This window comes from Euwallacea fornicatus, chromosome 25 (genome assembly GCF_040115645.1).
Source record: "Euwallacea fornicatus isolate EFF26 chromosome 25, ASM4011564v1, whole genome shotgun sequence".
NCBI classification, from domain to species: Eukaryota; Metazoa; Arthropoda; class Insecta; order Coleoptera; family Curculionidae; genus Euwallacea; species Euwallacea fornicatus.
In genome coordinates, this window is record NC_089565.1 from 2,678,151 (window position 1) to 2,939,084 (window position 260,934).

Below are 260,934 nucleotides of genomic sequence, written 5' to 3' on the forward strand. Positions count from 1 at the left end.
TGTAGGGTGATATTAAAAGTCATCTCGAGTAGGACAAAGAGCAGTCGCCCCCTCTTAGACCCTGAAGTTGGCTTCCCCAACAGCATATTAAACTGTTTGAACATTTATTAGTTGGGGTGACCACTTGCCCATGATTAAAACCCTGCAAGGGTGGCGCGGAATTTTAATATATGTCAGCCGGAATTAATGTCTTTCGGCGCACTATGTATTATTTTACTTTCGTAGGTGTAATGAAGTTATTTTGAATCAAATAAAAAAAAAAAAACAATGTAAAATTTGGAAAAAAATAGAAAAAGCAAAGAAAGAGAAATTTATAAAAGTTGAACCTTCTGCTGACTTCGTTGATGCCTCCAAATGTGAATTTATTTGCTTCAGAAAAATCGAAAGCAAAATTACACATTTTTCAACTCATAAAAAAATTTGACGTAAATTTTGCAAAAAATCAAATGAATAATGCGTCAGACAGTCCCTCTGCTTTTTCAGATTGCAAGGAGTGTCTCCCTTGCCATATGCATAGGGGTCACTTGTTAATCTCGTTTTATTAATCCTCTTTTATGCTGGGTCGTTTTCCACACATAATTAAATATCAAATAAAGCAGGTGTCTGCAAATACACGAGCTGGGGAGCCCTGATCTATTTCTATGCCTGCAATGCAAAGAAAACGCTCCAAATGCGATTCGATATGCGAATTACGCATAGTGCGTTTGATTGTAACTGGGGGAGGTTTCGGGTTGAAATAGCTGAGGTAATCTTTTACAACATTACAAAAGACATTCCGACTTAACCCTTGTTCAAACGGCAAAAACTTCTATTGAAATATCAGGAAAACGCGAGATTATTAGCTTCTTAACGATATGGGTTCTTGGTGCCAATGGTGCTTGGTTTAATATTCGGATTCCGGTTGTAGGAAAAATCTCGTTGTCGACGCGTAAAAGGTACAAAAACCCGACGTGTCCAAGAAATATCGTCATTTACCGAAAGCTCCGACGGAGATTCCGCAAAATAAACCATGGGCTGAACGGCCCTTACAGGACAACTTGGACGAGCGACTAAGTCGCTGTAAAGCTCCTCTCGACAGTGAATTTTAACTGAGTCATCCTGTCTAGCCACTCCCGCGAACTTCACTAGGAACCCCTGCTCATTCACAAAAGCGATTCTAGTGACATCGGCGTAACAAGTGGTGCGAACGAATAGAATTATTAATGTATAGAATTGGCCTGCTGAATCCCCAGTGTTCCACGGTTCCGCGGGTTCTCCACGACTTCCATGGAACGCGACAGATCCTTAAGCATTTTCATTTCATGAACTTCTCCTAGGTTCTCGGGCGTGATTCAGATCGAAAAAGATTCGAAAACGGAAATCGAGTTCGAACATACTCGAAAGCATATTAGTGAAAGTGTGCCAGAGATATTACGAAGTTTTAATAAAATACAAAAATCAGAAGAACAGAAAAGCAAGGTTTTCTTAAACGCGAGATGTGTGAACGTACAGTGTGTCGATTGTCCGGAGTGGTAGGCCAAAATCATCAAACGCCTGACGAGAGAACTGAGTAGGGGAATGCAGAGCAAAATTTTCAACTACTTGAATATTGTGCTCTACATACCGTTCGCAGAAAATTGAGCGCGAGGAGCGTTCAATTTTCTGTCAGCAACACGTGCCAAGGTTCTATGAGGTTCGTGGAGGTCATCCATGGTTCGAGGAGATCCCCCCGATTTCGGTGGAAATTGACAAGACTCTCTTCAGCATTTTCACTTTGCAAATTTGTCCTTATTAATCGAACGCGATTCAAATTGAAAAAAGAACTATCATACGGTGGGCCTACGGAAGTAAGTTAGTAAGTAGCTAGACGCCATATTTGCCACTGGGTTTTACTAAAATTCTAATTAAAAAAAAAAAAAACTGAAAAGCGAGATTTTCCTAAACGCAATATGTCTTTTTTGGTGATTTGTCACCAAATGCTTCATAGGGGACTAGGGAACTGTATTGCGCAACTACTACTGCCATTTTCAGAAGTTAAAACTACGGGCACGTGGAACGTTATCCGCAGGCAAATGACACCGAAGATGGAATAAACAGAAAGAAGTTTCTTTTCATAGAAGACTGCGAGTTTGGAAAAATAGGACCTGAAAGATGCCCTTATAGGAGTATTTTCAAAACCCAATGGAGCCGGAGTTTTAAATCAGAAGCCTTCTACAACTGGTTACAAAAGTGTACTGAGTTTAACTCAAAGGGATTCAGGCCGAGTTGTAGCATCATGGGCTACGCCTGGTCGCCCTAAAGTCTCGTAAATTTTGACGGCCATTACAAATGCATTGCTGTCACAATGACAGCGATCTCACATAAACAAGTTCGTTAAGTGTTTATGTAATATAGGAGGGTATAGCAAAACGTAACTTAAGTCATAACTCATGCTCAGTGTGAGCACGTGGATGGACCACTCAGACGAGTAGCATCACTGTTAGGATTAAGGACCCTTTATTCCTTCCTACGAGAATTGGTCGATAAAGAAATAATAATGGACATGGAGAGAATACCCGCAACCGTCCGATTTCGAGGAGGTATGCAATTCGAATGAGCATTAGGAAATAATTGAGATACACTAATGTTTGGATTAACGAAAGTCTTCGCATATTTAGTTGTGCTAGCCGATGGTCAGATTCAAAATTCCGAAACTGTCCTTCTCCAATATGGTCACTACATTATAGATTATAGAGCCACATAATTGCCATCGATGTGGGAACGAAACCATCATTCGTTTAAATTGATATCGTTAAAAAGGGACCAAAAAAGGGTTGTAACCATAAAACTCACCTGCCCATTAACAATTCCAGTCCAGCTCCCGGAATGCTAGACGCATGTGTAAAGACGACTAGTGTCAGGTATTTTAGGAATTGTTTTAACAAGGCCACCCAGCGAGCGGTTTTGCTTTCTATCATCGGTCCCTTATCTTTATTGCTGGTACCGAAGCTCCTAAAACCGATAAATTTAATATAGTGGATACTCTTTTAGGTTTAATTTGGTACCGTTCAGGATGCCGGCTTTTATGGGACACGGATCGACATGATTTTTAAATCAGCGGTCCCATGGGTTAGGCTTCTTGCTGACTCCGCTTTGGGCCACACGAATTCGGGCTGCAGCGTAGGATTCGCTCGAGATTTTGTACCAATTTTTCCAAAGTTATGTTTCTTTTGAGGAAAAAGAAACAAATTATTAAGCTCTAAAGTGCACAATAACTCCAATGCAAAGTTGTTAATGTCAGTCTATCAGGACCCGATCACCATCGCTTTATATCAAAGGAGTCGGGTCCTTTACGTAATGGGTAATTAAGAGGAGAGGTTTACTGCTCGGACCGGCGATTTTAAGCGATGGTCATAGTTGTGTGGGAACCAGGGTCGTACCAAACATTTTATGCGTTATTTTAGATAATTTATGGCGTAATAAATGTCCAAGTACGCGCCTAGAATTAGACGTCCTGGATGGCTCTAGAGCCCGGAGGCAACTGGTGCCACTTAGTTACTCATTTTTTAACACTGTTTTGCGTATGCAGTGACTGACAGAGAGTGCGTGTGGAATTTAAATTTATCAGAAAATTTCGTTCTCGGTAAAACTTGCACGCATTATCGCAAACTCAGTGCGTAAAATCCATTTCGATAATTTTCGATTCTCTCCCCCGTGCGAAATGAGATGTACAAATTTTAAGTGCGTTTTGAGTTTGCAGGAATCGCCCAAATTTTACCACACACAAGATTTTCCGATGAATTCAAATTCAAAACGCCCAGTAAGGTGTCTACTTCCCGCCGGTCACTGCTCATGTGCAGTATTGAAAAAAATGCAAAAATTGACATGGGCCATCATGACCATCAATGAAGTCAATGGCAATATCCACTTCAAACATGCCATAGCTTTGGATTGCTAGGATTCGTCTCAGATTATCCAGCATAGTCTACGACTATATGGGATTGTATTGATGATTGGATCAGAATAGGGCAAGGTGTTTCGGACTATAAGAGCGCCTTATGCTCCGTATCTTACGCGTATGCGCAAAGGTCGCATGCTGTGTCGGATGACGTTTTCACTAACTTAACATAAGTAATGACGAAGAGCGAAATTTTCTATTACAAAAAAATATAGAATTTTTTATGAAAGGCTTCGGGACTCGGGATTTCGAGTAAATTCTTCGATATTGATGTAGACAATTCGTCCTTATTTGTTATAAACCTGATACGTGCGACAGATATTGATTTTACGAGGGACTGAACTGTGCTGAAACCAAAAAGACAAGTTAAAGTTTTACTACGGTTTTCAATAGTGTCGATTCCGGCATTTTACTGGGATTTCATCACCAATAAATAATTCTTTGTCACTATTGATGGGATTCTTTACCAGCGATTTTATTTTGGATGTGATATCGTGAATCAAAGAATATATTTTATTTTCACGTTTTCAGCCTGCCTGCCGCCATTCCACAGCTTCGATTTTGGATGATTGACTTGGCAGGTACGAATTTCCATCTTGTTTAAGAGTGTTGTACAGGGTGGCTATAAAATTGGTACGATGAATTTACGGAGACGTTTTCCTTGCAACGAATTTTGGCCTTGCATGTCTTGAAACAGTACAGCGAGCTTAATGTTCAGGTAGTTTAAATTTAGCATAATTATCTTAATTATGGATATAACGGGTGATCATTAAAAACGAAACTCACAGCAAGCGGTGAACCGTAAACGTAGAACGTTGGTTAAGCCATTTGCTATTCACCATTAAATGTTTGAGTAGAGAACGAATTGATCCCAGATACTCGTACAATTTCGAACCCCCACCCAAGGTTTCTTTAAACCATCGTCCTTTACTTAGATACCATAGACAAAAAATTACCCCCGTTTTGTCACAATTGTCTTCATACAGCTCACCCCTCACTCTGAACCTATTCCACACCTGTTTCTCTGGTTTTTTTATTATTCAGATCAGAATGTATTCAGATCGATGGATTGAACGTGGCGATCCAGTGAAGTGGCCTCCTAGGTCGCCCGATCTGACCTCACCAGCTTTTTCCTCTGAATTTTTTTAAAGGACAAAGTTTATGCAGGAGTATCAACAACTGCAGACAACATGGAAAGGAGAATTGAAAATGCGTGTCAATTGATAAACGGGGAAATGTTGCGCATAGCAAACAATCCTTTTCAAGCGAAAGTTGAGAAATGTTTGCTTCTCTAAATTTCTTAAATTAGTATTTTAAATTATTTCGGGAAACTTAAGAAAATAATTTTTTTTTAATTAAATAGACGAATTGTTATGAGTTTTTTGAACAGAATGTGCACTGAAAACTCCTCTAGAAAAAAGTTGCAGTAATTTCGACTAACTCAAAAATTGGACAAAAATCTAGGGTAACTCTGCAGCAGAACGTCTAATTAACAAAATGGGCCAAATAAAAGACATTCAGTTTTTTGAAGATCTACAAGGACCTGAAAAAAATACGGGGTTGCAATTTGAAAAAAAAAGTTGGCCTTAAATTGACCCTAAAATGACGATTTGGCTAGAAGTCGCTATCTTCACGACATGTCCCCTTCTTTACTGGACAACTTCTATTCGAAATTCTTGTTCATACAACTTACCGTTTTTCAGTAATATTCAATCACAGCTTTAGATGGGATACCCTGTATATGTATATAGTTAATAACTAAGAAATAACTGCCAAGTACAACTGTAAGATGATCTTACATTTTGGATTGATTCTCGAATCGTATTTTTTCTTATTTAATGGTTTTAAATGCCTAAAATCGTTGTCAAAGAAAAATAATTAAAAATAAATTCAGTCGAATTTTTTTGTAATTTTTACGCCCTAGAGCGAAAAGCACTAAACCGCCCTAGCTATCCTCAATCACCTCCAGAATGATTTTTTCTTCAAACAAATTTTGCTGAATGTCTTTCGTAGTTCGAGGAATTTTTTTAATGAGACATGTCTTCGTGAACGTCGAAATAAAGCATCGAGTATTTAGTGAGTTGGCACTGTTCCACTAGGGAATTGACACGTGTACTCTTTTCACCCAGACCGAGAATTTTCATCATGGAAGACTCAAAAATCTAAACTGTGACGTCATATTCTTCATCTAACCACTATTCACGCAAATCTAAATTAAATTGAAAATAATAATAAAAGGGTAACTAACGTTTAATGGTTATTTATACAACAAGTGAATTTAACTGTTGGCTCTGAACGGATAATACTTTACTATACACCAAGGCTGCGAAGTACATTGTTATGATCCGAACGTGTAGTTTGAGAACTAAAAACATGAGAGTCATATACGTGAGAGCCATAAGTATTTCGTTACCGCGGTGTATACACATTTTTTTCCACTGCTGTATGTATGTAATTAGATTTAAAAAAATTGCATTTAAGTTTCTTAAATTAAGCATAAATTAAATTCGAAACACAACCAGACAACACGTTTTGAATCAAAATCTCACGATGACGTTTCATTTGACTTTAACTTACATTTCAGGCATAAATAAAGCGACAATGGGGACGATGACGACATGGTGACAATGAGCTTATTAGGTAAATAATGAGACATATACGTGTTGTTATTAACTTGTCATTAAAGTGTTATAGAAAAAACGCGAGAAAACGCACTTCACAGTCGTCGAATACACTTAATAATGGTGGCTATTACAGTAATTTTTTTTACTGAACATTAACCCGTTACATAAACATATAAAAACCATGCATTAAACTATTAAGTGATGATAGTAGGATGCGTTTGATTTTCGTGACGAAACGCAGCGCCCTCATCACGCCAATGGCATCTGTCAATTGTCTGACACTTTTGACATTAGGCGTCAATCATCATCGATATTGGACAGAAGAGCAGATGCACTCGTCAGGAAAGTTTGCTATTGACATGTACATACATACATCAACAAGCGATTAATAATCTCGTCTCCTATTAAAGCATTTCCTTTACGCTCACGCTGTAAAGAGCATCAATTACCAATAGCTTTCTTTAATTGCCTTCTAATACCTATAAACTCCGCTTTTAATGTTACTTTTAACGTATACATAATGGCCCTCATTAACATATGATTTCTCGTTGATTTGCGCGGATTGTCACTGGTCTACGGTCATTATCCCTTGCATCTAACGATTTGCAACGCCCAAGCTTGACAGGTGATCGGTATCTGTCACTTATGAAGGTTTAAATTTTTGACAGAGACAAATAGATTTTCAGTCTCGGACTGAAGCGTAAATCTTTTTACGGTAAGTAGAATAAATTTTAAATTAAAAGTGGAAATATCACATTATTTGATATTTCACGATGCACTCGACGGAAAAAAATGTTGTAACAACTAACACGTAGGTATATTAACGAGCGGTTCGTACACGTATTAATTCAACAACGATCTGTAATTTAAACCATTCGTTAAATTAACACTTTAAATCGTTAAAAGCACAATAATACGACGAAACGTCTGCACGAGGCATGTGAAAGCACGGCTCAGTGCTTAAATCTGGACATATCGATGGGAGACAAGGAGCAGGTTGATTTGGGATTCGCGCTCAACAAGTTGGATTATGAGGACCATATGGCCCAGCAATGTATGGGAATTCGACACGATTGTACCAACGGTGACAATTTCTTTTTTTACACGTTCGTGGCAAACTTCCCATGTCGGGTAAAGGGTAAGATGCGGCCATGGCCCCGATTTAGACGTTCTAAAGGGATGATAATTCCACCATATAAAGACTACCTTATTCCCGTTATCATATTTTATTATTAATCGCGCGTATGTTGGTATGTGTAGGTGTCCTCAGTGCAGTTTTCCTTGCGCTCTGGGCGAAAGATTTCCCTATAGGCCAGCCTACGTTTTTTCGACACCCGGAGAGTAATTTTCCGCATGTTTCCCTGGTGTTTGGCACTTACTGCTCCGCAACAGTTAGGCCACAATAACGCACTTATTAACAGGAAACCATCGCAACGGCATTGCTATTCAAATCATATATGGCTTCCTGGGACGTTATTAAAGCGAAATATATTAAAGTCAAGGAACATTCAACTGTTACGTTTAAAACTAAGTCAGTAAACATGAAAACTGCGTACTTGTCACCACATGCCACATTCTCTAATGCAATTCTTATCGCATTGCAATCTGTAATCTAACTTAATTGCATTAGTAATAATTATTATTATTATTATGGAACGAGAACCATAAATTCACGAGAGGCCGTAACATTCGAAAAATGCGAAGTCACATGGTCTAACATCAGTCAATATACCGGGCGTACAGTCGACGAAGGCATTATACCAATAAAACCGCACTCCCTTGCACAATGGTACAATGAAATCGTGACCCGGACTGTACCTCGACAACACCATGGGTCGGTATATAATGCCGGAGGAATAAAGGGGCGTTACCATGGTAACTGGATTCCACCAATCAGCGGTTTCATTATTCGTGCACACCACGATGCCCGGAATGAAAATGTGAGCTGCAATTCGGGGTGTATTATTCCGGGGAAACAAATGAAGCTCCGCTTTTTGTGTTGATTCAGGTTAGAGAGGCTTTTGCTTCAGCGGGAATCAAAAAACATTCCAATGTTCATCATATTCAAATATTACTGCATTTTGAATGTGCAAACATGTGTAATTTCATGAATCTCTCGTCTCGCAAACAAAGCTACAGGGCGATGTTGCAACAATTAAAAATGCTATTATTATCGCAACGCATTTATTGTTTCCGAGTTTACCTTCACGAGGTATTGTCTCACGAGTGCGATAATGGTTGGCAAGTGGGAGATCTGCTCTGTAAATCGCTTCGCGATCTAAAAACTTTTTAACTTGATAAAATCGCACAATTATTAAATAATAAGCATAAACGTATCATAACTTATACTTAACATCCGTTTTCTTTGCCGTCTTCGTTTGGCGCATATTCCGAGATCAAATGAGTATTACTCGAATTTCTTCTACGAGCGATTCACTAAGGTTCTGACGTATGAAACATGTGCGTACATCTGATATACGTCATTTTCGCGAATCGCGTTCGCATATTTTTCCGGGGGAAATTCTCATCTAAAAGCAAATGAAGAGATATAGAAATGATTACTGCGTTCTCTGTTATTAAATAAAGCTGAATGGAGAAATGTAAGTCGAACTACATTCCTCCCGTGCATAATATATGTATAAGCAAAACGATCCTGAAGTGAATATTTTAGAATTTCCCCGGAGACCTAAAATTCTCGAAAATTTTCCCTGCAAACGTGCATAATACGTTCAGACCTCATTTAGTTCTACGGAGGCGTTTAAATTCTAATAATTATTCTAATATGTTGCCCCGTATAAATTGTTGATAATCGTATCTTTTGAGGTTAAACAGATTGTTTGTTAAACCCGATTTAAGAGGTCACAGCAAAATTTGCCACATTTGGAAAACTCGAAAGTGTATTTGCACTACATCAATTTTTGCCTGATTACCTCCATGGCACCCACCTACCTTTGATCCGACCTTCCAGCAATATCAGCAACCGCAGAAGCAAAATATTCAGAAATTCAGAATATTTGACATTAGACGTTATCGGACGTTTCGTGTCGTAAAAACTCAAGTGGAAATTAGACCCAAATGATCTATGTTTTGAGGACTGCTGTATTTCGCTTAACTCGCTCGTTCTTTGAGATCTCACACAAGCTTCATACGTATTAATTATCAATGCAACAGTTGATGGCATAACAAGCAGTAAGACGCAAAAGGAAATTGTAATGAGTTTGAATGCAAAGAATGAGTTGAAATCAAGTTATAATAAACGACACGATTAATAACATTTCTTATTACTCAAAAGACATTTACATTTACAACAAAATTTTTAATATATTTTTTTTTATCTATAACCGTAATCAATTGCGCTCAATGAAATAACCGCGATGGAATAACTGTAAGATTTACCTATAAATGTCCATTTTGAAATTTTATTACATACTTCATGATCATTGTACGTATTTGTGCATAAACGCTAGAAATTCCAAGCTGAAACTATTTAATTTCATACCCAATTCTCAAATTCCTTATGAGCAACTTATTCGAATGGACATTTCAAAACACACGATATGTGATCGCGTGAATTTGCAACCTCGAAGTAAAACCGCAAAAGTTGACTCTGTAGATACGCAAGACCTATTCAACTTTGGATATTTCCAAAACTGTGAAGTGCTCACACCTGCTCAAATAGAGAATTTGGGTACCTGGGAAACCGCAAATATGTTGGGAAATAGGAACATTTTCGGAAAATGCAGAGAAAAATAAAATTTATATATACGAGATGTCCCATGTTTTAAGGTTACTACATAGTGTACTCCATTTTTTGAGCAGAACAAAAATGTTTAAGAAAATTTTGTGTAAAAGTAAGCCATTTTCATAATGCGAAGGGTTGCATTAAGCTAATTAAACATTAACAGTAACTGATTAAATTATATAATTACAATCAGTGCAACCGGAGATATCAATTTTGATTTACTGTTTAAGACCTAAACGAAGATATCGTCGTGTTGCATGATCTTTTGAAAGTTTAATTATTTGAATCATAATAATTACATCTGTTTTGCAAAGGAAAAAAATAACTTTGAGGTGACACTGTACAAAGGGTTTTTAATGGATTTTTTTCTAAACGTTACGTGGCCCCAGTAGTGATCTTACGTCATGGGATGCCCTATGTATTTTATCCGAGATAAGGATAAACAGCATAGGGTCCTGGGAAAAGGTGACGTGATAGATTCAAAATTGCTTAAATTAGAAAAAAATTGCTCAATTTAAAAGAAATTAATAATCTATTTTTATATCGACTAAATTCCGAATGATCACGACAATGTTCCGGAAAAAAACGAATTTGGCCGTTTTCACTTTTTACAAAGGGCTTTTGTACGGTTATAGTCAGAGGAATGAAAATTTCACATTATTAAGACACTTGTTTGAGAACTTCTTAGCAGTGTTGCCAGCTTTAATATCAAGTCGTTACTTTTGGCGATACTTTTTGAATTTTTTCATGGTCGCATAAGTGCAATATCGAACGTTTACATTTTTTAAATCGTCACGAAATCCCCTTTTCAGCCATGAATTACATTTGGTATTTTTCCAGGAACTTTATGAGTCGTAGCCGTTAAAACATTGTGTAATACGCTACGGAAACGTCAAAAATATTTGAATGTATCGTAGAAGAAACTTAAATTTGAGTAAAACTGTGCATAATCATGGCTCAAAATTGCTTTCTCAGTGAAGCGAAATCTGATATAGTGTTATGCTACATATTACAGAAATTGTGTAGATGCTGAACGTACGTACGTGTTTAAATAGGTTCACAGACAGAAAGCAACCCGGAAAATCCATATTTAGAAGACCGGTGTCTAATTTAACGGAATGTAGTTCGTTTAAGCATTTATTTATTTGTTATGCACCATTGAATAATGAACAAAAAATCTTTTAATGGCTACAACCCATAGTTTCGGAGCAAATGTAACACATGGCCGAGAAGGGGACTTTGAAAAATGTAAATAAATATTCAATCATGAATCATGAATATCAAAAGCTTAACGATGTATCCCCAAAAGTGAGGATTTAACCAGAAAAGTGACAACACTACTAAGAAATTTTCAAAAAAGTGCAACAGTGCAAAACTTTCATTCTCTTAAGTGCAACCGCACCGGAGTTATTTGTAAAAAGGGAAAGCTGCTAAGTTCGTTTTTTCCGGATTTTCGCAACCATTCGGAAGTTAGCCGGTATAAACGCACATTGTCAAATCGCTTTTCAAATTTAAGCAATATCGCATCTCCCACCGTTTTCAAGATCCCCAGGCTGCTCATCCCTATCCGGAACAGATTGTATATTGGATTTGTACGCTCATTGTTTGGCAAGCCCGCGTGAACTGTAAAAACTTCTTGACACACTTAAGCACACTTTTTACGAACTTCTTGGTACTTCCCGTAAATCTCTGGAGGGTGCAATCCGCCAGGAACTAGACACGAAGGATCTGTCCGAGGAGGGAGTTTTGGCGCTTCGAATGTCATGGCAAATTCACCATCTCGCCTTTCGAATCCGAGTCGAATTAACAGGCAAACACGCTGTAGATACCTCCGACTCTTCCCAACGCATATTCTAGATCAACCACTAAAATTAAAGAGAAATCACGAAGCCCTGATGGTTTTGATCGGCATTCGATGTGGAGGCACACAGAACTATTTTGCAATTCATGCAATGTCGTACCAAACATGGCGCAACATCTTTATGGTCTTTATTAAAAATCTTGTCAGCTCTCCGACACTCACTTGACTAAAATGAATTCAAAATGGCGTCTAATGGCGTTCAAAAGAGATCTTTGCTTCGCCCGACTCGGTGTAATTACACGAATGGTTTGAGTTCTTGTGTTCCTTGTACAACTTAAAAGACATTTTCATGTAAAAATAATGAGTTTTGGTTGATAGTCTGTTAGTTCATTAATTTAAGAATACGGCAGCTTAGATATGTTAAAATTGCCGAGCAGGTTGTGCTGTATCAGTCTATCTGGAGATTTCAGGAATGCCGTGGACTGTTAACTGTTACTTTCGATTGCAAATTTAAATTGCCTGAGCACAGACGAAACGCGATATTAATTTCGTCTAATTTAAATTCGACTTGGTTCAAATGAACATATCACCAACACTTCAGGCAAAAGCTGTGCTAAAGCCAAAATGCTGAAGTAAGGGGAATTTCGCCAACAATTTAGTGAGATGTTCCAACTTAGTTAATATGCAGAAGACCAACCTTCGTTTAAAATTGTTTCAAGCCAAACAAACAAATTTAATTCCGCTTTAAGGAAATCTTACAAATGTGCTCCATTCCGGTAACGAGAATATATTTAAATTGATTCGAATGCCTTGTTTCAAAGATAAAATCAGGTAAGTTTTAAACGAAGGAATTTTGGAATTATCCTTAACGTTTTGACTTATCTTCAAAGCAATTTGAGTGGAAAGCTCGATTAAGGTTATCCAATTTCTTGGTGCACAAAGCGCTGAAAAATTGTTCAAATATTTACTTCAAATTTCCTGTATTATCTACACTGAAAATTGTGCGAACAACAATTATTAACGTCCATGGCATTACTGTTTTTGTTTTTGTTAAATTTTCATTTTTTTTAAGTACTAAGGCGGAAAAAAATGGGGAGGGGGAGGTTGTCCAGTTACTCCGCTCAGTTTCGCTCTAACAATAATTGGGCACTTTCTTCGCTTATAGAGCAGAGTGTCTCTCCAGGTCTTATTCAACGGTCAATAAATTCTTCCGCAGAAAAAATGCGGGTGTGAAAACCGCGTGCCTCAAAGGTATTCACCTCGTACCACTCCTATATCCCACCGACTGCATCTATTGTACTTCGTCTTTGTACTCGTCCAAGACTATATGTCCAGCACGTGAAAGGCGCCCCGAGTTTGGGACGTGATTCAGGTCGGTTGCAACGTGACTGTGAACCTCACCGGCACTTGCCACCCCTGTGATTCGATACACAACCTCAAGTGAATCTCGTTGTGGCTGCGATTTCCTGAAGGTCATCTCTTCTAAGAACAGATCAAAATCTCTAACTCCATGTCTTGTCTGAGCGAAGAAGTTGCATCGCCAGTTCCTCCCTCTTTGGAATGTTCACTCCAAACGACTGCTTCGACCTTAGTAGGTCGTCCCGACCATCCTCTTTCCACAGTACGGTCCAAATGTCCTGAATCGTTCCAATAGAATTTCAGGAAGGTTTCGCCTAGTATTTGCTTCCCTGGTAGCAGGCCTCAACGCTTCTATGGGGCGCCATATTCTCCCTCTTCGTCCATATGAGAAGATCCAGGAACTTCTGCAAGACATTGAGTGCCTCTCTCCACGCTGGTTCTGAATGCACCAGTAAGGGCCAGGTAGATCACTTTTTGGTATTTTGCTAATTTTGCCAGAAAGTAACTTTTTCATCGTTAGCTAGCAAACCGCGGGTGCGTAAAAGACCTTCGGTCTGCTTGTCATAGTGGTCAGCTGCTGTAGAACGTAGAATTTTAACTTTAATTCCTTTCCTATTGGCCTGCGCAATTGTCGTGGCAGTTCTAGTGCCCTTTTTCACCCACAGATTCAGTTTTGCTAGTAACTGTGTATTGACGCGGTTAAGAAGTTGCTGGTAACATTCGCGTCCGCATACGGGCACTGAATAGTCCGACATACCGAATAGTACATCGGGCAGTTCGCCATTTTGTCGAGATGGGATACGTTTGTGCCTTTATTTTACAAAGAAAAAACGAAAACGAAAGCGGTTTTGGGTTCATCTGATTGTAAGCCGACCACTTTTCAATTCACAAACAATTTCATCAAGTTTTTGGGGGATTAGAGGAGTACCCGATAAAATTCTTCAGTTATTTCCGAATCAACATTGGGAGTGTTGGCGGTTTGTTAAATGTGCTGGCACGTTGAGTGCCATACCAAAATATCAACGCGCGTCTGGCTGAGTAACCACAGGAAATATTCAAAAATCGATGACGTATAGGATGTCCAAATAAGGGAGGACCTCGGCTATATCTGGAACACTACTTATTGTGGAATCTTGAGCAATATTACGACTAAAGCGGCATTGCGAAATCGCTGGAAAATATTTTGAAGCTCGTAACTATACCCCTAAGGGGCGTTTTCTACGTGACTAATCAATAAAATGTAATTTACCTGGAAAACGTACATTTTCAATATAAAATATCACTTTTTGGGACAATTTGTCAAAAATTTGGTGAGAACAGACTTTTTTATTTTCAGACCTAAAGGGTGGGGGAAGGGTTTAATGTAAATTCCTCTCGGGAAGTTCAACACATAGTCGATATCTTTTTTTAAAATTTTGTAGGCATTTTGTTATCAACACACTTCGATTGATGTGACTTATTGTATTTATCTCGTTTTTTAGATATTCCCATAAGAAGGTGTCCAAAGGGGAGAGGTCGGGACCATTTGGTTGCCACGAAACTGTCCTGTTTCCTCCCATCCATTCTCGATATTCCCGATTTAGGAAACCGCGCACGAGAGATACGCTACGTAGTGGCGCGCCATCTTGTTTCCAAATAATTTCATGACGCCCATTACGGGGGTCAGTTTTCGATTAAATTTTAAAAAATGCAATATTGGGTTGGCCCACACTCATCGAACTCCTTATATCAAGCTGTTGATCATCTTGAAAAGTTACGCGGACTTTCGAGCGCTTTTTGTGATTTTTTTTCCATTTTAGAACTATAGCAAGTTAAGCGGTTGGGGGGGAGAGGTGGAACTTTTTGCGTGGGCACCCTGTACATATTTACGCGCAGGCGAAATGAAACATGATTCGATTCTTTAGTTGAGCCAATTAAATAGTCACCCGTGTGCAGGATTCTATTTATACCATATAGCACGTTCCACATCGGCAACAAAAGAGTTGCCAGCGAAAAGCGGCTCGTGTGCGGCGACCCTTAGACAGCAATACTGATATTTTCGAGAAAAAACGGAACGGCAAAATTTCGTGTACTGATGCTGAGAGCCGCACACCAAAACACCACTACGTCGTGGTATTCGTAATTGACTCCATGGTAAAACGACGAGGTGGCGATTCTCTTCTTAAGAGGTCCCTTGCTCTGCCTCTCGTTTCAGTGAATTCCCCAATTCCTCACCCGCGCAAGCTGCCTCACATGACGAAAACTCGAATTAACGTACGTCTATAACTGCCCCTCTCTGTGTTGCCATTTGGTTCCAAAGTAGCAAAATCTGACAAATTATCCGAAAACCCAGAGGCTTCCAGTCTTGCGCCCGTAAAATATTTGGACAAGAGGATTTACAATCGTCGTAAAATCAACACTTGAGGTTTTATATTAAATTTTTGAATAGGCAGACCCATAAAAGTGTCTCATAAAAGCAAACTAATAGGCATTTGGGCGGGACGGACCACGTTTGAAAGGGAGGCGCAAGATATATGGGTCTGGCGAAAAAAATCTTCTGCGGAGGGTGATTTTTTCTTTACCTGAAGAGCCAATAACCTGTAGTTATTTACAGAACGTTTTGTTTCAAAAATAAACATTAAGCCTCTACAAAAGCAAATATCTTGTAAGGTGTTTAAATTGCCGCTCATTAGCCATCAACCGAAATTGGGCACTTTACCAAACATATAGGCACCATTTACTTGCCTTGAAAGAGGCCGACGAGGCTTATTAAAAATAATACACACATTCTTAACATGCATACCAGGAAGATTTTTATCTCTTATGACAATAATATTTCACGTTTGAAGAATGGCACCCCATAATTACGTCGACAAAGGCGTATAAATCTTGTGTTCAATCAGTTTGTTTGAACCATACATGATAGGATGTTCGGGGGCACATGCAAAGAAGACATAATTGGCAGCTGTACTCTCTTTGTTGGCTTTGTAAGCTATAAATCTCAATCCATCCCTAATTTCCCGTGTTCGTCGTGAAAAATCTTCCTTTCCTTATCGAAGAGTAAACACAAGAAGAGGAGCACGCCCCCTAATTGGAAGTTATGACGATGTTTAGTCAACTTCGACTAATTTTATCACATATTTGGAAGTCGTTCTCCTAATGCTCGGTACTCTCCATCAGCAAAACAACACGTTAGGCAAGAGGGGAAGAAACATCAACAGAATATCATATAAATTAGTTTTGCTGGGCGTGTAGCGGTAACAGTTGTGTTATTCCTAGATCCACTAGACGACACAATGACTATTAACGACTTAAGGGTACGACTTCACTTTTAAAGTTTCGATTATATTTTTAGACTCACAATAGGATTTGTTTCGGATAGAGATCGCCTCAGAGCATTAGGTGCGTTATGAGCGTTCCGATATGGATCGAGCTCAGTTTTGACACTGCACACAGGCTCCGCCGCTCTGTACAGTTGATGATCAGTCAACAGGTAAACTATTCGAACTCTTTCAGACGCGAACTCACACGTAGCACAATGCGAAAGTTATTTATGTTATTCCAGGAAAAAAATCTGGCGCTATTATCTCGTTTACACCTCTCAACGACACGATCATCATCGAAAATGCACAAGCTCGCTTGAAGAATCGGATACCTCACCAAATGATCACGAACAAACCCGTTTCAAGAATGGACCGGTAAGAAACCAGACTTACAGCATATGCTCAAGTGAATCAGTAGCGGTAGTACGTCACAATTCTCAGATACCCGACACACGCTCCGACATGTTGGGACAAAACAGCAAATGGTGTGTCGGTAATTATAATCATTTCTCGACACGTGATTTATAATGAAGACTGCGAAGTCGAAGTGCCAAAATCAAGTTGCGTTTCAATGAACGTTGGTGACCAAGAAGATGAAATCGTTGAAGACACAGCAAGTAGTAGCAGGACACAGAGGCCAATCAGGGTCAAATAACTTCTGATACTGAAGCAGAAGTCTGCCCCTATTATATCGTTTATAATGAATATACGGGCTGTTTCAAGTTCGATCGTCGCCATTAGGTTCTCAGTAAGCAGAGGAGGTAGGAAGAGGTTTAAATGAGGACAAAATTGCGTAATTTAGCGCTTGACCAAAGGCCGCTTTGCAACATTTGAATTTCTCGAGCACTTCCGAAGTTGCCCGAAAAAAACCAAAAATCGGAAATTTCGTTTCTATATTTTTAAGTATTATTTTTCTGTCAAAAAATACAATGTCGCGCCCGTAAGAAAAAATAAAATTGATGATGATAGCTGTGAAGCGAAACGTTGGATGGCAGATCTGAAAGCTTCGTCGTGTGGTTCAGAAACAGTGGCAATCAAAATGTGGCGGTGATTTCGGGCGTCATTGTCAAACAACACTAAAGAAATAAAATCAAAATACTCGATATTTTAGTTTTTCTCGGACATTTTCGGAAATTCCGGTAAAATCAAAATTATAAAAACGGCATTTGGTGAACTATTAAATTATACAATTTTGCCTCTAATTAAACTTTTTTGTATCTCATCTAGTTTCCGAGATCTCGATGGTGAGGGTCGAATTTGAAATACCTTGTATAACATTTTTCTTGTCTCGTTTTTTTACAAACTATTCGCATTGACTCACATCGCTTAAACTACCCTGTATGCCTGCTCTTCACCCCTTAACTCTACAAGGGGAACAATGCTGTCTTATTTTCAGGTTCCGGCACTTTCATTTTGGCTGCTGAAGTTCTTAAAGAAGTTCTGAACGACAAGGAAATTATCAAGCTTCTTTCCGGCTGCCTGTCAATTTAACTTTATTCAACATATACATGTATGTTAACGATGAATAATATTATAATGAATAATGAATAATATTATTCACTCGCCATTAAAAAATGGTGCATCTTTCGTGTCGGTATTTCGTTACTAAAGCCTTCAGATTTTACCACATCAAATAAATTCTCCCGGAGTCCTAAATTATTTTGAATGTCAAAATATCTTCCACACCATGGGGATAACGTTGCTACCTCTTTGCCAGTTTAAGGGAGGGAGTCAATGCCAACCGCAAAGGAAGTTCCTCCCAGAGTATCCGAAGAATGTAGAAGTTGCAGATTTCCTGTATAATAATCTCAGATTTTCTGCATTACGTGTACCTCATGTAACATAAATGTTCTTCTCATGAAGTCGTCAATTAGGACAGGCAACTATGCAAAAGTATTGTGCAGGTACAAAAATCCACAGTTTCTGGATCTATCAATTAAGGCTTTAAGTAGGGATCGAATAAGGATTTCCTTTACTTCTTCTGAACCCATAATTGTTATTTTGCATTTAATTTTTATTTTTTGTTGTTTTAGACAAGCAATGTTAAAGATAACGTAAAAGTTAGGCACGTGGTTGTTATCTAGTAACTAAGACAGATGATCCGGCTTCGTGAAAATTCACATTCACAAATGGACGAAACGAATCGATACGTTCAAGTTGCCATTTTTTAAGTTCCCTGCAAAATCCACCGAAATATAAGACATGTGACTCGTTAAAAATAATAACTTTGTATGAAAGCAATTCGCGTTGGGATTTCAAAATTGTCGGTCGGATGCTACGTGGAAACATTGCGTGTCCTTGGAACCGACAGGACTGTGATACTCGTGGCGTTCTCAGTAGAAGCCTAAGTTCGTCTACATAAGCGCAATTTCCTTTTTTTCTTTAGTTCTACAATAGCTGCCGAACCGCTAAAGTTACTTGTGAATGAAATGTGTTCAGAACACGAGGATGAATTCGAAAATACCATAGAAAGTTTGCCATTCCATAAAAAAAAAACATAACTTCAAATCCCAGCTACTTTGCGACCCACCTTGTAAATTTCTGAATACCGTGGATTAGTTGAATTATTAAATAATTAATAAATTAAAAATAAATTAAATTTTTAATCATTTAATTTACATTACAGTTTAAGGGCGAGAGAATTTTTGAATGAAAATTTTCGACCCACGTTTATATGAGGTTCTCTGCCTATTTTTTGCCATACAGTCACCCCCTGAAATATTTACCTCGAATTTCCGGACACCCTGTATATATAACGGCATCGTTTTCTAGACACCATATTCTATTTTCCCTACGAAGAGATTTCACTGAGTTACTCTCTCATCTGAGACAACGTGCATAGCCAAGAATGCGTAGAATAATATGGTAAGTTTCCGATTTTCTGCGGCTTGGTACGAGACTTTTCTCGCTAGATTTTCAAGATTGGAAATCCAACATTTTTCATTGCACGTCCCTCCTACAATGCCAATATTAGTTTATAGGGCAACTCTACATACCTTCTAAGCAGCTATATCCCGAAATAACATGTTTGCTAAATACATTCCTGTGTCTATAAATTTAAATAAGATTTATTGAATGTACCTATTTCTGCTGACGGAATAGGAGTCATCCAATAGTTTATTATAGATCGGGACTTGGCAAAGATGTTTTAGTGGAGAATGTCAACGAAAATGTCAAGCCCTCAAGTAGGTGGCAAACAATGAGTTGCATTTACAACCGCTAAAATTACTTATATGAATGCCAATATCGTCAGCTGTGCCAATTGTCCGACTACGATATAGAATTCTGATGATGGTGACGATTGACGAGACCGTGAATTTTCCGCCATTTTTAGACCCACATTCCTGTTAGTAGTCGGAAATTCCACATTAGTATTCCATCTTTAAGTGGTCATACAGGATGTAAGATATGATCATGGAGACATTTCAGGGGCCGAAAGTACTTTGCAAAATAATTTTAAAAAAATGCTAATAGACCCATGGTCAAGAACGCACCGTCGTCGATATGCGGAGCGGCAAAATTCGAGACTTTTCTGATGTTTTGCGGTTTTCTCACGCATGCTCCGAGATGAATTTTTGAAAATGAGAAACGTCAAAAATCAAAAGAAAATGAGCGAAATGACCGAGGCCGGAATATGTAAACTGGATTTTCTCAATTCACAGAGATAAATGCGTTTTCAAATTTTAGGAAAACGGTAATAGATTACTGTGAGAGACTACAACATGAAAGAATTGAGGAAGGAATTTCAATTCGGTGTTAGGACATTACGAGGTTTTCCAAAGAAAGATGCAAAACGTAAAATATACTGGCGAGCATAAAATTCGGGTCACTTTAGTATTTTCGAAATTTTTGCCTTCCTAACTTCCAAAAAAATAAAAAAAGATAGCCTTTATCGATTCTGAGGTTCTTTAACCTTGTTAAGGGTAAATGGTAAAAAAAAACACGATCCTGTACCCAAATAACCGATGTATTGTACAGGGTGTCCATTACCCAAGCACTGTAACATTTTTGAACACAATTTTGTGCTACCGAAAAAAAACTCATAATGACATTAATATCGCGTATTTCCCCCTCTAGCGTTTATGACAGCCTGCAAGCGTCGGGGCATGCTTTCAATGAGGTTGCGAATAACATCCTGGGGTAGGTTTTCCCATATTTCCTGAAGAAATTCTCGCAATTCCCTAGCCGTTCTTGGAGCGGGTACACGACTGCGAAGACGTCTTCCCACCTCGTCCCAAACATATTCTATGGGATTTAGGTCGGGACTTCGCGCAGGCCAGTCAAATCTCCGTATTTGAACCTCATCCATGTAAGCGGTCACGATTCTTGCAACGTGAGGCCTAGCAATGTCTTGCATAAAAATCGAGTTATCCCCCAGAAACCCCATGAACGGCATGACATGATCCTGCACGACCCCCAGCAAGTACCTGTGCGCAGTTAGGGATCCATTTTGAATGAAAACTAACTCCGTACGGGCATTAGAAGAGATTCCTCCCCAGACCATAACTGATCCTCCACCAAATGGAAGACTTATTGAAGGTATTTTATCAATCTTTTTTTTTTCATGGTAGAACCATGCAGAACCGTAAACATTTTCCCAATGATCCGAAATTTCATGAAGCAATGTCGGTATGCGAGCGAAAAATATCACTTCTCTTTCAATACATTTATATTTGAAAATTTCGAAGCGGCCCGAATTTTATGCTCGCCAGTGTAGTACCAAGAACCCTGGTTAAAAGGTAAACAGCTATGAACGATTTTGGCATTTTATTGTAGAGGTTAAGAAGAAAATAGGCCTACGAAATTTCCCAAAGTCTACTCAAGGCACGCGTGAGAAAACGCAAAACAGAAGGAAAAATGTGAAACTTGGCTACCCTGCACATCGAAAGTGGTGCGCGTTTGACCATGGCACTTTTCGTTATTTCGCAGGGCACTACCGCCCTCTGAACCATCTCCACGACGACATGTCACCACACCCTGTGCAAGTGCAACAGCGGGGAATCTCCGTTTTCCTACAGACGGGGAAATCCTTTTGTGTTAATTAACATTTTCTCAGATAAAAAATACAGTTTGGTGTTGGGAAAACTGAATGCTAAAATACCAGAAATTGTAAGTTTAGCGGGTTGGTTTTCGAGTACTGGTCGCTCATAACGGAAAGGCAGCAGAAAAGATGGCCAAGTTGGTACATCTGCCTTAGCTACTGAGAAAAAGCAGAACGGCAGTTGGACTGCTTCGGTAAGAGCATCTGTCTTACTTAATAACGATGACCATCGCAAGAATGTTTATAGAAATTCCTGGCATTAAACTAACGAAACGGTAGGTTAGCCCAAAACTTCAAAAAATGTGATCTAGCCCCCCTAAAATGCAAATGAGGATGATACGGGAGTGAGGCTTAATGCCTCATCGGCGGGGAGTTTTGGGACAGTTCGGTCGAATATCATTGTCAGTAATTCGATGCTTTATTTGCCCGAACGTTCTTTCAACTTTTGGAGGCTTCATGCGACGTCCTTTTTAGTAAATTCCCCATAAATATCCCATAAAAGTTTATTAATTACCTCCGAACCGAGCTGGATGTTTACAAGACAAAACCGTTGAAAAGTAAATCGATATTCTTTTTGTCTGTGTCTCGAATGTCTGAAAGCAGTTTAAAAATAGCTAAACAAAACGCTTTAAACTTCCCCAAAGAACTAACGTCTTACCGAACTAAAAATATCCCCACAAAAGCGTGTAAAAAGTAAATCGGTGGCAATACCATCATCAATTAGAGTGATTTAACACCTTGAATGATATTCTTTTGCCTGTCGGTAATTTATTACTCGAGAAAATATAAATGTGCCTCAAAGTACCCGAGGAAAACATTGTGCCAGAATACAAAGCACTTTGAAGCATTTTAAGTAGACAGATAATAGTGTGACTTTTTATCGAAAAAACCCATATATAGACGAGCTACCTTGAAAAGTACCTTGCAGAGTCGTTTAGAAAATTCCTGAGATTGTTGACTACCTTTCGGAATTTCTAATTTTGCATAGATAAGATAGTGGGCTTAATTGTGGCATTTTGCATATGTTCTTGAATATCCTAGGGTTTTACATTGATTTCTTTTTTCGCGAAATTAGCGCAATTAGCCTAATTGCCGCGTGGAACATTGCGACTGTTTCGCCTCGGGATCACAGGATTTCCCCCAGAGATAGTCGACAATTTCGAATATGATACATCGGCCCGTACATTTCCATTTTCCATAACTCCGAAATTGACATTTGAGACTCCCTTCGGCCTGAACTTCATCACTTCGAATTGACTCCTTCATTTTCCCACTCTTTTTAGGGCGAACTTTATTAATATTCAAAATTTTAATATATAGGCACTCGTGTGTATTTGAAGCGAAGCGCTCATTAAAAGTTTCATAATAACCCTGAAGAGATATTAATCTTTTGCGTTGCTTCGACCTGGGGCAGGTTAAAACTCTCAAATGGAGAGGAAACGCCGGGGACTTATTTTGCGAGCCAAAAACCCGTAAAAGCTGAATAAAGCTTTGTGGATACTCATTAAAGCTCAGTTTCATATTATATCGATCATAGCGAATTTCGAAAACACATTTCATTTGGTCGCAGGAATTTGCTCAATTAGTGACGACACTACGTCATTAGTGGTGGATGTCATGACGAATCCGTAACCTCTTTTTCCATTCGTCCTTCCGAAGTGCAATTCACAAATCCAGCTTCAGCCTCATAATTATCGATATTTGTGCTAAATCGGGATTTTTGGATTTTGGGACAAAAAAAATCGAAATTTTTGCATTTCCAGGGTGTTTCCCGGCATTTGCAGTTTGGCTTCAGCCTGGATCCTTCGCGCCTAAGAACGCTCATGATGTCCCTCCAACGGGAATTCGACATTAAAAAATGACCATCGTTCCCTCGATCTGTTTGATTAAAGAGTTGCTTCACGAAAGCTCGAAAACGTTCGTGTTAAACTCACAAACAGCAAGTTACCTAATTAAATCAAATCCTTATCTATGTTTGCACAAAGCAGCCCTGCGAATATATGGATATTCACACGAATGCGTTGTATACAGTCCTAGGACAGATCGCAGCTGCTGTGTGTAGAATTTCAACAGGCCATTCGAGCTACTCTCAAGGGGTTCCAACTGCGGTTCTGAGTGGGTCAGACCAAAATCCAGCCCAGCCCTTGATCGTCTCATCGAACGCTTCGAAACCTGTCTTTGGCTTACTGAAGGAGATACCCCTCGTCTCTCTTGCCGGGAAATGAGCGGCTTCGTTGCCTTCTACACCTCTGAGGCTGGAAATCTATATCAGAACTGTATGTTGTTTACCCCAATATGATTCCATGAGTTTTGAGTTGTCCGCGTTAATCGCCGCAAGAATCTGAATGTTTCGTTCGGGTTAGCACCACCAAGGGCAGTTTGCATGCTATTAGGTGGTTCTGTTCACCTCGACGCTTTTCCTCCCAGGTCAGGAAGACAAGTCCGATTACAAGTCGTTGCTGGGTATACAAGGTGTTGTGTGTGCCACTTCACCACTACACAAGTGGCCAAACTTCAATGGGTGACTCTCGAGTTATTTCAAGACGAAGAGTTTGTACAGCGAGGACGCGTGGGTTGGAACGAATTCATTTAAAATGCAGAGATTCGTTCTTTCGAATACTGCTCGGACACGTCGATTTTTATTTTTGACTACGTTTTTTTTTGTCGTAAAACAATGTATACAGGGTGGCCAAAAAGTAAGTTATCACAATCAACTTAATTTTTTCGAACGGAACCACCTATTTTTTATTTAATTTTTGAATTCTGCGTCGAACTCGTTCCAGCTCGCGAGTCCTCACTGCGTATCCGGTAATGGTTCGTTTTCACCATACAGGCTGTCAAACTTTTTAAAGAGAAAATCGTTTCTTTGTAAAAATCTTAATAATCCTTTAGCTGATTTAGTTGAAATTTTGAATTTACCTCGTGTTAAATTTTTTTTTTTTTGCTAAAAAATATTGTGCACCATTTGCCTGAGCGTCGTTTTAACAAAGCGCTTTTCTTCGTTGTTATTTCTTAAATTTCAGGCGCTACTCCTGTGCATGCCACTACCAAAAAAAGACAATCAATCTCCAGCTTAAGATGCCTGCGGCCTACATTGAAAATTGTGGCCGAATTTCAACATCACATTAGTTTGCATCTTCTTGCCACTTAAAAGTGTTTGTTTAAAATATTTAACAATAAAAAAACACTTTGACACGCTGCACCTCGAAACCGAAGTATTGCCGGACCCGTTCATGATTTAAACTTTTCGTCTTGGACTCGCCCACAAAATCGCCCCTTAAAGTTTGGAAACATAATTAAATAACACCCTATATAATGCTCGAAGGCATTCCCAGCGGCTCAAACCAATCGAGTTCGCCCTGCGGTACACGGGTTTATCTCCATCACAGCCGTCCTTTGACTTGCGTTATGGACCCTATAAGCAGCCTAATTGGCCTCTACCTTCAGTAATACTATAAAGAGGAATCGGGCCAAGAAGGCCACTTCATAACCATTAGAGGTGTGGTACCGACTTTACACGTTGTTTAATTTTATCCTTCGCATGCTTTATTGCCTTTTTGCGTACCACCTTATGCACGACATGGTCACGAGAACGATCTTGAGATATAAGTTTGGTTTGATTGCCTCAGTTTTTACCTGAGTAGTCCATCAATCTGGCAAATGCCATCTTCGTCCAAACAAGGAATAAATAGTGCTCTTTGGCTCATGTCCTTTTTTCGCTAATAGTTCGTCATAAATGTCCCTTCGGTATCCACTTTAGATTTTCCTGAGTAACTCACTATCTCATCAACATCTCGACAGGTTTGCCCTTCTCTGGCACGGTAAATGCCATGTTAAAGAATTAACTCATCATTATCTTTGTACCGGCTTTATTGCATCTTTAAATAGCTTATCGAACTTTGCATAGACCGACTCGAGTGCTTCATATCGACAGGTGAAAATCATTCCTTTGCAGCGGTAATTTTCGCACGGTCGATATCGATAGGTTTTTCTCACTTGTGGCGTAACGTGGTTCTCGTGTCGTAACTCTCAAAATAAATGTTTCGTAAACCGTCGCTTGCCGCGAACACTTCGAATGGTCAACAGCGGTGTGTTAAAGAATCGACAACTCCCCCGCTTCCTCTGACATAGGGCGGAAATCAGAGAAAAATCCCTATTTACGTGGCCATCACGCCGTTACTACTGTGAATGACAATTTATATATACGAATTATATATATATATATATATATATATAATACAAATTCAAGTCATTACTCTTTTCCTGCGCACACCAACGTTGTATGAGCCGAACTGGCGCACCAAGACTCATTGAGGACACGAAAATTTGACGTTGCTCGGCTTATGAGTAAATTTCCCAGTCTAATGCATGCAAATGTATCCCCTTGTGAAAGGATAGGAAAAGGGATGCAAAATTGTTGTCCAGAAGGGCCACATGTGCTGCTACCACTAAATCATCGAAACGGAAGCAGCCCGCCCGTCTGATCGCCCAGCTGCCTCAATATTTCTAGACGTCTTCCGAAATGTGCATTTGCACACGATCCTGTTCACACGTATTTGTTTTTCTTGTTCCTTTGACATGACACCTAAAAATGCTAAAGCAGCTTGCAGAAATTCATTCATATCTCTTTTTTTACTCAAGCCTCTGCTAGGTCGAACATAAAAAAAAACAACAAACAAATGTAGCGAGAGCATTGTTGAGGCCGCGGTATACAGGGCGTTGTTAAAGGACGCGACTAAACTTCAAGGGACGGTTCTTCGGGCGATTCTACGACGAAAAGTTCACACGTATAAAGGCGGCAACGCCGCGTTTTCGAGGTACCGGGTGTCGCGCTTTTATTATATTTTAATTTCGCGAAAATAATTAATAATAAAAAAAAATTTGACGCCATCTGCCGAGTTTTGCCGAACTTACGTTGATATAAACTTTTCCCCTTGGGACCACTCAAAGAACCAGCAAGAGGTGTACGCGGCCGTACTTCTCTCGAAGTACGGCCGCGTACTTGAACGACACCTCGCACTTCGAAAACGGCTCATATCGAGTCGCATAATCATTTATGAACTACCTACGACACCCGTCATAATAGTATTAAACCCATGATTATCATCTGTATGCAAACATAATTAAAATTAAGCTGGCTTCGAGGATTGCAATTCGATATAAATTCCTCAAAGACGTAGAATTCCATAAGAATTTCACATATTTGTCAGTGACAATCCGGAATTTATTTAAATATGAAGAGAAGGTGTTGTGTTAGTCAGCTACCTTAATGTTGGTAGTTGTTAAAAGAAATGCCGAAAATAGTTGAAATTATAGGCATACGATGTACACATTTAATTATGTTTGTCTGAATTCATTTTGAGGTAACGAACACGCTTAAAAGCATCGCTGAATTTTCACAAAGGGGTGAGTTTGGTATATTGCAAAATTCGAGAAGTCAAACTAGCAATTATGGGTTGTTATTGTTTATTGACTGGCTTTGTCGAATTCCGAAATAGGCCAACTGGAAGTGATGCGGAGCTGGAGCATATTCATCAGGAAAATGAGTTCCTGATCTCTCTCCGTGATACGAAATCTGAAGACTTCATGGCTTTCGCCATCACTGCCGGCTGGGCGGTACGAGACCCGATACAAATCCAATACGACCCAGCTATTTCCGCACGGGACAAATTTTTCCATGCTATAATATTTGTATTTCCATTCCGTAGTAATTCTTATACACCTTCTTACCCTTAAACCAAGCACCCTATGTCACGCCTATGGATCTATTCCCCCCTTACATTGTTCCCATTTGATGTCTCATGAAAACCTAATGGTGATGTTACAGCGCAATTAGAGCACTGGGTCGCTTAAGAAACGTCATCCCTTTGTCTGATACGACGAAATCATCGAAATATAGTTAACTTAGGCCGAAGCTCTAAGATCCGTTTAAACTACTAACTACCCTTGACGATGTGTCCTAGATAAATTCACGTTATCAGATGTACGCTCACGGTTTCACTGTAGTATAAGTAGTCAAGACCCTTTCATTCAAAGAGACATTAAAAGACACGCTCAAAGACATGCAAAGACATTCAAAGACATCCAAAGACATTCATATTCCAGATTCATAGAGATTCCATTATTCTAGATTCACTCAAATTATTACTAAATCATCAAACATTGTTGCTGAATCTCTTGTGGTCTAAATACTCGTACCATCTTTCCCCATTGGAACCACTAGTGAAGCAAAAAGTTCTTGGTGAGTTAGTGAGTTGTCTCAATCCTGGCGAATCTACATCGTGGAGTCGACCACGTATAAAATACCAACTGATGTCGCAACACAATAACTCGTTGGTCGAAACTGTGTTACTACGAAAGAGTTTACTGTTTCTGAAAAAGAAAATGGCGGGTTGCAGCTCTGGTTTACTTCACCCGATGAAAAGTGAAGAATCTTCAACTGATGACCAGAATTTCGCAACCCTAAACGTGAAATTGTGGCTAGGGCGCATGCACTTGACTTTCTCAAGCACGCAGAGGCTCTAGGGTAGAGTTCCACGCTTCTATAGATTTGGAAACGATAAGCTTTGTTGTTAATCTCTAGATTAGCGAGTTGATTCCGTAGAAAGGCCAATATCACATAAGCGAAACTGGGGATGCCCATATTCACAACGTTTGTGAAGTCGAGCTGCAGTAATTACTTTCTAATTATGGTAGGATCTATTGACCAAGGCGAATACTCCGAAAATTTTTCTTGTGCATAAGAGAGCCAAGAAGTCGAAAATTAGGTTTAAGGAAAAGAAAGGGCACACTCGAACTTTAAAGTCCGCAAAGGGCCTTCGAAAGTATGAAAACAAAACGTGTCTCCGAATTATCAGAAATTTGGTCTTGATTTATAACCGGGAGTTTCGTTAAAAAACCATCTATACGCCCTAAGTGGGTCTCAGTCCAGAAAATCGAAAACTATGGTAAATTTTTCAAAAACTGTAATTTCCCACAACAGGAAAAAGAGAATCTTTAAACCAACTTTGAATACTAACGAAGCAGTGTTGGGTTGTGATGAGGGTGTACGCGGAAATCGAATCAATTCATTCAAAGATAGACGCAAATGAGGAATTATCCAATTAATGCATTTATTCTAAAGAAATGCTACAAACGACCTCTGACCTCGTGACAACGGAAGACTCTTTGTCAAACAACATACCGCACACAAGTCCATTTCTTTACAGGCAAAAACGAAGGTTGCGGAATTTAGAACCGTAATGAACAGACAATACGTGGTACAAGGATGGCTCTATAATTGTTAATAGTGCATGATCAGAAATTACGAGCGGGTGTCAGATCTATCATATGAAGAGGGCGGCGAAACAGCTCAATTAAAACTACTAGCTAGAGAGCCAACCATTGATTAACGCCCTTAAATTTCCCCGTTTATCAATTGGCACGAATTTTCAATTTTCTTTTTCACTTCGTCTGCAGTTGTTGATGCTTCTGCCTAAACTTTGTCCTTTAAAAAATTCAGAGGAAAAAATCTGGTGAGGTCATATCAGGCGACTCGGGAGGCTAGTTCACTGGATCGCCCTATCTAATCCATCGATCTGGATATATTTCATTCAGAACCTCACGACACATTCTAAAAAATTGATTGGACAGCAGTCAAGCTGATACATCACCCGTCTCATTACAGGTGGAACATTTTCTAACAATTCCGGAAGATTATTCTTCATTCAAGTCTCCTTCGATGAAGAAACGTCCAATTAAGTATTCCCCAATAATACCGCACCTTACATTCACCGATCATGGTCTTCGACGTTCAACTTCTCTAATTCACTGTGGATTCACAGCACTACAAAAATGCTGAATATGGCGATTCACTGCATCACAATTTGTGAATGTAGTTTTGTCCGGAATCACAGCGTTGGAAAAGAAATTTGCACTTTGATTTAATTACTGCTGTGTCCAATTACAAAACTTGACGTCGGTTTTCAAAACCAGTTCCGTGAAGTTCGTGACGTAAAGAAATGTGGTGAGGATGGCATTTATTCACCTTCAAAATTCTTTGGACACTTGTGTTTGATATTCCTGAGTCAGCAGCAATTTGACCACAACTTATATGGGGATCGAAGCAACAGCTGCAAGATCTGCTATTTGATTGGCTTCGTGCGACGCACTTCGAGAGCGATAGCGTTTTTTTGTTTTTTTGAAATGTTTAACAATAATTTTAACAATCTCAAAAATTGGAGAAAATTCAACTCTGTAGCAAAACGCTTAATAAAAAAAAATTTAAATAAACGATAATCATTTTTTGATGGTCTACGAGGATCTGCAGAAAAATATGGGGTCGTCATTTGAAAAAAAGTAGCCCTTGAAATTACCTTAAAAAAGCCGTTTTGGCTGAAAGTGACCATCTTCGTGACGTGTCCCCATCTTTACCGGACAACTTTTATTTGAAACTTCGTTTCATGCAACATACCATGTTTGAGTAATTTTTAGCCGCAGCTTAATATAATAATGGGACACCCTGTAGAATGAAATTACGTAACATTTTAATACGGCGGTCAACCCTGCTATTTATTGCACAGGCCTACAGGTACGAGGTTCTCATCAATAGGGGAATCCCAAGAAGGCCTCAACATGAGGTGCCTTTAATTGTAACACCTGACACAGTATCGTGAGGAGGCCTGACATCTATGAGTCCCAAAAGGCATTACATACGTACATATGTACCTAAGTTAATGATCGACCCTCTGCAAGAGTGCTCTTAGTGCTGCTATAGTTTTATGAGCGCTGTACACGGGATATAGCCGCAGCCCATCAGTTTTAAGAAGTCCCGTGAATTAGTGTCGTTCAGATACCATGGACCAGGACATACATTTTCGATGATGGTACTCTGCTCAAAATGCATTTGTAAAAAATCCCCGGCACGAGAATAGGTCACATACAGTACAGCAAAACAGCATTAGCGTTCACGTGGGTGGGGATTTTCTTCTCATTGCCGCGGTTTTCAGATCATGCCAATTTGACCATGGAAAAGCCATCAGGCACCTACGGCTGAAGAGAACCATAACAACTGATGGGAATGATATTTTGGGCGAAAGCCATATGTTATCCTTATCGTCATGTGCTTACTCCTTTGACAAACAGTTTTAACGGTTTGCCTATTCTATGCAAATTTACAAATTATACGGGTGCTCTCTGATATGTGGATGAACCCAATCGTTTCCGTAAAATTTTGCATTTCCCATTGCAGTATGCAAATACTATGCAAACTACCGCTTTTTTTCTGAATATTAGTATTTTTCAATGTTATGTTTATCAGCATTAGCTGACAGGGAGAAGTGGATGTGACAGCTGTACTAGAAACCTACTTAAAACCTTTTTGCATTGTGTTTGTACCGCAAATCGGTTAACATGGGTAACGTTAAAACCCTATTGATTAACATCAGGGTTTGAAGTAATACTTTGATGGTAACTCGAACTGCAACGATCACGGCAATAGATCACTCTGTAAATCGGCGCTAGGGAGTTCGCGACGGAATATTCATTCCCCGAACAAGTCTCCTTCAAATGTGCCATGGCCCTACACTTAAAAATTTACTACTTACGATAGAAATGGCGATGCCGAGAGTTAATACGTCAACTTCAACCAAAATTGGTATACATGTCTAGTTGTAGCAGCAGCAGAAGACCCGCCATACCGCACGTTCGACGTGTTGGGATCGTGCCTTTCCAGCAGGCACAACGCACGGCCACATATCGCTCGCACATCTACGGGTCGTCTGCGATACCGCAATGGTGATGTGCTTCCGCGGCCTCCACATTCTCCTGATCTCTCCCCCATGGAACACGTAAGAGACGCGGCAGGAAGAAGGGTTGCGAGGACGTACTTTAGCAATTCACTTCGCCTGGGACGCACCACCTCAATAGGACATTTGCTTAGTGGCGTTTCCAGACGAGTTTCTGAGGAGGCAAATTCGCAGTCGCGCATTACTCAAATAAAACCTTCTGGACTAGATTCACCAGGAAGTTACGCCATTCATTTTGCATAGTGTTATCACTATATTTGCGAAGTTTCATTGAAACACGCGCATCGTTTCCAGGTGGGGCCATTTTCGCGATAAGTAGCGTATCTCTCATTAGATCGCCATTTTTAGCATTTTAAGGAGACCCGATATCACGTGAAAGTTTCTGGTAATCGATACGGTATGCACGGTTGAGACGGCGTGAAATAGGCTCTCAGAAACGAATTATCTGGTACAGAGACTTTGAAATAGAGCTGTTTATTAACTTTTACCCTCTATTTGGAAAGTTCAACCCTTTAATTATGCGTCGCAAAATTTATAAACCGAAGCACTGGAGCCGAACACAATTTTAAGTTGCCTGACAGGGAACTAAGATTTACTGCTCACAATATTAAGCTGTTTTTAACTTGTTAATGAAAGCGTGCATGTGCGGCGTGAGAAGAGTTAAGAAGACGTATCATTGTCCCCTGTTTGATATCAAACGCAGCTAATCTGCATAAACTTCATTTTTATGAGAGAACTTCAGGTCGGAATTTACTGGTAGGAGATTTAGAATAACGAGTGCTTAAAACCGCGATTTTATTATTCAATAAAAATGTCACCACTTTACACCGGCGCACATTATAAACTTGTTCGGAACCGCTCTTTTCCCAAGGACACTAGATCAGATCCCGTGTAAAAGGGTTCGGAGATGGTCCGAAGATAAGCCGGAACCCAAAGACAATACCGAAACCCGAGAGATCTTTAGCTCCTTCTTCAGATAATTTATTTTGTGTCAGGCCAGCGGTATCGAGGTAAACGTATCTTTTATCGCTATTTATTATTCCGATTTTCAGATTATTGTGTTCTCGGAGGTCTTTTTTTGGTGTAAATGCTTTGAATCGCAAAATTTTATACTCTAAGAGCGAGAAATCTTAATTGCCAATTGCTTTTCTATGATTGCGGCTACTTTGCCACATCCATTCTGCCGCACGATGACGGCGTGTGTGCTCCGGGGTCGTCGAAGTGTCCGGTAGCAATATTTACGTTTTATCGAGGACGCATCTACTCGATCTGGACAAAGCAAACAGTTGTGGAAATTGAAGACTATGGACACACGCACGTCTTAACGCCGGGAGACCAACCCTCTGATTTTATACGGGACTGGACCGGACACTTACTCGTCAACCCCTTGTCTGACGAACGTCGAAGTACCGGTCGGCGCCCTAAACTTACTTTGCGAATGGCGCAAACTGGAAAATCGCCATGAAAATGATGCAGCCGTGGCTCTGGTCGAAACCAAATGACCAGTGTGTATGGCAGATCGCCGCATCAGCTTTAATTCTGCATCTGTATTTCAGTCGCTGCCCTTAGCTTCAACAATAACATTCCCGATATAGTTTTTGACGTTAAACCGTATTTGCCCCTTTACTGCTTCGGTCCCCTTGAAGCGGATCGGTCATGCTCCCACTTACTCCTGAACATAACGCGAGACCACATTTCCGTCTGTCGAAGGCGATTTCCAGCAGGTTCTTGCCAATTGTCGTTTTTTACGTGCAAAAAGTTTCGTTGGAATTAGCATAAAGATAGGAAAAAGTTCGTGGCACATACGCGGAATAAATTGCTTTGTTAAAGTGGAAACGGGAATGGAATGTTGGGTAACTCGGTGACATGTTTCTACTTATTGACGTCATAAGGCACGTATATTCAATACGGGGACAGACACATCACATGCGCATGCTCACACATGGACATGCGCGGCGCGAAGTGGGTGTACACAGTTTGCACACGTGCCGCCACATTGCCCAACACAGATACTATTTCTTTCGCATTTCTACTTGAACCTTGTTCCTGGTGCGGACATGCCACGAATTTTTCTTAACGTTTTTTCGAGATGCGTTTGGAAACTCCCGTTAAACGAAATGCGATTTCCAAGCAGATTCGTCTCGGTAGTTCGTTGCAAGAAAATCCCTGAGAAATTTGGCCGTTTTGACCTAATGATGATTTGCTGAGTGACAACCTGCTTCAAAAAATATTTTTGAGTCTGGAACGCAGTGCTTTCCACCAGCGATCAGAGGTTATTTTATACATTGAATCGATTATAGAAAAAAAATTGCCGGCGATGTTATCTCCGAGGGGTCATTTGTGGACAGGGATCTTGAAGTTTCAGGGTGGAAGTTTTGGAGACAGTCCTGGAGGATTGTTCACACTAATGAATTTACTTCCAGACAAAATACATAAGCAACCCGGGGCATTAACAACTCCGAAATTCTCGACTTCGTCAGAAAGCATGTCAAAGTTGGTCTTGACAATGGCGCTAACATTCCACCCGCCGGACGGTTATTCCCTGCTCCAAACGTCTTATTCGAACCAAAAAGATGACAGAAAATCAGATCGGTTCCGTCGCCGTGGGAACCACGGTGATTTTTTATGCACAAGATTTACAGCCCGACGATCGGCCTAATCAATAACAATAATTTTGTGGCCGGTAGTGCACGACGGGGGGCGCACCCTCGTTATGCATTCTTGACAGGACGACCGTCCTGTCCAATTTGGCCCTAGAAGAACTGATCTCTATGACCGATACGACGATGTGTCTTTTGTGAAGTTGTCAGCGAATGTCTTAGTCATGAGTTATTATTGATTATTATATGCGAAATGTGGGTATTTTGCATATCATTAACGTTGAAACGTATGGGCTTACGCAACAATTTTGGGTTTCATACGAAACTCAGAGCAGGCAGTTTTCGTTCATTCCAGCAAGACCTAGGGGGGCATTTTTCAACTACACGATTTCCTTGCTTTTAATGATGGTGCCAAGGATCTTTCCAATAGACCCAATTTAGTCAACTTGCTCTTTGCTTTGCGAATGCTTTTCTAGATGAGGAACGTGTGTGTTAAAAAATTCTTGGTCAAATGTGCTTTGAAAGGAACTTAGTTCACAACATGCATATTGCAGTTAAGTTTGGCCTTAAATTCGACTTTCGCTTTTCATATATCTCTTGTGAATGATGGCCGAGCTCACCAGAGTCAACAATGTTTATGTAAAAATTCTTTATAATTGAACTATAATAGAGCACCAATGCGAGCTCAAGACTGTCCCTATTTTGTTGTGAAGACGTGTTCTTCATCCTATCGGGTAGTTGCTGTTCCAGTCCTGGTTTTGCCCCTACTCGAAGACTCCCTGAATTTCTCAAATTCCTAAGATTAATTACGAGAAATATTAATGGGCATCCCTGTACAAATGCAATGAAAGTATGTTAAATCTTTAAGGATCTAGGATTCCTTCGTGTCTTTAACGTCCGTCGCAGGTATACCTCAGAGCAATATAAAATAAGTAACATCTCACCACCTAAATATGAAGACAGAAGGGTAAAAGAGATGATGGGAGCCTGAAATTCTAAATAAAACAGCAAAATATAAATATTCTACTAAATAAACGGAAATTCTTGACTTTCGATAGAGATATTATTGATCTTATGAATTCTAAACATGGCCTGTCGTGAATAGTTTGAAGTGCAAGTTACTATTTTTTTAATACATTTAACCTTATTCCTAAGGTTTGCATTGTATCCATATATGGTGTTCATATAACCATATATATTAAAAGGTATGTAAGTGTACGGGAATTCATATTAAAAACATAAAGATTCCTTATCTTATGTTATTTATTTATGCATTACAAGAAGAGCGGTTATAGGGCGGCGCACTGTTGCCTCTCTGCTTCATAGCTTTCAAAATTGTATTTTTATTGCAGAAAGGAGCTTTGAAGATGCAAATTGCGCGTTCTTCATACAGAAAAATTAGATTTCCTTCACAAACTACACGTTTCGATACACAGTCAAGCTGCCACGTGATATACCGAGTGGAATTGAAGGTAACAAGTGAAATTAAATAAGCAGTTGGCATAGGCAATCCTGGGCCAAATGACCGTATCGTCACGTAAATTTGTATTGTTTTTCTACTCATGTGCGATAAAGTGAACTTTGCTACACTGGTTTGAATGCGAAAAGTGGTATTTTCCAGCATTCGTGATGCCATTAACATTCCATTAAACATACGACGAAAATTCGGTGGGCTATTCCCCTGGACTAATCAAAGAATATTTTGTCTCTTTCTGATTTTTGTAAAGTCTCTTCGTTTCGAAGGTACAGGGCGAGAAACATTTTTGACAATAGCAACATTATATTAAAATTCATATGAGCTTTTCAAAATCTTGTCCGAGTACTTCAACACGCAACGCATGCGCATCAAAACATTTTACAGGTACTCCTGTAATTATTGTTTAATTGTAAAAATATGTTGCACTTTCAGACCGCCTATGCCGAAAAATGTATTACAAATCCGAAAGTTGAAGCTTATATGGAAGATGTCCAGTTGCTTCCAGTTCCTCATATTCAGAAGTCCGGAGTGTCGCATTGTAACGATTAATATTAAAACGAAAATTAAGAGAATAAAGAAGTTAACTCTTCACTTTAACACCTTAACGACCCCGTCAATTCGTCAAACAGAATTTTTCTGTTATTTTTTTTTTATTTGCCGAGGGGCGTCCTGCATCGTGCTGCAGGGCTGATCCGCCGTTTGAGACTCGCCCTATGTGCCGGAAAGGGGGCAACAAATCACTAACGGATTAAAAGAGACTTCAATCTCGAGGTATATACGCAATTTTTGCACTTCGACATGTAGATATTCTCATTAGTTTCATATCAAATAATGTTGTGTGCTAAGTGCTACCCTGTACATCTGATATTCCGAGATTGCCTACGAGGTTTATGGTAGACTGCTATGAAACCACAGGTAGTGTCGGTTGTCAAGAAGTACCACTGATAAATAGAGGATAAGTACCATTAAATCTATTAGATAAGTACTGAATTCAGCCTAATGTCATGATATTCACTGTTGAAAATTAAGGAAACGATAAAAATTGTGGGAAGAGAAGGAACTTGATGAAAATTATATGGAGCGTAGACATCCATTTTCGTGAAGACTCGTAGTAACTGCAGGGATCATCTGTTGGTCCCAAGTACTCCAATGTGAGGGCGTCCCTCATCACTAGGACAATTTTGATACTTTCGAAACTTACGGAAATATGGGTTACAAACCCAAAAACTCTAAAATGCAGATAAAATAGCCGAATTTCTACTGGACACTTCTGACGATTGCTATCTAACGGATAAAAATATCTTTGATGGTAATGTTTTAATCCTGGAATCTCGACATATTTCCAGAGACCTCGATAATTTGCGATTTTTGAAGGTGTTTGCAGCTTTCTAAATTTTCGTATTTTCTGAGAAGGCTTTATGATATTTTAAGAATCTAAGAATTACATCACCTATTTCCAAAAGGTTCAAGTAGTTTTATTTCTTGGTACCTACCTGTTTCTAGGCGATTTTCAATTCTGGAAGTCAACGGGAAATTTCTGATGTTATTCCGAATCTCCTGAGGACTTCCTTTCATGGCCGGGCGAGAGCCTCGGCACCACATGATTCTTATTTTATTTTGGGTAGTTCTATGCAACTTCTTTGTCGTGAAAGGTTTCCCTAACTTGCTTCATTTGATATGAAGCTGCAGAGGAGTTTTGCTCGAGTTTGGAAAGAAGGTTTCTTATAAGGAACCTTTGGCCTTATCAAAACTGTCAATGTTTCCATCGGTCTTTTGCATCTTCTCCGATTGACCACTGGTGCGCCGGGAGCGGACTCAACTCCAAGACAGGGGTGTTTCCCGGTCAAACTAAGAGAGGTCAGTTCGGAGAATTCCGGGCGTGTAATCCAGACTGTGTCGGCCATGTTCAAAATTCCGGGGAAAAATTATGAATTCCGGCCAGGTAATAACCGAGTCAAAATCTTTTTCGGCGGTGCAAATTACGGCAAATTAATTAGGAATTCGGGTGACAAAAAGTGGGCCGATGTCGCTACGGGATCGCGACTTCAAGAGACCACAGGTATAAAGAATACAAGGACACATTCCTATTAGGAACAAGAAAGGGATGCCCGATCGTCAGTGGTTATTAATCAACCAGAATCTTTACACCATTCATTTCGCCGCTGCAATTCTTTAATACTGGAATTTCCAATATAAAATTGAAAAATGCCCATATGCTCCTTGAAAAAATATGGATTTTGTAACGAAGTGATCGGTACGGCAATATGGCGTCTACATACGTACAGGGCCATTCCCCATATTTTTCCCCGACCCTAAAATTTTTATTTGTGAAAATGGAAAAAAGTAGTTGAAGACGAATGTTTTAGTTCTCGTTGCGAATTAGCAGAATCCGCCATCGGACGTGACGAACGGGCATCGCAAAGCTGTCAAAAAATGGCAAGTTGTGTTTTTTTGACAGCTTTGCGATGCCCGTTCGTCACGTCCGATGGCGGATTCTGCTAATTCGCAACGAGAACTAAAACATTTGTCTTCAACTACTTTTTTCCATTTTCACAAATAAAAATTTTAGGGTCGGGGAAAAATATGAGGAGTGACCCTGTACATACGCGTAATGGCTGAATCTTCACCTTAGATATACACACAGGAATTTTAAAAGGGGCAACTGCCATAACTTTTTTTCGGGGGATGTCAATGGAGGTACCATTGGACACATTTTAAACTGTCGTCCTTTGAAATGTGGTTTGGAGCGATAAAGCGTTTGGATACAAGGAAGTAGGCCCTATCAGAATCATCGGCTGGACAGAATCAGTATTGTCCCACGAAAGGATAAGAGACAAATTCCGTGTATGGGATCTACGTAAAAGTGTATCAATAACTTCATGCCCCCTTTTAAAACGCAGTACATGTGTCTAATACCTCACTAGTTGATAACATAACATGGAGCGATCTACGACGATCTTATTGAAATCGTCTTCTATTGGCAGATCATCCACTTTGCACAGGTCGCGGTCTCACTGGTGTTCGAGTTAAAGTGGACACACTAGAGCTCCCTGTATATAGCTTACCCTGAACAGCTCTAGAATCAGTAGATCGTCGATTATCTGTGTCCATCGCCATTTCTCCTGCAAATTCAATCGTGTATTGGGCGGCTGTTGGTTCTGGTAGTTCGGGTTAATCGGGAACTGGGACGAACTCGTGGTACTTGGATGTCACGTCGCCATCGGAGGAAATAAGCATAAGAGTATTTTAACTGGTTGCTGTTGTTGGGAGTTGGGCCCAGTTCCGACGACGATCTCGTAATTCAGCCGATGCTTAGAGGATGCACGCATACAGGGTGATTCAAAACTGAAGACGGAAAATTAAGGAACGTGCACAGTTTGATATCCTGGTTAAAAAATGTAAAATAATATTTTTGCCAGCAGGCTTGCTTCCGAATTTTTACACCTCATAGTTCCTGCACGTTATCATTTTTCATCATTAATAATAATTACTCATAAACAATAATTATTATTATTATTTATAATAATTACACAGCAAAAATAACAAAATAATTATAACAAGTGTTAAAAAATATCACAATTAGCGCGAACACAAGCTTGGCAGCACGAAATTAGCGAGTCGTATGCTGATTGTGTGTTTTGTCTGTGTTGAATGTGTTCCAATGCATTCATTATTCTTCGGAGTCATTGCTCATGGCGATCTATTTCTCTTGCATAAACCAATTATTTTAAATACCCTCATACAAAATAATACAAAGGATTTAAGTCAGGCGATCTCGCAGGCCGTAGCACTTGGCCACGCCCACAAGTCCATCTCCCATTAAAAGTTTCGTGTAGCCAAGTCGCAACAAGCTGCATATTTAAGGAAACAAACATTAAAAAAACTTTAAAAAGCTAGAAATAATTTCCTTTGTCGCTTATGACATTCGCAGAGCTTCCTACTATTTATAAAAATCATAAAAGCAATGAAGGCAGAAACTTTGAAGTGTAAGCCCTATAAAGAAACAGATTTTACACCTTTTTGCCGGAATATCAAACTTTAAACGTTCTTTAATTTTTCACATCGGGATTCGAATCGCCCTGTGTGTATGCAGGGCATTTTAAAGTTCGAACCTCGTCTTTGGGGCCTCAGAAGCTGGAGACGACACGAAGAAGTTTCAACGGGGGCAAATTGCGTAATTTAGCTCTCGACCGAATGCCGTTTTTAAATTTTCAAATTTCTGACCGCCTCCGAAAGTATCTGAAAAAAACTAAAAATTGGGAATTTCGTTTTTTTACTTCTTTAACGTTATTTGACAAGCAAGGACGAAACCACGAGCACCTTTTCATTCTCGCTTTTCCTCGGCTACACGATGACGTTTTCAGATTTGCCGCCTGACCGTTTCCCCATGGAAAGATCCCGAAGAAAAACTGACATTGATGTTGGTAGGTGAGAGACGAAACGTCGAATGACGCACCTGAGAACGTCAGCGTGCAGCTGAGAAAAGGCGGCAACGAGCATGTACTTGTGGCTTTACGTTTAACGTTAACTGACGTCACAGAGACAAAAACGAAATCTTCATTTATTAACTTTTTTTTGTATATTTTCGGAAGTGTACGAGTCCGGAAAGTACAAGTTTTGAATTTACGCAATTTTGGCCCCATTTAAACGTTTTCGTATCTCCTCCGGTTTCTGAGATCCCAATGGGGACGGTTGAATTTTAAATGTCCCGTGTCTATTCTGAGTGTTCAATCTAAGCTGTGTACATACCTTACGTTAAATACTTGATGAGGTAACCCGTCATTCTTCTTCGAGGTCGAGAAATTAGGTTCCAGCAGGGTGACCCTGTCGACGGGACAATTGTCCCTTCAGCAAAAGCTCACCGGTCCATTATTGCCACCAGTGTCGCTACTGAACGATACATTTGCCGATTTGCACTATGAAAATAGTTAAAAAGTTTAGTCGATAACGTAGAATAAAACGTCCTCTGGCAGTTCACTGAACTCTTCTCAAATTGCCTTATCACCTACAGATTTGCTACTGTAAAGAATTACATTTCTGACCTGTCACGTAAGCTACTTTTTCTCCACTTGTTAACCGCAGTATTAATATTCAATCTCCCAACCCAATCTTGGTACCACTAGATAAACAATTATAATCTAAACAATCAATACCCGTATCTCTAACCACTCTGTTGACCGACAGATGCGAACGTCAAGCCGGCTCGTCGAACAAATACGAAAGGAATGATTACCAGAAATAATAAATGATGATTAAACTTTGGAAGATAAGAACCGCCGTCTGGTACCATCAACAGCGGCCGGGTCGGTACCTTTAGAACCAGAAGAATTCTTGTCTCACGCTACTTCGCACGTTGACGGAAGAGGTACTGTCCTGTCCTTCAACTATCGCCACTGATGAGAAATACAAATCACCGCGTCATGACGATTCAATTAGGGAGTATGTATTTCGTTCCCAGGATTGTTCCATCAGGTTGATGATGGCTCGAAGACGTTTCGTAATCAGCAATTCGACCATGAGAATTTATTGAAATGATTCGCGAATCGGATTGAAAATCATTGCCGTTACTATAAGTATAAGTATCTGCTGGAATCTCTTGGAAGACTGAAAGTGTTCAGAAAAGAAGGATAAACAAACTGTACATACACATATTGAAGCAGTTATTTAGTGTGAAGTGGACGAGCTGACTTCTCAAAAATGTTAAGTGTTCAGCGCTAAATGTTAAGTATTGTTTGTTTGTCCTCACAGTGCCCGATGTATGAGGTCGGCTCTTTATTTGTGACAGATTTATATCAAGTTAATTTTAGGATTACGATGAGAGTCCTTGATGGGTTTCTTTTAATTGCTGTTCCCGATCTGATCAAGCCTTAAATTTAACAGACCAACGGAGTAATTAATGGACCATTAAAAGGTAAACTGATTTATCTAATGTCCTCAACTTTTCGTTTTCCGTTTTAATGTCTGCCTGAAGTTGATGGGCACGGAGAGGCACAAAGCCCTAGTAATGATTTTTTTTTTAACACCGAACGTGGATCTTCTTCGTGCAGGACCATCGTGAATGCACCATCGAATCGTTCATTCCTTCCGCCCATCTCGCCTGGTAATAATTTAATAATCACACAATTTTCTATCACCTGGGCGTGAGTAAACTACTGGAATCTCTACGACGCGACGTGTGGAGTGTAGAATAGATTTAATTCGTCTAATTATTATTAATTAAGTGGAATAATTTTAACTATTGGCGAAGGTCCTTAAATGGCGAAGGTGTAAAAACCGTAATAAGTTTAATTGCTGATGAACAAGTGTTTGTAAGCGGTCGTGTCGGTTACGGGAAATCCTGTAGAATTTTACGGTGTACAAGTCGGCGAATGGCAAAAGACCGGCTCCTTCAGTGGCGTAACGGAGGAGAAACGCGCTCAGGTTCCGAGAAGGGAAAACGAAAAAATCTTGCGCACGAAGGATGAGCGGGAAGTTTTGACAGCTGTAGGGGGCCACAAAAATATGAAACAACGTTCGTAGAAACGAGCTCTACTTGGATTGAAAAGAATTGCAACTTCCAGAACAGTTCGCCTACCCTGCACCATTACATGTCATCTTCCGTGTTAGTATCTTACTTACACCCAGGTAGGGAGTGAGTACTTTTGTCGTTTTTCCCTTGGACTCGGTTTTTAAAAAATCCCTCAAAGGTGCTATAATTTTTTGATGAGCGCGTGGTATCCCCTTACGCACGCTACGCGGACCGCAACAAGATGCTTGTAATGAAGAGGTTCCGTGTCAAACACAGATCTCACACGGTAGTGGTGGTTCCAACAGGTTCCGTGCAACATTCACTTCCAATTCAAGTACGACTTTTCTAGGCGTAAAACTGAAATATCAAGCCTATTGGCCAACGAAATGCGGGAAGTCCTACGTTACCGTACGATCATTGTGCCTGTCTAACTTTCACCTCCCAAAAGCCTCTTGGAGTGATTTACGGTACGTATTACGAAATTTGTTAATCGTAACAGAATTTTCAGTCTTTTCCGTCCATTTCTGAATAGGTGAAAATCTATTTTACGCATGTGGCACGCACTTGTGGACTGTTAAAAGGCGTTCGTTCTGTAAGTATATTAATCAAGCTCGGGTAGTTTGAAGTTGTCTTCTCGTAGCGCGGTGGTTGGACGTGGGGATGATAAATGACCTTCTCGATTAAGCTCTGTGTCCCATTTCGGCATTAATAAGATCCTTATGTGACCCAATAATTCTCGCTAGATCACAATTAGAACGTGTGGGAAATGGAAGGATCCAAAAGAACTATTGAAAACAAATGTAGTCTTAGGCCCCAATGTATCCAATGTCCAAAAAATACTGGGCGGCTTTTTAGCTTACCAACAAAGTGAGGCAGCAGAAAGCTGAGGTAATTTCAACAAAAAAAACCTTCGTGTAGGCATATATCCGATTTCAATTATTTAAAAATCTAGAGGAACTCCAAGTTGTCTTTTGCTAGTCTTGCACGTATTCGATGAACGCTCAAACGCAGATTCGCACCGAATTTTCTTTGGACGATACGCTGTGATTTACTTGACGAGGATACGCCTCTCAATGCAATTCAAATTTTCTGGTACCAGCATGATGGTGCACCACATCATCGGGGTGCGGCGGTCGTCGGTTGGTCAAACGAACATTTTGGAAATAATCGGGTCGGCAATGCTGGCGCGATTTCATGGCCACCGCGAACTCCCGACTTAAATCCTTCGGATTTCCATTTGCGAGATCATGCGCACCAACAAAAAGACATTTGACACGGGACAGCAGTTGTTAGACAGAATGCAGATGGCTGGTGCCGACACAAGAAATTGTCCAAATATGTTGATTCGGGCGTGAAATTCGTTGCTTCATCATGGCGAAGGGTGAATTCCGGCAGAAAAAGGACGTTTTGAGCAATTGCTATTGTCACTCTTAACTGTCCCGTTGGTGTGATTTTCAGTAATAAATATGAAATACGGTAATATGAGAAAAACCTTCAAGTCCTCTAAACCCTCAAATAATTGTGTATGAAGGTTTTTTCTTAAAACGACTTCACCTTTCGCCTGCTTCGCTTCGTCGGTGACCCAAAAAATCGCCTTCTGCTAAAAAGCCCCTGATACGTCTGTGAGCTTCCAAATCGTGTTTTAAATCAACTTAGATTTGCGTGAGCCCATTGAGTAGCGAATTGACTTAAACCGACAAATATCCCTTATTCTCGAAAGTCATTCCTGTGCCTATCCATGGATGCACCTTACAAGACGCCTAACCACCACAATACCGGAAAGTCGTATCGCTAATTAACACATGACACCATCTGGAGGGTCATCAAACGATGGCGTAAGAGGCAATATATTAGATCGATTTGTCAGAAACACCCACATGCTACTTATAGGCTTTAAGGACATCATTAAGGACCCAACATAAAAGTTATGGCTTTGAGGAAACCGGTGATTTTATGTCTTAAAGACTCTGCATTCACTCGATGTGTGTGCATTAATTGGTGGATAAATCTCGCTAAATTACTTCCAACAAATGCACTCCTGAGTAAATTTAAATTCGAGAGTTCGATTGTGAAGTAACTATAACTCGAACTCCTTAAGTCCGCGTTAAGATGTCGGCTTCATCAAAGGGTGGCCGATTAATTAAATTAACTAAGTGTTTCCAAGACAGTGGTGCAGGGAGTGATAATAATCAATACTTACCGCGACTCTCCCTCATTCCGGCCGCTCTGTTTCTGCATTGTTACTCCAATAGGGGGAAAATGGTTGCTTTGTCAAACAGAGGCGGAGGTTTTAAAACGAAAAACGTTGCCATTCGAGTTTCCACATTTCCAAATGGTTGTTACAGCAATAAGCGAACATTGAAGTTGATCATGAACAATTAAATCCAATCGTCAATAATGTTTCGTCAATTAATGTGGTGTCAACCTGAGGGTCAGTATACCAAAGCACTGGGTGAGTTTACCAACGAGATACTTGCTATCAAAACCGCGAAGTCGAAGCATGATACGTCCAGGGAGAGATGGACCAATGGGTCCATCTCTCCCTGGACGTGCTACTGTGACAGAGAAACAAAGTGATTTTTTCATTTAAGCCTCACGGGTACTGTAGCGTCACCAAACTATTTTTTTTTTACAGGATGGTAGCACTGTTTGTAGCATCTATACAAAGTTTCGCGTATTCAATTAATGCAGAGCTGCGCTGGTTTTGCAAACCTTGAAAACTAAATTTTTGGATTTTTGCTGTGCCTGATTTTGTTGAGCAAAGCATTTGCACCACGTTCGGTCTGCGAAATGAACATTCGGTGGCGGAAACTGTGGGGATGTTTAAGGGGGCCTTTTTATGTCGCAAAAAATGTTCAAGCAGACTTTTAACAAGGCCGAAAGGACTTCCAATAGCGCCCCGGACGGCCGTCAACGGCTGCCAATGAAGGTCGGGCCAAAGAAGTCAAAAATTTGGCACTCCAAAATCGTCGATTGACAATTAGAGCCCTTACGGACACTTCATCTGAATCATCCCTGACCATTTTAAAACACACGCAGAAACGCTCAGTTTTTTGGCAAAAAAGCGCCGCGTTGGAATCTGTCAAACAACGATTTCTGACTTCTGGGACGTCGTCAAACGCGCATTTAGGGAGATGAAATTTGGGCCTAGGCATGGGACCCGGAAACGACCGACCAATGGAGCGAATATCGCTCAAACGGTGGACCAAAACCGGAAAAACCGCGCCAAAGTCGCTCAAAAATTCAGGTCGCACTGACAGTTTTTTTCGATGTTGCGGGTTATGATTTTTTTCCGCCAGGCCAAACTGTTAACGAAAAATGCTATTTGGGCGTTATCCGTCGTTTGCGTGAAGCTGTTCGACTCGAAAGGCCAGAACCGTGGGCAGACAATTCATGCTTTTAACACCACGATAATACATCGTCCTGCATTGTATCGGTTCTTCGAGAACATTTTGACAGCACATCGTTCCCCAGCCACCGCACTCGCCTGATTTAGCACCGTTGGACTTTTGGCTGTCCAACAAGGAGGTTCGAGTTCAAGAGGCCGCTTTGAGGATATCGGCTCGATTGAGGGGATAAATCGAAGAAGGTATTAATGGCCATCCCGGAAAAAGACTTTTCGCCCTGTTTCGAGGATTCGAAAAAACGATGTAATCGGTGCATTGTGTCGGACGGAGAGTACTTCAAAGGCGAGGAAATTTATTTGAAAATATAAAGATTTTTCATTTTATAAATAAGTTCACTTTATATTTTGACCGCGGCAGTACTGTGGTACTCACTTGCAGGAGGCAGCCATGAAATAATACGAAGTTTAAGTTAAACATAAAATAATTTATTTATACATTAATAAGTATCTCCCAGTAAATTATGGTCTATTGTTTAGGTATTTCATGAGAGAATAGTGTACATTTCCTACTTAAATTTGTTCCACTCTGACCTTAAAGGCATTAACATTTAATACCTTGATCTTTTTTGGCCGACAATTAAGTAACACCTTTTCAGCATAATCTGAAGACATCTCACGCTCGGATCAGTTGTGTTTGATTGCAGAAGGGGCATTAACGCTTCTCATTACGCACGCATATCAATGCGAATATAGAGGATCTTTATGCGCAATCTGCCAGCCGTGAATTCGCAATTTGCAAACGTCTAGCAATGTTAAAGCAATAATAAACATTCAAAGATTGTGCGACTTATTTGTCGAATTTACGTTAAATATTAACGTTTCGATTCGTTTCTGTGGTACGAATGCCCTTTGCACATCAGCAGAAGCTCCCCCAAAGTCTATCTTAAAGTTTAAGTGGCGATATGCCAGCGAGCAATAAATATCTCGGTAATGGCAACTTTTTTCAATGGCAAAAGCTTATAACAAGTTCCTGAAGCTTTATTGCAAATATGGCCAAAAATTGCCCACCCCAAGATCCAGAAAGAGTAGGCTATTTCTTGCAAGTTGAGCGTTAAATTGTTGCAGTTGCACTACTCTTGTGAAAATTGTCGATAGTGATTTCAATAGATTCAGGGAGCTTCGCTCTCCCGAAATCCCCACCGATGCGTCATCATCCTAAACTAGCTTAAATTATGTCTCATCGGTGATAGCAGAACGTCAAAAGAGGATTTCTGAATTCACTATACAATTCTAGCGTCCACTCGTCAAAGGGTTTTCTAACTGCAATCCATCCACTGAAAAATTTATCTAACTCGAGAATACAAAGGAATCTCTAAAATGCCTCTACGAACTCTAAATATCTAGAGTTCTACTTAATGTTTAACTGTTGAATATTTTCGCACTCACTTCGCTCCTTCGTCATATTCTCAAAGTTAGTTAAAAAAAGTAATCAGATTCTCTAAACCAGGGATGTGCCTGAACCGCTATTCTGATATTACTTGAATCACTTTTGGCATATAATGACCTTACCGGTGACCATACATCAGATGTGGTCTAAAAACGAACCATTTAAAACCTCCATACTATTTATGGAATGCAACCAAACCACTTGTCATGCTTGAGTTTCTTTGGTTCTTATTTGGAGAATTTGGAATATTTTACAAACCCTGCTTAATTGACCCTAATTTGCCTGAGGATCGTGAATTACCCACCTTAATTTGGTTGTTGATCCTTCTTTGAGATCGAATTGCAATTAATGCCTCAGAATCAAACTGAACGACATCAAATTTTGATGATCTAACGCCAAACCCTATCAACAAAATTTATAAAATAATTTTAATGTTAAATATCTTCCGTAAAACATCTAGATACTGCAATCAAAGATTTTCCCTAATTTTGGGCTAGAACGATTACATATCACCTAAAATAGTGATAATGTGAAATCAAAAAATACGTAAATTTCTGCTCATAGTTGGAAATCCAGTAGCGCACCTAACTAGCTGTGATGACCTTCCAAGGGGTAATATAGCTTAGGGCTCCTGCTGAATTACATGTACATGTACATGTGAACTAAATTACAGTCAAATGTAACCATCAACTGCAGTGTCTTCAGGAGATGGTTCATACAGCGATCCCTACTTCAAGTGGTTTAGGTAAGCTTTGACTTGAGTGTGAAAAACACTTGACTTGCCAGTTAAATGTTAACTGGTGTCAGTCACGCCAAAGCTGGATAGTGAAAAACCATTCTTAAGCCGGACATCATCAGACATACAACCTTATACGCAAGCATACTAGTATTATGACAAATTCAAATTTTCTCTGTTTAGTACGAGGATAGTCCCGGAAGTACTCGACTTGACATGCGCATAGATGACCATTTTATTGTTAAAAATTACAAAAACTTGACCTTAAAACGCTTATATTTAAAGTTTGAGGGAGCTACGTTGGTTCGTGTGTCTTTTAGACCCGTTTTTAGAGATCTGCGAACGTGGCAAACATTGGTCATCGATGCGATTCAATACTTCCATTTGAAACGTCTTGGGCTATCCACCATTGAAGCAGAATTAGACTCTCTTCTAGGGGCATTTGGTCCTTCGTTACCGGCCGTGATATATTCGGGACAGAGTTTAAACGCGATCGCAGGAGCTTCCGCGACCAACACTTCGCAGTGGTCGACCCGATGACATTCCGGATCTGACCACTCCAAGGGTTCTAGTGAAAATCCACGAAACTGAACTGGAAAATACATGGGTCCACCATTTCACGCGAGAAACGTTCCATGTGCAGGAAAGGTGATGGCGTCAGTTTTTTGGAATGAACGTGGGATAATTTTCATTGACTTTCTCCCTAAAGGAAAAACAATAAACGGAGAATGTTATGCACATTTATTGCAGCCTTTGAGAGAAGAAATCAGGAAAAAGCGACCGTATTCATCGAAAAGTCTCGCTTCATCAAAACAACGCACCAATCCGCACTCTCGAAGTCGCGATGACCAAAATCGACCAACTTGGTTCCTTGGCCACCCTATTCGCCAGATTTAGCCCCCTTGGATTGTCATCTTTTTGCCAACTTGAAAAACTTGCTCGGTAGAAAGAAATTTGCCAACAACCAAGAGGTGGAGTCGAAGGTTGATGTCTGCTTTGAGACATTCAGATCTTACCATGAACGCGGCATCGAAGCCGTAGAATATGGATGGTAAAAGAGCGTTAATTTTAATGGAGACTATCTCGAGCAATGATGTAATATTTTCAATTTTTTTTTCATTAGTCCTGGGACTACTTTAGCATTTCCCTGGGTCCGAAAGCGCGTTTCTCTATAAATCCACGAAAGCAAAAACCTCAAAACGGGGTCGTTTATTGATTTAGAGTAAAAACCTGGCAGGAAGCGTAACATACTTATGACCTTAAACAAGGGTTATTTATGTTAACTAACTCGATTCTACCTAACAGTCTTGACTATATGGAAAGGAGTTATTTCGCTTAAATTATTACAACTTATCTTGCGGTTCTCTCATTAACCATCTGCACCAGGAGCTACCCCATTACTTAACGAAGTCTCATTTCCTCAGTTATTAACATTGGCAAAGAAGGGCCCTGTTGAAAGTCAGCACTATAAGTTCCGCATACGGATCTGAACCAACTCGTGTAGTTAGGCATGACAATTCTTTGGTTTAACCGAGAAAGACACTCCACCTCGATTTACACCTCACCCATAAAACTGACCATAATGGAACACTTTTGAGTCCCATCGTGTGCATTTCCTTTTATAGTTAATCACAGCAAACTTGTAGCACGCCACATTATTATAATGTAATATTTGGTATGTAAATGGGCTGTTATACATAAAGTACGTGTTGTAAGGCACAAGTTTGGTATCGAACACCTTTGTGTGAAAGATTGCTTTGCACTAAATGCGAACGTGGTACTACGCCGCTGAAGAAAGGCATCAGGTTTCGTCGACGGTTTCCTCAATCCTCCGATTTGCATTAATTAGCAGACGCAGAAATTCTTCCTTCACTCCTCACTCGACTTCTTCAAACTTTTCTCCCGAACATGGTAGATAGTACTCACTTTTGGCAGTACTCCATATCCGTACTACGTTCCGTCACGGCCCCTTTTGTGCACCTGTACGCCCAATAACGAGTCAACACATCGATTTGTAGGAATTTTTCGATAAAGCCTCGTTCACAATGCACATTAGGTCTGAATAATTGACGGGACATTAAACAAGGCGGCAATTCGAGCGGCCTAATAAAGATAAAACAAACCCGGGCACCTGCTGAATTTTAATAGTCTTATTAAACGGCTACTTTTTCCACTCCGATAATGTCCGTTTCCCTGATACATTTACTAATTGTTACTGATTTGGACTACGAACGACTGTCATGTGGAGAAATGGAATCCATTAGGGATTGGGCGTGGAAAAATTTAATGCCATTAATGGTGCATTCACGGTACTTAAAGGATCTTCTGGTGACAATGTTGACTTTATTAAGAATACACCTACTTTATGGGCAATCAGCCTGCAGAGGCCTTTACAGATTTTTGAAATTATTTCAGAACTTTCATTAGTTATTGGAAGTTGAACGCTGAACTAAATATTGGACTTTCATGTACCAAAAAACTGGTTCGCCGCAGAACTAGAAGTAGAAAAGGACGACCGACGACCTCTTCGTGCACATGTCCTGAGGTGGTGGAGGGAAAACTGAAATATGTTGGACGGAGGAAATCGACCAATATCGGAACAAAAAAGCAATGAAGGAAATTGGGCAAACAGTGTTGGAGGAAAAGTTTGTAAATGTGACTCCAGGGCAGCAATTCCCTCAAACAATCTTAAATACTACCGAAGGGACAAGAAAGGTCATCTAACAATTATTCTAAGAAAAGGTGGAGTATCCCGGCTATACACGTTCTTAAGTGCGGTAAAGAATGCTCAAAGAGCTCAAAGCAGGGAAGAATTGAGCGGTTATTATTGGACTATCTGACGATTTCTTGAAATAGATTCCCCAGGAACGTTTCCGAGAGATTTTTGACCGCTTCTGTTAAAATTTCTATCAAGCTAATGTAACGAGATAAAAGAACATTGTTTGGATCATATCATCACAAGGGATCAAAACACGGAACGTTCCATGTGGCAACATTTGCAAAACCGGCACTAGGATGAAAAAGGAACATTTTTGACTCGGTTCGAGTAAGACATTAGTCGTCATTTAGTCCCAGAAAGTCAGGTGTGCCAACTCCATGCTAAGCAAATGAATATTACTGGGTTAGGCGCCCTTGAAAAGTTAGTTGGAAGAATCAATTAGGGCCAAATCGGGAAATAACAATTCAGCGTGAATATAATATAATATCATTTCTCAGACCTCAATTCCATTTTTTTGTTGAAAACATCAATAGTCAAAAGCTCACAGCTCACTCAAGTGCCTATCGGCAAGTTTTCAAGCTTTTAATACTTCTAAGTATACTCACCAATACCGATTGCTCCACAAACGTGCGTTTTATCAGTGATCTCAGTCGTACTTCTTCAGGCTAATAGCCCACCTTAAGGGTTCGATTACGAAAGTGGTGTCAATTGTAATTGTTGAAATGAACCTTAGTTACTGTACAGTGCATTTCCAATTCGATCCTCACCATTGGGATCTCGGAAACTGGAGGAAGAAATCTAAAAAGGAGCAAATTTGCGCACTTCTGCGTCTGACCAAACGACGTTTGCAAAATGGGAATTTTTCGAGTGGTTCCGAGGTTATCCGAAAAGAACCAAAAACTGGAAATTTCGTTATGGTTTTTTCCACGGTATTTGACAAGAATCCTCGAAAGCGCGGGGGTTTTTCGTTGCCAGTTTTTCTGAGCCGCACGATGACGCGACAATTTTCCCGTGGAAAAATTTAGTTCGGCGCCCATGGGGAAAAATAAAGCCGATGATGGTAGCCGAAAGACGAAACGTGGCAAATCTGAAAACGTCGTCGTGCAGCTGACAAAAAGGGCAATGAAAATGGGCTTGCGGCTTTAAGCGTTCTTGTGGAATAACGGTAAAAAGGTAAAAAAATTAAATATCGAATTTTTGGTTGTTTCGGCTACCTTCGGAGGTACTCGTGAAATTAAAATGTTTAAAATAGTCTTTTGGTCGAGCGCTAATTTGCGCAATTAAAATTTCTTCGTGTCTCCTCTAGTTCCCGAGATTCCGTTGGTGTGGGTTGGATCGGAAACGCCCTTTTTGCTTCCTCTGAAAACTATCTTAATGCACAATTTAGGTTAAAAATAAAAGACTTAAGTAATAAGTAATTTATAACTTTAATACTTACAATCAGACTTCGTATGGTTCGTACAACGACCATAAATCTGACAAAAATAAGGAACATTTATTCAAAATAAACGTTTGCGTTTAGTTCATTCGATGAGACTTTTGCCATAAATTAAGTAAAAGTTTGTACTTTTTTATATTACACTTAGAATCACTTGTTGCACTTAAAATTAACTATACACAGATCGCGTGCTGCGCCTTTCGCCTCGGTTCAGAACCAGTACAGATCTTTAGAAGAGTCTTGAACTTGAGCTTCTAAACCTGAAACAATAGGAAAAATCTGTTAAATGATTTCATTAAGGTCCGACAAGCTGTGAAAAACGACGGTTTGGCTATTCCTCTTGTGACACCGAATGCAGAAAACATCCCAAAACGGGTTTTTCCCGGGCTTTCTCTACACATAACGTCCGCGAATTCCGCGCAGACACTTCCTAGATTCCCATACACGACTCATACCATCATCATTTGATGGTTTAAGCCGTGACTTTTCCCCTTCAGAATTGGATAAAAGTTTGTTCCATCGGGGCCGATATTTGGAAATACATGCGAAGCCCACAGAGGGGGCAATTAACAAATGTTTTGCGTAATTCCCACGATATCGAAACCAATTCTCATTCATGTCGCCGGCCACTAACCTGAACTAACCTGTTCAGGGAGTAATTAAAATAAGTTAGGGTTATTAACGGGCGTACGCGGGTCGTTTTTATGACTTGATAAGTAGTCACGCCATCGTTGCCAACGAGTAATTACAGCCCTTTGCGATTTGTTTATCGGTCTACTAGATCGGGGCACGTGACTATAAAAAGCCCTCCATGTTGAAAAGGGGGTGTCAAAGGAATTCCTTTCCCTTATTTTCGGGTTACGTCGATAATGGCTGAACGGGAGGGAGATAAGTCGGTGTGGAAGTGCGATAAGGAAAGTGGATTGTTGTTTATTTTGAATAGTTACTTCCTTTTTAGAGAGCCATTTCAGTGCCCTATGTGCTATATAAAGATGCAAGAATTGGAAAAGTCCAAGAAGACTTCTACGAATAGATTGAAGTTCTTCTGAGATTGATCAGAAGACCAAGTTATGCATTGCGGCGGTTTACAGATTTTGTGACATGTTACACAACGAAGCTAAGCTTTTGTTGATAGATTTCTCAATTATATCGACTTAGTGATAAGTCGTAAACGTAATTGAAAATGCCCCTCTTTTAACCTAACAAAACGTTCTCAGCAACTAAAAAAGACGATGATGCAGTATATGGCATCCATAGTTAGCAGTCCATACTCAAAATAATATTGTTGGTTTCCACTTGTGACATCTCTCCCCGTTCTTCTGACAATAAATAGCTCCCAGAAGCGGAAGGCACCGTTAGTGTTGGCCATACGTGGCGGCACTCTTCTATAAAACATGTCCCAGATGTGCTCAATTGGGTTCAGTTCTGGCGATTTTGGTGGCCATGGCGATGCGACAATTCCTTCCAGAGCCGACCAGACTGTCACAGTACCGGCGACATGTGGACGAGCATTATCATGCATGAGGCGAAAGTTTTGACCGAAAGCGTCAACAAATGGTCAATCTGTGGGGTCAGGACTGGTATCGATATAGCGTCGAGCTGTTGGATATCGATTTGGAAAAACGAGGTCAGTTCTGCTATCAATCATTATTTCGCTCCTTACCATTATTATATCACCTCTACATGAACAGACTTCCTGGACTTGTCATAAACGTTCAACATTTCCAGATCGCCTTCAAACACTTATTCGATGAGAATCTGGGAGAAATCCAAATCTGATTTCGAGAATGAATAAAATTGCAGCTGAATCAATTCAATTTCGATTTCGACATTCTTGACACCACTCTAATCCTGCAGCGCGATTGCGTCTGAAGAGAGCTGGACACCTCAGTGGTCTTCGGTTATGAAGAATATCTTCATACAGACGATTTCTAACGACGTTTCGGCCTATAGTCACACAGTGTGCCCATATGTGACCAATTCAGATGCCGTAATTGTAAGTTGCCTTCTGGCTATTAAAGCTAAAAATCGATCTTGGTCTGCAGCTGTAATGCGTCCACGTCCTGGTTGTTGTTCGGTCGGAGTTCCAGTCTCTCTAAAGCGCATCTATGACCGACTGCTAACACTTTTCACGGCTACTTCGATTCGTCTCAAACCAGCTTGTAGAAGGCCTAGGGCTCGATTCATCTCGTTTCGAGTTACATCCTGTCGTTCCATGGTAAAACACAGTACTTTCAAAGCACCTGCTAAACACCAAGTAATATCGAGGGAGGGAAATTGAATCAAATTGATAATTTAGCAGACATGATAGGTATTTCAAAAAGTACTGGATGTTGTATTTTGTCCGAACAATTGTAGATAAGAAAACTGTGCGCAAGATGAACAAAACCAGCGCCCGAATATGTTTCCAAGGAGTATTTGGCAACGTTTCGCAGCAATGAAACCGAATTTTTGCGTCGATTCATAACCGTGGATGAAACATGGACTCATCATTTCCTATCTGACACGAAAAGGCAATCGAAACCGTGAACTTAAAGAGGAGAAGTCACTCCAAAGAAGGAGAAAATTGCTCCATCTTCAGAGAAAGTGATGGCGTCCGCTCTTTGGGACGCACGTGAGATAATTTTTATTGACTAAAGAAAAACATTAAACGGAGAATATTTTAATATTCAAATTTATTACAGCGTTTGAGCGAAGAAGTTAGGAAAAAGCGACTAAATTTGACGAAAAAGAAAGTGTCCTTTCGTCAAGACAACACTCCAGTACACAATTTTTTAATGCTTGGGCCTATGAAGAATGGTACATGGTTCATAAAGAAAGGTTCGCATCTTTGTTACCTGTCACACTAATCTGGCATTCAGCGTCTTACCCCAACACAAAGGGCTTTGCTGGTTCCTATCCACGGGGCGTGTAGTTGACAGGACCCAGATTCGGCTCGAAGGACTAATACGTCAGAGTTATCTGGAACTCGGCGTCTTACCCCAACACAAAGGGAAGAACTTGCTATTTACAGTGCCCAAAGTTGAGTCATCGAAGGACCACAGCTTTTGGCACTAGAAGTAATAAGTTCTTCCCTTTGTGTTGGGGTAAGACGCCGAGTTCCAGATTACTCCGATAGTTACCCTCTGGACGAATGAGTTTGATTGTCTCCCTACCGTTAACTGACTTTATTTTTGTATTTTTGTTTTGTATTTTATGTCTCTTGTAAAATTTTCACTGGACATACAATTTCTCTAGAAAAAAATTGTCTACGACACCTTGCAGTTCGTTATTGTTGTTTAGTCGGTAGGAAAACATGAAGTCTAAACAATTCCCAACTTAGTCTGATTCTTCTAACGAATGGTCAAACTGTTGACCGTTTTCCTGAATACGTAACTAGAGGGGCTTGGAAAATCAATCCGTACTTTGGGCATTATGTCCGTTTTTTTTACATTGTTTTCACAACAATGATCAATTACAAGATACCCTAAATCATTTTTTTGCAGGGAAACTAGATATCTAGCAAAAAATTTACGAGAGGCAAAAAAGCTTCAAAATGAAGTCAGTTAATGGCACTGAAGAGAATTTAAGCCATTCGTGCAACGTTACCAAAAATAAGAACTTTCATTTGTGAAAAACGCGTTATTTTCAACATTTCCACGTGTAAAAAGATCCCGCTTACGTCTCAGACACGGCGCTGACGTAATGACTCTTAGTTCCAAAATTAGCGAAAATCCACAAAAATTCTTAGCAATTATTTTGAAAAAACGGTATTCACTTGTGAACTATGGCGCCCTGTAGCGGCAAAGTGAAGCAACATTAGATATAAGTAAATCTGCATGGAACTCCTCACTTTCGCCTTACTCCTGCAATCACGCCAGGGGCACCCTGTATATTCGCTTTAATATCGTGCATTTACCGCATGATCGGTGTCCAGAGTAAGGGTGTTCTTACGTTGTGAGGTATTTTAGTGCGCCTAGATTGACGAGAGACGTGATGCCCTGGAGTGGTCGGCAAGATTGCCAGTCTTGAACACCTCGGATTTTCCGTTTTGAGTTATGTGGAGTTGACCGTTTCTGTTGAGGTGAACTCCAGTAGCAACGATTGTCGCCTTCAGGCCTGCAGTGTTGAAAACGGTCAAAAACATAAATTCATTTTTTTTGCAAACTGGCACTAGAGAATTGAATATTTTTGCCCATTTACGACTCAATGACAATTTTACAAAAATTATTTTTGATTTTCTACAATAAACTTCCTCTTCCTGGTCGCAGCCGTAATAATAGAATGCGAGACACCAAATTTTCTCGTAAATCGGGGACGTGGTTTATTAAATTCTATTCCGTGCATGCAGGCATTAGCACTAAGTGGCTACTTTAAATTCTACAATTAGAAAAAATCAAAATCATACAGTTCAGAGACGAAATCGTTCTCAGGGCAGACATGCAGTCCTATTAGTATTCGGCTTTCATTTTCACTGAAGCTTTTCTCGGAATCGTATTTCCTGCTGCCACGAACAGTGCTGCCATGTTCATTTAGTGGCGTTGCGGAGAATGGCAATTAGAGAAGTCCGAGGACCGAAAGGGGCTTCCCCCCAAAAGTGAGGGGGGTCTCGGTGGGCAGGAGCACCCTCGCCATTGGCCGGCCGTGGTCAAACGAGTTATTGATCTCCTGATACTCGCTCGGCCTGCACGGATTTCATCTCTTTCTTTCTCCTGCGGGGATGCTGCTTCTGTTTGTGGCGGCAGCGTCAATCTTCAGCATACATTAGCAGTAATGCATTTTACGCGAGGGATAATGGCATGGTTATGTTGCGTAGTTTATCATAACGATTATGATCTCTCGCGGCTTGCTAGTGCAGGAATCTTTGATCATCATTCAGGTCGATTAGTTTTACTGACTTCATCCGTGGGTTGTTTATTATTTGTTTTGGCTTCGGCTCAGGAAATTGACTGAGCTTACGCCATAATTGCATTCATTCACTTTTATCTCACAACAATAACTCACCTGACATCGTAGGATACGACGTATAAGGAGATTCGATAGAAGGATGTTGCCAGTCCATGGCTTTGCAAGGAGCGTGCGAACTCATGTGCAGCCGCGACCCTGGAAGCAACAACCCGCCGTATTGGGCCGCCATGTTGTGATGGTGATAGTCGTGCACAGCCCGATGATGCTGGCTGTACTGGTACCAGGCATCACCCGGGTGATAGTGGTCTGAATAGAGATCAGCAGCGGACGTGCCATGGTGCCCTCCTCCTGCTCCGCTGTAGTGCTGACTGTTCCAGAAGGAGGGAGGGAAGTTCCGTGCGGACATGGGAGAACTCTCTGGAAAGAAATACGCGTGACTAAACAAAAATTCCTACGATGATTTTCCAAGTATTCGTCGTTACTTAAGGATGTGAAAGCGCCGATCAATAACAATTGTTGTGGTTCTTTGAAGGCATCGTAATCGTTAATGGTGTTGTAACAATTGAAACAGTGCTATGGCGAATGTTTTGATAATTAGGCTTTCCGGGAATTTGATTGCACCGTCCATAAGGTTTGATAAGGCGCGATCTGTACACAATGCCTGAGGTCTTTGGTATTGCTCAGATCGAAGTCAAAAATGCGATATTTATCAATATGAGCTTAACGATGCCGGGAGAACTTCGAACCGAAAAACTCCATTCGAAAAACCCTTATATAAAAAAAATGTAAAAAACCCCTTATGGAAAAAGTGAAGGAGTTTGAAAATTCTATATTTTTCTGCGATATTCAAATACACACGTACGAGTAGCAGTGAACAAAATAAAAAAGAAAATTGTTTTTATGCGAATGAGCTTATTCGTGTTGAAGGAAGCGCTCGAGCTGCGGTCCCTGAACTACTTCACAATAAGGCAAATTGTAATAAAATTTCTAAATAACATGTTTCAGCGTTTCAACAGCAATGAGACGGCATTCGTCAGTAATTCTTCTTAACTCATTTAAATCCTCCGGTTCGCGGCGTACACCTTACTTTTTAAATTGCTCCCTAGAAAATAGTCAACGGGTATCGAGTCTGGTGATCTAGGGGATCATTCAATTTCACTTCCACGTCCTATTCAAATCGCGAAACAAGCAAGCTGATTGCTAGGCAGGTAGGGCGGAAAGAGGAAAAGCCACTATCGCCCTAATCGATGACGTATAGAGTGACCTTTTGGATCATCGGATTTCTGGTATCTGCACATTTTGAGCAGTTAATCCAATAATAACGATAATAAGTTGGTTTGTTTTTGTTCTTCGCAGCATTCCCTGCCGGACTGCTAGAATTAGCCGTGGGGCATTTCACGGGAAACGCGTTGAGGGTGCGAGAGAATCGGAAAATGTCAAGAGTTTGCCATTTTGTGAGGAAAAACATGAGCTCGATTCGCTGCCACTTTGTGAGGCACCTTGTGCGGTTCCGAACACCGCATAGTGGCGGAATTTTACACTCCCTCAATTTTTGTATAAGATATTTTTCCATAAATTTTGTATTCTTCGAGATATTGCAGGGTTGCCGGACTTCTCGGGCCCAGTGTATAAGGAATTATAATTGAAGAAATTCTGGTTTGTCGCTTCAAACGGATCGGTCGAAATGCAATAATTATGAATTGAGTAAAAGTGTGTAACAAAGAAGTGCTTCGCGGGGTTCTCACTTTATCGCACATTCCAAATTTACACGTGCGCACGTGCAAATAAGCGAAACAGCCACTTTCAGACTCCTTAAGACGTTGAAAAAACAGTCCCGATTTTGATCAATCAAGCCATACGCACAACTTAAAGACATCATTATTTTGTATAATGGCAATGTTGTAAACACGTACCCAATAAAACATTCCATAACCCACATCAGATAACCGTCATAACATATAGGCAGCCATCTATTATGAAAACCATTTACGGTGCGTATAGAAATCTTAATGCATAGATACCAAATAGAGAACTTACGACACATTTTACGCCGAATTAATAAAAAGATTCCATATGGTATGACAACCATTTACATAAAAAGAAAATTGCTCGCAATTAGCTGAAGTCGTAATTAGGTTTAGCATTTTAAGACTTCGAGGCTTGCAAAATCTCTGTGATGGCAAGTCTTCGAGAATTATCACGTTTCGTATGTAATAGTTGGAATTTCAGAGATGTGGGAAAATGTATGATAAAATAAGACATAGAATCGAATGCGCACGCGTCACCTTTCGTATCGATAAGGGATGCGAAAACCAAAAAAATAAATAAATAAATAAAAATGACTCCATCAAGAATACACGTAGTATAGAATAGACTTCATCTGTATTATATCAGAAATGGAACGCAGAAGATTCTACACCTGCACCTATGCCTGTAGGTGTGGTAATATCCTGTAGCTCTCTCGGTGCCGTATAAAAGCATATCGACTTATCGCACGGTCGGTGTGAACTCGCACACGTCCAACGGGGGTATATTGCAGCATAAACTCGGGGGACGGCAGTAAAAAAGCAATAAATGCGGGGAGGAAACGGGGAATTAAACAGAGAACTTCGAAGTTTTGGGAAGAAGTAGTCAGTGGCGCGACAGAGAAGTTGTGTAGCGTCAAACTTTAAACCCGTGGAAAATATAATCTTCTAGTTCATAACTACCACCCAGTCCATTTAGTGCGGCGAGCACAAATGGACTGAGTGGAAATTTGAGGACTACAAAATTTTCCGGAGCTGCAGCCAGATTTTGGAAATGTAATAGAACCTGCGACCCCCTGTATAATAAACAAAAACTATCCGCTTTTTTTTTCGCTATTTTTTAGAATTTCCTCGTGAGGTCATTTCATGAATTGATTCGCGCACGTGAGGCCCCTTTTACCGTGACAATTTGACGGTGAATAAGGGCGTGTTCTAATTTTGGCAATTTTTCCTCGAATTCGGGGCTGCCCGCACATAAGAAAATCTAATTAAAACACGACGGAAGGCCCGAAAGCGATCGAAATAGAAGAAATCGACAGACTTCTTGAATAAAATCACGAACTAATCAGAAGATGAATTCGCGAACGAATCGTCAGAGCTTAAAACAAACGTAGCGAAGTGGTAATTTTTCTACAGAAAAAACACGTGGGTCAAGCTTGAACCGTTAGGGGGCTCCCTTGAATAAACGCAGGCTGTTTTTGAATAGCAGAGCTTAGATAGCTGTGAAATTAAGTAAAAACTACATCATTTGCACAGGAAACCAAACATCCCGTATAAATTCATTAAAAATTGAAGGAAATGCTTTTCATGAAAAGGCTGCATCAATGCTAAATATTGTTTTATGAGTTGTGGATTTTTTGACGCAACGAACGTGTATACGGGGTCACACATATGGCAGGTAAATGTACTTTTCAATATTTCTCTTATGGAACTCCATGTATATTCTTACGTTTTGAACAAATTCTGACCATATTTCATGTAGCAGACCCATATAATAATAATAATAATTCAATTGATTGATCGGGTGAAAGGGGCAACTATACAGGGTCGATCACCCAACCCGTTCATTAAAGGTTTAATAGGATCTAAGAGTGCTGCGAGTTTCAAAATTTGAAATTATTGAACTTCGACGTGTACAATTTTTGTTTTTAATATTTTTAACTTCCTGTCGCTTCCGGTTTAACCGGAAATAGCTTCCAACTTGCTTATTTCAAATGGGACCTCTAGTACATAATTTTATTTTTAGATTCTACGTAATATTTCAGACACCTTTTCCGTATAATATGCTATATTTAGCCCTTATCGTTTTTGAGATATTTAACCTTGAATTAAATACATGTCGCCGTAATGATCAATTTTAAAATTACATATCTACATAGTTAATGACGACACAATCTTCATGTTTTGTAGAACGTCAATACACAGTCTTAAGTTGATGACTTCGCTATTTATATGTCTTAGTATTATACAGAGTGTCCAAAATCTTAACATTCACATTTTTGAAGTGGCAATTTTTTTTTTTTTTTTTAAAGAAGCACTCCATAACTTCAAGCAATACCAATTAGAGAACGTGATTCTCTATCAAACTGTATCAGGGTTATCCATACCTATTCTAAACCATTTTCGAATTAATTTTATTTAATTATGTCGAACTCGTCGCAGTGCAGTAGTACATGTTCATTCTGGCAACTTTTTACATAACATTTTCATATTTTGAATAACTGCCATCTATGACGGGAAAACGCATTATTTGTTTTTCCATGATCAACTACGTGAAGAGAAAAAACTTGCCCGAATGGACATGTACTAGTCCCACATAAAGCTTAATTATCTCGAAAATGGTTTGAACTAAGTGTAGGCGACCCTGACTCAATTCGATAGAGAATTACGTTCTCTATTTAACGCTGCTCAAAGTTATGGGGTGTCCCGTTTGAAGAAATTGACTTCGACGATTTCAAAAATGTGAATGTTGGGAGCTAATTTTTGGACACCCTGTGCAACACTGAGCCATGTAATTAGCCAAAGTGTAAACTTACCACTCGGTATTGACATTCTACAATTACATTACGTCCCTAATAGCTGCGGAGATACGTAATTTTAAAATTGGTCTTTACGGGGACACGTTTTTAATTCAAATTAAATATAACATATAATAGACAATTGTAGCTATGAACAAACGTTATTTATTGCAAAATGTGCTGGTGTGCAATGCATCTTAACAATACAAGAGCAGCAGGAAACATATTGAAAGTGAAACTGAGACACCCATATTGCAAAATACGCGTACCCAGACTGATGCAGTTCCAGTATTATATTATCGTTCCAGAATAGAATGTGTTTCCAAAGCCTGGATCGGGGTCGTTTCACTTTGACACACTCTGTATGCCACGACTTTGGGCTAATCTTTAAATTATTGCAAGATATCACTCGAGCTTGTATTTCGAGTGAAGATATGAATAAATGGAAGCAAGTAATGGATGCTGTACGGCAGTGCCTTTGCTACTCATAGACCAATTTTGGGAATCGTCTCCTTCCGCCTAGGTGGGGTTATAGCAGCCGCATTAACTTGATCAAGCAAACCCTTGAGGTGTAACTCTTTAACCTCGCTGGATAACCGGATTGGCTGTCCCAGGGTGGAAAAAGTGCCAATTAGACCAAGGAGTGTCACCTAGTTGGTATTTTTCCGGGGTTTGTTCTCTAACCTGCAGCATTTCGTGGGCAATTGTTTTGCGGGGCCGGAATATTTGCTCGATCATAGACTATAGTGACAGAAATGCCACGGTAGTGAAGATCTGCTCAGGGCGCTAGGGCATTACTCTAGAACCCAGCTTATCTACTAAGTTGTCTACGTCTTCATTGACCGGAATCTCCTCGTTTCGCAGAACTCCAAGGAAACAAATTTCGTTGTTTCCCTTCAGAAACTTTTTAGGACGTTTTGACACTTTAGGGCCCATTTGAAGTGTACCACTTCAGGCCAAGAGTTGATACAACAATTTTACTGTCGAAACTTTCTGATGTCACTCTTTGTTTTGCCCGTTCGTAAGACTGCGGTACGACCTCCTAGAGCAGCCTATCTTCGTTTCGCCAAAGCCTCCATAGACTCCCTCGCCGGCCAGCTAGTACAGATCTAGTACCATCTGACTGGGCGCCATCGGTGTAACAGCGGGTTTTGGGTTGGGGACTGAAGGGTGCTAGGCGCACGGTCCATCACAGAAACTGGACATGATCGAGTGGACCAGTTCCATAGGCGAGAGTGACCATATGTATACACCTGTTAGTGGCCGAGAGTGCGCACTTCATGTGTCGCGCGTAAATCTGATCACCAGATTCAGTGAGGAGAAACTGAGCAGCGTTTTGGGAGAATTCTCATGGCTCCGATTAGTCGAAGGCATACGTACTTCTGAATTTATTTGTACGCGTATGTTGACTTTTTCCACACGGAACTCTCACGCAACGGCCCTGTATAATCTTACCTCATTACTGCAGAAAAAGCTCACTAATTAAAAAAAAGTAATAATAATGATTTTTTTAAAGTCTTCGACGTCCTGTATTTCAGAAACGATTCCAGACATACGTGTCTAGGATTTTTTTTTACTATTTCCACCTAAGGAATAAAGTTGTTTAAGAAATACCCTGTATACAAAAAATCGTAACCCACATAATTATGATAGGTAATGCCGTTCAAGACTGAGCCATAAGAACGTCGGATTAATTTATATTTATAGAGAAATTAACATTTAAACTATTCTAGGTATTTTCTATTAACTATTATGAATCGGCAAACTATCTGCAATTATTTCTGATAAATTAGCGATATGACCGTATAAATGGTTTCAAATACCAACTTCCCGCGAATAACATGCGTGCAATATCATCAAGTTTCCGTATTGATATGAATATTGATTTAATTTATTACTTCCTGCTACATCATTGATTTGTTCGTGCGTGGTGTAGCCCGTATACAGGGTTACCGGTAATTCAGCGTATCTCCTTTGGAGACGCGACAGGTCTTGAGGTAAGGAGTAAATCGAACCAATACACGCGTATGCCGGAATTCACTAGATTTTGAGTTATTTTCATTTTTTTATTCGGGTTTTTTATGATTTCCTAGTGATTTTTCATCTTTTTTCGAACTTTCGCTAGCTGATGACTCGCCTAACGTTGCGATCTTCCGTGGGGAGTGGAATGTGCCCGGAAACGTACGCACCATGTGAACAGTTTGAGCAAAAACGCCCATAAAATAATTTTTCGGAGATCGCGTCCCCAACTTCTTGCGAGCAGCGCTCGGAAAACGTTCAAGACTGCATGCGTACAAATCGCTCTAAAACGTTCCTCATCTCAACGTCCGTCCAATGACGTGTCACGCGTTCAACAGGTCATTTGCGGTCCCAAAAAAATCATCGAAATGCCTTAGACGAGCAATTTCACTTAAATTTAAGCAATAACTGAGTATTCACTCAATGGGAACGTGTCCGGACACATTTCACTCCATACGGGAGACCACGACGTCAGACATGGGACGGGGCGAAAGTAAGAAAGTTCAAAAGGGATTTCTGGAAAAGCCAGTCCAAAATCGTTAAGATGGAGAATGAAAACAACGAAACGACTCAAAATCTGGCGAATTTTGGAATTACGCTCATACGGGCCAATTTGCTCCTTACCTCATGCTCTGCCGCCTTCTCAAAGGAGCACGTCGAATTAACCGTAACCCTGTATGCGCAGGAATGCGTTAGTAGTGCATTGTACAGTTTGAAAGCGAATATGAATCATATTCGCTTCATTAGAGTCAATATTTTTTCCGTTAAAGTAAAAGTTACGTAAAAAGGCGAGAAAATCGTTCAGGATTGTTGACCCCCAAAGGAGTGTTATTATCGTCGATTTATAGTAATGTCGCATATAAATTGAGTCATCGCATATTTTCCATTTTATATGTGCATTTCTAAAGAAGTATTGGCATGGAGGCTGTAAATAAGACCATAACGGCGATAAATTGGCTTAAGCCGCACTTAGCGATGATAAATGTGCCAAGGCATTGATTGTGCCTCAAGGATAGTGCAACACAATGGAGGCAAGTATATACGCATATTTACTAGTTCATTTATTTAAATAAGTACCCTTTCCTGCTAACAAGGAGCCATTCGTCAAGGGCAGCGGGTATTTATCACCAGAACTGGGCAGCGCTGTGGGAATCAGCAGCCTCAGCGGCAACCTCAAAGGATAATCGACAATATAAAAGTGAAGTTAACATTCAGAAATAAAAAATAACCAGATAACGTTTTATATAAATCACGAGTCGAGGCTACATTCTGAGCCGCTTCGTGCCTCTCTGTTCCTCCCAGAGGAGCGGCCAGTTCGTCTTCTTCGTTTTCGTCTGGCCTAAACTGGTTTCTGTCGTTTGGTCACCTTTGGCTCGATCGAGGAATAATGTTAAGACGATAAGATTCCTTTTATCGATGCCTTACCGCTTCGCAGGAATTTGCGCATCAACCACGTCATTGGTCGTTGCCTGCCTTAATTGGACCAAATTTGTTGCGTTTTCGGTCTTTTTTTGTGTCGCTCTTCCACTGCCGATTCATCAACTGAAAGGACAACTCGAATGTGCCCGAACTGGAATGTTTTAACTTTGCGACCTGTTTATTTCACGTGGTTACTACGAATCGCATAAAGCAGCTCGTAGCGAGTTTTCAAACTCCTCCCTATGGAAGTTTACCAGGTCTTCCTGGTCGTGTCAAAACCGTCCTAGTTTGAAGAATAACTGGCTCGCATTCCAACTACATTTCTGCAGGTCGTGTAGCAGGGCCGCAGAACTCAATTCGGGGGCACTACAGTGACGATCAGCAAAGTCGAGCGGTGCAGAACACCTATGTCAGCAGTAATTTAGTAAGCAGCAAACTCAAGCGAAGCCCGAACGCGGGAACGTCCAGGTGATGGTCAGCAACGACCCGTGTGTCACCATAGTAACATCAATTCAATTATTATTTCGCATTAAAATTGAGCGAATTGTTGAACGTAGGGACCACCGTACCCAATGGCTTAACCGAATAAACAAACGAAGACCAAGAGGATTCCAGTCTTGGTTTTGGTCTTATGGATCGATGGATCGAAGGAGCATTCGACAAGGCAAAGATCAACGATATTGGCAATGCCAAGTGCCCTTATGGCCCACCCTACCTGGCTGGAAATCAAATCGGCATTTCGGGATCGCAAAGTCGTGGCACCTCGGAGAGGTCGCCAGACCGAAATCGGGGCCAACGGTGGCTGTCCACGGGACAACTGCCGGGTCTGCGCTTATAAACGATTTTCCCAAAGGAAATCGTCGACAAAGCAACCATGAAAAACCCACGGGAAACAATGCGCAATCAGACAACAGCACCGACATGGTAACCCCGCAAGACAATGACGGAGAAATGGGGCCGGAAACTCCCCTTCTAGAGATCCGTGGTTTGGTGCTGGCACCGAATAAGATCTATTATGTGGTGAAGTTGGCCAGACTGTAGGTTTTTGGTCTACCTGGTCATCATCAGATATTTAGGACTATACCAGGAGTAGCGCTCAAATCTTTGCCGGCCTGCCGGAGCTTCCAATCTGGATCAAGAGGGAGGATTTGGCATCCCATACGACGATCGAGACCCGAATAGAGTGGACGCAAACACCAGATGAAATTGATCTCTAGAGGATGGCTAGAGTCGTTCGATGGGACACTTTAATCATATTGTCAGAGGAGGAGGTGGGGCCGAATGGTCGAATAAGGCAGAAATAGCCGTTTAGGGGGAACATTCCAAAGAGAGAGGAATTTACAATGGAACTTCTTCAGTCACCATCGGACAATCAGGTTTGGTATACTGACAAATCGCGAATGACTCATACACAATCATCGAGAGCCGGTATATACAGGATTTGTTATGTAACTTTTTAGTTACCATAAAATGGTATTGGTACTATAGCCGATATTGAGACAAAATTATCGAACATTTGATCTAGATATGCGCTGGTATGCTACCCCAAAGCCAAAGAGTGGCTGTGCGGGTGCTTCGACAACGTGAATAATATAAACATTACTCACTTTGAAAGTCTACTGAAAAGTTCTGTAAGTCCACAATGTGCTTCTTTAGATGGAAAACCGGGAAACTGTCATAAAATATACACGAATTAGGCAATTCAAGCGAGTCTGAGCTCACCTCACTCTACGGACATTTATTCCATTATAAGTTATTAAAATTATATGTTGTTGAATTAAATAAATAATTACTGCCGTCATCGGCAGTGAGCATTAGAGATTAATTAATCAGTATTCCTAGTAGAAATCATTGATTCAGGCAGGTACGATAGCATCTTTCTATTTATTCCTCCAGTTTTGATGTAAAAGCCGTCCCAAATGAACGGTTGAGTTAAAATACATGTGTAAGTTAATGTACAGGGTGTGCAAATTTCGATGACTATATGGGAAATCTGGGTAATTATAGAAAATAGAAAAACGAATCTCTCCATGTTTTTTTTTGTGACGAGAAGTCTAATGGAGTTATTAAGAATGTTCCCTGACCTTCCGCTTTGGAACTATGAGCAAAAGTTCCATGTTGGCCATTTTCGACAGGTCCTTGTTATTTACATAACATAGCAGTTACATAAATGTAATTGCTACATTATCAGGACATTTTTCTACGAGCTACGGGATGCTCGTAACTCCTTCGCTTTCTATTTGACAAATTTCTAAAAACTGTTTTACATTCACATGTGATAACAGTATCTAATAACACATGTGTAAAGAATAATTTGAGATATTAACATAGTAAATATTCTCCATAGGTGGAAAATATATGACGTTTTGATAAGCCAGAAGACATGATTAATAGCTGGTGGGTCGCATAGAGAGATAAGTAAATACAAGATAATTACTAGTCACTCGTGTTAAAGTTTACGTGGTGTTGTGTTAAAACTTCCATTTTACAGTTTATCTGAAAACTTGACCCAATAAAGCTTTCAGACAATCTTGGCATTCAAATGATAAGAAAAACTTATGTGGAACTCCACGGGGGATTTCCAGAATTTCTGACTCTCCCAATGTACTTTCCTCAAAGTCTTATTTGAAAATGCAAGAGAAAAGGACGTACCGTACATGGCTAATTACAATACTTATTATAGACGTATTGTAATAGAGTGCAGTACCACCATAGAAAGAGGAAATTCCAAGAGATATCTAGCCGATATCCAGGAGATTACAAGGGAATTTCAGGAAAACCATCCCGTCCAAAGCTTGCGAGCAGATGGATATTGGAAAACCACAGGAACGAATTTGCGAATGTATGCAGCACTGCAAAAAGCGTTCATGACGGTTGCAGCGAGGGCCCCAAAAACAAAGACCGCAACGGCCGTTCAGGAACCTCCAAAAATCAAAAGTAAAAGAAAAAATATTTTTATTCAAAAATATTGAACACCAAAACCGTGTCCCGAGACAAAATCAAGCTTTTTCTGTAATTTTGGAAAAACACGTTATTTCTAAATTTCATAAAGAAGGCCAACGAGGCTTGTAGCAATAAAACATTTTTAATATTATATTTTTATTGGAAACCTGCAGAAAATCTATTTGAAACCAAACAATCGATTAGGAATCGCTCGTCCAGACGTCCCATTTTAATTAATTAATAAGGGCGGAAAACGACATTACCTCCCGTCGATCGCAGTTTACGCGACGACGCGAAGCGAACTTCGGGCAGAAATCGAGTGCGGTTAAGACGCTTTTGTGCGCGTTTAGTACGATATTTTTTACAGGTGCGTGTGCGTTAACTTTACTATCTTTGACATGTTCGACTGAATAGTGACGTGCGGTAAAGTCTCCAGACGCACACCCACGGTAAAAGGTTCTACCGCGCGCACATCAATATCAATCACCCGGTAAAAAAAAAAAAATTATAGCGACACATGTAGATTTGCGCACGGTGATACTTTTTGCCGCACGGGCACGGGAATAATGCTTTGAAATAAAAACCTTTTCCGATTCCGCCACATTTTTTTCGCACACCTCGCTCTCTAAGGGCAGGCCCAAAAAAAAAATGATCTAAACCGCAGAAGAACCACTCAGCGAACGACCTCGGTCCCACAAAGTTGTGTGATGGTACCCGATAGACATCTTCGTCTCCGTAGAGCAACCGCATGTATTATATTTTTTAAATCTGATATATTTATGTGGGTAATTAGTGGTCGTGAACTGACATAAATAAGTGGTGATTTATTTGGGATAACGTTGTAATACGTCCCCATGACTGTGTTTTCGTTTAAAGCTGGACTTGACTAATGGCCGATCGTATATCAGAGTGTTTGTGCATGCAAAATTTTTGGCGCCATATAGAGCTCATTTGTATTGTGTCTTTTATGAATATAAGACGCCTCTCAAAGATCGGTCTCATTATTTATAGTTTGGTACAGAATTTGCTGCTGAATCGGGGGTGCGCGCGCTCACCTTTCGTATGACTGGATGTTTTATCTAAGGCTCTATTGAAGTGTTCATCAACGACAGATGCCGCGTCTCCTTGATAGTGCGTGAAAACCACGCAATTAGCTGAGACGTACTGCGCCCTCGAACTTCCAGCGTCCTGAGAATCGTCGTCTTCTTCGACGCCAGGTTGTCGATCTGAAAAAGAAAAGACCACATAATAAATTTAATACTTCTCAAAAAACAAGAAAGAATACTTATTCCAGCGATAAATGAATACTACGAAATCCTGAAAGTCGGCGATAATAGTTCAGACCTCACCATAAGCAGAAATTCGATTTTCTTATATTTGATTTCAAGAAGTGCAACATATTTTTCATTATTAATTGTAAGTGGCAAACCTGCTCTTTAATGGAAGAAAGGCTAGAAGCCCTGATAAATCTTCGTCAAAGATATCTCCGGCAACGCCGAATCTGGTCTTAAGCCTTCCTTGAAGAATGTCGAACGTTTTTACGAAAAGTCCAAACAAAATACACCTAAGAGGAAACATCATTGTCTATTTCAGGCCATTGAAACGGCCTAAACGGAAACTTTAGAGTACAGGAAAACTTGCCTGCCGTTTGGACCGCAATTCCAGAACGTTATATACTTTCGGCGATTTTAAAAATTTCCTACCTTCAAACTACCCATGAGAAGATCATCGGGTTGCAACCACACATACCAGACCACACCCTTTGAAACGAGCGAGAAAATGGATTGTGGAATCTTCGTACGTATTTGCATACCATATGTCGAAAGTGATCGGATTTGAAGCAAAGTCAATTGTTAAACGTTGAGGGTGAAACTGAGGGGGGAGGTGGGGCGCATTTCAAAACTCATTGACTGAGAAAGGTTGAAACAGAGGACACACATGAGAAAGCATTATGGTTTCAAATATTTTCCTGTTTAAATAATGATAGCTAGTGGGAATCAGTAAGGGGTAACTGTGTAAGAGGGGTGAGTGCGTTGCCACGTTCCCTCTCTTCTAATAAAACTAAAAATGTATTAGTTAATAATTAAAAATCGTCTTAATAGTAACTTTTTAACGCAGCAACGTGGGCGCATTGTTTGTAGGTTTTCCTTAAGTAAATAAATTGATTAGGTTGCGCTTCAACAAACGTTTGTGCGCAAGCGCGAAGCCCCACTTGAAGCGTCCGGTCTTTTGGTGAAATAATCAGTTCCGAATCGTAATTTTCGGTAGGTATAAAGATTTTTTATTAAATTTTACTCCAAAAAAGAATCGTAGATAGTTTTCTAATGTTTTTTTTTTTAAAGCACTGTCTGCTCGCGCCTCGGAATCACTTATACACGGGCCAAGTGCAGACTAGTCGCTGAGGCAAGTGCGCATTAGACCGCAGTCGCGTTAAATATTTGGTCAAAGGCAGGAAAGAAAAAGAAAAAGGGAGCGACGGAAGTGGAAGTAACGACTATCGAAAAGAGTAAAGAAGGGTTAACTAGAGACAACGAGCCAAAGCAGGAAGAAGGGAAAAAAAGCATAATTCTGGAAATGATGATAACGACAATTGCTCATGCATCAACTGCAAATGCGGCTTATTTTATATGGACCATCGACAATGGATTCCAATGCATTAGTAATATTCAGTGAGTGTGCGGCATTTGTAACAGAAGTTCGAAAAAGAAACAATATGAATGTGAGAAATGTGCTGACAAAGATTGATAATGTTTATGCAAAACTAAAATTAGCAATTTATTTTTTTACACTTAGCTTCTTACGTAATAAAATTGTTAAGTATTTATTACACGTTTTTTAGGTTAATTGTCGAATTTAACAATTAATTATCTTTTAATTAAGAGAAAAAAAAATCCTGTTTTATTCAAAAGTGTCTAACTTGTAAAGTAGACCAGATTTTTTTTTAATGCGGGAAACAGCTATTTGTAGCTGAGTTATTACTAATTCTGCTCTTGTTCCATGATTTTTGATACACGGCGTCAAAGCAGTTTAAACGTGCGTGTGCACACTCGAACCGTTTTCGGAGCAACTGCAGAGCAGTTGACTTTTTCAGTTTCCTATAATATTGAATTTTATGATGAAAATTTGACGTTTTCTCTTTTTTTAATTAAACAGCAATAACCCAGAATCCCTTTGATGCAAAAAACAACCAGATACTTATACAGTGAGGACGCGTGGGTTGGAACAGATTCATAAAAATATAGAGATTCGTTTTTGTCGAATAACGCTCGGACACGTCGATTTTTATTTTCGACTGCGGTTTTTCTGATCGTAAAATCATGTATACAAGGCAGCCCAAAAATGAGTCATCTTTTACTTAATTGAACCTGAACTTAAGCCCAACAACTGCTGACATTTACTCATTTCAAATAAAATTCTCACACCGTTCCCATGTGACTGAACGGGACAAGTCAACACTCATAAATTCAATAAATAAACAATTAAATGTTTTGCTCGATTCAGGAAAAAAATCCTCAGAAATCGAGTTGATAATAGTTAATGGCCGACAGTTGGAACGTTTAATTTAATTTGTTATTCCAGTTTTTTAATAAGTTTCGTTGTAGCTGTACACCTGATACGATCTAGTCATTGATACGTACAATCGTAAATTTCTCTTGATTTCAAGAATAGGATATATTACATCCACCGTGCTTAGAATTCGATACAAAATTCAAAACCGAAATAAAAAAATTGGTGGTTTCATTTGATAAAATTACGTTTATGGGGATAACTTATTTTTGGGCCACCCTGTGTGTGTAGATGATTTGAAAAACTGCAGTCAAAAATGAAAATCGACGTGCCTGAGCGTTAATCGAAAAAACAAATTTATGAATTTTAAATGAATGTGTTCCAAGTCACGCATCCTCACTGTATAAATAACAAAATTCAAAAATCAGTTTAAATGGGAATTTAAGAAAAATCGGCCCGTACTTGCCCACTGCGTCGTAATTAAAAAGGAAATTCTGAAAATTGAAATTTTTGAAAAACTCATTGAATTTTTCAATCTGTTTCCATATTCCAGGCTCAGATGTAAAAATAACTTTTTGTGCACTTCCTATAGCCAAACGATTCTGGAGGTATCAAAATCGTTTAAGTTAGAACGCAGTAGCTGTCACATTTCTACCTTAGCCTTTCCAGGATTAAATATATAGTTTTTGAGAGGTGTTAACAGTGCCACAATATTCCAAGATACAGCCGGCCATCTTTTTTAGTTGGTCACCCTATGCAGGGCATTTCAAATTCGACCCTCACCACTACGATCTCGGACACTAGAGAAGAGGCAAAGAGGTTTAAAATAAGGCAAAATTACGTCACTTAGCGCTCGACCAAATGCCGTTTGCAAAATTTGGATTTCCCAACAGCTTCCGAAAATACGCGAAAAAACTGAAAATTGGAGATTTCGTTTTTATTTTTTTAAGCATTGTTTCCCAAAAAAAGGACCGAAACCACAAGCACATTTTCATTGCCATTTTCTCTCAGCTACACGACGACACCTCCAGATATTCCATCCGACTATTTTCCGTCGAAAAATGCAATGTCGCGTCCATAAGCAAAATGAAGTTGATGATGGTAGCCGAAAAGGGAAACGTCGGGTGGCAAATCCGAAAGCGTCGTCGTGCCGCCGAGAAAAAGTGGCAATGAAAATGTGCTTGCGGTGCTTTTGGGCTTTCTTGCTGACTAAAGCTAAAGAAATAAAAGCAAAATTTCCGATTTGTAGGTCTTTGTTATATCTTCGGAAACGCTCGGAAATTAAAATTTCTAAAACGGCACTTTGTTAAACGCCAAATTACGCAAATTTGTCCCCGTTTCAAAATGTTTGTATCTCCTCTAGTTTCCGAGATATCAATGGTGAGGGTCAATTTGAAATGCCCTGTACGTGAAACTTAATTACCCATTAGAATAACGCAAGGCACAAGAAGTAGTCCCCGATGGGATGCAACGTTGGCCCAAAAAGAGTGAGGTCCGCCATTTTCCAACGGAAAAAATTAACGGAACTAAAGCGGCAAAAAAACAAAATGGAATCAGGTAACGATTCTCTTTCAAGTAATTCTCATATTCTCTCATTAAAACCAGACAAGTGTGGAGAGTTATGGAATGCGCAGGAACACAAACGTATTAATTAACTGTCGTGTAATACAACTATACTATGTATGAGAACCCAATAAAAAATTGATTACTGGTTACGGCGGAGCCTAATTTAACCACCATCGAGGATTCACAAAATAGCGCCCCAGATGAGATATGCGTTAATTAGTTCAAACGAAGTGCAAAAAGTTATGTGAAAAAATATGCAGTAAAATTTATTACCGAAAGAAACAGAATTAATACAATTTTAAACGTGTGAATCGTTCATCTAGAAGAAAAGCGATTTTCGATTTTAATGAAAATTTTAAAGTCTTATGGTATGGATCCGATGAACTACAAAAACTCAGAATTAGGCAATTTTAAATTAATATTAACCGCACGTTAAAAATATCACATCGCGAGGAAATCTTGAAGTTAAAAAATAATTCTTAAGCCTTCTCCATTGTAAAAATCTACACAGGGTGGCCCGTTTCAAATAGACCACCTGAAATGTCTTGAAAGAGTTTTTTTTTTTTTTTTTGGAAAACACTGAGACACGTCAGTTTCACTTTTAAGGGGGGCATTTTTGGATTACGAATCCGTAGGTCTATCCCCTAAATTTGGTGAGAATCCCTTCAAGAATCTTAAATGGCAAGAGGGGGCAGGCGGCACACAAAATCGAAGGTAATTCAATTATCTTTACAAGTACGCCGTAATTTGTTTGCTCCGCCTTTAAATATGGACAAAAGAAAAAAACGTTTTACAACATCGATCAAATATCACGAAAAAAATAAATTTTTAAATAACGCTTTGTTAAATTAACCGTTCAAATTGCGACCCATACACACTCCCATGCAATAATAAAGTATTTGTTCAAAGTCTTCTCGAACGTTTTACAGTATTTCGGACGTTGTTTCACCACATGCTATCACTATTCGGTGGCGAATATCTTCTAAACAGTTAATTCCATAAACAACAGCTCTTAAATGATCCCATAAAAAAAGTCCAATGGTGCTAAATCAGGATATCTTGGGGGCCATTCGATGTCTTTTTTCTACCAGATAACCTGAGGGGTGAATCTCACCTCAATGTGCTTCAAGACTTCATCTACCCTCACTCTGTGGATACCCTTGAAAACGACGATCAGATCCCAGTGAATGATATATTTTTCCAACCGTATGGCGCTCCGCCGCACCATGCGGTTCCTCCACGCAACTTTTGGATCAACATTTTTCCCGAACACTGAATCGGTAGAAGAGGTTCCATTGGAAGGCCCCCAAGATTGATTTAAACGGGCCACCCTGCATGATGTATTTGGTGGACTTTTCTACTTTTTGATTTAGACCATGAGCACATTTGTCCGTCAACTCTGACTTACCGTCGGTGCTGCTCCTCCCGTGCAAGCTGCACTCCTCTTCTTTTCCGGGCCTGAGCGGACTCGTCGGGGAGCCCCCTCCAGTGGAACTGACTGACCCGCCACTGGAATGAGCGGACCCCTGCAGGTAAAGGGGATGGTGGTGGGCGGCGAGAGGGTGCGCGTCCCCCAGGACGCTCCCGGCGCCAACGGACGCCGCCGTCGCGGCGCTTGACGCTGCGCTGCTTGCCGCCGCCTGTGACGACAGGGTGTGTGCATCCTGCAGTCGTTGCACATTGAACTGAAACAAAATGGGGGAAAAGTTGAATCTCTTTTCTTCGATAGGTGAAATTCTAAAGTGTGTTTGGAAAAATTAACGAAAAATGGATTCCTCCAGTTCTGTACACCTTAGCTGGAGTACGTTGGGTTATTGCAAATACAGCAATTAATAGTAGATGATTAACGCCTAAGTTATTTTTATCATTACATATTTCTCGTTATATATCTATTAGAACACCTGCTATGTCAACCGACAACACATGATTGGATGGAGTGGATTTGTTCACTTCGATAATTCCGTTTTTAAGTCAACTCTTTTATAAACAATGCTGATATTGTTTTATCACTTCCGATGACAATTAGTTAAATTGGTTCACGTGACCTTTGAGGCTCGGAAAGTCCTCACAAGTTCGTCAAATATTTTTTGTTTTTTTCCTCGATTTATCAGTGGCTCGAAAAACATCGTTTGAGTCCTAAATTCCATCTGACGATGCAAACGAAAATTTTCCGGAGAAGCTAATGCCTATGAAACGGTTGAAATCGGCGCTCAACTCCCAGGGGAGTTTTCGAAGAAGTACCACTGATTGTGGCCTAAAAATGAACAGAGTTCGACATCAGCAATTATAAAATGAGCTTCCCTTAAAGGGAGTCTGTGAGACTTCTTTTCGATATGAGTATCGAATTTCATATTTCAAATCACCAAGGTAACTAGTGAGACACAGTACAGGAATTCTGGTGAAGATGCTTTCATATTTTCAAGGAATCAATCGGAATGTGGCATAAACGTTCCTAATAAGTTTAGAGCGTTTTATCGCATGTCCTACTCCAGATAATTTAAAAATTTGAAAACGATCAGACTGTTGTACTTACGCACCATCGAGATTTTTAGTTCGAATCCATAGTAGTCATCCAAATTCCTTTCTCTATCACTTGAATTGATAATGTTCAATTTATTAGACCAACTTTCCTTTCGTAAAAATCAATAGCAACTTTTCTTGAATTTTAACAATCATCGAATTGAATTTACGACGAAAAACGAGCACCACTGAGAACTGGGAAGCTTTGAGGAATACAAGAAATTTGAGGGAGATTATGCGAGAAATGCCGGAAGAGTGCTCGTCGTCCTAAAGGAACTCTAATGGGCTTAGACACATGGAGACATCTCTGGAAATAGGAAGTACTGCTCAGTTGTTTGTAGCACGCCAATGAATTTCCTGCATAGAATTAGCGAACACCTTAATTCGATCTACAGAATGGATAATTCGAGCTATATCGCATATATCATTCTTGATAATTGGAAGAAGGATCACAGAAATATTTTCTATCTTTCTTGAGACGTAAGAAGAAGAGGAAATCGGTATTGACCTAGATATTTGTGTACCCAGTATCAAGATAACACACAGGCAAATTCCTTGGCATTATTAGCATATTTGCGACCATTAAAAGATAGATAAAGCCTCAGGTAAAACTATACTGTGCGGATATTTTGGAGAGATTGTTTAGCATTGTATACTTTTCTCGTGACTAACACAAGAATTGTCTTTGGATTTTAGCAATACTCGGTGGAAAATTAAAGTTCCATTGATCGTTTATTACGTCACTGTATTATTACGCGTCAAATTTTGCTTTAGGTTAATTCAGGTTACTACGCGTTTTCGATCAAAAAATGCCTTTCCTTGGGCACTTCTTGCTTAATGTTCTCTTCACAGGAAAAACACATCAGCCCAACTACCATCTCAAAGTTTTTGAAACGCATTAAACTTTATTTAAACTCAATTACAACAATAGCACTTCGTGCGGCGTTGCCGAGTTAAACGATTTTTCCCTAAATATGGTTTTTCTCTAGGTTCAGGGAAATCTGCAATTGACAATCTAATCTTCCTAACGATATTAAAAGTAGCATTATTGGTCTTGATTTAAATGCATTTACCTTATGCCAACTGAGGAAAATGCTTGTAGACTTAGATAATCGGAACAAATATCCAGTTTTCCTGTGATGGCAACAATGTTGTGTCGCGGAATGTTTGGACTTCAACATTTAGTTAGCACTCTTCACCATTCGCATTTTTTTGACATTTTCGTTCTGCCTTTTAACCGAAAAAAAAAACGGTTCTTAAAAATTCAAAATGGCGTATCATTCAAAACTATGAATAATCCAAAATTTCACTACAAGATTTTAATGCTTGCACTGTTGGTTGCTGTGTTTTCGCAACAGTTAACGGAATTCTAAAGATTCCGTTTTCCTTTCATATTTCATAAAAAAAATAGTCGGTAAAATGGCGTAAAAATCACAAATAAATATAAATAAAACTAATTTCTCACCTTCAACAATTGGCGGAATTTTACTCAACCTGAGGCAATTTTTAAGCTCAACGGCCGCGATGCTCAAGTGTGCCCATAACATACAACGTCATTTAGTCGTCAGAGATGACGTCAAAATGATGTTGTGATGTATGACGGAAGAATGTTCAGTTTCTTCGAAATTATTACTCGGAGTTAGTTTTTTTGGATGAAAGCAAAAGTTACTTTTAGCGTTTTAAAATTGTTTCTAAGGTGCAAAAAGGTAAAATATGTTATTTTTATGACACAACTCAATTATTTTTTACTAAATACTGCAATGTCCGCAATATACTAATGTATTTATGCTCGAAATTAGTAATTAAATATCTACGAAACAGAAAAAAATTATGTAATTCGGACGCTGCCGACTGAGAATTCTAGAGCAGATTCTACATCTAAATTTAGAAAATGAAATCCAATAGATACGGTCCGCCATCTGAAATACAGAGTGTTAAACTTTGAAAATTCTTCTGTAAAAAAAATTGACGTCCTTAACTCTTAAGTTCAAATTTTTGGCAAATATTTTTCCTATGAATCTGCTCTAGATCGTTATGAACAACATTTTTCAGCTATTTCTATGAGCAGAAGCCCTGTTCATGTATCCTTCTACAACATGTTCTAGGAAGGAATTCTACGATCTAACAGGGAAAAGAGAAAAAATGATTGTGGTCCCAGCGCACCGATAACTCCTCAAATCGAGCAAGGGGCGACCAATAAAGGACGCCTTAAGGGGGCTTTGAAGTACCAGAGGCAAATCTTGGATGATTTTAAATTGTTTCGAATTGCCAGCCAGATGGTTGATGGTAAATAGCAAATGACTTAATCAATGCCCTATGTTACGATTCACAACCTGCTGTCCAGTAGCATTTCCTAATCAGTTTAAGTTTAAGTAAGTCCTGTTCTGTGTGCGTGTGTGTATTAACTAAGTGGCGAGGAGAAGCCACCTGCTTTCATTATGCAACTAGTTGCGAAATGAAACTCGTTTACTCATCATAGTTATGGTAGATTATGAAAGCTATCACTTTATTTGGCAAAAACGCTTTTTCGATTACAAACGATCTCGGTTAATCGACAATTGATCGAATAATTATTAGAATTATTTTCTGCGAGAAGTAACTTAAGGTTGGAGGACTCTTGGCGCGTACACAGGAGTAGATGAAATAAATTTCAAATATCTAATAACAGATGGGGCAAAATTACAAACTTAAGTAATTTCCTTATTACTAAATCAATTTTTTTTGTTAAAAAACTTCATTTGTGACATTTTTATTTTAAATCGAATGCAGGTGGTTCCGATTCTGATCCAAATTAGTTATGATTCGTCCTGGTCCTAAATCAATTGAAACCGCTCTACTACACGATTTTTCCCAGTCGTTTTACTTTCCCGCACTAGTGCAAAAAGGGGGATCGCGGGCAAGTTTCTAGTCAAAATGGCAACTGCCTTAATTTCTTTAACTTCTCGATTAATTTTAATCGTATCATGTCCATTATTTTTCACGCTAATTAAAGATTCTATTTGTCAATATGGCATTGGAAAATTTGGCTACTGATGAGAGCCCTGCGAAATGCACACAAAGCGACAAAGTTTATGTCACAATTTTTGATTTTTGACCACCGGTCATTGCATAGATTTTTGGGGTTCGCCACTCCATTAGGTTCAATGGTATTGTGCGCCCAGCGCACTCCTCCCATGGACAAGAACCTCGTCGTTGGTGTAAAAAACTATTAGAGATAACATCTGTTCAACGGATAATATACAGAGTGTATGAAGTGGAAAAAGTGCCGTTTGTGTCATATGTCAAAAGACGCTGCTGAATTGTTTTTCTGATAGAATCGTGTGCACAGATAAAGTATCGAAAGTATGCTTGTAGGAAGGAAATTGTCTCCAACTCTCAAGGAGTGCGTCTTTCCCGCACTTGGTGGGAAATAGCAATTGCGGCAATCGTTTCCGTTGTTTCCGCATAAACATCCGCGTTCGCTCGTACCTTAACCAATGGGTGCTATTCTTGGCGATAATCTTTCAAGTGCTCCTTAATTTCTGACAATTTGATTCGTCCAGAACTTTCTTCGAATTGGGGTACGAATAATAATCCTACGAAGCTTATGTACCCCTAAAAGGGTTTGTAACTATTTAGACCGGTGCACATTCCTTGTACAAAAGCGCCTTGTTAACATGTTAACAACTCTTCTGTGCCGTGTGCCGCCATCAGCTTCGTGGTATGACTTGCTGACCGAGGCGAACGACTACAATTCATCAAAATTGTTGACGTCTTAATAGGTACTATTTGACATTATATCTTGGCTTATTTTTTCAGCTGAATAGCCCGAACCTTTTAAACGAATTAAACGGGTATTACATGACCAAATGCAGTGTCAAGATAAAATAAATTAATATTAATCTTGGCTCGTTTCGTCTTTTATCATATGGCTTTCCGACAAAGCACCATATTTATGTGCACTCGAGGAACCGACAGCCAAGGCTTCTTTTTAATTTGTTAAAATACCTGTTGCACTTGCACTGCAGAAGATTATTTATGCCGTTGTAAACCTTTTGATAACTCCTGCTAAATGGGTTCTGTTAGGGTAGGGTACCCGATTCTTCCCGGATGAAATATCGCACGATAAATCCACCGACAGGTGAATAATGGCCGCATTTTTTGCTACAGTTTCACGGCTACTTGTTCGGCATATTTCTCCCGTATTCACTGGATTCATAACCCCGATGCTCACCTGCCTCCTATAAATCGTGGACTCCAACAACTCCAAAGTAATGTCACTTTCACTCATGTTTGGATAGTTATAGTCACCAGAAGATGCATGTTTGGACATTTTTACCAAGAAGATCGGGTTCATGTAGCACATGCATCAGACACTTTCAAACGACTTGTAAACCGATAAACATCCTCATAACCCGATACAGTTCTTTACCTACCTCAAAGTAGGTAGTAGGTACTGAGCATTCAAAAACCGAGTTTTTCTAGATAAGATTGATACATCTAGTTAAAAAAATTGTTTTTATACTTATTCTGATCAGTATTCGTATAGTTCCTAAATAAATATAAACTTGGAAATTTGAAATTAGAAATGATTGGAATGTGAAGTGGGCACTTGAGACGTTATTATTCGCTGTAATTCTTTCGGCTTGTGTTGTTCGCACAACTCGATGGAATGGATAATAACTTGGTTTTCGGTTATTATCCCATACAGGGCGTTCCACATGCGTGGGATCAGAGTGACGTAAAATCGTGTATAAAATGGTGCATAGTATAATCTTAAATCGCAGCAAAAACGTGCAAGGTAGCCCGAGGCGTTTAGATAGATGGACGCGTTGCAAAGCTTGATGATATAATAGTTTGTAGAGTGCAGAGAGATGGAAATATCGCGAGTACTTAAGTGAGACATCCTGTTCCACTTAAGCGTTTTGTGATAATATGTAGCTAAGTAACTTCGGTTTATCAGATGGAAATTTAGAGAGAAAGGAAGGTCATCACTGTAGCAAGCACGTTACGAAAACTTTCGTATTTGTAAACTTTTTCCACGCCGGACCTTCGCTCCTTACGATCCAACGGAATCGGAGTCGTTAAATGGGTAAAGTGGGTGATTACAGGACGCGAAGAACGGCCCCTTATTTCGTTAGGAATTAGCACCAAAGCAACATTTTCCAAAATAGGATATTAGATCGGCGTTCGATGGCGTTCGCTTCCATTCGCAGCCGCGTCCCGAAATGTTCTCGAATTTCACCCTCGTTCCAGACTTCCGGTTAAATCCGATCAAAGAGGTTCTGTCTCTAGCCGCCATCTCAGGAAATGATTTTTTTTTTAACTCATAATTGCTATTACAAGACTTTCAACTCGTGAAAATCATGCCTTGTATTTCTTACCATGGAGCACAGCGTGTCTTACTATTAATTAAACACTCATTAAGTATAGGTACCTATGGAAATTAATATGGGTTGTGCCAGTACATGATTTCCATTTATGAAGTTTAACCTGTGCCCAAGGGAGTGTTGAAATAATTGTGAAAATAATGCGCATTTCTTGTGCTCAGTTTTCACCCTCTGCATCCGGAACTTACTTTTTTATGTGAGGGAGACATACTTATTAGATTGGCACAACATGTAATTAAAATGTGATATTTTTCACCGATTTAAAAAAGCGACCTTTCAACGATCTAAGTCAGGCTGTAAGGCGTCACTTTTAATGAAAGACTGTAAAAAAAAACTTTTACTGCCTAGACATTGAAAGGGACGTTTGGCAGCCTGCACTGCATCATTAGTCATAAGTTCACTTCAAGGTTTTCTTACTTTTTTCGCTAATCGCAGAAAGGTGGACCGATCAGCACTCAACAGAGGAAATGTACATTTTACTGGGCAAAAACGCGACTTTTCTGCCGAGGCGATGTTGATGAGTGCCGTAAGAAATGGTTGATTTTTCATCTTGTGAAACAAGTGCACATGGTCCCATCATAAATCACGACGTTTCGAGTGAATGAAATGAAGGATGTTTTCGCCGAGCAATCATCGTCCTCAACGAGGCTACGAAATAAAAGCTCAAGCAGCGAATTTGCTCGTAGATCATCACGACTAAGACTCATAATTTTTTTCTGATATTTATCATCTAGTGTACGCAGATCAAGATCAATTTTCGTCGGATTTGCACATTTTTCTGCTAAACTATTGTAATTTTTTTTACTTTTTCTACCGCTCATCTGTTAAATTTGCAACGATTTTATTGAGAGATAAAACGACATATGCAATCTTCAACTATAAAAGAGACATTTGACTGCAACGAGTGTCCGTCAAAGCTCTCTCAACTCTACGGAGAGTTAAACCTGACATTGAGCTATCCGTATAGATATAGAGGTTCGCACAGAAGACATCTAAAAATTGACTTGACGAATAAGCTGATCTAATTGTTTCTGAGTTTAAACCAACGCGTTAAATGGCTGACATACAAAATTTACCATAAGTGAATATGGACTGATTTAACTCGTAGTTAAAGGTGTTTAGCAGAATCTTACGTATCAGCCCTCAGACTGCCGATTTAAAGCGTTCCGCACTAAAACTTCGGAATTGGCGGTAGCTAAAGTGATTAAAGCTGCCTTCATATTTGAACAACTCATGCGCATACACGCAACTTCGGATTACATTGTCACGGAGTCCTCTTTGATGATTTTCATTAGTTTTTCGCCTGCTCTCTTTTCGTCTCAGCAGGGAGTCACGTTTAGACAATCGTCCAGACTTGCCTAAATTAATAGCTCCGGAAATGGAGGTCATTACATAGGACAGAACGAGGCTAAAGCTAAATCTAAGGTGCTGGAACCTTGATAATGCCTGTACAAGTTTCTTAATGCGTTCCGAGAGAGAAGAAAGGAATTCTTCGAAATTCCGCATATTTTTAAAAATTGTCGAAATTGCAAATGGATCGAAATTAATTCCTGCCTTTTCTGGAAATATTTTAGTTCCACGTGCAATATGGTAGAATCTATTATAGATGACCCACATTATCGCATTTCGATCGGCGGTGTTGTCGGAAAGGGGCGGTGTTGTCAAAGCATTCCACGGCGCCGGAGCCTGTCCGCTTCCCGGACTTCTAATTTCGACAACTGCCTCGTTTTTGTTCCCAGTCTATTCATCAAGACACAGATGGCCCGGTCGAATGTTGAAAAACAATCGATTGTCCGGCATAAACCATTATTTGCTGCCGGACGGTCATCGCAGGAATTTTTGACCGCGTCGGTCTTGCTTTCCCACATTTGTTCGCAACAGGTAAGTCCCCAGGAAACCGTCTCAATCCCCGTGGGAAACGGTCTTTGGGTAGGATTGTCCCCAACTGAAGCTGATCTAGAATTGTTTTTATTTATACGTTAAATTCTCCCATTGATTTATTGTTATTTTATCTCGACTCGCTCCGAGTTTTTGCGCAAACATTTTTTCCATGTGGATTTTTTACTCCGCCCGTCCCTCCACATTGACAAGTATTGCAGCTTCTCATACGCTTCGATTTTGGAAATATGTAAATTCAAACGATAAATTCCCATATAGACCACAAGAATGCTATTGAGATTGGCATTCTTGATGTTCACATTAAAGAACGATTGTCCAATCTAAACTCGTTCCTTCGGAACCGAAGGGGTCTGCATCAACCGTTTCGCAGCTACCAATGGCCGCAACTGCAATGCTGTTACACCTGCTTAATTTATTTAATACTTAATATTGAATACAGCACACATACTTCTTTCGAACATGGCTTCGAGGAACTGTATCAACCGCGACAGAACTACACAACGAATGGTCGCTTTTCCTGGTAAGGCTTCTTTTGTCTCTGTTACGATATTTGCTTTTTCTCTTGAGGACGATAATGATTGGTTTTATAACGTAAAATATGTGGATTTAAACAATAAGGGAGTAAATTGACGCTTTTACTCTGGGCGACACGAGATAGTGACTTCGGTGCCAGGATATTGTTGAGTGCCCATTAGTACGTTAATAACCATTAACGTGCGCGTTTATAAATAGCTCATTTTCCAGTTTCAATTTGATTCACATCGGTTCCAAGTCAGACTAGACGTGACACTGGCAGGGTCATCACGAAACGACATCAGTAAGGCGGAAAAAACCCGTTGGAGCAACAGGAGATAAATCGAAATATATAACGTTGAAACGAGAGAACAAAGAGAAAAATGAAGACGCAGATAACAGAAAATAAAAGAACAAGTCGATAGGATTAAAAGAAGTCGAAGAGTTAAATTGACAAAAACAAGAGGCAAAAATGGGCGAAGCCTTGTCGTGAGCTGAAGGATGCCCTCGAAGGGGTCAAGACATATAAAAAATCGGATAGATAAGAAAAATATATATACCTATTATGTACTGATTAGAGTGTCCCGTGAACAAATAAACAAAATTTTTCCAAAACGAGTCTAAAATCAGATGAATGAAACGATCTGGAGAATAAAGACGCACCCTGAACAATCGCATGGATAATCGCTAGAGAAACTTCTCAGTGGTATCTGTTATAACGAAATTTCATGATAAGTTGGAACTGGGTATGGGATGTGCCATCAACTTAACAATGAAAAGTAAGAATAAGGAGAAAAAATCATAACGAATCGATTCAAGAAATTAATCTGTCAAATGACGGTAAAGTTGTGACGAAATGTCTGGCATAAATATATATAATATAATATAATATAATATAATATATTACAATATATATAATATAATTTAATATAATATAATATAATAATATAATAAAAATATCTTGAAAAAGTACAGACCCCTTTCAGACAAAACATATGCAGACATACAGAAGTCCTACGTTAGCGACAAGACACAGGACGAAGTCTGTACAGGTAAAAATATATTTGGCATTGTCATGTTGTACAGATGACAATATCAAAGCGAGATAAGACTGAAAAATGTGGTATAAAACCTAAAAAATGTCCTGACAGGGTATACAATCGTGGCAAACGTGTGAATACGCTCCAACAAGGAGTTCATGGCCATTGACTTTGTTGTTAATTATATGAATTTTACCAAATAAATAGGCGCTCTATTTAACGGTATGAAAAATGGATTAAACTGGCAAAGATTCACATTGTTTCTCGGCATAACATTGAAATATGCTGAGAAATCGACTTAATGACCATCGCAAATCTGACTTAATAGCATCTGTTCTGGCTCTGGTTGCATTTGAACCGCTTTCATATCGTTCGGTGTTGCTAATTATTTTCAATTAAATGTGGTAGAATAATTCCAATTAACCCTGTAGAATACAATGAGCGTCCATTTAGCTTCCTTTGCAGGAATTTATCAAAAACTTATGTATTTGGTGTAATACAATCGATGTTTCGGCAGATGTCTAGTACGTCTCCGGCTTCAATTTCCTATTCAGCAACAAGGGACCCTTAGCGATTTCACGCTGTAGAAAACCAGGCCCATTCCCTTCAGTTTTTAGTTTCCAGGAAAGACAAGATATTTCTGTAATATCCAGTACAGCTCTCCGAATTTTCTAATGGTGTTTTTTTCTTTAGTTAAAGTTGACAGAGGGACAAGCACCCCCCCCCCCCCCTTCACCCCGGAGAAGATCACGAACCTCTTCAATTTTTTAATACCTCCATTAATTTTTTTTTTGAGACGGGTAATTTCGATTATAAAATACTCTTCAAGCTCCTATTTAAAAATATAACTTAGGAATGACACGCATTTGTGGAGGGACCCTGCTTACTTAAAAAGATTTTCAAGAAATTCACTTGAAATAATCTATTACTAACCGTTTTCACCAAACAGACTATTTCATACTAATGAGACACCAAGTGGATTCCTGGAACGCCCTAGTGTGGACTTTTAGGCCATTTGTCGTCATATTTCACACTTCACCCTCTCCCGCACAACCAGTTCTCGACTTTTCCTTCTAATGATTGATCAAACGATCAAATGCCTCGATGAGTTCCGCATTGTTCAAAATCGAATACGCAGATCGAAAAAGTCTAAGAAAATTAAAAAATAAATTTAAATTCTTCTGAAATTAATTGAAACTCAAAGTTATGCAGAAAGCGTTCAATATACAACCAAACTAAGTTTTTCTTGAGAGATTCCTAAATTATACTGACTTCTTCACAAGCTGTAAATATAACTGAAAACGCCCTTCTTTTAACTTAAAATATTCTCAACAACAAAAAAATACAGAGTCTAGCACAAAACATGACATCCACGGTTAGTAGCATCCCTCATTCTGTGGCCCATAGTCCAAATGGTATTGTTGACTTCCGTATGTGGTATCTTTCCCCATTCTACTAACAGTAGCTCCCGGACTAGAAAGGCACCGGGACTGTTGTCCATACGTGGCGAAACTCTTCTTTGAAACGTGTCCCAGAGATACTCAATTGAATTCTAATCTGGCGATTGCGCTGGCCATGGCAATGCGATGATTCCTTCGTTGATCGACCAATCTCTCACAATACCGGTGATATGTGGACAAGCATTATCATGCATGAGGCGAAAGTTTTGACCGAAAGCGTCAACAAATGGTCAATCTGTGGGGTCAGGAATGGTATCGATATAGCGTCGAGCTGTTGGGTATCGATTTGGAAAAACGAGGTCGGTTCTGCTATCAATCATTATTTCGCTCCATGCCGTTATTAAATCACCGCTAGATGAACAGACTTCCTGGACGAGTCATAAACGTTCAACATTTCCAGATCGCCTCCACACTCTTATTCGATGAGAATCTGGGAGAAACCCAAATCTGATTTCGAGAATGAATAAAATTGCAGCCGAATCAATTCAATTTCGATTTCGACATTCTTGACACCACTCTAATCCTGCAGCGCGATTGCGTCTGAAGAGAGCTGGACACCTCAGTGGTCTTCGATTATGAAGAATATCTTCATACAGACGATTTCTAACGACGTTTCGGCCTATAGTCACACAGTGTGCCCATATGTGACCAATTCAGATGCCGTAATTGTAAGTTGCCTTCTGGCTATTAAAGCTAAAAATCGATCTTGGACTGCAGCTGTAATGCGTCCACGTCCTGGTTGTTGTTCGGCCGGAGTTCCAGTTTCCCTAAAGCGCCGCTATAACCGACTGATAACACTTTTCATGGTTACTTCAATTCGTGTCGAACCAGCTTGAAGAAGGCCTAGGGCTCGATTCATTTCATCCAGAGCTACATATTGTCGTTCCATGGTAAAACACGGTACTTTCAAAGCACCTGCTAAACGCCAGGTAGTATCGAGGGAACGAAATTGAATCTACCTGATAACTTGGCAAAGGACAAAATTCCACCTTTTTCATATTCGCAAAAAAATTGTTTATTTACTTTCAGATTTTTTCAATCAATTGAAATATGTATACAGAGTGAGGACTTGCACTAATATAGTACAGTATAAGTTACAATTGAAACTGCCTGTTTTTGGTGGTTTTATGATTTTTAAAACACATCTTTAGACTTTTCCCATGCGTGTACAGGGTGGCCACAGGAAAAATACCACCTTTCCTCTAACTCGTCGATATTTTGAACTAGAATTTATTTAACAAAAAGCGCCTGAAAGTTCATGCAGTTTTCCAATATTGTTGCCAGTTTTATACAGGGCGTTTAATAAATGTGTGCCATCTTAATATCGGATTTTTTGAGTAATTGTGCATTACTTTTTTTACATGTTTAAATTTTTCGTTTTAATGCGAATTCAACGATATGTATATAGGTCATACCTCAAACCTTATAATAATTATTATAACGATTATATCAAAAAGAAGAGAGTCAAATATGGTAACTGATATCAATCGGAGTGATATGGCAGCAAAATGGCCACAAAATTTAGAAACAAAAATTGATCACGTGTTGAACATGATGAATGGAACTTTGAACAATACTTGTAAAATAACAACAACGACAAAGGAATCAGTTTATTCAGCCTTATTTTCATTGTATTCAATTTTCATTTAACTTTAATTTTAATTATTAATATTAATTATACTTCTACCGGGCTGAAAGGAAAATATTAGGTTTAGAAAATGAGAAAAACCGAATATACCTATTGAAGCGTTTTACTCATATTTTAAATAAAATGACAAAATTTGGCACTTTTCTTTTTCAGTACTACATATATTATTTTTCGTAGAAAATATTGATTATAAAGGCAATAAACTATTGAATTTAATTTTGAAACAATCAGTAAAAATGTCGTTTAATTCGTGAAAAAATGCAGAATTTAAATATGTTGAAAAGCAATGCTTAATTGTTCAAAAAACGCAATGTTGGGCTGGCACACCTTTATTAAACGTCCTGTATAAAATTGCTGACTGTCTTGAAAAACTACATGTACTTTCCGGAACTTCTATCAGAAACTTTTTCCTATTTCAAAGTGTTGAAAATTCAGAGGGGTGGGGGTGGGACTTTTCGCGTGGACGCCTTGCACCTTAGACTCCAGCAGCGACAGAAGGATTCGCCATTTGACTTGAAATGGAATGCTATCCTTAAATACAGAAGGATTTCCCCAACCTCGAAATCGCCCTGTGTATAAGCCAGTACTAACGTGGCGTGGAACTGTGAAGACACTGCAAGAACGATTCCGAATCCAAAAAATCAAAACATTCCGATTGTCAAGGGTGTCGGCCAATACATAGAGCGTTCACGGCAACGACACGTTTAAGCCAGTTAGAATTTTCCGCGATCGAAAAAGCGGCACGTTAAAAATTGATTGATTTTTCAACTTCTTCAAACCATTTGAGCCATCCGAACCAACGTAGCAGATCATTAATTAAAAAATAAAAACTTTTGTAAATTTTAAATTCGGATCGATGCAAAAAATCAATTTATATCAACGATAACAAGGTAGTGAATCGTGTGTTTATTTAGTCGAGAAGTTCTAAAAAATTCCTATATAGGATGCCAAGCCCTCCTTCGAATTCACCACTTCTTCGTTGGGAAAACATTCGGGAAATCTGAAGGCTGCATATGTTCCTCCGATGCAAGCAACACCAGCAGTAAAACAGAACACGTTCTTCAATCGGGCAGACCCAAGAGTGTTATTTTCTAGACTAGTTTATTACGATAATCATCTAGTTGCGCTCCTCTTTCTTACTTCTTCAGGTACCCTCCGTTGTCTACTTAGTTCTGAAAACTGCTATAAAACACTGCTCTCGGTCTAGGTAATTGAGATTGATCGAAAAGCGCGTTGAATTCAGCACAGTGTCTCAGTAGTTAAGTAGAAAGTTCCTTTTTGTTGCTTTGGCTTGAAAAATATCTATTTTTATAAGTCCAACTTCCAAGAAACCGACATAAATTATACCCGAAAGCTCTGGGTTTTCTAGAGTTTCAAAAACCATAACCGTGCATCTTCAATCCGAAGCCGGAGCCATTTAGAAGAAAAAAACACGTGTCACAACATTGTTTTTGGTACAATAATTTAAGCAGATAAAATCGGAACTCTTCTGATGATTTTTTCTCACGTTAGATGTTTCGGGAGAACAGATTTAATTAGATAGAGAACAGAAAGGGGCCGCACGATCAGGTATTTGTTTATAGGATTTGATAAATCAGTGGCGTAGGGTAATTGAAATGCGGTAGAAACGATCCGTAGATAAGCCTATTGAAAACATGCTAAGAAGGCATTCCGTAGAATGCCCAGTGGGTATATGATTTGATCTGATGCAAAACAAGGATTAGTAAATCAAAAGGCCAAGCCATTATCGCGATAATTACGGCAAAGACATGACGTGATAATTGGCTCGGCAAGGTTTCGCCATCATTGGAGAGGCTTGTTGTCGATCAGGAAATACGAGTAAAGGTGAATTCCGTTATTGATCTCATGTTGCGTTTTATCTTTGGTGTGTACCACTATTTAACGTACACATTCTTCACGTGATAAAATATGGCAGCAGCTCGAAAACAGGTTGAAAAGAGAGCACAATTAACTATTTTCAGGAAATTCTTCAAAGTTAAGAGACTGCTGACCAAACGAAATATCACGAGTGAATGTGCCTATCGAATTTTAAACAGCAACTGTTCGGGTTAATTCGGGCTGGGGCCGCCCCTGTGTCCTTTCGAAGTTATCCAAAATGCAAAATTCACCACTTCAGCCCTAATTCGTTCGTGGTTCTTACGTAATACATGCGACTTCCGCTTTGGCGGGAAGTGACGTCAATTTTGCCGTTTTAAAATTGAGGTTCAACATATTTCTACATTCGAAGAAAGGGCAATTTCCATCGGAAAAAAGGCATGAATCGCAAGTCGACATTTCGATGAAAAACGTGACAAAAACTTGTATTTTTAATTTTTATTAGTTTGCAACAACGACGGATTCAAAAATGCCGTTCCCTCCTTCTTTAACAGAAAATGAATAACTCTATAAATGTAAAATAAAGCACCATGAGGAGAAATTAGTTTAAAAATGAAGGAATCAAAAACCAGTTTCGAAACCACTGTGGCAGTAGTCGCTCAAGACCAGCAATGCGCTTTCTATTCCAATGGGTATTCTAAACTGACACATATAGAAGTTGTGACGCACCTCGCCGAGGGCTCACCATCGGTTGAAGGTTGACGTGAGCGTTTGGTTGAATTTGGATTTTTGGAAAAACGAATTTCTGCCAATTAAAAAACGCTCCGGGCACTTTTCAAAAGCCAAAACGTTGCTGGTGAAATATAAAAAAAGTTAGGTCCGAATCCGCTTTACTCCATATTGCTTTGAGCACATTTCACACGAAAAATTCTTCAATTGTTCCTATATAAATGTGAAAGAATCCATGCATTCGCCAAGAATGAGAGAGACCTCTATAGTTAAGTAATAAAAAATTCAAATTTTCATTTTAACAGCATGCAAAAATCGGAAGACACCACCTGTTAGTAACAGCTGTTTTTTTTGTTGGTAAGTCTAGTGTAGCAAGTCAAGGAGTAGTGAGGTAACGGATATTTTCATTATTAGACGGAGTGCGCCAACACGAGACGGCAAAATCTACGAATTGGTACTGATAGGTTTCTCATTTTGAGACTTTTGTGATATTCTCATGGTTTGGCACAGGTTTCTTAATTGCCATAGGAAGTTTCACTAGATTCCTCGGGATTATGGCGTTTGCTCGATGTCTCTTAGAATGTTTCCCACCCTCCTTCTTCTCTATAATTTCCGAACGGGCTGAAACATTCCAACTATTTTTACATCCACAAATGGAGGATGATATTTGTTGTTCACAATCAAACTTCCGACGATTAAGTAACTGCTAATGAATTTATCTGAGACTTACGTCGGATATTTTAACGCCTACTTGAGAATTTTTTTATGATTACCTTCTACAAAGAATTCTCGTATTTAATTTCGGAAAAAATTTAAAGGGCCCAAGGTCCGACTTCGTCATGATTTTTTAGTTTTACGACCTATTATCGAAATTCCCTAGACGGTTCCATTTGTTGGAGTATCAAAAAATTATCATCAATTTTCACCCTTTGAGAGGGAGGTTTCTGCAGATTCGGTTTGCTGCGATCCCCGTGGAAACGACAGTATTTTGGTGCGTTTTGACGGCCCTAAGGGCACCGTCTCAGGCAGGGCCAAATTCGATAATCCACGTGTGGCACTTGCTCTGGATCGTCGGCCAAGAATCGACTAATTTCCCTGTCGGGTACTATTAGATTTATGTATCTCGCCAGTTCATATCGAAAAGCGAATAAATAATAATAATAATAATAATAATAATAATAATAATAATAATAATAAAATAATAATAATAATAATAATAATAATTTTAAGTTTATGAACGTCTGGACTCATTGCGAAAGTACATGACTTGATAAAATAAAGAAAAAAAGGGGAAATGGGGAAATGGGGGATACGGAGCACATAGGGAAGGGGTCATTAGTGAGTCTTCGCACGGATCTTGCCCGAGCAATGCAAAACTAAAATGGTGCTCCGATTAACAACTAGAGCTGCGCTTTATTGACTGCTCATTTTCCTTCCTTATCCAAGAGGTACGTTATTTCGGTCTGTGAGGGAGTTCTTATCGATTTTTTAAAGCTTTTTTGAAGACCTTTCAAACCTCCGAAAGTCCAACGCACTAGACAAGAAAATTTTCCATTTCCGGAAACCGCCAATGAACATGAGCAAACGCGTTCGGCGCTATCATTTCAGTCCCGAAATCATAAGTCAACCACCGGCTCACAATTCCATCTGCTCCTCATTAGCCCTCACAACCGGCCTTGAGTAGTGGGTACCCGGCCAATAAAATTATTTGAATGGCAAAATTTTAGGCAAAAACGAAAGCGAAGATTGAAAATGCTCAAAGGCGAACCTGAATGCATTAGCGCCCAGTAACACAAAGGAGCGGTCTTCTCTGTGTATCTCGGTAAAAAATTACCGGTCGATTAAAAATATTTCCTATAGCCGATCCACGGTTTAGAGATCTTGTCAAACACACTTCGGCTTTTAACTCTCCATTGTGGCCTTACAAAGTGAAACACCAACAGATTTAAAATAATAAGGACCGAACACTGCAGGCGAATACGACCGTGAGGGTGACCATTATGGATTATCGCACAATTTGTTGCATATTCATTACCGCACGGCGTTCATTTTGTCATGTACCGTTCTTTATGGATCATTCTTGGTCGTTCGGCAAAAGCGGAATGGTTCGTTTTCGTTACTTCGGACGTTGAGTCCTCGGCATCATTACCTGCTTAATTGAGCTTAATTACATAAATTACAAAAATCAATGCGTTCACTTAAAGGAGATCTTTTACCGGAGAGATCAACATAATGTCACGCGATCTGGAAACCGATTTCTTTGTTTCACCTGGTTCTTTTTTTGCCATTGTTGACCTTCCTCCGGCTAGGATCTTCTAATTCTCACTACAAGTAAGGAATCTTGAAAATCTGTTAGAACCGTCACGTCTTTTTAGGTTTTTCCTTCGGTGCCATATGGTCGCCAATTTTTTCCATTACCCGATCAATTAAGGCAGATCAGCGCCTGTTTAGGCGATCTAGTGTGATTTTGCATAAAAACTTTGTCGTACAAGATCGTTGGAGCGCAATGAACTTTTGAACGGAGGTTCTTGTTTCAAAGTTTTAAGTTCATGTGGTCGTCGCGTGGCATTGGATGAGGTTCTCGGGCGTTTCAGCGTCAAGATACTCGAAAATTTGACAACTTGACTAAAATTATGTTGCTCTTTAACCTGGCCAGTGACGATGACGGGGACTTGATAACGAACCAATCGACAAACATATTTTTAAGTTTGAATGCTTAATTTCATATTTTCGCTTAACTTACGAGCCCTTTTGACCACAATGCAGGCTAGTTCAGATTTCATTTCATCGTAAGCTCTTCCAAACAGAATGGTATTACACCGGAGGGTGTCTATCGAAGGTATAATGCCCGGGGGATAGCTGAATCGAGACTTCCCAATGCACATCATGATTTTTGACGTTCTTATCGGGATCAGATTACGATCAATATTCTGGATACGCGTAGAGCGTAATCTTCGGGTTAGTTCGGGCTGCCGCGTGAAGCTATGGACATCATAGTGGAGGTTATGGCGAACTACTAAATTTCCACCGAATTACTGTATAGAACAGTTTTAATCAAAAATTTATTGACGTTGCGTATGTCCAGAAAAAATGATCGTACATTTTTGGCTATTTTCGTGATTGATTTGTCACCAATTTACAAAATTAGGTATTCTCCAACTGGCTCTGTAAATTCCTAATTTCCCCATACGGGATTCCCCGAAACCACCTCGTGCAACGGACGACGATGTCTGTTCTCGTTTTTCTATTCCAGGAAGGAGCATTTTAAATTTTATTTATAAAAAATTATAACAACATTTTTATTGATTTATAGGAAAAAAGGCCTGATGTTAGAAGAGCTGCGATATGGCGATTTTCATTATAATAGTAATTGGAATCCGAATGCAAGAGCTACGAGAACAGTTTTCCAGCGGGCTATTGCGCTATTCCCGTGGAAAATACGTTCCTACACTGAAGTTCGGTCTTTGGTTCAATCATTTCATCATGCGTTAACGATACGTGTTAAATGATCCCATAAAAATTTTTACCGTGTTTCGCATGTAAAAATTCAAAATGTTGAACCGTGCCACCAATTGAATATTTAATACCTGCTCCAGGCAATAACTTGAGATTTCGGATTTTTAAAGCGCCTTTTACATAGAATTTTATCTTCTATATATGCTTTTTCATTCTATTAAATTAAAAAAAAAATAAAACGAAGAATCCTACCGATACTAAAGCTTGTCGCATTTTTATGGAAATTTTACTTGAAGATAAAGTTTATAGCACATAAATGATTTTGCTGTAAATTTGCCAAAGAAATATGTCACGTATTATTTATTTTTTGAATTTCACTTAAATTTGATTGATTTTGACTGTATTACATTGATTTGGATTGCAGTGCCGGAGGGCAAGAAGTCTCTGACCGGTCAATTACAAATCAGCAATGCTCTATGCCCGGCTGCACCTATCTACTGATCAAATATAATTAAATAGATAAAATGTTACTTGCTCAATGGAAAAAAGAAAAGGAGATGCATTTGTCATTGTTGCCATGGCAGATTTGGTGTACATTTGTGACCTGTAATGATGATTCTTCAGCATATACAGGTTCTATCATAACCACACCTACGAACTTTTAGGAGATGTAGAGCTAAAAAAAAATTTTTTTGATCGAATTTAAGTTAGATTCGAAATCGTCTCGTTTCCGCGATACAGAGTGTACAAATTTATTTTACAAATATTTCGCAAACGGCGTGGAATAAGGACATGAAATGACGGACAAGCTGTGGCGGCACAAATGTGTATGTTCTGGACTAGACAGCAAATACCAATAGTGTCCGTGCGGCCATCCAATCTTTCTACAAGTGTAAATGACTCAGAATTTAACAGAACAATACGTTGGAATATGAGTATTATTGTACGACGAGTTATGTTTCACACATGTTTGCCTTCATGTCCCGTAACTCCATTAAAATAAAATAAAATTCTCCTAAAAAAAAATTTTTTTATTGTACTTGGAAAACTATTCCCGTTTTTTGGTAGGCACACGAATGAGATATAATTTTTATCTTAAAAATGGGTAATCGAGTAACAAAACCTGAGCCCTATGCATTAAGGATTGATGGAATATTAAAAAAATATATTCCTATTGAAGAAAGTCAATGGCGTGCCATTTTTTCCATTAAATACACCTCATGAAATGACTGTACGGACGCCATTGGTGCAGTTGGAGATATTCTGCCTACTTCAGTGCATGCACATTTATCTCGCTACACGGTGCCCCTAATTCCACGTCCTTATACCAAACCATTTTGAAACTGTAAAAAAAATAAAGAAATTGAACACTCCGTATCTCGGAAACGAAGCGGTTTCGGACGTAACTTTGTTCGATCTAAATATTTGTTTTCCTGAGCTCTACATCCACTGAAAGTTTGTCGGTATATTTCTGGAACATCCTCTATGTACGTAGAGACACGGAAAATTCATTCAATCGTTCAATTTTGATCTGATCAGATCAAAGTAACGTGGATGGAACGAGAAGAGGCACGATCCGTCGCATACTTGGCTCGCTCTTATACAATAATGCGCTGCTAGAGTCAAAAAATGACGATATTGATGAGACTGCTGGTTCCTGGTTTTGCCTGTTCCAGGGGAGAAATAGGAGCAATTAAGTGATTTCAGACGTATGTTGGCCTTTACCCAACTGAACTCTTTATGTTTATGTGGACATATGGAATAATGGGATCATTACAACGATGAGAACAAAATGCCGACGGGAAAGATTAATGCATCTGCGAAGCATCCAACAGAAAATGTCTGGAAGAAATTACTCCGGCTAGTAAAGTCGGAACCTTCTCTTCAGGAAATTCCCTTGTAGCAGGTATTTAATGAAAACAAGAACTATGTTGCACATACATGTACAGCTACATACGTAGAACTTATATACATATATGTAGTATAGGTATATAGGTGCTTAGACACGGAAAATGACTCTAAAAACCAGCCCTACCATACTTCTCAATAACTAGCCGAGCAACTAATTTGAGGACTAAAAATCCCAGAACTGGAATACCTCATTCATATTCGATTCAGCTCGATGTCCAAGCGTATCTCAATATTGATGAGTTCTGCAGTTGTATGAAGTGTGATCGCTTTGTTCTAAAAGGAGCATGGTGAACACAGAAGCAAGAGGATATCTGCTATTTTATCAAAAAGATGTATGAACTGCAGATGCCCTAAAAATCGAGTAAGAAGTGAATTTCAAAGTGTCCTGAATACTAATTTTTTACAGGCAAGTTCCAGATGATTCTATAACCGCTTGGTAGCCAACACCATTTATAAACCAATCAACAATCAAGTCCACGGTATGGACTTATTAACCAAATTTGACACCGGTTGGGTTTTGAAAACCAGTAAAAACCTTATTCAGATTAAATTAATAAGACTTCGCTGAATTCCAATAGATCGTTTAGCAAACATCCTGAACTAATGTGAATACCTACGATTAATCACTGCCATCATTAATTTCTTCATTGTGGGTAATTTATACTGTTTTATTAAAAATTAAGTGAGTGGGAGAGAAGCACTAGATATTGTGATACAATTTCTGTAAGCCCGTAAGAAAAGTTTTACTTGGAGAAAATGTCTCTTCACCGAAGACCACGACATGCATAAAGTATATCTTGCGCCGGTTTTCGTGAATAATCCGTAAATTGGATGACTTTGGCTTATGAAAGACCAAGGCCTACCATCAGGTAATGAAACTTTACCGACGAAGGTAAAGATGGTTTTTATCTACACTAGAGTTAAATATGTAGACAAACTTGCTTTCGCATCATTTTCACCGATAAAAGGTACTTTCTGCATCTTTCGATGGAAAAGACTGAAAAAAGCCTGTTCGACGCAAAAAAATGATTATCGAAACATTAAATATGGAACAATAACTAAAATAAACTAAAAAAATTTGCAATATATTGATTGGCGAACTGTCGAATGTGCACAGTTTATGTTTAATTATAGCACAAAATTCAAATACCCTGTTTTTCGGATCTCCTTCAGTTTGAACTGAAAGGCCACGCAAGAGCTCCTGCTCTTTCTATCCACCGGTTAAGGTTGTTGTCAAGAAACTCAGCAGCAGCTGAACTAGAATGTGCCGGGACGTTAACGTGCACGAACTAAATCCTTTTTCCGGTCTTCAAATCAACTTCAACTTCTAAATAGTGAGGAAAATCGGACTCCAAAAACCTTCGAGACTGTTCGCCATTAAGTCTTTTTGCAGGAATGCAAACTCCAATAAGATAAACACCGATAATACCAATTTAAATGTCGAAAGAAAATTGTGCCTGATTACTATGAGAGCATGCAGATTCCCTGAAGCCAAATATGGTCATTCTAAAAATGAGTGATGGCGGTACAAGAAAAGGAAGCCTCATCTGCGAATAACGCATTACTTAGAATGTCTGAGTTCTTGCTAATTAAGTACATAACCCAATGGAAGAATCTACTCTAAAAGGACAATTCCTAGGCAACGGAGCTTGCACTCTTTGCTGATGATAACTGATAAAGTTTTTAAAGTTGTCCACGCTGTTCATTCAGTTCATTCGTTCACTAATTTGGGAGTATTTTTCCACCTTATTTGGGATAGATTTTTTATATCTCAACCGTTCAGTTTCAGGCCTCCTTATGATGCGTATTGTCCCTTTAAGGCTGCAAATTTCATGAAATCTTGCGTGAACATTAACGAAAATTTCCAGAGAAATACTCGGTGGGGAAGCCGCACTCGATGCGTTCGTCTTGCAGCTCAAGCATTACCGTGAATCGCCTCGCAGCAAAACGCTTGTCTGCCACTCCCGCATTGGTAAATTGAACATTTTTCAACACATCTCATGATCACTCATAAACTCACATTAAAAACATTTTCAAAATGCACATCAAATTCAGTTTTTGACAACCTGGCTTGCATTGCATGCGTTATTGTCCCGTGTATCGCTGCTTTGGAGATAAACTTTATTTCAAAAAGGCCGCTTCTCGCGAGAACTGTGAAGAGTGCCTTTTGTCGGTAATAGTGAATGAAACGTACATATTTAATCTAAAAATAGTATACAGTAAGCTTTAAAAGTAACATAGTACGCGACGTCCCTCTCTGGAAGCAAAAAAAAAATGGAAATTCCTTTCCCGGAAACGCAAAATTTCGTCAGAACACCGCTCTATAGTCAAAAAAATATATTAGAAAACGAAATTAAAATTAAAATTTGAACGCTCTGTATCTCGGGAACTTAGCCGTTGCGGCCCGTGTTAATCTGTCCTTTTTATCTCGAAATTCTTGAAAGCTTCATCCCCTAAAGTTTGTCTGCATGCTTAATTAATACCCCGTATGAACGAGTTATTCATTGTCCTCAACATTTCTCCTTCTAAGGAAGCACAATAATAATGGTCCGAAGATTTGGGTAGGCACTAATATACCGATGTCTCAAATTAAGAGAAGATGTCCACTGTTAAACTCTTAACAGCCCTGGGCACCCTTTATGATAGAAGCCACTTTTGCAAGAATCGAACAATTTCCATAACGCTTGTTTCACGCCTTGAAGGTATTCACAGTGGGTATCATGGTAAGACGTTAAAAGTATAATGTAAAATTGCCGTATAAGCACAGAAGCCATAAATTATTGGCTTGTTAGGACATGCTTATTGGAATTTAATAACCATGGAATTCAAGAAACTAAATCAATATTATTACTAGAATTTTAAGGTGACTTCAAGTAAATCCTGTACCAAAATTAGATACGTTACGGGGCTGATAATACGCCCTTTACCAGAACCTTCACACTTTTCATTTTACTTCCCTGCAAATATTATTGAATACATTATAATGAACATTTCAGTTTATAATATTGTATGTATCACACTCTATTCATGTTGACCTATTTCTTGCCACGACACTGTGAATGTAAGTAGTAAAATATCGCCTTTTGCGCAGTTCGGGGCACACAGCAACAATTTTTTCAGCACAAGAAATCGGATCTAAATTAGGCAAAACCCCATATACGTGGACTCACCCTATCATATTGATGAGCTGCCCCAAAAGGTGAACTAAACGGCCCCGTTCTAGGCACCGGATGGGCAGAGACGGGGGGCGCCGCCCCCGCCCTTTGATATAAGTACGGATAATATGCCTGGTACATAACTTCAGAACAACTCATTATATACATATACACATGTCAAACGATCCTCTGAGGGCACAAATCACACAATAATATATTGAGGACTATTTGAAATCCTAAGTCACTGAGTTTTCCGTCGCATCGCGTCTTTTTGTAGTGTTTAGAGCCGCATCTCTATTACAGCAAACTTGACTAGATAAGTAACTGGCCTCTTCAAGGCATGTCAAAAAGGAAATAACATCGTAAAATCCACCGGAATGTTTGACAGTTATTTTGCAAATTTGCGAAGCTCAAACGCACCGATATAATACTATCGCAATACACTTCGAAAGCTAGCCGGTATTGGACTAACTGCTGCCAAAGGACAAAAATTCTTTACCCCTGATTTTCTCCAAACTCCGCCCAGGTATTCCCCTCTAAACTCCACGCGAAGTGCCGCCTCTGCCATGTAACGATTATGAAATTCTCCCGTGGCCATAGACCAATGGGGAGCTGGTTGAATTCTCGTCAACCAATCAGTCTGCGGGGTTAGTCGAGGTATGTTTACCGCCTAGCATAGGTTTTATATCAAAAATAAATTGTTAGAAAAGGGGTTATGGAGCCTGTAGGGTCTTCATTAATCCATTGGGGCTTAATTTCGTTATTTTGCTCTTTTTCTGCTTTATTTATGTTTCCATTTTTCGAAACTACGTTTTCATTATGCGTCACGGTTTTAATGCAATTATACCTTTGTCTATTGACTGATTTCTATTTTAAGTCTTTTGTTCATACAAACGCAAAAAGGTATGGCCGCGATGTACCGATTTGGAAAATAGCCACGAAATAGAGAGAAGGCAGAGTTCCAAACGTACCACACGGAAGGCGTTGCATATACAGGGCTGTAGCAAAGTGACAAAGGAATTTTATACGCTCAATTTTTACGTCTATAACAAATGTTAAAACGCGTAAAAAAGTCTAATTCAATCAAAATTATAATGACTATACTAAGTTTTTTTTACGTTCAAGTAAAATGACTTAAGTTAATGTTGAGGCAAAAAATTGTTGTAATTTTACATCCTTATTGTCGCTAATATTTGACTAGTTTTTTAACATGTCACTTTTAGGCCCCCTTTACTTGGTAGAAACTTAAAATAGCAGTTTTAAGGCACAGAAAAATCGGCGAAGACTTACTCTTCTTTCAAACAATAAAAAAAAAAATTGTATATGAAAAAATGGTAAATTATTCATAACATAAGGGCCTCAAGAGGAAGCAAATAACGCCCCCTATATGGCCCATGACCTCATTAGTTTCGGCTTCAGCTAACAATGAGCGTCTACGTGAGGTGATTTGTTGTGTAGATAACATTTTACTACAATATCTGACTTATTAGATATTTTTGTCATTGTTTTTTGTGTAAGAGATGTAGGCTGTAATAGCCATGAAGTCGTAATGGAAACTTAAGTTCAACCCCACAAATCATCACTGAATCAGTGGGGGTGATTTGCAAATCTTGAAATAAAATACTTGCCCACCTGTCCATTTTATGCGTACGTTACTTTTGAACGGCCCTGTATTATACGCCGTTACTGCGTTATTTCAAAATAAAAATGAGCGTATTTTCGTATTGACCGCACGACTTGAGCTCTATATGACGTAATTACTTAATCAATTTTATTATCTGTGATGTACAATATGTTTATGCAGTAAATTTCGAAATAAAACCGGCACTTATATGCACTTAGATGGGATCAATAAGTGTACCGAAATACATATATACATGGCGAGTCATAATTTTAGGTTCTAACTTTTTAAGGGTTCAACCCTCGACTCTAACAACCCCGATTCGAATTTCTACCGTCCATCATGATCAAATAATAGCTCATGCTGACAATACGAAATGTTTCTGTACTTATGATTTTTCTTAGAACGGAAAGAGGCACTAAAAAACGATGTTCTTTAACTACCCCAGTCATGATCCTGAGTAGTAATTATTATCACTTGAAACTAAAGTATATATATGGTTTTTTCACTTCTCTCTTATGTATAAATATTGCAAGATTGTCTTTCAGCTACAGCCCAGAGGGACACCATCTTAGCTATCCAGAATCATGGACATGATTTTACTTCAGCAGAGCCCTGGCTTTTTATATAACATCAGAATTGCCATCTATTTTTGCAATAATGGACAAAAAAGCCAAATCCAGTAAATTGCACTGAGATACATGCATACTTAGAGGATCAAACGTCCCCCATGGATTCGTTCAAAATTCAAGGAAACATCTTTGATCAAAATACTAGAACATGTCAAACGTTTTTTTCAGTTGTGCATTTTTTGACGTAATGGAATGATGGATTATCCATGTAGTGGACAAATACACTTTTTCATTTTCGTCTTGCGGAACGCCATGTATATCATGACGTTTTTGAATTTTTTGAAAAATTCTGAACACATTTCATGTAACATAACTATGTCTAAATTCAACAATTATTGAAACATTTGGGCAACATGGTAATTAGGGTGACCTGCTAGATCGCCTGATCTCAACCTTATAGATTTTTTTTTTAATGGGGTTGTCCGAAATATTGAGTATACTTGAATAAATAATACCAAGAATCTAGAAGATTTAAAAAATGAAATTACTCAAGAAACTCAACGAATACCTCCTCAAATGCTACGAAGCGTTCTAGAGAAATTTAACTTGCGCATTGCTTACTGTCTCAAAGTCAACGGGCCACAGTTCGAATATGTAAAAAGTACTTATCTACTGCATGGTTAAACCTGTTTACACGTGGGTTATCTAAATAAATGCACAAATAAAAACAACATTTGCCGCGTTCCAGCATTTTCATGGAAAATATTTTCCTCAATTTTTAACGAATTTATACGGGACTTTTGGGCCTCAATATATGTTGATAAAGTATATCGAACAATAGAGATGGGCGGTTAATATGAAATTAATTTAACAAGAATAATTCTCGAGAAAAACAAATCTCAACCATATACAGTACGTAGCAGAATGGAAACTTATATTCCTGACGTTCTATTGCCTCAAAAATCATATTTCTAGTAAGATCGTACGATCTGCGACCAACACATGTTATTCGGTAGTGTTCTATTTCGTACACATTTTACAAGTAACAGATCGATAATTATTACCTGAAATTACCAGCTAATAGTTAGGGCAACTCTAAAGTAATTATTAAGTCCAAACTGTAACAAACATAATTTGTGGTTGGTAGATTCCAAATGGTCAATAATACAGAAAGTGTTGCCTTTATAGTTCTGCATCCCTTAGGATCTCCACAATAACGGAGCTCTTGAGATATCAAGTGAATTTACAAAGGTGCATAATTAACCCGGTCATCCTTCCAATAGACGTATATACTCTATAAGTACTTATTGCTACAATTCGGTCAGTTACGCGTCGCGAGGCCTTAATAAATTTCTTTCTAGTCAACTTCCTAGTGTTTATTCTATCACATGATAATTGTTAGTAAATATATAATTTTTCGTTACACCACACTAAAATTTACGTTTAACGTTTCGCAAAATAAGCATAATAAACGAAGAATTATTAACGAACGGCAGCTTGAAAGCACGCCGGCCGGTAAGGCCATTAAGGTTGTGAACACCGTCACAAATATGCATGTTTATCAGATGATTTATTGTTCTAAACTATGTTGACTAAATTATATTATTTATTTATTATAGCAGACATATGTAGAATTTGATTCCACCATGCCTCTTATAGTCTTTCGCCTGGAATTTTCAAATTTTATTTGACGAACTTTACTGACGTACTTGAGTACCAACTTCAATGCTGCACGTTAGTTATGCATTATAAGTTTTGCAATTTTAACAACTATAACCTCCCCTCTAGAGAACATTCTAAGTGGCTATCCTTTTCTCAAAAACATCTAAAATGTATCGATAACGTAGGTATAGAGCAATAATAGGCTGGTTATCCAGCTTTCAAAATCACATATAGGAGGTTAAAGTCTTCAGAGTCGGATCTGTCTCACACCCTCATGTGAGCATCATTCTCTTGTAATAACTTGGTTTACTCGATTTTAAGACGATTTCTGCATTGCCATTTTAAAATTGGTTAACATCGTCGCTGATAGGTCTGAGACCTTCGCAGAGAGGGTTATTTAGAAGCGCCGTCCTCCCTTCTTCGTCTTGAGGTAACGCTTCGTTGACTAGCGACTAGTTCTAACCGAGAAACGTGTACCTACTAGCCACATAATCTTTATTTTGCCCCCTTGTCCCAAGAAATTTTCTGTTACTGATTTGTAAATCACCGGTACCCTTTAACTAACCCAGTAGTAATCAGGATTTTCGGTCGTTGATTCGAAGAACCACTACTTATTTTCACAGAAGAGGGAGAAAGCCAAACAAGGAATAGTTAAGGGACAAATTTAATAAAACAACTATACAGGGTGGTCCCACGAAAAATGTACACTTCGATTTTCAGTATTTAAAATGACAATGTGTAACAAAGCTCAGACCTATCGATTTTTAATTCGAAAGGCATAATTTATTATTGTCATTTCAGTCCTTCAACTTGAACCCCTGAATAAGGGCGACAGTCATCCCCAAAGTTTTTAATGGAAAACAGTATTGAATGGTATCCCATTTTAAATTTTAAATTACATCACTCAGCCATGTTTCCAATTATTTATGAATATAATTTATGTATATATCAATATATAAAAATATACAAATATACAGGACGTTTTCAAAAATGTGGAAAATATCCCGGAAGTGGAAATCTTTGTCAAAAAATTGTTCATAGACTTATCAATTGTTGTTCAACAACTTACCCTCACGAAAATAGAACTCTTCAAAATTTGATCGGAAAAATGTTGTTTTCTAATTCACTTTTTTTCTATTTGGCAAAATTTAATGAATTTATTTCAAAAGAACAAATTCATTTTCGACAATTTTAACACAAAAACGTCGTTTAATTTGGTATTTAGGTGATAGAGTTTAAAATACAACCAAAATTGCATTACTTTTGTAAAATACGCCCTTTGACGATGTGGTATTTTTCTGGAAAACAGCTCAGATTGCATACATTAACCAAGAGTGCCTTTATATTTTCTTAGGTACGCCACAAATCTAATAAACCAGGTAATAATTTAAAAAAACTAAAAACCGTAAAATTTAGTGGATAAAAACGTTGAGAGGAGCCTCCACTCCTCCTCGCTAAAGATGTAAAAAAGATGTGTTAGGTCTTATACTATTAACCTTGATGTGATACACGAGAGACCCAAAATTAATTAATTTCATCAACCGAAAAAAAAGTTATTTAGGTCAAATACTATTTTCGTTATCAAACATTGAAAAGCCCCGTAAGGGTAAATTTTTATAAACCAATTTATAAGCAGAAGTCTGATCTTTTGACAAAAGAATTTTTCATTTCCGCAATATTGCCCCCATTTTTGGACACACTCGTGTAAAAGATGTAAAAACTTACATCTTATCAGTAAATTTTTTTGCTTTTTGTTGGGTTTGTTAAGGTTAACAACCGGTTGTGGGTAGACACCCCACAACAAATTGTTTGAATCAGATTGATATATAATAAATTCAAATTGTTGCAAGAGGCGCAAAGATGGAGGAAGAGGAGTAAAGGACTCTTCGTGTCTTTTTAGAGACAAATTTAGCGAGGTGATAAAAAATTTTCTATCGTCTCTTTGACCGATTTTCAGAACCCCTTGTTATTTAGTAATTAAGTTAATCACACAAATACAGTGTTGCTCTAATTTTTATTGTTTACGTACTATTTAACTGAATTCGTATTGCATTTTTTACAAAATTTATACCCATTTTTCTGAAAAAGTAATTGATAGATTTTGAATCGCCACACACTGTTATAAGTAGTTTTGAAAGATTTTTGATTTGAAGTGTCACTTATGTTTCAATTTTGAAAAATCGGCCATTTTGCGCTACAGGTGACAAAAGTCACATTTAAAAAATAAACAAACGTCAAAAGATAGTTTTTTTTTTCCTATTTAATGCTACTTTTGAATTTTTTAAAAACAATGGTTTACAACTTAAAGCCGCGTTGTATAGTTGTATAATTGATGCATCATTTGTAGGAATACTATTTCGAGCAGATTACCATTCTTTAAAGTAATATATAATATTTTTTGTTATAAGAGAAAGTTGTATTTTTTTAAACATAAATCAAAGTTGATGTTGATATCATTAGTAGGAGGATACTTTTTGTTCAAAACAAACTATGGCACATTACACTAGTATGGACCAAATCTACTTTTTTTACAAAAACAACTTTTAACGATAACAATAGCGGTTTACGTATTTATATCGCGCTTCAAAGGCTGTTTTTTTAATCAACAAATTGGCTAAAATTGCATGTTGAGTATTGGGCGTCATGTGCCGTTAAAATATATTACTAAAACTAAGAAAAACGTGATACTTTAACGTGTATTTAAAGTAATAGTAACTCCGAGATAGCGAGCGAAACATATTTCAATCGGTATCTTGGAAGACGACAATCTGCATTTAAAATAAGCCAAGACTGAAACTTGGAATATTGAAGATCATTGATGTGAACGAACTCACGATGAGGGTTAGGTTTAGGTCAGCCAAGCTTAAGCCGTATTTCAAGAACTCGGTATCAGTGGAGCTCAATGAAGCGGGTCAGGTCACAATTATTCCCATAAAAGCATGTTACGGCAAAATGTAAAAGCCATTTTCCCATAACTCAAGCCGTTTAAGGGTATGCTACATGGAATGTTAAAATTTATAGACAAATTAAAAAATTGTGTCTAGCTTATGCCTCTGCTTATATTGTACGATTTTTGTATTTAAGTTGCTGTTCTACCTCTACAAGATTTTGAGATAATTTCTGTCGCCTAGCTACCCAGTGTGTTATACTAGGCTACACGCACTATACGTATACTAGGCATCGATATATTTTCCTTATGCACTCTTTGCAGTTTTTTGAGTCATCTTTTTAAATTTAAAGAGCCCAGTCACGCTAGTCACATTCTCATTCGAATCTCTTGACCAGATCCTCCGTCATCGTAAACTGTTCCTTCACCATAACGTCAAGAACTTTTCCAAATTTAAGTTTATTAATAAAACAATTCTCACGTAAGACATAAAGACCTAAATAATCCCTACTTCCAATATTAGGTGAGAGTTCCGATACCGGGAGGGATGCCCCATAGTTTGCGAATACTGCAAGTGATGACGTTACGATGATTGTGTGTGTATAACATATCATTAGTTTATATCGATGTTGCACATCCCTATTAATTTCTTGGCCACAATCTGCATTGACGTACTTCAACAGTCAACTGTTCTGTTCAAAATTTTAATGACATAAATGAAACTAGACATTGACGGTCCTTTCGAAACGACTCTTTACGGGTTTCGGTAATTCCTCTTCAACACCTAGACAAAAATCCAAGTCATCTTCCAAAATGAGGATCTATAAAGACAAACTCACCGGTAAGATACATTCCTTACACCCAAGTCTATGTTCTTTGCAAAGTATTTTCATCCGAATCCAAATTTTTCACCCCCAAAACTTACTTTTCCCAAAGTCCAACTTTGACATATTTACCTTTTATCCAGAAATAGCCCGATAATAAATATATTTTATTTTTAGATTATTACTGAATATGCATGTTAAAATTTATATCTTATTACAGGAGACGAGATGTTCTCAGATACATACAAAATTAAGCTTCTCAATGAAGTTATCTATGAAGTTTACGGTAAACACGTAACCAGAAAGAACGGAGACATCCAGCTGGATGGAGCCAATCCCTCTGCTGAAGAGGCCGATGAAGGTACTGAGGACAGTGGTGAGAGTGGTGTTGATATTGTGTTGAACCACAGACTGCAGGAATCTTTTGCCTTCCCTGACAAAAAGTCATACACTCTATACTTGAAGGACTATATGAAAAAGTAGGTAAAACTATATTTTAACATTTTGAGATAAATAAATTTATATGTACTAACGCAGAAAGTTAAAAAAGTGTTGTTGAATGTAATAGTAAGTATATTGATGCAAAATCCTCAAAATCTGTGATAAAAATGTTAGATAACTGGTGACTACTGACTAATGACATGCTTACTGACCCAATCTTAAAACCTTGAAACTATATCAATTATTCTTAAAGCTTTATCAAAACCATGTTTAGGTCAATCAATGTTTGAAGATTTGTTTATTTTCATTCATGCAGTTTCTTTACAAAATCTTAAAAGTATCATTTTTACTATGTCTTTAGTAAAAAGAATAAGACAGTATTTTGTGGTACCTATGTTGTAATAAATAATGCTCTGCAATGGCAAATACTTAAGCTTCCTGTGATTGAAAAATTATTTTCAATTATACTTGTTGCAATAAATACCACAATAAAATATTAGCTAGAAGCAACTTTAGAAGTGACAGCAAAACGAAAAACACCATGTGGCACATGTTGGGCATTGACTAAGCCATTTCTCATTTACCATCAAACATGTGATTAATAGATTAATATATCCCAGATATAGCTTTGATATTTCAATGCTTTTTAATCGTTACCCATTATTTCTGAATCTATTTGTTGTAAAGGAAATCTCATGCTTGCATGAACTAATACTGTGTAGTGTAATTTAATGCACTACTCAGAGCAAAAACATGCTATAGAATTCCTAAGTTGTTATTAATTTGTTATATAATGATGTATGACAAATCGAGAAAGATTTAGGACAGTTTTTGAAGAAATAATATAAATAAATTTTAGTGTTTACAGAGGGGAAAAGGTCATTTTATTTTAATTTTGCGTTTTAATAATTTTGAAGTTATGAAGTGGTGTCATTCTTTAATAAATTGATAATATATTAAATAATTATTAATTGATAAGTGTGAATTTACCATTGTCCAGTAAAATTATTATTTTTTGTCACATACTAATTTTTTTTTGCAGATTGATCCCTAAATTGGAAAAAGACGAAGTGGACGTCTTTAAAAATAATGTAAACGTAGTAATGAAAGACATTCTCAGTAGGTTTAAAGATCTCCAATTCTTTACCGGAGAATCCATGGAAATTGAGGGTCTTGTAGGTTTGATGGAATACCGTGAAATCGACGGAGCGTCTGTTCCTGTAATGATGTTCTTCAAGCATGGTCTGGATGAAGAGAAATTTTAGTAAATTTTTTTGTCAATACTAATTTATACAGGGTGTCCCAGATTTTGTGACAGCAAATATCTAAAAATTGCATTACTGTGCATAAAATTTGGAACAACTAGTGTATCAAAGGTTTACAATATTTTTTATTCTTATTTGAGATTTTTCCATTGTCATTTAAGTTATATTACTTTTTTATGTTCTGATATTGAAAAAACATATATTAGGTACTACTTTTTGGAAGATATAAACAAAAGTTTCCTACCAGCAACAAATTTCACTGTGTATTATTTACCCCAATTTTCAAGAATGTTTTGAAGAAAGTGTTGTTAAAAACGAAAATATGTGTCATCTTCAAAAAGTATCGAAATTTTAAAATTAAATTTATGACTTATCGTTTAACAGTTAACGTTTAAGTAGATTGTGGTAATTATACCTAATTAGCATTAAACATCAGCTATGTAGTTAAACTACATTCAGACTCAATAATCCGCTTGAAATTGAAATAAAAACACAGAATTTCAACACCGTAATATTCTTTATTTCATATTTACGTTAACATTACAATTTATGGAGGTCCAAGGGCTAAAGTATCTACTTAAAATAACAATTTATTGTGGATAATTAAAATTAAATATTGAGTCTGTAAAGTCGAATCTGAACAATAACTGAGTCCTGTTTGGTTGTACAAATGTAAATAAGTTTGTAATAAATTTACAAATTTATTTCCATTGCACGAATTGTATTTAAAGAGAAAACTTTATGGTTCAGATTTTTTGTTAATCTAAAATATTTCAATTTGTTTCTACGTAGGAATCCAACGCTGGCCATAAATGTTAATACTGGAATCACACGAAAATGTGGGGAATTGGAAGGCATTTACTTCAGCAGACTTTAGCACTGACAATTCATTCGCAGGTACGTGAAAGACTTTGCCTACGTTAGTGCTAGTGTTATCAAAAAGATTTTTGCATGAAAAAGGAATTTTGAAAGAAAATTTAAAAGTTGCTATGTTTAATGTGCTGAAGTGGTGTATCATAATACGACAGAATATTACTAACGTGCCTTTCAAGATATATTAATACATTTAACTTTAATTCCCCTATTAAACATTTTGGTTTCGAAATAGAATGTCGGTCTGGAAAATTGGATTCCCCATCACTGCGTTACTAAAATCTAGATTATTGACCCAGATGTCGTTTCCCGACAAAACATGCATTTACTAGATCAATTGTTTTGAGTCTTTTTTTAATTAATATAGGTATTTGCTGGTATCAATTAATATTTCGGAATATGTTCATATAATATTCATTGCGTGCGTTCGGTTATTCTAAATATGATGTATTAAAAAATTGGCTAAGTCTAGTCGTCCACACAAACCGTCTTAATCATACATTTTAATTAAAACCTAAAGGAGATTATAACAAAAAATAAATGAATTTTGATATTTTTTGTATAATTTGAAAATAAATAATTCAACGTACTGCTTTTCTTCATTATAAACCATTTATTAAATTGCGTGCACAAGTTCAGTTTGTAACTCAAGTAGTTGATGATAAACCAAGGGGGTTGGAAGAAGAGGAGTTAAAACTTAAGAGAGAAGTTAGGCAAATGCCTAATTTTTCTGTTAAGCATTTACTCTATTTTGTTAAACAATTTTCATTAAAAAAGTTTTCCTACTGGCGAAAATATTTTACTAATTAAAATATCAACTGTGACGCATTTATTTATACTACATAGCCTGTTACAGGCGAAAAAGTTTAAAATAAAGTACATTTAAAAAAATACATATGAATTCTTTTTCAACTGCAATTGTTTGCTTGCTTGGTCAATCCACCCTTTGTGGGTTTCGAAATGGCGATTTAAACCTATGTATTATAGTAATTTAATATTCATTACCGAACAACCTTGCAATGAATATATAGGGCATATTTGATTCAACAACAAACCATAGTTTCTACTGCCGTTAAATCGCTTCATGCCTGTTGTGAAGAATGAAGAATTTTCTACTCCGAAGCAACACTTCATTGTAACTACTGAAGTAGACATATATATTTATATTTATATCAAATAAATTACATCTTGAATACATTACTTAGTAACGCTTTCAATCTTTTTTTTTTGGTTCAGAAAAAATATGTGCTAATAGTAACTCATAAAACGGTTTCAATGATTTTAGCTGATTTAGGGAATTCTCAGTAATCTTGAGGTTAAATAATCCTATACATTTCTGTCACTGATTAGCACAAGTCATTTAGCATAAATTTAATTCTTCAACACTGAGCTAAACAACGATCTTGAACCTATTCCTCCTATTGAATATACGTGTATTGCCCTTTTCAAGATATGTAATTCATAGCCTGTTTTGCATGATGTCAAAATCATTTTAGTTTGATTATAAATCGTAAAAAAACATGCTAAAATTTTCAAAATGTCCTGGCTAAGTAGACAACGCAGTATTTGGAGGCTTTAAATACAAAACCTAATATTGATGTGTTATCGGTTCGAAACGCTATACGACGGCATAAAACCGAGTTGGACATGGCCCTATTGGAAATTAAGTTTACTTTCCAGGTATAGATTTTTAAGAATGCGACTTAGCAATGATATCTTGAAGAATGTTAGCCTGGAAAAAAGATCATTTTCATTGTTGCCCAGAAGACAAAAACCGAACTTGCCTCCCGATTAATCTTTTTTCACGTATGGCAATAATAGTTCTTAACTTACCGAGCAATTTCACTTGAAAGGTTTTTTAAAAGTTCACTACTAATTCAGATACTAAAGGGGCACAGATTAAAATTTGGTAACGCAGAATTATCTATAAAAAAAATTGAACTTTTTCTACTTTAACTGACATGATATAGCTTTAAGGAACCTTTCGAAGATAGCAATAGAGATATCAGTTAAAACAGATACCCTGTATATGCGCAACATTATCATAAGTTCTGATGTCAATATATCTTCAAATAGTTAATAAAAATATGAGTGCATGAGGCCCGTTTCCAATAAAATAAAGCGCATCTACACACTACAGCTGAAATATTGGACTTTATTTGCATACTAGTTGTAGTGATGGTTGAATAAAATGGCAAAATCCTATGACGAAATGGTCCGTAAAATAGTCGGATGTCACACCGATTACTGTTTTTGAGACGACGCATGCAAGAATGCAGTGGTTTGGTTTCTATTGAAGCGTGTCAAATTTAAGGAAAACAGTTTATTGACGTTCAAATATTCTTTTTCATTATTTAGCTAACTTTTATTAACAGCACTGTAACTGAGCTGAAACTATATATGTTTAGTGCCTCGATGTTTGAGTCTGAATAGAATATAATATTAAAAATATTTGATATTTAACTACATTTAATTGATTTAATTGCGAGAACGAAAGGAATTCTATTCATTTGCTTCAGGAATTAATAGTACATTTAACTTTACTTAAACTATCCATATATATCTTTGGAACACACTACATAATATAGTCTCTTTAGGGTTACAGCAGATCACATACGAGAATATTTTTATCACTAGCTTAGCTTATCACACAGATACACAAATGACTTTGAAGGGTTTGCACATTTAAATTTGATAATGGTAAGGTGCTATTTTTATATCGTGTCCCTACAATTATTAAAATATTTTTGCCACTATTAGTTTTAAAAGACACCATAATTGAATGTGTTGAATAACTGTGAAGTAGATTTTCTCCCCTTTATTCTAAAACAGTTGAATAATAGATTAATAATAACACATATATGGGTCATCATTGTAACTAGTGAGCTAATCAGCCACAATGTCATTATCATCCTATTGTTGATTTATAATTAATATCAAATGAAACTTCAATGTTCACGTGTTGCGTTTTTTTTAATTTCGTTAGTCTAGTTTCATCTGCATTAATCTGTTAAATCTAGTAGTGGTAAAAATCGTGTATATACCGCGATTGTGAAATACTTATATTATGACCCTCACGTCTTAAATTTCTCAACACTGGGAGCTTTTAGAGTTAAACATAACGCTTGAGTTATAATGATGTACGACACAACGTTGGTTTATAATACATTGTTATAGCAAGTGATTTGCGATTGCAGGATATAAGGCAGAAGATATAATTTTAAACAAAAAGGTTCTAAATATTTTAGTTGCTGATATAGTTATATTCGAAGTAAACAAATTCTTTCCGAGAAAATTAAATTATATGGGAAAGCTGATACACATAAAGGGTGTACTAACGAGAATTTAAACTTAGGTTTTTTTAATTTAAAATATAGAACTACAGCAAATCCTCGAAATCGCTGCTCTTGTGAAAATATGAAAAAATTTAGCTTGAAACGAGTACTTTGGGTCTCATTTCTAAATTAATAATGATCTCGTTTCATCAAGTGTAAATTTGATTACAACCGTTTCTATTTACTTCTTTCATTTCTTGCGTTATTAATTTTAAAGTGATAAGTCCCTATTTTACACATATTTTACTGCTTTAGTGTCTTCGAAGCACAAACCTATAAAAATCAACCAAATTTATTTATGTTTTATGAACTGCATAATAAAATAATAATCCACAAAAATAAAAACAACATAATGTCTAAAATTCATTTCAAGTACCCTAAATGTAGCATATACTTAACTTAATACGAAATAAAAAATCACAATAACTTTAGGAAATTAACATATTTGTATGAGGTACTCAAATCTATACTTGTTTCTGTTCTTTGGTACTTATCTTAATGTACCATTGATCATAATGTAGCTAAATCTATAAATGTAAGTCTCTAAGTCCATGAAGTACGCACTCACCAGAGTCAGTAGCTACTGCAGGCCTATTTGCTTTAGTTTTTAGGAATTTGCATTAATGTACGAAACTTTTAAACTTTAACGAATATCAAAGATGGAGATTCGGCGTCCTCTAACGCGGATTTAAATACATCTTTGGTTTCGAATGACTGGATATCTTTACTTTAATCCCTGAACTAAAATTAACTTAAACTTTGCAGGATCTAAAAATAATAGTATATATGTATATATATAATACTTTCAAAGTAAGTTTGTACCTATTTCTGGAAGTTTGCACGAAATCGGGCATATCACAAAATCATTATTTATCTTAAACCTTAAAGGTCCTTACCCAAGATGCCCGCTTCGCTCGTTTCTTTGATTTTTTGAATGCAAAAATCAAAAGATTTTAATGAGAGGGTGCTTGAAGTGGTCCAAGTAAGCGGGCTTTAAGCAAAACAACGACCTAAAACCTTAAATTATAATAAATATTTTAACCTAACCCTGACTCTAGTGGATGATTTCTAAAACTAATAAAAAAAAGTAATATCACATTTATTAAAATACGGGAGACAGGTTAAGGGTTAAACTTTGTAACGCTTTACTACGGATGGCCGAGCGATTGGCTTGAGCCGACTTGATGATCTGCAATACCATTAATTTACAGTCGTGACAGACAACCATTTGGGAACCCTGGAAAAATGTCATAAAGAACTCTCTTTAGAAAAAAAAATTATGAAAAAGGTCTTATTATTAAGTTTCATACTTATTTTTTAATGCGTTGAAAATACCGGATGCTTCACATTCAGGGTGGCCACGAAACGGAATTGCTCAATTCTAGTTCCCCGTTTTTGATTAAGACTCGGTTCCATATTAAGACTATTGGTGAGGCCAATACATGAAGGGGCATTTTCACATGCGGACATGGCATTAAAATAATAACGAACAAGTGTATTACACAGGAAAATTGAACAAACGTAAAACTTTGGACTTTGCCTGTACCAACTAAAGTGTATATTCCGAGTTCTTCTTAAAGACAATTGAATTTCGGGAGTTCGGAACGGTCACCGGATGCATCAATTAATGAAGAAATTTGCTCACTAAAATTATTCACGGGTTAAGACGTATTCTAATTTCCGTCAATATTGCCATAATTTTGAGCTGCTAATTTCTTTGATATGATGCAGTCTTTATACCCTTCACTCATTATTTGTATATAAACATTTCTGCCAAATAAAATAAATTACTTATAAGTATAATACCGGCTTAAAATCACAGTACGAACCTTCAATCTGTCAACAGCTCTGGATGTCCGGATGACGTTAGCGGCGCTTGTGCGGAATTTGGAACGAGGTGAAGTCGCCTGAGCAAATCCTGGATCACTGATAGTGCTCGCTTCCATTAGACCAGTCGGAGATTTGCTCACGTCTGGGCTACTTTCTTTGGAAGCCACTCCTGGAGATGTGCTGCTCGGATTCATTCTGTTTAGGAACGTCCGTGTAAGAGAGTCCCTAAAAGCAATAAAATAAAATCGTACAGGTTAGTTCAGGTTAACTACTATTGGCACTTTCACAATGTATCAGCCCAGCTTTAATTTTCCAGGCACACTATATGTTTGCTTAGAAAAACAACATACATTTAAAAAGTAAAATCTATGAATAATAGATGGGTCGCTTTTCATCTGCAATTTTTCGCGGATATTATTAATAAATGTGTACTGTTAATGAGCCTTAGAATAAATGGGCGTGCAATTTTTAAAATAACTGGACAACAGTTATAAATCTTGACCAAAATGTTTCAAATTACATCAAGTTTGCTCAAAATGTGATAATTTTTTACCCTACTAGAATTTTAGCATGAAAAATCGCCCTGTACAAAGATTGTTTCCTATTATACTCTATATAACATGAAATAATATTCCTATAAGCAATTGCAACTTACCGTGGTTCTTCATCCGGAGTGTACATTATACTCGGGCTTAGTAGAACAACCGGAACACTACTAAAATGATCCATAGGAATATTCATTTTGGAACAGCACTTAGTGCATACCGTGCGCTTGCAAAGAGTGCAACGTTGACCCCAAGGTCCAAATATTCCAAATCTAATAGAACGTGTCACAATATTCAACAATTTCAACATTTAAACAAAACTGCTTTATTTAAAGCAATGTAGATCTACCTTGTCTTTAGACACAAGAAACAAACTTTGCGACTCTCCACGTCATGCCGAACTCTGCCTTCTGTAGGCAGGGCTTCCACTTCGGCCTTTGTAAGTACTGTTCGGATATGTACAATTTCAGACAAAGTCAATGAGAGTCTGAAAAACATTATCCAGGATTGGAAAAAAATGTTTTTTTAAAAGCAAACCATTTGTTTTTAACTGGTTAAAATTGTCTATTTTCTTTTCAACGTGTTTAAAACATGTTTTAATACTTGGTTTTAAAAATTATAGACAATTTTAAACATACACGTACATTACTCATTATTGCAGATAGATAGAGAATGAACTTGGATATAAATAGTCACAAAATAATGCAGATAATTAACGAAATAAAACAAAGAGTCTAATTTTGTTTTGATATGTGAGTCACAATAACCAAATATCATATTCTGCTTAATTTATTCAATTTTCTGTTTATATAAGTTGATTTTGTTATCAGGCTGTTTAAGGAAGGACTTTCATAGCCTAAAAATATTTGGCAACCCCTTCACTTACTCATATTGCCAGGTTTTATTGAAAGAAGGAATTCTTAGCATCAAATTTTCCTTTTTTTAAGCAGTTAATGGGACAGATTAGACCGTCGCCTTTACTATGTTTTTATCAATCTTATTCACTACATTTAAACTATTATTGCAACAAAAAACACAAGTTATAAGTAAAGATTTGTCGAGGAAAATTCACATAACGCAATATTTATTCCATATATTATCATACCGATCGTCGAGTGAGATCGAATCCTGCCATCCTTGTGGGTTGGTAAGTTCATTCTGCAGCGCTTTTGCCACTTCCGTTTCCATTGGTACTGATTCAGATTCCGTACTGTTGCAAGACTGTCTTGAACCTGGCCTTGACTGAGGTACAGAATAGCAACCAGCGGGAATTTCAGTAACTCCTAAGTGGGAAATATGGAAGTTGAAATGTAACGGACCTTTCACAAAAATTCAAAATATAAATATTAATATGTATGTGGGGCGATTATTATGTCATAGGAGCGAATTAATCTAAATGCGTAAGATGAATTTAAATAGGGGCATTCACACATGAAACAAATCATAATGGTGTTATTCCTTACCCAGAGTATTTCTCCTCATAGTTAAAGGAGTATCTTGAGTTGCTAAGTCATAGGCATCCAATGTACCGTCACACATATTTTGATATTCTGAAGACCACAGCCCTGAAGAATTAACACTATTATGAATTTTATTACTAAAAATTCAAAAACATGCAATATTAGAATTCTGCAGTAATTCTATATATAATATGACATTAATGATTTTTTTCACATAAAATATACCAAATGCGGATAAAGATGTTTTTTATTTTTGATGGAACCTATATGCATGCATGTTTTTGTATCTTTAATTTGTCTCGAAACTCTAAGAATATATTGAGTAGATATCAACATACAGGGTGTAATCTGTTATCATGAAGATATTTTATGGGGCCATAATACTCTGCAAATTAATTAAAAAAAGTGTTAATAGAACTATGGTAAAAACACACCATTTCTGATATGCAAGGGTGGCAAAGTTTCACATTTTTTTTTCATATTTTGTGTGTTTCTCACGTAAGCCTTTAGTTATGTGCTCTATGCCTATGAATTACTAAATTAAGATACCAAAGTACTTGGAAAAAATTGAACCCATAAGATTGATGTCAAGAACCATGTTTCTTATCCTTGAGAGAATTCTTCGTTCCAACGTTTAGGAAATTTTACATTAGTATGTAATATAAAAGCTTTAATAAATTATTATCCTCAAAAGAAACGTAGTTTTAACGTGTATAATCTTGCCTGGTTCGCTAGAATCTGGAGTCTCGGCCATCGACGGCTCATCATCGTCTTCGTCATCAAATTGGGAAAAATCTACCTTGATTAAACGACGGACTGCTGGCTTCGGAATGTCTTTGTCGACACTGTATCGGTACGAAGCCCTAAAACAGTGAAATTGATCTGTAGGTATTTGATGGTAGTAAACATCTACCAGGTTACTTTAACGAACGTACATAGGAAGGACCAAAACTCATGCATATATTGGTTAAAATAGCAAGGACTTTTGTATGAAAATGCACGAACATGTAAAATGTTATTTTTAGTGACGAATTTTTTTATGTTTGAGACATACATGGCAATATACAGGGGTAGTAGACAAATTTAATTTATGCAGAGTGTCCCTGAAATGACTGTACAACGCTTAGAGCATCTTATTTATGATCAAACTTTGTAGTCATTTCAAAGACACCCTGTATATATTTCTTATCAAACCACCTATATATGTATATCTATTTAATGATATTTTTTAATCCCTTGAGAGATTCATATAAATAAGTAAAACACAATGTTGTCAGATTGTCCCAACCCCCTTAACAAATAATATTACAACAGTTCAAGAATCCTTCATGGCAACCCACATTGTAGCTTTGAATTCTAATTGAGCAATGCGCTTGAATAAACAAAATGATTCTTGAACCATTCTTAGAGAATTTCCTAGTAGGTTGGAACAAATCTATTTTGTGTTTAACTTTCTCTAATCTGTGTCTTTAAAGGAAGATGCAGCTACCGAATCATTGGGACTGACAAACGAACAGGGCCGGCGTTACCTAGTTTTAATTTCTTGCTATGATTGCATAGGTTTTGTTTACTGCTCATGTCCACAATGTGCTACGGTTTTAGTTTTGTATGAACCATATTTCATATGGCATGCACTATTCCTATAATATTGTATAATATGTATACGCAATACGTTCAAGTACCATAGATTTAAACAAGACTAATTTGAATATAAAAATCTTCTCACCTAGGAAGAGGAACGGGCTTCAGTTTTCTTCCCTTTTTAATAGACATCAAGAGTTGTTCTCTTGGGGTAAGAGTCCTTGGTTGCGGTGGAAGCTTCCGATCCGAAACTTTTCGTAATGGTGGTCTTGACCTAAAAAGAATTGTTATTATGTATTACTACAATCACGTTATAAGTATAAGAAATATAAAAATTATAAATAACGAAAAGGAACACGCTCTTCTAATTATTTAAATACCTTATAAAGTCTAGAATAATGGCATGTGCGTCCTTGGAAACTCTTCTCGGTATGTCTCCATCCACCATAATTTTCCGCAAATTGTATTTGCCATTTCTTATATCTTTCATCAATACTTCGTAAGGCGTCAGCTCATACTCAATGGGAGCTTTGCTGTAGTTGACTTTCTTCAGCTTGACCCCTATAGCAAGTGCTTAAATGTTTTGGGAATTAGAAGAAGCACTACTCAAGCATTAAATATAAACGCGTCAACTTGGGGTTGATTGAGGAGAGGAATGGTTACAGTGCTAGTTAGCAAATGCTGTCAACACCTCGTGCATACAATAGCGAGTAGTTACCTGTGCGTAATTCGCTCATAACTTGCACCCAAAACTTAGCCCAATCGGTGAATTTTAAGTCTAAAGTGTCGCTAGCTGAACTGGATGGCAAACAAATTGTGCCCTGCGCCACTTTCTCCAGAAACGTCGAAAGTTCGATGGCTTCGGCTACTAGTGCTCTGACAACTGCTTTGTAGTGAGCTTCGACCTGGGCTTTTGTTAGCGTTCCTTTATTCAATATAATTTAAAATATTAGCTATCCGACATACTTTGGAATAATTGTATTTAAAAATAAAGAGAACTGTAAATAAAGAACACAAACAAGAGGAACAAGGTGTTCCAAAATGATAAACCAAAAACTGATAAAATTGAAATCTCTTTTACCCTATAAAGATGTTTATTAGAGACATAAACGCCGTAGCCGTTACGTTTCTATCAGGTTATTATACTAATACCTTAAATAAATATTATCAATACCTCACCTAAATGAGATTCACATCTCCTTATAACCTCTTCCAAATTCAGTCCATCAGATTCAGTACTACACTTTGAAGGGCCAGCTTCAAATTGTTCTTCCGAATCTCTTTCAATACCTAGTAAACATGGTATGTTCTAACAACAATATTTTTCAATACAATTTAATAAATTAAGACACAACTTTCATAAACCAGTTCATTATAGCACAATATGCAACAAATGATCTTATGAATTGTCTATTTTATATTATTTTCTTACTAAGTTATAAATTTATATTGCTATCAATAAAATTGATAATTAGAATATTGAATTATATATCAACTATATTGTAAACAAAACTAATCACATGTAAGTCATTAGAATTAGATAATATTTAACTATTATTTTAATGACAATTAATACTTCAATATAGTCTTTGCTGAGGAAAGGCTATACCATTTCAGTTTTGTTGAGTACATTCTACTACCTACCTTCATCATCTGTCTCATGGTGAGTTTGCAGACTGCCATTCAAATCATCAAACATATCAGTGACTAATTGTTCCAATTCATTACTGATAACCATCTCTTCACCCTCATTAAATTCAGTGTCAATGGTGGCATAAATAACCAGGCCAATGCCAGCCACAATATCTTTTTCAGAGCTAAAACTAAACTTTCAATAGTTTCATTGTGGTGTAATCATTTCACTTGAATAAAAGTTTTGACATGCCCATTTATCTATTTGTATTCTATTGACAGAGACAGTAGATATATAGAGACAAAATTTTGTTAGTAAGTCATAAATTGTGGCCAGAAAATTCCACATCCACTCAGTGTACTGAGAATCAGACTAGATTGAAAAATGTTGAATAAACAAATTGTAAGCTAGCTAAACCAACTTTTATACTGGACAACTTCTATATGATATACATGAGGGTCATTTTTAGCTGTACCAATTGAAACAAAAACCGCGCTGCTTAATTCAACAAATCCAAGTACCCCCTTTCATAACTTTAACATGATAAATGAGTGATAGTTGGTGTTAAAGGGAAATCATTTGTGACAAGCAACTATCTGGCCTCATTTTTCCACTACATTTGCAATTATCAAATATGTTGATTCACCCAGTATTGGGAATCAAAATTGATCTTATCAGTAAGGGCCCCTTTGAAGGAACTTATTATGCTTTAGTCATGTTTGGATATATCAATAATGCAAAAATGTCTTACCGAACTATATTTTCTGGCTTATTCCTTGCCAAACTAGTGTTTTCGTGTATAGATCCATCTGTTTTCAGGAAAACGTCGTTAACTTTGCGGATATTATGAAGTACTTGGTTCCTGCTAGAAAGACATTCAAAGAAATATTTGGAAAGTTGATAGCACAGCGCCCACGCATGTTCTTCGTTAATGCAAGAATTGAAGGAACTTAAAATATCACTCAAACACACGCTACCATCTGAATTAAGGTTACATTTTCCTTTTTGGGACATTGTTTGACTATACCCTAATTTACACAGACTTTTGATTATTTTTTTTCGTGTCCCTTTGACATTTTAATCATTTTTAACCTCAAATCGATATTGGGGTCGGAGAAATGACAGAATTATTTGTCAATACTATGAAATATGATAATGAGATCAGCGACGTAACAGACATTTGTAGGCCAAAAAATTGGATGACGTAAGCGTGTATGCGCATTTGCAACCCTTAATCAAAAGCTTGCCGCACAAAAACTATTAACTGATTATCCTGTATTGTCGCAACTATTCAAAACAGGTAGCCAAATAACAAATTCTCAATTATTCTTAAAACTGCTGTGTAATTAAACTTCAACTAATATTTATAAAAAGAAACTTAAAAACTAAATATTGTATTCTGTACTTTGTGGCGACCGAGAATAATCCTCCACAGGTAAATGCAGAGTTAAATTAAATTAGGCCGCAAACGCTCCCGAAGTAAAACTTACATAAAATACAGTAACTCGAAAAGTGTAAACAACGCTATGGCCACTTTGATCTGTGAAGGTTTTCTGTTGGGGTTTACTAAAGGAGGAACCACTCAATTATGGGGAAAACTCGACCTGGAAAAGACTGATATGAAGCTTCAGAAATGAGCAAGCGAACCGTGAAAATTCACTAAGAGATCTCGAAAACGAATTTGTCGGGCACATAACAAATTAATTAACGTTTCAAAATTTGAAATATAAGGCATACAATCTCTGAAGAAAGCGGTATGTAAAAATGAAGTGGGATTCGAGACTGGTTTTCACCAAACCAATCCAAACAAATTCATTAAATTAAAGTTTTATTACCCCTAGGTCGCATTTCCAAAAGAGAATAAGGAATTGATGCATCGTATGTTCAATACATTACAGTAACGTCATTAATAATTTTAAAATTAACAACGTTTTACATATGTTTGTTTTTTTTGTAATTAAAAACATCATCAGTATAATTATATCCTTATTGAGGCTGTACCAATTTCCAATATCATTATTAATGCCGACTGGTGGAAAATCGAATTTTGAGAAGTTCACATGTACAAACATATATGTAGCTTTACCTTCAATTTTATTTACGATACTATATTCAAGACTGAGACATCACCTATAGAATGCATGTCAATGTATTTGCGTTTATTTTGTACATGTATATTAACTTTTGCCACTCTTCCATTAATTTTTCGTTCTTTTCTGCTCTAAAAGGCTTTATTTGGAGTGCGGTGATTACAACGTACGTTTTCCGCATTTGTTATCTAAAAACGGTTGAATAACACGTTAATAATGAGTAATGACGTGCATATAGCTCATTATTCACCTAACAATCTAATCAGCTTATTCATATTTTATTAAATTTAGAGTTTTCATGGAAACGAAAGTTAAATGAAACGTCACTATTGGAGTTCTGATTCAAGACGCGTTATCTTTTTGTCATATAGCAAGTTAACTTTGCGAGAAAAATAATTTTCCATAAAATCCCACTCGTTACATATAGAAAAATAAGAAAGACAAGTAGAAAAGGAGATGCAGAGAAGGTAGTTTTTTCTTATTTTGTCATATAAAGGGACGAGTTTCTTTCTTTCTCAATTTGCTTGAGATTTTGAGATCGAATAGTAAAACAAGAAAAATTACGTATGAAACTGATTGTGAAATGCTGTTGTGTGTTTCACTGGCGTCATTTTTCACGTGGAACTAGTGGGTCTAAAGCGGGACGTCTTTTCGATAGTTTCGTAGAAATCTAGTCGTTAAGCAAAATAAAGCACTTCCTACTCAGCTACGTAAATAATAGTTCTACAGATGCAGTGCGCTTCTTGAATATGTTTAAATATTTGTACATAAATATTGTCGCACATCAAAATTAGAAAAATTAGTTTATTTTTCCTATGGCATGTGTCTCTTCATTTCTTCGTTCAATGATCGTAACGCATATAGAGACGTTACCAGTTCAAGTCAAAACATAGGAGTTGCGGTAAAGGGGCCGCATAAGGTTTGATGTGCATATGACGAAGACCAACGTAGTGAGTTGCGAGGCTAGTGGCTTACATGGATGCGTTACCGGATCTCTCACCGTTTCAGAATTTTTACTAATCATAAGTCCTAGCGATTAACCGTTTTTTCCCTTCATTTATTTACATTGTGTACAGATATTTATCAAAGTTTCCATCGCCACGAAGACAGCGAAATCGATGATAATCTAAACATCAAAACGAAGACTTTGGCCGGTCTGACTCCGCCCCCTTCAGTCACTAGTCTCTCAACGTACTTCATCGGTCTTTGTCAGAGGCATATAAAATCTTATGCGGTCCTTCTCCCACTTGCGCAACTCTTATGTTGCGGCTAGGTACTAAAAGAACGACTTGATTGTCTTAAAAACTGCAAAACTCCTGTTCCAGTCATTTTAAATTTTATATTGTGCATGTTATATCTGTATTATAATCTGGAATTAATATATTATTATTACTTTCAGTTATTTTAGTCATAACTAGGTCCCTGCGCTCATATGTTAATTCCAGTTAGTTCACACGAATCTAGGTATATAGGTGCCGAAGACCCGATTCCTTTTTTAAAATGAAGTTTGGGGAACTATTTTCTTTCCTCATCTATTAAAATTAAACCCCACAGGCAGAGAGAGTAGAAAATTCGTTGTTCGCATTTCCACACAGCTGAAACAAGCCCAATAGCCTCGATCGCGCATGGCTCGTAGGAAACTTCATGACCCTACCTCAACTCTAGATGTGTTTGTATTTTTATTAGTCAATAAAGTCGGTTTTATTGTGCCTTGTTCAGGTTTTTATAAGCTGTCCATTTATGAATGGGGACCAATATGACTATTTTCCTTTTATACCGTTCGCGAATGAAGTAACTTCGTATCGACGTTCTTGCTATTCCTGTATCTAGAATGATGACCTACAGTGTCAAGGTAAGTTGAGATTTTGCCGTATATATTTTAATATTGTTTGTATTTCACTGCAAACGAAAATAAATGTGTATCATACATTGATATATTATGAGCCGAAGTGACTCTTTGTATGATTTATATTTTATTTCGATAAAGGAATATTTATTTTTTATTTGTTTGTATGTATACCTCATGTTTTTGCGAGAACGTTATTGAACAACGAGGCTACTTATTTATTGTATTATATCCAGAAATTGCTATATGCTAAAGCAATAACTTTTGTGTGCATAATAAAAGAAACCCCCCGAGACGTGGTACATAATTAAATTTCTGTCATTTTAAATTATTATTTCCTCAACTTTTACCCTAGAGCCCTTTCTCAGGTATTTCTAGATATATCGACAAGCTTTAAATTAGATATTTGCCATGTCTCTCTTCGTAGCTCACGGGGAAACGAGGGGAAAAGTTGAATCGTAGACTGATGCCATATGACCCCTTTTAATAAACCATAGTTACAAGCCGCAGCTCCCCTCTGTTGTCATAGCATAATGGTGGCCATCCTGAGGGTTCTAATGCATTGCGTGTACTGCTTCTCCCCTTTCTCAACAGAAAACACGGATAATTGACTCATACTTACATGGATCGAGATATAGTGACCGATCAATTCGAACCGAAATATAACGTAAGTGTGAAGTCTTTCGAAGCACACAACCACAAGTTCTTCACATCTATTAATTGGATATTTGGGACGTTTTTAAATTAAAAAAAAAAGTTATAATATGTAATAAATTAAGAGTTCTTTCACGATACTAGAAAATTATACGGCATGATAGAAAACGATCTAACAGTAAGGCATTATGCAGGGGGTCCCTACAATTTGTAATCGGTGTAAACAAGAAATAAAATTATTATCAACAGTTTAAAATGTCGACGGCTTACACGGTTAACCTGCTAAGTCCATTTCCGTAAATTACGTTTTAGGTATCTTTATTAAAAATTTACATCCATTAAAATGGACACATTCAATTTCAACTATTAAAATATTTTCCTGAAATATCTGACTATTAGAAAATATATATTTTTATCACATTTATTAGTCAAGCATTTTCAAAAGATCTTTGTTACATCTCCTTCAAGAAGCCCTCAGAGTTAACAGATTAACGCTTTGGGTCAACGATCGTTTCTTGCGTTTTAAATTTGTCACAAAATTATGTCATTTAATAGATTTTGTAAAACTAAGATACAAAAGCGCAAACCGTTATTCTCTATTTCGAATATTTGCAAATTATTTAGTCTACAACGTGACATACGGGACACTTTACGAATACTTGGACAGTCCATTATTAAAAAAAATCTCGAACGTTGATATATGTAGATCGCCCACGAAGCAAGAGTAGATATTGATAGTAAGGGAATGCCATTATATGCCGTACATATACGGGGTGTTTCATGAACATACAAACTTTCAGGGAATGTATAGATCGTAAAATCGAATATTTAGAACGAATAAAGGTAGGTCGGAAATCGCTTCGTTTTCAAGATCCAGAGTATTTAACTTTTTTTTTAATATATTTTAAAAACAATTTGAAACAGATGGGAAATTAAGGACACTCTGTGACTGGATAAATGTGCATGTTCGGGAATAAGGAGAATGTTCCACCTACACCAGTGGCGCCCGTGCGGCTCACATACAGGGCGTCTGCGTTATATGTGTGTATGTATCTATATATATATACCCACACGTATATAGCATTAAACTTTTTGCTTCGGCTTATGCTAAAACAAATGTCAACTGTCTATTTTACACGGTTGGCTCTCTACGTATTTTCATCTTTAAAATAATTCCATCTTCATTCTGTTTCGGAAATAGACCAAACTGAAACTTTCATGAAATTTCACATTTCTTCAAAATATTATAAATATTATAAAATAAACGCTCCATAGACCTTTTATAGTAGGGCAACTTAATAGGGATGTGCTGAACATCCTCCACGAAAAAGACATTTCCTAGTCCAACCAGTACTCTGTATATGGATTAAAATTCATTTACTACCATGCAGATAGACATAAGTTAGCTGTTTTTTCCCGGACCAATTCCTGAATGATAATCAAAAGTTCCACATTGATAAGGTAAATAACTATGAAGGGGCGAACACAAAAGACAACCGAAGGAAACATAATCAATATATGTAGTATCAGATATTTGCCGAAATAAATTCCTTTCAGATATTCCAGACGTTTCATTAATATCTCCCTTTTGTGCCCTTATGACTTGGTATTAATTTATTAAACATGATTTACAGGGTGTTGCAAATTACTAGTCCAATTCGCTAACCACAGATTCCTTGAACGAAAATAGGCATACTTTCTTTATACGACTTTTTTCTTTGGCGTTTTATACTCAATATACAGAGTGTTAAAGTTGTTAAAAAAAAATGGTTAATAACCCCAGTGTTTATTGACACATTTTAATGAAATTTTTCAGCGAGGCACACTTGGGGGGGGGAGACACTTTTCCTATAATTTGAATAAAAAGCAGTAGGAAGCAAAATGGGGAAAATGTAGGGTCATAGGCACGTTCTTTCCCTTCACCATTTTTTGCTCACGCCAATGGCGAACGTGTGTAATTTTATAAACTAAATGTTCCTTTACATCAATTTCATTATTCTTGTAAAATTTAATGTACAATTAACGAAGAAGAAAGACAATATTAGATGGTGTTCAAATTTACCTGGGTTTTTCTATGGTCGATCCGTCAATGCAACACCCTGTACGTGTTACATTTCCGAGGTGTGTAAGAGCACAAAGTGCTACCACTTTACAATAATGCAACACTTAATGCCCTTAAACAGACATAGCTATTTCTAAACAATTTTGTATTGGTCACGTAAAGGGTCTCTAAACATTTGAAAAAAAATCTGAGAATTTTTGAATTTAAATTGAAATTATGGTGGAATTTAATCTTTGCCGTGTAAGTGTAAATCCCAAAAAAACGAAATTTTAAATCGATAATTTTTTTAGCTCACACAAGACACATGTCACCTATCCGGGGATTCACTATACACGGTGTTTCTTACTGGATGGCAACAATTGAAATCGGTGAATCATGAGCTCATTTCTAGATACAAACTTCACGTAAAGGCATGTCCTGAGTTGCTTCCATTTTGATTTACGGGCTGTAGAACTTTGATTTTTTTTTAATTTTCATTAATTTCTCTATTATTGCAAAAACAATTAACTTAAAATTGGTAATAACAATTATTTTCGCTTTTCGAATAAGCAATTTTCAGTTTCGGATCCTCTACACGGCGTTACTGCTTTCGCGGTCAGAAAAACTTCTTCTATATCTAGATATATTCAGGTATATCCATATCTATCTCTATTTTCTACTAACTAAACCGTATTATTATTACGAACTCAACTGAACTGACCTAAACATAGCTTCTGTTTTGCGAGTTTTATTCTGGGAATAATTTAGATTGAAGTTGTTATTTTTAACTATGGCTTAGTCGAGCGTTCACCCTTACAAAATTGCTACTCTCTTTCTGGAAATAAACTGAATAAAACAAACTTTGTGTGTATTTATGTATGATTAGTGATATGTATATGCATGTGTAAATGTATAAATGTCCGCGTGTCAAATAAGTTTTATGAGTACGATGATTACACACCTCATCCTCACACTTCGTTCTTATAATCGTTGAGAGGGTTATTTGCAAAAATTGAGAACAAAATTTTATCCGAGTTAATTGCAATAAGAATTTTATTTAAAAGATTCCAAACATTTTTCTTTATATAAAAAAAAATGTTATATCAATATCTTTCACCTCATCTCAAAAGTTCTAAGGCCTCTGCCATAGCATTGCTTTTAGAATTAAGTTTCGTCTCGGTGTATACAGGGTGAGTCGGGAGGATCGTGCCAAACTTCCGGAGCGTGTTGTACATGAAAAATAAATGTAAAAAAACTCAAATGTTGTTATCCGATTTTCGTTTGTTTCCAAGTTATAGCGTAAATAAAATTAAAACATAAAATTTAAAAAAATTATAAATTTCATAAGAAATTGTGGTCGTGGTGGCCCTATTAGTTGGCCTCCGAAATCTCCAGACCTCACACCACTAGACTATGGTTTGTGGGGTTGGTTTAAAACTGAAGTGTACAGAGTAAAAGTGGACACTCAAGATGCACCAATTCGACGCATTAGAAATGCTGCAGCTGCCATTAAAGAAAGACATGAAACAATCAGGGGCGCAACGAATGCTCTTCATAGACGAAGCCGAAAATGTTTAGAAGTTAATGGCGATATTTTTGAACATTTACTATGATATCCAAACGTTAATTTATGGAATTTCTCATGAAATTTATAAATTTTTTTAATTTTATGTTTTAATTTTATTTACGCTATAACTTGTAAACAAACGAAAATCGGATAACAACATTTGAGTTTTTTTACATTTATTTTTCATGTACAACACGCTCCTGAAGTTCGGCACGATCCTCCCGACTCACCCTGTATAAACCTTTCTCCATTTATATCTCTAATGTTTACCAGCTTTATGTATTTTATTTTAATTCTGTGTCGTTATAAATGCTGAATTTTTGAGAAATTATCTTACTTCCGCTCTATTCGTAGGGTTTTTACATTCGAGGGCCTTCGGTCGCTTTTCTTTATAGTACTGAAGAACTTTCCGCCGTTGCGTCTATCTCGTCTGCATTTAAACTTGCATTTGGCCTCCATCGGAGTCAGTCTTATTGTTTCCTTTGGTTAAATTGTGTTTTCTTCTTGTGGAGCAAATGTTTTGTATAACGTTTTTGTATTTCTAAGAGAACTCGTATTTAATTAATAAACTTAAATAAAAACTGGTTCCTTTTCTTCGCAATACTCTTCGTCTGTTTCGTGTTTATGTTTTCTTAACTAAAAGCTTTTCTTCGATTGTGTTTTATTTATGTTTGCTGTAGATTCAAAATTCTAACCAGTTTTTAGGTTCTTATAGTTTTCGTACCGAAATGTAAATTATTATTTTTGTTCTTTTCAATCTTAGTTTTTATTCCTTCTTGCCTTTATCAAAGAATGTTTTATCCAAGCATTGTCTCAACATCTCTTTCTTCTCGGAGTTTTGGATTCACAACGGCTTTCCAGTCATTTTTTATTTTTGGTATATTTTCTAATATTATACCTCAATAATCGGTATCATTTTCCTTGTTTATGTTCTTTTTTCTTATGCAGAAAGTTTCTTTTTTTTTAATATATTTACTTCAATTTACTTGATTTCTGTACGTACTAAAGCAGATACAATTTTCTCTCGACTTTTCTTTCTTTTGAGTGCGAGTCTATCTAGTGAATCTCCCTTATTCTCGAAGTAACAACTTTTTCTTACTATAAGAATCCTCATGTTTCGCTTTTCACTTTTCTTTTTCGTTGTCCTAGATTTTTTAATTTCGAGTGCTTTTTTGAGCTTTTGGTGAAAAAACATATTAGAGGGGACTTTTGCCAAAAGTACTACACTTCATGTGTCTCTTTTAACATGTTTTATTTCTATTCATTTCGGTTTTCTTTCCATATTCGCATCCAGCACTTTCTGCAGCTTTATTACATTACATTCCTTCTCCTCTCTTCTCTGAATCTCTCTTTGGCCCTTTCTCCCAAACTGTTCGGTTACGATACTTTTTTGCGCGTTTTGCGTGCGATAGTCATTGGTCGACTGTATTTTCTAACAATCAGAAAATTTGCGATATTTCTACCTCTTTGTAAAGCTCCTGCCAGAATTTATTTAATATCGCAAACCAGACAAAAATAGCTCAAAGGTCAGTCCAAAGGAAGGCCTTTAACTATCCATGAATGAATTTACGACACGGCCTTAGCGCCTCGGCGCTGCCTCGCCCACGCAGACAAAATCGGCGTCGCACGTGAACAAACGCCGGTACAGTCACTTGTTCGTCGTGGTCGTGTTCACTTGTTTTCAAGACTTGCGCCTCGAAAAAAATGCGGTCAAGTTGAAGTGAATTTCCATGTCGACTTTAATGAAGCAAAACAATTAAAAAAATGCATTAATTGCTGTAATATTCGTTCATTGTGCACATAAGGTAGAGTCGGTTCGAGTTTTTAGTCACTTGTTAAGTTTTGCTGAAACAATTAACTTGATAACTAATTAGTAAGATAATTCGATAATATTAAGTCGAGTTAATCTGGTTTTCAGATAAGTCACTTGCGGGCACATGTGTCATGCGCATAAAAAGCAACAATGCTTGCATATTATTATTTAAATTAATGACCTTTGCTATTGTTTATTTTTAAGTTCATCCTTACGTCGGCAGTTAATATGTATTGGAAATCTGTTACGCTTAGTTCACACTTCACACTTTTCATTAATTTTTTTGCTACGACTAAGAAAATAGTAAATACCGATTTAGAGCTTGATTGATTTTAAATTTGAAATATCGATTTTTGTTTTTAATATTGAAATTGGCTTCACCCCGCGACGTCTTAATTACCAAAAATATCCTACCAAACGCCCAAATTAATAAGTTTTAATTTAAATTTAGAAGTTCCACATTTTAATTTGAAAATCGATTTGACCCTATGATTTGGCTGTTTGACAGCGCTGACTGCATCGACTAAGAAGAGATTTAGGTCAATGTCTAATTCATATTGACTCCATAAGGTTCAGATTGATTCTTTATCCGACGCGAAGATATTCATCGAATTCTCTGAGACAAAAGTTGCCTAAAATAAGTGCTTTTTTTTAAATCCTATTTGGAAATCGTCGGTGTAGGGATGGATAAATCCAAGATGAGGGGTACTTAACGCCCCTATTTTCCATTTAAATGACAATGCTGAAAGTTTTTTTTGCAATATGTTTCCCTAAAAGTGAAAAGCGCCTCCACCAGACGTGGATTACTTCCTGCTTCACTTATTATTTTTTTTAAACTTACAATTTTGACTCTCGGTATATCGAACTTGGGGCTCCAAAGTGATTGGCACCTATGACGTATATAATTTGTATTATTTTTTTTAGGAAATCTATGGTCAACGCAAAGCTCTGCTTTTTGCATGTATCAGATATTTTTATCATTGTTAAAGCACCACATACCCCGTTGCAGTTGAATACGGTTCTTAACTACCCGGCAAAACTTAACCAGTTATTGAAAAATCGGTCCTTACGAACAATTTAATCGGTTTTCCTGGTGGAAAATTTCACGAAACTTCCGTTTCTATAGTTAGAAATGAAGACTTATTTACGCATCTATCCTCAACAAACCATTTAGGAAGACAAACTGACCTATAAGGAATAGTGACAAACCTATAAGGAAGAGTGACATCAGAACTGAGAATGTAGTTGCATTAAATAATAGTGGTGTCTGTCTGTCTAACTTGAAAACTGTTCTGTAGAAGATGCAGGCTAAAGTGAACCCTTTGCCAGACCCGTATTCTGACTACAACAACAAAAACAGCATCAGTAACAACTACAACGAGATTCAAGGTGAGTTGTGGATCACCGAATCGTTTTGTGATCGACAAATCTGCATCATCCTCCTTAAGGTTTAACCCGCAAAGTCACTGTTTCGGCTATTCCAAACTTTCAGCTTTAATAATTGACTTCAGATGAAAAGCTTGCATCTGCTCTTCAGGGAGTTTATTAAAAATGCAGATATGAAAGAGAATCCTTTACTTTCGCATAATACCCAATATAAGCCCGATAATAAACTCCGGTGGTTTATAAGCTCGGCTTAAAATGTTATGTTAGTGCGGTATGATTATAACCTCCGGGGAAGTTTATGTTTGTAAACCTACTATGCACTGTCATATGAAGTTTTAATACAATTTTATAATGTTCCATAAAACCCTTTTTTTTATAAAACCTTTTCGTCGTTTATTATTATTATTTTTTTTCGTAGGATTCTGCGTCTGATTGAATTCATTGTAAAAATCCAAGGTTGGGCAATGAGCAATTCTGTTAAGTAACATTTTCTGTGTGTATAATCGAGGATGAACTTATCGACGTTTGCTTTGTACGGAACTGTAGGTGTAATTGCTCGTATAAGGAAGCGATAATATTCAGTGTTCAATGCTGGCTATTATACCAGAATAGAGTTCTAATATCATTATTAGATTGTCTTAGCCGTTACTCCGCTAGTCCGATTAACACGTCCGAGATTCATCACAGTGTGATAATGCACAGCGGCATGTTTACTTACATGCGAATGTATCTCCGCAGCGGTTAAAGTTTTTGGCTGCAGAGAGTTGAAAAAGAGACCTTTAGATATTAATATCTACGTATGCGTTAATAGGGTATAAATCCATATATTTTAATTAAAAAAGTTATTATATCTCTCCACCAGTAGCGTTTCTGTATACATATCTTCCGATTTAAATAGATTCGAGAAAATACCACTGGAGCTTCGCTCTCGTGGTATTTTTAAAGGGTTTTTGGCTCGTAAATTTTCGTAACGACTTTGCACAAAAATACTTATCGTATATAAAAAATTGTAATCACCACTAGCGGTCTAATTGCCGAAAATACTGCCCGTCGTGGTATGGTCACGATAATGCGGACTTTATCGGCCAGAAGTATGCCTTGAATCCTATTGGCTGTTAACTGATTGAATCATATGAGCGCTTGCTGACGAAGTAAGCTGGCGGTGTTTAAGCCTTCGGGAGATAAAAAAAAATCGGTTTAAAGAGGTAAAATACGACATCCTGTAGAAAAGAAATTGAGACGTCTCCGGCGTACGTTCATATGATGTTTTCGTCATAAAAAATACTGGGAAGTCATGCCCTGATGTGTTGGCAGGACACCAAGGAGCAGACGGCGTACACGACTATCAGGATTTCGTCAAAATATGGACAAAAACAATGCCCATTTTTCCACGCCATTGTTCTCTTTGTAACTCTGCAGTTTCCGACAAACTTTGTACCACTGTAATTTGGTAGAAACGAAACATAATTTCTCTTTTATTTTCATAAAAATGTGGTTGTAAATGAAGTAGAATGCACAACTCACGTGACTGTGGAAACAATTCTTTAGCTGTTTCGAGTAATCATTAGGTCCAGAACCACGCACCGCGATTAGCTATCAGCATCCAGGTGGAAAGCATTTACATGCTTTCGAAGCGCTCGCCATCTGGATGTACAAAGCAAATCTGCTGTTTTTCCATGAACTTGTTGAGAATAAACAAAAACGCAGTAATAACGTAACGTTGGAGTAAAATTAAATAGAATTAAAACGGAATTAATCTTTCGTAGTTTCCGCATTCAAGTCGTCCGCTTATCAACGAGTGATAATATTGCTGCTTTCCATATCAAAACATCCAGATAAAGTTACAACATTTTTACAGTTTTCCTTGAGATGTTTAAGCCTCTCTTTATCTTACACCGCTTTGATAAAAAAAATATTGTGAATTTATTTATAAAATGAAAAAGCTCAATTCTTTCAAATTTCATTGTCGTCGAAGCACTTTCCGTCCGACACAATGCGTTTACGCCATCGTTTTTTCCAATCCTCGAAAAAATCGGAAAAGTCTTTTTCCCGGATGGCCTTCAATGGTTTCTTCGATTCTCCGTTTATCTCCTCAACCGAGTCGAAAGATCGAGATAAGTCCGCCTCCGGAGCGGTCTTCTGACGGTGTCGAAGAGCCAGAAGTCGAACGGTGCTGAATCAGGCGAATGCGGTGGTTGCGAAGCGATACGGGTCGAGTTTTTGGTAAAATTTTCTCAAAAAGAAACCAACGCTAAGTGGGACGGTGCGTTATCGTGGGGTAAAAACCAAAAATCGTCTGCCCATGATTCTGGTCTCTTGAGGCGAATAGCTTCATATGAAAGGCGCATAACGCTCATAGAATACTCCTTGTTTGGCTTGACGGAAAACATTAATAATACACGCCACGGTAATTGAAGGAAACCGTCAACACGACCTTGATTTCCGAGCGACTATGGCTCGGTTTTTCCGGTCTTGGTTGGTTTTTCCGGGTCCTATGCGTAGTTGCAAGTCTCGCCTCCCGTAATGAGGCGTTTTATGACATCTTAGTAGTCAGAAATAATTGTTTGACAGATTTCAGCGCGATGCTCTTATTCGAAAAAATTATCGTTTTTGGAACTGATCGAAATTTGAAACGTTTAAGGCACGAAATGTTTTTTTTAATGGTTAAGGTTGGTTCAAACGAAATGCCGGAGGCAGCAGCAAGGCCTCTAGTTGTCAATCGACGGTTTTGGAGCATCAAATCAATGATTTTCTTGGCGTGACTTTCATCGGCAGATGTCGATGGTCGTCCGGGGTGCTGTCCGTCTTCAACTCCTTGTCGGCCTTCTTTGAAGCCTTTCCACCACTTGTAAACATTTTTTTGCCCCATCACTGAAGACCTTCATGACATCCACACGGTTTCCGTGGCAGAATATTCGTTGGGCAAACAAAATATTGTGCAATTTATTTACTCAACAAAATCAGGCATAGTAAAAACTAAAAATTCATTGTCGCATGTTTACAAAAACATTTAGCTCTGCAGCAATTTCATATATTGACATGAAACTTTGCATAGATATCACGGACAGTGCTGCAAACCAGCAAAAAAAAATATTTTATGGTTTTATAGTGCCTGCGTTATAGATAAACGAAAATTTTTCCTTATTTTTTGATCACAGAAATACATAAATAAACGTAATACATGACTGGATTGCCGAAAGCTCATTCGCTGTTTTTTTTTTAATCAAAACAGGTAATTTCTAAACGGATTTTATTGCGAAATTGGGAGAGTTGGAAAGTCAGCAAGTTAGAACAGACATTTATAGGGACATTTCTTCAAAAAATATTGAGAAATAAATTCCTGATATCATAGTCGCCATTTACACAACACTCTGCATATATGTACACTGTAAATGCGAGGGATTATATTATATAAAACACTTTTTAACTTATTTAAACAATCTCCAGGAATTGTACGCTAGTTCTCCGGTTCGGTGCACCAAAAACGACCCTTTTAACAAAATGAGGGGGGTTTCCACTAAACGCCTCGTTAACCACAAAGTTTCTTCTCAGAGGCAACAGTGCGATGTTGTAGCAACTTCGAAAAACTCTCTCTACGTGTTAATACATACGAAGGCCATATCGGAGTTTTCTCCAAAATAGTTTCCCCCCCACTTCAAGCAAACGTGTATGGAAAAAACTGGAAAAAAGTTTCAAAACTTTCTATCTTGTTTTGAAAGAATTAAAGCAACTACTAAGTTTTCAGTAACGTTAGTTAAAACGTTATTGAAACCGATTTAGAAGGTTGAAGTTTATCTATGACCCTGTTTGTATTTAGTGCGATTGTCGTAGCTAAAATAACTGAAATATTGTTATCGAGAACGATTTTTAGTTTAAAGACAGTTATTAGCTGAAATTCGACACTAAAATTTCTTATTTACCGTGCGTGCTCAGTTCTTTCTACGTAGACGCTTAATGTAAATAGTAAACAACGTATCAGGAATGTAAAGATGGAAATCAGACATGAGAAATACACTCAATCAAACTTATACAGAATCGTCCGGTATTTTGCAAAGAAATGATTTTTTGTGGAAATTATGTGCTAAAAACTTGAAGATGAGGATGGAAAAATATTTATATTGCAAGAATTCAAAGAAAAAAAAAACAATTCTGTACGTAATAACGAAAATGAACTAAAGGGCTCTCACTTTGTAAAAACAAGGTTTATAAGAAATTCAAATAATAAATGAAATTATAGACTTCGCGGGTGCTTTAGTAATCTGTATTTCCACCCCCAACTTCAACGCGAGAACGAATGCGACGGGGTGTGCATCTTAAAAAGTTGTCAATTTTTGCTTGAGGAAGATTTCTCCATTCTTCAAGAACTACTTGTATCAGTTGTTCAGTATTTCCCAAATTGCGTTGACCTAACCTTTCTTCTAATCATGTACCATAAACGTTCTACGGGATTCAGGTCTGGAGAATAAGCAGGCCATGTGAAAACTCTGAAGCCCTCCGTTTCCAAGGAATGTTTCGCGACTCTACTGGTACGAGGTGGGGCACTATCGTGCACAAATAAAAAATTCTCTCCAAGTTGTTATTATTGGTTGGAGCACCAAATCTGCGTACCTCTGTCCAGTTAAGGTGGGCCGAACGGGAATTAAGGGAGTTTTTTCTCCTATCGTAATGCCGCCCCGAAGCATTACTGTCCCCCTTTATATTTCGGGACAGATCGGGCAGTTTGAAGTCCGGCTTGCCTCCCACGGCCTCTTAAAACATGGAATCGCCGATCATCAGATCTACGACCGATCCTGGTTCCGTCCGAAAGCAGGACGTTTTGCCATCCGTCCATTTGGTGCTGCAATCACCAATTTAATCTATCGCGTTTATGTTGTCTGGTCAATTCGGGGACCTTTAGTGGCCTTCGACTAAATAATTTTCTAGCTCGAAGTCGTTTTCTAATTGTTTCCACGGATACGCGCATCTCTGTCGCTTGTGGGAACTGCCTTTGAAGCTCTGGAATTGCTGCCGTTGGATTTCTTCCAGCAATTTGCACTGAAAATCGGTCTTGTCGATCTGTAGTGACGTTTTGGCGACTTCTTCTTGGCCTGTTTTGCAAGGTTCTAAATTCTAAGTACCTCGAATAAGTTTTTGAAAGCACCCTTTGCGACAGCTTTTTGGGGCGTACCCACCTCCACCAAGGCAGTTACTCTTCCTCTCTGTACGTCATATAATCCCACAAAAGGCATTTTAAGGCAAAAAATTCAAGTGAGGAAACCTGAGACGTGACTTCTAAATTGGTAAAGTCTATACTGCCGATGTACCAACATTAATATGTTATTGAACTGAACGTTGTTTATCAATAAATACGACATTTTTTATCTGAATGCAAAAACAAATCAGTAAAAACACCTTTCAGTAAAATACTGGGTGATTCCATATAAGTTTGATTGAGCGTAAGTGACTCACTGTCATGTACAGGTAGCTTCAAGAAGAGAGACGAACTTTGATGAGGAATCAGTAAAGGAGGCATTTCAACAGACGAAAAGGTGACGTTGGACACTGAATATTTAAATATTGCAGTCATTGTTTATAAATTTGTGGCCGTGTGTTACAGGGTATGTCGTTTCTCGTTTATTAAAAATGAGGGCTGGAACGACTTAAGTCGCCAATTGCATTTTGTCGCAAATTGCGCTCTCCAATATCCAGAGAATTATTCGTAAATTTGCAAATATTGAAATAGACTTGAATTAAACACGCATATTCGCACTAATTTAACTGGATCCTAAACCCATACCATCTCCAAGTTCCCCATGTCCAAACCCAAATTTGTAGCAACACCCTTTGTTTTGCTGACATGCGTATTTCTTCCAACGAAGCATCTCTCAGTTAAATTTAATATTTCCAAATTTGCGGGTTCGGCTTCTGGAACTTTATATTAAACATAACTGATATAAGGAAAAATCTGTGCCTACATATTAAGCAAATTTTACAAATTTCCGTCTCATATTTGCCCAGAAGGTATATTAGACAGACCCCGAAAAGGGCACACAATCTCATATTTCACCCTGCGTATATCTGGAGATTTAACGCGTTAATAAACTGGAATAAAAACGGTGCCAGCATCCAGACCGTATTGCCAACAAAGGAGTAATTTATCAAAATAGGAAAACTCGGTTGGAACATAACACCTGTTTTTTGTACGAAACTGGATATATGGGCGCAGTTGTCGATAAATGGTAGATTATTTAAAGCTGGAAAATCGTCGAAATCCCCAGTAGGAATGAAAATTTAGAATTTTGGAATTTAAGCTACCGGCATATGTATATTAGGAGGAATATTTCCTTCTTTAAAAAAAAATATATAAAAAAAAAACACAAATTTAAGCCAGACTTCTTTATTCAACCACGATTGGAAATAGAATGCCTCTTGCGAGGAATCAGAGTCATTTTCCTGTCTCGGTTTTTCTTCAAAAAAACCCACTATACCATCCACATTCTTCCCACGCTTACATCCATTAGTCATTCCTTTTCACACCCCATATAATGAAACAGACCCTCTTTATCTTTTAAGGCAACGATCTACTTTAACTAGTACAAGTTTAGTCCATCTCCAAGGGGACACTCGTAGGTGTCCGTGACATACCACATGTGCCCAAGGATGAGACGTAACACCACCCTTGTAAGATAGCAGATTTATTGCTCTTGCCTTAAATGAATTAATAACCAACCCCGTATCACTTTCTTTATGAAAGCTCACATGTGTATAGGTAAGCTGAGGATCCTTAAGGTCTATGCAACGAAAAAATTGATAACAGTAGTGAGCTAATGGAATTATTGAATAAACCACGAAGCATCAGAGGTCAATGGATTTCACATGTATTACCTCCCAGCAATAACATTTTGCAATTACGAGTTTTACTCTATTGCCGCATCGGTTAATAAGTTTGTTTCCTTAACAGCTATTTGTATGTCGAGTTATCAAAAGTGTCCCGCAAAATCCGACGTCATTCCGAGTGGAAAAATAGAAAAGCGACATGGAAAATTGTCCTTTTTTTTTTAAATAATTTTGGCAAATAGAGCGACAGTTGTCTGAATTAAAACCGATAACTAAATAAGTTTCGTTTCATAACCGATCACATGGTGAAAGATGGTACCTCCATTTCACAATTCAGTTAACGAATTTGTTACAGCCATTGGTTGGAACAGTAAAACGAGAGAGAGTCACGTATGAAACACGTGAGGAAATCGTATTTTCCGTAACTCGTGTCGTACGTATGTACGTTTCTAAATGGAACTGGGGTGTCTGGAGCGGAATCTCCCTTCGCTCTTACCGTAGACATCCGCTCTTTAAACAAAACTCAGCACTTCCTGCCTAAGTAGCTCATAACATGTTCGTAAAGTGGGGCTTTTTCAATTTCAAAACCAACTTCTAGCCAAACATACACTCGACCCTCTACATGATATGCAGGGTGAGAAAAAAACACCGAAAATTAATATTTTTTAGCAAAATTTTCCGCAAACATTTATAGTACTCAGAATAATAATTGATCACATTTTCACTGGAAAAATCGTATCCTGTACAATCTAAATTCAATCTGACCTCAGTAATGGGTTGCTCCTCCATTTAACCTTCTGCGGTCTAGGCGTGCTTCTGATGAATTGAAGTGTGGTATATCATCCCAAGCAACTTACAGCCCATCACACAGCTGTTCTAAGTTCATTGGAAAGCATTCCCCCACCATTCTTCACCCTTCGTATCCTGGGACATATCTGGATATGTTCTAAGGACAAAAGGTCTGGCGAACGTGAGGGCTATGCGTGAACATTGATGTGGACCTCTTGCAGGAACCGTAATGTTGCCCCAGTAACATGAGAACGGGTGTTTTGTTGTTGAAATATGATATTCTTTAACCTTCGAACGTACGGTATAGCGAACTGATCCAAAACTTCATGGACGTACCTGTGAGGATGCAACTTGGAGAAATGCTAGAGGAGTTCCATCACCTAAGCTGATTTCAATCCAAACCGTTAATCCTCTGGTAGGGGCTGTTTCGCATTTCATGGCTAAGTCCAAAAGCCGCCTACCCCCTCTTCGACGCATGACACTTCTACCACCATCATGGGGCCACGGGCAAAATCTGGACTCGTCAGAATACAAGATAATATACGATTCTCTGTTCCAATTCGCCCGTGCATGACACCGTTCCAATCTAAGGGTACGATGACGGTTGGTTAGAGGGAGTATTAATCTCGGGCGATATGAAATTAGCCCTTAGGGAGGAATACGGGGGGATATACGAAATGCATTGTGACTCTATGACCCATCTCTATTCAAAAAAAATCCCATCCGAATGTACTATTTTCATCCTTAAGGACGAGGAGTCTCAATCTCCTTTCTCCTCGCTCTGTCGTCTTTGTAGGTAGCGCAGAGCCCTTTCTACGATATTGTTTACCTTTTTTTGGGCCAGTTTCTCTAGCGGAGAATTATTGTTGCAACAATTTCTTTGCATTCGTCCACCGATTTTGCGAAAACCAATTCCGGCTTCATGCAGCCCTATTACGCGGCCCCTTTCAAGACCACTCGGTCGGTGATAATTCGGCCGTCTTCGAACTCTGAGCATTTTAGCGCCTTAGCTTACAACTGTTTATGTTTTAATAACAAATCGACTGCAACAATCGAGAATAAAGTTAAACCATGTTTTAAAAGAGAATTACAAAACGACCGTTGGAGAAATTCCAACATAAAGGTCGCTCTCGCGCAGTGCCCTAACATCTGGGCAATAGAAATCAGAGCCCAAACCTCGTCATACCGTTAGGTGCCAAACCATGGGTACCGCGCCAAGTGCCATTCATCTGGTTTACTTCTCTCCTGATTCACGAAGTGCAAATCATAAGATAAAGGGCCTCACCAAATCAGGATGGAATGTCTCGTATCGACCAAGAGCGCAAGTGGTCCAAGAACCAAAGGGTGTTGGCGATGGGGCAACGGCGTGAAAGCATCAGGGTGGTGGCTTTCCCACGAGATCGTGGGGAAAAACCAGACTGCATTTTTCGGGAAAGCGCACCGCCCCTCTTGGAGCAGAACCGGAACCGTTTCTCATCTCGTCGCGTTAACAGCAACTCCTCAGCTCTGCCGACTTCACAGTTAGAATAATCAACTTTACTAACTCCTAACGCGTCTCGTCGCAATGGAAATCTGTACAAGGGCATTACAGTTGATAGTTCAATCGCCAATCGGACCCTGTATTTCAACTAGTCTGCGAGTAAATTCAGTGCAATTCGCGTAACGGAGTTTCTGTACCCTCTCGAACCTTTGGACCCCCATTTTCTCGTGGTGGTAGCCCCTCTGGTCCTTCGACTCAAGCGACAAACCCCGCCGGCGTATTCGGATTTCCCTGCGAGTGCCTAGCGAGGCAGTCACTGCTGTTAGGCAGGAACTGAGCAAGCTCCCGGCCTAAACAACGATACATCTACATATTTATGTTTTTGTGGTGTTCTCCTTTTGTCGTAGCTAATTTGCTTAAACAATTCATACTTTAGTAGGTTATGCGTTGTTCTTTTGTCACATAGCATATGTTTAGAATTTTAAACCGTTCCCTTTTTGAAATCCCATTTTCCAAGTTTCCAACCCTGGATTTATGAAAGGATAACACGCTTTGTTATTAATTCGAATGACCAAGGATCGTGTGGGGGACTAGTCCCTGGACAATGCATAATGCCGTACTTCTATGTTGAAAGTACTAATTAGGTTTATTCGGGCCAGCAAATGGGGCTGATTTATTGTCCAGTCTTCAGATTTCCTGTTGAATAAATTGTCATCCCGCATGCAGAGTGCAGAGTTTATGTGCTGCTTTAGTTATATGGTTCCCCTGCCAATTTGTATCGGACTGTGATATTTATTATTTTATTTAAATAAGTTTAGGTTTTTCTACGCTTCATCCGTCATGAATCATGTCGGACCATTGGCAGTTTCGCCCTTAAACTCTTTTGAAAAAGTACATAATGCAAGTGCATTCTGCAAACTTCAATGAGTTCGCCTCCCATTGTCGCAAATACCTTTAATCGCTGTATCTGATTACGATCAATTTAGTACACTAAAGTAAGTTGACTCCATGTTGAATCTGATTCTTTTCAGTCACGTTCACGCAGCTGAAACACACTCCAGCTTGATAGCGACATTCAAATGTACGAGGCTCATCGATAACTACTTATTGAACATCTGTAATTAATCTAATGTTACTGCATTTGCGTTTTCGATAGTTAATAAAAACGAGGAAAAACAATCGATTTTGTTCATGAAACGGCGAGAGACGGAAGACTTTTTAATAATGTTAAGTGTTATCCAGGTCATAAAGGAAGTTTTACTATTGGAGTATTCCTTCAACCCCATTCGAAGAATAGCCTGCTAGTGATATTCGCTTAGTTAAAATGCACTTCATGCAGTTGCGAGCTACAGCAACTGTCCAGTCATCCGCATACATGGCATGTTCCATTCGACTGTTATTGGGTGGCAAGGGCTTTAATATATGTGGCCAGAGCTGGTTCAAGCCAAGATTAAATAATAAAGGAGTAAAGGAGATAGATAGCGCACTACTCCAGAGAGCGCCATAAGTAGACTGTTTAATGTATGATCGAACTTCACCAAACTTAACTTTGACTCATCTGCTATCGTCACAGGAACGTGGCAAATACTCACAGAGCTCCTCAAGTCGAGTGCCTCCAACTTCTCTTGCAGAAAAAAAGACACTTACGGGCTCTGGTGTCATAACGAAAACACACGTGAGTAAAACTGAATGAATGAATAAATCGGTGTCCTGGTAGTGGAGGAGTTGAATCTAAAACTACGTTATCCTGGGCTAATCGTCAGGTTAAACTTTTTGAGGGACCTCGTTCCTTCTCCTGTAGCTGATGAGTTTTTCCAAACGGTTTCAAAATCGCGAACACACCCGTAATGCCGATACGTCCTTCATTGCTAGCACAACGTCCGTCTTGGATATCGCTATGATTGCTCTTAATTTTACAATACTTCTTACGACAAAACACCTTTCTTCCTTTCGGTACTGTAGAGTTGGGAGGGCCCCAGTGGTGTACTTATGAGTTGGAGCCTCACGGGATTAAGTTATTCTCAGCTTAAATTGAGTAATCGACGCAGTTTTTGCCCTATTCCGGAGCGGCCGGAGAGCTTTCTAGGTCGGAGAGTTTCCCAGAGAGCTTTCCTATCTAGACGACAAAAATGAATTTTCTTATTTTATATTCTATAGAGTGCTTGTAAAAAGTAGTGCAACACGTTTGTAACTTTCATAAACCCGAAGTTTTGGGAAAACGCTAAAACCCGTATGATTTTATTTAAAAAGGGCATTTGATGCATTATTTTCTATGTTTGAATTTCTCCTCCCTATGCAGCTGCCACTACTAATTTTTTATTTTCAAACGAGAGGGTACCCATTGTGGTGTCTCCAATGAAAGGTAATTGAATAGGGGATACAACGATATACTCAAACCTCACATTGAATCTGTAATTTCCTTAAAAATGAGACTATTAGATACATAACAAAATAATTCACTGTTACATCTACACTATTAAAAAATTGAAATGCCCACAATAAATGCTCAAATTAGGCTCCAGTAACTATTTGGGAATGACTCAGTCGTTCCTCGAACTCTTTTATGCAACCATTCACTGTTCTGTTATTAATTATAATTCTGTTATTAATTATAATTCTGTTTGAGTTGCAAGACGTAAATCATCTAAATTTTTTAGTCCATTTTTGTATGCGGAACCTTTCAACTGACCCCACGAAAAAAATCACGGAGGGCAAGATATGGAGATCGTGACGGCCATTCTACCGCGCTTCTTGTACCGATCTGTTTTTTAAGGATTATCTAAATGCTCTCTCACAGCCATAGTACGTTGTGGAGGTGCACCATTGTGCTGGAACCAAATATGATTAGCTACTAGTTAGCCATTTCCTCCAGGAATATCTGCAGCGATTTTACAGGTCTTACGCTCCTCGATTTTGGGGGGAGAGGGAGGTCACTTAAAAGGTTCCGTCATTGAAAATAGACCTCAAAATTTAGATGATTTGCGTCTCGCAACTCAAATAGAATTAGAATTGATGACCGAAGCACCACTGGATAATTGCATGAGCGAGTTCGAGGAACGACTGAATCGTCGTCAAATTGGTTCTGGGGCCCAGTTTGAGCGTTTATTGTAAGAATTTCATTTTTTTTTTTAATGCAATAATATGGTACCTTACTTTATTTTGTATCGAATAATTTCATTTTTAAACGAAACTGTGGATCCAATTGCAGTCCTGAGCATACCGTCGTGTTCCCTATTGAATTACCCTTCATTCCATGTACCACAACGAATGCCTTTCCAATTGAGAATGAAAAGCTGCAAGAGGTAGTTAGGCAGGGGCGAAAAATTTGGAAACGAAAATAACGCATTACGTGCCTTCTTCGAAATAAAATTATGAACATTTTGCAACACTTTTGGCGAACGCTGTATATGGACATAATCATTGCACCTTCCTATGCAGTTCTAATGGCAAATAATAAAAAGGAAACAAAGCGCTTAAATATTCAATTCGCCCCCATATTCCCGATTGTACCACCTGGAAGAATAAAGTCCCAGTTTACTCAATATTCCAATTTTCGACAAGGCAAATGCGCCTTTCTATGTATCCAAGGAATTTATGATAAAACGTGACCCTCTACTATTTCTCATTGAATTTTGATACATTGAATTCGCAGAAAGGCATAACTGGAGAATATCTCCATGACACGTTCCAGGTTTTAAAATTTTTAAAATAAGCGTGTTCGAGGATAAAATCCCCCCAGAAATAATATAAACCTGTACAGGAAGACGCCGCGGAGGAATTGAAATTGGGTCTAAGATTTTTGCCATACTCGGTCACAAATGTGAATTTTTGAAACTTTGTTCATTGCAATGTGCAACTTAAGGTCGTAACCCAGTTCTTGAAGCCTTTAGTTTGTGCAATTTAATTAAAACTTTTTGCTGCATAAAGGACAGTTAGATTTCCATGTAAGACGTTAGGAATGCTAAATTCCGGTCGGAATTAGTATTGACATGCCAAAGAAATTGTTTTCACCCAAAAATGTCCCTTTCAAACCGGAAAACGTCGCAAATTTTCTTTTGTTGAGAAGTAATCTCGCAATATTCCCAAAATAAACCTGATGCGAAGTGAGTTCCATAATGACTTTCTAGACGCTATAACGGATAGAGTGATTACTATATTACTGGAAAATGTAGCTGTGTCTGGCCAGTTGAAAAATTGCAATGCCTTTTTCCGGAGAAACGAAAAACGACTATTTTCGCTCACAATGCCTACTCATCAACATGAGAAATGGCTCCTGGACACGCTATAAAAATAATTTGCTGCGTTCCTTTAGATGTACGTAAAAGCAGTATTTTTATGTATGTATAGGCCCAAATTAAAAAGGGGCGGACTTCAAAGGAAGGAATTAAAAAATTAACACTTTAATCCGCCGTTGATTTTATCCCGAACTCTTCAGGCAGGTAACGTATATCAGGCCTACCGGAGAGTTCTGGCCGTTTGCGAAGAAGAAGGAAATTACGCAGTTTTTGATCCGCCTAACACCACTTCCTGTACGATATAACTTCCATTATTCTTACTTATATTACTGCTTGCCAGCGCGATGGCAATTTGTAAATCACATTTTCGCAGAACGCCCTGTCTTCGGAGACGCAAAAAACCCAATAAGTGCTGTTTTGACATCATCTTCACTTTTGAACTTTTTCCCGCCAAAAAATTTCGCAAAGAGAGGAACAAGCGAAAATCAGATGGTACAAGGTCTGGGGAGTGCGGTGGATGCGAGCGAATTTCCCAGCCTGGCTCTGCGACTTTCTGGCGAGCCGCCAAAGCTGCATGTGCACTGGCGGTGCAGTATGATTTGCTTCCTGTTGAACATCTCCATCGTCCATCTTTTCCCGCAGTGCTTTCTTTAACTCGTCCGTTTGCCGACGGTATTTCTCCGAATCGAGCTTTTCGTCGGGATTCGAAAGCCCGCTTGGATGTCCCACCAAACACACAGCATTCTCTTTTCAAGGCTCAATCCAGGTTTAGGAGTGGAGGGACTAAGTTGTCCGGGATTACGGTGGGTTCTTTTCCTTGCGATGTTTTCACACGTGATCCGCTTTCCATCACCAGTTATCACACGGTCCAAGAAAGGTTCACTTTTGTTCCGAGCAAGCAGAGATGTGCGTACGACGTCATGCAATCTTTTTCACTTAACTCATGAGGCACCCATCTGGAACATTAATAGGCCAATCCCAGCCTGCGAATATGGTCCGAAATGGTTCGTTGAGCTCCTCCGCGATCTCCGAGGTTGTCAGAAAAGGATCTTGGCGCGTCGTGGTCTTTGCGATCAGTCAGAGATGGCCGCCCAGAGCGTGCCTAATCACTGAGATCGAAATCACGAATCTTTCCAGCCATCTCCAACGCGTTCCATCTGAAGCAGCATCTCCTCCAAAAACTTTCGCTAAATTTCGACGTGCTGCGGTAGCCTACGGCCGTCAGCTAACCTGAACTAACCTGAACTCTATTAGTGCCCACGTTTTCACGATCGCGTCTAGCTCAATGACGACATGAGATGTCTCTACTGTAGTTAATTTCGAAGGAAGCACGCGTGCGCGTGCAGTCATAAAGAAACACGGCCATGTATGGCTCGAAGGAGTATGCGCACACGTGTTTAAACTTGAAACGAAATTGGCGGACGGAACTTTCCGGGGGACCTAATATTTCTACGATACAGTCGAAGGGCCCAGCGTTCAAAATATTATTTGGAATGAGATAAGGGCCGTTTATCGAATTTGGATATTTCCAAAATCGGACAGTTATCGATGAAAAGTCGTCCACACACTGTGAAATTTGACCCCGCTTTCGGAACTATCCAGTTTGTAATTAATTTTCCAGGTGGCAAAATGCCGGCTTTGGCACGGGATAAATTAAACATTCAAGTGGGCAATGAGGCAGCTCTGCTCCACACCCTTTCGTGATATTCCTCTGACAAGGATTCGAAAATTCAAATAGCCCAAAACGTCGCAAAATAATATTAAAGCACATCTACATTTATAGCTTGAAATTTAGAGTTTTAGCGATTTTGCTGGGCTAAAAGAGGCCTGGAGAAATTGAGAGGCTGAATATCTTTCTAGGTTAATTCGTATCGTTTGATTTATTCGTCCAGACGACGTAAACAAGAGAAAGGAATTAAAAACATAATCGGACGTGACTAGCACTTTCATTCCTTAGATTAAAAATAACGGTCGTGAGGGTCTGAATGCTAAAGAACGAGGACTATGTCATTGTGAGTGAGGTCTTAGTTTCCTAGCTTCTCTTGATACGAGGCGGCAGTTTGCTCGCTGGAGGCATTCATTTTCTATATTACTCTATTACACATATTCTACATTAAATTCAGCAGACGCAAATAGTTGGGCTGCTAAATATATTCTTCTTTTCCTTAAATAAAGTTTTATTCCTGAATTAAACGAGACAGGCCTGTAGAGCTAGTTCCGTTGGCGCCGACCTCGAACATTTCCCTCCTAAATTGAATCTAGTTATTATATCCATAAAGTTCTATTTCACTTGAGGTCGACTAAGCTTCTGTTCCTTCCCTCCCTCGGCAGGTAATATTCGTAATGTAGATTTAATTGTTGTACAGGGTGTTAATTAAGTGTATGTACTTATGGCGGGGGACGAATTTTCAACTGGTTTTATAGCGAAAAGCTTCCGCGAATGCAGGCCCGCAATGTTTTCGTTTAAGGACTAGAGGGGGTGGAAATTTCATTTTTAATTCGGTTTTCGAAATTGATTTAATAACAATTATCAAAATTAATTTAACGTTGCAGTAGTTGCTGAGAACGGCCACCTCCAAGTTCTGTTATTCTCACTCAACACTGATAGGTGAACTCTCCCGAACACACCCGGTATATTTTTAATTTCCGCACGAAAGTGGATTGTTCTACTTGTCGGGTCTTCTTCATGTTCCACCGGAGTTTTGCGCAAGAAGTCGGAGGTATAATCTTAAATTAATTTTGATAATTTCAATAATTGTTATCAACCCAATTTTACCCGAGTCGTGTTAGTGGCAAACCCGTTTATCTCCAAAACGGTTACTGATACGAACACTTTCCAATAGTACCTTTTTCCAATAGGAGTAAATGCACAATAAGCTTGTTAATGCGAGAGCGGCATACAGTGTAGCGCAAAAAAGTTAGGGACAATTAAAATATCATGGAACCCTGTACATGATGCCCTCTATCAGCGATCAAAAAATTAAGGGAATATTTGGATTTTGGGTCCTAAAAAAACCCTTTCAAAAAAATGTCAGCATCTTCCAGTTCTTAAAGAAAGACGTTGCGAACATTCACAGGAACCTTTTGTGATGAAATCAGTTAAAGATTCGTGCCTTGAAATACGTACGTGCACTTAATTAACATCCTGTATGAATAGTTTCCATTACTGATATCATTTCCTTTTATTATCTTTTTCCATAGACAGATGACCTGATGAGATGATAGTATGACTCTGGGAGAATCCCTAATTGATGTTCTTCAAATTTGAGCATCTTCTTTGCGCACAGACAATTTTGCCTTTAATTCTTACTTTAAAGCATCATGAGCTTATTCACCTACATGTGTCATTTATACGACATTAAAAATTCCTCTTTATGTACCTACTTAATCTTTAGAACTCCCTGAACGATGCCTTTTCAAGTTTTTGTAGCAAATTTCTTGTTGTGGATAAAATTGTTTGACTTAATGGTCTTTTTAAGCGTGGAAAGTTTGTTTCATTTGGATTTGTTCAGCTTATCCATTTTGATTAGTCATTGGATTTATCGCTGTGTCTATTACGTCCCACGCTATTTAATGCGGGCTCTCGGGCAAAATGTTACCAACGTTCTGTCCATTCTTGTAGACACCCCAGCTTGAATAAATCTCTATTTCGGACTAATTATAAACTATGATTCGTTATCTAGTGTCTTTTTAGACACACAAATTGTTACTCCTTTTGTCGCACTCTCATATCAAGACCTAGGTGAAGCTAGGACACCAACTTCGGCGTGGTCCTTTGGCCTAACAAGGGAACCATCTTCTTCGGTAATTTACTTCAACGTTACCTTTTGAATCTGCTTCCTGCGTTTCCAAAAAAGTGATGATTGAAATGATTCCTTATATACATATAATACATGTATGTAAATATATATAACTCATTTTTATTCCCAAAGGCACGATGGACCATTTGGTCTTTCCACCCCTGTTTTACAATTATTCTATTTTGCCAACATATTTCACTAAAACGAGAAAAATTATCGATAACACAGCAATACAAAGATCAAAAGGAAGATTCAAAAATACAAAGAAGAGCTCTGCTGCCAATAGCATTTTAGAAAGGGTTTGGACGGAAGACGGAATTTTGCTTGTTTGAACTGTCCTTCCAGTCAAAGCGGGTTCACTATCGTCCATTTGTGAGAGTTGTCTTTCCATTAGGCCTGCAGCTGTAGTGGTCTTTCAGTTATCCTTGTCATGTGCTTGCGTTCATACAGTAGTTGGTTCGATGGGTTGTGTAGTGGGTTTCCAGGATGTCTGATCTTGGTGATCAGTCTAAGTGCAATCCGTTCTGTTGTCTGTGCGCATCGTTTGGTTTTATCTGTTGCATGGGCTCTCAACTCGTGACCGTAATCCAGCAATGGTCTGCATGTGGCTTTGTACATTTTGGTGGCATTCCCTGTACCGATTCCCTTGTCTTTGCAGTATATGTAACTGTTAAAAGCAAAAAAACTAGAACATAAAAGGAACCAGCAGTGGCTTAGCTTTTGGCCTCTATGGCAGTGGTCGAAATTCGAGGATCACTGTTGGGACCTCGGAGACCATTCAAGGCATAATTTCCGTTAAATTGTGGGAGATTTGCGCAATTTGTTTTTTAATCGCTAAAATACTGCTTTAAGATTAAATAATCCATAATTATCCTGTAATGGTATTTTCAATTGCACCGTACGTACACCGTTATTTTCACTCAATGTCACATATACTGTACGTCTCTGGATTTTATTGAATCAATTAACAAATGATATCTGCATAAAGAAGAAATTTTAAGGCTTAAAAATCCTCTCACTTTAACTAACATTTTAACTTGCACGACGGCTCCATACGATGTTGTTACAGCTAATTTTAAAATGCTTTGTCAAGACTATTTTATTTTAATAACATCGTTAAAACTTCGATCAACCTCCGTTATGACCTAAAGAGCCCACACTTATCCTTGGTTTAAAGTCTATCACAAAACCTCACATAGGAAGTGGCAATCTGGACAAAAGCTAAAGGTCAATCATCTTAAAACCAAATATAGGCTTTAAGGGCACGTACTTGGGATTGTCATAAAACATTGTAGATTGTCCCACAATATTAGTTAAACGTGAAAAAATGCCTTTTTAGACTAATTTATTGCTTTTTTTTAACATGGCTTCATCGTTCACTTGTTCTCACCTTTCATTGAGAGATTTGCAAAAAAACTATTCTCATATTTGAGTACCAGACTAGGTATGAACAATGAGTTCTCGTACGTTTCTAGGAACAAATCATAACAACCCGCAGTTTTTTAGATATACAGGGTGTTTCCTAACTGCGTGTAAAAAATTTAAAGGCGTAATCCTCGACTGATTTTGAGTCAAAAATGTCTGATAAACATATGTCCGCAAATGCCTTGTTTCCAAGATACAGGGTGTTGACTGAAAGATGCAATAAAGTTGCATCAAATGCAACTTTTCCAAATAAATGGATAGGCAGAGGTGTCCCAGAGCCTAATCAGTCGTGGCCAGCAAGGTCCCCGGATTGCAATCCTCTGGATTTCTACTTTTGGGGTGATCTGCAGAGACTTGTCTATGCTGTCCCAATAAACACTCTAGATCATCTTCAGGAACGTACAATTACCGGATGTGAAACGATACGCAACACACCAGGAGTTTTCGAGAGAGTGAGACAATCGTTAACAAGAAGGATGGAAGCGTGCGTTATGAGTAATGGTGGTCATTTTCAGCAATTCTTATGATTAATCATCATCAAAACATTCCCCCAAAAAATTGTCTTTTCTAAAATTCAAACACCCAAATTGAGTCATTTTGGAAATAAAATCTCTTTTTCTTGTCACATTTCAACACCCTGTATCTTGGAAACAAGGCATTTGCGGACATATGTTTATTAGACATTTTTGACTCAAAATCAGTTGAGGATTAAATTTTTTACACGTGGTTAGGAAACACCCTGTATATTATAAATAAAGTCTAAAGAACCGACGTGCACTACATATTATCTGTTACAATACATTAAATGAGAACTAATTCATTGATCAATTATTGTTGTAAAAACTCTAAAAAATACTTCTTTAAATGGATAGCTGTTAACGATATCTGGAAGGAAGGTAAAAAAGTCCAGTTACAGTGGATTGGCGGTGAGGACATTTTGATGTTTTTAAGAATGAAAAAAAAAATTTTAAACATACAAATTTCAAAAATGAAAAATAAATATGGCGCGAGTTGCATGATTTTATCGCAGGCCGTTAACAGCTTACAACTCATCAAAATTATAAACGTGTAAAATGTCGGGCACTATTCAAAAACCCTTGGGGACAGGTTGTGGAATATTCTACATAGAAGCTTCTACTGTACAAATAATGTATGCAAGTTCAGTAATTTTAGCGGTAGAATCCAAGACAAAAAACTGGTTAGTTCAGGTTAGGACAATTTCTAGGAGTTTCCGAGGTAAACCCGGTGGCAACTAGGGAAATTTGAAAAAAAGGATGATCATTATAGAAAACCTGAAACACGCTGAAATGTCAGACCCACGAAATATCTGCTTGGACTTAGGTCGTTTATGGTAAACAGCAAATGATTTGATCAATGCCCTACGTTTAGTTTAAACGTAGGGCGTTGATCAGATCATTTGCTCTCGACGTACTGGCGAGGCTTTTTAGTGAACACTCTTTATCTCCGAATGTGTTTGCCTCGCATGATGGATATTTTCCATTATTTCTTGATGCCTATAAAAAATTCCTTTCTTTCACTTGTGCGGGCCATAGTTTTTTAATCAATATTATAACTAGGATTCACATTATTGGCGAAGGTTAAAAAGTGATTAAAATCCCCTCTTTAAAGCACGAGAGCGGGTACCTTAAAATAGATAAAAGATTTTTGTCTTTGCTGAAACATCGGAGCAAAGCCTGGGCAAACAGGGGTGTAAAACCCCGTAATTTGTCTCAGAAAGGAAGTCTATTATTTATAAGCTACCCCCTTTTTATTCCCTGTTCCTATTTCGTTTTAAAGTAGAGCCTGTGGTTTAATATAAATTGGAAATGACGTACTCTTTCGGTATTTTTAACCATAAAAGGTTAAAGTGGAGTCAAGGATTAAGGGAGTCTTTCACATTAAAGGTACGTGTCTACCAGCATTTTTCTTTATCTTAAGTGTTTATTAGGACAAAATACAGGGTGCTTCAGAACCTTGTGCGTTCTATAGGGTGTCCTATTTTGGACGTAATCGGGGGTTCTCGATATTTCCCGAATAGATGGAGAAAAACCGCGGGCAGAAAACAGGGATAATTTCTTTATTGCGGACACGAAACTCGGGAGGCAAATATGAAAAATTTTCCACTTTTTGCTCACTCTCTTCTTGAAAATTTCAAAAAAACAAGTCACAGCACAACGATCCTTCGGCTATTGAAAGCGGCATGAAATTTTCTATTAAATGAAACCCACATGAAAAAATTTGTTCAAAGGGAAAATGGGTTTGTTTCGTGTAGGAATTGGGTAGTTGTAACGAAACGGACTCGTAAAAGGCAAATTCTGTATTATGAAAGTTTCATATAAATGGAAAGTCAAACAAAAGAATCGTTTATCCATCAAAATAAGCATAGAAGCTGCTATCAAACGAGATTCCGAGCAGTTGGATCTATCAGCAGCAACGCAATTTGCAATACTGCAGGTGAAAGGTTAAGTTTTCCATTATACAATATGTCTCGTGTTAGCAGGCCAATCCGCTAACCGGAAATTCCTCATGCGGAAATACTTAGACTTTCCTTGTGACTCTTTACACATTACACAGGGTGTTGAAGTCAGTAAAATAATACTCTTATTAATAATTTGGGTGTTTCTTAATAAGTTTTAATAAAATTTTGCAGTGGTCTACAGTTTGACCAGACGCACATTGCCTGTGAGTTGGGTAAAAAAATTTGGAGAAGGGATGTGGAAAATGGGGGGTGGTGCACATGATTTCCCCCAACTTTTTTTACGCACGTCAATACCGCGTTTGTTTAGTTATTCAAATTAGTTGTTTTTTTTTATTTGGATTTCTTCATTCTTGTAAACATTTTGATTTACAGCTTGCTTTAAAATGCATTTCGGCTTGTTACCCCCGTTACCACGTGGCTTCCATTTTTTCATTTAATAAACCACACCAGGGAAACGGAATTTTCCCTATTGTTCATAACAATTCGGGTATTAGCACGAGAGCGATGGCTTTCCAAATGGAAAATCAAGGCGTTGATAAGTGAAATGGATGTTTTAGAAATACATTCTTGATATAAATTTTTAAAAATGGAAGTCACGTATTGGATCGCAATAACCTTAAATATCTTCTAAAGTAAGCTGTAACTCAAAATTTTACAGGAACGAAGAACTCCGGATATAGAAACAATTAATTAGAATAACTAGACAAGTGCACCATTGGTGTGGGCAAAAACAATTGAGGGAAAAACGTGTACGCGACGCCCCTTTTTTCTCCATTGGTTTTCCAAATTTTTTTACCTAAATCACAGGAAACATGCTCCTAATCGAACTATAAATCACTGCAAAATGTCATTGAAATATGTTACGAAACGTCCAAGTTATTAACAAAAGTATTTTTTTACTAACTTTGACTCCCTATGTAATGAGTATAAACCGCTAAAGAAAAAAGTATAAATAAGGAACGTCTAATTATTTTCGTATAAAGAATCTCCATTTGGTGGAATGACATTGGCATGACCAAATCCTCATTCAACAAAAGCTTGTCTCATACAGCACATTCCACAATGAATAAAACAAAATAAACTACAGATTAATTTTAAACAACCATTAAGATTGAATCTTCTTTAGCTCTCTCCAAATGTTCATGACCACGCAACATTTTATCCGAAATACTCTCCATTTTTCCATTAAAAAAACAAAAACAATTTCAGGCTGTTTTCTAAATCTAAGGCTTAGTGCCTTATTTATTCATAACCCACTTTTCCATTATTATTGCAATCTCTGTTGATGTCTGTCTCCTTTTCAGGTGATTCCGGCACTCTCACCGTCTTCTCCGGGGGTACCGCCTCTCCAGGAGGGCGAGTACTCCAACGTCAATGGGTCACGTTAACGGCCGGAATGTGGCCTCCTTCAGAAGCCAGCTCCACTCAGCCCTTGGCGCCCCCCTCTGGCCGATTACCTGTTTTAGCTGCCGTATTCTGTGGGGCCGCCTTGGTGGTCGCCCTCTTGGGGGCCTGCCTGCTCTATTGGTGCTGTGTAATGCCTCGCAAGGATAACAAACATTATTGTAAGTACCTCGATAGAACGCACCGCCATTAGTATAAAAGACATCAACGTGCTAATTCGTAAGTTAAGAAGTGCATAGTTCGCCTTTTGTACTTAGGTATCATTGCGTAGACCAAACCACATTGATCTTTGTTATACTTAGTAGGTTAATGAGACAACATTAATGTTTTAACCTATGATAAAATTAACAATTAAATTAACAAAAAAACAGTCCAGGCTGGTCCTGTCCTAGATTACGATAGGGCAGATAGAATTTTTATACTTCACATCCGCCCGCAAAACAATCAACAGACCCTGAATTTTCTCTCCCGCTTGTACTTTTATTTTTCCAGTCGGTAAAAGTTTATTAAAGTTTCCGAAGTTTCACTTTGCCACGTCACGAGAGCAATAGCAGCAACTGTAAATTCACTTTACATTCAAATTGTTAAGAAATTTAAATTTGTAATTAACGAAGCAAACAGAAACATCACCATTGGCTGCTTAATAAGTAGTTATAAGAAAAGGAAGTAGAAACCGGAAATTCAATATTGTTGTGTCGAGAGCAAAATTGATACTTCTCTTGCAAGATCATGCACGGTCATGAGGGTCTCCATGGAATGGCGACCAGATGGTTTTATAAACACTATACCCATTTGCAACATGCATAGTGACAGGTCAATTTGACCTAGTTCGCCGGGAATGTTCTATTCCACTCAATCAATAATCTGGTCCGGATTTGATGGAGTTGACCGTTTAAGTAAAAAAAAAATTCAACTTCAAGTTTGCCCATCCACATAGTTCCATGTGTCACAAATATATCTCTGAATCGAACAGCAAAAAAGTCGCAACTGCATTAAATAGAAGAGACGCGGATCCAAAGCTATACCTTATAGATGATTCTATTACACGTGACGGTTAGATATTGTGAGTCGGAGCCATCTCTATGCCATCAGTGGTATTACATACTTCAACAGTGCACTGCGGGCGGTCGATATAACTGCATTTAGTATAATTTTAGTGCCCGTATTTATAAACTGCCCTGTAAGCTATGGCGTTTTTGCGATATATTAGTATGGACGAAATGCGACTTGATTGTGAATTACTTCGAAATATTCAATTATGCATTTGCACATATCACAATATTGGACATTTGTTAAGCGTGGGGTCGTTTAAATGAAATTTGTCTGTAATTTGTTCAATTAAAAAAATACCTATTTATAATCTCTTTAAGTTGCCAATCTTGTGCCATCAGATCAACAGTTCGACAAAACTCGCCCAGAATCGAAAACGAAATTGAACTTTCAGCTCATTTAATACTCATAACTCAAACTAAGCAAGACCGTTAGTACATACCAATATGTCCATATTATTTTAGGAAAATGATAAATGTTTCCCGTGCCTCTAGTTTCATAACAAGTACCCGAGTCACCTGTTCTTTGCCAGTTTGCAAAATTTCTAAAATCCATATTCCTTCGTAATTTTTTTAATATTGAAATACGAGAGCTAACTTTAGTGAGTTTAAGTAAATGGAAATTGTGTCCCCAAAGAGCAAATATTGACCTAAAGCGATATAATTCGGTGAATTAGAGAATTAATTGAGTTTCAACTTTACGTGGGTGGTGCATGAAGTCGGCATTCAAGTAGAGGAAATGCGCGAATTTCCTCTAGCTGAGAGGGCTCTACTTATTAGAGCCTGTTGAGAGCGATTGCCAATTTATAGGTGAATTTTAAGCTATATAAATTCCGACGAGTCGTTAAGGTGTGGGCGATGTTACTGTACATTCTTCTATGCAGGGTGTTGCAATTCCATGGGGCAGACATTAAGTCGAAAATCTCTTTTACATATATATTAAAGAGTTGCGTATCACGGACCCGTCGAACTTTGGAAATCGTTCTTAAATCGTTCATATTTACACTGCTTATTCAACAAAACAGCATTTACAGGTTTAAGGAAAGTCGATCCCAACATGTCCAACTCTTCGACTCAAGTCCCCGGACATCAACAACCTGCGTATCCGATCAGCCAAGCAGCGGTATTTGCCGAACAAAAAAGGTAACTGAATTCACAAATTCGAAATTAACTGGTCATCGTAGATTCTTAAATCTTTTAAGGTGTGGTTGGGGATATAGCAATCGAGTCATAGCCGGAGGTGGGCCACTTCAGCCCAATCCTTGGTATACCGGGAGAGTGATCGGCGGTCCGCAATGCACGCAATGTCCAGGGGTGTGTCCGGTGCCCAGGAGCAGCAGCAGCCCCGGATCACATGTATATTTTCCTCTTACTCGAATATCCGAAATATTCATTAGATTTATATTTAAAGACGCATCATCATGGAAGCACAACTACTTCTTCAATACGAAGACAACGACCCGTTAGTCAACCGATTCCTTCTAGTGTTCACATAAACGGGGACATAGTCCCCAATGAGCCTCTGCCAGAGATATCCGAATTCAGTCCCAACAGCCCTCAGTACGCGTCTAGCAGCAGTATGTAGCCGGAGTAAGTTTACATTGTAAGTTTACATTATATTTTAGTTCTAGATGAGGTTTGCGGCAAAGATGAGGGGAGTCAAACATCTGATGAACCCGCTCTGAAGACGCGCAGCTTACCAGCATGGGTGAGGTCGAAACCTCGGCCTTTATCTACTGAAGATGATCTGAATGACCTTTACGCCAAGGTCAGTTTAACATCGTTATTACAGTCATATGTTCCAGATAACTTGGTTTTTCCTCCCAGGTTAATTTCAGTAAGAAACGAAAAAATCGAATGCGAAACGACGAGGCAGCTATAATAGCTTTGAGTAAGTCGAGAAGCCAGTTCTTGCATAAAGATACTGACTCGTTGGTTGACAACGAGGCCGTCATTGTTTATGATGAACGAACCGCTTTATAGGATAATTCCTAAGTTTTTTATATGTTAGTGTCGTTGATAAAAACCCCTAAGTGATATCTTCGAATAAATAATAATCATTAACGCAATAAGAAAACTTCTTACGTTTTAAAAAATCCCTTTGTAACTGATGATGAGTATTTATTTTCTTGATACTTATTGTTGAGAAATCTTCAAATTTTAATGGTAATTAAGGTAATAACGATAATATCAGAAATACTTGACTAATGGCTTACCTTAATATCTGATTATAGCCGTTACTGAGTCAACTAATACTTCCATATCAACATTTACTTATCGATTCTAACTGTATATAAAATTTTTAAGACTAAAGAAAATCAGACAAATAATGCGGAATTTAATTACATCTATTTTTCTGTGATAAAATTACTTAAGTAGGTATAGGTTTTAGAAATTGTGTATTAAACTGTCATTTATGCAGGGGATTCAGAAATGAGTGAGAAACTATTAGAATTCGATAAATAAAATTCAAATAGCTTCTGGTCATGCAAACAACATGCAACTAGAAATTATTTCTAAAGACCTCTGTAAACCTCTTATTAACTTTATACAGTTCTATTTATAAAGGAATCATTATTCTTAAGTGTAAACATGAAAATATGCTGGTATAGGTGCAATATTTAATATTTATTTCTGTTCCGACGTATGCCGGTACCGTACAACTACATAGTGTACTGCATATAGAGGGTGATCCAACGAAATAGTGGTTCGGTTTTAGATTTAAAAAATTATTCTCGAACTCGATAATTTTATATTTCTATGCAGGTGTCTCTCATTCTCTTTACAATCTCTACCTGCAGGAAGATAGAACGGGTCCCAGCGCGGTTCCAGTTGAAAGGGGTTACGAAAATTGAAAGTATACATACACAGTGGTTAATTCCAATTTAGCCGAGTAGAAATTGGATCCTGACTAGAAAGTTTTTCACTTTGTCCTAATAACAATAATAATGATAATAATTCTGTTCATTAGCAGCACTCAATACAACCGGCGCCACTTAATGGCACGTGTGGATGGACAAGTGTTTTAGTGGACGCCACTTGTGTGTGTTCGTTGCGCACGACAGTGGTTCGAAATAGCTCGTCTAGACACATTAGTTCGAAATCAATGGATTTAAATGAGAAATGTTTCGGGACCCGCTGTAAAAAGTCTCTAACTGAAATCCATTAAGTGTGAACTGATTTGTCCAGAATTGCCAATGCAGTCCTAACGAGTAACTAGTCCCAGCTTCAAGACGTGTCAGCCCATTCAAGCCCTTTTTAGTCCAATGCAGGAACACACGCGAATCGCACTAAAGCCCCCTAAAGTCCCACGCCCACGGAAAATTTCTTTCTTCGACCTCAACTCTCAAATTTGCGTATTTTTTTCATGAAAGTACGGTCACAAATATACATTTGGATTTTCATTCATTAAATCTTCATTAATTAATGAGGATGTCCTCAAATTTAAGGATAGATTCGGGAAATAAAAACGTTAATATTATATTATCACATTTTTTCAAGCAACAGATGCCCATACTAACGCATTAAGGCGAATGTAACGCTTTACATCAGTCGCTCAAGCATCCATGCCAAGAGTCTTTTAGCGAGCATGTTTCTACAAATGACTTTAATGTTTGAGATGAAGCCCTGATTCATAAGCTGCAAATAAGATTTCATCTTTATTTAGAGAAATTTAGAGGTATTTGGAGGAAGAAAAATTACTTTCACCCTTTTGAAAAACATTTCAAGGGATGAAATAACATAATCTAGAAATAAAAGTGCATATCTAGTTTCTTGTCTCGCTTTGATGTCCAAGTAAAGCAACAAAAAAATAACGGCAAGCTAAAATCAAGTTGTTAGAATATCCAAAGTCATTCAAGCCTTTTTATGGGACACCCAAAATATGAATAATTTTTCAACAATATACAGATATAATCAGAACGTGATTCAGTTACATACCTGGAAATCTCTAACAGTGCTAGTTATGTCAAAAAATATTCTTTTTGAATTGGCAAAATAATGGTTATCAAAAGAATCACTTCTATACCTATGGAGTGAAAAATTTGGTGTCAAAGTACCGAATAAGACTCAGCAATAGTGCTGGAAACTGATAGCACTAATAAAGTCTAAAATCGCCCGAAGGGTTCCCTAAAACCAGAGTGCGAAATAAATTCTACTGCTAAAACGTAATTATTTTTTCATTTTGAGAAATAAAATAGTAGTATCAGTTTTCGTAATCGAATTTGGTGATAAGGCTAATTTGTTCCGTTATACATTAAGTTCGCCCCTTTTTAAAATAATTAATTGCATAATTAAGCCCGACCCTCGTATACTTCGACAGCCATAAGAAATACAATCCTGTCGTTATATCAACGAGTTTTTTATGTGTAAACAGGGCTGTAGGAGGGTTTGGCTTAAAGGGTCGATTTTTCAACCCCTTGGTACCTTTCCCAGCAAGATAATTTTCATAGAACAAACTAGAGTTGAATGCTCGAAACGAGTTTAATTTCGGAGCTGTACAATCTGCTTTGAGCAGTAAAAACAATTGTTACTGTAGTTCGACCATACACGGGGCGCATATTGAAGAAATTCAAATATTTTTTCTCTAATTTCTCATTCTTAGCACATAATTACTAATAATTATATACTAAGTTCATTTAGAAATGTTATTTTGTGTAAGTCGTGTCACTGTGAGATATCCCTTCGCTTGCCCGGCAGAACTTACATTCAGACTTACCTTCAAATTGTTTTACGGCGGGTCAGATTAATAATAACAAAAAGAATTATTGTGAAAATTATAATAATTTTAGTTGATTATACGGTGTTGCGTTAATGATAAATGGGCTGTATACATACAGCGTAGTAGTTTAGTTCACCCTACGATTGGAATAATTCGAGAGAAAATGAATCTATCTTCTCAGTAGGAAATATTCTGATAGAATATAAAGGCATACTAGGAAACTATACATCGTCAAATTCATGCTATATTATTACATTTCTTGTGTTGCCAAGTAAGGCTGCTTGATCTCCTATCAAAGTTATTTTAGATATGAAACTCATATAAAATACCCAAAATTTCCTCATGTATATTTTATGGCCCTTCTTGTATCGCATTTCAAATATTTATTAACATAAAAAAGAAATTGTTCCTATATAGATTTTGAGAGACTTCATTGGATAGTCACGATATTTCTTACACGTTTTCCCAGTTCAATATGAAAATTCAAGTTTAAGTCCTTGTAAAAGGGCACGTGTATTTTATATTCTCATCAGATAGCCCTCTTTAAGCTGAATCCAATGATAATGTCCGTCTCTTATTGAATTCGGAAAATTTAATTCAAGATTCTCTGTGAACGACCTTGAACATTTTGAAGGACGCGTCGCGTTTACAAAAACAATAATACCGTTTCTAAGAACCGGTTATATCCGGAATTCCCGAACTGATGGCACATTCCAAGCATTCCACAGTCAAGTGATTTCGCGGCAATTAAAGGGGATATCTTACTTCATGAAGAGATAGCCGGGAAAGGGAGTAGGCAGGTCGACCTTCACTAGTAAAACAGAGTACAAAAACTTCGCGGCGAAAGCTAGACCAGGACAGCAACATATGTAATACAGAATTGGTTCTCGAAGCCGAATTAATTAAATCGTGTATCTATCCTTGTCTGCGCGGCCCAAGTCGTACGAGACAGAGAGAGACGGATTTTTTCCAGATATTTTTTCATTTGTTTCATTATAACCTCAAAAATATTTGTCTCGACTTTACCAAGATTGTTTTTGTTATGTTATTTTGAACGAAACGCAATTAAAAAGGTGGAAATTATGTTTTAACGCAATAACTGCCGGCAAAATTGACGATCTTGGGATACTGCGGATATGCTGCTTATGGGATGTTTAAGGTGTTTTTACCAAAGCGTGAGACGGACCGACATTGTGCTTTTAAGATCGGCAAAGTCTCTTGAAGTATATCTGCGTCCTACGTTAAAGTAGGAGTTTTATGCTAGCCCTCCAATTAGGAACCACTTTCTAGAACTTTCTGGTTTTTTAGTGTTTATGGTACGAATTTTATAATATAATATGTATGTATGTATAATAATTATGTGCCTATAATCGTCTAATAAATATTTGAGAGCATTTTTACTGATCTCAGGCAAATTGGGAGCTTCGCTAAGCTTAGCCTCCAATAAATCTTTCGTATTGTTCGTGATAGGTACTGAATACACTGTTGTTATTTTTCTTTTTCAATGGTGCTTTTTATTGCATAAAAATGCTATACATACAGCCAGTCAAAGTGAAACTCGTACACTAAGTTTATTTGGTATTACTCACAATGTAAGCAGACACTGACAACGAACATATGGTCACAATGAAATTGTATATTGAATAGAGTTAGAGAAATCTATGTATATATTGAAAAGTCCCACACACACGCCTGATACAAAATGAAAATCAATTTCCCACCTGAAAATGAAACTCGTACACAATTCATAATCAAATTGCAACTCTAAAACATGTTCAATTTTAATTTTCTACTTAATTGAAAGTCCTTTGTACTTAATTACGTCTTTTAGACGGTTGGGTATGGATTATACCAATGTGTCACAATATTCTGTTGGTATCTTTGCCCGTTCTTTCCTTAAAACAGTTTTTAGTTGTTCCCTATTAGAGATTTCACGCATTCGTGTTGCAATTTTTAACTTGTTCCATAAATTCTCAATTACGTTAAGATCTATACTCCGGAGGTGTTTCTATTACTTTAGAACAATTATAAAGTAGCCATTATCTAGGTTTTACTGCATTGTGCTATGAGCCATTGTTCTGGTAATATTTAAATGATCTTTTAATTCCCAATTTTTGCGCACTTTGCTTTAAATTTAGCTTTAAAATATCCAAATGCATATTTTGATCCATGGTACTTTCAATGAAATAAAGATTTCCAGGACCTTTTGCAGACATGCACCTCCAGATCATAACAGAACCTCTGTCTTTCACTATCGGCTTTAAATTTTTTCCTTTTAATGCCTCACTGGGTTTTCTCTAAACTAGTTGTTCTCCAACTGAGCCGAAAATGTTGAATTTGCCCTCATCTGCAAAAATTACGTCTTTTCAGAAGTTAAAATCCTTTTCTTGGTATTTTTCCGCAAATTTTAAGCGTTTGACTTTACTAGTCTTACTGATCCATGGTTTCTTTCGGTGCCTGTGGTTTGGCCCCTTTGCCGACCCATTGCAAACAACAATTAAATTTAGATAAATGAAGATAACAGTATGTGAGCAACACAAAACTTTAACACCAAATTCTTTTAAATATGCATTTAGTACTAAAAGTCTTGGATGTACGAGTTTCATGTTGATATCAAGAATTGATTTTTTCAAAATATTTAACAAAAAATTCAACATTTTTGATATTCTTGTTTATCTACCAGGTGCATTTAATAAGAAGATTAAACAGTCAGTTATTTTGTTTTAATTCTTTAACATAACGAAAAATCAATGAAAATAATTCATGTATATAAGTTTAAGTGTAACTGACTATATATGTATGTACATTTTGTGTTTTGGCTACTTGTTGCATGCTGACAGGATGTTCGACATTCAGAGGAGAATATAATAACAACATATATTGTCAACAAAATAGTTCAAAGCTGCATGATAATATCATAAGTTTAATTTCAAATCAATGTTGTAAAAATCAAGAAAATCAAATTATGGTCTCAAAATATCATAATAAACCACTTTAGGAATTTACCGTTTCGAAAAGTGATAAGATCATAAATAAGCACCAAATTTGAGGTTCAAGCTCTATTTGATATAAGCATTGTTTTACTTCAGAAGAGTTAAGTAATTTGTATATTGAGAGTTTTAGTATAGCTGGTTACTCATCAAAAAACAAAAGACAGCAAGGCCTCAATTAACTACTATTAAGTCACAACTGAACTTATGATAATACTAAAATCTAAATATCTAAAAGCCTTAACGCTTTTTGAAGGAAAGGCGAATATCCTGTTGGTCTATTCCGATCTTGTTCCCACAAACCTTCCGGCTATTCGCTTGTATTCCCCTGGATTTATTGTTTAAATTATATCTAGATAAAATCGTATCAATTGTGCACTTATGCATTATACGCACCTGTGTGTTTTGTTTAAATAAACTTGTATTTGTGTACTTATAGTGTAGTAAATTCAACAGTGATGGAGGATATACAAAAAAAAATCTGTACTTACTGCATTCTTTTTTTATAGTAGTAAGCGTAAAGTAGCAGGTTGATGATAATACACACTTTCTGCTAATTTTATAGGAAAATCGACATTACCAACCTTCGAACAGAACCGTTTGTGCTTTTTATTTACTATACTTGCGAATTTTAATAAATAGATCGGTAGATTATGAAATTTCGAAATAGATTTAGGGTAGATGAATTGTAGAGCATAGAAAGATAAGTACTTAGCTCACCATATCATCAGTCCTTTCAAATAGATATGTTTGTGATAGTTTTTTAACAAAGAAGTAATTGTTAAATTAAGGGTCATTTTATCATCAGTATTATTGATATTAAAGGTAATAACTTTACAAATTTTTTAGTGCACAATCATGATTATTTAGAGGCTCAACACGTATATTTCAACAAATTCTTCTTAAAGATAGACTATATTTTAATATTCCGTTTGTGGTGTTTCGGTCAATAAGTCTTATGAATATTTCGGATGGAAATGACTCAAATGGAGGGGTGCGTCATGCATATATACATCTTAAGTAACCCGCTATATTTACGTATATAGTTTAAATTGACTTATGCACACATTGTGTTCTATTTTCGTTGATTTTAAAGTAATTAATGTTAAGAAGATTTTGAATAAAATTTGTCTTTAATTAGACTGATCATTTAAGTTTATCGACCGCCTAAATAATTGGTCTAGTTCCCGCATGTTTTCGCCTATGTCGATTCTATCTATTCACTTAGAGCATGCTTCTGACTTTCTATGGATAACCACTACGGAAATAATCAGTTTAAGTGGAAACATAGGGATTGTACAGGTGGAATTAGTCATTATTTATAAAAGAAATTTATAAAAATATTAAAGCGAAAAGCAGCAATGACAATAAATAAAAAAAAACGATTAATCCATCATTGGAAATCTTATTAGTAAAAGTTTTCAAATGGTGAGAGTTCTGGTAACATTGAAGTAACTGCGCCCACGTGAGCCGCTAACTTTGGAACCCATTGTGTGGGTCTTTGTCGGAGGTACAATAAACCTTATGTGGTCCTTCTCCCACTTGCAAAATCCCTGTATTTTCTCTTGAACTTGTGATACCTACGTGCAGCGATTTATCTCATTAAAATTTTGAAAAGGAGTTGAAGACAGAGGATTTCTTACGTAGACGTGTTGTGCTTCCCTAATGCCTCTAATTGTATGTTTAGATAAAAAGAAAATTTCTCCACGATAGTTACAAATTATGAACCGAGTATACACTTTGCGTATCTTCAGTGCACTTGATATCTGTAGGTATGTGAATCAAGGCCCATCAGCCCCTGCGTTACGAATATAATTCGGAATGCATTTTTTTACGTGTGGAATGCCAATATTCAACTTTACCTTGATGGATGAAATAAGAAAATCGACAATTAATGCGTGCACGCGAACATCGATAAAAGTTACTTGAACGTGAGCTCCTTTGTAAAAAGTACTGCAGATGATTCGTTTCTAAAAAACTTTAATTTTTCAATGAACAGTTCTAATTTGCACACTTATGGGTTGCTTTTAATGACATAACTGGAGCTGCAGAGAGAAATGCGTAAATTTATTGTGGATCTTTCATGTTTGCCGATAAATAATGGGAAGTTTATTTTTGGATTCTTAGATTTCTGAGGATTTTCTTCAGATTGTGACGTTTTGAAGAATGTTCCTTAACATTAGTCCCATTCAAAACTTGTTTGGAGAAACAGCAATACCATCTAACAGCCACTAATCCCTGAATGCTTTAATTCACCAAAATCGAAAATTTTTTAGAATCAAATCCAAAGGTTCCCATTTTGTATTTTCATAGACGACATCTATGAGCGTTAGAGTGCACATAGTCTTCAGGAAATCTAAAGTTCTGCAGGTAAGTAGTGGTTGTTATTGTTCCCGAAAGATGTCGCTGGAGAAATCTTTTTGTTCTCCATTCTCCATTTCCTGGACTTCCTGCCCTATTTCCTCTTATGGACCTGCGGGACCTGGTCGCGGTCTTGACAGGTAAAGAAAATAGGTATGAAAAATCAAAATTCGAAGTATAGGAGATTATAAATCAAAACTTTACATTGCAAATTGTGAATATAGGCACATCGTGTTTGAATTCAGTTAATCACTGTATAGTAACCATTCGAAGTCATAAAAACTTTCAAATACATTTTTTTTAGTAATTTTTTCTAGTATATTTTAGCCGATAATATTCCAAGCTGTTTTTTGCAGATTTTTAATTTGTGTGGGCAGAAACCGTTCTAGGGAGTTGTTACAAATTTATTTAGTTCAGCAAATTAGTTACAGGAACTTAATTTACTGACCACTGGCAAACTTTGCTTCATGGGCTTAAAATGTAAGCTAGAATTGAATTGCCAATAAGTTAAAAATAATATATATAGCCAGGTACAGAGTTTGGAGAATTTTGGCACCTAATTTCCGAAAAGAAGCCATCCACTTTCGAAAAAAATTCAATGATTCAATTAACCCATTTTGAATGGAGACATTTTGCCGCCATTTATCAGATGTTGATAGTCCCGAATCCGAAGTGTGCTGTACTGCTTCATCACATTTCCTATTTTGTTCCTCAGCAGCAGGATTTTTTGTCAAATTGTGCTGGATTACCGAAAAAGCTCGCGTTGCCAGAGAAAACCATTAACTTCCGACCCAAACGTATTAATACGAATTTTATCAATCAAGCAGCGTTCTCAGTTCCCTTCAAAATCGGTGTCAGTGTGGAGTGGACATAAGCAAAACTAAGTCCTTTTTGGAAGCAGTTCTTAGCTCCAGATCTCGGACAAAATTTGTTAATTTACAACGGGATTGAAGGCACTTCCTATGATTATTGGCAAATGAGCTTCAAATCCATCTGCATTGTATTATGGTTCTGAATGCAGGGGACGTAAGTGGCTTTTAGGTTATGTCACATATTGTAAAAACCTAGTGATAGTATTTTGGGGATCCCATGGTTTATCTCAGTTGTCGACTCATATTCCAGCTTGTCACCGAGTTTCTTTAATGTATCACATCCTCAGTCTAGGAAGACGCATGTAAATTAATGAGAAATTTAGTGTAGAGTTATTATGTGGTGATAATGGTGAGAGCTTTTAATCCTCGAGTTGATAAACTAAGTAAAATTACCATGAGCTTCTTATTGTATTCTGTTGGTTCCATATGCCAACAATTGCCTTGTTCCAATAGGTTGGACAGAAAACCAGTCCCAAGTTGTCAGATACAGGAATATGTACAAAGAAACCTGACTGCGTATTAAGCAAATTTCTGATTGCTTCTGACCTGATGGTTCATAATTAGTTAATCTCTCTGTTGGGATAGATTTAGTTGTTGCACAGTGTTTGCTAATCCAAAAATTAAGTACCCAAATCACCATAGATAGGACCAAATTCTTAAAAGTTGATTGTTTATAAGATATAAATACCTATTAAATATTTTAGAAGCGCACGGATTTGGCAGTCCTGATGCAATTGATGCAGTATTACAAAAAGTATTGAAATGTACCATATTTAGCAACTAAATTTTAAATTTAACCCCCAATTGCATTTATATAGTTATCTAAACCCTCCGCAAAGTAATTTCACAGATATCCTATTTTTATAATAAGATTCTAACTATTGATGGTACTATGAAAGTACATCTGATAGTTTTATCTTATCTTAACGTTGAATACAACACTAAAAAAGAAAAAAGTGTGTATTCTGTGATTTAGTAAGACAATTAAGACCAGGACCTAATAGGTATAATAGAGAGTATGTTATAGTTAGAAACCCACAAAATAAAATTACACAATAGAAATATATATTCAGGGTGTCTTAAGATGAGGATAGTGATGGAGAAGAATGGCGAAGAATTGCATAGGGTTTGTAGAAATAATAAGAGATGCAATACCCATTAGGTAAGTAGGTAGGCACACATTTGACTCTCAATATGGGGATCTCAAAAATAATTTAAAATTCAAAGTTGGTTAAATGGCTGCAAAGTTGTATCTGCATAAGAGGGATATTTTGTGTTTTTTAAATTATAAAAGCTTGTTTCTCAGGCCTTTGATAATAATATTCATGACACCAAAGTCCTGTAATCAATCTACTTTTCCTGGTAGGTGCAAATCATTAAGTAATAATAATTTAATTTTTTTCAGAAAATTTGTAAGTGACATCAATGTGTTCTGGAGATGGTGTGTAAGGAAGAAGTATTGACATGGTTTAAGGACTTGGATAGTTTTAAAAGAATAGATATATTATGTGAACTGATAAATATGTGTCTACCGTTCGAATTGCGCTTCCTGGGCAGCTATGTAGAGGAAACAGGCAAGCACAGTTGTCAAGAATTAAGGCAGCAGGCATTGTCCGCCAACGATGTGGACAAACTGGAAAAAGATCCCAGTTTAAAAAACCAAACTTTATATGATGAAAATATTCGGCATCGGATGCTTTTAAACGTGTCTCTGTTAAAATCTAGGAACTATAATGTAGCCAATTGGTATTCAAAAAAGTTCTTAAGGACAGACTATGTCGAAGAGTTGATTGGTAGGGAGAAGGACGATGTGGTACAAACCGAACTTTTATTGTTATTCACGATGGCCTCGCGACATCCGGCGTTTAGTTTCGAACATAAGCAGTTTTACAACCGGATAGTCACCCAGCTCTATGAGTTACGGGAGAGATCTAGTAGGTTTTGTACTCATAGGTATCCCCCAGGGTTTGAATACCCAAATGTTTGCAGGAATATGAAGGTAAGATGTCTATTTTTACCATTTTTCCAATATCTATGCATTTTATCCATATATATTTCAGAAACGAGTATTATTTCATAGCTTTCAAAAAATGTAACACTAAAAATCACATCATTCTTCTCGTTCTTACTTTTAGTGATTGTCTATTATCATTACATATTTGGTGAAACAAACATACATTCTTTCAAATGCCATAATTTTATTTCCAAATCCTCGTATCTTTTGCGATTTCTAAAATACCAATAGTGAACATCGAAATTTTCACCACCCTGTTTGACATACATAGTAAATGATTTTAGCGACGCTCCATTTTTATAGTTGACTGCTTACGGTGAGATTTCTTTTAATGGTCAGTCGATGTTTTTGAATATTTCTGACGATCTGGCATCTGTTTACCTCTCAGTCGGAACAGAAATGATGAATTCTTATCTTACTAGTATTCATTTGATACTAATAAAATATATCATATAGCCCTTGTTTCAAATGAATGTTTACAAATTAAAACATTTAATACGTATCGATTCATAATATTTTTGTTTCGTTATACACTTGTAGTATATTCTGTTTGCGATGTGATTCCAGGCTCATGACAGCATCCCATTTACAATGGGAGTACCGATCATGCATCCGCCTGGACTTCCTCCACACTACATGGGTCATTTTAGGGCGGCCTGGCCCGGAATGAATTGTGGAGCACCCCCGGAGGTATGTGCTTTTTAAAGTCCCTTTTCAATGAATCAATATTAAATTCTAATAGAAAACAGCGAAAAAAACAAAGTGATACTACATCTGTGACCCTATTAAAGTTATGAAAGATATCCGTTAAATTTGCGCATTCATAAACTAAATTTGATGAGAATGATTTTTCCTACGCTTCCTACAAATATGATTAAATGTGTTATGCAATACTTGGTGCTTCAAATGGTCGATTGCTTTGTGAGAAAATATGACTTGACATCGGTTATTAATTTGACCTTGTGAACTTTGAAGACTAAAAATTTCGGCTATCCAGCCTAATACTTAATAATAAAATAAATTTGTCATCAATTTCACTTCCCTAACAACACAAGTTGCAGTTTCTGTACTGTACATTTACAACTGTATTGTATCAATGTAATTAAATGATTTGGATTTTGAATTTTGTTCCATTACTTTATTTCCTGTTAGATACCGCCTTTTTCTCACCAAGCACCACTTCAGCCAACGCTTCCCCCAACGTCACCTCTAGTCAGTTCGCCGAATCAATCACGCAGTGGCTCACCACGTTCCGTTTCGAGACCGCCGACGTTTTCAATGGTAACGTCGACACCATCAACGGTAAGTCCATAGAAATCATATGGAAATTTTTTTCATGCCATCAGGTTTTACCTTATTAGTAATTCCATACACTATAAAAGCCCAAAGATGAGGTTTGCTGCTAACGCAATGATTGTGCCCCACACCTATAGAACTACACTACCATTATTGTTATTGGGGCCATTTTTTAACGACTAACTAGCCTAGCTTCCTGTATGTATTAAATTTTCTGATTTGTATGTTTGGTTAGGTGACGATGCCTCCAGTAAATGCTCCGGGCGTAGTCCCTCCCGGGCATCCTGCAGCAATAAGCACACCTCTTATTATGACATGTCCCGGAACAACGGGTATGTCAACTCTAGTTCCTATAGATGCTTTAGCTCCACCTGCTTCTTTGGGTCAATCCAATCAACATTCTCCAATACTTAATCAACTCAAATGTGTTTCGGAACCGGAGAATGACGAAGTAAGTAAATATGACTTAAAATCTGTAAAAAATGCGATAGAAATTTCGGTCCTAAAAAATGTTAAACATATAATTTTTTCTTTATTAAGAAAGCAATAAGATTAAAAGCGTTAATCATGTTTGGTAAATATTGAGAACGAAGTATTTTAGAAATATTTGTTTTTATTTAGCTGAACTCCACTTTAAAAGGGGAATCCCCGCAAAAGGGGCTCCCACCAAAGATCAACCCTTGGATGAACTCCTCCTTGGTCAATCCTGAAGGAAAGCAGATTAACGGGTTGCGGATAGCACACATGTTTCCTCCTCCCGTTAATGTGCGAACTTCAATGGCGGATCAGATGCAGCCAATAACGGACGAGGGTTCGCACTATCATTCGTCCAGTAGCAGGTAAATCAGATAGTTTTTTTTCTTTGTATCACTACCGTGAAGGAAAGTAAGTTTTTATTGTTGCTACTAGCTTTTATGCAGAGTATTTTCTCACTTGGACCATTTATTTTAACAGGTTATTGATTTATTAAATATGAATAATAGTAATTAGTAATAGTGTAAAAAGGTTTGGGTGTATCACCTACGTTTCCAATTCGAATGGTGCCTGTGTATTTTTTCCACTCTTTGTACCATTTTTAGCGAGTTATGTTTACAATCCTATCAGTTCTACAAAATGGTTTTGCCAAAAGTGTTGTTTTCTTAAATGAGATGAGTTTAAATAAAAATATTTATTTTTAAGATTTCTACAGCATGTTAAAACAGATTTTCCTACTTTGAAAATACCCTATAGAATCTCCTATTGCAGCAGTCCGTTACAAACCCCGCCCGAAACACCTTCCAATTTGGCTCCAACGCCTCCCAATCGCGTTCATTTAGAGAAGAACAGGGTGAATGGTTTACCAAACTTCTTACCTCCATTTGGAGACACGACGTCACCGCCTCCACCCGCGTTTACCTTCCCGGCTTTCACACCAATGGGCCATAGGTAAGCTTTAATTTTTGTTCCCTTTCCCAGTGGCAAACACATTCACTGAGAAGGTAATAGAATCTTTTCATCAAACTTCCCTGACGCCTTTAAAATTTGTTAAGATAAACTGAAATTATTGTTATTATCAATTACATATCAATTTGTGTTTAAACACAATTGTGATGAAAGTGAAGAAAATGAATTGCTTTTTTACCACTGTGTTGCATAACTATTGGTTTTACAAACATCCTACTTTCAGTTTGCACAATGAGCCAATTCTCTCTGTTTTCTGAAATATGACTTTAAATATTAATTTAAATTTCTTTTATGCTTTTGGAAGTTCCAAAACAGTTTAGTTCTGAAGTGAAAGTAAATACCTCAATACCGGAATTAATAAGTTGGTCCAGTAACAGCAACGGTTATATAAAAGTATCCATTTGCTTATTGTTTACATAAATATAGTGAAAAGGATTATTGAAGCAAAACACGTGATCTATTCAATTTAGAAATCAAGTTTTTCTTTATAACAGTCCAAAAAATAATAGAAATTTTTCAATATATGTGAGGTTTTTTTCTTATTCATAATTAATCATTTTTAGTGAATAGTTGTTTCCATCAAAATAGATCGTTTAACGCTTTCCATAAATTATATTGAGTTTTAAAATAATGTAGTGAAGTTTTCAGCTTCATGTCCGATAAGAAAAAGAAAGGATTAGTATTTCATTGCATTAAAGATATTTTACGTTTTCGCCGCAACTGTGTGAAACAAACAAGTCAAGAGTTTCGTTTCAGTTAGTGTATCTATTATAACAACTTTCATAGCAGAGTAGTGCATCGTAAAAAGTAGTATATTCTTTAATATTTAAATAGTTGCTGTAGTGTCGGAAGTAGGAAAATACTCAATTCCATGGAAACTGTCGAATCGGTTTCAGATATTTCAACAATCCCGGGTATCGGCCGCCAGTTACCACGGTCTTCGGACAGTTCGCCCCGAACCAAGCGCCCTTTCAGGGGGCGCAACCCTCGGGCCCCGATTCCGCCGCTCCTTCCTATCACACCGTCTTTACCACTCCCGCTTATGTCTCCGTACTGTATTCCAGTTACCCTCCCAATCCTCAACATCCCCCGGCGGCCCCTGTACCTCCCAGAAACCATCCCCTGGGGTGCTACAATTGTGGCGCATCGAACCACTTGGGACAGGAATGTCCGCAGCAGAACATCGATGATATTACGCAGAAAAATACATATAGGTAAGGTAAGCGTAGACTTTTTTTTAAACATCAATTACTAGTTGTTGGCAGTGCAGCTGCAGGGTATGAATACGTTGTCGTTTCTTTTTGCTGTATTCAGCAAAAAGGAGCCATGAGTTCTAGCCCTTTAATTAAGTACCATACATTATGTTTTTTGGGTAAATTACATTCAAGACTAATCAGCTTTAGCATATAGTGGTATTACTTGGTACGTATAAAGTGTCTATATAAAATATGAGGGGAGGGTTTTTTATTCTGGCAGCACTGTAAAAATAAGAAAAATTGGGAATATTTGTCTAGAAAAAAAATAGCTACTACGGGATAAAACTCCATATAGCATACATGTCATAATGTAACGTATAATTATTGGCTATACAGGGTGTCCATTTGATACCACCTTCAATAGATTTATTTGTGATTTTATAAAAAAATCAATTATATGAACGTGAAAAAAATGCGGGTGTTCCCATTAAAAAAAAAATTCAGTTTATGTCGTCACGCTTTTTTGGGACACCTTGTAGGGTGTCGTAAATTTTAAAATGTACCTTCATTAGCCTCATATACATTCATATCACTGATTTTTTTATAAAATTACAAATAAACCTATAGGAGTCCATTGGGCTGTTAAATGGACGCGCCCTGTATTATAATTGTATATCACCCATCTTCATTAACCCCCATATGCGACAAACTTATTTCAGCGTCGACTTTAGTCCAGGGACCTCGGATACCGAGAAGTGATCCCCGGGCACATCCATAGACGAACACTGAAATTTACCCGTCGTTCGGCGTAAATTAGGTCCTAATTGGGAAGTGAGAGACTATTTTTACGAAGATTTAAAGTTTATGATACTTTTAAGCGAAAAGTGAGCGGAAGGTCTCGAGAACGGGAGGTCTCGATCTGAGGCCTGGAATTAAGAGGGCAAAGAGGTGACGAGAGGCTGATTTTTCGGATAGCCTGGTGAAATTAATCATAACTTCAGGTTTTGTTTATAGAGAAATACGAGATTGTGGTTGCGGTTTATCGTACATTATAAGAGAATTATAAAAGACAAATTTACATCGGTATTTGTGTTTTACGTTATTCGAAAAAGCGAAATTATTTTTTTTATTGAAAAGATTTTGTTTTGTGTTGTGCAACATGCGTCAAAGGCGAATATGATGAGCTCTAAAATATTTTGTGTAAGTACTTAAATATAGTATACAGGGTGATCAACATTAGTAGATATATTTATGGAGTTTCATTTCAAACATTTATGTGTGACTACAGTAGGTTCTAAAGGATACTTTCACTTTTGCGGCGATGCCACTACTGTCTAAAGGGATTAACAATCTTGTTTTGACAACTGAAGCATACTAAGTCTAACAGATGGTGGTTTGGAGCATCCGTACCAGTATGCACTTAGTGCGGCAATATGGCCGGTCAAAGCTATCTGCGTCTGCCTAACACGTCATAATAAAACGGTAACAACTGAAAAATAGCGATATGGCCGTTCTGGTGAGGATATCCAAACTCGACAAAGTATATATTAAAATGTAAGTTGGACACCCTGTATATGAAATGTTAAGAAATTTAGCCTAGAAGTAGAAAACGTGTTTACCATGTTTTGTACATTTAGCACATCTGCGACTAAATAATATATTCATTAATACTGAATTCTATTGAAAATACCAGACATGGTAAAGACCAGTAGATTAATAACATCGAAATTTTATTTTAATACCCTTTTTGTAATTTGTATTTTTTATTACTTAGAATTTTATGTACAAGCTTCAAGGCTATTCAATATCGTCTTTTTTATTGTTTTTATTTATTTAAAATCATTTTGAAAATAATTGTTGAGTAGTGTACAGGGTGCCTGCATTACGTGCCACATCATTTAGATCTCAGTTATCTTACGAAATACGATGGGTTAAATTGGGGTAAAGTTGCGCAATTTAACTGTGAATAATGGACATGAATTAAAAAGAATAAAGTTACCGAACTACACACACATCAAAAATGAAGGCTCTAAGAAATACAAAAATGGTACTTCATATCCAGGAAACGTGGTGCAAAAAGGAAATTGGTAACGCGTTAAAAAATACTTCAAATAGGCCTTTAAGAATGTTTCTTGAGGATTTCGTATCCATTAAGATAACTGAACTATCGATGGGGAGGCTCGTCATAGCAGCATTCTATATGCAAAAAAAATCAGCGTCTCTCACCTGAAGGTTGGCAGCAAAAACGGATTTTACCAGAAACTCCCTTTTACTATAGGGTAAAAAACCGATTTTTATTGTTGCTGTGATTGGGGAGTTAAATCTGTTTTGTATATGCGCCCAACTGTTCGCATAGTTTCAATTTAGTCCGTATTATGGTTTAATTTATGTTTAAGTATTTTGGTCGCGAGTAAATTACAATAATAATTAACGCCTTATCACGCAAAAACAAATCTTTCTTATTAAGGGTCTGCGTCAAGTATTCGCATGTTGTATTTTGTTTAAGGGTGCGGCAATGTTGGACCAGATTTATTACACAAAAGTTTAAGTCAAATCAAAAATTAGGAGAGTTATTAATAGTTGTACCCACTGTATTGTTATGTTTAATAAGCAGGCAATATTTTAACAAATAATACAACTGATACCCGGTGTATTCTTTAATTTTACTGCTTTGCTACAGAATTTCGATTTCGCACAACTCATTACAAAGCAAATGCCAATTATTTATATGTTATAGCAGCAACAGTCAAAACGATTATATTATACTACAGTGTACAAGAAGCCTTTTAACAACATTTTTTTTACTATTTTTTGTTTTCTTTTAACTTTTATGTTTTGATTTTTTATTCAATTAAAACAGGGCTGTTCGTCGTATAACAAGTTCTTTCTTTCCTTTTGTTCTTTTTTTCCGCCTCAGGTTTTCGACTTCCACCTTCTCGTTCAGCTTCTCGTGAATACCTTGTGTAATAAGCAAAGTTAGCTGAGTATAGTCTGAGTATAGAACCTGAGGGTTTGTACCATAAATTAGCCGTTCTCACTAACGCATATCTACTAGGCGAAACGGAAAAATGACATAAATGTGTGTCTCAGGTCGGTAAAAGACCTGTGACTTAACAATGTCAAAAATATTTTTTGTGATACCCATTCTTTGCCAATTTGCCATTTTATTAAAGTCGTATTTGAAAAGGGAGTTAGGTTTTCTAAAAATGATCCGAAGTTTATTTTAATTCATAAAAACATGCAGCACGACCTTTTTAACTTATAGTTGCACTGCTGAACAAAGTACTAACCTGTCCTATTTTCTCACTTGTTAAATGTTTATGTTTTAAATAATTACATTTAATTTCTGTAAAAAAAGCTTAGGGCTTGGACGTTTCAGGCCATTCAACCTTTAGTGTACGTAGCTACTTCTAATGTGCGACATAATATGTATGTATATTAAAACAATAGTAAAAAGTGGTTGATCGTTGGAGCATTTATGAACAAAAAGTGCATACTTATCGTTTAAAATGTTCCGTGATTGAATTTCATATAAACATTAGGTAGATAAGTACATACTTCGTACACGGCAGCTACAGGCAAAAAACCATCCGTATCTTTTATTTTTTTAACATAGTTGATTAGATTTAATATAAGTTCCTGTAGAAAAACTTGTTTATATGGACTGAATATCACAAAAAATATTTTTAGCATTGTTAAGTTACATATATTAACGAACCTACCGACACACATTTATAACATTATTTTTCCCTTTCATTCAATAAATATATTAGTCACAATGACTAACTTATAATTCAACTCCTCAAGTTCAATACCCACACTTTGCTATCTTCGATATAGTCTATTTTCACGCTTTGCCAGCACCCTGATTCAAGCCGTCATTTAACACCATGTACGATTTTTTGTTGGGTAAAATTGACCAATCAAATTGCCATATATATTTTGATTTATTTATTTTGTTGCTTCGTTGTGATTTTGTTACTTTTTTATGTATCATTAATGTCGCACCATCTGTCATCTTAAGTTTTACCTCACAAAGGCTTTTTTATCACTTTTGTTTACACCTGAGCAGATTGAATTATTGTACTTGACAACGCGTGCAGAATTGATAGAACAGCCTTACGAACAAAATTTCCCAATTTTGCTTAGGGTCGGATTCGCCTGCCAAGTGGGAAAATACGATATTTTTGTAAATAAAAACTCGCTTTTTTGTGATAATCCGAATACTCCTCCTTGTGCGCCATAATCTCTCTATTTTCGTATGAATTGAGACGCATACACTGAAAGCAATATTGAAGTGCTCATTGGCGGGCGATGATGTTGCGTACGCTTCGGGAAAATTGGATCCTAAGACCTGTTTCTGTACATTATCAAGGTTCTACTGTAAATAATGATTTAGGATACTTTGAAAGTTAATATTTGAATATTGATATATTTATAATACAATCAGTATGACTGAAGGTTTAACTTAAAAATTGAGATTAATAAAATGTTTTCTAACAAAGTTGTTGTTTTATTTTTTGGCATCGTAGTAGCAAGAGAAATATTTGTGGAGAAATAGATATGAACCGCACATGAATGTCTGGACGATGAACACTAACCTAAACTGTCCTATGTCAATCTACGCATATGAAATCGGGTTAATTGAATTGACAAAGGTTCTTGTTTTGGCCGTTATACTTTCAACGTCTAATTCCCATGAAATTGGACAAAAAATGTTATATATAATGCATACGAATTGAAATTTCATTCAACTCATCTATTTGTGGTTTCGGTTAGTTACAAACTAAGTCGTCTCATAAAATCTTACATTACGTACTTATCATGTTCGTAACTATCATAATAAAAAATCTCAGTCGTATAGGAACCGATAATGGTGCCCGTGGAGATTTCAAAACTGTTGTCCAATGCCCTATTAGGTACTTTGGTTTAGGTGTCAATCGTACGTATACAGAATTATTCAAAATTCGAGTGATAAAAGAATAGCCATGGAACGAAAAATTTAATTTGAATATAGATCTAGAAATGCTTAATTGTTTTCGTTTTTTAAAAATAAGTAACGGTTTTTGACTAAAAAGGATATGGGTGATGAGCGTTATCATCAAAATTATATTTTTATTGATCATATATAATAATTGTGTACTCAAGCAAAAACTTTATTTAGATTAAATATAGTACTCCTAGATAATTTAAACAAAAATTAAATGTTGAAATCCTCACACACCTCGGCGTACTGGATAGCTAAAATTAAATCTACGGGAAACCATCATCGTCTTCCTCAGCCATTTCTTTAGCTAATTCGAGATCCTGAGCTTCTCTTTCTCTCCGTTCTTCGGCGCTTTCTAGTTCTTTTCCGTATGCTTTTGGGGGATATCTAAAAAAGATAGTTCGTGTTTGTTACATAGATGTTATATACGTTAGATAGAAATATGGCTTACCGCATAGCTTTCACACTCTGATTATGCAAGTCCAGACAAAATGATATTCTCTGATGGAATGCCATTTGAGGTTCCTTGGTGCAGTAAATATCAGTACTTTCCTTGCTTCTCATGTATCCTACAGAACGTAAAATGAAAGAAAACACAACTTAGAATATAAATTAATGGAATAATGAGCGCGAAAAGTCTTACTTTAAACGATAAAATATTTACCTCCTTCAGGATCTAGTGTGGCCTCAATGACTCCATCCCTGATTGCTTTGGCGACAATAAACTCGGCGTCTTCGGCAGAATCCAGTCCTAATTTCTTAGCAATATCTTGTGGAGAAATTCTCGAATAAGATAGCCCGATACTCCTAATCGCGGTTTTAATTACGTTATGTCGCAAACGCAGAATTAGAGTGTAGGTGTGATCCAGTCTGAATTGGGGTCCAAAATTCTCCAGGACTTCACTGAATCTGTGAAGATTTCCCATACGGACGGCCTGAGTTAGTTGGAAGTAGGGGCCCAGAGAGTGACGCATTGAAGCTTGTCTGGAGACAATGTATATTTTGCACTAGTGTGTTGTGAAAAAACGAAAAAATTTAGATTTCAACATGTCCCAAAATGATGATTTTAGAGAAAAGTACCACTGTACAATGAAGAAAATGAAACAACTTATAAAACCAATAAATGCACAAATCAAATTTTAAAGTATCTTACCTAAATATCTGTCTCTCAGGAATGTCCCCTAACAACAGTTCTACCACCACCAACAGCTTCTGAACAGTTTGTCTGAATCCCACAGCAGTATTTTGCGGTGCTTTCCTCATAGCTTGTACTAAGTGTTTATAGGCAACACTATATTCCAATCGGGCAGCCTTGATTCGACCCAGATAGTACAGAAATCTAGCCCATTCATTGTTGCTCGCCGTCTCTGGAAACACGCACTTGGATACCAACTTATCTGCTTGATCATACAAGGAATAATGAAGGTAATTCCTTAAAAGGCAGTTGATTAAGACTGCTTGTCCTTCAAAATCATTACGAAGGGTAGCTGTACGAAGACGGGCATGGAGAAAGGAGCGAATTTTATCTAGTCTGGAAAAATTCTTTTGTTTGAAAATTGATATTTTTTTAATTAAAAATGCTAACTGACTTATCGGTTAATTCAGCCACTCTTGAATGATAAAAGTAACATTTTGCTGCAATCAAGTCAATCGTCCTGCGATTTTGACTGGTAATTTTAATCATCAGTGCTTGTGAGCATCGCACTGCCTCTTCAAGTTTGTTGGTGTCAATCAATCTTACAACAATAAGTAAATGGATGTAGGCATCAACTTCGGGCACTGGACTTTTTGTAGCTGAACGCGTTCGGCTTTGTGCACCATCTATTTCACTGGTCGCTTCTTCCACAAATATCAGGAGAGGTTCTCTGTCAGAGGCCGGGTATATTTGGTTTATGAGGCTGCGTAGAACTACTCCATTCACTTTTCTTCGAGTGTTTGGTAAACATCTGAAGTAAAACATGTAACTGAGGTAAATGGAACATATTGGGTCCCTCCTTGGTGTGGTAACACCATTTAAGTTTGAATTTAGTCCTCAAACAAAACGGCGTGTTTACAATTATATATGGAATTGTGACACTCTTTTAATAATCAGGAGCTGCATCTTATACAAACTTTAGTCTTAAAATTTTTTTCTTTAATATTTATTTCTGTATGCTTAGAACTTTTCCTTTCCTATCACAGAACATATTTTCTCAAGTATTTCAGACCAATTATCAATGCAATTACTTGTTTTGAAATATGGCTCGGGGCATGATTTGGGATATTGCTCTTAACATTTAACAAATAGATTTGGCTAAAGAATTTAGAACACTAGAGATTTCTATCAACTTTTGGAAAATTTATGTGATATACTCATGGTGCATATGACTTTAACACTGAACAGCATATTAGCTAAAACCTGTCCTGTACATATTAGCCACCGCTGTAGAACAACAAATGGGAGTTATTACCTTAAAACTCGTAGAATAAACCGATTTTCTTTGTTGGAAACTGCTTTTTCAATTTGCCTGGCATGTTCTCTGATCTCTTGCAAATTTTGCAAATCTGCATCCCTCTTACTATCCCCAGCTTCAGGACCTGGAGGACTATCGGCGTTCTTCATTTCGACGTCGTTTTCAACTAAAACCATGATTTTATTCGAACTGGTATGAGATGAATTTGCAAAAAATTTCCACAACAAATTTTTTTTGGTTAATTTAACGAGTGTCAATGTCAAATTTTTGTTTTGTCACGCAGCAAACGGGTTAAAAAATAATATAATTGTATGATTTGCTTATTGAATTGTACTAAACTTTCTCTTAGTTAATGTACTTTTGGTAGATAATGTAGATATTAATACCATGTAAAATAAAGTGGAATTCAAATATTTTTAAGACGGATAATTTAAGATAGTATATGGGCATGTAGTCAGCAATTAATTTCCTACTCTATTAGTCTTAGTTTAAATTTTTTTAATATTTACACATCCAAATATTAGAAAGTTAATACAAAATATGTACATATGTATATATTAAGTTTTGTGTACGTCATTGTCTTATTGCTTAACAGTCTTTTTACTTTATTTAAAATGAAGATTTTCAGTCTCTAAAGTCCCACAGATTGGATGGAGAAATACACTATTTTCCTTTCTTATAATATAGTTCAATTATGTTTTACCTCAACAACCATAGAAACTGACATGTCTTTAGTAACATCACAAATAAGCGCCGATTGATCTCGTACAGCAGAACATAACCTTATTCCTTATCAAAATAATACAAAATTGCCCATTTACCCCAAAAGAATAAGCAAAATTTGAAAGTGATAACTTAGAATGACTTTTTTAAAAAATATTCTTTTTTGTGCTTTAGTTATAGTCTTTCTAGTGAATATAGTTTCATCCCAACAGGAGCATATTCATGGCCCAAATGAACACCATCACCACGAAGATCATGATCACGTAGACCCAAATCCAGCGTTTAAATATTCTAAAGCTGCGAATGAGGCAGCAAAAAAATTGTCTCAAGATAATGTCAGAATCGCAGGCAAGATTCAGCCTCCAGTTTGGGATACCAACGAGTTATGGCTGTATGCCATGGGATCCACATTAATAATCAGTGCAGCACCATTTTTTATTTTGTTTCTGGGTAATGCACAATACAATTTGATAAAATTATTTTTGGTATTATAATTAAAATAAGAAATATATTATTGCCTAAATTGCATTATTGGAATGAAAGCTAAACTGACAGCTGAGCAGAGGTGGTTTATCAAGAAAAACCATCTTTTTGCTACAAACTTTAATTAAATAATACAAGCTGGTTGGTTCAGTCACAGAATGCCTGGGGTATTAAGCATTTTTAACATGTTATTATGTCCACATCCATGTTTTGAATTTGTGTAATTGAACGCTCCTTTTCAGTCCCACTTGATAGTGCAGATAAAGACGCCCCTTTACTGAAAATCTTACTGGCTTTTGCATCAGGTGGACTCCTTGGAGATGCTTTCTTGCATTTAATACCACATGCCACTATGGCTGTAGAAAGTTCTGAAGGTGCAGAGGGTATTCATGGACATGGGCATAGTCATGGGCATAGGGAAGAAGAGGAACCAGAACATGCACATGACATGTCTGTAAGTCAACTTTTTGGTCTGATTCTAGATACACAAACATTTTTTTTTAATTTTTATTAAAGAATATCTCTTAAAATTTGTATGTTTAGGAAATAACCTGTATCATATTAGTAGTGTTTATAAAAATACTCTCAAATTGAAGAGTTGATAACTAGGCCTATCCCTGCCTTATGGTTTAATAGTTTTGATACACATTGACAAATTACAAATAAATTCACTTCATGGAATATTATATGTGTTGTTATTAGGTGGGGCTTTGGGTTCTTGCTGGTATTGTTGCATTTTTGGTGGTTGAAAAGGGGGTGAGGATTATTAAGGGACGTCATGGTCATGGTCACAGTCATGTCACAAGCAAACCAAAGGCAGCTGACAAAAAAAATTCCACTAATAAAAAGGAGAAGAGCAAAAACAAAGATGAGAAACCCTCATCTAAAGGTAATGGGAGGTATTACTTGAATATGACATTTTAAGATTTCCCACAGTAGCTGTCAAAGCGAAACCCCAGGAGGACATAAAAGTGGCAGGGTACCTCAATTTAGCAGCAGACTTTAGTCACAACTTCACAGATGGGCTTGCAATAGGTTCTTCGTATCTCGCCGGCAACACTGTGGGGATTGTGACAACAATCACTATTTTGTTACATGAGGTACCGCACGAAATTGGTGATTACGCAATTTTGCTGCAAAGCGGAGTATCCCGGAAAAATGCCATGTTGCTCCAACTGACAACGGCTTTAGGAGCCCTTGCAGGTAAAATTTGTTTGAACAGGATGTAAATGTTTCATTTGGTTTTATTGGAATTTACAAACTGTATGTTAGGAATTTTTAACAACAGCTAGAACCAAATTCTTGTTTATTTCAGGAACAGCAATTTCCTTGCTTGCGCAAAACAGTACAGGTGTTTTGGCAGCCGCTTGGATTCTTCCCTTTACAGCAGGCGGATTCATATATATTGCCTTAGTGTCTGTGATACCGGAATTGTTGGATGAAGAGAATCCTAGTTTCAAACAGACAATTTTGCAAATTCTTTCCATGTTGCTTGGTGTGGGAATGATGGTTTTGGTGGCTGAATTTGAGTGACAAGTTCCTGAAAGTGGTAGTCATAAGAAAAATATTCCCTTTTCTGTGGTGAGGTTCGAACTATGTATTGTTTACTTAACGTGTATTTTAGTTTTGAATAAGTGAAAAGATTGTTGTATGTTTTAATTAGAATGTTTCCATAATTTTTATTACAATATATGATCACATTTGCATTGTTTCTACAGATTTTGTTTTTTTGTGACCTAACCCGAATTAATCCAATCCAATAAACCGATCATAAGATGGAATACTTCTATGCAGGGTGCCTTAAATAAAATAAATTTTATTAGGATTATGAAAAGAAATAAAGATACCACTCATCTAGAAAACAGTTCTATATCCAAAAGAGTTTTATAGCAGCGCAATAACAAATTGCCTTGTCGAAACCCTTTACTAGTTTCATTAATAAGCTGCATGTAGAAATTTTTGAACTAGCTTAAAATATAATATTTCAACCCAACAATAATACAGTTTCTTAATAAAAAACATAATTTTCAGTCGTAAATTTTATTACCACAAGTACAAGTGGCCTTACAAAACTCAATTCGCATTTTTCCTTTGGCAGTATTCGTTCGACATAACCATATCGGATGACTTGCATACAACTCCTTGCAGTTTGCCCAGATATCCGAAACATTACAGAAATTTAGACAAAGCTTCTTGCTACAATGCTTTTTACATGAACTACATGGGTTACCCAATTTATAAGGATGGGAAGATTTGCCAGGCCGATTACCTCTGAAATAAATTGGTTTTTCATAGGACCAGTTAGAGATACCTAAATAACTATGTCATGCACCGATTACATATGATTTTCCTAACCAATGACAAATATAATGAAATTCCAAGTTTAACATATAAGAAAAAAATTGAGAAAGTCGCAAGAGAAACAGTTTCATGATAGACGCCTTTACTGGAGCTTGACATTATTACAATGCATTGTTGAACTTTTGTTATACATATATAACTATTGTTATGAATTTGTATATCTAGTCAGCATATACATACGTAATGAAATGAAATGGAATAACTTACATAGGGCAGTAATTGCAAACATAGTTATAGAAATCCCTCACTCTTTCTTCAGTGTAGTTTTCTCTCATATATTGAACTTTATGTTGGCACTTTGAGAGACCGCAACCCACCTCATGGCTGCTAGCCCATACCAGTTGGGTATAGTGACCCACTAAGGTCATATTATTTTTGTGTCCGTATTTAAATGCGTTTTTCTCCAACCACCAGGTTTCTATTGCAAAGAGCCTGAGAGAACAAAGCAACTATTTGACTTCTCAAAAGAATTTACATTTGGGAATGAATTTACCAGGGTACTTTGGTACTTGCGATAAATATGTTTTGGCCGCAAGATCCATATCGAGGTTCATGACGCCCTAATGACGTGTCGTGGACTAAAAACTGACATTTTTCTGCCCATTTTTGGGAAGCTTTGGCAGCCCCTGTATGCCATTTCTAGTGGGAATAGGACAATGAAAAATCAAACGAAAAGTGTCGCATGTTATATTCTGGAATCCCGATTTAGCTGATCCCCAGGAAGTTTTATTTGTCCCGAATATTACAAGACATGGAAATGTAAATCCTCATATTTTCGGGATAAAAAAAAAAAACGTTTTTCCGGTAATTTGTCCATGGTTATATAGGTGTTTTAGAACAAAATCGATACACTTCAATACGTTGTTTTACATTAGATGTAAGCAAAAACGTTCCCATAAACATAAATCTGGAAAAGCAGAAGAAACAGTAGAAAAATCTGTAAGCAGTGGTGTGCGTACTATCAATTGCTATAATTAACTAGACACACATTAAGACACCACTATTTTTTGAACACGATTTTCTGATTTTATGTCTATTGTAGGAATTGATAGTACGCACGCCACTGCTTACAGATTTCATTTATTTTTCTTTCTTCCAGTTTTTCAGGTCCTTTCCAGAGTTACGTTTATAGAGACCTTTTTGTTTAGAATTGAATGTAAAATAACATATTGAAGTTTGTAAATCTCCTTCTGAAACGCATTATATTTAGGTTTTCAGGCACACAAACTAAAATACAGGGGAACGAACAAAGTATGGAACGTGAGACTATATCCAAAACTGTTATTTGGCTACTTACGTTCGAAAATGGTTTCGAGGCGATAACTTTTAATTCATGTACGTACCATTTTTAGCATATTGCTAGCTTTTGGCTCTACCTTAGATCGAAAAAAGTTGTGATACATCACTATTTTGGATTGCACCCTTGTTCGCTTGGGGGTTATAGCCCTAAAGGGGAGACTATCGCCCATTATCTTTGGTCCTATAAACGGAAATGCATGAACGCTATGAATTTGATATCAGAAAACTTACGCCTGTTCGGATCAAAGTGACTGAATTCTTCACTGATCGAAGCCACCGTTACTATCGCTATCACAATGAAACAGCAGTGATTTCCGGTCATCTCTAGAATCAAAATACTATAGTAGATAGTTGTGTTAACATTATGTTTGTGCGAATTTCAGCATTTAATTTATCCGAATATGCAAATTTTCACAACGACCTTTTCTCCTTACACCTGAACTTAATTCACATATACATGGTGTGCATGATTTGTGCCAGAGTGTCGTTGATTTGAAAATGTTCCTTGCGTTTGTAATGAAACATCCGGTATAAAGAAATGCAATGCATGCTCTTAAATTATTGTTTATTATGTAAAAGCAATTTCTTTTATTCATTTGTATGTCTCAATCAGAAGTTTTGATTGTTCCGCGTAGGTAATTCGAAAAATGGGTGTTTGAACTGCGATTTATGTTAATAATGGCTAGAAGAAACATAGGTGTACCATTTCGTTTCAGTGTATGTAAATGTTTATGCAAGATGTATGTAAATTTTGGGTGATTCAGGCGTTAATAAACTTACCGTTAAAATTTCCTTTCTATCATAATTTTTAGACATTTAATTTGAAATGTTTAGTGGGTACATACACGAACATTAAATATGTGTGCTTTCTCATATTACGATAAAGTGCACACTGATTTTTGACCTATTTAAGCTTTAACTCCAATTTACTCTAATTGAGCAAGACAATTTTAGCATCCATCGCCTCGTTTCTCTCCTTAACTAGTCTAGCCATGTCGGATTTAAATTGTACACGACATAGTTTCTAATGAATTTCCTGACCTTGTGATAAAAACTTTCAATTCTCCACATATGATTTATTGTATTTAATAACAAATTAAAAGTTTAATAAATCTAGCTCTCGATCCATCGTCAAAGTAACAACCAGCGTCTCTGTATCCTTATCGAACTTGGCACCTCCTCTTTTGGGGTCAACTTGATGGGGAAGGCTCAGTTCCAAAGAAAATTTGGGGGAAATGAGGATTAGTTTGTTTGTTTCAATTTTCAGATCAACATTGTGCCAATTTTCTCCTGGTAAGTCGATGGTTACAACCATATTCTCACAACTACTCGTTGCGGGGGTTTTAAAACCCATCTAAAATATGTAATAACAAATCGTGGGTGTTACAAGGTGATTTTTTAAGTTCCTAGAAGGGCAAAGAAAAAGCACCTGATAGAAAAAACATAATATTCCAAGCATGTTATTTTTGCTACATTAACATCACAACTTTCACGAAGTGCACGTTCAATATCGATAAGCGAATGTCTAACACGAACAAAATGCGATTATAAAGGCCAAAATTATATATTTTGTTTAAAAAAAAAGTTTGCCTCCTATCACCCTTTAAAGTTTGACGATATGTTTTTGGGACACCCTGTATAACCATTTCCTTCAAGCGAATATCTAATAATCTGTATTAGCTAATAATAGTGCTGTATCGGTCTTTTATGTGATTAGTTTAGTTTAAATTGCAAACCCCCAAGAAAACGTCACTAGCAGTAACGCTTTGCCTGTACGAGATGTCCCATTTAGGAGTCTTCTTCCAGTTGTTCTTGCTCACGTCCTCTCCTCCGGCCTCAACCAAATGAAATTTTTCTGCATTCTCATATTCGTCAGGTTCAGGGACTAACGTCCGCTTCTGAGGCTCAAGTTTCGTGTAAGGATTTACCTTTTTACTTGCTGCTACTTCAGTTTCTTTGTATAGATTGGATTGTGCGTTTCCTAGAAAAAATAGGTAAAATAGTGCAATGGAATGAGGATTGAATCATTCACCGGCATCACCGTCACTATCTTCTTCATCGTCCTGTTGCCTGTCGTTTGCAGAAAAGCTGAAAAGCTCAACTAAACTTTCTATGTCACTGATATTCGTCATCTTGAAACGTTCGCCTAGTTAGGATCTGCTAGTTTTCGAAACAGCAAATAAGGTTTCCAAGGGTGTATCCATTGTTGAATCGATAACGCTATTCTCCATTATTTCATCTAAAATAGCTCGGTTCAAGCATGCCTTTAGCTTGTTAGACACTTCGAAACCATATTATATACGGTAGACTGTACGCCTTAAGAATAAAAATTAACCAACCATATCACATGTCACGCTCTTGGTCGTACACAGAATCAACAATTGTCTCCTTAGTCTGTTCAAAATTCCCTAAACGGGTTGATGTACTCGTAGATGAATAAAATCATTTTGGTTTATTTATACATTTCTGAGTTGAAGATAATGCCGAAATAAAGTAGCTCATTTGCAACAAACTGAAATTGTTAGTGATACTTTTGAGATTTAACATGGATTTTGCGGAAAATAACGAAGAACTGAAATAATCGCAATGTGCACACCTCCAAAGAAACCGTTGAGGCTCTACGAGACCAAAGCTCTGAATATAAGTGAATGTGATGGAATAGAATTGGATTCTTTAGAGGGCGACTCTGATGGGAGGAACTCGCAAGATGAGCTTCCGGTAAGTTTCAAACGCGCGCCTATGGAATCTTGACACAGTTATACATTTCTGGGGGTAAATTGAGTAAATTATTTATTGGCAAAGTAAATAAGAAAATGCACAGCTTGAGTAGCTTAGTTTCTATGTACCCGGGAAACATTATACCGGATGTTTGGGAAAGCTAGCAAGAAACTTATCAGGTGGAAGCAGAGGTAAAAATAGTAAAAAAAGTTCCTATAAATGTTGCTCCTAGGAAGCACTGTTACTGAGATATGACCTTCCAATCGTTTAAATATTTTTTAAACAACTTTCTGATTAAGATAATAGAACGAACATTGTACTTCTTGTAAGAATGATATAGACGAAATAAAGATATATGAAATGGCATAAAAATGTTTGCTACATGAAAATGTTTTAAAAAATCTTATTACGAAACGTCTTTCTTCATTATCCAAACAAAGTGTGATTCTTTGCGTGAACAATCTTCTTACCTGAACGTATGTGTCTTGCCCGATTGGTTGCGCTGCACCGACGTCAGCAACCTTCAATTCATCTATGTTAATTTGCCCTTATGAACTAACAACGACAGGTCGAAGGGAAAAGTGACGACAAACTTGTCTTGTAACTTTTACTTGAAACGTTTTTCCATAGAGAAATTATTTAAAGGGTTAGTGCCAGTATTCCACATGTATGTCGGCGCCTTAACGGGTTTATAATAAATAGTTAAGATAAAGGGACCAGTTGATTTGTTAAGGGTCGGTGATGAGACTTCAGGAACCAGCCAGAATATGAGTTATGAACGGCCGATTTGGGTACCTTGTATAGGTTTGGCTAAAGAACAGGCCCGGCCTGTGACATACGACCGGGTCGGGTGGAACGGGGCGAGGGGGAGAGATTAGAAAAGATAGCGTGGAAAGGACTGATGCCCAGGGAAAAGGGGGAAGGGACAGTCAGTGTGATTGAGGGAGCTGGCCCCATATCACCAGTTCTTTGCGATTGTTCTAGGGATCTAGATTAGTGACTTTGTACCAGCTAGTGTTTAAAGCGTCGTTGTTGCCCTTTTAATATAATCATCAGCATTAATCGAGTGTTTTTGAATTCCCGAATATGGCTTCCATGCCCCTCCATTCCGACGTGTATATGACGTACTCTGTATGGTGGAAATTGTGGGTCTCAACGTCCCTCTTCCATTATTCACGGCTAAATATTGCCAAAACCCAGAGCAATATTTACAATTAAATATCAAGTATCAAAACTGTTTGTTTTCGCTTTTTCAATGTAGATTTATTTAACGCGTTACTGGATCAAAATCAATTATTCATTTAGCTGGCCGCAAAACACAATAAGCATACAATTTTAGGAATTATCAACAATGATGAAAAAGTTAGAAACTGTAGCAACGACGATTTCGATAGTGAATGAGAATTTCACTCAAAACTAGGGGATATCGATATGGATGATGAATCTGATTATATCAAGTTGTTTTTAACGAAATTCAGAATTCAGTTTACCACCTACTCACCTTTCGAAAGAAGCGTTGCATTATTATTCTCTAATCATTCTTAGATGTACTATATAAATTGTTATTATTTGGTCTACGCAACACTAAAGAATTAAACGAAGATTTGTTCAAGTAACACACTCCCATATGCAATGTAATGAGAGCGTTGAAAACTATCGACAAATTGTAGAACGATATGCCTCAATTCAATTAGAGATCAACATTTTTTCTAAAGTGGAGCACATGAATGAATATTGACCTAAAATTATACGTATACAGGGTGTCCCACGACTATGGACCTCTGTGCGTATCTTGAAAAGTATGCCTAGAAAAAATAGAAATTTTTTAGGTATCATACCACAAGTGGAGGTAATCTATTGATTAAAAATGTTTCCATTCAAGTACCTCCTCCAGTTATACCGGAAACGAATGCCAACCCTGATATTTTAAATGGAATACCTTGTACATTATAACGAACACCGATTCTGCGGAACATTATGGGCATTTTTCATGTATAATGTTCCATACCCAGCTTTTATGTTTTTCGAGATATTTAGAATTTTTCAAAAAAATTATAGCTGCAGCTATTAGTGTGTTTTTTTTAAATAATTCGCAAATGGCTAAGCATTTTTCAATGAAATTTAGCGCTGTTGTACAAAATGCTTCATTGCCCTTGGATCAGTGAGTTAAAACATTTTTCTTCATCAGTTCTTCGTGCACGTTTCTCTTATTGCTCAGTTCCATTTTCTGAATGTTTTTTTTTATCTTGTATTACAACATTTTCTTGCCAGAGCCACGTTGCGATATGTTAAGTTTGTTGTTGTTGCTAACTTTTGTCCTTGATGTCCTTTATGCAGAAGAGTTGAATAGAAAATCTTTCGCCAGAGACAGTTCGACTTCCACCCTGCTTTGTACCGATTCCATTTTTTTTCATGATTTATGATTTTCACCCACACTCGAAACCCAACAATTTTTTCTCAATTTATTTAATGAATTGTTTTATTTCGTTGCAATTTATGCTCAATTTCATCCTCTCTGCAGCTGTAACAACCGTTTGCAACCAATGGATCGATTGCGAAGCAGATATGTTTGCAAATTTACGTGTTGTAATTTAACTACTTCTGCGTAAAGGTTAAAAATTTCTAACTAAATTAACAAAGCAATTTCATATCTTATCCGGCCATCTTCCATTCTCATTTATACCGGATGAGCTTTTTTAAAGCGTTCCAAGGGAGCATCTCAAGAACCATTTAGTTATTTAATGTTGGGATGTTGACGTGCCAAGAGGGGGATGCATTTTGACCTCTTAATTAAACTTTCATGATTTAGTATTGCTAGGGGCGGGGGTGGCATTGACATGGCAAATAGGATGATATAATTTTAATCGTAAAATTCGTTTTTGTATCACCACAAAAAAATCTATGTTTAGACGTAGAAGGAAAGAAAAAGAGGAAGGACGTTTAGGAGGTATTTTGAAAGAGAGAGTTGTGAACTTCTCTGTGTTATGAGCATTTTTAAAATTTATATTTGATTTTTTAATTTGTTGTTATTCATATTGCTCCTATTTTAACCTAATCAATTCAATGTGCAGATTTTTTGTAGCACTATATAAATTATGTAACGGTATTGATTTTTGCCAACAAAATATGTAGTTCCCTTTGACATGTCAATGGCACCCCCTTACGAAAGTGTGTCGGATCAAACTCTAATTCGGACGTCTAAACTGGTCCACCTTGTCGCATATTGAGATGTTGAAATTCCATTCTAACCGTTCTAAATGTGCCCTTTTAACATTTAAAAAAAATTCACCCTGTAGGCACCAAAACGTTACTTTACATACCATTTTCTCTGTATAATTGCATTAGAAAATGATCCATTGTTAAAGGATTTCGGCGTAATTTCCATGCTTCCTGAAATTGTAAATAAATTGATAGTATTGCACAGTAGCAGCATTGTTGAAAGTAAAAGCACTTTATGCTTAGATGACCCCATTTCGGTTCCTAGCATTATTTCCAAAGGAAAATGGTATTTCTAAGATTGATGCACTTCAGCGTCCCGAAATCGGCCCCATTGTTTGATGCCGGAATGGGATTATGCAAAAAGTTCTTTCGGAAATATATCTTGTGACAATATCGCACATTGACCCTGGGAAGGTTGCCACAGCCTTTGGAAACCTCAGGTATACTTATGGTTTCATTTAGGGTAGCGAAAACGTTAAACAATCATAAATATCGCGATGTCGTATAACGCTTCTCGTAACAAGTCCGCTCGCCGTTAGTTTTATGATACGTAGATGGCCAGACACAAATCACCAACAATAGTGACTTTCGCTTTTCTCCCGCAACAATGGTATCTTTCTTTGATTAATTTGCAACAAATCATTAACCTTTCTTTGTTGTTTTCAGACTTTGGAAGTCCAAGACCGCCAGCCCCGATCCATGACCAATCGGAGAGCGGCGAGCGCATCTCCATTGAAACAACTAAACCTGAACAGCTTATGCAAGAACCAAGAATGGAAACAAGGCGAGTGTTATGTGGACGAAATAGTGTTGCCCAGTGAATCGCTGCAATCGTTGTCTGAATTGAAAATTTTGAGTTTAAGGAACAATGACATTCAAAATTTTCCTAACAGTGTGCTGCAGCTTACCACTCTATTGACTTTGGATGTATCAAGTAATCGTTTGCTCACTCTACCGCCGGAGATTAGTCAACTGGTCAAGTAAGTTTAATATTGATTTGTATTAGATGTAATTGGGGGAAAGTTTCCCCTGCCCGCGTCCCTAAGCTTTATCAGGTTTCATTTTGCTAACAAATTGATATGTAGTGTGTCTCCAGGTGAGGTTGTCAAGAGGAGAAAGTTCCCAATATTGCATTTTACGAGAAAAATGTGCTCTTCATGAAAGTTTTTGTTTGTTTCGGTGTGGTTGAATCAGTTTTCGCCCCTCCAATCTCTTTTTCCGTTACAGAGAAATATCGAAAAATTTGTTCGTTTAGTTGGAAATTTTTCCTGGTCCTAGAAATTAATTCTCGCTTTCATGGCTATCGTAATCAATATTTTTGTTTATGAAGTTTTCAATGCAATAATTCAACAAAAAGAGGAAATCGCACATAAAAATATGCTGAAAAGTGCACACCATAATTTCGCTTTAGCCGAGTGTTGCTCGTTACGATCGATTAATATCTTACGGTAATACCCGGGTGTTCTACTGAAAGAGGGACTTAATGGAAGAGTAAGACCCTCCAGTTGCGACTCTTCTTTTCATAATTAACACTTCCTGTCCGTTCAAAACGCTCCTTCAAACTTTCTAGGCTCCTTACATCAGGATGTGCTCTATTAGGAAATAGTTGCGTGTAAACCTGAGATAGTCGTAAACATTTCCATCACCTGAACCAATTACATAAATCACGCTAATAAGTTCTTGCTGAGTGTACTTCATCTCGATGGCCAGTTTTAAAATCAACAGATTTCGAAGAAATAAAAAACCGTAAACGAGCTGCCAAGCACTCAGACACTTAGCAATGAATGCAGGTTTTTTCTAAAATAATTAATTATTCCATCGACATTTAATATAAATGTGACATTATTTTACACCAAAATGAAGGAAATTGAATGTTCTTTCGTCCTACGTCATAAGGCACCCCATTCGATTTGAAAAAAATCAAGAAAATTGAAGTTGAAAAGGTGAAAACTGAAGTTGTTATTTTGGACACCTTGTATGCATTTTTTGCTAAAGCAGTATTAGTACCTGCTGCGGGGATCTTATCTCAGAATCCGCCCTGAAATTGTCAAAATTTAACTTAACACAACTAAGATAATATATTTTTTAATAAGCCACTGCATCTGAGAGTAAAAAATCCAATAGCTAACACAGGTCTAAGAGAGGATTCGATCACGTGAAGAAAATCACACTTTATATCGCCTCTCTTTTTTTGGACACCCTGTAGGGTCGTCGCTGATTTTAAAATGTACTTTGATCAGCTTAATATACATCTCCATCATTGATCGTTTTATGAAATCACAACTAAACTCATAGAAGTCCGAAATGAGCACCTTATGTGAGTAGACTGGATTCCTAGAGGGGACGCAGTATACTCAGGGCTTGGATTTGTTTTTAGGTATTATTACATATATGTAGTATAATTATGTTATATACACATAATGATGGGATAGGTAAGAGAAATGAATAATTCATCTATAAAATTAATCTGTTCGTGTTTTACCATGCCTTCTGACTTTGGGATTATCTCTACCGAGGCTCTTAGAATATCAGATGATTTTTTAATTTGATCCCAGCTGATTACATAATTGCTGTTCAGCAAAGGCCCGATTCTAGTCTAACTTGGTTCCTTGTGGAATCACTAGATCACGCTCATTAATTTCCTCAGCGTTTCCATGAATTTCAACCTTATCCGGTTTGTCCTTCCTCAACCGTTCGGGCTGGTTCCGTGCAAGTTGCACACGCCGCTCCACCTCTAGCTGCACCACCTCCTCCCCGTCGTCTGTTGAGCCGGGAGCAAATGATCAATTTCCATAAATATAAGTGGAAGGAATGAATTCCTATTTTTGAATGAGCTTGCAGCGTTACAGGATGTAGCAACCTCTGCACATGCATTATTAAAAATTTTTGTGCCTTGAAAATTGTTAACTATTCATTTGCAATTCTCCTTGAATCATTTCTAAACTTCTGCATCGTAATGGGTTTGAAGTGGGACACGAAAAACCCACGTATAGTGGTCATGCTCTAGGAGGAAATGGATTTTCACTAAGAAATATCACTACTTGAGAATCAATAAGACTGTTTAAAGAAGAGAACCCACCGCGGTAGGGCGGAAGAGGAGGGGAAGGGGGTGTTTCCAATGGCGGTCATACTGATTCCTAGAGAACTTCCTGGAAAACTATCCCAGCAACTTGAATTCTGGATAGGGACTGTTGTACATACTACTCGTATTACCGGGTGTGACTGTGCCACAGTGGTAGAATGGTGAATAGTTCATGAGATTCGCGTAAAATCAGTTTCAGTAGTAACGTCGTCAGTTTGGATCGATCTTATCTTTGATTCATCTAGGACTAAATAAAAACTCATCCTAAATTCCTTAACATTTTTGATGGTTTGAAATATCTACCCCTTGCGCACGTGATTCATCAAGTTCTACGTCAAGAAATAATTAATCCTCGTTAGAACCCATTACTCCACAGTGGGAATATATCCACCCATTCGTCTAACAAAATGTGTTTCTTTTGGCAGAAAACTTCCGTTGGTTTGTTCACGCTTTCTCGACCGACCGAAACTGCATAAATTAAAGAATCACCCAGATCCCAGTGAATCACCCATCCATGGGTTGGATTTTCTTATTGTTGTGGCCATAGTTGGTTTTTTCGTATAGCAATTAAACCGATATATCACAGAACGTGATGTGTGGCTAATTGTTATTATTACTCACCTATAGTCGTTGATGGGTCGTTGATGAACATTGCTGGATATACAGGGTGTTCGACAATAGCGTTATTTCGGGTGGTGATATCAAAATAATTAAAAGCGTTCTTATAGACATATCCCAAAAATTGCCCCTTGAAAGGGCTAGAATCCCTTAAAGAGACAACTCTGAAGATAGTTCTTCCGCAATACTTTCGAAATGGCCTGTGTTAAAGTTATGAAAATCGGTATACCGTAATAGGTTGGAATAGGAAAACTGATTTTGTGTTAGCAATTGCGGATTTTAGTGAGCGGCATCAGATACAGGGGATTTCTTACACACATGTTGACCTAATTTGTGACATTTTTTAATTTTTGACATCAAATTACTGAATCGGAAATATTTTTAAGTAAAAAATATCGTCCCATTCCATTTTGGTCGGCTCAACCATTTTCCAGTGAATTGGATCGCTATGGATCGATGAGCCTCTTGCGCGTGCCGCCCCTGACGAAAATTTGCAATTGTTAACGCGAAAAAAGTTCATCCATTCCAATTTATCAAAATCTACCGAATTTCACAATACTGGCGCAAACCGTTTCGAGCATATTGCGAGAAAACCATCTTCAGAGTTCCTCTCTTAAAAGCTTCCAGTCTCTTCAAGGAGCAATTTTTGGGGAACGTTTTTTATTATTTTAACCTTTAGAATCGCCTCCTGAGATATTTCGACGTTATTCCTTGACACCCAGTATGTTCCATCCGATGCGGCAACAGTGCTAATGGAACCGTCCAGAAGATTTTAGTTCGGAGGTTGCCAGAATCAGTTCATCTAGTTACTTTTCCTATTTATGAGATATCGATTTCAGTTCCTCGTTGCGTCGTCCTTAATTCGCTCGTCTTCTATAGGCCTATTCTATTCAGCTTTAACAAAGATCGGAGATGTTGCTAATGCGCTGTAGGTATAACTAGCAACTTCCTCTTCTAGAGAAGATAGAGATCCTTCTGCAAATAGGTAAACTTCGTTCATCGAAAAACATTGTTCTGGTCCGGCGTCCTTGTCAATAACCCGCTTGTGCATCCTGCGGTGTATCCAAACTTGTTGAAAACTTTCATTTTTGTTTAGTTCTTCGTTGAAATTGACGCGGGTGTTAACGGGTGCGAATTTACCTTAACAGATCCGGATTGATGTCCGAAGTGGCCGTCGGTGTTACGGTTTTCGTTCTGTGTCAATAAGTCCACTACAAGCGATTAATATTGATTGCGTTTAATGGATTCAGCTCTGCAAGTTCAATGTGAGTAGCCAATAAAGCATGATATTACCATTATGGAAATTCAACAAATAATTTGATTACCAATGCGACCGTGGATATTTCGAAATTTGCGAAATGTGGTGCATAAGCGGTATTCGTCCAGACCTGATTTTTCTTGTTCATCTCATGGTTGTTATGGGTAAAATTAAATTTGAAAAAAATAGTTTTAAAAATCGCAATTTAACGGACTATTGCTTGGTAATACGTATACTTTCAAATAACCTGATGTTTCTTCATTCGTTATTGCTCTTGCCTTCTAAAATTAGGCTTAGAAGAGACTTTCGATACAATTTCCTTACAAACCGATGACTTCAATCTGTTTCACGTGGACCAAATCATTGACTTCCTCACGGAGTTGTTACGAAGTAGTTTTCACTTTAAACGACAGCTGAAAATGCCTAGAACAGTACTGATATGTAAGTCGGAAACTTCACGAGGGTTGAAAACAACTCTTGGAAAACAAGGAAGAATTTCTTTATTGTCTCCGGAGTATGGAAAATAAAGGAGGGATTGAAGCGATTACAAAAAAAAAACATTAAAGAGAAAGGAAAAAATTGAGTTTGCTCTAGATGAAGTATAAAAATGATTAACTAGATTCCTATGGACCTCTAGTATAGACGTAAAAAAACTAGAGCTCTAACTGACTAAAATTCATCACCGTCCAAAAGGCATTCAAGCACAGGCAGAAGAACAGAATTTCGACACCTGCATGTTGGCTCGATATTGAGCATCGACCAAGCCTGAGTAGAAATAAATTTGAGGATTGAAAACTTAGGTTTTTCCGGAAAAACAAAGAAGAGATAGGAAAACGCAAAGTTAATATTCTTTTCATAGGTATAACCCGGTCGAAGATCTTAAGAATCTTGCACTTTGAATATTTTGGAAATTCTTAGACGTCCATCGATATCAGTTCACGACTAACAAACAGTTCCCTTGTCCCGGCTTGAAAGCTATTGGGATTGCATCGTTCAAGAATCTACAGGGTCTGCAAGTTGGTAGACAATAGATCTTCGAGGTAGTCAAGAGGGAGCTCGAATTGTGCGGTAATTTTCTTTCAGTAACAATGAAATATTGGATTTAGCGAAGGAAAGGTAGCGTGAGGAAACTTGAAAGGAAATGTGGCCTTTAGAACTAGTTAAAACCGGCAGCCGAAATGCAGACTAAATACTAGAAGGGGCACGAACTCCAGTGTTAAGGTTGGCACCTAAAAAACGGACATGTTTGTGGAGTAAAAATGTATTTAGAAGAAGTTTACTATTGAATCTCGATCCCCCTCTCCGATACTGCAATACTTACGTAAAATGGATAATGGAGAGCCATGCGGTGTATCGTTGAAGTTAGGTCAGATTGGACAATTTTGCCCGGTTAAATCGACAATTGTTATACTATAGTTGTCAATACATTCAGTCGATCTCTCTTAGCACTTCCCTTTGGAATTGCTTTCGAGGGAAATTTATGCAAAAGAAAACAACAATAAAAATCTTCGGGCTTTTGACCTATTAGATTTAAATCGATCGATCGCATTATTATGGCGATTTTAAAATAATAAATGTTAATTTTAATAATCTTTCCTTCTTCCATTTTAGCCTACAGGAATTAATCTTAGACCAGAACCTTCTCAGTATCCTGCCATTGGCCTTATGGGACCTACAGTACCTGAAAACTTTAAGGGTGGCTTCGAACCGTTTAGCGCTGCCTCCGGACAGGCCAGGGGAACCACCGGAGATGAGAGCCCTTATTTTGGCAGTAAGTTTATTATTTTGCTAACTTATCACCACACTGTTGGGCGGTATTGTTGTAGGAGTCAGAACTAAATCCAGAGAATCGAAGAAACTCTAGTATTAAAGGTTCAAGCGGACTAACGACTTTAAACTTAAGAGCAAATAGACTGAAAGGGCACATAATTTTAGGAAGTTATAGCGTAAGAAAAAGCCTTAATTACTGGTATATATGATACGGTTAGGTGCTTAATGAAAGGTCTTTAGCTTCGACATTTGAGGAGGGACCAACCTGAAATCAATGTCTTGATAGTTCCTATTGAGCCAGTGCATTGATCTTCGGTCTATGTTCAAAAGGTTGGAAACCAGACATGTTCCTTAAACATTTTTTACCTTGTCTACATTGCTTACAAGTAATGCTATAATTTTTTATTTAATGCTTGTTTCTTATTATAATAGTATTTGCTTCAAGAACATTATTATCCTTTAAGGAAAACATGGATTACTCTCCCTGTGCTGAGATTCCTTTCGTTCCATGTTCCACCCTACATTCTTTGGATTCATAGTTTTTTTACCGAGTTACCATTTACTTATCAATCTGAACTAGTTCGAATAAATTTCTGAATCAGATTTGCAAATTGTAGAGAACTGCTCTATAGCTACACATCCACCCTACATCCCCGTCTGTTTTGTCTCATATATGTAGTGCTTCAGTTCCAAACTCGCATTGAATATTATCACCAGGTTCCATCCAGAAACAAAAACAGTTCTACGGATTAAGATTTAGGTTGTCATACCAGATTTGCTGATCAACAGTCCAATTTGGTATCTCACTTAGCATAATCTGCGTCAGTTGCACGAGTGGCATTAATGGTTGAACTGGTCTATGCCTGAGTGCGATTTGTGCCTCTCTGATTGTACAGGGTGTCCAGTTTTTTCGTAGCAGAGTTTTAACCATGTAATCTACGCATTAAAATAATATTGGTTTGTCAGGAAGAAGTCAAATCTAATTACCTGTAGGTTCGCCATCAATTTTGCGGACATTTCCTAACCGGACACCCAACCTTTTCAATTCTCAAGACGGTAGAGAAAAAAAGACGAAATATTCGATCTTTGGAGCTTTTAAAATCTTCTAAGTTTTACTTTTGGACCTCTTCAAATGACGATGCTTCGGGTCTGCAGAACTTAAGTACGCTAACTAACTTAACGATTATTTTTAGAGTTTGACTCATCTAGATGTTAGCGAGAATAATATTGAAATATTAGACTTAGGAGCAGTTGAGCAGCTCCAGATACTACAATGTTCCAGAAACTCCTTGACGCAACTAACCTTGTTTGGGAAAAATTTGGTGTCAGTTATCGCTGGAAATAATAGTAAGTGTTCATCCATTTTCAGGTGGGCTTGTTCAATAGTAGTAAAATAACCAGAACTTAAATATATAATTGCCACTAGACACTATTCCTTCTGCTAGTGAACCGAGTCTCCTAGTCTCTTCAAGTTTATGAGTGTAAGCAACTACCCCAGCATTTCAGTTTTGCAGTACCTGGAATGGTTTTTCCAGGGTGTCTCTAGGCTCTCAATGATACGAATGAATTTCAAATGATAACTCACTTTTTGAGCCTTACATTTCAATGTTCCCTCCCTCGAGGAGCCCGTGAGTAAAAAAACCTACCAAATTTGGTCGCAATCGATAATTTCCTTCAGTAGCGGCTTCAACTAGTTGGAGTGTAAGTTTTCTGGACAAACAATGATTTTTTTTGCAGAGCTAAAAACCTTCACAACCTCCCACCCTCCAATTCGACTCACCCATCTGGATGTATCCTATAACGAGCTTCAAACTCTCCCCGAGTGGTTGTCGGGCTGCAGCGAACTTCGCTGTCTTTTCGCCAGCAATAATGTCCTTACATCATTACCTGATCACATGTTCTGCAACGAAATGCCCTTTCTGCAAACCGTGCAGCTGGCCTACAATCAGCTACAGTACTTGCCTATGATACAACGGAGACTTCCCATCCAAAATCTCTTCCTCCAGAACAACAGTCTTTCTGGACTGCCAGAGAATTTCTTCAAGTTCGTGCGGACAATCAAAGTGCTAAATGTGTCCAATAATCGGCTGGTAGATTTACCTAAGCCTGATGAAGTGCTGACGTTGGAAAAGTTCTATTTGACTGCCAATTGTTTGATTGATAAGAGTTTGGAGAAGCTGGCGCCATATTTGAGAAGCATTAAAATTTTTCACATAGGTACTGAAATTCGCGTCTGCTAATATTACTTAAAGAATAACGTGTTGTTATAGCCTACAACAACTTGACATCTTTACCAGAAGATGGCCCAATATTCTGGACAGAGCTGGAGGAGTTGGTTCTGTCCGGAAACAAACTGCTAAGACTTCCGGATAACATCGATCAGCTGAAACATCTAGTGGTACTGAGGGTGCATTCAAACCTCCTTCAGATCATCCCGAAACTCTCACACTTGATGAAACTGAGAGTGCTGGATTTAGCCCACAATCAACTGGATCGTATCGATCTCAACGCCCTAATTCCCCCCAATTTGAAGTTCCTGGATTTGAGCTGCAACAGCAAGTTGCACGTAGATTGCCAGCAGTTTAATACCTATAGGTTAGTTCAGCGTTGAAGTCGAACGAAAATTATTGACATTTTTCGGTTTCAGGACTCAAAGGCCCATGTCTTTGGTTGATGTCAGCGGCAAGAATCGTACGTCCTTACCCCTCACACCCACTCCATTTTCTGAAGCAGATTTGACCGATTGTAGCTGGACGGTGGGGTTTTCAGAGACCTCCGGATCGAAACAGAAACTCCATATCACCCAGATTAGATTGCCTGCATTTTGTAATACTGAAGCGCTATTTGGGATTTTCGATGGTGAGGACTTGGTGGAAGTTGAGAATGACAATGTATTTGCGTTGCATCCAGGTGAAAACAACAGCAATAATCCAAGCGGAATTGATAAGGTGCTGCCGAGGTTGTTACTCGAAGAGAGGACGATGAAAGAGACTTCCCATGAATATATGAAGTATACGCTGCTCTCCTCTTACAGGCACCTCAGGTCTAAAGGTCTAAAGCAAGGTGAGTTTGGACCAGCTGTTTCAATGCGAATTTGACAGTAAAATTTGATCTTTACGAAATGTGGTGATAATTTACATGTCTGATTTAGCCTGATATCCGCACGTACCGACTCGTAAAACTCCAGGCCGATTATACAGGATGTCCCAAAAGTACAACCACAAATTTTAAGGGGCGGAGGGGAGATCGATGAAAAAATGTTTTCTTTAATGAACATGTGCCTGCAAAACAACAAAAAAAAACGTAAATTTCTCGTTTGAAAAACTTACCCATATGCAGCAATGTTAAATTTAGATGTGGGTATGTTACATGAAATACGTCCAGGATTTCTCAAAGAACCCAACAACATCACGATATACATGGGGTACCATAAGAAAGAAATTAAAAAATATATGTTTATTTGCTACTTGGGTAACCCTGTATACACGCCTGTTGCATCAAGAAATGCATAACTAAAAACGATATTTGACGAGTTCGAGCAATTTCATGAAAAATATTTCCTTGAATTTTCAACGAATTTATGTGGGACTTCGGCCATCCATGTATAGCAGAACAGCAATGGTCGGTTCATTAACTTTTCTCTTAAAGGAATTAACGCTGTAATTGTCCACATACTGAAACCAAAACCAACCAGTGCGGAATTCAATAATGGTTTTGTCGAAGGTCTCAAGAAATACGTTATGAAAATTGCCAGTATGGGCGACATGAGGGTCGTGATAGGAAAGAGTGAAGGCCCCATCAGGCTGCTGCCTGCCAAAATTCGGAAGCAAATACGAACAAACTCCACAGTAAATCTCACGGTATATTACAGTACGAGATACATTAGGATACATTACATAATGATAACGTCCAGGTTTCTGATCCAGACATGACTGAAATATTCCTGGACGAACACGACGAATATATGATCCTTGCGAACAGAAACCTGTGGGATGTCATGAGTCCTGAGAATGCGATCAAAGAAGTGAGTCTCCAGAGGAACGTGATTTTAGCTGCCAAACGTTTGCAGGATCTGGCACAAAGCTACGGTACGATTCAAATTGCCACACCAACCACGACTCATCGAAATGAAATTGGTTTTAGGAGCCGAAGAGAATTTGAGCATAATCGTGGTGAAGTTCAATCTGGTAAGCTCAGATGTGGATTTGCTTATGAGAGAGCTTCGCCAGACATTTAGGAAAAACAAATATCAAAGCGAAAGCACTAACTCTATGTGCCAGCCTGGGTGCTGTTGCGAGAACCTGAATAACGATTGTTTCAATTGTGTCGACAAGATTCCTATACCGCCCCCGATGATGGTCGGTGAAGATAGGTGGGATTTTAGATGAAGTCATCCAGCTAGTGTTGGGCTGAATATTTAGTTGCAGATCCTCACCCAGCGGTCAGAGCGAACATGCTTGCAGCGATTGTAATTCAACTTCAAAGCTCTTCATAAGTCAGCTGGCTAAACAGCCGGACAATAAATTATTCAGGAGTGTGACACCGTCACTCTTCGAGTCGGTAGAGGTAAGTAGCATTTTTTGTAACGTGGGGATTTTATTAGGTCATAGTCTTCCATCTTTCCAAAATGCTTGGTCCAGTGAAGCATTTTCTGTAGCTCCATCGAGCCCGATAAAGGCACTAATTTCATAGATCGAGGTGGTAAAAGTTGCTGATGCTAAACTGCATAAGAATGACGTTAGCGCGATGGAGTATCCACATTTTCTCTATGGAGGAGCTGTACCAAGAAATGTAAAGACCTTGTGGTCGATTCCATCTTGGACGTCGGACATTGAACAAGCCCTAAATTCCTATTATGGAGAACTTCGCACAGCATCTTTTTTAATTTTTAATATGCGCATTTAATGCGACATCGATTATCTGGACGTCTTTCTGTTTGGAGTAATGCAACTACAACAAACAGGAAATCTGTTTCCAGGTAAAAATCAGTCCAGAAAGAAGAAGCTACCGAGGAGTGGCTAAAGCTCTAAAGCAACGACGAGAAGAAGAAAAGAATAAAGAAGTAGATTCGGATTCAGCCCTGTCGGAAGAGCAATTTAAGTGTTGGGAATACATGCTTGAGCAAAATACGCAGTTGCTGTTTGATAAGGTATTTTCAATACATATTTGCGATAATTTTCGATTCTTGGCTGCTGACACAACATAGAATCCAACATAAAGTATACAAAGCTTATGTTAGATACCTCGTAAAGAAATAAATCACTTCTGCTTATCTTATTGTTTTATAGGAGCTAAATACTTTGAATAGAGGGCTGAAGAATAACCAACATTTCAGGGTTAAAACTCCAACTCTGAGCCTGAGTAGTCCTCATTTGGCCTCTTCGGACAAGAATAATAACAGTTCCTCCGGTGAGTTGTAGTCGCAAACCAGTAGATCATAACTTTGGTTCGTCATATGCTCTCATAAAACCGATAATATTTGCATTAACCGAATTATGAGCTTGCTCTACATTTTTGAGACCTTAAATTTTTACGTGTCTCAAAGCTGATATTGCTTTACTCACTACTGAGAACTTTGTCTCAGATTTGGTGTAACTAACGCATGTTACCAACCCAGTAACCCAAAGAGTCCTTCTCCACGCTTTCCAGGTGGTTCGTTCTTGTCCAAGCAGTTCGGAAGTTCACGTTCGTTTAACCCTGTATTGTCGAGGTCTTTGTCCAAATCCAGCTCTCGTCTTGGACTGGACAAGAAGCATCAACTTATAGGTGGACCCAACGCCGCCTATTTTGGTAGTTTGCAGAGGCTGATGCCCTACAACTTGGAGTATGACTTTGCGGTGATGCACGAAAGGGGATTGGTAGATTCTGTTGAGTTGGATCGGATGCAGCAATACTGGGGGGTGGCAACCACTGAGTTGTAGAACGTTTGGTTCGGAGTAATACTGTGTTTTCTAGTATCTCATGATCTTGAATTTAAAAGTAGATGATTTTTTACCGCCAACGTAAATGAAAATGAGGTCTAAATCGAGGGAAATTGTAATCACAATTTGTTAGGGAAACAATCTGCTTCACAGAAGTTACGGAATTTCACAAATTTTGCGATTGTTTTCAAAGATATTGTTTATTTACCAACTTTTTACATACATACAAAGATTTGAATGTTTACCATCTTACTTTAGTTTTTTGTTTTTGATTCGTGGTTCGATATATTTTTTTCAGTTTTAGCCACGTTCCCACCTTTTGTGTTTTTAGTAAAAATTCAGTTCCTTCAGCCAAGGAAGAAGAGAAAGTTCAATAGGCGATATGGCTTCAATCACAGCCCGACATCAGTTTTGCATTCTGTCGATCATGTTGTTGACGTAGCTTGATCAGTTTCTCTCGAAAGTTGCGCCAAAAGTCGACTGAGTTCGTGGAGTGTATGTGGAGCCGATGAGGACGACAGTTCAAGGCTCTTTGTGGCCGGTTCCCAGCGTGGTCCATCGGGGTGAGGTCTGGATATAGAGGCGGCCATGCCAACTGCGAAGCACCATGGAGTTCCGAACTATCGCGGATCATTTTTGCGCCATGAGGTCGCGCATCCAAACACAAGAAATTTGGCCCAATAGCAGCACTATTTAAAAAGATAATTTTCCTTATGACTTATTGATCGTAAATTTGCGCATCCGCGTCCCCTTCAAGTTTCAACAATCCTCTACATCCATTAAAATGCCTCCTCAGACGGCCTCCGAACAGATCAGTTTCCTGGGCCGAGCTACGATTTCTGAGCATCAGAGGAGGGGTCCGTACCCGATCACGTTCGCTGTCCGAAAACTATTCATGTCTCGAGTCGCTTGTGGGCAATACGGGTTTCCATTGATTTTTCCAATTTCCACGCTCGTTAGCCCATTTCAGTCGAAGCTATACATGAAATTGTGGTGGTGGTGGTAAAAGCCGTTGTGAACGTGGGTTAACTTCTCAGTCTTCGACAAAGTGTCTCATCAATTGTAACTGCAATACCAGAAGCAGTTAGAAATGGCCGCTGCGTCGCTGTGCAGACTCGAAATCTCAACTGAAATCCTTACAAGTCGCAAACTATGAGAACGTGCTTGAACCTGAAAACATGATCAAACAAGGAACAGAAAAAACGCGGAGATCAGATGGTAAACGTTTAAATCCTCGTGTATGAAAGTTTTGTTAAACAATAAGGAGTAGATTTTAAAATAATCTAAAAATCTGCGAATTTGCTCAATTTTTGTGAAGAAATATACTGAGTCGTCAACCATAAAGGATGAGGGACACCTCAACCCTTAACGTTTCACAAATTGATTCAACTTTTATTCAGGGAGGACGAAATACACCTCCCCGTTTCGTTTGAGGAATTTTCAAGGGGTGAATGAAATAAAATGAACTACTTGAAATAATAAGTAAATAAAATTTATTTAAAATAAACAATAATTTAAGGACGACTAGGACAGACATTTAGTTTACAAACTTTTAGTTTTAAAATACCTGCATTTGGTGACTAGAAGTAGCTTAATACCAAGACTCTTACGCTAATTTCTCTATGTACAATAGTAGTTTTGTGTGTAAATATCTCTATTTAGATACATGAAAGTCAAAAATTGATTAGTTCGATTTTAAATTTCTGCAATATCCTGAAACTTCATCTGTATTAATGAGATTTAAATGTTTAAATCAAATTAGCTAATAAATTTACTTAGGCATACTAAATGTAAAGGTGTAAGTAAAAATAAATGAACTAAATCTCGTATAGTAAATTATAAAGTGTCGCGTTTTACTCAAATTCTGAAGGCTTGAAAACTCACTCTACATCTCATCTTGTCGTAAGTTTCCCTCATTAACCATGACTTACGCAGCTCACGATTCACCGCTGAAACGCGTCGAAGGGGGTAATTTCTGCGCTCATACCAAATGGCTGAAATGGTTTAAATTCAACTTTTCCACTTAATTTAGATTATTTTAATAATTTCAGAATTCACAGAAGTCAATTACACTTTTTGAAATAATTGAAGTCATCAGCCGGATCCCAATTTTTTTTTTTTAATACGAAATTAGTGATTTTTTCCATGTTTAATTATACAAGAGTACTCTGTTGTTTACACTAACTACCATGAGAATTAAGATAAAAAAGTATTACAATATCTATGTATATACAGACAGCACGCTATTTATGCAAATTAATTTGTTACTATTTACACGTTGGGATTTTGTACAGTTTAAAAATTTGATGAAATTGTACGATTAATACAAATAAATTAAATAATAACACATAACTAAAGATCACAGATCAAAGACTAGGAAAGCCGATAATGACAAACTTAATAAGTTGTACTAGAAGAAGGAGAGTTATGTCTAGAGAGCACTTTTTACGTAGGTTTTTCCTTCACACATAATAATGATTTGATAAATATAAAATAAATAAAATAACGTAAAGGTGGACTTTATTGTTCCACTGGTCGTAAATACGAGGAAAATACAATAAGTACCTGCCTATGTTTTCTACGAAAGCAATTGAGGAATGTCCCGTCCCAATGCTGTGGCATGAAGGAAATATTTTTTCGTGTGTTTAATGGTCAGTTTCTATGCCGCGTCTTCTGCATCGACAGTATAGAGCGACGCGCCGTGTTCCCACGGTGCGACCTGATGTGTCAAAGCTGATGCAGCGAGAAAATCAGTTTGGTTGCAGCGTGAAATCGTGTGTAGGAAATGTTGTGAGGTACAGTTACCAGTACGAGGTAAAGACAAGTAGATTTCCTCTTGCTAGGGAAAACGGGAAATCTTGGCCACCTGAGGGTCGAGTACATTTTAAGCCAATTAGTATCCACAATCTATGCAGATGGGGGATCTATAGCCCAAAGTTTATCTCTGAATATATTACGATTTCGTTGTTTTTCTTTTAGATTTAATTAAAGTAATATTTCAGGAAAATATATTCGATACGTTTATTTTTTGAGAAAATTTTGGAATTTGAAACCTCTATCTTGAATGGTTTAGGTGCAAGTCACAGCATTTTCAGCACGCCAAACGCAACGCGTTTTTTTAGTATTTCAGCAAAAATCCTTATTTGCTACTTTTGAGTCATTTCAGGAACTTAGAGAGTTGCGACCAAAATGATTTGGGGACCGTTGCATGAAACGACGATTTATTTTAAACCATAAAATGTTCTAGAATAAAGCGAAAAAGAAATTACACTGATACAATTACAAAAAAAAAATAGTTCTCAGAGCTTAAATGGGAGATTTTGGGTAACTTGAAGAAAAACTCTAAAAAAATTAATTTCTTAGTGGCTCTAGTATTTCGGATGCAGGTCATTGGAGCTTAAAATCTTGCGAATGACCCCGCCAATCCAGAAAAAAAATTTGGCGGTTCATGCGTCAAACGCCCTGTATAGCATACCAAAAATAGAAAATGATGATTTATAAGCGGTGACGCAAGTGCATCGGCACTGTAGCTAAATCGCAAACGTCGGAAGGCAATCAAATTTTAAACCGAAATTGGAAGAATGGAAATATGGATTTCGATGGTTGGAATGGACGTGATCACTAGTTGCACTAGATCTTTGAAATAATTAATACGATGAGTATTTTTCCGGCTTGACACAGAATCATTTGAACTAATTTGGTCAAATTACGACAATTAGAAAACCAGTTCCTTCATCATCCGTAGACTTGGTAAATTGAGATTTTCTAAGTAAAGAGTTCCTTTTCCATTATCGCACAGTAAACATCTATTTCAAAAAATCCAAGAATCAAAGAAAATAAACTAGGTACTTATCATGCTCGTCTTCGTATAGAGTCACTTAGCGGTAGCACTTAGCGGCGTCCATTAATGGTACTCTTAATATGATCTACATTTAGGCAAAAACTATGCAAAACCTTCTGTTGATGTCGTGTATTTGATCCAATCTTCATGGGTACTTCCGCGAAAGCCAGCAAAACCACTTCTGGGTTTACAATTTAAGGTATAAATCGAGAGGGTGATGTACAGGTAATGAGACGTAATAACTACAATCATGGTTTTGAGAATACTTATCATTGATTCTCAAGATCTGTGAATGTAAACCGGTGGCTGTTTGCCATATTATATAATCAAAGTCACTCATTACATAAGAAAATTCATAATTTTAAATCTAAAAAAGGAGAACCTACCCATACTATACCTTCAGGTCAGTTACCCATAAATCCTATCGTCGTCTCTCTTATTTACAATAAAATCTATAGAATGATATTTGTTGTGTCCACGATGACTTTTGTACATTTGCACCAATCTCGGTTTGACCTTGTTGCTGGGTCAGTAATGTGCGCTGGACGGCTCCCCCAGCCAGGAGTCGGGACTGGGAGGAAAATCGGGGTATCCCCTTGGACTGCTGTCATTGCTAATGTCGGAATCAGGGCCTCCTGAAGGTATCCCGTGCATCATGCCTGGAGCAGGACCTTGAAGACTGGAGTAAACAGCCATTTGGTCCGGATATCCCATGTGGTCGTGCCCATGAGGGGGAGTGTGACCAGGTAGGTACGAGGGAGAAGTAGCTCCATGTAGAAACATAGGCCGGCCTATTCCGCTGTGGGGCGAGGAGCCGTCTTGGTCCATGGACATGTTAACTACTGTGCCGTAACTATCATCACTCAGATCTGAAAAGTTTCTGAATAAAAACTTTTTCTTTCGTCGAGAGAATTTGCGATCTGACCGTGATGGCTAAAACTATCCAGGTCAACTTTCATGTCGTCTTTGTCCAATAGCTTGTCGTGTCGAGGAGAGGATCCTCCTTTCATCGATCTAAAGTATTGACTCCATCTGGTTCTACCAGCGTCTTTTTTAAGTCTTTTTTCTTTTGCTCTCCTGTAAATAAAGCGAAAATTTAGATCAGACAAAAGCAAATGTTACAGTGACTTCGACAACTCACCTATTTTGAAACCAAACTTGAACTACCCTCATATCCAACCCCGTGTCTTGGCTAAGTTGTTCTCGGACATGTCTTGCGGGTTTAGGGCTATTATTGTAGGCAGTTTTCAGAGTTTCCAGTTGTTTTGCTGTTATCGTCGTTCTAGGCCTTTTGTTGGGCTGGTCTCCATCCAGACATTCCGCAGCTGAAAATTGGAAATGGCACACTGCCTATATGATCGTGTCACAGCTTGAAAAATATTTCTTGTACTAAGAAAGACATGTTATGCCATTGCGATTGTGACTGGAGCTGCCTATAGTACTGTTTTTTTGCTTTAGTGACTTGATTTTACAAGTAGAGGGGAAGGACTGGAGAGGTTCTGATAGCTGACGAGAAAGACAAGCAACCTGAGGAAAATTTCAAGGGGAAAATTACGCATTTCGCCAAAATATCTTCGCCAAAATTTGTGAAGAAAAAATGATGATAAAATAGAGGCGTTTCAACAAAAAAATATGTTTTCAAAAATGTCTAATTGAAAAAACTTTATTCTGCGTTATGATGCCCTTTACCCACAAATGCAGCATGTCAAGGGCCAAGAAAAGAGCAAGGGAGTTTTATTGATCGACGATCAAGCTTATAGGCTAAATATAGCTGACCCTTAATTCATTTGACATCAGTAAATTTTTTTTTATCCAGATAAATTTTTACCCACGATTTGACCGAACCACTGGAATTTCTCTTATGGCTGCGTAAAGTTTAATATTTTCGCGGTTAACTTGAAATTTCGCTTACCGTTCTAAAGTCGTAAGTATAGTTAGGAATGGCAGCACTGAGGTCGTGAGGCATGAAAGGAGTTGCAGATTGGAGAAAACGGAAAACTCACTAGTGGCGGAGCATATGCTATCGGTGGGGCATGGGGGCATTTTCAACTAGGTGAACATCTTACCCAACCTCACCGGTACTCTCTAGGCAAACTAGAGAGGCCATCGAGATCGGACACGTACCACGACAACTTCTAAACAAAACCACTTCGATATAATGGAAGGAGTTACGGCCCCCCAACCTTCAACAACCTCCCCCCCGCCTCCGAAGCGTCGAGCTACGGTGCATATCGTGCAGCGTGGCTCTACTTGAAAACCCGGAAAACAATTTAGAAAATAATTTATTCGGCAGCGGAAGCCTTCACACACCAACTTATAGGAAATTTGTATTGTGATCTTTTGAGGGGAAATGGCACCGAACCCCCTTTCCTGCGCTTCGCAACCGGAATCCGTGCGGGAAAGTGTGCTTTTCCGCACGCGAACAGAAAACAGTTATCGTTCGAACAAATATGAAAATTGGTAAACACGCTCGTACACAAAGACAAATTTGAGCAAGCGATCGAATGAGGGAAAAACACTTTCCGCACGAGTTAGAAATAATATTTTTTTCTACTGCTGCGTAAAAATGAGCCCACTTTTATTTAAGAATTATAATCTGGATAAAAAAACTGGGTTTACTTTCATGTTATTTTTAATTTAAAATTAAAGTCACGACGTGTCTTAATTAATTTACATAATTATGCTTGTGTCATGAAGATAAGAGATGCTGATAAATATAAGAAATAAGAAGAAAATATAGAATTTATACCTTATTTTACAGGGTATCCGGGTTTTTTGTGGCTGGATTTTAATCACGTGTCCTACGCATAAAAATAATATTAGTTCGTTATATAAGCCATATTCGACAGATGCTTCCTTCAGGAAATACAGGACGTCGAAGTTTTATATTTTTTTCAATTCATCTCTTATCGCTCCCAAAGTTCTTGAGATATTTAGTTCGTATTTTGAGCATAAGTTGGTAGCACAGCCAAAGGTGTGTCATCCACATTAATCTTTGGTGGCAAGGAACCGACTAAACACAAGCTATCTACAGAGACGGGTAGGTCGTGGAGGACCAACTGCTTGGACTCATCGATCGCCCGATCTAAAACCTCTAGAATTTTATGTATGGGGGTTTATCACGAAAAATGTGCACTCTACCCCTGTAAACTCTCAAGGAGAACTTATAAGGCGAAGAAGAAATTCTGCTCTTACAATAACTGCTCAGAATTTAATGGAGGTTTGGAGGTCTCTGTGGCGTCTATTCTAATTTATACGTTGAACAAAATGGCGATCATTGCAAACAATTTCTGCAATAACAATTATTCGATATTAATTTAAGTTATTTCGTCATCGTATAAATGATTGCTGTTCAATTTGGTCTGATTTTGAAGTTGCCGTTGTCCTCTTGCCTCCCATCATTTTTATTTCTGTTCTGTTAAAAATCCGCTCTACTCTCAGATCGTTAACGAATAAATCCTTACTCCGGTTTGCACCGTAACAGCGTGTCAGAAAATGTAATGTCAGTTTTTACTGACATTTTTTGTCACCCATGTTAGAAACCAATTAGACATACTCGATGAAAAAATAGCACGCATTACTTCACCGTTTTGCGATTGATTGAAGAACGGCGACCGATACGAAAGTAGTCGAAAAACATGAAAGTTTCTAAATTAAGCAAACAATTTGAATTTTTTAAATTGAGGACTATGCGGTGCGTCGCAAAAAAATTTTGGGCGATAAATTCCATCGCAACGCCAAAAAGTATCATCCTGTGGATTTTCACAACCATCTAGCACTGTGCACCGCATGTATTAGGCAGTAAGAGGTAAGTTGTGCTCGAAATTTGAGCTAAATATTTTAATAATTTTGGAAGCTGTAAAAAACAAATTCGAAAAAATATGAAACTGCAACACCCTGTATTCCCTCAACAAAGCACTTCTGGAATATAGTTTATATAACAAACTAATATTCTTTTATGCGTAGAATGCGTGGTTAAAATCTGCTACAAAAACTCGGACTGTAATCGCTGTAGTCCGTGCGCGCGTGCGCGTTGTGTAGCGTCAACCAAGTGCGGCAGCAGAAGGAAAGTATTTTGCGCCCTTCAGTCTCCACCGAAAATTAGGGATTTTGTTTCGTTGTGAGGGTAAAAATGCTCATCTCGATTCGTCACAACAGGGACGCACGTGACGCAGCGAAGAAGGGCCAGATTTTGAGGAATCTCTTCGGGTTTAAATCGAAGAACGAAGCTCTCCAATTACGGAATCGACCAATTTGGCATTACACAGGGGCGCACCGTCCGGCAAGTGTAAAAGTCGGAAAAATAACGTAAACGTTCAGACCTGCACATGCCCACCTACCCATGAAACTACAAAATAAAAAATTCGTGATATAATAACTGCCTTAATTGTCGCTATTCCGGTTTAATCAACATTAAGAATGCAGCCGAATAAAAAAAATGATAATGCATAAATGAATATATTTAATTACCACTAATTACGCAAAAAAACATACCCAGATTGCTGCGAAAGACGTCAAAGATACGTTTCATTTGTTATTGTCATTAGTTTTTTGCTATAACTCATAACGTGAGTAATGAAACAATTAGCATTAGACAAAAATTGCCGCGCTCATAAAAACTGCGCACATGAGCAGAGGTTACTCATTTTACATAATTAAAATCTTATGTTAACTATCATTAGGTGTGCCTTTCACTTTTTTTTTTTTTTTTTTTTTTTTTTTTTAATGATGTTTCGAATGTACCGCAGTATCGGGATTTCAATTTACAAAGAGGATGTGAACTTGTGATTCAGCGAAATATACAATACAGAGCTGTCCACCGGCACTGCTCGCTTACGATATTGTATTTATCGATTTCTTGTGCAGATTTATAGGAGAATGGCCGACATTTATGTATAAGCTAATTAGCACTTTTGCATGTATACGCATGATAATCGATTTTTTATCGGTGCTTAGAGCGGAATATACATGGGCATACGTGTACATATGCATACGTCTTCGACCAGAGCTACTTACTTCAATGAAAAAACGTTTTCACATTCGTTTTAGTTTGGTCAAATTGCGCGTGAAATCGTACAAATACACTTTTTTAACGACCTTTTTATTTACTTTTAAAAGCCAGAATGATTGGCGACCGGCTATGCTAATGAGCCGGCATGAAACGTATCGATAACCGGCTGAAATTAAATCAATTACATTCAAGACTGCAAGAATTTACACACATTTACATCAAATTTATTGTTCATTCGGTCAAGGCAACGAGATTCATGTAATTAAATCCCATTTTTTCTAGATTTGAGTGTGATTTTCATTGCATGCAGCTCGTGTGTGCGTTTATAATCCATATCGAATGCATGTATCTGCTCCTTGTGTGCGGGTTTACACAATAATACGCCGGGGAGTGATCTTAAATGAGTGATGAGGACACTTCAAAGTTTTACCTTTGGATTTGGCAGTCTCGTAGTCAGGCTTGCACACCAGTTTCCGGTCCTCCATGAGATAAAATTCGTCTCCAGTGTTGAGTTGTCGTGCACACATTACACAAGCAAAACACTGCAGATGGTAGACGTTGTCCTGGGCTCTGCGCACCACTTGAGTTGGGGGAATGCCCAGCTCGCAACCTGCGCACTTGGTGCCGAAGCGCCTGCACCCACAGCATAAAGGCATAAACAATATACATATTGTCGGGAAATTCATGTTTTAAGTCAATTAGAACAGAAATATGTTTCTCGTAAAATGGCCGAATTGAATAAAAATTTAAGCATTTGATTTTACACAATTACATAAGATCTGATACTTACTTAAAAAAGTCCTCCTTACAGAAAAGTTGTCCGTTTCGAGCGAAACATTTGTCTGTTAGTTGGATTCTGCAATCGCTGCACTGAAGACATTTGCCATGCCACGTCCTATCTGCTACTTTAAGAATAAATCTATCTAAGATCAGTTCATGGCAGCCGCCACATTTGGGGATGGTAGCTGAAAAAAAATCAAAATTTCAATAATACGGAAATTATTTATTCCTCTATATCCTTCCGTTGGCGTCACTCAGTAGCTTGAGTTTTGACACCGTTAGCGGTTGTCAGAACGACCGCACGTATACGTGGAAACACAACCGGTCTTTATTATCCCGATCATAAAGCGAACAGGAAATTCAATACTGAAGAACATTTCCATTAGGGATTGACGACTAGGAACTGACCAACGCACAAGATAATTAATTATCAAAGAGAAAGTCTATGGAGGTGAATGAAGATTGTAAGGATCGGTGAATCATACCGGAGTGCGCTAATGTATTGAAGATTTTTCGTTTTATTTCTTGCTTCAGTCATAACATAATTTATTTATTTATTATTTCTACAGCGTTTCCGACGTTTATAATTCCTTGATAAAATATGGCGACAATAACTTAATAAGTATTACCCTTAATCCATTAATATCATTTAAAATCCCCTTAAAGACATTAACTTTTCAGGATATTATTGTGTTTCTCCAATCTCACTTGAGCTTGTTTTTTTCAAACTTACTAAACAGGCAAATGCACGTTTTACGATAGACCAGTTGATGTTCAAATTTAAGTTGCACTAGTTCTAGAGAGTGTAAGAACTACGAGGTACTTCTATAGACCAAAAATGTGGTTGGATTAAACCTGTAATTAGCTCAGAGGTCCTCATAAGCACCCTTTTGTTAAGGAAAAAATTGCGTCATTTCCTCGCTAATTACTAAGAAAATTAAGGTCGGTATCCATGCTCAGAATAATGAAAAATGATTGTTCTCTTTCCCGAAAACATTTTATGCCAAAAATACTGTAATTTCTGATAAACTACACGGTACTGGTTACGTAACTCTTCATGTATGGAAGTCAAATAAAAATTTAATTAATTCCTGGACCTTTCGGATGAAATCGTGCGAGTAACAGAGATTTTAATAATTCTCTGGAAGATTTGCACCATGAATCATGTGAGAAAGGGAGTGCGATATTGAAACCTGAAAATAATTTATTGAAAAATCCGTACGTAGAAGCCATCGTGAAGAAACATCACACTGTTAGCCTGGAATTTGTGGGTGCATGCATGGAGCCAACTGAATGAATAATTTGACTGAATAACGATTTTGGGAAAATTGCGAAAAATACAGCTTGGTCCCAGTGAGTGACGTAGATATTGTAAAAACCATGAAACTCGGCAAAAATGAAAAATTTAGAAGTATTTATTTTTTTCTCCCCAACGTAGAAAATAACTGTTGAGCTATGGGTACGCAGTCGTTGGGTAATTCTTGCCATTAACTCGTGAGTTACACAAATTTTTCTCTTTCCATTCATGCGTCACAAGAGTAAAAATCGCTTTCCCAAAAACTCCCTCTTTCACGCCGAATTTTGAATTTTTTGGGAAAACTAAAGTCAAAAAGTTGACAGTTCACGTCAAAAATCCACTCACGCCAGAAATTAGCGGTAGGGGGGAAATACGCCAGGTAACACCCTTACTTGAAAGTCGACAAACTGTTCCTGTGAATTCACGAAAACTAACACAGCTAAAAACGGATCACTTCTGCTATCAGTTTACCAAACACGTTCCTGCACAGTGTAAAAAAATCAAATTTCCAATGATCTTTTCTTAGCTTACTTAAAATTTATTAAAAAAAAAGACATTTAAGTTCCTTTTCCTAAATTACTAACATCTTTAAGATACGTTTGAACTTACTCAACAATATTTCTGGAATATCATCCAAGCAAATCGGCGGCACTCTGTACATGTCAATATCCCTAGACTCCCTATCCTTGCTGATCATGCTGATTCTTACTAGCCACGAACTTTTCTCTAAAACTTACTAGACACTTTTCTCCGTGTACCAAGTGTTCGTCAGTATATTCCAAACTGACGTCGCATCACGCTCTGGCCAGTCCCGAAGCTATCAGACTACTGAGCGCTGTGGCCCTTAGGGCGCAAGGTCCCTGTTATCGACCCTTACTCCCACTAACCTCGCCCATCGAACAGTGTTGACAGAGAAAAGTGAATTTTATTAAGGACGAGCCCTTATTTTTCAGTGCACGACACTGATTGGTCCGCTTGTATGGGAGGGACGACCCTTGTTCCTTTGTTGTCTTTGTTGTCTTGTAGGGAACAGGGAACCGTTCGCCCATTTGACTTAAACAGTTTTGTATCTGGCCTATGATCTTTTAACGTGTAAGACTTTCTGTTTCCGGAGATGCGTATTCGAGTTTCGGTTGGATAACTACATGTAACCATTTATGCCATCCATGTCTGAAATATTCATCTTAACTCTCAATTAGAGACTTAATCGAGAATCGACATCCGATTTTTAAAGAAGTATTAAAGTTCCAAACGAATTTAGAGAAACATTTCATCCAGAAAACAAACAAAAGTTTTCCCCCATGGCTCGTATATTTCCTTCGGCAAATCTTTCTTCCGAGCATCGTCCAAAACTGAAATTTATTTTTCAGGACCAAAGACGGGAAAATCTTTCCAACTTTCCTGCATTATTAATGTCAACTCGGCTAATCTAAGTCGAAGTTTCTGCATTTTAAAAGAGGAATAATACGGTTAGTAGCTCTCTAAAGACGAAAAGTTCTCTTTTGCGTTTGTTTCCGTTCCTTTTGTAGTTCGTACAGGAGGTGATTAACTTCGTCACTGTGATTCTCTCCGAGTTTATGAAGACTTGAGAAGAGCTTTGGCACGATGACTGACAACAGTGCTAGGACGAGTTCTTTAAACGCCGCAGATTGAATTCATTAAAATGAATGGGAAAAGGAGTGTGCCCTTCTTTTCAAATCAGGAAACCGCGGTAATTCGAAATAACAACACACGTATGTACATCCGTATTGTTGGCATTACCACAATAGATCGTAAATTACATGCAATTATTAACCACTTTGTAACGCGTTACGTAATCTCCCTGCCATTCCTAGAATTCAGCACAATTTCGTTCGGTATTCTAATTGGAGTCTTAGAACTGCACAGGGTGGAAGCGGCATTTATTACTCCACATTTCGAGTATCCACCAATAGATCTTGGGTTTTCTCCCTTGCTGCTCATTTAAGTCTTTCAAAGTCTGGTGACTTGAAATGCAATCAAAGGGCATTCGTCAAAAGTTTGTTAAGAAAATAATAATTGCAGCGTAAAGGCAGATAAAAAGAATTAAATTTATAATGTTTTACTATTCCAATTCAATGACGAAATGAATTATTTTAAAGTGCAAACTATCTTGATTGTCAGGCCTTTCAAGTGTTCGAGGTTCCATCCGATATGGGGAGATAAGTCAAAAATTAACTCTTTAAGTTACTTCTGATAAGTAAAATATCTTGACAACCTGACTATTTTACTTAAATTGCAAGCAAAATTTAATTGCACACTTTTCAGTACCTAATACGGACGGTGAGGATTTGATTCATCTGTCGTCTTTCCTGCCTCAATCATGCAATACTGGTATCTTATTGTCGCATTGCACGAATCATTGACGAAATATACCGATAATTTGCACTGGTGCAATTTTCGAGATAATTTGCACTGGTGCAATTTCGAGACATTTTGCACTGGTGCAATTATCGCGATAATTTCAACAATTCGTGCAGTCGAAGTTAATGTACAATTTTTGAGAACTTTGCAATCGTCAACTGAAACAAAAAAAAAGCACTATTGGGCGCTTATTATGTTACTCCTTAAAATTCTAATGATTCCCTTCATGTTACGCTAGAAGCAGTTACAATCACACGGCAACATGAATCAAATTACATTATCTATCTAAAATTTAAACCAGATTTTGGAAAAATACCAACGAATTGCGCTCAAAATCTAGAAGTTCACAAAATTCCCTTCAAAGGTTTGCTTAGATTAATTATAGTATCATGTTGGACCGAACATAAACGTATCTCATGGCATGCACGCAACAGTGATTTATGTAACCAATTAGGAAATGCATAGTTTTATGTAACGACTCGCAAAATGACAAGAGTGATACAAGATGGTATTTCCTAACGAGTTTCATGCATGATTATCATTTTGATGTGGCGTGAAAAATTCATAGGAAAATTGCGTACATTTTAACATACTGAAGCTGCGTCCTATAGAATTATAACAAACATTGATGTTGCTGGTCCCGTTTGTTTACCGAGTTACAAAATGAAGATATCCAGATTCATTTCACGGCTAGTTGCGGGGTGAAGCTTTATCGATCATCAGTTTCAATTAATCAAACTTGATTCGTCAAAATTGGAAAACATGAGTTATTTGTGTCCCCGATAGGATTTTCGTTGGTTTCTGTTACGAGTAGCACTCAGCCTGGCGAGCGAAAGAAAGCTCGCGGATGTGGCCCTAGTTTCACAAAATCTCATTTCCTAATTAGTTTGACGCATGATTACCGCTAATTTTACTGCGTGATGAAAAATCACAAGCAAACGGCACAATTCTGAATTTAGTCAAGCCGCGCTTAGGTCTGCAGAACCAGAACTTGTAGTGTTATTGATATAATTTTTTAACTAATGAAAGAAATTTACCACCTGCTTCCATTATGATCTAATACATGCCAGATTATACCGATAAGATATAGGAGATTACCCCGTTCAATAATCGATTACAAAATAAAAATTTTGTATAATATGTGGGCGGCATTCATCCACCCATTATTCACATGTCAATTAAAGTGCAGCATTTCCAGCCAAGTGCAAGCTCCAACAATTAACTAATGCCTGGCGTGGGTATTCACTTGACAATTTTATCAGTTATGAATTTATAACAGGCCGAGGAACATGTAATGAGCCTTGGTAAGGATAGAGTGAAGGAATGTTGTGCCATATATCAACTATATATCCTATTAAAGCAAGAACAAGATAATTAAATAGGTAAATATCTATTTTAGCAAACGTGGGGAGTTTACATAGGGCAAAAAACGCAATATTTAGAATAAAAACTTGTAATTTTTTAGGTTAAGTCAGAAGCAGAACTAGAAATTACCGGCTAGAAACGTATAACAAGTGATGAAAAAAATCTCTTATCCACGCCTCAGTGACAGGGTACACTGAAACAAACTAATTTTTTTTATGTGCGTGTTAAGTTATTTACTTGTTAAATTAATAATACATATGAAATAGTTATTAGCATAGCTGTCGCCTTTTCAGTTTTTTCTTAAATGGAAACTAAAATCAGGTTCGGACTGTATAAATTATTCTCGATCACTAATCCATCGCGAATCGATCGCTTTTCCTCTCGGTTTTGGGCGTACGTTTTTGAGACCCAGAAGTAAAACTCTTTAATTATTAATATTCAAAAAAATTAAAAAATACTTGTTGGCTGATATGCAAAAGTTATATCCAATCACACGTTACTCCAATATTTTTCATTACTTTAAAAAACGGGATCATCCCCTCCGTGCGGGAAAACTCCCTCAATGAGAGTAGCTACTTAAAGTGCATTCCATATATCATCACCATGACTCCCTACAAAATCCACCACCAAGTGCAACTAATCCCTATCCATTTAGCGAATGTCCCTGTAAGAGGGGTGTTGGAGCAAGTGTGTGTTTCCTTATTCATGAGAGCGATGTCAGGCTGCCTTTGACCCCATTTATCCACCCAAAGGGCTCCGGATCAACTTGACTATAAGGAATAATTGGGGCTATATTAGTACTCTTTATAGCGCCCCTCAAACTTTTTATCACTTTTTAATTGATTCGCCAAAGTTTCCATTCACAGAGAGGTTAATTAGGTTGATGCGGTCGGGATTTTGGGTCTACCAATTTATGAACGTGGGTAGAGCTTAATGAAATGTTTTTTACCACCTAGCCAGCGTTAACTCTGAATTTTGTAATATATGAAGTGAATTTTACTGACAAGTAAAATTCACTAGCCAGTCACATTTCGAACTGGAGAACCTTTCAGATAAATTTACAAATTCGTAGGAAATACTTTCAAATTTTAAACTGCTCACGAGCATAAAGTTAGGGTTGCTTGAGAAATTACTCAAAATTCGTGCAAACAAATTCAGGGGGGTACTTTTTCAGCTGGGGAGGGATTTTCTTCAACTATCTAAAATGCCCTAAAACACTGATCACAAGTTTTGATGGGCGTGCGACAAAAAAGCGACTTCCGATCAAAATTCCTGAAATATCGTCAGCACTTTCTTATTCTGCGTCTTTATCTGTACATTGCAAATTAGATGGCTGATTTCATCATCATTGTCATTTTGTCCTTTCGTTAAAACGTCCATAAATGTTGCCGTTGCGGCATGAACCGTGGCGGATGTAGAAAATGGTAGAGGACAGCGTGACACTACTGGGAACTGTGGAGTAAGTCTACCTAGGGTGCAACATGTGCTTCAGCGGTACGAAAAAACTGAGCAGCTCAGGCGAAGACCCGGATCAGGGCGAGGGAGGACTACGACGGGTAGAGATGACCGCTTTCTCGTTTCGATTGCCTTGGAGAACCGAAAAGCCACAGCAGTCTCCCTTCGAACTTGACTGCAAGAAGTGAGAAATGTAATCGTAAACGAATAAACCGTTAGTTAGCTCTTCATGTAACTAGATTATGCTCTCGAACTAGAGCTACAGGGCCTCAGCTTTGTTACAAACATCGGATTACGAGCTTGAATTTTGCACCAGAGCATTTGGCTCGGACAGTAAAAGATTCAAATCGTATATCAATTCCCTATGAATCTCAGTTTTGTCTTTCAAGTTCCGACACGTGTGTAAAAGCATGGCGACAATGACCGACATCCATTGGATGGAGGCTCAGTTGTGACATGGCTAGGAATTTCAGTCTCTATCCCAAAAGAGACTCAATAGAAATGCATCCAGGTGCCTGACAAAGGTTCTTGAAAGCTATGTTGTTCACTCACGGTCATTCCTGGAGAGCTGATGGATGGATGATGCGTGATGACGCACGGTCTCACCCTGTCCACATGGTTACGGTTTTTCTTAACGACGTTCCTATCACGCGAATCGTCCGGCCTGCTTGAAGACCGTATTTGAACTCGATTGAGCATGTTTGGGACGAGATAAAGCGATGCTCACGGAGACATGTGCCGACTTCTGGAAATCTCAGAGAGCTTCGCGAAATGCTGGAGCAAGAATCTTTCGTAGATCCCAAACTCGGTTCGAAGCGTGACTGCAACGTCTACGAGCGGTTATGGCTGCTGGAGGAGGAAATGTTCGGTGCTGAAGTCGGTAAAAACTTTTTGTTGAGGTTAAACGAATGTTGCAACAATTTTTTTCTCATCGTTCATTCACAACAAAATCGCCGCACCAAGTTAGTAAATTAGGTTAGAGGAGAAAAAAAATTGATTAAACTGTGGGCCATTAAGTTAAATTCGAGTTAGGAGGTGCCCCTAATTTTATGCTCGGGGTGTATACAGGGCGTCCCATTTAAAGCTGCGATGAAGATTATTCAAAAAGATACGTTGTACGGAAAAAAGTTTCAGATAAAAGTCGTCCGGTAAAGAGGGGGACATGTCACGAAGATGGTGGCTTTTAGCCAAAACGCCATTTTAAGGTCATTTCAAAGGATTTTCTTTTCAAATGGCAACCCCGTATTTTTTCACAGATTTTTGCACACCTCCAAAAAATAAATATCTTTTATTTGAACAATTTTTTTCGTTGTTGTTGTCCTTGGTTTTTGTCCAATTTTTGATACAGTCAAGATAATTACATTTTTTTTTGCTTAAAAAAACTTTTGCAATGCATATTCTGTTTAAAACTCACAACAATCCTTCTATCTAAGTAAAAAGTTCCCCCTCTTCACCGGACACCTTATATTTGCAACTTTTTTTCACACAACCCATCGTTTTTGAATGATCTTCAGTCGCGGCTTTCAACGGGACACCCTGTAGGTCTACATGCGAAGATAGAAGACGATGAGGCGGTGTGCTTCTTAAACCACACGTCGAATGCAAAATATGCGCACAATTCCCTTTAACACAAAGGGCTACCTTTAGAAGAGTTCGGACTCAACCCCGTTCCAATTTCTGTAATTTTCCAATAGCATACCCAAAACAGATCAGTTACAGTGATAACCACAAGGCAATAGATCAAAGTTGAGCGATATTTCCAGTCAAATGATTAAATATTAAACATCCATTGACCGTAAGTAGAGGCACTCCAAAGTATGCCATCAGTCATTAGATAGTCCAGCAACGGGGTGTAATATTGCTTTTGTGCGTTTTTATCAATTCGAAACATCTTAATGGACATGAAAAGGCTCGTGGATTAATGGAAGATGACATAAGGTGCCCTTATGTTGAATATTAATCTAGCAAATGTGGCATAATATGACTACTTTAGACTGTAGCAGCTTTCGGTGGAGATCGCGAAAATGAGCGTTGCTTCTCTTTGCCTTCTTCACGCGCGGTCGTAGACGTTAACGTTGTTAATTCCGAAATAGTTAAATGTCGCTTTTTGTCCCCGTGAAACAACCATCAATGGTCGGCATGCCACAAGTGGCGATGTCCAAAAGTTCACGGACTTTCGGATGTGGACATTTCGAAACTACTAAAAAGCACGTGTCAAACAACTTTCGCGAACAATAATTACTGGGCGAGAACAATAAACTTATTAATTGGCAATCACTTTGTATAGTGCAATTGTTTGAGGAAACCTTTGAAAGCGAAATACAGAGGAAACAATAAACTGGATAATTGAAAAAATTTTTTTTTCTGTTGAATGTTTCGTTCCTCCCTCTTTCTCTCCCTGTTTGAAAGGTGGATACGACAATAAAAAAAACTGAAGCCATATTACATTTGGTAACTGCCGGCGACAAATTGAGTTAAGTGTAATATGCAAAAAGTTAGTGAGGTCTTTTAGCCGGCGGATCGTCAACAGATGGTGCGTTTTTCTGTTCCATTTGAGCATTAGCACCCCTAAAAGTCATTCTGCGAGGCATCGTTTATTTCGACTTTGTCACTGATAGGACAGGGGAGTTTTTGCCGCATTAAATTTAACGTGAGGCTCCTTTAACCGTCGAAATTTCATTGGCTCTAAAAATGCAGGATTAAAATTCGAATTTTCCTCTTAACTGAGCCACAATTCGACACTTTAAATTGGTTTCGCGGGCCACGACCAGGCGAGGGCTAAACTCGTCGTGTAAGTTCAAAAACTCCTTTCGGACGCCAGTTGTGCCTCACCATACACATACACTTTTATGGGGGTTGCAGGCTTAATTCACTCTAAGCTTTCTCCTTTTATCGTTCATGATCTGCCGTATTTATATCGTCTCGCTCCATTTAAATATATATCCCTTATTGCCTTGTACTTATCGAATTAAATCACCCCGACACATTTATTTGCATTGATGCCCAGATTTATATGTAGTTTATAGGGTTTAAGTGTGGAAATCGCGGAGTCCCGCAATGGATCGCTTGCAGCCATTATGGATTTACATACAATCGACAAGAGGGTGATTTAGTGGAAGTTTTGTAACTCTTGGGCGTGATTTATATTAAATTTTTATTTATGCCGCCTAATGGAGAATTTCAGCAGCAGACTCCGAACTTGGAAGAAAAATATATCCAGAAAACCGAATCTTTCGGTGCATCCCTGTAAACGCACCCTCTGGTAATCACGGGTGCGGCCTATACAACCGCCGAACGACGCTTCGTCCCTTTCCCCCCTTCAATCGGGGGGAATGTCGACATTGCCGCCGCTTTCCCCACGCATCCAAAAGCCTCCCGCACCCCCCGACTCATTTGCTTCCCCAAGTCGTCGGGCCATTTTGTCAGCGCCGGAGGAATGTATGTATCGATAAGCGAGGATATTGCCGGGAAAAATGAACTTTCCTTGGGGTTATTTATGGAAACTTGTCGGGAAAAATGTGAAAAAGTCGGTTTGGTTACTGTTTTTGTTTGGGGCGGCATTTAAATTGTTTTACATGGTGTTTAAATTTGTTCCGCCATTGTATGTGGTGCCTTCACGTGAAAGAAGTCACTACGGACCACTTTCGGTTCCGAAAGTTGACATATTTGACGAAAAAAAACGGAAATTAAATACCTAGGGAGTCATTGAATTGCCACAGGGAAAACCTACCTCGTTCGACGAGAATTCACATTTTCCATTTAAAGTCCTAACTATGTTGAAATCGAACGCGTTGCTTTCACAGTATTTCATTGGGTGAAATATATTACGTTAAAATGTGAAAAAATCTCGTCGTGCCAGAACAACTAAATTCAGCCGTTGAAAAAAGCACCATTATTGCACGGATTCTCGTCCCAAAATTTTTCCAAAGTTTCTTTGTTTATGTGCTTATCCTATCCCATCCAGGTCGTCCGTTTCTAGAGTTCAACCATGAGGAACTTTATAATCATAAAAGATACGAGGTCGGCGAAATTGGGACAAAGTTACTCAATTTCTTTCAAAATTTTATGTTTTTGTTTTGAAATATGGACCTCCCACCAAAGTTACGTTTTGATTTTTATTTAGTGCCCAGAAGCTCTATTTGAGTCACGTGGTTTGAGTTCCGATTACTCAACACATTTGCTGTCGTTTTGCTTATGTCATAGGTAGTTTCGCAAGTAAGTAAGGATTTACCAGTTCAAAAGTATTGGATGTGTGCTTAAATGAGTATCTAAATGTCAGCTTACTCATTTGCCGTTTAATTTGCCTTAACGCCCTAGAACCTGCTTGAAAAATAATTCGAAAATGGCATTTTTTAATGCTTTTTATAAAAACAAAGTATAACAATAATATAAAGTTACAATTGCAATAAACCGACTTATGATTTTTCTTGACACCTTCAAAACTGTTGCTTTGCTTAGAAGTCAATCTTAGCTCATTGAAGTCTGTGTAAAAACCGACTTTGATAATATTTTAATACGAAAAGTTTTACACTTTTAAAAAACGAACATTTTCTAAAGAACACACTGTAGCTCCAAACGACTGATAGATATAAAAACATGGTTTAAACGGTTAGCTTTCGCCCAGGAATTGAGGCTCAAATACCTACATCAGTTTTCTTTTAATTTGACTGAAAATAAGAGCTTTCCTGTAAAAGTGCCCACTTTGGCTATCTCTGCAGGTCTCGACGTGAACTCCTTACCGATGCTAACACTGAAATTCTATCAACATATGCAAGATATCATGTAAGCTCCGCCATAAGGAGGATTTGATTGCTCTTAAAAACCTGTTTTCACATGACGATCTAAGCCTAATAGCGTTGTTTGACCGTGATTTGACCGTGCCCCCTAGTGTGGGTTAACAATGTAAAATGATCGGACCTGACCGTGACGTGTCCGGTGATGATTTCCTACCATAAATGAGTCTGACACATTCTGTTTTAGAAACACTTGATGGGGTTAAAAAGAGAATAAGAAATGTCCAAAAAGTGCTGGAATTGATGACTGCTTAAGGCAAAATTCTGAGAAATACACAATATGGAAAATATCGTAATATGTTGTAGTGCAGTTCTATATACTTTTGGAAAAATATACGGGATGTTTCATAAACATACCGACGAAGTTTTAGGGGATGTGACCTCTTAAACACAAGCATTTATATCGAATAAAGTTGAGTCCGACATCGCTTCGTTATCAAAATACAGAGTGTTTAGTTTCGTTTTTTAAATAGTTTTTAAATATTTCAAAAACGGTTTCGGGTAAGGCCATGATATTAGAGACACGGATATACATGTCCTGAGGTAGACAGATTATTTCTACCTACGCCTATGGTGTCCGTGCGGCCGTCCAACGTTTCTACATGTGCAAATGGCTCAGAATTTAAAGGAACCATATGACCATTTGGAGGGAGAGAATTGTTTTGCGATGAGGCGTGTTTCACGCATAATTGTCTTCAAGTCCTCTCCTACTGCTAAAAGAAAATTAACTTAATTTCTCCCAAAGAATTAAGAAAATTGGAAAGCTATGCCGGTTTTTCGACAGGCGCAGGAACGAGAACTTTTTTTTTTATTTTGAAAACAGCTACCCGAGCAACAAAACACTAAGAGGCTTTTCTTTATTGAGAATTTATGGAATATCAAAAAAATATATTCGCATTATAAACATCCCGTTGAATGACCGCACGCACCTCACTGGTGCAGATGGAAATATCCTGCCTATTCCAGAACATTCACATTTATTTCGCTTTAGCATGCCCGTAATGTCGTTTCCTTACTTCAATTTTTGAAATATAAGAAAAAAGAAATTCAACATTCTGTCTCTTGGAAACGAAGTGAATTTGCACCTAAATTTTTTCGATCTAAGGAGTTGTTTTTATGAGTTCTACGTGCTCTCAAAGTGTGTCCATATGTTTGTGAAACACCCCGTACAGTCCCGTCACAAAAAAAGTGACCGGAATCAGACGTTTAAATTTAATACTGGATTCAAGGAATCTATGTATATTGCTCTATTCACAGTTTTATTATATGGGCGCACACACTCTCTGATATGAGAGGGAAACATGATGACATGATATTCATTCATGGTTCCCGAATACTTGTAAAACGAAGGTTTTACAAATTGAACAATCCCTAGAGAAAAAAGATTTTTTCAAAAGCTTCTGTGAACGTAATAACATGATCTGATATGGAACATGAAGAGGATTTGTAGAGAAAATCCCAAGTGAAGGCGATGAGCAAACTAGATTTAAGAAGTCAATCGTTTGCCACTTGTACTTTCCCGGAGGCGGTGATGGAGCCTTAAAGGAAACAATTTCACGAATCGATTCGACAATATCAAACATTGCGAAAAAATATGTTTTATTTGATTGTGACTCAGTTCATACTGATAGAAAAAAATTCCTGAATGACAATCAGTGTCGCACGATAATAATCCTGCAACTTTTTAATAAACCTTCCAGTAGTGTCGGTTTAGTACCGACCTCAAGCCGCTTATGCTTCATGACCCTTCCCATCTGAGAAAGGGTCCCTACATACTTTTATATTTACAATTAGCAACACATTCATACATATACATTTTGTACCAGTCGTTAGATAAAGACAACTTCACATTAAGAATCCTCCACAGCTTTTTTATAAATGAGCAAATTTTTTTAATTAAATGTGATTTGCATGAATTTCGATGCATTTAATAGAACTTTTCACAAGTTAAAATTTGTGGATCACAAGGGCAAATTGCCTCTGAGTAGCTTCGGCGCACAATACGTCGGATGTTTTTTCTTATTTCGACCCTCTGCACGAAGGCCGAAAAGATCCTTTTCTTCCCGGAATACCCTGTCGAAGACGGCACCTGTTTCTCGGCAATCGAACGTTTCATGACTCCGCATATCTACCACTAACCAACCAGAACGATCCTTTCTCTGATTTTTCCAGTCAATATTGACCGACAACCGAAAATTTTGATCAGCAAACAAAAACTTCAAAAAGGAAACCACCAAATTAATAAGGAAGGTAAACAGAATTAAAATTAGTATAAACACAATACCGGCAATACAAAGGCTCCTGTTGATTCCTGGCAAGCATATTCTAATCGCCGGACGCGTAATTATCCATCTCGCGATGTGTCTAGAATGGGATTTGTGTGCTTCATAGACCGGCGAGTACAAAGGAAATAATAATTTAGGGTGGAAAGCCAGGCAGTTTACACAACAGGGAGAACAAAATAGCGGACAGTTTTAAGGGTGTATTACCGCACCCGGTTAATGGAGAGTTTTTGCAATACATAGTTTTTAGCAATTATCTGAATGAACACGAAACCTAAAAGCATCTGTATCTGGGCATCTAACTCTCTCAAATATGGCTTCGTCCAAGAGTAAAACGACCACGAGAAGTGCTGGAAATCAATGATTGAGTGTTTATACGGTTTATACTTCTCGAATTTGCGAGAAGTCACTTTTAATTTTCAAATCACTTTTATTTGGAGGCGTACTCTGTATTCTATAATTTACTTTATGAATTGACAAACAGTTTGTACCAAATCCTCAGGGGTTAGCAGCGATATAGTTTGTTGGGTGGTGGTGTACCGAATCGATAAATTCACATTATGTACGCTCTGGGTCTTCTTTATATTATCAATTGTTGAGGGGAGGATCGTTCCAATGCTGATTTTTTAGCGTTAAAAAATCTATGTGGTGAACACGGCAAATTCCACATCACCGAGAGACATATCTCGCTTTTTATATACAGGACCGAACGGGCAAAGGGAATAAAATCAATACCTGTATATTGCGACATACATATGCGAAGAAAAAACAAAAAGCGTCGATTTTCGATTCTGATATTACATCTTCTAACGCAAAAATGTCATCCCTAAATCCAACCCCCTTTACGTGACAATTGCAACCCCCAAATTTTTAAGTCGAACGTTTGGGTTTGTCATACCTCATTCAAGAGGTCTTTTCATTGTTCATTCAAAATTTCTAGCGGTTACGTAAAAAGACAATACGTAAATGTAACTTACGAAATGATCGACAACAAACTGAAAACTTACTAATTTCACTTCGTTAATGGTAATGAAGTGAAATAACAAAAATTAATCTCAATGTACCCCGGCCTAACGTTTCCAAATCGGTGGATAGGAGACCGGGGATCGCTTGAACGGCCAGCACGATCACCTGATCTTGCTCCATCAGAGTTCTTCCTATGGCGATGTGTGAAGGTTACGATGTACACATCCAACCATGCGACCTGTTTGGCTTAAAAGGAAGAATAACGTTTATGATTACATCGGTTACACGTCAAACTTTGATGAACGTTAGGAGACATTCTTGTTTACGGTTAAGGTTCCATCAAGGGCCTCGAGGCTTTCATTTTGAACCCCTCGTGAAGGGCTGAGATGGATTTTAAAAATTGCTTTGCTGCATTATCAACAACGAAATTGGTATTAATTATTAAGTTTTAAGTTTATTACAGAGAGTGCCGTCGATTACATGAGTTTATTTTTTTTATGATTCTTTGCAGCAAGGTTCAAAGCCATAGCAGGTTTGGATAGAGAACGGAAAGGTCTTCCACTTAGATGTGATACGTGCTAACTTGCCATTTAAAATTTTGGGGGTTGCAGTTGTCACGTAAAGGGGGTTTAATTTAGTAATAAAATTTTTAAGTTATGGAACGTAATTTTAGGACCTAAAACTGACGCGCTCCAGTGTTTTTTCCACATATGCTAATATGTGCAGGTATGGAGTTAATCCAATTTAGTTGTTTCACTCTGTATCTAAATGCACATAAGAATTTTTGATTGGTGCATGTTGATAGAAATTTGATCTCTGTAAAATTGGCCAACGTCAACTGCAGTTGTTAGTTCATGGTAAAACACCTAACTTTTAGTGCAAAATAAGTGGTAAATTAAGTTATCATGGTTAATTCTCGATGTAACGTGATATATAAATAAATGATTCGTAAAGAATATGTGCGGGGGTTTACCCCCCATCAAGTCGTCACAGTCAGATGAAACAACAAGAATTCGCAGTCAACGGGCACTTGAGACCCCTAGGTGGATGTTTTCCTCTAAAAAGGGGTGCACCAGGCGCCCCCCGCGGGGACCATCTGCCTATACACTCCGTTATATTAGCAAGATAATTGAAACTGATAGACGTAATTAGTTTGTTTGGATTGGATGATTCTTCTACAGCTTCTGAATATTAATTAATTCACTTCTTTCAGACTTACGTTTCCCGCAGGGAAATTGGTTTACCTAAAAGGTAAATTCCTCGCGGAAAATGTCGATGCGGCAAGAATGGCTGCGACTTTTGAGGGCCTGTGTCTCGGCAATGCCTTAGGCGAAGTCCATAAATAAAAATATAAATTAAACAGCGTTAATAAAATAAATTAAAAAGGTCTTGGAGGGCCGTTTTTTTTTGGGATCAAGGTCGAAGATCGAGCTGCAAAAAATAGCTTTTGTCGACGGATATTCGGGCCGAATTCCAGAAGAAACAGATTTAAACAATTTTTTCAGTATATAAATTGTCGAAGGAGCATTTCCGCGATGCGAGCTCTCGAAAATGACAAGAAATTTTTGAATAGTTTACACAGACCCGATACATTAAGCCGTTTTACAAAATCGTATAATATGATGTATGTTCTCTATGAAATATATCATAAAAAAGTTAAAACGCCGAACGTTTTCATAGTTTTATGATCGAATGGGTAGATAGGTGGTCGCCAAATGGCTGGCGCGTGTTTGTGGGTGAATCACGAAAACCGGCAGATGGTTTGGACATTTAAAAGAGCACGTAACACGGAAAGCTGAAAAGTTATATGAAACAGATGATGGATCATCTGTATCGCTGAAAAATTACCCCTTACAGAATAATCTAGTCGTGCACGTTGTGAGTCAATTTCAATCATCGGTCTCCTCAATAAAGTCATGGGTTCTCAATTGGACGGACGTTGATCAGCACCCTTTTGTCTCTCTATTACGAATCCACAAATAACGAAAATATTAATATAAATAATGCAGGTTTTTAGTACGAAACGAGCAATACCTGAAATAAACTTTTATACAGTTTGTATATTGTATATTTTGCGTTTTCCCGTCAAAATTGAGATTGATAAACGTACAGAAAAAAATGCGGAAACCTCTAGAGAGCGGCTCAATTACCGCATAAACCAATTAGAAATCAATGGGAAGAGACGGTTTCCAGTTCGTTTTCTGTAGTTTGAATATTCCGGAATATTCCCCAGCTTAGACATCCAGTCGGTTTAGAGCTCCATTTCTGCGTCCCTTTTGATCTTCCAATAACTTTGTCACTGCAAGAAGAAACTTGACTTGGAATGAAACCACCTTATTAAACAATAATGGCAACTCCCCCGAACAAAATACACCCTTTCATATCCCAAACCCGAACATTTGTCCATAACATTTCTATATCGGGAGATGAAAGGAAGGCAGGTCTTGATGGTCTTTCATCGGACTGAATCCATTCATTGCTGGAACCGATGATTAGGGACAAAACGGGACCGGCTTTTCTAATCAAACAAACCCGCTTCTAGCGACTTTTCACAACAATGCACCAGTCCACTGATTGAAGCTGTGTAATGACAGCTTAGAGAAACCCTCAGACCCTGTACCTATATGGGTGCAAAGTCTATACAGGGGTGAACTGCGCATATACTAGACCCGAAGTTCCAAAATTAGGGCCCATACCAAAAATGGTCGGAAATTAAAATTTGACCAACGACACCGCTACCCGTGTAAACTTGTGTATATAAATTTGCTCGGACTTTCCTAGTTTTTCCCTAAAGGACCTCGAATCATGTTTTTTTTTTAAGTTTGTCTGGATGAGACACAAGTTTATATACATTTATGTAATAATTCGCTAACAGCAAAAGGAATGTAAATAGAAACAAAAACGTCCTAAATGCTGCCCTGGAGAACACTTGCCCGTTGATCCACCCCAAGGGTGAATTTTCACTTTCGGAAAGACATCAGCAAGTGAACTTGGTGACGCGTGTATTTCGGCTTATTGTTTCTCGTTATGCCTTTTGGATTGATTAAAGTGGGGTAAGGGGTGTTCCCGATTTCCTTTCGGTTATATATAACAAGAAAGGGGACTTATGATAGTTCAATTAGTACCGTCGAATTCACATAAATATTCATAAAATCCTTTTTATGCGGCAAATCTCGCTGAGTGGTCTTTTCAAGTTCCAGGTCAAATTCTTCATTTCCAGAGCTTTTAGATGAGTTTATTGTAAAATTGCTGTTTCGTAACTTCACAAAGTAAACGCTCAGAATATCTCTAACGAATCACGGCATTCGGTCTAGCTTTGTCCAGAATTGACTATCGGACGAAAAACTTACTCTCGTTAAGCCCTAATCCATCGACTGTAAATTTCTGGTTCAAGTTCGCAATTCAACCAGATCGACTAATCAAGATTAATGTCGAGGAAAATTGAATAAACCAGCAGCAAGTCCTGCAAGTGCAGGCTTTTTCCTGCTGCCGTCGCCACAGACCACATGACAGTCGCGTGCCTGGGAAGACCCGAAAGTGACTTAATGCAAAAGGGGCGATTTTGAGTCATTTTGATTCGCCATATGGGAGTTAGATAGATTGATCTATGACTCTACGACAGAAAATCGCGAACATCTTTACTGTTTCGTGTAAAAGCGAAGATCTTGCGCCTGGCCAACTTTTCTGCATCGCCAGGATCTTTATTATTTTATATAAGAAAAAGGATATTTCACCTTTCGTCCTAGTTTTCTCTCCCTCAGTCGCCCATCAAAATTTATTAAATATTGAAAACAAATTGAAAATTGATCGATACGAACGGGAAGAGCAAACAATACAAGAACACAGCCTCAGGGATTCACATGGGAAATCTGTACCAAACCGAATTTAATCCGGAACGCCTTGTATCTACTTTGATACCGAGATAGGGAAGGATTTTTTACGCTCCTATTTAATTTAATTAGGAATTTATGGAATAAGTTATCTTAAAATGACAAAGTTATCCTCAAAACAACTATATATAACCCAGCGAACTGAAGACAGTTCAGACCTCTCTCTAGCTACTAAGTCTTTCTTCATTCCTTATTTGCATGTCACTAGGTAATATTAAGTAACAGAAAATCGGAAATATGGCTTTTGAAATCCAACAAAAAGGGATAATGGACCCAATGCACGGTGGATTTACCGAATTTAATAAACTTAAAAGCTTTGCACAATCGAAATCGATTTTCTATAGCCTCAAACTCTAATACCGCCCTATAGAGTAAACTAGAATAGTAAGTAAATATCCTATATGGATCTAGTCCCAATTTTGAAGCTCCCATCTTTATAGTATTCAAACACTATACTATATATAATATAAATGCATACATGAAGTCACTAGTAGGGGGGGGAATGTTCGATCAGATTAAGGAATATGTACGGAACACATGCACACGAAGTTTAAATATTTTTAAGATTTTTATGTTTACGAATGTGCGCAAGTCCAAAAAATCTGGATCTAGTAAATGTGGGCCATAGAAAACTGATGATTCAATTTATATTCTTATCATAGTTTTAACTCAAGAAGTTTGAAATGACATGCAGCTTAACTGTTCCATTCGCTTTAATTGATCCTAAACTGGTCCAAAATAGACATAAAAATATGGAGTTTAAACGAAAATTTAGACTGTTGAAACTCATGTAAAAATTAACTTAAATTCTTGATCATTAAATACTTAGAACTACCGGAGATGCAGAAACTTCAGGTAAAAACTGAACAATTGTTTTGTTTGCGGTTGGTTTAAATAAGGAATGTATAAGCATAAAATTTTTTTATTTTTTTTTTGTAATTTGGAAGGGCTAAGAATGTAGAATAATTGGAAAAATGTATAATAATTAGGAAAATTTAGGCTAAAAAAAAATACAGAAAATTTTTAAATTTGGTCTTGATTGAGCCAATCTTCACTGACCCAAAAGGCATTTACCTACCAGGTCTCTCATTGTTTTAACTCATATTAAGCCTTTTTTATTTAAAGAGCTTCGAATGAAAAGTCATCAAGTTATCTACTAGGAACTATATACAGCCAGGTTTCACTAAACTACGGCTCATAGAAACCTCGACTTCCTGGTATTACATATGTTATTCTATATTCTAGTAAAAAGCCCTGAAGCCTATTGAAACCAAAGGGACTTATACCAATATTTTTGAGGGCCCCTACCTCAGGGGAGAGTTTAGATTCCTCTCATTTGATAATAGTTTTAATTTAATAAAGTAATAGGAAAATCTTCAAATCTTGGCTTGGCACGCGCACTTTCCTATGGTGTATGAGTGACCCATAAAGTCCGCACCATATGGGGAACTCTTTTACTTGCGAATTTGGATAAATTTTGACTTTGCCTTCTGGTTGTGCTTCAGAAATGATGAGAAACAGCGTACAAATCGAAAAACAAATGACCGTCTACAACTGTCAAATTGAAATTTTTTTAAACGTTCGAAATCTGCCATTATTTCTCAAAATTTTGAAAAATCACAAAGGAAAAACTTTCTCAGTTTGTTATTTTCTACGCATGTGGCAACTTTCAACCTTCTCAGGCTGATTTTCATTTCATATTTTTTAGGCATTTTTGCCATTCCGAGGTATTCAAATCGACCAGCAACCTGACAATAACAATGGCAGTATTTCAAAGTAATTGTCTGAATGAGTATTCATTAGTCAAAGTTGTAAAAAAATTCATATTTTGCAAAAAAATGTAAAATTCATTAAAGACGCTAAGTATGCCTTGGTGCAAGGTTGACCTGGTTCATAAAGAAAACGTTCATATTATGGTATTTTTTTAAAGTTTATTGACACAGAAATAGACATAAATATAATAAATATCAGCGTAAAATGGCTACATTATGTATTATATGGCTGTCGTATATCCCTTTCCAAAGAGATATCATTTATAAGCTAAAAGGAACTTCAAAACTTATAAAAGGACCTTGAAAACATTTCAACGAAAGTTGGAACTTACTACAACTTTAACTAATTAACACACATTCAGACAATTACTTTGTTATACTGTAATTATTCTTACAAGATTGCCGATGGATTCGAATACTTCAGAAATGCAGGAGTACCGAAAATTTTAGAAAATGAAAGTCGTCCGAGAAAGATGAAAATTAATACTTGGGTAAAAAATAAGAAACTGAGAAACTTTTTCCTTTGTGATTTTCCAAAATTTTGAGAAATAATGGTAGATTTTGGAAAAAGTTACAATTTGACAGTTGTAGACAGCCATTTGTTTTTTGATTTGTACGTCATTTCTCATAATTTCTGAAGCGTACTCTGAAGGCACAGTCAAAATTTACCAAAATTCACAAGAATTTGGCCTGGATCATATGCGAAATTCTTTTTGGGTTGCATTGTATATTTATCCGAATTTTCTCTGAAATAAAATTTACAAATACCTCACGTTACATAAATTTAAACAATAAGTGAAACCTTCAATTTTTCCTAATTTTAAGATAAAAAGTTCATATGAACGTGGGTCCGTACCGGCTTGGTTCTTAAGGGAAAAACATTTTTTTATAAATATTTTGATTATATTTTTGTTCATTAACAGGCCAATTTGACGAAATTCTGGATACTAGCAGTATCAGTGATGATTTGAATTGAAATATTTACTTAATTTTTTGATTAATCTTAGAGGGCGCTACGTACAGTACGGTACCTGGATTTAAATAACTTGGGAACTGTAAAAATTGAAGGGGGTTCCTGTTGGGCAAAAAGCAAACGTGGTGATGGGATATTTCTGACATGACATTTGACACATACACCCTTTTGAGATCATGCTCGTGACTTTCTTCGGTTTGTTGACGTTTCGCAGCGCCCTAATCGGTACCTAAACTTTCCAATAGCTCACCGAGAAGCCTTATCATAAAGACTAGACAATATCCGTATATCCTGAAAGGTAGTATTCGCCGGAAATAGCGTAAATTAAACGCACTTCAAGTGTCACGTGCCTCGGCCACGCATCCAATTCTGCCAACTGTCACTCCAACAGGGGGAAATCCCGTGGTCGACAAGAGCGCCAACTGTTGACACACGGCCGTCCCTCCGTCACTTCCGGAACGAACAATGTTCTTCCGCCGTTTTGGCAAATCTGTGTTTCCGGTAAAAACAATTGAAGACCGACAGTGTGATGTTTAACTGTTTTTCGAAAGTCACGGTCATGATTTATTAAAAGGATTGAGGGCGAGGTGTTCACGAGGGCGGAAGGGTTGTTGGGGTGTTTAAAAGCTTTTACCGTAATGTTTGGGGGTGAGTTTTCGTATTTTTGTCCACATGTGTTGTGCGTGACGCAATCAGTTGGCAATTGGGTCGGGAATAGGTGTTACATTACTAGACGCACTTTTTGCAATATAATATCAAAATTTTTTTCCCACATTCACCTAGTTTTTCAATTAAATATTAGGAAAATATGTAAACGACGTGAAAGACAGATGCTTGCCCATCTTCCCCTATATACGTGCAGAGGTACCTATCAAGCTTCTTAAGTTAGTGTTACACGAGTGAAGAAAGTTCACTTTTTTACAATATAAACAAGGACTGTTTGTCAGCCTTAACCCCCAGATACTGAGATTCACACGCCAGACAAAAAGTTAAGTGTAATATTTAGGTTCTTCCCCTCCGAAAAACAATTTAATAACCGTGCGACCGTGGTCTTGGCTACAGTATTATCATATTAAAACCTCGTACAGTTGAAGATCAAATAGCGATTGCCCGTCAAGCCCATAATTACACAGTGCGTCAAAGTGGCTGTGGCTCCAGGCCCACCCTCGACGTGTGTTTACGGCTTTTTTAGGCACGTGCTGACGGTCGGTTAGACACGTGGAGTAGGAGGTTGGTTACGAGGACGAGATGCGCCCTAGGGAAATCACGGTCACGTGAAGGGCTTTTCTGGGAACATTTTTGTGTAGAAATTATAAGATAAGGATAGACGACAGTGGTTCGGTGTTGGTTTTAAATATACAAGGTGGCGCAGAAAAGAACCGCCCATAAATTTTCAAATTCGAGAAAACGGTCACGCACGCACGGTATCACTAGTATAAACCTTTTTTGCCCTCCAAGTGACATTATTCGAAATGAATTGGCAGATTTATAAAAAGCTTTACACATGCGCCAAAAAAGGACAGAACTTCTAAAGACCTCCTGGTATAAACTCATCCGACGTTTTCTCTAGTTCCGCAGAGAAAGGATATTTAGTATTTGAATGCCCTGTGTAACGAAGCGTTTGCGGGACTAAATTTATACGAACTTAAATGTAGAATCTGCCGTAGGCTTCTGCGAACGAAATTCGACAACGCTCTGTATAATTACTTCATAATACTATTCAGATCAATATGGGCCGTCAGCTATATCTATTTCTTCATTAAGTATTTTTTAATAGCAAAAGCCATCTAAGTAGACATTTGGAACTATGCGAGGAAATTGATTCACCTTGATCATGGTCCAATTACCATTTACCATATCGCTGAGAGTGTCTCGTGCAGAAAGGTTTTTTTGAGCAAATATCTGTCCGCTAGGGCTAGTCGCGAAAGAATCACTTATGATCAAAAAGGATTTAATGATCAAAATAGCCAAGACCATGATGCTGCTCATGAAGAGGATGATGGTGCTTCTGTACTACTTGCTGACTCACTTACTGCCTGATTTTCATGGGTGGCCTAAATAAGATTATGGTACACGCCAAAAATTTCCGGTTTTGCGTTGACCATGAAGGAATATATCACGGTCAATTGGCGATCATCGTGGAAGTGTGATCAAGTGATATTATTTGATCTCAACAGATGCTGCCCGTTGGGGCCTACATTTAAGCCTTTTTGCGACGTATCCACATTACCAAAAGCCTTCTGCGAAATTCCTGACGTTTCCGCACCATGATATTCATTTCGCAAACGAAATTCAATGTACATTTTTTGCTCAACAAAATCAAGCATAGTAAAAATCGAAAAACTCACTTTTGTATTTTTGCAAAAACACATGTAGCTCTGCAGTAATAGACTATACAGGGTAATTCACAATTATAGGATCAGATTTCTAGGGATGATTGAGCGGGGCAGCAATAACAGACATTTGAGCATAAGAACTCAAGTCTGAAATTGTTTTCCTAAGGTTCAAACCCTAATGATGCTTTAAGACAGTTATAAGTGAAAATGTATTTTATTGAGTTGTTTTATTTCATTTATTTTCAAACCTGAATTTCTTGAAAGCTTCTCATTAAATGTTCGGTAGCAAATGTGGCTGCAACGTGACTATGCGTCTGCACATTTTTCTGTCTTAGTCTGTCAGAACCGGGATCGTTAGTTCGGACGACATTGGATGGGCAGGGGTTGTCCGGTTCCGTGACTCCCGGGGTCACCCGATCTCGCACCTTTAGATTTCTTCCCGTGGGGAATTGTAAAGTTTGTGGTTTATGAAAGGGCAGTGTAAACAGAGCAAGACCTGATAGATTTATGACATTTGAAGTCGTTCGAAACATTTTTGTGTTGGCATGAAACTTTGCATGGCTGTGACAGACAGCGCTACCAACCTACAAAACAAATAATTTCCTGATTTTATAATACCCGCGAAGTTTAAATGAAAAATTCACCTTCTTTTTTGATCACAATATTACGTTCTTGAATTAGCGAATGTAACAGGCGTAATTACCAAAAAGGCAGCATGATTCCGTAACGGAAGACCAAGCCCACCAATGAGTGTAACAAGGGAAATTATTATAAATTGTCTTCTTCTTGGACGTTAATGTTAACTATTGCACATATGAACGAAGTGTACTTCAAATGATTATCGACCAAACTAAACTATGAAAAATAATGCTTATTTTTCGTTGATCTGGAAGATTTTAGCATTAGCAACAAGAAATAAACGTAAGCGAAGTCGAAAACGGATGCTTCTAGAATGTTCCGTGAATTTAAATGATTATGTCGGGAATTTCCTCGCTTCACTCCAATTTCTTCATGTTACCAACTGCTCCTACGTGGTCTTAAAGAAGTGTCTTACATCGCCGCCACAGCATTCTCCTTCTAACAATCCGCATATTTACATAAGGGTGCAACATAACAAATCTCTAACCCCCTTTGCAATAATCGAAAACATTACTATTCCATTTCGCAGATTATACCAACCCAGTTAAGTAAATCAACACGTTAACAGCAAACAGAAAAACAAATAGCCTCGTACATCTCATTCAGAGCTAAGAACTTGAGTACACAGCGTCCTTTCATGTGTCTCCCTTTAGTTCCATGAAATCTGCCCAATTCATTTTCGAGCACGTAGAGTCGATTTTAATCTGTTACAATGACAACAGTTACAATAAGGGCATAAGGGCAGACTCTTTTAAGCGTTACGTCCGACACGCGACTTTACTAAATAGTATTGAATTGCAAAGCGTGCGTCTTTGGAAAAGGACAACTGTTTGTCCAGCGAGATGAAACTTTGAGGGTGGACGAGGAGTAATTACATACATTGGGCATTTTCCATTTTTAATGCCTACCTATGGTGTTTAGGCATATGGAAATTTCCCAAATGAACATAAATATTGATTAGTTAGAACAATTCCATCCAGCATGAAACTGAGCATAGATAATTCTGCCTAATGAAGTCCCCCAGGAACGCATCGAAATATTGGGAAATAAATTAGTCGGCTGTATAGGCTAAAGCAGCCATTCCCGAGGGATGGCAATTGAAATCGGGGGGATGAACTAGAAATTGCGTGCGGCCACACCTGTCTGAGTTTTAGTGCTCTCTGTTGTACAGGTGGTAATAAAAGCCTTTGTTTTACCCTGTAGGGAAGCTTTTAGGTCAGAGGTGAAGAACTTGTTTTAGGTAGTCAAGCTGAATATTCTCCATATTAATTAGAAACATGTAGAGTAGCACTCACCTTCTAGTGTTTTATTTCTAGCTAATAGGGCCAAAAGAACCTCAGAGTTCGGGGGTCCATCGGGGGTATGAGGTGCCATTAATCCTGAAGAAGGTGGAAGTCCAGGAATGTGAGGCATCGTTGTTCTAGTTTGGTCCAGAATTGACATTTTTTCGAAAACGTCTCTCTGCAACGTAGCGATAAAAAAATCCTTTGAAAAGCCGCAGGGTTAATATCTGTGTTAACACAAATTAACTTATTTAGATCAAACGTGTTAAGTGGAACTTTAGGTATCTGCGGTAACCTGAACCGAAACGAAAAACCACTCTAACAAGAAAATATTTTCTAATCCATGCTAATTGAATTGAGCACACAAAGAGATCAGTTCAAAAATACCTATATCTCTTAGGGTATGTTAACACTCACATAGCGAAACATGTAAAATTTTATACTTTATGTAAATTAAGCCGAGTACTACATACTTGGCAAACTGGCCACGATGACCGGTATTGAATCATATACGGAAATATGTAGATGAAAATTTGGGATTTATTTTTTTCTAAATGAAATTAGACGAAGCTCGTAAATATTTATAAGTGCGGAACTTGCAGTCAAGACTAACCACCAATTAAATCGTCGCTGTCGATTACAAACCTATTTCAGCAGACCTGATTTTGACTGTTGGCTAAGCTTAACTTCAGTTTGAAGAACACGTCTTCTCTGAGTTGGTCGTTAACTGGCAACTATTGCTCCCTACCCAACCATTGAAAGACCTATCTTACGTCAAAATTTTGAGGTCTATGTTAACATAAACCACTGAACTAATTCCAATAAGAAAAATGCAAATACCAGAGTGCGAACAGAATATTTTAAGATCTTTGTTGAGTTAAATATATTAACATCTCCGCTATTTATTTAGTTGATTTAATTAACTTGATTTAAAAAAGAACTTAAAAAATGATTAAATTCGTGCTATTTAATATCGTGCTGGATGAAAGACTCAGAAGGAGGTGTACTTTAAGAACCCAAAATTCCTCGCATCGGGGTTAACCTACATTAAACTGAAAAGAAGCTGCTTTAAATTCAAAGAGATTGCGGATTATTGATAATATTTTAAGGTTTCCGTTAATTGAAGTTCAGTTCATTTGAGCATCAAAAGAGATCCGTTGGATAGTAAAATTTTTGCCAATGGCGTTAACACGCATCTTAAGCACGTGGAAAGATATGTTATTAAGTTTTGTCCATCTGTGTAGATGCAAACTGAATCGAATACAGCACATTAGAAAAATGGGTTTTGTAACGTTAGTGTTAACTTACATTACACCGAATCATTCAAGTATCTAACAAGGTAACCCATATTATGGTGATTTTGGCATTTACGTTAACAAGTAAGCTATACCAACGAAGAAAAAGAATCCTCATTGTGTTATATAAATCTTCATAGAAGATTTATTTGTATTTTCTATACCTTTGTAAGCGCGAATTTTTATTAATCTGGTTACGAGGTGTATGGAGAACTTGCAAATTACCATTATGACATTAGTGTTAACCTAAATGATTTTAAGTTTGCTGACTTTAAGGTATAGAAATAAATCATAAATAGATGTTTCAGAATAATACAAATTTAAGTTGGTCGCTACATCTGAAGGCTCTTTGAATACAGAGTTGAAATTTTGTCATTGTCACTATCCCAGTTAAACCTATATAAAGCAATAAATTCCTGATATGGCGAATACCCTGAAGCTTATGTTAACATAAACCCTGCTCCAAAGTGATATCATTGCGAAATTGGCCACATTCTTAGCTTATGTGTTAACCTGTGTTAAGCAGAATCAGTATGACAATATTTTTGTTCTGCATGAATAAACTAATTGATTTTGTGTTAACTTGAGTCAAGCTGAATTTAATACGTCAATTTGACTACATTTGAAAGTTTATATTTTTCCATTTTCCAAAATTCACTTTTCGAAAAAAATCCCCATAATGAAAACATTTTACCGTTTCGATTCAGTTACACAAAGAAAACAGCTGGATCATGTACATTATTTTAATTCTGCGTTAACACGCAACATTACGCTGAATTCATCATTAACCTAAACTAAGCTACAAGAGCAAGCAAAGGAATACTTTTAAACTATTAGGAAAATTTTTTAGAAAGTTGAATATTTAAGATTGTTGTTAACCTAAATAGGTCCGTAATGTAAATTAAAAAATTCATGAATGATCTTCGTGGGAACCACGAATCAACCAATATGGAGGATCTATGTTAAGGTTTCTATTTAAATTAGCTCGCGTTTAAAGTTGGCATTAAAGCATTTCATACTTAATTGAATGTACAGTTAAATAAAACATGTTGAATGTGCAATGTTTCACAAGAATTGAACTTGTTTGAAATTAAATGTTGGAGTTTTTAGTGTTTAAACAAAAGAGGTACAAGAAAATTGTTGATCGAAACTGAATTACAGGATGATCAAGATTCGGGGCCTAGATTATAAGAGGCTTGACAAAAAGACGAGAAAGGGATTATTTTGAACACTTTAAGTCCAACTATTCAGTGTCGTACCAAATTTAAGGGTTTTCTTCTAAACTGCAAAAACCCAAGGCGACGGCTAACTAGGTTATTTAAAATTTTCTATTCTTAGATCTAATCACGCACCTGGATTTTTAAATTTTTATAACTTTAAACGCTCTAGTGCCGCAAATTTTAATAAGTAACAAGTGTCAAATTGAAATGATTCGTTAGTTTTCCACGCTATCCTTATGGAACCCGCATTACTCGATCCCCTAAAAACTGACCCTCAAAACTTGATATTTTTTAATCAGCATTTAAGAGAAGATTACAGTCTTCCATTATAGAAGACGCAATTCTACATCGTAGCTCTTTTATTTTATATCATTCATCCACTTGACAACATTTTTCCATTCTATGCTGAATTTCCACATTTAATTTGTTATTTAGTAGCTACACCTACAACGATGCTTTTAAGCTTTTTTAACGGGCACCACAATTCGAGAAAGCATTAAACTCGTTACGAAATCAACTTGTTATGTATTTCCCGTGTGCTACCGGGACATTAAAGGTCTGCACATATGTGCGGGAATTCATATTTTATCGGGTTTTAAGCAGTGTGTGAAGAGTTGGAAAAAATGGAGATTTGAAATAATTCGCATATTGTTTCAGTTGGGAGTAGGGACAGACATTAAATTTGGGAATGAACGCATAGCTATTATATAATTAGAGAACGGACGAGTTGGATTGTCAGGGGTGGGGGAAAACTAACTTGAAAAAAGCTTTGAAATGAAGTTGAATTGAAATGCAAGTAAAAGTTTAACATTTTCATTACTAGAAAATATCGAAAAAACGTTTTTGATTTCACGAGTCAGATAAAATAAATTTATAGGTGAACCAAGAAATTCCTATCAAAAACTGATGAAACCGGTTCTAAGCAGATCCCACGTGTTTACGAAGAAAAGCACGATTTTCAAGATGTTAGATAACGGATCTCTAAAGAAATATTCAATCCTGAACTAAGTGATCATTTGTAAGCATGTTAAGAAAACTAAAAAATTTTTGTGAATAAAATTGAATAAGAAATAGTTTTTCGAAGTTTGAAAAGCCACAATAGTTGTATAGTTATAAACCGAATGTTCGCATAGTTTAAATGGAAATAAAAGCAGTGCATGAGGACAACTGAGAATCATGAAGTATCAAGATTTTGAATCCTGGACGATATTGAACTGAGAAGCAAGTTATATAAAAATAGTCCGAAGTTCGACTCGGATCTTAAGAATTTGGAAGTTTGATATTTTCCGATAATATCAGCCAGTTGAACACGCAAAGTGACTTTTTTATTCGGTTTATAACAAGTAAATTTTGCCCAATTCTTGTTGTCTACATAGACGTTGCGAGTGAGATATGACAAAATTCAAATTTACCTTAAGTATATCACATTTAAAAATGACTATTTACACCTTATATTCATATATCACAGGAGAAGTCAATGAAAATCCCGGGAAAATCAGTGTACGAGTCAGTGCCAAAAATCCCGATTCCTGCGACGGGACCGCATTAATTCCCTTTTCCTTACGTTCGGTCTCATACGTAAACGCTATATTTCTCAATTTACGTTGGATCTCTTTAATTTCACTAAAGAGTGTTAACCCCCGACCCGATCTCCAGATTCACTGATTCGCCCCTCCACGCGACGCCATTATGAAAAATAAGTCCCCGATAATGGAGCGTGACGTCACGGGTTTTCAGGAGTCGGCGCCGCCGATGGCCACGCCCACGCCACGGTTTTCAGCAGCTCTTCAGCCTGCATGTGTATCCATGGATGGACCCTTGGATGGTTGGATTTATTTGGGGGCTTATCGTAATTTGGGGGTGAACGGTTTTTGCCTTTGTGGATGTAGATTCACTGCATCGGGGGGTGTTTCACTTTTAATCTTCTCTACGAGGGGAGATATTTGCATTGTTTTTCGAAATGTGCAATCAAGTCATGTGTAGATGCTGTTAAGACAGGAGAAACATCTCTTCGCGGTTTTTGCTAATTTGTAAGAAGCGTGTAGATGTTTTGCAGTTATGGAGGAGTTCGCTTTAATTATTTTTCATAGCTTCGAATTTGATATTTGGCGCACGAACATTTGTAAAAAAAATTCGACATCGCGGCTTGAGGTTCTGCCCACGTTTAATCTACATCTGCACAATAAAATCTCGATTTAATCAATTCTAATGCACACGTACAATTCTAATATTTAAACAGTTTAATTATTTGTTTGCCAATGATGTAAAGAAACCTTGACTCAAAGGAAAATAAACTTCGGTATAGTTGTAGATACCAGTAGGACAAGTGCAGAAAGTTACTACGTTTACATCGCTCGGACCAATTGATACCGATGATTCCTGATGTCATTTATTGCTTGGACCGTGTGTTTGACCAACGTGGCCTGAACGCACTATCTAATGCAAATTATTAATAAGCTGCTAATATAACAGTTTATTAATAATATTCCACCCTGTATATACGAACCGAAGAGGCGACTCACTTTGAAGAACATTTCTGAAAAATTTCAAAACTAAGTCCTGTTCATTTGTTCAGCAGTTTAGTTAATCAGAAATTCCTTATTCGTACACTGCTGTGCCGATCTACGAGTAATTTAATTTCAAGGACTTGTAAGTTCTCAAATGGATCACAAGCTAATGAGGAATCAAATCAAATACAATTACGAATTCAGGATGTTGTAAGCTGAACTACCGTGAAATAACTTAAAAGAGGAATGAATCAGAAAAAGAAACTTGACGTATAAAGTTGCGTATACAGGGTGTATCAGAAATAAATGCCTTACTTTAAACTGATGATAGATCTCGTTAAGGGCAACATTTCTTTGTATGAGCCATTTTCCTAGAGAATCATTTTTTATTTTTAGATTTCTCTCCTTAAAATTCATGATGTGCTAATGATTCGTGTTGGTGAACGGAAACTATTTTTCAGAAGAAATGATCGGAGATTGATCTGCAGATACGCGTACCTTCGTCAACAAATGAAATTTATTTATAACTATGATCGGTCAATGTTTACGTTCGGTGTTTCGACAAATAAAGCCATTTAAATTTGTCAAAAATAGTTCGTCTTTCAAATAATGATTACGCAGACACGGATTTGGCATATGGTGCCTCGGGTGAAAACGCTGCTGAAGCTCGCTGCATCTACTTACAAACACTCCAAGGTGTCAAACTCCTAGCAAACGCACGTTTGTGCATGTTATTCAACATATTCGGGATCACGACCCGTTTAAACCCGTAGTCCACGAACGTAGAAGATGACGTTCTAACAGGATTGTAAATCTCGACGAAGAAACTCTTGAAAATGTTGAAGTCCGACCAAAAATTACTGCAAGAAGGTTGGCAAAGGTTCGATCCAGGAATTTTGATGAGGATTGGAATTAATGTATGGGTAGCACTCATAAATGGCCTACTTATCGGACCTCGCGTAATGCCTGGACAGCTAAATGGACGAACATTTTTACAATTTTCAACAAATGTTTTGCCTAATTTATTGGAAAGTTTGACACTCAATATTCGAGCCAACATGTGGTTTCTTCTGGACGGGGTACCCTGCCGTAACTCACCACAAGTGCGAAACTGGCTAAATGAAAATTTTCCAAAATGATGGATAGAACAAAATGGCGCTATAAATTGGCCCGCCAGACCTCCGGATCTAAACCTGTGTGACTTTTTCCTGAGTATATGAAAGGTGTAATTTATGCTACTCCGATAAACACAATCGAAGAGTTGGAAAACTGAGTGGAAAATGTTGCTTTATCGCTTCTAAATAGTCTAATACATAAATTTCAATGAACACACAACTATTTAATATTCTGTGAGAAAGCCTTTGTTTCTTCTTTCTTCCTTTAATCTATTCGGGATCGATTTGACCAACTTTTTGCAAAATTCAGGTGTCATTTTAGCCCATTCTTCCTTGACTGCCGTTTTTAACTGTTCGTTATTAGAAATCTCATGAGTTCTTACGCCAACTTTTAGTTGGCTCCATAAGTTTTCTATGACACTCAAGTCAGGACTCTGAGGGGGTGTTTCTATGACCTTAGGAAAATTATGTAAAAGCCAGATCCGAACTCTGTGAGCTTTACGTTGCGGATCATTATCTTACACATGTCCCCCCTCTCCTGTATCCCTTGCCGATATGGAAAGTTATCTTAATAAATGGTAAATAATCCCTTCCAGCTCTTTCTCTATAATCAGCTTGTCACAAAGTGTCCGTTGGAGGGCTATCGAACCCTAAGGAAGCCGTAATACTCTCTTCCATAACTTCATCTCGACTTAGTTCATGACTCGAATGAACATATTGTCGAAATTCGAACACACAGAATTTGCTACGTTGCAAAATATTAAGCGAATCAGCTCTAAGACTGTTATCCAGCGATTAGGGAAATTTTCTGAAAAGAGTTCATGGTCTTTAATCCAGAAAACACTGAGAAATTGAGGCAATAATTGATCTAATTAAGATTATTCACAGCAATCGTACTTCCGGGTTTCGAAACGCGCGCCGGCGCGTAAGAGCAAAACTTATCCATGCCGACGGGATAATTGGAAAAGTCCTCGTTTGGGACCTTAAATTTCCATAACAATTTAATGGACAAATATGGCGAAACAAAACCACACGAATTATATTTTATCATGGCTATTTTAATGGTTGAATAGTTGGTCGCTTGGCTTCATTGTTTTTATTATTTTCCAGCATCGACTTCACCCCTCCCCCCCCATTAAGTTCACTCGGAGATTTCAGTGTCGGATTCAACTTATATTCTGTTGCTAATCTGTAAAGATTTACATTTTCAGCGCAAGTGAAGTTTAACATGAGGGTACATAACTGGGCACTAAAGCGATTTCTGTGGCTCGAATTATCTGATTAAAGCAACAGGGAGCAATCAATCAAACTTTTAAGGGGAGTAATATATTGCCGTCGGAGCTACGTCCAAGTCTCCCAAACCTGCTATGTAGTTGCCGAGATATATAGTAGACCAAAAGAGGGCTATAATTAAATTTTTTTTCAGATAAAGTGTATCCGATTTGAAAACACCGTTTTCCTCTCCTGAAGAAGAAATCCGCGAACAAAAGAAAAAATCTCTCGTAAGTCACGAACCATAAATTAATAGTTCGCACATAACGCTTATCCCCCCCCCCCCCCCCCCCTCCTTCTTTTAAAATATCTTTGAAAGGCCCGTTGGCCCTTTGGAAGCTATTTACTTTTCACAGTTAGGAACTTGAATTGCTAACGCTTTTAAGAAATGAAACTGTTATTTATGTAAACAAAAAAGGAAACACAGAATTTTATGTGACGAGTGGGAAACTTCCGGACAACGATACGGAGTCCTGTAGTATGGCACGAGACAAAATCGCATTTTCTAATGAGTTTTCGAAATAACGAGCTCGATCTGATTGTAAACAACGGCGCCACAGTTTACAAGTTTCGGCTTCATACGGCATTTATTCACTATCAGACGATAACGTTAATAATAATTTTAATTTACTTTATAAGAATGTAGCACATCTGCAAGACCTCGATAACAGCCTTTTTGCTTTGTTGAAGTCCTGAGGACTTCAACGGAATAGTTTTCCTCCTTGCTAACGCGCAACACAACATCCAAAAGCTAATAAATAATGGATCTTTCGCCACTTCGCATTGACTAATATTCCCAATAGCATGATACCTACATATCAAGAGCGTCCAATATGTCACGATTATGGACAATTGCGAACTCCCTCCATGTGTCATAACACTCTGCACAATGAGAATTAACTCGTCCTATCTCACCCCCGAAAATAAAAAAAACTGAAATTAATATTTATGGCTCCCCGGTTTTGTGGCACAGTGGGTCATGACAATATGAAAGTGGGACGAAAAAATTGTTGAAAAACCGGATGTTAATTGTGGGAGCCTCAGTGAAACGTCTTTCTTATGTTTTTTTAGATGATCTCGCGCTCCAACTCCTTTCCAATACTCAACCAGTTTTATAACGCTTTGAAGGTTTTGAAGACATTTTTGTCCTTTTTTCTCGCGTTGTGTCCTCAGGACTGCGCAGGACTCCATATATCCTGCAGGAGGTCGCTACGCTCGCAGGAGGCGCAAAGTGAGATTCCCGCTGTTTGATTTATTTATTGTTTATTAAAAATATCAACGGGCTTGCTGGTTTCGAGCCCCCAGGAGCCGTTTAGTAATTTGATTGCTGCATCTATTACACCGAAGGGAGTAATTGAGAGCTTTTTTATTGGACGACAATCCCTTTATGAATTACGAGCTGATTTGTCTGTGAAAGTGCGGAAATACTTTTCATCTGCAGAGATTTTAAGAAATTCATGAACCTCCGGGTGCCGTGGGCCCTGCTGGAGCTGTATCCACGTGGTATATAGGTTTTTTCTTTTTGATGTCTGGTGGCGGTTTGATTTGATTTTTGGAAAATCGGTCGAAAACAACAAAGGCACATTTACGATCGTTGTCGGGCGCATGCTGAACGAATCCAACGGGTAGGTTGAGTCATTTACAGTGTTCATCGTCCATTACTTTGTCACAGTTGTTGTCGTCATGCACTAAAATATTGAGAACGCAGCTCTGATACCGCACTTTCGAGCTGACATGACTAACGACTCGAATTTCTGTATCCTCACAAGACAGAAAAATACCGAACTTTGTTTCTCATCCATTAACTATAATTTTGTATTTGTGTACGATACCATCGAATTTTTTCTCTGCATTGCTTCACCTAATCGGCGCTTTCCCGCAGGCACTTGTGTATGTGCGACACTGGTACTTTTCCTCACTCGCGTTGCATTTCTTTATTTTCTCCTACTGTATTTTGCTTTTCTTATTCCTCACATTCGACAAGCCACATATTTCAACTAATGCCAGCACAGGTGCGGCATAATGCGAGAATTTTAATTTCCAAAAAAAAATAAATAAATAACACGAAAGTAATAGTTATTTGCTTAACAAGACGAATATGCAGGAAATTTACTGCCGTAGCGATATTCGCAGCGGGGTGGAAAGCGGGCTGTGAAGGTAGGCTATAAAGGAAGCCAAGGCAGAAACCCTCATAATTTGTTCTCCGACTGACGTGATACTTTACGGCCTAGTTTTTATTATTAAATGATCAATTTTTCTGCCAATTGGAGTAAAACAATTTTTTATTCATTTCAGATTTTTCAAAGACTTCTAAAAAAAAAGTTGTCTTATTTGCTTATTTTTAAAATTTATTATGCTTTGACAGCCTCCTCACACGAGAACCACCATGCACACTGTACCAGGTGTTATTTGATCACGTAGCCAAACTTCAAGGGGTGATTTTTCGAGTGATTTTAAGACGAAAAACTTATATGGACAGATGTCTGGTAATGCTTCAGGTCCAAGATACAGTATATCAATATTTTTTTTCATTTTTTCGCAAAAATCATAACCTTCCTTTAGCCGATTTGAATGAAATGTGCCAGTGTTATTTATGGTTATTAATGTTATTTATGTGCCACTGATTTTTTTGGTTCTGATTTCTTGGAAATTTCCAAGACATACTTGAATTCGTAAAAGCGAAACTATCTTAGAAATTAGCCATTTACCCGGCAAGACTGAGCCTAAAAAATTCAAATTAAAATTGAAAATTTTTAGCTTTTACAATGGCTGGTTCACCTCTCTGGGGACACACGGTGCAACATAACTGTTTATGAAATCTTATTTTGTAAACTTTTAAATAAAAATTTACATTAAATCTATAAACTATCACGCAACTAGTCCATTTTCTGGTTGAGTCAAAGAGTTTTTACCATAAACAATATGTACCTCCCAACCATTATGGGTGTTCGCAGACCCGTTCAAACCATCGAAACTAGAGATTATTAAGGACTTAATTATATTTTAAAGATATAGGAATGTCACTAAATCCTTGTCCCAATAAGCGGGATGAAGGCGGTATTACGATAATTCAATTTGGACCCTCGAAAGATGTTTGGTTAAACGAATTAAGCAAACAGGTCTGGCCTCTCTCCTTTTTAATTATTCATCGCCATCATCCACAAACGTCGCTCCAAGGGTTGGTTCTTCTTATTAAAGAGAAAAATTGCCCCTGCGGTCGTTGCAGCAAAGCGCTTTGTTTTAACCGAGGGTATCATTGTTATTAATAGCAACTGAGTTCAGGTTAGCTCAGGTTAATATTCAACATGCGAAACTAAAATTATTGCAATGGCACCGTTCCAAACAATTAGCCAAACCGTAAACACTCGAAACTCTAGGGGAAGAGAGGACCAATATGTTCCGCGGGGGGCTGGAGGGTGACCTGGTTTGCCCCCTTTATCGCTACGGGTCCCAAGGGAGATTCCCAAACCCTCTCTCAAAGGTTTGAGTGTCGCATAAACTCTTTGCAGTTGTGTGGACGGCGGGGTTTTATTGCCTATTCCGATTTAGTTTCGGTGCACGTAAGAATATGGAGGATGTGTGTCTATACTACACAAGGTTTTATTGCTTTGGCTATACACAGGAAAAAGAACTTTTAAATATTGAAACCCTTATTGTGTCGAATTTGGGGAAAATTCTACATATGCCATACTCATTACACCAAGTAGGTATTCCAAAAAATGCTCTGAAATAATGTTTAAATGACAATTGTTCCTCTTTCTAATTAATTCCTTGTTAGACCTGAATCTTCGGTGTCGATAACGGATCGTTGCTAGTCAACTTTGCGCATGTGCACCATCGCCTGGAAGTGAGGACTAATTTTGAGGAATCTGCCGCCTCAACCTAATGCGCTGGCTCTTCAGGAAGTGAGTTGGAGAAGGTTGAAATATTTTCGAATGTAAAAACTATAAAGGGTGATTCAAAATTCAGTGGCAGGGTTTAGGAGTGCATTTTTGAGATTAAAATAAGACTTTTTCCCCATAAACGTGGATCCGCGAATGCTTATTTTTTTTATAGACACGCAAACTGGGGGGTACATGAAAAAATGAAAAGAGTGACAATTTTTTTTTAGTGTGTAATATTAAAAAAAATAGTTTTCTTTAAATCGGCTGTCGCAGGAAAAAGTTCTGAAATAAACGAAATTAGGGGTTGCTGAATGTCGCCCTCCAAAACCACGAGTCATGGAATAAACACCGCTATAAAAGAACGTTAAAATGGCTAATAATGTGTATCAGAATAAACATTTCTAAGTGTAACAGTTTAAAAGAAAAAATAATTAACTTCCACCATTTTGAAACTCGAATATCTCGGCAGGAAGGACCCAAATTGAAGTGTTATACGAAGATCTCCCCCTAAAATGGCTAGTAGTAGAATAACTTGTTAAAAGATTTTACCATCATTGCGGAACACGTTGTATAACAGTGTTTTCTTATTTCAAGTATTGTTCAAACTGATGTCCATTATAATGTAAACATACTTTACATGGGTGCGAAGTATACTCAAGTGCCCGAATTCAAATGAACAGATGTACGCCTTAAATCTTATATTTTTCCAAAAAACGTTTATTATTTTCTTATTTACCTCGACAAACATGTTCAGCTATATATTTTAAAAAAGCTGAAAAAATCCCTAGTTAATGGAGTCACGGTTAACTATGGTTTCCATTAAAAAATAAACAACTTTGGTCTGTAGTTCGAAAATAAATTAACTTAGAAAAAATTCTAGTGCGCCACTGGATTGCACATGCATAAGAAAATGCACAAAAGATATTTTTGCTAAAAATTAAGAGTACTGGCCGACCAAAAAAAGTTACGGGGCTTTAAAGAAAATGACAGAAAACGAAAAATACCCTGTATCTTCCAAACGAGTGGAGACGTCAAAATGCTGCATGGATCGTTGAAATTGGCTAAAAATGGGGCCGCGCGGTTTTTCTCGGGAAAATTCCTGACCCTTTCCAATTACATCGAAAATGGGACACGCTGTACATCTACCCCTACAGTAAAGCAGTCTAACGCGTAATCTACGGAACCAGGATGAGTTCATTAAAATTCATCCACGAGCACCAAGATGTTCCTAAGGAACTGAAAAACGTAACAAGAGTCAGCCTAGTTTGGGTCACAGGGTCACCGAGGGAGACAAACGGCACGATGATTTAACCAGGCGGGGTTTCCAATTACGCTTCAACGGAATTAAACCATGTTTAGGGCTGAGCAAAAGGTATATAAGGCTGGATATATGAAATGGGGAAAAACGACAGAGAAGCGGATACAGTCTGCGAGGTGTAGAGAAGCAAAAGACATCTTGCTCACCCCGGGAGACGTTCAAGGTATCAGGGGTACCAGGGAGAAGTCGGCGATGCATCGGGAACTTAGTGAAAGTTGACTCAAAACTCCCATGAATACGAGAATCTTTATTTCCGAGGAGTGCGCATTACATGGACGTTTCCCTAGGATTTTCTCCTTAATAAAAAGGTTTGAGAAGAGGAAGGGGCATGGAGTAAAAAAGGGAGGGTTTGAAAACAAAAAGGCCGCCTCATTCTAATACTACCACTATCGGCTTTCTCAATTTTTTTCCATTAAGTTTTTTTATTTTATTTTTTTGTTTTTAGAATATCTCAAAGCGAAGCGTACCTATTTTATCCCGGTAACATTCTTCAAATTGCTGGAAGAAAGTGCAATTCAATCTTGAGGGAATGACAAACCCTGCGGACAATATCATCAACAAATCGTTTCGTTCCAAATATCATTAATCACAGATTTACATTTATATGAATTTTTTTTTTCGCTTATGTAATACGGTTTGCCGTTTGCACACGCATTCAAAACGATCCTTTATTCTACCGATACCGAGGGTTTCCTCATCTGACCTCCACGCCATCGACGGATCCCCCGGTTGGATCACTGCGACTCGATCACCCGAAATTGTGCTCCTGCCAGAGCTTAACTGCACTGAAACCATGCTAAGAAAGCACCTAAAGGTGGCGCCCACAAATTCCTAAATAGAAATTCCGTTTCAAATCAAACATTTACAGTTTGCACAGGTGCGGTTTTTCTCTTATATTGGACGTTTTTATACCACGTCCGACTGTAATAAATTAATTGCTTGGGGACGTTACGTAACGCAAAGACCGTTTCCAGATTACCTATAAGAACCTACTCGCTATTAACTTATTCAAGGCGATGGCAGTAAAAAACGACAAAGAGTCTTGACCGTGAACATGATCTTTTTCCTAAAAAAAAAAAAATTCTTTGTTTAGAAATTTCTACTTTGTAATGGTGCTTTATTGGCCAATAACAGGATACTATGTTGCAAATTTACAGCTCGTTCTTAAACTGTTAGAAAGTTGGAGTTGCTCTATGTACACTCGGCGATAAACTGAAACACGAATTCCCTCAGCTATCGGCAAAGTAACTCGTGTACCGCATCCTATGCCATTAATCATGGCAAAATGTTCTCGTCTCCTGAGGGAACTCTTTTCGGTCCCCGAGCTACGTGATTGATTGCTGATCCCTGCTCGAAGCGCGTTTCATCTTCTCTTGTTCTATGGGCGCCGTTTATCATTGCTTAGCTTGCTTGTTTGAATCCATTGGCACCCCGTGTATTTCATTACAATAATAAAATTTCGAGTCATTGCAAAGCGAAAAAAGGTCTTCCTGTATTGGAGGTCGTTCCTGTCCGAAATCGAAGGAATTTTCCACGGATTTTTTCCAAAACGTTGCACGAACTCGTTCAGCGGATAAGAGCTTTTTTTTTCTTCCTAGAAAACGAATTTCAATAAAGCCGGCAAATTGAAACAATCCGAAAAAAAAAAACTCCCAATCTAAATCAAATCAGACCTTGGTACAGTCCTATACTTTTACTACGTGCCTCTTAAGTTTGCCCGTTTTTGCGAGACCTCCGTCCCCCATATAAATACTTTCCTCAACACTGGTAGACTTTTATTCTCTGCAGCGTCGTTTCTCAGATTACAATCTTCCATTGAGAAGTTCGTTGATTACGTAAACCACTGTCGGTGGTACCCATCATCATCATCACCATAACTCAGCAGCGGTGTTGATCTTAAACAAGTTCATCGGTTGTTGGTTCTTGCGTGAAAGTGAATATCCGTAATTTCGTAGTGTCATGGACTACTTTTTTTCGTATTCATAATCATTGCGTCAACTAATAGGAGAAAGTGATTTATCTGCTTTGGCGAGATAAGGATTTTTGGTACTGTTGTTGTTGGGCTTTGGCGGTACGCTTTAGACAAGACTAGAAATGGACGCGGAGCAGTTTAGGGAGTTCGGCAAGGCCGCTGTGGATTACATAGCTGATTACTTCGAGACCATTAGGGACAGGTGAGTCGTTTATTCTGTTGTGATGCTCTACGAGCGATGTTATTTTCGGATTTCGCTTCAAAGTCAGAATTTCAAGAATCAAAGTGCTCAATAGAAAAAAGATCGAAACCGAGTTTGAGTGTGAGGGCCCGATACAGAGCTGATGGAATACCATACGAAAAATATGAGATTCACAGCTGAACAAAGTAGCTACGCCTATTCTCAAACTATGGGGCAATTCAAAAGCGATAAACTACATTTGTTTTTAATGAATCGTACCAATAGTCGTGTATTTGCATTTTACGGAAATTTCTGACGAATTCCTGGTAAAGCACCCCTTTACGTTTCCAAAGGTTTCGGGATAACGAAACGCCAAAAGTTTTTGATTTTTGAATTTTAAATTAAAGCCGTCATTATACCCCTTTCTACAAAATTCACGCTCGGTTTTGCGACAAATGCGGGGTCAGCCGAACCTGCAGAACTAACATTTTATCGCATGCCTAGAACATACAGAGTGTCCTTTTTTTTTGTAGCAGGACATTAACAACGTATTCTTCACCCAAAAATAGCATTAGTGTTCTACATTAAATGTATTCGAATGCCACGTTAAGAAAAGACAGGTGAAATATTATTAATAATGCGTTCCAGTTTTACTTAAAACCTCAGAAAGTTTTTGAGATATGCAACGCCAATTTCCCCAATACATAATTTTTTTAGATTTAGAGAGCCAGACATGCTACGCATGCACGAATTAATTTATCTAGGAACGGTCCCATCGTTCATTTCACTTAAACTTTTACGTGATCCATCACAGAGCATCCAATTTTGGGAATTTGAATAGTTTTTATTTCTTTCGAATTTCTTTAAGCACGTATCACCGTTTTTGAGCTATTTACACAATTGCCGAGCTGCTATGCCACTTTGCCCCTCCGGTGCGGTTTCTGATATTTTAATTATTTGAGATTTTCTACCTGCATGGGTCGACCAACTGATAGAGAGCGCTTGGAACCTTGAACTAACCACTCGCAACCCTGGAGAAAGAGGCGAGGTTGCCCTTCCTAGGGGAGTATGGTGTAACAAGGTTGAACGCTGGTTCTGGAAGTGGTAATCAGCAAAGCCGTCAAATAGGTGACGGGTGAATTCAGTTCGGAAAAATAATTAACTTGTGGCAGCATAGTAATTAATAAATAATAGAAAAATTACAATAAATAAACTAAAAAAAATAATAATAAAACTTGCAGGAGTTAAAAAATATAATTTATGCATAAAAAGTTGTACGTCCTAAGGTCCGAAAGAGGAATTACAGCCTTAATCGAGTAAAGTGGAACCGAAAACGTCAGCTTCATACCCAGTCTTCTTCTTTCATACCATGAATCTATTCGTACCGACATCGGATAAAAATTATAAGGCGTCAGATGGTACCTGAATCCGATAAAATTTCAAATCTGGCATAAACGGAGGCACAAGACTTGAAAGAAGTCTCAGGGTATTTGAGTCCGTTTTTTTATTTTTGGAAAAGACTTCGAACTCTTGAAGGGGGCACTATATTGCCCTCGGTAAAGAGGAGGAAGCCATTTTGCGGGAGGAAAGGGAACCCGGACGGAGTAAAATGGGACGGATCGGGGAGCCAGAAAAACGTCCGAAAAGAAACCCCCAAGAGCTTAGTTGCAGAGCTTTAGCTCGTCTGCGTTACCACTTCTCCTAATGGAGGGGTACCATAAGTTTTAAAATAGTTCGTCATTTTTCGAATATACTTATGTATATAGTATAATATATATGATATATATATATAATATATAATAATATACATATATATTACAAACTGGTACTAATACTATTTATTTTTTATTGTAGAATGCGTGGTTAAGATTACTGAAACCGATATCTTGCAGGGTACTTAAACGTGATAAATTCTTAAGTATTTTGAAAGAAGTTCCGGAGTACCACGCACCGATTCTAGTGTGGGAAAATGTGTTTTTTACTATTTTGATTATACCAGATTCTCTTCACGCATTTCATTAAAATTTATTAATTGTTTTTTGGAGGAATGTGGGAAGAATGAGGCTTGATTTAATATAATTATTTTGTAGAGAAACTTTGGGACCAACCTAAAATATACAGAACGACATTGTATTATCGTAAGAAATTTCCATAAAAATTTGGAAGAAAGTCAATTTAAGGTAGCTTTAACTAATAAACAAATTCATAAATAACTAAGCTTGATTTTAATTTTAACAAATTTATGGGGAAAAGAAGGATTATGGGCAATTCAAATATTGAATTTATAATCCATATGTATGATATACAAAGTGTCCCGAAAATGTATGTCAAAAATGGTAACATTAAGATTATTTGGACCAGCACATTAAGATTTGGTTGAAAAAAGTGTCTCTTTTAGACAATATTGACGGTCAAAGTTCTTGAAAAAAAAACACATTTTTATGACACTATCATTTCTCTAATATGCTGTGCTTACTGGGGTTGTAAAACACAAGCTTATTTACTAACTCGTGCACAGACTGATTATCATTATGTAACATTAATACTTTATTCAAATGTTAGTGTCTCTTTTAAAGCGATTAATAGTTTTTTTAACAATGCACTCAGAGTATGCATACATCTTCCTTTGTACCTTCTGTTTAGTTCGTGTATAGGTTGTCCTAAAAGTAAACTGTCAAACGTTAACCATGAATTCTACGTCGAAAAATAACTCTAGTTTGCTATATAAAGTATGGTCTAAAGATATATCGTAACAGAAACACAATGGGTGTTGAAATAAAATTTAAAAAAAATAAATAAAAACTCAACTATTTTCAAAATCGTAATTTTTTTTTTAAATGTGCATTTCGTCGATAGAAACATAAGTCGAATATTTTACAATGCAAAACAATTCTTTAGTATTATCCGTGGAATTTTTTAAGAAAAAAAAATGCGTCATCGATTTTTCCATAAATAAATTGATTCGTTTAATTATTTTTTCCATTATTAAGGAAATAGTTCTCTTAATATTTTATCGCACGACTCACCGTTTTTGAAGAAAAAAATTCGTACTTTTGTTATACAGCGCATAAGCCGCTCAAGAGCGTATTCTTATAATGAAACATTTTAAAGGCTGGAAAACTTAAAATTAATGTTAAAATAAACATTTTACTTTGAAATAATTAATAGAACTAACACGTCTGCAAAAATTGCTCAAAATAGTCTCCATTTCTTACCTCGAGTTAGAGTGCCAATGGGCTCGCCAAGACTTTCTATAAAGGTAACGTCCCTGGACATTATTATCTTATGATTCGAAGGATCAAATAGTCCATGAGCAGGGTGGCCTAATGAAAACTCTGTTTTTAGTATTTAACATGGAAATGTGCAAGAACGCTAGGACTCCCCCCCCCCCCACCGCCGGTTTTTAATTCGATTAAATTTTTTACTGTATTTTCAACCTTTCAAGTTTAAATTTTAAACAGGGATGACGATTATACTCAAATTTTTTAATGAGAAGGGATATCCAGTAGTTCCTAATGATTATACCTGATTTTAATCTAGTCGTAACCTCCACCCTTACTACAACGTTTGAAGTCACTGCCGTTGTCCTCCTTGATATGACAGCTTGCCAAAGTTTGCGGGGGATTTACCACAATAAAAGCTGCAGGCTTCGAAATGAGGGTAGGCGAAGGTGGATTTTAGAGGTGGAGACCTTTAAAAATGAGTGATCGCTGAATCATTTGGATACGTTCGAAAATAACTTTCTTTCTGATTAAGATATCGACATGCAAATTGTAGGTGATAATCATACCGTAAGAGCGATGAATATGGATGAAGCACAGATATGTGAAATAACATAAGGGTGCCTACTATGTGTAAATATTTATAAAAATGTTGAGCCATAAATTATTTAAAAATTATTTGTGACAAAATTACGCAGAACTTGCAAAGTCATATCAATGCTTTCCTCACTACAAATCTTAGGTAATTTGAATGAAACACGACTTAAGTAGCAAACTTTAAGAAAACTACAAGTTGAAGTAACCTTAACGTTCGATTTTCCATTCCCCAAAGAAGTAACGTGATTCTAAAGACCATTCAGATTATATCTGAAGGACTGCAGAATCTCAGCATCCTAAGCTTTATTCAGTAATAAAGGTAGTACCTTATAATACTGTTTATTTCGCTAGAAACTTAGGGTACTCAAGAAAAGTACCCTTATACTAATTTTCAGGTATGAAATACCAAAAAACCAAAATATTCTCCATCTAAAAACCGTCTATTTATTAAAGTTATCTTGTGGTTAAAGAAGCCGGCCATCAACCCTAAGCTTAACACCGACTTAGATTTGCGGGTAATTTAAATATGAAAGCTCACCATTTAGTTTTAATCCAGAATTTATTCCCCTGTAAACTTACCAGCACTTTAACCTCCTGAGCCCGAGTCGCCATATTAATTAAAGGGAAAATTATTCAAGTTCTGTCAAATATAGCTGTTAGATAAAGTTCCGTGCTAACGGTAGAGTTTAGCAGCACTTCAGTAATTAAGCCCTAAAGGAGCGTTAGCTCTAAAGCAATATCCATCGAAATTGGGAAAGTAGCAAAAGCTCTTTCTTCTTTCGTCGTTAAATGAAAAATCCAAAAATCCCCTCGATAAAGTTTTAGGTACTATCTGGTTTGATGGAAGATCAATGTGTTTGTTAACTTGCCATTTGCGGCTTCTCAGGGGTCTGTTATGCCAATTCCTTGGACGCCATTCTTCCGATCACCTTGACCTTTAGCAAAGCTAAAGCAATAAGTTATTTTCAAGCCAGGACGTCATTACAAGAATAACTGAATAGGTCGGGATGAAAATTATACGTATAATACACTTAATTTTAATACACAAAATAGTTCAATTTTCGTTTACCCATTAACTAGATCGATATCGAAAATGTACCCCGGACCTCCTGTCTGACCCTTGCCATCTTCGTATATTATTCAATTCTAACAATTCCGAAATTCCAGGCCAGTCCTCTCAACCGTCCAACCCGGCTATCTTGGAGATCTCCTTCCCAAGGACCCCCCGCAAACTGGAGAATCGTGGAGAGATGTTCTTCAAGATGTAGACAGGATCATCATGCCCGGAATCACCCATTGGCATAGCCCAAACTTCCACGCCTATTACCCCACTGCACAATCGTTTCCCAGTATCGTTGGAGAACTGATGAGCGCTGGATTTGGAGTTGTAGGATTAAGTTGGGTAGGTAGAACGTAGTTCCACGTCACACGTGGCTTCTTGCATGTATGTGCTTAATCGTGGGACTAGAAATTTCGTATTTCATTCATAATCACTTTTTGCTGACATCAAGCGTTTCTTTTTGTGTCCTTAAAATCTCAGCAAATTAACACACATCTTTGATGTAATATTTAGGAAGTGACCCCAAATTACCATAAACCCTGCAGTTACAAACAGGTTGTTACGTCGGTTAACAGTCACTTTTACATAAAAGATCGTCAATTATGGTTTAATCACTCTGTGATACTTTTTACTGGGTTACAGGAATTTGTCTTACAGGTTGAGGCGGTTTGTACAGGGTCCGTCATCTATATAAAATAATGGTGATAACTATTTAAATCATTTTTCTATCAAAAAATGTTTCTAGTAAAGATTACAAGACTAGTTTGTTGTCACTTTTTTTTAGTTTTTCAAACGTCTCCATTTTCGAATTGTTCTATAGAATCTGCACTTATTTGCGCACGTGGACATGTCGAATTTTATTGGGGACAGATGAAAAAATTCGAGAACATTTTTTTTTTCTCATCGGGAAAAATTGCATTCGGTCAGAAAAGCAAAATGGCAAAAATATCCTCTGTGCTTTCTAAAAGTTCAGTGAATCGCAAGTAAAGTGGTATCGATTTTTGGCTTGGTGAAATAGAGTGGCCAGCCCAACCACCCGATTTGAATCCCCGCGACTTTTTCTTTTAAGCCCATTTAAAAGATCAAGTTTATGAGGCTCGAGGGCTCGTATCGGCGGTGTAATGCAATCAATCAGGCAAGGCAACTACCCTCAGGCGAAAAGATTATTAATGCAAAGAGTGGCACTATATTTGGACAACGACGGAAGACATTTTGAGCAAATGCTTTGAACATTAAATAACAATTAATTCTTTCGAGCAGTAGATTATTATTTTTTTCTGATCGAAAGTAATTTTGACTTAAAATTTTTCTTGATTAATTTAAAAAACTAAAGTTGAACTTCGTAGATGCGTTATGAGACAAGAAAAAAAAAGTTTATGGTTATCAAAAAATGACAAATTAGCGTTGCAATATTTGCTCAAAGCATTTTTTTTATAGAAAAATTCTTTAAAAAGTCGTTGCCTTTATTCCGTACTGTATACGACGGACCACGCATGCGCTTTTCGCAGACGAGTAAAACACGCATTATTGCATCTTTTGCGAGATTTCCGCGTGATCGATAAATCATGTTGAAACTTCAAACAATCGTTCTCAATTATCATTCAGTTTACAAAAACACACAATTCACATGTTTGAATGAATGAATGAGTAATATAGTGTGTTGCACATGCATGCTGTGCTGCCTTGCCTTGTAGGAGTTGAACTTGACTTTCGATTTTTCTTATTCTTTCAATAGCAAATCCCAGCAATGGCATTGAAGCAGGTGAATGTCACGATTCTTACCTATTTTATTGTATGAATTTATTGAATTTAAGCCTGTTTAAAGAATACTAGAACAAGAAAATTTCACCTTTTAAATAGGTAATGTTATTGGTTCCCAGATTGCGAGTCCCGCAAACACTGAACTTGAAGTGGTCATGATGAACTGGTTGGGCAGAATGCTGGGACTGCCCGAGGAATTTCTAAATTGCTCCGAAGGGCCTGGTGGAGGCATCATTCAGGTCAGATCTATTATAATCCTGATCGTGTTGGGGCAAATTTTTCACTGTTATAATTTCAGGGTTCTGCCAGCGAAGCCACGTACGTAGCACTACTAGCCGCCAAAGAAAAGAAAGTCAAAGATCTCAGGGAAATCAATCCTCAACTCACAGAAGCCGAAGTCAAAGGGAAATTAATAGCCTATTCATCAGATCAATCAAATTCTTCTGTCGAGAAAGCTGGTTTATTAGGTAATATTTATCCATTTATCAATTCGAATAGAGTAAATATGCAAATTTACTGTTCAATCTAACACTTGCGTTATTTACCGATTACAGGATCCATGACCATGAGGTTATTACCCACAAATAACAATGGGGAGCTCAATGGTGCGGTTCTTCAGGAGGCTATCAACAAAGATAGGGAGGCTGGATTAATACCCTGCTATTGTGTAGCCAACCTAGGTAAAGTTTCCAATGTAGTAGCTTGCTCGATTACATCTGGCTCATGCAGTCCAGCACTGTTCAGTATGCCTAGTTTTTAGTATGATGAAAATGCACGTTAAGTACCGGATAAAAATATCCCCAAATGGCACAAGAGAGCTATAGAAATATATTTTTTTTGTATGGGAAACCGGACAACATTTCGATTTTCTTATCGATCGGGTATATTTAACTTTCTAAGAATAATTTATCTAAATTTAAAAACTATTGTTGACAGAGTATTAAAACTCAAAGAACAATTACTTTACTTGAAGAGGAATTGCGTATTTCCATTTTGCCACTGCTCCAAGCTCACGGGACACTGTCAGAACATTACGAATTTAACGATAACATCAAAATTGGAGGAATATTAACAGGCATAAGGAAATGTAAAGCAAGTCCAGAAGCAACAATAAATAAAGAATTGTCAATCCAAATGTTCTTTAAAGTGGCGGAAAATGTCTTTAAAAAATTCTCAGGGTTAGTTCAGGTTAGTTCAGGTTAGATGATAATCCTTTTGTAACGGTTTGTTGAGATGAGAGTGTAGAGTTACATTTTCTTGGGTACGTGCTGGGCAGTAGCCAGTTGGGATAAGGTTAGTGTTGGCATCTCTCAGGAACTGTGAGAGAAAGGCAAATATATAAATTAGGCAGTGCAGGTATACATAGTACGGTAGAGGCGTGATCGTAATTTCCTAAATAACCCTTCTTCCAGAGCTGCATTTCCATAGGGATAAGTTTGCGGAAAACAATTTATAAGCACAAGTGCAATCTTTTGAGAATTCATTTACGGATTATTGAGCATATTTTTGGAAACACCCTGTATATTTATTTAATGAAACAACGTTTATTAATTATCGAGAATATTCCTAATCTTATTCCGATATATAGAATTTTATTATTTTGCATCTGAAGTTTCTTCTGGATTTTCTGGCGAATTGAACTAATTTATCTTTCCGTACGTTGGGCGATTTTGGTCACTCCGAGCACATAGAAAAAAACGTGAAGTTCACCTGTTAAAATTAAACATAAATCAGGAAAGTTTTTTAAAGATAATCAAAGAATTACTCAAATTTCCCTTCACATCTCACCTAGCTAAGACTAGTTTTTCCTTATAATTTTAACCCTAATTCTCAATTTTGAGCATCGACGTAAAAATTCTCTTTTCTAGGTGAATAACACACATTCGCATGATGGATAATTAGAGTTATTGTACTATGTGCCCCTACAAAATAGCGCAACTGAGAATCTGAGGTATTTACTCAATTCCTATACGTTTAGCTGGCACGTACAGCTACAAGCCAGCTTACTCAACCGCTTTTAGTCCTCCTTGATCAGCTGCATTTAAAAATAGATCATTTCTACTCTAGAATACCCTGCATTTTTAAAATCTCCGCTATTTTCAGGTACCACCCCCACATGCGCCTTCGACAAACTAGACGAACTCGGTCCTATCTGCAACAAAGAAGGAATATGGCTTCATGTGGATGCCGCCTATGCAGGATCTGCTTTTATATGCCCGGAATATCGACACCTGATGAAAGGCGTTGAGTTTGCTGATTCTTTCGACTTCAACCCACACAAATGGATGCTGGTCAACTTCGATTGTTCCGCCATGTGGATCAAAGACGCGAAATACTTAGTCGAAGCTTTTAACGTTGACAGAATCTACTTGAAAGATCAACACAAGGGTCTAGCCCCGGAATACAGGCACTGGCAAATTTCCCTAGGAAGGAGGTTCAGAGCTCTGAAGCTCTGGTTTGTATTGCGAATTTATGGAATTGAAGGCATCCAGAGACACATCAAGAATCAAATCGCGTTAGCGGATTATTTCGCGGACATCGTAGGGGCGGACAATCGTTTCGAAGTCTGCACTTGCAGGATGGGCCTCGTGACCTTCCGGTTGAAAGGAGATAACTCTCTTAGCCAGAGACTTCTGGAAAAAATATCAGAGAAGAAAACACAGTTTCTGATTGCTGGACATTTGCACAGCACATACGTGATACGATATGCAATATGCAGCAGGCTGACGGAGAAAACAGATGTCGATTTTTCCTGGAAAGAGATAAGAGAGGCAGCTGAAGACATAGTGCCTTCAGTTAAAAAGGTAGTTGAAGTGAGTAATAAAAAAGGCTTGCCATCTCTGAACATCAAATGTATGAAGGACAGTTTGGAGAAATCCAAATAAGTAATGGGGTAGTATTTATTATACGTAGTATAATCTTAGTATGGTTTCAGAAAACCGTTTTCCGTCGATTGAATATCAACACGTTCCTTTACTGTGAGCATACTTAATCATGCATTAATGAGCCCCATTAATG

At 37.7% G+C, this 260,934-nt stretch overlaps 12 protein-coding genes and 1 long non-coding RNA gene across 42 annotated transcripts in view; 6 read left to right on the forward strand and 7 right to left on the reverse strand.

The window, feature by feature from the left end:
• Nucleotides 1-2,817: 2,817 nt before the first annotated feature.
• Nucleotides 2,818-20,000, reverse strand: LOC136346874 (uncharacterized). 2 transcript variants are annotated; one of them, XR_010733381.1, is made up of 4 exons: nucleotides 19,826-20,000; nucleotides 19,471-19,700; nucleotides 3,024-3,185; nucleotides 2,818-2,970 (listed from the first exon to the last, which is right to left on the reverse strand). It is a non-coding gene; the product is annotated as an uncharacterized lncRNA (long non-coding RNA). The 2 variants fall into 2 exon arrangements; XR_010733382.1 differs by lacking the exons at nucleotides 2,818-2,970; nucleotides 3,024-3,185 and adding an exon at nucleotides 17,683-17,820.
• A 31,811-nt stretch (nucleotides 20,001-51,811) lies between these two features.
• On the reverse strand, nucleotides 51,812-98,740 carry vg (vestigial). Of its 2 annotated transcripts, none has more exons than XM_066296625.1 (5): nucleotides 98,277-98,740; nucleotides 74,134-74,410; nucleotides 68,708-68,878; nucleotides 56,825-57,145; nucleotides 51,812-52,101 (listed from the first exon to the last, which is right to left on the reverse strand). In XM_066296625.1, exons 1-5 carry the CDS (start codon nucleotides 98,427-98,429, stop codon nucleotides 52,052-52,054), a joined length of 972 nt encoding a protein of 323 aa, XP_066152722.1. In that variant the 5' UTR covers nucleotides 98,430-98,740; the 3' UTR covers nucleotides 51,812-52,051. The 2 variants fall into 2 exon arrangements, with proteins under 2 accessions (XP_066152722.1, XP_066152723.1); XM_066296626.1 differs by lacking the exon at nucleotides 98,277-98,740 and adding an exon at nucleotides 79,459-79,767.
• Nucleotides 98,741-105,695: 6,955 nt separating this feature from the next.
• Tctp (translationally controlled tumor protein) lies at nucleotides 105,696-107,787 on the forward strand. The gene is made up of 3 exons (XM_066296627.1): nucleotides 105,696-105,844; nucleotides 106,048-106,306; nucleotides 107,311-107,787. The coding sequence occupies exons 1-3, from the start codon at nucleotides 105,817-105,819 to the stop codon at nucleotides 107,531-107,533; spliced, it is 510 nt and encodes a 169-aa protein (XP_066152724.1). The 5' UTR covers nucleotides 105,696-105,816; the 3' UTR covers nucleotides 107,534-107,787.
• A 244-nt stretch (nucleotides 107,788-108,031) lies between these two features.
• On the reverse strand, nucleotides 108,032-119,896 carry spir (spire type actin nucleation factor). 6 transcript variants are annotated; one of them, XR_010733413.1, is made up of 14 exons: nucleotides 119,542-119,895; nucleotides 118,802-118,980; nucleotides 118,337-118,447; nucleotides 117,876-118,082; nucleotides 117,538-117,730; nucleotides 117,303-117,431; nucleotides 116,300-116,439; nucleotides 115,580-115,681; nucleotides 115,222-115,399; nucleotides 114,466-114,603; nucleotides 114,227-114,388; nucleotides 113,571-113,796; nucleotides 112,564-112,978; nucleotides 108,032-112,509 (listed from the first exon to the last, which is right to left on the reverse strand). XR_010733413.1 is itself a non-coding variant. In XM_066296613.1 (13 exons), the coding sequence occupies exons 1-13, from the start codon at nucleotides 119,802-119,804 to the stop codon at nucleotides 112,844-112,846; spliced, it is 2,145 nt and encodes a 714-aa protein (XP_066152710.1). In that variant the 5' UTR covers nucleotides 119,805-119,896; the 3' UTR covers nucleotides 108,032-112,843. The 6 variants fall into 6 exon arrangements, 5 of the variants coding, with proteins under 5 accessions (XP_066152710.1, XP_066152707.1, XP_066152708.1 ...); XM_066296613.1 differs by having other exon boundaries at nucleotides 108,032-112,978; nucleotides 117,538-117,718; nucleotides 118,802-118,974; nucleotides 119,542-119,896; XM_066296610.1 differs by having other exon boundaries at nucleotides 108,032-112,978; nucleotides 118,802-118,974; nucleotides 119,542-119,896.
• A 2,623-nt stretch (nucleotides 119,897-122,519) lies between these two features.
• LOC136347005 (uncharacterized) lies at nucleotides 122,520-162,516 on the forward strand. 9 transcript variants are annotated; one of them, XM_066296616.1, is made up of 9 exons: nucleotides 128,602-128,793; nucleotides 129,726-130,042; nucleotides 130,100-130,190; nucleotides 152,516-152,776; nucleotides 154,699-154,807; nucleotides 154,867-155,020; nucleotides 155,076-155,241; nucleotides 155,290-155,432; nucleotides 155,492-162,516. In XM_066296616.1, the coding sequence occupies exons 3-9, from the start codon at nucleotides 130,103-130,105 to the stop codon at nucleotides 155,645-155,647; spliced, it is 1,077 nt and encodes a 358-aa protein (XP_066152713.1). In that variant the 5' UTR covers nucleotides 128,602-128,793; nucleotides 129,726-130,042; nucleotides 130,100-130,102; the 3' UTR covers nucleotides 155,648-162,516. The 9 variants fall into 9 exon arrangements, with proteins under 9 accessions (XP_066152721.1, XP_066152713.1, XP_066152718.1 ...); XM_066296621.1 differs by having other exon boundaries at nucleotides 129,928-130,042; XM_066296615.1 differs by having other exon boundaries at nucleotides 128,603-128,793; nucleotides 129,726-130,190.
• A 1,603-nt stretch (nucleotides 162,517-164,119) lies between these two features.
• LOC136346878 (uncharacterized) lies at nucleotides 164,120-175,060 on the forward strand. Of its 7 annotated transcripts, none has more exons than XM_066296387.1 (9): nucleotides 164,120-164,215; nucleotides 166,013-166,606; nucleotides 167,189-167,311; nucleotides 167,774-167,923; nucleotides 168,153-168,368; nucleotides 168,539-168,756; nucleotides 169,163-169,342; nucleotides 170,257-170,574; nucleotides 171,276-175,060. In XM_066296387.1, exons 2-9 carry the CDS (start codon nucleotides 166,046-166,048, stop codon nucleotides 171,313-171,315), a joined length of 1,806 nt encoding a protein of 601 aa, XP_066152484.1. In that variant the 5' UTR covers nucleotides 164,120-164,215; nucleotides 166,013-166,045; the 3' UTR covers nucleotides 171,316-175,060. The 7 variants fall into 7 exon arrangements, with proteins under 7 accessions (XP_066152484.1, XP_066152488.1, XP_066152482.1 ...); XM_066296391.1 differs by lacking the exon at nucleotides 164,120-164,215 and adding an exon at nucleotides 164,278-164,761 and having other exon boundaries at nucleotides 170,257-170,579; XM_066296385.1 differs by lacking the exon at nucleotides 164,120-164,215 and adding an exon at nucleotides 164,278-164,761.
• Nucleotides 175,061-175,691: 631 nt separating this feature from the next.
• Rpn3 (regulatory particle non-ATPase 3) lies at nucleotides 175,692-178,249 on the reverse strand. Its single transcript, XM_066296482.1, has 6 exons — nucleotides 177,994-178,249; nucleotides 177,133-177,489; nucleotides 176,697-177,074; nucleotides 176,208-176,527; nucleotides 175,995-176,112; nucleotides 175,692-175,930 (listed from the first exon to the last, which is right to left on the reverse strand). Exons 1-6 carry the CDS (start codon nucleotides 178,170-178,172, stop codon nucleotides 175,810-175,812), a joined length of 1,473 nt encoding a protein of 490 aa, XP_066152579.1. The 5' UTR covers nucleotides 178,173-178,249; the 3' UTR covers nucleotides 175,692-175,809.
• Nucleotides 178,250-178,638: 389 nt separating this feature from the next.
• On the forward strand, nucleotides 178,639-180,919 carry Catsup (Catecholamines up). 2 transcript variants are annotated; one of them, XM_066296374.1, is made up of 5 exons: nucleotides 178,639-179,169; nucleotides 179,445-179,656; nucleotides 179,905-180,091; nucleotides 180,142-180,405; nucleotides 180,518-180,919. In XM_066296374.1, exons 1-5 carry the CDS (start codon nucleotides 178,857-178,859, stop codon nucleotides 180,733-180,735), a joined length of 1,194 nt encoding a protein of 397 aa, XP_066152471.1. In that variant the 5' UTR covers nucleotides 178,639-178,856; the 3' UTR covers nucleotides 180,736-180,919. The 2 variants fall into 2 exon arrangements, with proteins under 2 accessions (XP_066152471.1, XP_066152470.1); XM_066296373.1 differs by having other exon boundaries at nucleotides 178,647-179,169; nucleotides 180,139-180,405.
• Nucleotides 180,920-181,226: 307 nt separating this feature from the next.
• LOC136346872 (cysteine-rich secretory protein 2-like) lies at nucleotides 181,227-183,815 on the reverse strand. The gene is made up of 6 exons (XM_066296375.1): nucleotides 183,643-183,815; nucleotides 183,094-183,186; nucleotides 182,907-183,043; nucleotides 182,057-182,202; nucleotides 181,771-181,995; nucleotides 181,227-181,473 (listed from the first exon to the last, which is right to left on the reverse strand). The coding sequence occupies exons 2-6, from the start codon at nucleotides 183,182-183,184 to the stop codon at nucleotides 181,230-181,232; spliced, it is 843 nt and encodes a 280-aa protein (XP_066152472.1). The 5' UTR covers nucleotides 183,185-183,186; nucleotides 183,643-183,815; the 3' UTR covers nucleotides 181,227-181,229.
• Nucleotides 183,816-183,923: 108 nt separating this feature from the next.
• Nucleotides 183,924-185,127, reverse strand: Dnaaf6 (Dynein axonemal assembly factor 6). Of its 2 annotated transcripts, none has more exons than XM_066296378.1 (3): nucleotides 184,904-185,127; nucleotides 184,599-184,843; nucleotides 183,924-184,216 (listed from the first exon to the last, which is right to left on the reverse strand). In XM_066296378.1, exons 1-3 carry the CDS (start codon nucleotides 184,992-184,994, stop codon nucleotides 183,959-183,961), a joined length of 594 nt encoding a protein of 197 aa, XP_066152475.1. In that variant the 5' UTR covers nucleotides 184,995-185,127; the 3' UTR covers nucleotides 183,924-183,958. The 2 variants fall into 2 exon arrangements, with proteins under 2 accessions (XP_066152475.1, XP_066152474.1); XM_066296377.1 differs by having other exon boundaries at nucleotides 184,895-185,127.
• Nucleotides 184,036-202,936, forward strand: Phlpp (PH domain leucine-rich repeat protein phosphatase). 6 transcript variants are annotated; one of them, XM_066296366.1, is made up of 16 exons: nucleotides 184,036-184,155; nucleotides 189,466-189,779; nucleotides 195,369-195,528; nucleotides 195,584-195,703; nucleotides 196,721-196,874; nucleotides 197,265-197,744; nucleotides 197,798-198,122; nucleotides 198,175-198,386; nucleotides 198,438-198,590; nucleotides 199,176-199,387; nucleotides 199,441-199,615; nucleotides 199,671-199,899; nucleotides 199,949-200,093; nucleotides 200,506-200,676; nucleotides 200,816-200,936; nucleotides 201,177-202,936. In XM_066296366.1, exons 2-16 carry the CDS (start codon nucleotides 189,499-189,501, stop codon nucleotides 201,446-201,448), a joined length of 3,210 nt encoding a protein of 1,069 aa, XP_066152463.1. In that variant the 5' UTR covers nucleotides 184,036-184,155; nucleotides 189,466-189,498; the 3' UTR covers nucleotides 201,449-202,936. The 6 variants fall into 6 exon arrangements, with proteins under 6 accessions (XP_066152463.1, XP_066152461.1, XP_066152462.1 ...); XM_066296364.1 differs by lacking the exon at nucleotides 184,036-184,155 and adding an exon at nucleotides 185,272-185,580; XM_066296365.1 differs by lacking the exon at nucleotides 184,036-184,155 and adding an exon at nucleotides 185,272-185,580 and having other exon boundaries at nucleotides 199,955-200,093.
• A 2,467-nt stretch (nucleotides 202,937-205,403) lies between these two features.
• Lim3 (Lim3 homeobox protein) lies at nucleotides 205,404-240,676 on the reverse strand. Of its 2 annotated transcripts, XM_066296371.1 has the most exons (7): nucleotides 240,441-240,676; nucleotides 236,526-236,691; nucleotides 211,091-211,265; nucleotides 210,731-210,933; nucleotides 206,431-206,614; nucleotides 206,215-206,366; nucleotides 205,404-206,158 (listed from the first exon to the last, which is right to left on the reverse strand). In XM_066296371.1, exons 2-7 carry the CDS (start codon nucleotides 236,671-236,673, stop codon nucleotides 205,818-205,820), a joined length of 1,203 nt encoding a protein of 400 aa, XP_066152468.1. In that variant the 5' UTR covers nucleotides 236,674-236,691; nucleotides 240,441-240,676; the 3' UTR covers nucleotides 205,404-205,817. The 2 variants fall into 2 exon arrangements, with proteins under 2 accessions (XP_066152468.1, XP_066152469.1); XM_066296372.1 differs by lacking the exons at nucleotides 236,526-236,691; nucleotides 240,441-240,676 and adding an exon at nucleotides 212,987-213,212.
• Nucleotides 240,677-250,890: 10,214 nt separating this feature from the next.
• The window catches only part of LOC136347010 (aromatic-L-amino-acid decarboxylase-like), a 10,903-nt gene continuing 859 nt past the window's right edge, over nucleotides 250,891-260,934 (forward strand). The window contains exons 1-6 of the mRNA XM_066296635.1: nucleotides 250,891-251,298; nucleotides 256,263-256,497; nucleotides 258,036-258,155; nucleotides 258,215-258,383; nucleotides 258,471-258,596; nucleotides 260,020-260,934. The exon at nucleotides 260,020-260,934 is cut by the window's right edge and continues 859 nt beyond it. Of these exons, the coding sequence (XP_066152732.1) occupies nucleotides 251,219-251,298; nucleotides 256,263-256,497; nucleotides 258,036-258,155; nucleotides 258,215-258,383; nucleotides 258,471-258,596; nucleotides 260,020-260,801 (1,512 nt within the window). The 5' untranslated portion in view covers nucleotides 250,891-251,218 and the 3' untranslated portion in view covers nucleotides 260,802-260,934. The remainder of the gene's footprint in view (nucleotides 251,299-256,262; nucleotides 256,498-258,035; nucleotides 258,156-258,214; nucleotides 258,384-258,470; nucleotides 258,597-260,019) is intronic.

Excerpts from the sequence above, each read along its gene's own strand:
- vg (XM_066296625.1), bottom strand. The coding sequence starts at position 98,429 with ATGTATATAATGAGTTGTTCTGAAGTTATGTACCAGGCATATTATCCG. Across the intron at positions 74,411-98,276 it reads CAGCTCATCAATATGATAGG|TTCAATGTGCAACGACTGCA; the intron begins GTGAGTCCACGT and ends ATTTTGTTTCAG. Across the intron at positions 57,146-68,707 it reads AACATCCAGTCATACGAAAG|AGAGTTCTCCCATGTCCGCA; the intron begins GTGAGCGCGCGC and ends ATTTCTTTCCAG.
- Tctp (XM_066296627.1), top strand. The coding sequence starts at position 105,817 with ATGAGGATCTATAAAGACAAACTCACCG. Across the intron at positions 105,845-106,047 it reads CTATAAAGACAAACTCACCG|GAGACGAGATGTTCTCAGAT; the intron begins GTAAGATACATT and ends ATCTTATTACAG. Across the intron at positions 106,307-107,310 it reads TTGAAGGACTATATGAAAAA|ATTGATCCCTAAATTGGAAA; the intron begins GTAGGTAAAACT and ends TTTTTTTTGCAG.
- spir (XM_066296609.1), bottom strand. The coding sequence starts at position 119,804 with ATGTCCCAAAAAGGAAAATGTAACCTTAATTCAGATGGTAGCGTGTGT. Across the intron at positions 116,440-117,302 it reads AAGCCCGTTCCTCTTCCTAG|GGCTTCGTACCGATACAGTG; the intron begins GTGAGAAGATTT and ends TCACTGTTTTAG. Across the intron at positions 113,797-114,226 it reads ACTCCGGATGAAGAACCACG|GGACTCTCTTACACGGACGT; the intron begins GTAAGTTGCAAT and ends TATTGCTTTTAG.
- LOC136347005 (XM_066296616.1), top strand. The coding sequence starts at position 130,103 with ATGCAGGCTAAAGTGAACCCTTTGCCAGACCCGTATTCTGACTACAAC. Across the intron at positions 130,191-152,515 it reads CAACTACAACGAGATTCAAG|GTGATTCCGGCACTCTCACC; the intron begins GTGAGTTGTGGA and ends TCTCCTTTTCAG. Across the intron at positions 154,808-154,866 it reads GTATTTGCCGAACAAAAAAG|GTGTGGTTGGGGATATAGCA; the intron begins GTAACTGAATTC and ends AAATCTTTTAAG.
- LOC136346878 (XM_066296387.1), top strand. The coding sequence starts at position 166,046 with ATGGTGTGTAAGGAAGAAGTATTGACATGGTTTAAGGACTTGGATAGT. Across the intron at positions 169,343-170,256 it reads TTCACACCAATGGGCCATAG|ATATTTCAACAATCCCGGGT; the intron begins GTAAGCTTTAAT and ends AATCGGTTTCAG. Across the intron at positions 170,575-171,275 it reads ACGCAGAAAAATACATATAG|CGTCGACTTTAGTCCAGGGA; the intron begins GTAAGGTAAGCG and ends AACTTATTTCAG.
- Rpn3 (XM_066296482.1), bottom strand. The coding sequence starts at position 178,172 with ATGGTTTTAGTTGAAAACGACGTCGAAATGAAGAACGCCGATAGTCCT. Across the intron at positions 177,075-177,132 it reads GTGGCTGAATTAACCGATAA|ACTAGATAAAATTCGCTCCT; the intron begins GTCAGTTAGCAT and ends GAATTTTTCCAG. Across the intron at positions 176,528-176,696 it reads CCTGAGAGACAGATATTTAG|ACAAGCTTCAATGCGTCACT; the intron begins GTAAGATACTTT and ends CATTGTCTCCAG.
- Catsup (XM_066296373.1), top strand. The coding sequence starts at position 178,857 with ATGACTTTTTTAAAAAATATTCTTTTTTGTGCTTTAGTTATAGTCTTT. Across the intron at positions 179,657-179,904 it reads AACATGCACATGACATGTCT|GTGGGGCTTTGGGTTCTTGC; the intron begins GTAAGTCAACTT and ends TGTTGTTATTAG. Across the intron at positions 180,406-180,517 it reads GGCTTTAGGAGCCCTTGCAG|GAACAGCAATTTCCTTGCTT; the intron begins GTAAAATTTGTT and ends TGTTTATTTCAG.
- LOC136346872 (XM_066296375.1), bottom strand. The coding sequence starts at position 183,184 with ATGACCGGAAATCACTGCTGTTTCATTGTGATAGCGATAGTAACGGTG. Across the intron at positions 183,044-183,093 it reads TCACTTTGATCCGAACAGGC|GACCAAAGATAATGGGCGAT; the intron begins GTAAGTTTTCTG and ends TTCCGTTTATAG. Across the intron at positions 181,996-182,056 it reads GCAAGTACCAAAGTACCCTG|GCTCTTTGCAATAGAAACCT; the intron begins GTAAATTCATTC and ends TTGTTCTCTCAG.
- Dnaaf6 (XM_066296377.1), bottom strand. The coding sequence starts at position 184,994 with ATGACGAATATCAGTGACATAGAAAGTTTAGTTGAGCTTTTCAGCTTT. Across the intron at positions 184,844-184,894 it reads AGATAGTGACGGTGATGCCG|GAAACGCACAATCCAATCTA; the intron begins GTGAATGATTCA and ends TATTTTTTCTAG. Across the intron at positions 184,217-184,598 it reads CTAGTGACGTTTTCTTGGGG|ATGGGTTTTAAAACCCCCGC; the intron begins GTTTGCAATTTA and ends TACATATTTTAG.
- Phlpp (XM_066296364.1), top strand. The coding sequence starts at position 185,449 with ATGTGCACACCTCCAAAGAAACCGTTGAGGCTCTACGAGACCAAAGCT. Across the intron at positions 198,591-199,175 it reads GTCTAAAGGTCTAAAGCAAG|GAATTAACGCTGTAATTGTC; the intron begins GTGAGTTTGGAC and ends TTTCTCTTAAAG. Across the intron at positions 199,388-199,440 it reads ACTCCACAGTAAATCTCACG|GTTTCTGATCCAGACATGAC; the intron begins GTATATTACAGT and ends GATAACGTCCAG.
- Lim3 (XM_066296371.1), bottom strand. The coding sequence starts at position 236,673 with ATGTCAATTCTGGACCAAACTAGAACAACGATGCCTCACATTCCTGGA. Across the intron at positions 206,615-210,730 it reads CGAGACTGCCAAATCCAAAG|CTGCGGAATGTCTGGATGGA; the intron begins GTAAAACTTTGA and ends TCCAATTTTCAG. Across the intron at positions 206,159-206,214 it reads GGATAGTTTTAGCCATCACG|ATCTGAGTGATGATAGTTAC; the intron begins GTCAGATCGCAA and ends GAAACTTTTCAG.